Source organism: Trachemys scripta, chromosome 6 (genome assembly GCF_013100865.1).
Source record: "Trachemys scripta elegans isolate TJP31775 chromosome 6, CAS_Tse_1.0, whole genome shotgun sequence".
NCBI classification, from domain to species: Eukaryota; Metazoa; Chordata; order Testudines; family Emydidae; genus Trachemys; species Trachemys scripta.
In genome coordinates this window covers 38,287,731-38,536,000 of record NC_048303.1, presented here as the reverse complement: position 1 = coordinate 38,536,000, position 248,270 = coordinate 38,287,731, and the positions used below count along the sequence as shown (strand labels likewise).

General features: G+C 40.3%; 7 protein-coding genes across 18 annotated transcripts in view; 3 read left to right on the top strand and 4 right to left on the bottom strand.

The window, feature by feature from the left end:
* Window positions 1-37,441, bottom strand: part of NLN (neurolysin) — a 51,067-nt gene extending 13,626 nt beyond the window's left edge. For 2 of the 3 annotated variants that reach the window (XM_034773475.1, XM_034773476.1), the window contains exons 1-9: window positions 37,265-37,439; window positions 25,218-25,474; window positions 22,253-22,401; window positions 19,505-19,612; window positions 17,916-18,018; window positions 13,416-13,576; window positions 10,520-10,655; window positions 6,379-6,745; window positions 1,968-2,169 (exon numbers count right to left, since the gene is read on the bottom strand). In XM_034773475.1, the coding sequence (XP_034629366.1) occupies window positions 1,968-2,169; window positions 6,379-6,745; window positions 10,520-10,655; window positions 13,416-13,576; window positions 17,916-18,018; window positions 19,505-19,612; window positions 22,253-22,401; window positions 25,218-25,474; window positions 37,265-37,305 (1,524 nt within the window). In that variant the 5' untranslated portion in view covers window positions 37,306-37,439. Of the gene's footprint in view, window positions 1-1,967; window positions 2,170-6,378; window positions 6,746-10,519; window positions 10,656-13,415; window positions 13,577-17,915; window positions 18,019-19,504; window positions 19,613-22,252; window positions 22,402-25,217; window positions 25,475-37,179 lie in introns of all 3 variants that reach the window. The other variant, XM_034773477.1, reaches the window with a different exon arrangement.
* SGTB (small glutamine rich tetratricopeptide repeat containing beta) lies at window positions 37,419-75,323 on the top strand. 4 transcript variants are annotated; one of them, XM_034773486.1, is made up of 12 exons: window positions 37,419-37,547; window positions 39,034-39,155; window positions 45,469-45,572; window positions 46,413-46,482; window positions 50,739-50,838; window positions 53,034-53,138; window positions 56,720-56,858; window positions 56,960-57,022; window positions 69,048-69,092; window positions 69,886-69,923; window positions 70,430-70,513; window positions 71,945-75,323. In XM_034773486.1, the coding sequence occupies exons 2-12, from the start codon at window positions 39,056-39,058 to the stop codon at window positions 72,054-72,056; spliced, it is 960 nt and encodes a 319-aa protein (XP_034629377.1). In that variant the 5' UTR covers window positions 37,419-37,547; window positions 39,034-39,055; the 3' UTR covers window positions 72,057-75,323. The 4 variants fall into 4 exon arrangements, with proteins under 4 accessions (XP_034629377.1, XP_034629379.1, XP_034629381.1 ...); XM_034773487.1 differs by lacking the exon at window positions 37,419-37,547 and adding an exon at window positions 37,723-37,802; XM_034773488.1 differs by lacking the exon at window positions 69,048-69,092.
* A 1,642-nt stretch (window positions 75,324-76,965) lies between these two features.
* On the bottom strand, window positions 76,966-120,234 carry TRAPPC13 (trafficking protein particle complex 13). 5 transcript variants are annotated; one of them, XM_034773485.1, is made up of 14 exons: window positions 120,032-120,234; window positions 119,907-119,985; window positions 106,327-106,395; window positions 104,390-104,489; window positions 102,592-102,676; window positions 100,435-100,562; window positions 100,123-100,195; window positions 94,635-94,679; window positions 90,205-90,222; window positions 87,679-87,812; window positions 84,686-84,884; window positions 80,615-80,715; window positions 77,410-77,560; window positions 76,966-77,298 (listed from the first exon to the last, which is right to left on the bottom strand). In XM_034773485.1, the coding sequence occupies exons 1-14, from the start codon at window positions 120,215-120,217 to the stop codon at window positions 77,191-77,193; spliced, it is 1,476 nt and encodes a 491-aa protein (XP_034629376.1). In that variant the 5' UTR covers window positions 120,218-120,234; the 3' UTR covers window positions 76,966-77,190. The 5 variants fall into 5 exon arrangements, with proteins under 5 accessions (XP_034629376.1, XP_034629372.1, XP_034629373.1 ...); XM_034773481.1 differs by having other exon boundaries at window positions 119,907-120,047; XM_034773482.1 differs by having other exon boundaries at window positions 77,410-77,557; window positions 119,907-120,047.
* On the bottom strand, window positions 114,181-120,035 carry SHLD3 (shieldin complex subunit 3). The gene is made up of 2 exons (XM_034773491.1): window positions 119,907-120,035; window positions 114,181-115,155 (listed from the first exon to the last, which is right to left on the bottom strand). Exon 2 carries the CDS (start codon window positions 115,015-115,017, stop codon window positions 114,271-114,273), a length of 747 nt encoding a protein of 248 aa, XP_034629382.1. The 5' UTR covers window positions 115,018-115,155; window positions 119,907-120,035; the 3' UTR covers window positions 114,181-114,270.
* Window positions 120,235-120,587: 353 nt separating the features above from the next.
* TRIM23 (tripartite motif containing 23) lies at window positions 120,588-151,639 on the top strand. Of its 2 annotated transcripts, XM_034773478.1 has the most exons (11): window positions 120,588-120,716; window positions 122,040-122,202; window positions 137,769-137,890; window positions 138,872-139,150; window positions 139,804-139,986; window positions 140,804-141,019; window positions 142,083-142,217; window positions 146,167-146,296; window positions 146,378-146,488; window positions 148,040-148,164; window positions 148,538-151,639. In XM_034773478.1, exons 1-11 carry the CDS (start codon window positions 120,618-120,620, stop codon window positions 148,715-148,717), a joined length of 1,743 nt encoding a protein of 580 aa, XP_034629369.1. In that variant the 5' UTR covers window positions 120,588-120,617; the 3' UTR covers window positions 148,718-151,639. The 2 variants fall into 2 exon arrangements, with proteins under 2 accessions (XP_034629369.1, XP_034629371.1); XM_034773480.1 differs by lacking the exon at window positions 142,083-142,217.
* A 3,111-nt stretch (window positions 151,640-154,750) lies between these two features.
* On the bottom strand, window positions 154,751-171,750 carry PPWD1 (peptidylprolyl isomerase domain and WD repeat containing 1). 2 transcript variants are annotated; one of them, XM_034773660.1, is made up of 11 exons: window positions 171,581-171,750; window positions 168,726-168,828; window positions 167,822-167,922; window positions 166,848-166,968; window positions 164,445-164,892; window positions 163,607-163,797; window positions 163,015-163,204; window positions 160,913-161,094; window positions 158,627-158,708; window positions 156,343-156,525; window positions 154,751-155,112 (listed from the first exon to the last, which is right to left on the bottom strand). In XM_034773660.1, exons 1-11 carry the CDS (start codon window positions 171,729-171,731, stop codon window positions 154,969-154,971), a joined length of 1,896 nt encoding a protein of 631 aa, XP_034629551.1. In that variant the 5' UTR covers window positions 171,732-171,750; the 3' UTR covers window positions 154,751-154,968. The 2 variants fall into 2 exon arrangements, with proteins under 2 accessions (XP_034629551.1, XP_034629552.1); XM_034773661.1 differs by lacking the exon at window positions 168,726-168,828 and having other exon boundaries at window positions 171,581-171,709.
* A 13-nt stretch (window positions 171,751-171,763) lies between these two features.
* On the top strand, window positions 171,764-216,257 carry CENPK (centromere protein K). The gene is made up of 11 exons (XM_034773663.1): window positions 171,764-171,907; window positions 174,408-174,434; window positions 180,598-180,735; window positions 188,292-188,348; window positions 195,681-195,753; window positions 200,531-200,577; window positions 202,324-202,406; window positions 202,548-202,646; window positions 202,929-203,064; window positions 207,991-208,044; window positions 216,035-216,257. Exons 1-11 carry the CDS (start codon window positions 171,905-171,907, stop codon window positions 216,191-216,193), a joined length of 876 nt encoding a protein of 291 aa, XP_034629554.1. The 5' UTR covers window positions 171,764-171,904; the 3' UTR covers window positions 216,194-216,257.
* Window positions 216,258-248,270: the final 32,013 nt, after the last annotated feature.

The window sequence follows — 248,270 nt, the reverse complement described above, 5'->3', positions numbered from 1 at the left end:
AAAGCAACAGAGGGTCCTGTGGCACCTTTGAGACTAACAGAAGTACTGGGAGCATAAGCTTTCGTGGGTCAGAACCTCACTTCTTCCCTTGCATCTGAAGAAGTGAGGTTCTGACCCACGAAAGCTTATGCTCCCAGTACTTCTGTTAGTCTCAAAGGTGCCACAGGACCCTCTGAAGCTTTTTATATTCTGTGTTGTAATTATAAGCAATATATTTGAAAATGTCGTAAAACATCCGAAAATAGTTATAATAAATTTAAATTGGTATTTTATTAACAAGTGTGATTAAAACTGCGATTAATTGCGACTATTTTTAATCTAATTTGTTTTGTGTTAATTGCATGCATTAACTGCAATTAATTGACAACCCTAAAAATAACTCTAATTTACTCAATATAATTACTTTGTAACATGATACTAAATTTTGTTCTATCACAAAAGTAACTCAGGGACTAACTTGTATAATTGCTGCATAATGCCGTAGTTCTAATGCATTTAAACCTGTTTCAGGGATTTCATTTGACTCACTTATTCTGTTAAGCACTATCCCTCCAATTTTGTAGGAGTATGCTGGCGCCTGAAATACTGCACAATATTTTTCAACTAAGGGGTGCCACTGGGCTTGAAAGAAGGGAAATCCATTAGCAACATAAATGAAATGTTCTTGAGTCTTCTAAATCACTCTGTGCCATGGAGGCACATCCGTATTTGGGTCCCTCAAATCCTGCTCCCATTTCTGTAGCAGATCCACATGTGTTCCAGTCACCAGAAATCCCTCCGTAGCTGTGAAGGAAGGGGCAGGGTTTGCTCCTTAATTTTTGCACTCTGAAACTGTGTTTCCTAGATATCTTGGGGCAAGAACGAATAGCTGGATTCTTCCCATTTTTCACAGACAAGCCAGGAGAGAAAAGCTATGTACAAAATTTAGATGTTAGCTCTGAATTCCGAATCCAACTTGTTTAACTCCAAATTTAACCAGTAGATTTATAAGTTCCTTGTTCTGTGAAAGTTCTACCTGTGACTGGAAGCCAGGAAATGAAGTCCCAAGTATGCTGCATACCTCTGACATTTTATTTGTGCTGCTACCTATTGGTTAAAGAGGCCACAGTGCAATCACATGAGTTCTGGACTGGTGGGCTGATGGTGCAGAATTTACAGTTTTTAAGAAGAAACACTGAAGGCTATACCTTTCAAACAAAGGGAAACAAATTAATTGGACTAATAATAAATCTATCATCATCATGGCAGAATCCATCTTAAATATGGTTCAACTAAAGATGAAACTAAGTAGCTTATTTATGTCTTTATGACAAGTCTCCAGGCCAATTCCAGCCTTTCTGCTGATGTGGAGGCTCCTGACTGCTGCAGGACTGGTGTGATTCTGCTACATGGTTGAGGGAGGAATAAAGGTAGCATTCTGAAAGCTCAAGTAGGTGATGTATGCACCCTCTGTACCAAGAAGCGCAGCTTTGTGAGGGTACCCTATGTGCATGCCACCATGCAGAATATGACTGGGATCGGAGGCATGTGAGGACAGTGGATTCATCGGCCATTTTCACTATTTGGGACAAGGACTCTGCTTTCTTTTGTGTCTGTACAGTTCCTAACACATTGCAGGTACTATCAAAAGCAAAAATTGCAGCATCAGCCCCAAAGCAGCTCTGTTGCCTATGGGAGGGTTCCTTCCTCATGGAGCTGCTCATTGCTCAGCCCCAGTTGCTCAGGCTGTGCAGAGGGGAAAGGATATGCTGTAACATGAACATTTTCCAGAAGCTGTATTCACTGCGGGGCTTATACACAAAAACTCAAAACAAGTATCAACTGTGAAAAGTTACCATGAAGCTCTCAAATACTTACCTTAAGGAAACCATACACCCATCAAACAGGCTTACCCTCTCCCCCACCACCACTTTGAGAGACTATGAAGGAAGAATTAAATATTTTAATGAAATAGAAACATTACTTACCTGTGCACATATCTGGTGCATTACGTGTCCAAACTCATGGAAGTAAGTCTTCACCTCATCGTGTCGCAGCAATGATGGGCGATCTGATATTGGTTTTGTGAAGTTGGTCACCAGAGCAGCTACAGACATAATTCTGCTGCCATCAGAGCGTAGGCAGCCAGGCTGGAGACCAAAGCATGCTGCATGCCCATACTTCCCTTCTCTGAGCAAGAAAATATACCAAAAGTCATCCTTACGCAATAGGCCTATCTTCCACAAGTAACATGGTAAAGAGGGCTGTTTCCCTCTATGATTTTATATGAGGAAGAGACCCTCTTTCTTTTATTAGAAAAACCACAATGAGATAGTGTCCTATGACCTTTATAAAGGTCACTGTGCTTAGGATTCTACTGAGAGCACAAAGAAAAAGAACTTCTAAATCCCCTCACTTTAATATTTAGAGCAGCATCTGCAAGCCTCTTTTTTATTTATATAATATATTATTGAAATCAAAAGTGATAACTCTGCTCCTTCTAAAAGTTAATTTTACTTAATCTGAGACAGGACAATTATAGTAGTATGAAAGACAAATCCCATTCTGTGAAGCATTAGCTTTTGTTACCAACATTTGAGCAGATTTAAAGAATAAAGAACCAGGTTTGCTGTTTTAGCAATTTGATTTTAAAACAAAATGAGTCTCTTAATTAAACTGTTAGTTAATACAGTTAGAAAAATTGTCATAATTAAAAAGTGAGTCACGAAACATGAAGTCCAAAATATTAATGTGCCCCCTTCCTTATTGCAGTTTTATGATGCAAAAAGTTAGTGTCATTTCCCCCTTGCTTTTTACATTAATAATACCAGGCCCTCACTTCCCTTTCTTTACTGAAGGACATTGATTAGAGGACCTGCATAATGATGTCATATGAGGTTGTAGCCTGAACTGTAGAATTTCCTGCCCAGCAAAAAGTCAATTTCCAGCACATAGAGAGGGAGAGACCTCAGAGGTTTAAAAGGATCTAAAAATAAGAAAGTCTCCACAGAGGCACTGGAGACTTAATTGGAGGCCTACGCTAAGAGACCACTTTCAGCAAATTGGAGATTAGTTGGTCTGTGCTACTGGAAAGCCATCTATCTGACCAAAGTGCATTAAGTGCACAGGCCTGCACTCTAGGGTACCTAGCTGACATGTTCTTGTCAAACCCTGCCTAGAGGAAGTCCAGAATGACAGGAAGAAAGATTTTTAGGCTGAAAGACTATAGGATTTGCACCACTGAGAGTGAAGTCCAAGCCCCACATTATGTGAAGGATGCATGAATTCAAGAAAATGATCAAAAACTTGCCTGAGATGCTCAGACACGTTAGAAGGCTCTGCTCAAGGACCAAGCCCGAAGGAACATGAGCCATTTAGGCAAGATGGGGCCTAGATGGGGAATCACCTTCAGTGTGAGACTGACACATCCACTAAAGAAAAGACTATTGGATGAGCATCTCCAACATGGAAGACTCAACAGAAACTGCCAAAAGGTTCTGGAATGAAACTGTGGCAATGGAACCAGGTCCTGGCACAAGACCAATGTTATCAGCAAGACTGGACTGGACAGATGTGGCTATCAGGAAGAGTTGAGTTTTGAGATTCTTTCCAAAGAGGGTAAGACTTTTCCCCTGCATCGTGTTGATGGCTGCCCCAAGGATGGGAGAGTCTTGGTGAAGGAGTCAGGGAATTTTTGCCTGCTCAGTCTAAAGCACTTGCAGACTTCTCCTCAAGGAGATATTGGAGCGAGACACAGAGCAACTTCCTACCACCTAGAGCGGAGAAGAGGTCTCTAGACAATATGTTGGGAACGGGCACAGGGATAAAGAAATAGAAGCAAGGTTCCTCTTAGGAGGCAAAGAGAAGACACATACAGATCATTGATAGGGGATAGAAGGAATTTGACCTTGCTCCCATCAGTAGCTACTAGGGCTGTCAATTAATCGCAGTTAACTCATGTGATTAACTCAAACAAATTAATCACAGTTTTAATCGCACTGTTAAACAATAGACTACCAACAGAAATTTATTAAATATTTTTGGATGTTTTTCTACATTTTCAAATATATCGATTTCAATTACAACACAGAATACAAAGTGTACACTGCTCACTTTATATTATTTTTTATTACAAATATCTGCACTGTAAAAAACAAAAGAAATAGTATTTTTCAATTCACCTCATACAAGTACTGTAGTGCAATCTCTTTATCATGAAAGTGCAACTTACAACTGCAGATTTTTTTGTTACATAACTGCACACAAAAACAAAACAATGCAAAACTTTAGAGACCACAAGTCCACTCAGTCCTATTACTCATTCAGCCAATCACTAAGACAAACAAAAAGAAGAACAGGAGTACTTGTGGCACCTTAGAGACTAACAAATTTATTAGAGCATAAGCTTTCGTGCCACAAGTACTCCTGTTCTTCTTTTTGCGGATACAGACTAACACGGCTGTTACTCTGAAATAAGACAAACAAGTTTGTTTACATTTAGGGGAGATATGCTGCCCACTTGAGAACACTTTCGCTGCAGATTTGACAAAATGCAAAGAAGGTACCAATGTAAGATTTCTAAAGATAGCTACAGCACTTGACCCACGGTTTAAGAATCTTAAGTGTCTTCCAAAATCTGAGAGGGACGAGGTGTGAAGCATGCTTTCAGAAGTCTTAAAAGAGCAACACTCCGATGCAGAAACTACAGAACCCAAACCATCAAAAAAGAACCTTCTGCTGGTGGCATCTGACTCAGATGATGAAAATGAACATGCGTCGGTCTGCACTGCTTTGGATCATTATTGAACAGAATTCGTCATCAGCATGGATGCATGCTCAAGGGTGCTTGAAGCATGAAGGGACATATGAATCTTCAGTGCATCTGGCACATAAATATCTTGCGATGCCAGCTATAACAGTGCCATGTGAAAACCTGTTCCCACTTTCAGGTGACATTGTGAACAAGAAGTGGGCATTATTTTCTGCAAACAGGGCCATCCCTGGGTGGGTGCAGGGACCAGGACCACCCCCCCACTCCCCAAAAAATGCCGGGAACCGGCGGGGAGGAGCGGGGCGGGCTGGGGTTGCTGCTGCCACTTCCTGCCAGTGAGTGCGGGCCTGACCCCCGCTGCCGACACCAGGCCCTATAGCCCCCGGGCCAACCTGCCTCCCCACCCTAACCCCACCTTCCCTGGGCCAGCCTAGCAGGCCCTGCACAACATGCACACAGAGCCGTCCCTAGGCTGCAGCGTTTTGGGGTGGCCACCACGGGGCTCCCTGAAGCGCAGGACTCCCCGAAGCACGGGGCCCAAGACGGCTGCCCCAATTCGCCATATCCTAGGAATGGCTCTGCCTGGAAACGTAAACAAACTGAACAAGAAGTAGGACTGAATGGACTTGTAGGCTCTAAAATTTTACATTGTTTCAATTTTGAATGCAGTTATTTTATGTACATACTTTTACATTTGTAAGTCCAACTTTCATGATAAAGAGATTGGACTATAGTACTTATATTAGGTGAATTGAAAAATACCATTTCTTTTGTTTTTTACAGTGAAAATATTTGTAATAAAAAATAAATATAAAGTGAGCACAGTACACTTTGTATTCTGTTATAATTGAAATCAATATATTTGAACATGTGGAAAACATCCAAAAATATTAAAATAAATGGTATTCTATTATTGTTTAACAGTGCAATGAATCGCGATTAATTTTTTTAATCGCTTGACAGCCCTACTAGCTACCTGTGGAGAGATGGTGCACCCAGGTCCCACAAAAGGGGACTAAAGTTCCACATTGTGGTCAGAGTAAAGTTTTAATTTCCTGAGTAATTCTCTGCTCTTTCCTCTACCCAGAAGACTGAGGCTGAATGAGCTCCAGGAGGGTGTTTCAGCCAAAGGCACCAGCTGTTCTGCTCAGTTCCTTCAACATGAACCAGAAAGCAAGTGGAAGATTACCTGCAGGGAGTTAAAAAGAGGTGGAGCAGGATACAAAAATTCCTTCATCCTGATTAGCATCTCCTGCCTGATGGACAGAAGACAGGACCACATCCATCTCTACCAGTGTTGACATGCCATGTGAAAGGCACATTACAAACAAAAGAGAAAAATAAATATCACCTATAGTATTAGCCAGCAATCTCACTTATGTTTGGGTCAGGGATTCTGACCTGAACATAAGTATACCCAACAAAGACAGATGTTAAAAGGAATGGTGTCTGATATTGAAGATATATGCAGATAGAATACAAGTAGCCACATAAATGCTTCCCTCCCAGAAACACCCTGGAATTTAGGCAAGAAAAAAGTTTACTTCCAGATTCATATAACTCCACCCCCAGCTAAGATTAACTCCAGTTTAACACTTTTAAAATAAAGCAATACACTATAGAATTACCTGGGATAGAGGTCTAAGTAGAACTGACCTAAAACTTCTCTTGTTGAATCGTCTTTTACTGTATAAAGAGTAACACTCTCATGCCAAACATGAGCATTTTCTACCTGCTCAAATACAAGTCCAAGCAGCTTCTGGTAAATGTTCAATAAGCCTTGTGTAACAGCTTCAACTGGAAAGTATTCCTTCAGCTTCTCTTGATCTATGGAATATTTAAGCTCTTCTGTCTTGTTCATATAATAATGTAAATCCCATGCATTGATTCTTCCATCATAGTCAAAGCCTCTTTCTTCACACTCCTTTTTCTTCAAATCCAGAATAAACTCTCTCTCCTCGTCACCCAGTGGTTTTAGCTTCTTACTTAAATCATCTAAAAATGCAACCAGAGATTTACCTTTGTATCAGCTTGTCTGTTCCATGTTGTACTATGTTACTACTACTAGTACTGGAGAACTAATTTATTTATTTAGATTTATACAAATATTAAAAAAGAGTATTTATCCAATACCAGTCACCACAATTTTCCCTTTCTCAATTAATGACTACTTTAATGCTTGCCTTTCTGTTTTGGTTACAGGAATGTCTGAGATATGAGCATGTGCACTCTTGCACTATCACCACTGGCAAGGGTTAAGTGTCATAGCGTCTTTCATTCTTTTCTAAGGACATCCAAAAGAGAAACAGACTCATAGACTTTAAGGTCAGAAGGGACCATCATAATCATAGGCACCAACTTTCTGCTCCCGCCAGTGGGTGCTCAAACCCGCTCTGTCCCTGGCCCCGACTCCACCCCTTCCATGAGGCCCCGCCACCATTCCAACCCCTTTCCCAAAGTCCCCACCCCAACTCCGCCCCCTCCCTGCCCCTATTCTGACTCCTTCCCCAAATCCCTACCCCGGCCCCGCATCTTCCCAGCCTTCTCCACTGAGCGCACCACGTTCCCGCTCCCCCCCCGCACTTGGAGCGGCCAAACAGCTGTTTGGCGGTGGCTGGGCGGGAAGCGCTGGGAGGTAGGCAGAGGAGCGGGGACGCAGTGCGCTCAGGGGAGGAGGCAGGGTGGGGGGGGAAGGGAGCTTGGCTGCCGGTAGGTGCAGAGCACCCACTAATTTTTCCCCGTGGGTACTTGAGCCCCAGAGCACCCACGGAGTCGGCGCCTATGATCATAATAATCTCTAGTCTGACCCCCTGCACACCGCAGGCCACAGAACCTCACCCACCCACTCCTGTAATAGATCCCTAACCTTTGGCTGAGTTATTGAGTTCCAGCTAGTTACCTGGAAAATAATTCCCTGTAGTAACTAGCTAACACTGTACTCATCTATCTTAAATCTCTGATACCACCTCATGTAATTCTGATTTTTCTTCATTATGGTTAGTAGTAGCTACAGTTACAGCACCTATCCTTCAACTGTTTTTTTATCAGCCATTGCAGGTGTGACATTATGATTCACATTGTACTTTTCCCCGAGATCCTTAGAGGGTAACCTCTGTTCTACTCCCAGCTCAAGCCAATTAGCTGAAGTTAGGAGAGTTCCACTTTTTTTGCCTACACTGGATCTTCTCAATAGCAGCCCATATTTGCTAGGCCATTAGACATTATGCCCTGTAATTCCACTGATTTTTACATTATTTTTCTATGGAGATAAAGGATCAAAAAGAGTAAAACATTTTATATCAGTGAAACTCCCAGAAAACACAATCTATACTTACTCTGACATTTATACTTGAGTCCTTTTAGAATGTCAAAGTTCTGCAATCAGATTATTTTTAAAATTCTAATATTTCAATACAATAGTGAATGCAAATGTAAATTGTAAGCTTTGGGGGCAAGGACCTCTGTTTCTAATTGTACTTTGAAGTACTGTGTACGTTTATATTGCTAATAAATAGTAACAACATACTACTCTCAACAAGATAGATTAAAAGCGTGTCAAAGGAGTGCACACTTTTTCATGAAACTGTAGGACTTATTGATGATCAACTTCAAATATGAACATTGTTAAAAAAAACACAGCAGATCAGATCCATATACTTATATGTCTTATAATAATATCAAAAGAAATAGAGCAAATATGATTATTAACTGATGAAATTCTTCTCTTCACAGTAAATAATTACAAAACTTTAGATTTAAAGGACACAATCTTAGAAAATTAATATATGGGCTTGTATTGTAAGTCCCAATGACATACAAGGACTAATTTTCAAGTGTCTCACGCAATCTTAAAACAAATAATACAAAAACAAACAAGTAAACAGAAACCAAACAGCATTTGCCGCTGACATGCAGTTATAGAAGCCTATTTAACTTGGAATAAACATATTTTTTCTGTATTATTCTATAGTAGATACTTTGATATTTTAAATGCACTAAAAAAATAATAATCAAGCAGTTCCCAAAATGTATGTTCCTATCAAAACCACAGCTAGGTCCACTGTTAAATATGTATATTTTTGTATTACCAAACATGCTGCTAAATTCATGTCATACTATAAGAATTACAGTTGCAAGTCTGAATTTCCTGACTTTTGTACATCAAAATCTCAATGTTACTGTTGCACTAATTTATCTGTAGTTTTTTAAAATATAATCTTCTTGGTTAAAATACATGTGCATAGAAAACCGCCCGAATATTGATTAAACCCATTTATACATGCAGTATATCTTGAGCTGCACGCACGACTATCTTAGACCTTGATTCTGCAACCAGTTACACACATACTTAAGTGTACGCACATGAGTTGCCCCATTAAAGTCAATAGGACGACTTGTGTGCATAAGACACATGCGTAACTGTTTGCAGGATGTAGAAAATCATGTATTGTGCAGTTCACAGTTTTCAAACATAATTACTTCAAGAACAAATTTCTTCATGTGTGAAAAGGCCCTTGTCCTCATTGAAGAGTCAAGCCATGACAAATTTCAATTGGCGGAGTTAATAATTTAAAATAAAAATTCTGAACAGATGTGTTTTTAAAATACTTGGATACTAACAAAAGGTTGAAAAGATTTTAAATTAGTAAAATGTAAAAAAAAAGATTAGATGCATAGATAAAGGGCTGTTTTGACAAGGTGGTTTTAGGGATGGTCATGGCATGGTTATAGTGAAAAAAGCAGACAAATTAAAGATACAGTTTTAAAATGTCATACAACTGGCATTGTTTTGTATACCGTAAGAGCCTTTATTTTCTGCATACTACTCCAAATAACTGCAATTCTGCCTGTACTGTGATAACACAAAAAATATTTAAAACACAGTAGTTGCCAGATTAATTCCAAGGTATTTTGTTTTAGAAGTCTTTATTGCCTTGAGTGAAGGGAGAAAACTCAATCTCTGGAGAAACTGAGTTCAGCATTTTGTATTACTACGATGTTAATGCTGAGCTCCTGCTCTATATTAACTTCCAATGTAGCCCAGGGTTTCAGTTGGCAGACTTCAAGTTGCTCAGTGAAATCAGTTCAGCTGTTACCATCACATCCACGCTCCCACATAGAAAAATCTCAAAATGGCTAAAAGTTATGAATATTTTTGAATTATAATGAAATCCATGACTACTGTGATAGCCATGACAAGCCTTGCTTGTACGAATAAACACACCACTGTCAGTTATCTTAGCCAAGATAAATATTACTAGGACCATGTCAAATGCTAAATAATGGAAGCAAGTACAGCGTGAGAGCTTTTTTTCCTCTCTCTAAAGCACCGATTAAAAGCAATTGCTGTGGACAGGACAGTCAGCTAGATGGATCAGTTGCTTGTTTCAGGACAGCAATTCCTACACAGCTGTTTAATAGAAGTTTTTCACTGCAGTTATTGAAGCAAGAATACACTGACATGGGAAATGAGATCACAAAACAGATTACTAGAAAGGAAAACCCCTTGATGCATTAAGTAATTTTAAATTGTTCCTCTGGAAACTCTTATGGCCTAAGAACTCTCTTATCCTCTCTATTCATACCAGAACTCCCATTACATTTAACATACTTGGAGAACAGACTCTTAAAAATATTAAAAGGGGTGGGGCAGAGAGCTCCTGTTCCAAATGAACTGTCTGTGCTCCAGTTTCATATTTAAGTTTCCCTGGGGTACAGAGACATGTTGCAGATCTAAATATAAAGTATAACACACAAATAAAAACAAACCTAAAAAGGTTGTTACATTATCCATGCTCTTTGCAGTGTTCACCTCCAGTACAAAGTTGGCATGTGTATTGTACCCAAGAAGTTCTGCTACTTTTGCCCTTAAGGGAAGCAACTGCCGAAGAATATTAGTATTTTCCTAGGAAAAAGAAGGCAAGGTTATGATGAATTAAAGACAACTAAATTCATATGATCAAAACAATAATTTGAATAAAATTTGAACTAAAATCATAAGGAATAGCAGACATTTTAAATGAAACATATTGAGATTATTACTCAAAAATGTTATAAATAAAAATGTATTTTTGGTAGGATTCCTGAAATTTTTGATGGCACAGTATCTACAATTTGATGGAAAGTGGTCAGAGTCCTGATTTTTCTAAGCAGTCAGGATAATTATCATTCCTACACTATCATTCATTTCATTTCACTGAAACCAAATAGCAACAGTTTCTTTTTAAGGTTACAAATCTGAGCGCTAGGAAGAGTATTATTGGGGGTTTTTGGTCAATTAGAAGTTGAGTAAAATTTATAAAAATATAGTTGTGGTGTGCATTCCAAATGCAAACAAAGCCATGCCCAGCATTTGTTAAAAATGGTGAAATCAAGAATGTCTCTACATTGTAGCTCCCAATTTGGATAAGTGAGATGTCTTAGGATCAGAAGGAAATACCCTAAAAATAGCTTTTTAGAAGTAAGTTCAACTATGGGCCCCATCAGCCTTGAATGTGTATCCCTTTAAATATGCTAGATATGTAGTGTTCAATTCTTAGTGCTGTTTTATCTTATCTTGTACTTTTCACATTTGCCAGTGTACCAAGTACAAAAGCTCAGTTAGGCAATTGTTCTCTAATTAAATGCCTGAATGACAATTAAGGACACATAGGCAAACCCCTACTTCTATTAATATCACCATCAAGACTTCAATGTCCTCACAGAGAGAACATGGGGTGTTAAAGTCCCATCTGAAAGAATCAAAAGAATAAACTATGTGTAACCTGGAAGTATGAAAGGCAAAATCAATGCCATACAAATCTAATGTTTTGACCACTAAACTATCTCCTGCAGCTCAGTCAACAGGAGAATCCCTGTTTTTCATTTTTTCCCCCACCTATTCACATTGCCCATGCTACACCCATCTTCTCAGCCACAGCGTATTTAGCTGGACTCAGTCTGGAGCTCACTACTTCTGTCCTTTAATTGGCAAGAGAGGTCACTGTAGAGCAGTATAAAGTGCCTCCTAGCATTCCCACTCACTACTTGTCTGTGGAATGAGAAACTGAGGTCTAGATCCAGGTTCAATGCCAAGTCTTAGAGCCTGATTCCTATTTACATGAAGGGCTTTTTACACTGTTCTACTAGGGTAAAGGGACCATAAAGTGAGCATGAATTCATTGTCCACTTTACTGCCCATTTACACTGCCAGAGCAATATAACGAGTCTTAGTGAGAGACTTGACTTTGAACCTGGATCTTTAGGACTCCCAGTAGGAACCCACTTAAGGATCCTCATTCCACAGACCAGTAGTGAGTGAGTGCTAGCGTCAAGCCTCTATCTCTAGCAGGACAGTGCCTAACACTAAAATTATGTCGATGGGCTGGACCTCAACTGCGAATATATGACAATTTGTTCTAGAAAATAAGATCTTCTCTACCACAATTTTTTCCTGTAAATATAATGTTGTGTCAAGGTTTGAGTACTGATGAATATTGGCAGCAACACAGTCTGATTCTTTCCTTAAAACATCTACAATAGCTCATATTTGTGTTAATAAAAGATATATTCAAGTACACAGAGTAGATACACTATGCTACTATACTATGTACTGCCACATAACACTCCTTTTTTAAGTGTGGTTCCTTTTACAAGATCAGGAATACTGAAAGGACTGAAGCACAATCTTCTATGGTTTCATGTTTATCATGAGAGCAAAGTGGAAAACAATTACAAGCCTGCTGGCTTCAAAAAGGAGAGATTTGCATGAAAGCAAACCGAGATATTTTAATCAAAATCAAATCATAATAGAGAGAAATAAATCTAATCAGGTACTAAATCATGACTGTATGGAAAAGATGAATTAGCTTACTGGAACAGAGAAAGAAAAAGCAGTTTATTTGTGAGGTGGTTTATTAATATTGCATGTTATGCTAATATTTCTAGCTACCAAACAGCACTTTAAAGAAGTAATTTGATCCTATTGGTAAACAAATCTCCTAGCCATGTTTTCCAGAACACTAGGTAAGAATTTATTATGGAAGTATAAAATAAAAATGGGATGATTTGTCATACATTTTCTGCACTTTTACCTCAATAATTTGTCATTAACCGATTAAAACTAACATTTAGAAAGATTAGTTACAGAAATATCTTTTTGTTGGAGATCCTGGCATATTTATAAAAAACAAAAATCTCTATGGATCACTAAGATTAGCATGACTTTATTAGGGTATATTTTGTGGGCAAGTACTTGGATAAACTAAGTAGCCGGGAGATCAGTTCATTTAGATATGTACACTATTTATTTTAAAACCTTGTGACAGGTTTTACAGACTTTGCAATGTGCACAGTAATTGTGTATGTTTACTTAAATGTACAGTTGTTTGGAAAGGGGAAAAGGTAGTAAAATCTAACTAGGTAGAATTTACTGCTTAAAATAAATTCTTAACAATGCTGTCCAAGAAGATTCTTCAGACAGTGAGTGAATGGAAGAAGCAGACAGACCTGGACTGATTTTTGTATAAAAATGATCTACAGTCAAATAGGCAGTTATGGCCTTCTTTTATTAATTGTATTGAATTTCATTATTAGAAATTCTAAAGTACCAGCTGATTAATACATTTTTTATCTACTACCATTACTAGCCATACTTAGAATTTCATAAATTAAATATCTGATGTACCTCCTTGCATCTTGTGTTAAAGGCAGTTTCCATTTTTCTTCTTGTTTCTGGAACGCAGCACTTTTTCATGACAGAAAAATAGTGGGGATACTTTAAGGTAACTTTATACTTGTTCTTTTCAGTCTTCTCTAAACTATTAATAAAGTCATCAGGAAGGGCTTCTGTGGAATATAAATTAACAACATTCAAAAAAGGATTTTTCAAGTATAAATTCTTTTTTAAAAATATCAGAACAATGTTTAGTGCATAAAACAGTAATTCATTTGTTTTACTGCAGACCAGTTTAATATAAGAAACATAAGAACAACGGTCCATATAGTGCAGACCCCTGTCTTCTGAAAATGGCCAGTGCCATATGCTTAGAGGGAATGAACAGAACAGGGCAATTTATCAAGTGATCCATTCCCTGTCATCCAGTCCCAGCTTCTGGAAGTCAGAGGTTTACAGACACCCCAAGCATCTGGTTGCATCCCTGACCATCTTGGTTAATAGCCATTGATGGACTTATCCTCCATTAACTTATCTAATTTTTTTTTTTTGAACAGTTATACTTTTGGCCTTCACAACATCCCCAGGCAACAAGTTCCACAGGTTGACTGTGCATTGTGTAAAGACGCATTCCTTACGTTTGTTTTAAACTTGCTGTCTATTAATTTCATTGACAGGTTTCAGAGTGGTAGCCATGTTAGTCTGTATCAGCAAAAACAACGAGGAGCCCTTGTGGCACCTTAGAGACTAACAAATTTATTTGAGCATAAGCTTTCCTGGGCTAAAACCCATTTCATCAGATGCATGGAGTGGAAAATACAGTAGCGACATATAAATACACAGCATATGAAAAGATGGGAGTTGCCGTACCAAGTGGGGGGAGGGGCAGTCAGTGCTAACGAGCCAATTCAATTAAAGTGGAAGTGGGCTATTCTCAACAGTTGACAAGAAGGGAGGAAAAATCACTTTTGTAGTGCTAATGAGTTCAATGTAATCAAGGTGGCCCATTTCAAACTGTTGACAAGAAGGTGCAAGTATCAGCAGGGGGAAAATTAGTTTTTGTAGTAACCTATCCACTCCCAGTCTTTATTCAGGCCTCATTTGATGGTGTCCAGTTTGCAAATTAATTCCAGTTCTGCAGTTTCTTGTTGGAGTCTGTTTTTGAAGTTTTTGTTGTTGAAGAATTTCCACTTTTAAGTCTGTTATTGAGTGTCTAGGGAGATTGAAGTGTTCTCCTATTGGTTTTTGAATGTTCTAATTCTTGATGCTTTATTCTTTCTTTTGCGTAGAGACTGTCTGATTTGGCCAATGTACATGGCAGAGGGAAACTGCTGGCACATGATGGCATATATCACATTGGTAGATGTGCAGGTGAACGGGACCCTGATGGTGTGGCTGATATGGTTAGGTCCTATGATGGTGTCCTTTGAACAGATATGTGGACAGAGTTGGCACCGGGGTGTGTTGCAGGGTTTAGTTCCTGGGTTAGTGTTTTTGTTGTGTGGGGTGTAGTTGCTGGTGAGTATTTACCTGAAGCAAATATCCCCTGCTTAGTCGTCTCTTTAATACGTTCAGCAGTCCCAGTCTTTTTAATCTCTACTCATCTGGAAGCTGTTCCAGACCCCTAATCATTTTTGTTGTGTTTCTCTGTACCTTTTCCAAATTTTGATACATCTTTTTTGAGATGGGGTGACCAGAACTGCATACAGTAATCAAGGTGTGTGCACACCATGGATTTATATAGTGGCATTATGGTATTTCTGTTTTATTATCTATTCTTTTCCTAATGGTTCCTAACATGGTTAGCTTTTTGGACTGCCGCTGCACATTGAGCAGATGAACTATCCACAATGATTCCAAGATCTCTTTCTTGAGTGGTAACAACTAATTTAGATCCCATCATTTTGTATAAATAGTTGGGATTATGTTTTCCAATGTGTATTACTTTGTACTTATCGACAGTGAATTTAATCTGCCATTTTGTTGCCCAGTTTTGTGATTTGTAATTCTTCACAGTCAGCTTTGGACTATCTTGCTTAATTTTGTGTTGTCTGTAAACGCTGCCACCTTACTGTTCACCTGTTTTTGCAGATCATTTATGAACAGCACTGGAGCCAATATATATCCTTGGGGGACCCCACTGTTTACCACTTTCCATTGTGAAAACTGACCACTTATTCCTACCCTTTGTTTCCTAACTTTTAACCAGTTACCAATCCATGAGAGGACCCTCCTTATCCCCTGGCTTCTTACTTTGCTTAAGAGCCTTTGGTGTGGGACCTTGTCAAAGGCTTTCTGAAAGTCCAAGCGCACTGTAACAACTAGACTACCCTTGTCCTCATGCTGGTTGACACCCTCAGAAAATGTTAAGAGATTGGTGAGGCATGATTTCCCTTTACAAAAGCCATGCTGACTCTTCTACAACATAACATGTTTGTCTGTGTGTCTGATAATTCTGTCATGACTATAGTTTCAATCAGTTTGCTTGGTATTGAAGTTAGGGTTACCGGCCTGTAATTGCCAGGATTGCCTCTGGAGCCTTCTTAAAAAAGAAAAAAAAATCCATGTTTTACATTAACTATCCTCCAGTCATCTGGTACAGAGACTGATTTAAGTGATAGGCTACATACCATAATTAGTTGATCTGCAATTTCATATTTAAGTTCCTTCAGAACTCTTAGGTGAATACCATCTTGTCCTGGTGACTTATTACTGTTTAAATTATCAATTTATTCCAAAACCTCCTCTACTGACACCTCAATCTGGAATAGGTCCTCAGATTTGTCACCTAAAAAGAATGGCTCATATGTGGGAATCTTCCTCACATTCTCTATAGTGAAGACAAATAAAAAGAATTCATTTAGCTTCTCTGAAATTGCCCTGTCTTCTTGAGTGCCCTGTTAGCACCTTGATTGTTCAGTGGCCCCAGTCACTGTCAGGCTTCTTGCTTCCGATGTACTTAAAAAGAAGTTTTGCTGTTAATTTTTGTGTCTTTTGCAAGTTGTTCTTCAAATTCTTTTTTGGCCTGCCTAATTATACTTTTACACTTCACTTGAAAGAGTTTATACTCCTTTCAATTTTCCTCAGTACAGTTTGACTTTCAATTTTTAAAGTATGCTTTTAACATCCATTTACATTCTGCTGTTTAGAAACAGTGGCATTTTTCTGGTCCTCCTACTGTTTTTTTTTTTTTTTTTTTAATTTGGGATATACATTTAGTTTGACCCCCATTATGCTGTTTTTAACTAGTTTCCATGCAGCTTGTCTGTATTCCACTCTTATTTGTGTTCCTTTCAATTTCGATTTAAGCAGCTTCTTCGTTTTTGTGTGGTTCACCTTTTTGAAAGGAAATACTACTGTGGGGAGCTTCTTTGGTATTTTTACCCCCCCATATAAGGGTGTTAAATTTAATTATAGTTTATTACTGAGTGGTTCAGCAGTATTCACATCTTGGACCAGATTCTGTGCCCCACTTTGGACTATATCAAAAATTGCCTCTCCCCTTGTGGGTTCCAGGACTAGCTGCTTCAAGAAGCAGCCATTAATGGTGCCTAGAAATTTTATCTCTGCATCCCATCCTGAGGTGACATGTATCCAATAAATATGGTGATGGTTGAAATCCTCCTTCATTATTCGTTTTTTGTTTTTGTAGCCCCTCTAATCTCCTAGGCCATTTCACAATCACCTTCACCATCCTGGCCAGGTGGTCGGTAGTATATTCCTACTGCTATCGTCTTGTTATTCAAGCATGGAATTTTTATCCAGAGAGATTTTATATTACTATTTAATTCATTATGATTTTTACTTTATGCACCTCTCGGCTTTCCTCCAGATTGTAGTTTAAAAACTCCTCTACGAAATACAACCCTACATGTTACGGTTAATTGTTAGTGACTTTTTTAAATCAAATCAAACAATATTAAAATTATGAACACCTCACTTATAAGAAGCAGAAATATATTTAACAAGATAATCCCATTTAAAAACAGATTATAGTTTTAAAAATCTCTAATTTTATTTAACTCATAAAATACATTTGACAGAGTGACCTCCAGACCCGGGATCACCAAATCCTTTAGCGAGACAGTGAATGATACAATAAACCGAAAATGAAGGCTTTAAAGTAATATTTAAGTAGTTTAACTTCCTGAACAGCAGAAAAGTGTTTTAGATAGATGGAACACTACAAATGGAGTGTGAAGCCCAATGGTGGAGATGTGAGGGGAGAGGACAGAGAAAAGCAAAGATGGGAAGAGTAGAGTGGGCTGGCAGGGTAATAAGTAACACAAGACCTGAGAGATTAGGTGGAGCAAGTCCATTAAGAATTTTTAATTACACAAAGGCAATCCTGAGTTGGATCTGGAGAAGGATAGGAAGCCAGTACAGGCTGTACCAGTGTTACAATTTCATTTCCTAGATACTGTATGACAATTGAACCTTACCTAAGAACTGCACAGAAAGGATTCCTGAAATTTAACTGCAGTTCTAAAGAAAGAGAAATACAATACTCACGAAGTTCATCCTTAGAAAACATGAGAAATGTGTTTTCCTCATTGAGGTTTTTGTTGAAGTCTATACACAGCTCACTCAATTTTTTCTTCATGGTCTTTATTTCCTAAATAGAATATAAATTGAACTGACCATCACAAACCAAAATTGTAACTACCTATTGCTGCCCTACATGTACAAAGAATTTAACTTTCTCTAAGATTTTCTTTTACCCCAAACTTACATGTTAGAAGTATATCTTCTTAACTCACAAGGGATTGGTCATGTAAATCAGTGGTTCTCAACCTTTTTTTCATTTGTGGACTCCTAAAAAGTTTTGAATGGAGGTGCGGCCCCTTTTGGAAATTTCTAATGGAGGTGTGGACCCCTTTGGAAATCTATTGTCTGTATATATATAGCTGAATTCTGTTCAGTCAGTTTTCAGTCAAAGTCTTTTGTGGGTTCCTTAGACATAGTCTGTGGACTTCCAGTGGTTCCAGGACCACAGGCTGAGAACCACTGATGTCAATAATGCTCTAAAGTAGTTTTATGTATTAACGTTTAGTTCCTCTCTCTCTCTCATTTGAAAAGTCTAACTTTAATTTTAAATAAAATTTGCTGTTGTATTTCAATGGGAATTGCTGTCCTAAAGATAATCAGTAGATGGCTCCAAAAGGAGCAGAGAGACAACAAAGGTGTGTCAACAAGCTGATGAAAAATTAAATCGCTCCTAGACTAGTTTGGGACCTTTAAATATATGGCATAAAGAAAATAACATCTATGAAAGAGAACAGCATTCCAAAATCTTTTCTTAAACACAAGAAATTGGATGAGCAAAATATTTTTGACATATCAGGCTGACTTCTGAGGTGTTCTGGCTCCTTACTACCAAATTTACATACATATAGTTTGTATACATTGTGATTCATTTGTTTCTGCTGCTGGTGAGATTTTAATAATAGTCAAGATTTTACTTCACTCTGAGCCACCAACAGTCTTCTTACATATAGTTTCTAATGATCTTCTAGAGGCATCAGGAACCTTAACATAATATAAATATGCATAACCGAGATTTCAGCTCCTGTCAATTGAAGGGTTTGCACTGGGAACAATTACCAGGGAAAGACAGAGGGTCACTTCAGGTTCACAAGTCTGTGCTGTTTAATAGCGTGACAAGATGGGTGAGGTAATATCTTTGATTGGGCCAACTTCTGTTGGTAAAAGAGACAAGCTTTCAAGCTTACACAGAGCTTTTCAATTTTTGGGTGCTCAATTTTGGATGTCCTAAAGAGGCCTGATTTTTAGGGAGTGCTGCCTTCCACTTTCTGATAATCAGGCTCCTTTTAAGTTGTCTCAAGTTAGTTACTCAAAAAATCAGGAATTTAAAATCATTACCTGCTCTCAAAAATCTTGAGCTTATTTTAAAATCTTTTATTTTTATTTCTTTGTCTTGTACAAATTATCATCATTACAGTCTCTAAGAGTAAGGATGGCCTCAAAGCAGCACTTAACTGAGACCTGAGCACATAAGCAAAAATATACACTTAGGAAATTCTTCATAGCAGTGAAACCATACTTTCTTCATATTATAAATATAGGAAACCCATACTCACATTCTGGACTTCTTTGGGAAGATGGAGTCCATTCCTTTTTCCCATTTGAATTGACTTTTCTAAGTATCGCTTAGCTTCAGGCTTTAGATGTCCAAGATCACATATTTGCTGAAATTATATTAAATGGAAGATGACGAGTAGAAAAAACAGGAGTATTCCAATGTGTAAAGTTCTATTACTACAATTAAAATTAAGGACAAAAGTTACAGAATTCCAAATTGAATTTGTTTGGCCCCATGTGGGATTTTTTTCTTAACTCACTTTCACTCTAACAACCACCTCTTAAAACACACTTTTAAACCGAAATATCACTATAGCTGCCTTGAAGCTGTCTAATGCTCCATCCTGCAAACATTTGTGCACAGGCTTAATTTCATGAACATAAATAGTCCCTTTCACTTTAAGTAGGCTAGTCATGTGTTTAAAGATAAGCAATGGTGTAAGATTTTACAGCAATCATGGACTTAATGTGTTATGGTGTGAATTTTAAACTTCTAATTATTAATGATATTTCACCTCACCCAATGTTTCTCTGAGGTACAAGATTTGTGACAGAGGTTCTAAATTTGAGTACTTTACCTTACATGATTATTCTGAGTTCTTCAGAATTAAGGATAATTGCTTTCTGAATGTCACTTTGCTGATATTTACATAATATAATTTTTAATTTCAGTTTTGAACAACAATAATATTCCATGTATTGCGTGAACAAGTCTTTAAGGAGAACTAAAAAAAGGAGACTATGTGGAATATTGGAAACTAGGGTAGTAGCAACTGTTTAAACAGGCTGTGTTTTCTAAGGATGTGTGGGTGGGGAGGTTTGATAACATTCTTAAGCATGCCCCTGCTAGCCAGTATGTGCAGTTGGTAGGAATGAGTAGGCTTAATATTATCGCTTCATCATACACATTACAATTAAGAAACTATTATAAACACCTATATTCAAGGGTTTAAATCACTGGAGTAAAAATTTCCTATAGAAGGAAATCTGGAATATACATCTACCACATAAACTTAGGATAGAATTCTTTCCTTAATATTTGGGAAAAGCTTTTTTATTTGATTAGACATAAAAAAAAACCATTTTCAAAAAATATTGGTGGAAAAGGATGTATAAGAGTGATTTAGGAAGTAACATAAGCACGATAAATAACTTTAGCAGACTCAGGCCTGCATTAAGGGAGTAAAAATGGGCCTGGGGTCAGAGAGAGATCTAGGAGATCCTAGATTGGGGTAGGCAACCTATGGCAGGCGGGCCGAAGGCGGCACGTGAGCGGATTTTCAGTGGCACTCACACTGCCCAGGTCCTGGCCACCGGTCTGGGAGCTCTGCATTTTAATTTAATTTTAAGTGAAGCTTCTTGAACATTTTAAAAACCTTATTTACTTTACAGACAACAATAGTTTAGTTATATATTATAGAGTTATAGAAAGAGACCTTTTAAAAATGTTAAAATGTATTACTGGCACGCAAAACCTTAAATTAGCGTGAATAAATGAAGACTCAGCACACCACTTCTGAAAGGTTGCCAACCCCTGTCCTAGATGTTAAATTATAACATCCAACTTTTCGTGGGATACTATGAAAATAAATAATATGAGATTCTCAGGGGCCCTGTTTCCACTGTACTGTTAACCTGGCCCTAAGCAGGCTCATGATGTTTAAATTAAGAATCCATGCTTTAGCCCTGAAAATTCCATGGAAATCCTAATTTGATAGAAATACTACATTGAAATAAACTAGGCTGGATTATTAAGATGGCTTCAATGTTTTCAATGGTTTTAATTCAGTCTCTCCTCTTCCTTTAGAAACTCACTTGGAAAAGTCATTCTCCAGGTGCAGTTGAGGCAACAACCTGCAAGAGCAGAGGAGTCGTGCATCATAACCTGGAAGTGGCAAGATTCAGCCTGGTCTTAGTGGAAGCGAATTACACAGCCTCATGTCCTCCACCAAAAATGTTCTTCTCCCAGACATTGTGAATTTTAGGAGTATTCAGATCTGAGATCTTAGCCCAGGTCACATATCAGTATTAAATAGATGATTAATAAATATCTGCATATTCTTGTACTGTTTAACTGAAGGGGGAAAACCCTCAAACTAATTTAAAGGATTAACAAAAAGAAATTAGAAACACTATAGTATTCTGAAATAGATGTAAATGCCAAATATCGTCACAAAGGGAAAATAAATAGAAAGAATACCAAGGTGAATATGAAATAATTCTGTTGACCGACAGTAATTATTGTAGATATTTATATTTGGTTTTCACACGTGACTGCTACAAATGCCCATAAATATGAACATAAGAATGGCCGTACCGGGTCAGACCAAAGGTCCATCTAGACAAGCATTACTGACTTCTAGAATAATTTAAACAATAAAAAAAAAGTAGTCATTCCTAACTCCAATGAAGTAAGAAACAGTGAACGAGTGTGCACACAAGCGTATCTGGCAGCCAAATATCAATGTGAGAGAATGCTCCTTTTCCCCCAGGTATCTGGTAAAGGTTTTCTTTAAGCAAAATCCTTAGCTTTTTGAAGCAAGAGAATTTAAATGAGGCCCCTCATGTAATACATACACTACAGCTCTATTGAGTTGATAGTGGATTTAACAGTGATTGAGATTAACGAAGTGATGGGGATATTGAAAAGCACAGCATGTACTAATTTATTGGAAAAAAAAGTTTCACTCCTGGCACCTTACATATTCCTCTACAGGTTATTTTTAGTTATCTTCATTGTCATTTACCTGCAAATAAACAATCCTCTGAAACACATCTTCTCTCATGCTCATCTCCACATCAAAATAAGAAAGTCTTTTGTCAGCTTCTGTGCTTGCTGAGCGCACATCTTTGTTGGACGAGACATGCTGCGGGAAATCCAGCATGCTTCTTTCCACTGTTAAAATAAAAATACATTTTAAAAAATGCACCGAGCACTTACAATGCAGTCAGTCCATGTTAATTTTTTTCAAGATGAGGAACTTTCTAGGAATAGACAAGTTATTTTAATAAATCATTCTATTTAGTTTTTACACAAGCTTTCAGAAATAAACTTATATAAACAGATACCTGAAGCAACCACTGATTAGGATTTACAGATAATGAATGGATTACAGATTATGTAAAAAATGAACCAATACAATTATATACACAGTAGCAATTACAATTAGAACAAATGCATATTTCACTGATGGTGTATATTATCAAAGCCTAACTGCCCTGGCAAATGTCCCCACTTTAATCGTTCCACAAGGTCAATTTTGAGTTAGTAAAAGTTTAATACAGATATATTTAAAGCATTGAAGTAATTTTATCTTTTGAAATTAGATTAATCTTTTAAAAGTACAGAAAGTAGATATTTTTAAATACATTATTTTTAATGGATGTCACAGATTCTCTCTCTAGAATATTGGAAGTAGCAAGTTTTGAATCTTTACAATTCTCCCTCAAATTATTCAAAAATTGGCAGGAGAAAATACAGATATGACCAAGTCTGTTTGTTACTAATAAAAGCAAGCAATAAGAAAACTGAGGGAGATGATGTGTGATTATTTTGGACTATGAGAGATCACAAGCTAACATAATTTTGAACGGAAATGAAAAATAAACTAAATTCTCAGCAATGCTGTCATGCCCCTGTACTAATAACAAACATGAACATAGGTCCTCTAATTAAAAAAGTATTTGAAATGACTAGCTATATTAATTAATTAGGACTTGATTAAATCTAATTATAGTTTTGCCTTTTAAAAAAGTGCTAATATCCTGCATGTTATGCTTTGTTCAAACATTTTACACAAAAGTGTAACAAATGCTTTTTGTCATACTAGCAGATGAAGGTTCTAAAGATTAGTTGGTTACAGATTTTAAGATGAACCAAAAAAGCTTTGTGAAAAACTAAGACACTATACACAACCAAACACTGTGGCATCTTGTTTCTCTCTCTCTCTCTCAAAATCATGGGATGAACATACAAATGTGGTTTACCCTCCCCGCCAATCTGTAGGGCCTGAATTTTATTTGTTTTGCGGGTGTTATAGTAAGATGGTTCAAATGAAGTAGTGAGTTTTACATTTTGCTCTGAAGCTCCTGAGGTTTGTGGTCATCTGGGTCTTTTCTGTGAATGAGTTCCAGGTACATGGGCCAGTTCCTGGGAAAGCTCTCTCCCCTGCTCATGTGAGTGTAATGTTCAAGGCTGACAGTTCCAAGGTTAATAGGCAGCAGAATTAAAACAAAAAGGATGTATTTTTTCCCACACAACGCACAGTCAACCTGTGGAACTCCTTGCCAGAGGATGTTGTGAAGGCCAAGACTATAACAGGGTTCAAAAAAGAACAAGATAAGTTCATGGAGGATAGGTCCACCAATGGCTATTAGCCAGTATGGACAGGGATGGTGTCCCTAGCCTCTGGTTGCCAGAAGCTGGGAATGGGCGACAGGGGATGGATCACTTGATGATTACCTGTTCTGTTCATTCCCTCTGGGGCACCTGGCATTGGCTACTTTCAGAAGACAGGATACTGGGCTACATGGACCTTTAGTCTGACCCAGTACGGCCGCTCTTATGTATTTACAGTTCTAATGGAATGCTGCTGTTGTGGGAGGTCATCATCACATATCATAAGTGATCCCTAAGGAAAGTGAGACCAGTCCCATGTAGAGCTTTGAAGACTGGGACCCAAAGCTTAAATCTGAACTAGTATTCTGATAAGACCCAGGGAAGAGAGAAGAGCACTGGAGTGATATGTACTCTTCACAGCCTCTGCAGCTGGGCAGATTGCTTCTGCGTTCTGAACCAACAGTAGCTTTTTATTTATTTATTTACGTTTATTTTTAATTTAAGCCTGGTAGTTTTATTCCTACACACAGAGAGCTACAATAATTCAGGCTGGAGGTCATGAATGCATGGATCACTGATCATTACTGTGACTAATTCTGAATCTGACAGGAGGCTGTTTGGATCAAGATTGTTCACGACAGTCTTCTTGCCGGCGGTAACGGGAAAGGGGTATAATAACCATAGTCATGGTTACTTGGTGCACAGAAGCTGTGAAGAGTCTAAGAGAAGGGTAAGGCTACAGACTTAATACAGAGCAGATGCCCTCACTGGAGGAGGATGTTAGAACATGAGTTCTCTGAAATGCTTCCCTCCCCCGACTAGCATCACATCAGTCACCTGATCTAACTTCAGATACTGGTCTCAGACAGGTCCTCAAATGGCTGAAGGAAAGTGCTTTTTATGTATGATGTGAAAGTAATTGTAAAGCTGGACGTCATATGTGTACTCTAGACATTTTAGTCCATGCTGTTGCACAGTGCCCCCAAGTGGCTCCATGCAGTCACTGACAAGAACAGGATGGGTCACTGAGATTTCACAGGTGAGGACTTCGAAAGTGGAGGAGCATATGCCCATCATGCTCTCTCGATGTAGTCTGAGAGAAATGAGCGAAGCAATATCAGCATAGTCTTGCTAACCCTTGCCATGTCTCTAAGGCTGGGCCGCAGAATTTCATGGCTAATCATAACAAATACTGTGGCGAGGTCAAAATGAATATGAATGGATATCACTTCTGAGATCTCCACTTTCTCTAGCCGTGAAGGGCACAGATCAGACTCACGGGTGGTAACTGCTTTTGCTGCATTGCTTCCAGAACTCTGTTTTGTGGATAGGATGAATTCAGAGAAGGAAGGTATTAGACTCCACATACTCACCTGTATACTCCACTTCTATGTCGGCCAGAGCCTGCATAGTGTTCTCATATGTTACTTTTTCAAAATCAAGCATTCCAACATTGTCATACACTTGCTTTGTTTTCATGATCAGATCTTCTGTCCTTGTTCTGATTTGCTCTGGTGACAGGTCCCATTTCAAAAAGTTTCGGTCTGATGCTGCATATGAAGAGGCCTGGAGATGGGTAGTAATTTCTGTTCCTAATGTCATTCTCAGTAAAAGCCTTGGACCACCAGCTCTGAAATTTTAAAAATGAATTTAGGAGATTAAGAATCTAATTGAAGCAAAAAGTCTATTGTGAATTATTTTTTTAAAAGAACATTACTTTTTTTTATTAAACAGTATTTTTAGAAACAAGAACATATTCCTTTTTAGGTCTATCCTTTCCTCTTCAGGACCCTAAATAGTTGTACTTTTATTTAAATAAATCTGTATTTTAAAATAATTCAGATGTCTGCCCTTTTTTCCCCCCTTTACTAGATTGAGGGAGTGCTATCTAATATGTATGCAAAAACAGAGATGAAACCTTTTGGTTCAGCAAAAATAGACAAAACAGTTTTTCTTAGACGACTGAGTTGTTATTCAAAACACCAGTTACTGAAACTCCATGGAAACAGACAATAGTGTTTTGTATTTTGAGACAAGGAAAAGAGAATAGGCAGTGAAATCTAGGTTATGAAGGCTAGTAGTTACATGAAACATAAACAAAATGGTAAAAACATTTAATATGGAAGTGTAAATTAAAATGGATAATTTTATACTTGCATTGAATGTCTACTGTGTTCCAGGCCATGAGAGCAAAATATCTCATAGTCTCTTACTTCAAAATGTACTCTTTTAACTGTTGCAGATCTCATATGAGTACTTCATACCGTTTTGCTCTGTAGCTGGAAAAGGCATGAAGGTTTCTCATATCTATAAACAACCTTTGTGTTCAGTTAATAACTCTGATTAATTTAGTCAACTGTATTACAAACTTGGTTAGGCAGAAAAGTTTACAATCCCCTACAGTGCTGGGATTGACAGCTGCCTTTTCACTAACCAATACGACAATGCACACACAAAGCTATGTGATTCAGCCATTTTTCAGGAGTTTAATGGCAGAGGGGGCAATTTCAAAATTTCAGGGTGTATGTGTTTTTTCTGAGTTTCTTTTGAGTCACCAAAATATAGGAAGAAATAAAATATCATCCCTAAAATTCAGTTATTGACCATCATCTGCTCCCAATCACCCCCAGGAATCTGTGTCTTTTTCTCCTTTCATTGCATTTCACACATTTATGACCTGCTGGATAGCCCACCGAATTGGGACTCAGGAGACCTGGGTTCCATTCCCAGCTCTGCAACTGGTCAGTTGAGTGACCTTGGGACAATCACTTTACCTCTCTCTGTCTCCGTTTCCATATCTATAAAATGGGGATAATGACACTGACCTCCTTTGTTAAGCACTTTGAGATCAACCAATGATAAGTGCTATATAAGAGCAAATGATTGTCATTATTGCCATACTCCACAATTTCTTCCATGCTCTTCCTTTCCTTTTGTTTTCTGTGCATCTCTTTGCTTTTCTATGCTTTGTTTTGGTCCATGCCCCAATTCTACAATCTATTCACTTATCAGTATTTTTCAGCACTCATCCCATTCTCCCTGTACCACTGCACCCACACACATCAAAGCCCCATACCACAGCAACCCTCCTTCTAGTTCAGCGGTCCTCTAACTGTGGCTTGCAACGGCAATCCCTACTGTGTGGAGGACACCACTTTACTCTGTACAGTGTGATCTTGCATGCACAATATTTTGCTCTTCAAAATGGCATCCTCCATACTGTCTGGGATCCTGGGAGGAAATAATTCATTAAATTGGGGTCAAGCCAGCAAAAAGTCTGGGAACCCCCTGCTCTAGTTGATCAAGGTACTCTTCTAGTTGAAGAGTAAGATACTGATGGGTCTGCAGATGTAGTGCTACCCCATTTGGCTGGGAAAGGTGAGAAATCTCTCCCTCAAAGGACGGTGTTAGTAGAGCAGTCATCACAGGCATTTTTTTTTTTTTGGCCCTGTTGGCTGGTGGTGGGGGTTTGGGGTTTTTTTTTTGGGGGGGGGGGGGGAAGAGTTGTCTCCTCCTTCTTTTCCCCCCTGTTTTTCTGTTATTTTCAAGACAGGCTCTCTCTCCTTTTGTTCATTTCTCTTGCTTTCCTTTAACTGCTCTATCAATTCTTTCCCCCACATCTCTTCCCCTTCTTTGACCCTACTGTTTATGTCTCATCTCTCTCCTTCCATGTTAATCTTTTCTTTACCCAGAGCACCTCCAGGACAGTGGGGAATCACACCTACATACATCCTAGCTGCATCAGAAGTAGATGAGTGAAACTAACTAGGAGCTGAGTGAGTCTCATCAGTTTAATTATGCAGCTGCTTCCAGCTCCATGGGAGAGGTGCTGTTTTGTGAACACAGATTTGATCATACTCTGTAGGATTCTTTACAGGGGTAATCTGAAAATTCACAGCAGTGTATTAATAGGAAAACTCAGAATCCTCATGTCCAACTTAAACCCAGAGTTAATATCTATCTATAAATACATAAATATGGACATATATTTTGCACAAACCTAACATTAGATACTAATAGATAGTGAGAATGAAGTATGCATAGTAAACCAAGCACTAAGCCATAAGTATGGAAGAATCAGAGACAAGGATTTGCTAGAGACCATATTTTGGAGCAAAGAACCAGAGCCAAAGTTTGAGGGGGAACTGACCTTGGGAGTGAAAAAATTTAGCTGGACCAGACAAATTGTAGAGACAAGGTGGGTGAGATAATATATTTTATTGGACCAACTTCTGTGTGTGAGAGAGGCAAGTTATTGAGCTTAATAGAGCTCTTCTGAAAAAGAGCTGACCTGAAGAAGAGTTCTGTGTAAGCTCAAAAGCTTTCCTCCCTCAACCACAGAAGTTGGTCCAATAAAAGATACTATCTCACCCACCTTGTTTCTATAATATCCTGGGAAACACAGCTAGAACACTGCATACAGACAAACTGTGACCAAGTCAAACAATGAGATGAAGATTTACTGGAAACAAAAGGGCCAAAAGAGAAACCCATTCTGTTCTACCACAATGTTGACCCTGTGCACACAATCACGAGTTGAGCAGTAGTAGCAGAGATAACTGAGAGCAACTCAAAGCCAGTTTGCCTTTGAGAAGCAAGATTTGCCTGACACAGAAGACTAGCTTGGTAGGACTAACCCACATCTTCAGGCAAATGTGATTACAAAGCAACTAGGAGATTTAAAACCTTTGCATTTACTAAGCTGATTGTTCTATGGCACGGCTTTGTAATTAAAATATTTTTAACTCCTGCTAATGAAGTAAAATAACTTATGGTACAAATGAAGACAGTATGTGTTGATATGTTAATTGCACAAACTAATACCCAGATATAATTAAAGTTTTTTAAAAATGTGCAAGTGTAAAGTGGTCACTATTACAAGGTGACATTTACTAACAGATACCAATTCATGGTAAATGTTGATTATTTAATAGCAATCACTGTAACTGTGTTAATAGTTATTTGGGGAGTATCAAAACCAGTTTGGTACATATATAAATGCTCATAAAATTTGGCATAATAATGTAGTGTGTATGTGGCCCGGATGAAAAATGGTGACTATACAAGCAGTTTGAAAAGGGCATGGGTGCAGGGCTCCCATTTTAAGGTTACACCTTTATAGTTGAAAGGTTCTACAATTAGACTGTCAATTATTTTGTACAGATATAAATAAGGACATCATTCTTACACACATGTATTAATGGAAGACTATTTTTTCCTAGTGAACATGGTTTATTCAAGTCCTTCATCACAGCTCAGACAAGAGGTTTATTTTTCCTCTACCAGCACATAGAGGTGGACAATGTTGTGAGTTGTGACAATGCCCATATGTTAGAGACTTGCTGACTCTGACACATGGATAAAGAAGAGCTGGCTCAAGCTGAATGTAGGAAAGACCAAAATGATGAGAATCGGAAGAAGAAAACATTTCTACGGGCAGCTTATCATCACCAACTTTCCCTCAGATGAAGGCATTTGTCCACTTATAGTCATGAGAGTGGATCAGCCTTAGGTCCTACTGTAGTCATTACTGACCCTGAACACTCAAATAGCAACAATCCTTCTTCCATCTATGGCTAGCAAGATAATTTTGTTTATTCCTCTCTGACGATAACTCAGATCAAAGGTTGGGGCATTAGTAACTTCTGTGCTGGACTACTGAAACTCATTCTATCTGAGTCTAGATAAGAATGTAGCAGCCCACCCTGAAAATGACAAGCAAAAGAGTACAGTACTGTACACTGGTGCTCTGCCATCTACATTGGCTCCTCATTCCAACACTAGTGGGTCCATTTCAAGATTGAAAATTAATCATCAAATCCCTTAAAGGATAAAATGCTGTAATCTCTAGGACCACCTCTCTTTCTGGGCCCCGCTATGACAACTAGAATCACCTGCACACTGACTAAAAGAGTCCTGATATAGAGTAGAAAGAGCTGAAGGTGCATCTTCTTAACTGCAGGCTCAAGGCTCTGGAAAACCCATGCAGATGGAACTCACTCAGATGGAGCGTTCTGTAGTCTACATACAATGCTGATACAGTATATTATGGAGTTAAACACTTTAGAAATTCACACAAATAAAATACGCATCAGCTATGTCACTGAGCAAATATATTTGTCAAGAATAACCACTGACATAGTAACTAAAACAGCAATCAGTGATACATTCTCAATTAACCACTGGGCAAAATGTTTAAATGGGTATAGAATTACTTGGATCTCCCCCCGAGGGCTTGAATGCTGGATCCAGAACACTGATAAGCACTACTTTTAATTTACAGGGTGGATAGGGTGACCAGATGTCCTGATTTTATAGGGACAGTCCCAATTTTGGGGTCTTTTTTTTATATAAGCGCCTATTACCCTCCACTCCCACACTTGCTGTCTGGTCACCCTAAGGGTGGAACTGGTGACCTAACTCCAGGGCTGGCTTCAGCTTTTCTGCTGCCCCAAGCAGCCAAAAAAAAAAAAAAAAAAAAAGAGCAGCAGCACTTCGGCGGCAGCTCAATCACGCTGCTTCTTCTGCGGCGGTTCAGCAGCGGGTCCTCCCTCTCTTCCTCTTCGGCAGCAGCTCAAAGAGGAAGAGAGGGAATGAGGGACCTGCCGCCGAATTCCCACCAAAGACCCAGACGTGTCGCCCCGATACCAGACGGAGTGCAACCCCTTTGAATTGGCTGCCCCAAGCACCTGCTTCCTACACTAGTGCCTGGAGCCGGCCCTGCCTAACTCTCTCATTACATTAGACAGCAGCTTTGAGTAACAAAAAAATAAAATCTGTAGCCTAGCACTAATTATTATAACTGCCAGCAAGTGGATGTTTACATCTGTTGGAGACAGAAAACAAATGAGAAATGCTAAGTAGCAACTATCTAGTATTGGAGTAGTAACAACTCTGATTTCTCCAGTCTCCAGCTGATGGTATAGAAAGTAACCATTTGTATGGGCAAGTATAGAGTACAATGCTCCAGAAAAGCTTGAACTGATCACTGTATCTTGCTAACAACAACATGGGACACTGATATCTTTAACTTTCTTGACAAAGAAGTGTAATATAACTTATAGTGACAAAGTCACTAAAGGTTGCACCTCTATGAACTATTTAAACACATTTTGTAACTCCCCATCCTGATATCTCTCTCAGTAAACCAGAGAGTATGTTATGTCTACTTAGATAACAGTGAGAATATGTAAAATAAAATGTAAATAAAAAATGCACTATAGGTGAAATCCTGGCCACACTGAAGTTAATGGGGGCTTTTCCAAAGGCCCAGGATTTCGTCTCAGATGTCTACATAAAATTGTAAATAAACACGAATTCTCAAAAACTCCAGTGCCCTAATTATAAAATAAAGCCATATGGCATAAAGAATCAATGGACGGACACACACACCTCGAACTAAAACCCTGGTCCCTCAGCTCCAAAAATGAATGTTTTTGCCACCTGAGATAAAGGAGATAATCTTTAGCTGTTAGCAGTGATAGTTCCCTGATGCTCTTTGTGGGCCCTTTAACATACATATAAAGCCAATTAATTAGAGTTGTTAAAATGACCAGGTAAAAAGTAAATAAAATAATTTAAACTAGATTTTTATGTATTTAGAGTTAAGGATGACAGAATTGTACAAATAATATATAAATTACAGAGGTGACACAGAGGTGATCTTCTAAATATGTATATTTTCTTTCTAGAAAGTTAACAGTTTATGAAAGAGAGACAAAACAACACAAGAATGAATGTAAAACTATTGTGGAACCAAATATAGATCATATGTTGACATCAGAATTTTATAAAATCTTTACCCTCTTGGAGGCCTAAAACTCTTGGGAAATTACAGTTTTATTTCCAATCACAAAGGCTTGCCTGACAAGCCATTTTAAAAGCTTTAAGGAAAAAGAAAACATAAAATTTGGCCAGAGGTGAAGTGAAGATATAAAAGACTTATCAACTATCTGAATCATATATTCCAGAATAACTATTCAGTAACTGCAGACTGATTCTGAATGAGCAACATATGTGAATGAACCTCGGACATAAATCCTAAGATTTAACCCAGTGATGTCACCACGAAACAACCAGACAAAATTAAATATAAAATAGTGTCAAAAAAGAAATCTGTGGATACTCTTGAACAATTAGACAGTACATTTCCTCATAGGGAAAAGACAAGAAGAAATGAAATACTGGTCTTCATCACACCTTCCCATAAAGGAACCAAAGCTTGCAAGATGCTGAGCACCCCTTCATCTCCCAATGACTTCACGGTTCCTTGTTTTGTTAACAGAATTAAAATAATTTTTGACTAATTTGGCCTTTTTCATTATAGAACATTCTCAGAGGACAGACTTCCTGGATAAAATACCTTTGCTAGCTTTATTATTTTCAATAAGGCCTTCTTCCATCTGCAGCCAAATAAAAGGAATTGTATTTTCCTCTTGTCATAGTTCCAGGGTAAGCTGGCCCTTTGATCCTTCACTCAGTGTCTTGGTGGGCTCCCCTTTCAATTGATAGGCCCAGCCCCTTCATTTCTCTCAATGGAATCCTATGATTCACCCCACTTTTATACTGGCTCTCTGGGTGACAGCACCCCTTTTTACCATTCTTGTTTTCCCAACAGGTTTGGTCCCTACTAGAATCTTTCCTTCAGGAGCAGTGATCAGTATGAAAATTAAGGTGACTCCAAACAGTTTCTTCAAAACAAAATATTATTTATCCATTCATTGGAACACAGTTGTCAGAGAGAAAAGGGCTTAAAGAAAGAAAGGCCTATAGGCATATTATCTTACCTACAGCCACTTGCCCATACCCAGCTGACCCCTTTTGCCTCCCCTGTCGGGGGCCCTGCCGGTAAGATCTGTACTGGCAGGGCCGCCGACAGGGGAAGCAAAAGGGGCAGAGACATTAAAGCGCTGCCACGGCAGCGCTTTAAGGATGGTCCTTTGCTGCAGCAGCACTTTAATGTTGCTGTGCCCCACCATTGGCAGGGCCACCGGGGGGAGGGGAGGGAGAGAGGGAAATGAAAGAGATAAAGTGAGTTTTTACGGAAAAATCACAGTGAAGCATTAGAGATAAAAACTTCTAAATTTAAAACTCTTAAAAAGGAAGAGCATCCACCTGCAGTTTCAGGTACCACGCCCGCCCCTTCCTGTCCCTCTGCCAGTTAATTTTTTTAAGTGTTTTTTAAAAAGTTTGAAAAATCCAAACAACAGGGGAAACTAAGTGGCTTATACATAGTAAAAAACAGTGAAAATGACTGTACACAAAGGGCTGTAAATACACACAAACCGAGAAAACATTTTTACCTTTTTTTCCCCCAGTTACAGTGACCTTTGGAGCTACTTACAATAGCAGGTAAATACTTTTAGGACAGAAACTTGATTTCTAAATTGATAGTGTCCCTTTAACCATAAGTGGACATAGCCAAGAGCTCTGGGACGGGATAGCAATGACAATGTGCAAGGAATATACGTATTATTTGTATTACACTAAAAAATTAATGGCGATATCCTATCTCCTAGAACTGGAAAGGACATTGAAAGGTCATCAAATCCAGCTCCCTGCCTTCACTAGCAGGACCAAGTACTGATTTTGCCCCAGATCCCTAAGTGGCCCCCCCAATGCTCAAACCACTGAGCTATCCCTCCCCCCAGTCTACAATTTTTGAGAAGTCGTCTGCTTCAGAGATAAAATGTGCTCTTTATTATGTATTTTGATGTGCTGAATTCAAATATGACAATTAAAACAACTGATTGGCTACTGTTTCTAAGATATTTAAGTTTTTACATTTGATGTCTATGTACATTGTGTAGATAGCAGAGTTTTAATCATAAATTGTAAACCTAGGTCTTTTCATGGGTTTATGGTTCCTTTACATGATAATATTTCACCTGTCCTGTTTATGTAACACTTTAAAAATCAGCAAAAGGGTTATAAATAAAATTTATTATGAAACAAAAGGCAAAAAACTATTATGTACATAGTCTAGTCCTATTCAGTGTCTACTCGGCGCTTCTTGGCTTGTCTCTTGTATTCATTAAATGGAGCATCTCTTGTCACTGTCCAGCAATAGTCTGCAAACATTGATGGGCTCCATTTGCCCTGATAGCATTTCTCCATTGTTGCAACGTCCTGGTGAAATCGCTCGCCGCTCACTGCTCCGCAGTTCGGTGGAAAAAAATCTAGATGAGAGTGCAAAAAATGTATCTTTAGTGACATGTTGCAACCAAGGCTTTTGTATGCCTGGAGGAGGTTTTCCACCAACAACCTGTAGTTGTCTGCCTTGTTGTTTCCGAGAAAATTTATTGCCACTAACTGGAAGGCTTTCCATGCCGTCTTTTCCTTGCTACGCAGTGCATGGTCAAATTTATCATCTCGAAAAAGTTCACGAATCTGAGGACCAACAAAGACACCTTCCTTTATCTTAGCTTCACTTAACCTTGGAAATTTTCCATGGAGATACTTGAAAGCTGCTTGTGTTTTGTCAATGGCCTTGACAAAGTTCTTCATCAGACCCAGCTTGATGTGTAAGGGTAGTAACAAAATCTTCCTTGATTCTACAAGTGGTGAATTCTGAACACTTTTCCTCCCAGGCTCCAATGACTGTCGGAGTGGCCAATCTTTCTTGATGTAGTGGGAATCTCTTGCACGACTATACCATTTGCAGAGAAAACAGCAGTACTTTGTGTATCCAGTCTGCAGACCAAGCAAGAGAACTACAACCTTCAAATCGCCACAAAGCTGCCACTGATGTTGGTCATAATTTATGCACCTCAAAAGTTGTTTCATGTTGTCATAGGTTTCCCTCATATGGACTGCATGACCAACTGGAATTGATGGCAAAACATTGCCATTATGCAGTAAAACAGCTTTAAGACTCGTCTTCGACGAATCAATGAACAGTCGCCACTCATCTGGATCGTGAACGATGTTGAGGGCTGCTATCACACTATCGATGTTGTTGCAGGCTACAAGATCACCTTCCATGAAGAAGAATGGGACAAGATCCTTTTGACGGTCACGGAACATGGAAACCCTAACATCACCTGCCAGGAGATTCCACTGCTGTAGTCTGGAGCCCAACAGCTCTGCCTTACTCTTGGGTAGTTCCAAATCCTTGACAAGGTCATTCAGTTCACCTTTTGTTATGAGGTGTGGTTCAGAGGAGGAGGATGGGAGAAAATGTGGGTCCTGTGACATTGATGGTTCAGGACCAGAAGTTTCATTCTCTTCCTCGTCTGACTCAAGTGAGAATGATTCTGGTGCATCAGGAACCGGCAGTCCTTCTCCATGGGTACCGGGAGTATAGCTGATGGAATGTTTGGATAATGCACAGTCCACTTTTTCTTCTTTGACACACCTTTCCCAACTGGAGGCACCATGCAGAAGTAACAATTGCTGGTATGATCTGTTGGCTCTCTCCAAATCATTGGCACTGCAAAAGGCATAGATTTCCTTGTCCTGTTCAACCACTGGCGAAGATTTGTTGCACAAGTGTTGCAGCATATGTGTGGGGCCCACCTCTTTCCTGATCTCCAATTTTGAAGCCAAAATAAAGGTGATAGGCTTTCTTAACCATAGTGGTTATACTGCGCTTTTGTGATGCAAAAGTCACTTCACTACGAACATAGCAAAAGTTATCTGCACTGTTCACACAAGTACAAGGCATCTCTGCTCACTTTGGCTAAACAGAAATGTGTCCCTTTGCAAAATCAAACATTGATAAATAAGAGAGCATGACACTGTATGATTTCTAGAGCTAATACAGGGCAATTTGTTCAGCAGAGTGATGTAAGCTTCGTTATGATTGCATCATCCATGACTTCTAGGAATAACATGATGCAATTCATATCATGTATGATGCCATACCAGCTTCAGATTGCATCATTCATTGTTTTGCCTAAAAAGCAAGTACTGTCCAAACCCAGTCATAGATTTATTCATAGATCCAGTCAAAGATGTATTTTAGTCATTTCTGGTTTAAATTGAGATCCCTTCCCTTTATAACTCACTTATCCTCCGCCATTCCCAAGTCAAGGGTCGTATATACTGACCCAATAGCATATCTTGAAAACTAGAGCCAATCAACAATTTTAAGCATCATTTTCGTTCTCAGTGACCCAGAATTAGTAAAGTTTGACTACATTTATTTCAGAAGCATTTTGGCTGTAGAGCAGTATTATGTACACAGTATTTGCATTACTTCTTAAATACCCATTACTGCAAAGGTCACCTCTCATCTTCACTCAAATTTAGTTCCATTCAACACAAATATCTTGTTTTCTCATTGCTGCAAAGTATTTACATTGTGAACCCTTCCATTGGCTTTTCTTTCTCCATTACACAAGCTTCTTGACCGCACCTTGAAGATCTCTTGTTCCCACCTTCAAGGCCCTACATGGATCTGCCCATCCTTCCCCTTCATTCAACTCCTAAATAATGCCTCATTTGTCTACTTCTTCCACAACAGTCTACATGCCTTTTTTCACACTGCCCCCACAGCACTGAACATCTATCCTCAGCTGGCCCACAAAGACACAACCCTTCTCTCATTTAAAACCCTCTTGAAGACCCATTTCTGCTATAACTAGCTGCAGTGAGTTAATGACATTTATTTTAATATATAAAATTACAAATTGCTCCATCTGGCTGTACTCATGCCTTTGCTGAAAATATCTTACTGCTCCTACCCCATCCTTCCTCCGTATCTCCACTCCATTGTTTCCTTGCCCACTTCTGTTGCTACAGGTCTGGAACTAACTAGACTGCAAGAATTTCAAGGCAGAGACCTGGTCTGATCGATACTGCACGTGAGGGTGCTGTAAATAGCAAGGGTTTTATCAGGCTGTAGAAAGTCTGACATGTTGAAGGAAGCAATCCCACGTGGTTTAACGTTTCCTGCACTATTATTTTCCTGGTATTTCTCATCTGGGGCCTCTGAACATGCCCTGGGAAAACTATCACACGCAAATCTAACCGCTTTAGAGGGAACCAGATTTTTTCTCTCCTGAGCTGACTGGAAGCCAGCTCGCAGCCTACCTCACAGGGGACAAGCAGAGACTCCCCCCGCGTTGGGGAGCGGCTTGGGGCCAGGGTCGCCGCTGGGGGGAGGTGTGCAGGAAAGGGATGACCCGCCCGCATAAAGGGACGGAGGGCAGGACACGCCCTCCTCAGTGAGAAAGGGGTTTAGGGCAGGGGGGTTCGGCGGGCAGGGGGCGCCCTTTTCCAGCTCGACATCCTCATCCCCACCGACCCCTCAACTACCCCCCCACACCGTAGTCACCCTTGTCCAGCCCGACACCCCCATCCCCACCGGCCCCTCAGACATTCCCCACCCACCGTAGCGTAGCCACTGCGGGCCCCGCAGCAGCCCGAGACTCTCCCCCCGCCGCAGTCACAGCGGCTGTCGGGCCCCCGACACTACCTGCTGACCGCTCGGCCCGCAGCGCTGCACAGGGAGAACATGGGGGCGGCGGGGCTGCAGCTGCTAGGGGCGCCCGAGCCCAGGCGCACGCTCCGCTACCATGTGCCCGCGGACAAGTGGCGGCTCCGCTGAGCTGCGCATCCACTTCCGCCAGCCGCGCCTCCCCCCGCCCTGCGCGGCAACCACGGAGCTCCTCTGCCAGCGCCGTGGGGAGAGAGCATCCGGACAGGGGAACCCTGCAGTAGCCAGCCCTGCTCCGGCCGGGCTTCTCGCCCCTTGCACGGTAAGGGTTCCGCCGCCACCCTCCATCCTCAGTGCGGTGGCTCTGGGCGCTCCCGTGTCGCAGCGGGGATAATGCCGCCGCCTGGGGGAATCGGGCTCTTCCCGGTGTCTCTGTGAGAGGGGAGGGTGCAGCAGGGCATCTCTTGTGCCTCCTTCCCCGTTCGAGGCAGTGCCAGGGGAGGGTCTCCCGGGGGGCAGCCGCCACCACCCGCTCCGGACCCGGGCACCACACCCTGAGCTGGGGCAGAGCAGATGGGTGAGAAAAGCCATTTCGGCCAGATTGACTAGTTTCGCGATTGAGTGGGTTGCCAAGGAGCTCCTGGGGCTGAACATGGGCAGGCTTGGCTGGTGCCTGACACCGCTGAGCTTGTTGCGATGCCTTGGACTGGGGGAGCCTGTCAAATCTAGTATACAGCATGTCAGTGCACGTAGTGAACCATAGAAAAAGGCAAAAGCTAACGGACAATGAATTTTAGAATGCGTGTATTATATATGTCTTCAATTATTTAGATACCTATGAGTGTATATTATTGTGATCTTTGCTGTACCTTATACAGTGAAACCTGCTCTACTGCATACCTCTTCTTTCAAAGGATCACTTGAAAGTAGGGTCAAAATGTCCGGTATATTTTGTAAGATTATTACTTACACATCACCTCTAATAGGCAACCCACTTCTCCTAGCCTCCTGAATGGCTGCTTAAGATGGTTGAACCACATCTATAGTATAACCAGTATTCTATAAACAAAGATGCTTTTTACAGGTGTAGTAGCCTTTCGACTATATGTTAAATCTAAGATCTTTTTCTAGAGCATAGTTAAACACGGCTCTTTTTCAAAAATAAATTTTGTTTACTAGTTTAGGAAAAAAACTCAGAAAAAGTTGGAACTAATTTTCCTCCCAAAGAGAAGTTATGTAACTCCTAATAGATGCTGAATGCAAATCAGGCTGAGTCAGCAGCATGTCACTAATCACAAGTTTGCACTGAGGTCACAGTGTTTTAGTTTTCAGTCTAAAGAGAAAATGGAAGTGTTTAATTATGCCAGTGGTGAGACATCTATCCATGTACTTTTAAATTGCTTTTGATTTGAGTGAGTATTCCTGCTTCCAGTTGTATGTGCTTTAGAAATTAAATCAAAACTATATCTTTGAGCAAAATTAATTTACTAAATTATCCATAACGAACTTTTATGAACTCCTTCAGGAATTAATTCAAGGAAGTCCTATGTTTTATGCAGGTGGTCCTACTGGATGACCACAATGGTCCTTTCTGGTCTTATGATTTATGAATCTTATTGAAATAAATAAATGTCCAGTGATACTCTTCTTGAGATGCTTTTTGATGAAGATCTATTGCTGCATATCTTATACATCCAGAATTCCTAGTGAAGTTAATGGGACTTTGGGGTGGGCAGAGTATTCAGGGATTGGCCCTAAAGTACCATTCTTATGGTCTTGATATTTCTCTGAATATTTTTATAATTTAGGTGAAGTTCATAAGCTTCTAAAATGTCATCAGTCAAACACCTAGTATATGCCGTCATCCATTTCTTGAGAGAACAGAGTCAGCTGGATACTTTCACTTCAGATGAACAAGAAAGCTTAGAAGGTAAATACTGAAGGCCACATATCTGTATGCTAGGTTGGTTGACATATACATCATGACAAAAAAGCAATGTGAATGAACTATATTAATTATTTATGTTGTCTTATTGTATTTTGTTTCTTGTATGTCAGGAAGATATTATTATTATTTGAACAATTTATATCCTTATATCCTTATCCTTTAGATTCCAATAGTCTCTCTGTCAGTTTATCTATTACCAAAGAAAGTTGCCAATTTTGGACTAGGAATGGGAGAAGTTTGGAGTTTCACAAAACCTGAAGAACTTTGTGAAATGTTTTAGAATTTTTGTTATTAAAGGAAAAACAACTTCATTCCTGAAATAGATTGAAATTTTACATGTCTGCAAGATTCTTATTTCTAAAATCTGTAAATTTGAAGAGGTCCTAAAGTTATTGGCCCTGCATTGTCTTATATCTGAGCAAATGGCACTTTCTATTATGCTAAGGATTTAAATTAGATAATGCCATAGTCACAACTACTGGCGGGATGATGTGGACTGGCTCTTGTCTCACTCAATTTTCATGCCTAGTTTCCCTCGACTTTTCATATGTGCTATAATCTATGGATAACACAATGAAGAACAACACTTCTGTCAACAGCATCTGTATTGGCAAGCGGGGGTTGGGGGGGGCGCAGCGGCTAAATCATGAACAGCCATATTCTACCTTGATGCATATGAAAAGCTCTTGTTAATATTGATAGGAGCTCCACGTACTATTTGAGGGCAGGCTAGTGCCTCTCAGAGTGAATGCTCAGAGAATGCACCATTTATATGTCTTGACAAATATATTTTATTGTAAGAGCAGTAATGCTGAAGAGGGCTGTTATTAGTGATTCCAAGTATCACATAGTGGTAAGGATTCTTGATAGGTATATTTTTGTCTTGGCAAAGGAAGATTAAGTTACAGCAAACTGAGACCACTTTACTCCTGAGCAAGAACATCCAAATGGGGGTTTAACATGCTTTAATTTATAGGCATTAACTTCACACTTTTAGTTGATTCACCTTAATTTTCCTGAGTGCCCCCATGCAGACATGCCTTTACCAAAGTTTTTAATATGGTTAACTCCTTCCCTGCTGACTCTTTACATTTTTTTAGAACCTGGTGTAGTGTGCACTCTTCTTGTGCCATGTTTAAACATATCATTCAATCACAGATTCCCTGTTTGTGTAAATGTGGTTTGAAGTATGGTTTCTACTGAACTGGATGTGTGTAACACAGTTGTTCACTAATGTGGACAGGAAAGAGAGATTGTGTTGTCTAGACTGTTTTTAAAAAATTTTAAAGATGCAGTTTAACAACAAAAGCTGAAATAGTCAGTGTATTTGATATGTGATGAACAACTATATTAATTTAAAATATCCCAATATCTGTTGAGAAACTTATTTCCAATTGATAAAAAGGCCACACTTTTAGAAATAAAATTATGAAGTAGGATTTTTGTATTCATAGTGTTTTTAAATAAAATACTGATAAATGTTGATGGTTTATAACTAAGAAGGGTTAATTGATCACTTATTTGACACAGATGTTGGCTAGAGTCGCCCTGTGACAAACGAACTACAATTTTCATAGAGATTTATTTTCTAAACAAAAGTGGATTATAATACTTTTAATGGTATGTAAACGCACAAAGATAAAATTGAACACTCCCACAATTGAGCATATTTTAACAGAGAAGTGAAGTCCTAATTTTAGAGTTTTATGTTGCCAAAAATATGGTACCATATGTTGCATTATACAATATACAGCATCTTTGCCAACCAATTTGCATAGCTGATCCTTTTTTAGCTATAGAAGTTAACTTTATTTTATGTGAAATAAATGTCAAGCCAAATCTTGCCCGTGAATGTGTGAACATAGCTCCCAACAAGACTGTGAGGGAAGAATTTGGTCCATGAAGTACATGGGTACTCTATGTACCTTACAATGTGCTGTGGGATTGTAAAGCATTGTATAATTGTTAACTATCAAATACCAAACAAACTATACAAAAAAACAACAACCAACCAGTTGAAGACTTTATCAAAATAAAAGTACAGCATGCTTTTCAAAGCCACCTTCTGTTGATAAAATGTACTCTGATTGGCTGAAGCATACAAGTATATCAGACTATAGGTGAAGTTCACCGCAGTGTAGAAGGACTGCTCATTTGCATGTTTCATTTGTGGAATTCACTCAGCTGCATAAACAGAAATCAGAGGGTGAACTGGGGCGGTGACACACACCCTGCCATTTGCAGGGTCTGGATCTGCTGTGCAGCCAGGACAAAGTCTGTGGTTGACAACTCCTCTGGTACAATGGAACTCTCAACAGCAAGAGTAAAGCTAATCTGTGTGTGAGACAGAACTTTCATGTGTGGGTGAGGAATGGCCTGAGACTGGAATGAACTCTCCCAAAAACTAACAACAACACAAACCTCAATACTTTCTGCTCTGAGTGCAAGGTGCATTTCTTTGATCTTACTTCCTCTAATGCAAACACATAGCAACAGATATATGTATTTAAAACAAATAAAACCTTACCAAAAACAAGACTCTCCATTACACATGCTTCTCCTTCTGGGGAGAGAATGAGAGAAAAACAGCCACATAATGCATGACTGGAAGGTGCTCAGAAACTATGGTGATGAGCACAGTACAAAAGCCCGAATAGAATAGATAGTTCTCTTGCACCTGATTCTCCAGCGTATGCATTAGTAGCTTCAGTCCTTCCACCTCATTTATGCAGTTTGTTTAAATGGCTGCTTTTGCTCTTCTGTTGGCCATTCCAGCATCTACACTTCATTGCTGTCTTCAGCACCAACCTATGTGGGATCAGTGTGTAGTTCAAACTGGAATTATTTTAGGGAAGTTTTATTACCAATTATTACATGAGGTCAGACTAGATTATGACAGTGGTCCCTTCTGTCCTTGGAATCTGTGACCCCTTGCACACTGCACCAACAGGTAGTGTAAGAAGGGATTGATTCTAGTAAGTGCCACCACCGCAAAGCCTGTGGTTTAGGTAAAGCAGAGGTCCTTGCACTGGTCCTGTGAATCAAGGTGAATTTCACTGAGGGCTTAATTGGTGTGGAGGACCTTGCCTAGCCCTCTGCTCTGGGGTGAATTAATTTGCCAGTGACAGTCAGATAGCAGGAGTGTGATAGTGGGATAGAGAGCAAGTGGCGTTTATTCCATACAGATATCCTTCAGACAAATTATTGCAACTACTGTATATAATTGGAGTGAAATCCTGGCTCCATTTTGATGTCAGTGGGGTTAAGGTTTCACCTCAGTTGCCTAGTATATTAAAAAATTATACATTGTCAAAGGATCACTCTCTCCCATTTTAAAAATAAATATTTGTGCTTTGGCTCCACATTTATTTTTAATAAAGTCTTTTGTTTTGGCTTGCCATTTACATAATAGCAGGAGACTATCATCCTGTGGGAAGAAAAAGTCTATTTAATTGATTTATCCCATAAGGGTACTAACATTTGTTAAAATCGTGGCAGAGGAATTATAAAGACCCAGATTGTGTTAATTTTCCAGTTAAATGGGAATTGTGTGAGCTCACTGTAATATATGAGCCAGTTATTTCTACCATGGAAATTTATTCTAATATTAATAGTAGTAATACATCCAGAATATTTTATATAAGCATAATTTGATCTGTTAGAGTTGAGAGTTCTCTTCCCCACTTCCCCGAACAGAAACAAACAAGATGAGGGGCTAGGAGTCATCACATAGACTTAATGCATTTTCCCCCCAAAAGTGAGAAGAGTGAAAATTAAAATATTTAAGTGTTTTAAACTATAGTTTCTGTTCTTAGGCTGAGTTAAAAATGAGGTGAGGCATTTAGAACAGGGGTTGCCTGAGGGTAAAAATAAGTGTGATGGAATGTGTGTCATTTCCCCGCATCCGTGGCCACCCCAGGAACTGCTCAGACTCTCATACTGAGTGGACACTAAAGGAAAACTTAGTCAAGCCCCCTCCACCGACATCTGTACAATGCAAAACAAGAGTCCTAATTCCTATGACCATCAGTCCCTATTCATCAGGGCTCTGAGAGGCAGAGAGGTCTTGCTTCCTTGGGATCACCTTCAATCTGGGTATAGCTACTCCTGTCCTCCCCACAACACTTCCTAGCTTTTATCACGCTAGTCAGCTGATGCACTAGTTAATTCCTTAACTCACCCAGCCTCCCCCTCTGATTCCTCCCAATTTCCTCAATCAGCCATTTCTGGGGAAACTAATTGAGGCTACAGTGATCAGAGTGCTGATTTGTCTGTCATGACTCAGCACTGTCACAGATAGGTTGCTGAGATACTCTCCAAGGGAAAGCCTAAATTTAGCATTTATATATGACAGTATATAGCATTTATATATGACAGTATATATACTTCATAGTAAATTGTCAAGAGAAACTGGATACCCTATTCCATTGATTCTCTGACAGGCATTGTAAAAGTACTATTAATATCATTCACTTATTGTTAATGGAATTGTGCATGTAGTTTTCCACAGAATATGTACACCATGGAAATGCAGTGGGATATTTTACTTGTCTTTCACCTCAGAAGATAAGATTTGAATTTAGGTCACAAATAAAATGGTTTGAAAGTCACCAACTCACCCCTAGATCTTCATTAAGAGGCTAAAATCAATATTCAGTTTACCACAATTAAGTTTCTTGTCATGGAGGTCTAGTGCAAGGAAGAGAGGGAATTTAACTCAGACCCTGAATTGTTTTTTACTGAATGGCACAGAACCTGGTTAACATTACATAACACAGAAGCAAACTTTCTGTGCAGTGTTAATAATTAGCCATGTACCCAATCAATATTAAAGAGTCATTGTCAGCATAAAATATGTAAGAATTTTACTTACTTTTGTTACTTATAACTTACTGTATGTTATCAAGACTGAAATAATTAAATAAATCTATTTTACATTTTACCATTTATGCTGGGTATTTACTTTTTGCATTTATCTCAGTTGGGACAATAAAAAATAGACTCCTTAACATCCGTTATTGTTAATTTTTAGTAGATTTTACTTTCAGATTCCCCTGCACTAGCTCATTATCATCATTGTTCAGATTCACAATGCCACATCTGAATGTTAAAATTAGAATGGACCCTCAACACCCATGATCCTGATGCACCCTGAACTTTTGGGAAGTTCAGACCCTGATTTGAATTTAGTTTCTTGAGGTTATCTCTGGTTTACATTTAAAAAAAAAAAAAAAACAACCACCCTGTTTTTATTAAATTAAAAAGAAAATGTAGGAATAAGTTTCTATTCACATCGGGTTTTTTTAAAAACATTTCATACCATTTTTCAGTTTTGAGTCTAAAACTAGCAGCACCTTAATGGGAGTCATGCTGCTGGATTCCCACAAAATGTGTTGAATACTTGCCCCATAACCTTAAGATACATGAATTAGACACCCTCTCTAAGCTATATATAAAGATTACAATCTATGACTGTGTCTACAAACACTTAAGCGTGTCACTCATGTGCAGTCCTATATACATCATTGGAACTGCTTACATGAGTAAAGTTATGAATTTGCTTAAATGTTTGGAGGATTGGGGCCCTCTGATCCTGGGAAGGGATCTGCTCATGTGGATCCTTAGGCTTGGGCATCAGTGGACTTTGTGTGAGTGCAAGGGATTTCACAGGTGGATTCCTTTGCAGGATGAGAGCCTATGATTAATAAAGCAGCTATTAGAAAAAATCTTTTGTTTGCAAAGTAAATTGTACACATTTGAAAACAGTAATTATTACTTAGATATTTCAGTTTAGAATTGGCCCATCTTTTGTGTTACACATAATGTCATAAATGTGTTGCTTTCAGGCTTTATATGTAGTAGACAATTATAAAAATAGCAGTTTTTTATGTGTAGCTAGCATATATATCTACATTACATAATATGTGCTGTTTTATCTTTTGTTTTTAAATTTAGTCACTGTAGGTCAAAAATGAAATGAAAAAAAAAAGTGAGTATTAAAAAAAGTGTGTCTGGATCAGGAATTAAGTTTGGTGGCTAAGTTCTCAATATATAAACACTAAAGAGCTTGTGCCTCTATTGCTGTGCAAAGTTGACTAGTAGAGACTAAATAGGTTATTTTTTCTTTCCATTAGGGGAACTTCTCCAAAGAACTGCCTTTTGTTTTTAGGCTTAATTAGCCAATAAATATGTCAGGAAGTGTACTTTTGCCTTATTTATTTTTAGTTTTATTTACACATTTCTATTGAGAAAATAGTGATTTTTTTTTTTTAATCTTGCTTTCTTTTCTTTGAAGTTGCAATTCAGTGTTTGGAGACTGTTTTTAAGATTAGCCTAGAAGATACGCATCTTGCAGTGCCACAACAGTTGACAGAAATGTTCTCAAATTCTTTTCACAAGGTAAGAATTGATTTTAGTCTTTTAGACTTAAAATTGATAATTAGACTAATGATAAAGTAAGATTGTGACTATGGTGTGGAATCTTAAAATGTTATATACGTCAAAACAATGTGGAAACTTGATAAAAATTATATTCAAGTGAAATTCCTGTAATAGATAGGAGAACAGGATAGTTTTTGGACTCTGACAGGACATAAATTCAGTCAAGGCAAAGATAACCCATGTAAAATATGTTACTAAAAACAATGGGCTCCTTTCTATCATGAAGGATACTTGCCCTCAGTGACACTTAAGCATTTTGCAATTCCAAAGACAGTTGACGAGAAACTGATTGAGGTCATCCACAGCTTCCTGGTCCCTCTGCCCCCAGCTCCAGTGCATATCCCCTCCCATGCAGAAAATGTAGTCTCTTAAAGCATGCCACACCACCAGTTTAGGTAAAACTAAAAGCTATACTTTTAAAATTCAAAGGTGTCCAACATAGGAAGAATACTGTTGGCGCCAGGAAAGCAGAGAGAAAACTTGGGAGGAAGAAAATGGGGATATCAGAAGTCATACTAAATCCCCCCTTCTTCCCCCTTTACTGGGGCAGGGGGATATTGCTGTAAGATTTTAAGTGGGAACAGACAACTATCTTGGTCTAGTGTGTATTACAGAAATGGTATGATCCCTTGCTGACTTAAGGCCTAATGGTGCAATCACTAAAAGGTATCTGTGTTTACACAACCCCTTTCAGGATGAAGGTTGAGGAAGAAGCCATTAATGTAGCCAGGGCCTACACCTGAATCAGAATATACTTCTAGTTATTTGTTTTTGATTTTTTTTTTTTTTTAAATGTAGAATGACATGTTGCCTCTCTCCGATTCATTGCCAGAAGATATTGAAAAGGCTGACCAGCTGAAGGATGAAGGTGTGTAATTGATAAGGATGTGTCACACTGAATGGAGTCTGGAGCGCCGCCAGCTCTTTAGCCATCCTAGGCGGCGGAAGGTCCCACCCCCGAAATGCCGCCCCCAACAGAGGCGGTGGAAGGTCCCACCCCCGAAATACTGCTGACGACCGGGGCGGCCGAAGATCCGGCCGCCGCGCCCCAAATGTTAGCATCCTAGGTGACCGCCTAGGTCGCCTAATGGTTGCGCCGGTCCTGTCTGGAGTAGCTCATGACCGTGAGTGCCAACCTCAGGGGAGACTGTCAAAAAGCAGGGCAGAAACCCCAAACTGGTTGAGGAAACTCCTTTTATTGCTCCAGTACTTTGAGCTGTAATGTGTGAGTTCTATATTGAGCTTCTAGTTGTTCCATGCATCTGTGGTGGGCTGTCTCCTCAGCCTCTTCGGTTTCTTTGATCTCCTTGATCTGGGGGTCCACCATCCGTCTCTGGGGCTTACGTTCTCCCTGGGCTGCCCACTACAAGCAGTAGAGCCAGTTCCACTGCAGCAATCTCCATGGCATCTGGGGCAGGCGGGTGCTTAGCTCCTGATCTGGGGTTTTCTGTTTATTGGATATTCCCCTCTCCTTACATAACGTTTCAAGGTCTTTTGTCTCAAGACCATAATATGACTGTGGTCTACTCATTGTGTCTATTCTTTAACCTTTAAACACTCTCAATATCAAGTTTTAACTTTTAATAGCTCTGGATTATGATCTATAAATCCAATTGATCTGTAACATATGAATCCTGCCACCTATACCAAAAGTTATACTGTCTGGAGTGGCTCCCGACCATGAGTGCCAGCCTCAGGACAGACTGTCAAAAGCCAGGGCAGAAGCCCCAAACTCGTTGTGTGGTGTATAATTAGATTTCACCAACCCAGTAACAAGTTTGAACTCCTAAAGCACTATAACAGTTTTACCATGGAATCACAGACTGTCCCGTGGGGCATTTCAGTCTATTTTGCCACCCAGGCAAGCTGACTATGTGATAGATGGTAACTTTACACCAAAAAGCACAACAATATTCAGGTTACTCTCAATCCTAAAGGACCAGTCACTTATCCCAGGTAATTTGTACTCAAATCTCAACCAAAGACAACTCCTGTAGTCAATCCTGTAATAAATTAACTAAAGATGTATTAACTAAGAAATAAGAGCATTATTTAGAAGGCTAAAACAGGAAACATACACTCACAAATGAGTTACTGTCTTAGATTTTAAAAAGGTAGTATAAGTTTCTGTAATAAGCAACTTTACATGACCTTTAGGGCCTACCCATGCCAAGCAGCATGGGGATCTCTTGCTTATGCTTAGAAATCTTTGCCCCTCAGAGACCAAACAGCATAAAGAGACAAGTTTCTCCTTGTCAGGGATTTTTTCTCCCCTTCTCCCCAGATTCCAAGCTGATGGAGTGAGTTAATGTATAGGTTTCCCCTTCCTGGAGGGAATTAGAAATGCAGTCAACAAGGTATCTCTCCCTTGGTCCTACACAATGCCTCATTTGTCTACAGTGGGCCATCTTATGTGAAGAACGAGCACTTTACCTTAATTAATGCTTCTTTTCCTCTTTGGTAGGTTACACAATTAGAGGTTTACGATGCTAACACTCAATATAACTTTATACTATGGGATACAGATATTATAATTAGGATTAATACATTCAGTATTCCATTAAGTCTAAACACTAAGCACATTCTTATAACACTAATACCTATTTTAACTATACTAATCCAGAGGTAAGACAGACTGCTTTCCAGTTATGCATTTGTCAGTGTTCAGTGAGGCTCTGGGATGCAGTGCCTCTGAAAAAGATTTGGGGGTTGTGGTGGATAATCAGCTGAACGTGAGTGCCCAGTGAGAGACTGTGGCCAAAAGAGCGAATGAGATCCTGGGATGCATAAATGGGAATCTCAGGAGTAGAGAGGTTATTTTACCTCTGTATTTGGCACTGGTGTGACTGTTGCTGGAATACTGTGCCCAATTCTGATGCCTACAATTCAAGAAGAATGTTGTTAAATTGGAGAAGGTTCAGAGAAGCGCCACGAGAATGATTCAAGGATTAGAAAGCATGCCTTACAACGATTGAGCCTTTTGAGTCTATCTAGTTAGCTTACAGAAGGTTAAGGGGTGATTTGGTTACAGTTTATAAGTATTAGGGATGTAAATATCATTTAAAAAGTTAACCATTTAAATGATTAAAATATTTCATTTAAACGGTTAATCGATTAAAGGGAGGGGGGCTGGGGTCGGGTTCGGCTGGCCAGCACAGCTGGGGCTGCTCTGGCCAGCCGACGTGGCTGGGGTTGGGTTTGGCTGGCTGGGGCTGATCCGGCCGGCCAGCGCGGGGCTGCTGGGGTTGGCAGGTGGGCCGGCCCGGGGGTTAATGGTTAAGGTGGGTTAACCACTAAGACTAATGCTTACTGGTTAACATTTTACATTCCTAATAAGTATCTACATGGGGAACAAATATTTAATAATGGGCTCTTCAATCTAGCAGAGAAGGTTTAACATGATCCAGTAGCTGTAAGTTGAAGCTTGACAAATTCATACTGGAAACAAGGTGTGAATTTAACAGTGAGTAATTAACCACTGGAATAATTTACCAACAGTCATGGTAGATTCTCTCTCACAGACAATTTGTAAATCAATATTGGATGTTTTGCTAAAAACTGTGCTCTAGGGATTATTTTGGGGAAGTGCCATGATCTGTGTTATGTAGGAGGGCAGATAAGATCATCACAATGTTCCCTTCTGTTTTGTAATCTATGAAACACAGAAACATACTTAGCTGTTTTCACTAATTGTCTGAGATGAGAACTGCCCCTCTGCAGGGTCTATCTCGGTCACAGCTGCAGCCACACTGGATGGACCTGCCCAGTCTATGCATCCATAGCAACCTGTTGACTCACCTCCAATACTAAAGAGAGAATTTACCAACTAGCTGAAAAGTTAGTGAAATGTCACCTAGGCTTGTCATTTATTTCAAACTACACTATTGTTGAAATTAATTTGTGATCCATTAGCTACGTTACTAGACTCTACTCTCTGTTACACTTACACCTGGTTCTGTGAAGATTATGCATTCCTTCCAAATGGAAGTGACTTTGCTAATATGTGAAATATTTAGGATTCAACCTTTCATACTATATTGCCACGAGTAACCTCATTGTGTATCAGTTATAACAGAGTTGAAAAATCTGTATGGTTCTGTTAATTTGGAATGTTGGTTCCTTCACTGCCAATGGCGGAGACCGAAGGATCTTCCTCATTCAGCCATGTGTCCTGCATGGAGAGGACTCAGCGCCTTCTGGAGCATGTCAGCTCCCTGTACTCTCTCTACACTTTGTAGGATACTCTTCTTCCTTCATACTTTCTTTGCTGTGTTCCTTCTCTTACCTTGGCCCATTTGCCAGGACTTAAAGTTTTGTTAGTCTCTTCCTGTTAAATCTGAGCTTTTTCCCTGCCTGAGTGGGATTATGTACTGCTGCTAGACATGGTACAAGGGATGGGGAGAAAAGTAAGGCAGGGTCCTTTTTCCTTTTACTGTGCTAGTGCTGCTTGGTGGTTTTCCTTTCCTGGCTGCATAACATTTTTAGTCTCCTCAGTGTTGACTAGTGATGCATCTGCTGAGGTGTTGGTGAATACTTCTGCATCTGAGTCATCTTATGGCACTTGTGGTATATATGTCCTCAGTGTCTTCATGAAAGAGCTACTTGTAGCTGCATGGGACTGTTCATTTACCTGCCCATCGTTGTTGTCCTTGTTTTTAGAGTCCTCATGTTATGGTTGTAGTTACAGGCAAGTTTTGGGTGAATTAAATCAAAAAGGGTCTCCACATCTAGTTCATTAAGTTGTGAGACCTGCTAGGATATCCATCCTGACCAATCCAAACTGCAGCTAAGCTATTGTGGTTGATCAGCCCATTGAGCCAGTTCCCAACAAACTGGTTCCCTGCTCAACAGCAGGGAACTACCTGCTAAGTATGTAGAGTGTTGAGAGGGCTGTAAACATTAAGTGTTGTGCTGCTTTGTAGATAACAAGTCTGCATGAAAAAAAGCATACTGTATATTCAGCAGACTAATACGAAATCTTTTTTCTGAAAAGTAAATCACAAAAGGCAACACAGTCCCAACTGCTTTGTGAGGTACTGTAGTGATTCTGCTCTGTGTTTATCTTTCAGATCTAGAATTACACCTTTAATTATCTTAAAACATCATTTTTACAATTTATTTCAGGTAATAATCACATGAAAGAAGAAAATTATGTTGCTGCAGTGGATTGTTATACTCATGCTATAGAGCTGGATCCAAATAATGCAGTATATTATTGTAACAGGTAAAAAAAACCAACAAAATATCCCATAAACTTCATAGAGATAATTTTAAAAAGAAAAACCGAACTAGATCAAAACAAGGTAAAGTGAAAAGCCCTCCTTTTCAGTGAGTAACAACATTTCATTTATACCAGTTTGGTTATGCACATTTTAAAATGTATCATTTTAACTATACTCAAATGTTTGTCTTCATTATATTTGTCGTGTAGATTTTAACTTTTTTTCAAGACTTTATTTGGTGACTGATGTTGGCAACTTGAAGCAACTTCTATACAAGAAATTAGTAAAGGCCTGTGTCAAAGCTCATTTGAGCTAGGGGGATCCACTCTATGGAATTCTAATGGATCAGGCCTAATACGCATTAATTTTCCAGAGCAAAAATATTTGTAAAGTGCTTTGAAGGTGTAAAACATTATATAGGAGCTAAATATCTTTATGCCAGGATTATTGCAAAAGTAACAGTTCTAATACAGATTTTACTTTTAGTTACTAAACAAGTGAATTATATAGTAGATAGAGACAAGCACAAGGATACAGAGGAACTACAAACATTTACTAAGATGGCATTCCATATTTAAGGCAGTAGTTCAGAGTTTGAACCGTATCTTTTCTCTGATAAGACAGCAGTGCCATAAATTCTCTCTAGATGTAAACTGGTCATGTAGGACCTGATCCAAAGCTCCCTGAAGCCAATTGAAAGACTCCCATTAACTCCAGTAGGTTTTGAATTATCCCAAAATGTGTGTAATTAGCAATACAAAGTAACTACTACTACTTTGATATTCAGTAAGTATGGAAAATATGTGCAATGAGTTAGTACTGTAAGGCATAAGTGGGTACACTGCCAGTGGAAGTCATTTAAAACTAGGATTGAATTTTGCTCCAGGAGTTTTGAGGATGGTACAGACATAAGTTGAAGCAGAGGAGGGAGGGGTTGCTTTATCTTAAGAAAAAGGGAGAGCCTAATCAGGCTGATTCCTTATTTGGTCCCTTGATTCAGTCTCTAAACATTAAAAAAAAAAAAACTGAAGTGCATGCAGGGCTAAATACTGCCTTTGATTACACTCATGCAACTGTATTGACCTCAGTGGGGTTGAACAGTTGTAAAGCGGTTCATATAATTAAAGACAATGAACACAACCCAGTAGGGAGGGAAGTAATTTGTTCCATCAAACCTAGACAGATTTAGAGGGCATAGTAGGAAAAAGGTTTAAATAAAAACAAAAAAATCATTTTACACAGAATTTTTCATGGAAAACTAGCACAAAATGCTTTGCAGAATTAAATATTCCTCCTTCTGTAAACTAGCATTTTAACTATGGAAAGACAAGCTGGAATGTTTTTTCTGAATACTCTTAAACCATCGGAAAGATTGAATTTGAATACTGATCTGAACTCTTTCGCTTGGCCACTCTATTGTCTTAACTCATAAATCATATGTAAAAATAATTAGCATTTCCCTGGTAAAGGTGCAGTAATAATTCAGTGATTCAGAAATTATTAGGCCTCTTTATCCACACTTACCTACTAGCATGAGTGGCATTACACACACAATTGTATTTCTGCAGAGACTTTGAAAAAAAAAATCAGTATAGATCAAATACATGGTCAGTCAGTGTAGAGCTTCTAGCTCCTCTAGCAATTCTCCTGGAGCCAGGCACCTGAGGGATAATTGACCTCAACATAAGGATTGTCATTGTGATATGAGACTGATAGGTAGAGGGGTAAAGAGGGAGAGAGAGAGAGAGAGAGATCAATGAGATCCTTTGAACAGTGAGGAGTGAAAACAAAGTATTATTGCTGCAAAAGGATGACTGTACATAATACTTGTTTTCCTAGACAGTCATCATATATCACCAAATCTACCATTTGACAGTTTGTCTTGTTATAATTGATTTAATGATGTATTTTGTGTGTATCCGTATTCTGGTTCTCATACGCTTTTCCACACTGTTATGTTTTTTTGTAAGATATGACTCTATATAATTGAAGGCTCTAAGTCAGTAAGGCACTTACACATGTTTAACTTTAAGCACTTGAACAGTCCTGCTGAAGTCAAGCTAGGTGAGCAAATTTTCTATAATGTAACTGAGTAGTCAGTAGGATTAAACATGTTCTTAATGTTAAGTGTGGTCTTTGGGGCTTAAATCTGGATGCTCAGATTTTTCTTAAATAAGTTCTTTTCCCCCTACTTTAGGGCTGCTGCTCACAGCAAGCTCAGCAACTACAATGAAGCAATAAAAGACTGTGAGAGCGCGATAGAAATAGATCCAAAATACAGCAAAGCATATGGGAGAATGGGGTAAGATAATCCAGATTTATATAAGCATTAAGGGCCAGATCTTTCGAAGGTGTAAATCAGTGTAGCTCTATTTAAATCAATGGCATAATTCCAGTTTGTGTTGACTGAAGATCTGGTGCTAAAAGTGCAGTTGTTTTCTATGACTAAAGCTGGCATGAGGTTCCATGTACATGTTCTCTCCTACTGACTTCCTGTCAGATTTGCTCTGTTTACACTACAGATTTTTTTCTCCAGTTTATCAGCACTGCAAACTCAATCGAGGGAGTCAAACTGTGTTCTTTCTCGCTCCTACATAATCACCAGTAATTATTCTGTAACTGGAACAACAACTGTTCTGTTAATGATAATGAATAGAGAATAGAATCCAGGTCCCACTCTCAAAAGTGTTGGGTTTGCAGAGCTAACAGGAGTACGAACTTATTTTTCTCACTTAAATACACCTAGGAAGCGGATCTGTTGAGGTGGAAAGTGCTGTTTATTTAGTAATTCTTCTGACCCTACCATCACACTCTTAAGTACATACTGTTACGAATTCACATCTGCACACTTAGGGAAATTCATCCTTATGACTTTTTTTTCAATAGTCCCTGTGCAGAGGCGCTTTTGTGATGGGGATATTTCCCAGAGTGCCCATACAGTTGCTTTGTGTCTTCTTTGTCCTGTCATAACTGGGCCGGGCAATTAATCATTGCATGCTTAGAGTGTGGGAATTAGAAACTAGGACCCTTGACACCAGAAATACAGGCCTTTACCACTTGAGTTACAAGCCTCTCTGGCTGATGTTGTAATAACAACTTGTAGGCAAGACTGTGATTACATTGACCCATAAATGCCAAAGCAGGTCAGACATTCCATGCATCTATATGTATATAAAGAATCAGACCCCCTAACCAATAAGAGTGAAGTTCATCTGGTAAACCTCTTTAAAGAAATTTTAATAATAAAACAAATATCTAGTGCCAAATTCTTCCCTCAGAGGCACATACATGGCTCTCATTGAAGTCAGTGAGCTCTGTATATGTACATGTAAGGTCTGACTTTGGTCCTTAGCTTTTTAAATTTCAGAACATGAATTTTAATTCTGAATATTGAATGAAAATATGAATGCTGCTTCTGTGAATACTAATGGTTGAATCTAGTAAAAAAATGTGAATATAGCACAGCGAGAGCTGTCTGGAAGGATCAAATGGGATTATGCATCTTTACTACCTGAAGTTTTATGAATGTCTCCATGTTTGAAAGGGCTCTTGGCCCTAATGTGAAGGGAGAACTATGGCCAGCATAGTACTAGCTTCTGTAAATGTGTCTGTGCCAAAGTCTGTGGTCTGAAGTGCAGTGGACAATTACTTGTTCAACTTTGGTGATAACGAGGATCCCCTATAATTTAAATTAACATAATTTAACAGTTTGGCATAGCTAGCATGATATTTAGGGAATCTAAAAATAATATGATCAATAAATTACTTAAGAGATTCCTTTTGGCACTCCGGAGAATGGTCTCTTTAATGACCCTCAGATGTAGCCTACTGGGGTTTTCCATCATCATGACTAAGCAGGTAGAAAAATTAGATGACTTCAGTTTCTTATACTGCTAAGATTATAATATTAACAGAACACGGAGAAAAATATTAAGATATCAGAATAATCACTGAACTTTTTTCACCTATTCAGATGTAGGTCTGATTGAGTATTCAATATCTTAGATACAATGGAGCCGCCATAAGTAGCAGCTATGAACAAAGTGGAAAACCCTTATATATTAGAAGTGTCATAGTACATAACCATGAAACCCAACTAGAAGAGGGACAAATTGTATTAAACCCAGGGTAGGCAAACTGCCTGGCCTCTGAGGAGGCTTGCCCCCGGCCCCTCCCCTGCTGTCCCCCTTCTCCCGCAGCCTCAGCTGGCCCTGCTGCTGGCGCAATGCTCTGGGTGGCAGGGCTGTGAGCTCCTGGGGCAGCGCAGCTGCAGAGCCCGGCCTGACCTGGTGCTCTGAGCTGCGTGGTGGTGGCGGCGGCGCCGGCGTAGCCTGGCTTCAGCCAGGCGGCACGGCTGTAGCGCTACCAGCCACCGGTGCTCCAGGCAGCGCGGTAAGGGGGCACGGAGTGGGGAGGAGGGTTGGGTAGAGGGCAGGGGAGTGGATATGGGGTGGGGTGATCGGGGCGGAATAGGGGGATGAATAGGGGCAGTCAGGAAAGAGTTGGATGGGGTGGCCGGGGGTAATCAGGGGACAGGGAGAAGGGGTGGTTGGATGGGGCAGGGGTCCCCCAGGGGCCATCAAGAAAGAGAGGAGGGGTTGGATGGGGTGGCAGAGGTCCAGGGGCGGTCAGGGGACAGGGAGTGGGGGAGCATGGATGGAGCAGGGGTCCTGGGGAAGGGGGGGAGGAGGGCTGTCAGGGAATAGGATGGGTCCAGAGTCCCGGGGGGGGGGGGGGGGGGCAAGATAGGAGGCGGGGGCCCCTCCCCTAAGCGGCTCCCCATACAAGTTCCGAAACTTCATCTGGCTCTCAGGCCAAAAAGTTTGCCCACCCCTGTATTAAACCATATAGGTGACCATATAGGACAACAAATATAAAACAGTTACTTGTAGTAATTGTGCTTTGTCAAGATGATTGTCTATGTGGATAATGCTGTAGCATGCCACTAGTGCATGAGCTTAGAAGACTTTGGCTTACTAAACTCAGGGTTTAGCAGGCCAAATCCTTGAGGGGGCCCCTTAGGGCTCTGGGGCAAAAATCTGTCTCGGGACTGGTCCTGCTTTGAGGAGGGGATTGGACTAGATGACCTCCTGAGGTCCCTTCCAATCTTGATATTCTATGAATTTGCCTAAGAAGTGTATATTGGGGCAGCTTGCTGCTCCTCTCCTTCCCATTCTGGGTTCCAAAGAGATTGCGTTGCCCCAAACGTCTTTTAGTTCATATCACTAATTTAGGAATCCCTCTACAAGAGACTGCAAAGAAGTGGAGAAAATGAGCAGGGAGCATAGATCCATATGGGTAGTCATCAACTCAGGGAGCTGTAATTACTATGGTAAGTAAATGGGTTTTTTTTCTTGGAGAATTTCCCATGTGAGTTCCAACTTCCCACTCTTGGAAGATTAACAGGTGGGCCTGGGGACTGTTCATTTAAAAATGATTGCAGGACTGTTATCCTGAATTGGGTATCAGATTAGAGCCCTACTTGAGAGGGCAACTCTGTGTAGAGGTGGTTACAGAGCTCTAAGAAGCACCCTTGTGTATTTCACTAATTGATAACTTGTGAAGGCATGGCCTAGAATAGAGCCAGAAGCATTTATCATTTCTGTTGGTGGCAAAAAGTTTTCATAAGGCTTGCCTGTATGTGGAACATATGCGGGCGATCATCTGTGCTGCAGAAAGTGGTATGACAAAAATAAATGCCAGCACCAGTCAATATGCATCAATACTTACATTCTGGTAGTAAACTTACATGTATTTCGGAATGATCAGGATCTAAGTTAGTTGTGAGATTCTCTCACTTACTCCTGTGCTAATTAGATCCAAAACTGTTAGTATCATTACTACTTTGATGCGCTCATACTGGCTTTCTTTATTTCACTCTAGGTTGGCCCTGACCTCTATGAACAAATACCAAGAAGCAATTACCAGTTACCAAAAAGCACTGGTTCTTGATCCAGAAAATGACTCTTACAAGTCAAATATGAAAATAGCTGAACAGAAGCTAAGAGACCTCTCCAGTCCTGTAAGTTACCTTAATTAGTTTTTCTTTTCAGTGAGGTTTTTTTTAATAACTCAAATGGCATTTCCTAGACATAGTACTCTTCAGATATTATTTGTTTACAGACTGGAACAGGACTGAGTTTTGACATGGCAAGCTTGATAAACAACCCAGCATTCATTAGTATGGTGAGTATATTAAGTATATCTTGTTGCTTTTAATTAAGAAACAGAATGTAAAATGTTTTAAACATTACTCCTGCTTCAACAAGAGAAGATGGTTTTAATGCTTATCATAACTAGTGTATACATCCGAAGCACAGGACTTGGTGGTGATGGGGGACTTCAACTACCCAGACATCTTTTGCGAAAGTAACACAGCAGTGCACAGATTATTCAACAAGTTCTTGGAATGTATTTGAGACAATTTTTCATTTCAGAAGGTGAAGAAAGCCACTGGGGAGAGGCTGTTCTAGGTTTGATTTTGACAAATAGGGAGGAACTGAGGGAGAATTTTAAAGTGGAAGGCAGCTTGGGTGAAAGCGATCATGAAATGCGAGAGTTCATGAGTCTAAGGACTGGTAGGAGGGAAAACAGTACAAAAAGATAATAGATTTCAAGAGGGCAGACTTTAGCAAACTCAGGGATTTGGTAGGTAAGATCCCATGGGAAACAAGTCGAAAGGAAAAAACAGTTCAAGAGAGTTGGCAGTTTTTCAAAGAGACACTATTAAGGACATAAGAGCAAACTATCCCACAGCATAAGAAAGATAGGAAGTATAGCAAGAGACCACCTTGGCCCAACCAGGAGACTTTCAATAACCTGAAATTCAAAAGAGTTCTACAAAAAGTGGAACCTAGGTCCTCAAGAAGTGGGGAAAAAAGGATGAATATAAACAAATACAAGTATGTAGGGAAAACATTGGAAAGGCCAAGGCATAGAACAAGATTAAACTAGCTAGAGAAATAAAGGGTAACAAGAAAACAGTCTACAAATACATTCGAAGTAAGAGGAAGACCTAGGACAGGGTAGGCCCATTACTCAATAGGGTAGGGGGAAACAATAACAGAAAATGTGGAAATGGGATAAGTGCCAAATAACTTTTGTTTCAGTTTTCACTAAGAAGTTGAGTAGCAATTGGACAACTAACTGAATGAATGCCAGTGAAAATGAGGTAGGATCAGAGGCTAAAATAGGGAAAGAACAAGTTAAAAATTACTTAAGTTAGATGTCTTCAAGTCACCAGGGCCTGATGAAATACACCCTAGAATACTCAAGGAGCTGACTGAGGGGATATCTGAGCCATTAGTAATTATCTTTCAAAAGTCATGGAAGACAGGTGAGATTCCAGAGGACTGGAAAAGGGCAGATATAGTGCCAGTCTATAAAAAGGGGAATAAGGACAACCTGTGGAATTATTCCAATCAGGTTAACTTCAGTCAATTTGCAAACACCTAGAAGATAATAAGGTGAAAAGTAACAGTCAGCAGGGATTTGTCAAGAACAATTGTGTCAAACTAACCTAATAGCTTTCTTTGACAGGGTAGCAAGCCTTGCGGATAGGGGGGAAGTGGTAGAGGTGATATATCTTGACTTTAGTAAGGCTTTTGATACTGTCCTAGATGGAACTACTATAAGGTGGGTGCATAACTGGTTGGAAAACCATTCCCAGAGAATAGTTACAGTGGTTCACAGTCAAGCTGGAAGGGCATATCAAGTGGGGTCCCGCAGGGATCAGTTCTGGGTCCGGTTCTGTTCAGTATCCTCATCAATGATTTAGATAATGGCATAGAGAGTAAACATATAAAGTTTGTAGATGAGACCAAGCTGGGAGGAGTTGCAAGTGCTTTGGAGGATAGGATTAAAATTCAAAATGATCTGGAGAAATGGTCTGAAGTAAATAGGATGAAATTCAATAAGGACAAATACAAAGTAGTCCACTGAGGAAGGAACAATCAGTTGCACAAAATAGGAAATGCCTATTTAGGAAGTAGTACTGCAGAAAGATCTGGAGGTCATAGTGGATCACAAGCTAATTATGAGTCAACAGTTTAACACTTGTAAAAAATAAAAAAAGCAAACATCATGCTGGGATGTATTAGCAGGAGTGTTGTAAGCAAGACATGAGAAGTAATTCTTTCGCTCTACTCTGCAGTGATTAGGCCTCAACTGGAGTATTATGTCCCATTCCGGGCGCCAGATTTCAGGAAAGATATGGACAAATTGGAGACAGTCCAGAGAAGAGCAACAAAAATGATTAAAGGTCTAGAAAACATTCCCTTGAGGGAAGATTGAAAAAATTGGGTTTGTTTAGTCTGGAGAAGAGAGGACTGAGGGGGAACATAACAGTTTTCAAGTACATAAAAAGTTGTTACAAGGAGGAGGGAGACAAATTGTTCTTTAACCTCTGAGGATAGGACAAGAAGCAATTGGCTTAAATTGCAGCAAGGGCGATTTAAGTTAGACATTAGGAAAAACCTCCTGTCAGGGTGGTTAAGCACTGGAACAAATTGCCCAGGGAGGTTGTGGAATCTCCATCATTGGAGATTCTTAAGAGCAGGTTAGACAAATACCTTTCAGGGATGGTCTAGATCAGTGTTTCTCAAATGCGGCCACCTTGGCAGATTGTGGCCACCAGGGGGCTTTTCTTGTGTCCGCAGCCTCCTGCATGGTGATTGGGGGGAGGGTAGGGGGGGGGCGAAGCAAAGCAGCGACCCTACCCCCGAGGGACACCAGCTAGGGTTGGGCCCTGCGCCCCTCTGGAGCCACAAACTGCAGAGGGGCAGGCAGCTGGTGTGAGTTCGCCACTTTCCCAGAGGCAGTGGGGCCCAGGCTTCTGGCTTCAGCCCTGGGGTGGCAAATGGTAGGCTCTGGCTGTGGAGCTTCAGCCCTGGGCTTACCACCCCCTCCCCCCATCATCCTTGGTCCCCACCACCTCCTCTGGCTGCAGAGCTTCAGGCTCTGACCGCAGGGCTTCCATCCCAGCCCCCAGTTGTGCAGTGGAGGGCACTGGCCTTGGGCTCACTATTCGCCTCCCCCCTCGCCCCATCATCCCTGGCCCCCACTGCCTCCTCCAGCCCCAGGCTTTGACTGCATGGTGGCAGGCTCCAGCCTGTGGGGCCCCAGGATCTGGACGGGGGGGGGGGCGGGTCGGACACAGGCTTAATATCACCCGCCACCAATCGCTCCTGGCCCCTGCGGTGTCCTGTGAGCCTGATTCAGCTGACCGAGGCCAGCTGCAGCTATGCCCTGGGTCTTTTAATGTAGTTTAGATGTACCTTGACAGACTCCATTGCCTTTATTCTAGGGGAAGACCTGGCCACTGTGTTCAGGTTCAAAAATTCCCTAAGGGATAAAGTGGCCTTATGTATTAAATTGATCAAAAGGTACGTTTAAAGTGTGTGTGTTTTCTGAACATTTGCCTAAACCTATACTTACAACATACAGGGTTTGCCACTCTGGTATGTTTGGTCTTTCCATACTTATGGATGTGCCTACCAGCATTTGTATGTTAAGTATAACACAGGCACCACTATAGTTAAGTGGAGGTTGACTAAAATGGACTAGTCAAGCAAAGTACTTCAGGTTCACTTTAGGCAACGTCCATTTTAATTAGGCCTCCTTATAACTCTGTGCTGCAGTGCTCCCTCCCCAAATCTTTACAGGCCATCTTTTCCCTTCAGAACCATAGAGCTATGGAAAGAGATCTATTAGGTCATTTAGTTCATCAGCTTGTGTCACAGACCTGCTCAGGTTCCAGTTGCCCACTAGATTAAGGACCCAGCCTCTGGGTCCCCAGGTCTTTTAAGCCTCTCAGAGCTTGACCAGCTACTGCCCTGATCTTGGGGGCCCTAGGTACACACTCAGGGTGCTGACATGCTATCTAGTAGGAATGTAAATACCATTTTAAACGTCAACCGTTTAAATGATTTAAAATTTTTGTTTAAATGGTTAATTGGTTGGGGCCATTCCCGCCGGGCGGTGCGGCTAGGGCTACTCTAGAGTTAGATCGATGCAAGGCAGCTTACCCCTGTGTAACTGCCCAGCTATGCTGACTTTACTCTACCTCCACAAGTGGTTAAGAGTCAAGGTTGATGTAGTTGGGTTGATGCAGTGTCAGTGTAGATACTGCGTTGCTTATGTTGACTGTTACTGGCTTTCAGGAACCATCTCAAACTGACAGAATAATAAGTACAAGAGCAGCTGGTGAGGATGCACACCACTGACACAAGTAGCAAAGTGTAGACACCCACAAGCAATGTAATTAGTGCAGAGGCTGTATGGCTTTATAAATTAGGATGACTTAATTTTGTAGTGTAGACCTGGCCTTAAACATCTTTTCAGGCTAGTAGAGTATTGTGAATACACATTCATGACAGTAGATTTTCCAGTCATACTCATATCAAGAGGAACTTTCAGACAGATCCCCAACTTGTCACACCCTATTGTCACACCCCGTCAAAACACTAGCATCTGGAACCACATGTGGTCGAACCAGAGAGAATTGAGCCGCTGTGTCCCTACACCCCAAACACTCCATGCCATCAATCTTGACAACCTTGATGTGTTCTCTATCCACTTCACTAGGCCCCATGTCCACCAAGCTGGTGTGATAAAAGGTAGGAGTGCCCTCTGGGGCCTCAGGGCTGAGGGCAACTGAGCTAACATGGGACAAGGGAGGTTTACTCTCCTTTAATTTGGGACAGCTGTTTCTCAGGTGCTCTGGGGAATTGCAGTGAAAGCACCTTCTGGGATCCCCTGCTTGTGCAGGAAATTTGGGACGAGTAACAGGGGAATGGGGAGGTGAACACCCAGCCTTTTTCCCCGGGGTAAAATGGTGATTCTGATTCCCACCAACCCTGTACCCCTCTGCCAGTGGTTTATGTTATGTGCAAGCACAGACTGCAATTAAAGAGTCTGCATACCCAGCTAATTCACCAACTGCATTTACCTTTTTGTCCCACAAATACTGTTTTACATCACTGCACCTATCCAGGAATTGTTCCTGAGTAACCAGATCACACATCCCTTCAAAGCTTGTAATGCCTTTCCCCCTCACCCACTTATCTACCAAATCTTTCATTTAATTTGCATAAGCCACATTACTCAATCCAGATCCCCTCTTAAGACTCCTGAATTTAACCCTGTAGGTTTCAGGTGTAACCTGAAACTTTCAAAACCAGTTCCTTAAATTTACCATAGCTTGAAGCATCATCAATAGGCATCTTATTGAATATGTCCAGAGCTCTGGCAGTCAATTTTGCTATCAGTGTGGTCATCTTTTGGTCTTTAGGGATTGCATGGAGGGTGCGCAGTCTCTCAAAGATGATGAAATATTCAGCAATATTGCTGGATTCATCATACTGTGGATATAGTCGCTCCCATTTGTGGATTTTTGGGGAAGTGGAGCCAGCACGTGAAGGGTTTTGTCTCTTCAACTCCATAACAGCCGGTTCATGCTTCTGGGCCTCCATAGCTCTCTCATGGGCAGCCTCTTCCCTGGCTTTTTCTGCCTCTATAGCCCACTTGTGGCAGCCTCCTCTCTCTCCCCATCAGACTTTTATATTCATTTTCTTTCTTGTTTATTCTAGCCAGATCTAGTTTGCTAGCTGTTTCACTGGTAGTCATTTTCCTGCTTTCTTGTGCTGGGCCACACCCCCTCTGCAGTTCACTGAAACTGGGATGCACTCAGCTCAGGGGATTCATAATTAAGAGACTTTCCCACTGCCCAGTGTTCAGACTTTATTTTGCTTCCTTTTCTGTCCCTACTTCCCTTGCCCAAAATAAGCAAACAGAAAATAACAAACCAGTAACCACTTTGTTCTCCAGCCACCACACTTAAAATCACTACAAGTATCTCAAAGCAATCAGCTATGCACAGGATCCTGCTTGACTACGCCACTGTGATGGGTTAGATCACAGAACCCCCCTTGGGAGCTGCCAACTGATGTGCCAAGACTATTTCTGCCCCTGCTTTCCTGCCCCATCAGCTTATGACTTCAGTGCCCTTCCTGGTTTGAGTAAGACTTGCTAGCCTGTTGCAAACCCAGACCCAGGTCTGAACCACGTCCCCTAACAGACGTGTTCTTGTCTTTAACACTCAGATGCCCAACTCCCAATGGGGTCTAAACCCAAATAAATCCATTTTACCCTGTGTAAAGCTTATGCAGGGTAAACTTATTTTTTTGCCCTCTACAACAGAGAGATATGCATAGCTGTTTGCCCACCCAGGTATTAACACATACTCTGAGTTAATAAATAAAAAGTGATTTTATTAAATACAGAAAGTAGGATTTAAGTGGTTCCAAGTAGTGACAGAACAAAATTAAATTTACCAAGTAAAATAAAACAAAACATGCCAGTCTATGTCTAATACAGTAAGAAACTGAATACAGATAAGATCCTCACCTGTTCCAGAATGTTTCCTTTTACAGACTAATCTCCTTTTAGTCTGGGCCCAGCAATTACTCACATCCCTTGCAGCCACTGTCCTTTGTTCCAGTTTCTTTCAGGTATCTTTGGGGGTGGAGAGGCTCTCTCTTTAGCCAGCTGAAGACAAAATGGAGGGGTCTCCCCCGGGCTTAAATATACTTTCTCTTGTGGGTGGAGAACCCCTCTTCTCTCCTATGCAAAGTCCAGCTACAAAATGTAGTTTGGGAGTCACCTGGGCAAGTCTCATGTCTATGCATGACCAAGTTCCTTACCAGCCAAGCCACATTCCTGGGGAAGTCCAGATGTGGATTGGTGTCTCCAAGTTCATAGTTGGCTTAAGTGTTTCTTGATAGGCACTTACTGAGACTAGTCTTTTCTCAGGAAGCTGACCAACTGCTTCACTACAGCCTACTTAGAATCAAACAAGTATGTAGCCAATATTCATAACTTCGAATACAAAAATGATACATGCATACAGATAGGATTAATAGATTCAGTAGATCATGACCTTTACAGAGAGAGGTTACCTGGTATATGTAGCATAAATCACATTCTAGTTATGTTAAATACACATTCATAAGCATATTTCCATAAAGCCTTATGGGTGGCACCGTCACACATACCATTACGAGATTGCTCCCTACATTACATTTTAAATGCTTTGTCCAGTCTTATGTCAAGCAATGGGGTTTTCATAGTTTCCAGGGTGAGACTATTCCAAAGCATAACAGATTTTGCCATCAGCAGTGGCGGATTAGCCACTGGGCCAACGGGGCCTGTGCCCACGGGCCCCGGCCAATCGGAGCCCCAGAAAAATAGGCACGCTGACCCGCTCTGCCCCCCTACCCAGCACTCTTGCTGAGGAGCGGAGCAAGCCCCTGCTCCCCGATAGGAGCACTGAGTGGAGTGGGGCAAGCCCCCGCACTCCGACCCCGCTCCCTAGCAGGTTTGGTGGGAGAGTATATTTTTATGTAGTAAATATTTTTAATCTCTGTTTTTTAATCACTACTTATGAGCCTTCACCATAATATCTAATACAGTAGTATCCAATATCCAGTAGTAAATACTGTAGTCAGCTAAACAAGTTATATAAATTATATTCCATTATATTTATTTATTAACTAAACACTGGAGTTTTCCAGAAAGATAAATCCCAAAACTGCAGGATATTCCGCATTCCCCATGCAACTTAAGAGAAACTATGTGAGTCTATTCACTCATGAGAGGTGAAGGAAAAACCTCATCTTCAGTCACTCTTAGCATGGAAAGAGAATTTTAACATTCACCCAGGCACTGAAGCCGGTTGCTGAGCCTAGTTTACTGCAGAGGTGCAAGAACAAAAAGCAAAGCCAATCACCCATTAATGCCATTTTAGGGCTTGCTTGTATGGGGATGCACCAGAAGCAGAGAATTATATCAGAATGGAGTGCGCACACAGGAAGTTATACAGGCTTAGCTATAGTTCTACCTGTCAGTTTCCCTGCAGAGACAAGCACTGAGTCAACCTCAATCCAAGGAAATTCATGACAGAGTGCATGATACGCTGAGGGATAAACTGCTGAGCTTTAATTGCCTCAGGAGTGCTCTTCACACTGGAAGTTTTCCAAAATACCGTGGTGAAAGTTTGCTCTGTTTTGACCAGTGATAAAGTGAGATGAGTTGGGTTCCCAGAAGCTTCTTGGATTTGTTTGAAAATAAAGTGCAAGTCAGCTGTAATGAAACAACTACATGAGTGCAAAAAGCTGCTTGTGTGGAACTAGAGACTGGTGAATCCCTGTGGACGTCTCCAAGACCTTGCAATGTGCAAATTCCAGTCCTGGTGGGAGTGCGCCTCTGATGATTGGGAGTTTTCCTTCACAGTGGGCCTTAAAGTCATCTTTGGAGAAAACAACTCTTCTCCTAGAAGAGATGCCTGAGGTGTTTCACCAGCTGCTGACTGCCACACACCCTCATATCTGCCCCCGGTGAATGGAAGGATTGTGCGCCTGTGCACATGCACGCACGTATCCCTGCGCCCTGACCTGCTCCCCGGCAGGGGCACCGGAGGGAGAGGGAGGGGGCCACCCAAAACCATAATCTGCCTCTGGCTGTCAGGAAGTTTTCCTGTTATTTGGTCTAAATTTTCTCTTTCATTCCATTAGTACTATTTATACTCCCTTTTAGTAAACAAATCTTTTCCCTCATTGGTGCTTACATTTGCATGCTTGTGGTTTAGTCATTGCTCAGCTATACCAGTCACATTTAGAACTTTTTTTAACCTTTCCCTTCAGATTAATAATTTTTGTTGCTTTTCTCCAAACTGTCCAGTTTCTTTTTTTCTACTCATGTCCAGAATTGAATGTAGTATTCCAGATGCAGTTACAGAGCACTAGAGAGAGACTGTTACTCTCTCTCATGACATACTTGTGGGTGGGTGGGGCAGGGCAGTGCTCAAAATTACATTTGTTCTATTTTGCTGCCATATCACATTACTAACTTGCATCTAATATCTCTTTATTACTGCTTTTCAGGTTCCTTATTTGTTTTGAGTATCTGTGTTTCCAATTAGTACTGTCTATCAGGCAAAAAAGAGTTTGCATCCCCCCCCCCCCCAAATCCTCATTTGGTTATTTCCTACCCATACTTATAAACACTAGGGCCCAGATCCACAAAGGGATTTAGGCATTACAATCCCTAACTCTTAGGTGCCTAGAAAAAAAAAAAAAATCAGTGGAACAGTAATAGGATCCATAAAGCCCTATACAAAGAAAGGGGAGAGACTGCCTTAAAATGCCACCCACAAAAGCCAGCAAGCTAGGTGGAGAGCCACCTAAGCTAGCTAATAACAGATGCTGATGAGAGGGGTATGTTCTAAGCCCATCCCATAGAGAGAGGCGCATAAATCCAGATTGCAAGGAGGTGCCTAACTTCACTTGCCATTAACAGCAGAGAACCCCCCTCTCCTGGAATCAGAGGACTTAGGGATCTCATGGGGAGGGGCCCTCACCATGGCACACTCCCAGGCAGCCTAGCACAACAGTGCAATTACATCTGTCTGAATTTCTCCCATTGGGGTCTCCATAAGTCCAACAAATCTTATGTATATTGAACAGTGCCCCCTCAAGGCTGTAGTTTATTTAACCCAAAGGCAGAATGATATGCAGGCCTCTACCCCAAAGTCTGCAGCTAGAGGGGGAGGGGGCTGAATTAACCTTAGTCCATCAATCCCATTTATGTTCATGTCCCTTATCAGTGAGACCTCTTGACCCAGAAACCTCTTCTTGAACCAGGGACTCTTATCTTCAGAGGAAGGATCTCTTCTCTTGGGTCAAGATCCCCAGATGTTCTGAGAAAGGGTCTCCCAACATACAATTCTTCTAATCTGGGGCTTTTGCTACTTGATTAAATCCTTCCATGAGAACCAGGTTCTGCTGAGACTTGGCACGCCTTCCTTTCAGAGCATCTCCCACCTAAGAGCATTCTTACAGGTACTTAGTTTCCTTTCCTAGTAAGCTCCCTTAATGGCTACCCCATGAAAAAACATCTCACATTGGAAGCTTCCTTGTTCTGCTTTTCTCCCTAAGAGCCTCTGTTCCTTAGTAGTGTCTATTGGGAGTAGCTTCCTTTTATCATGCCTGGTGCTTCCTTTCCTAATTAACTGCCTACCAATTACTCAGTGAGTTAATTAGCCCCAGGTTCACCTGAGTTACCTCATTTCCCCTGGTGGAGCTTGTCAGAGATAGGCTCAGCTCCTGAATCCTATTCAGGGCCAGCTACCCTCTGACAGTGCCTGAGCCATTTCTTGTGAGAATGAATTAGGTGTATGCCTCTTTCCACACAAAATGGGGATAGTCATAGTATCCAACTTATAACTTTTAGCTCAGTGGTTAAAGCACTCATGGGGGATGTTGGAGATCTAGGTTAAATTCCTCCTTCTGCCTGATGGGGAGAGAGGATTTGAATAGTGGTCCTCCACCTCTCAGGAAAGTGCTTTAACCACTGGGTTATGGGATATTTTGATGTGGGTTGTTCTCAATCTGGATAAATAGTCAGAGGGCCACAGAGAGACCTAGGTGCTGGAACTAGGGGTGCTGTGGGTGTGGCAGCACCCACTGGTTTAAAGTGATTTCCATCATATACAGGGTTTACAGTTTTGTTTAATGGCTTTCAGCACCCCTATTATAAAAATTGTTCCAGCATCTATGCAGAGAAACTGTGAGAATGACTCTATAGCTTGGTGGCAAGGATACCTGTCCACAAGATGGGAGACCTAGGAGCCAGTCCCCCTGCTCCAGTGACTCTAGTTATTTATCCAAAGTTGGAAAACTTCAACAAGAGAGACTGAGAGAGATCCACACCAGAATATCCCATAGCCCGCTGTTTAAGGCACCACCTCTTCCTCCTCCATTTTGAATGAGGCCTGTTCCAGTGGGCATGCTTTAAGGACACTTACCAGATTGGGCCCGGCAGGGAAGATTGGTGAGCAAACACCCCTGGTTTGTAGATCCTGCTGAGGTTTAGGCGTGGGACAGGCCTGCACATGCCCAAACATAGAAATTTAGGTGCCTAGGGAACTTTCACAGTGGAAACATAGGCACCTAGTGACTGTAACTACCTATAGCATTAGGCAACAACAAAGTGGAGGTTGTGTGAACTGCAGTGTTGCCTAAAACTGGGACTTATGCACTTAAGTCCATTTGTGGATCTGGACCTAGATCCTTTCATATTTTTTCTGTATATTCACTTTTGTTCAAGACCCTCTCAACATATTATCAATTGGTAAGTTAATTAATCTGCTGTTACGTCCTTCTTTCATTGAGGACCAGAACAGACAGAACACTGAAAAGTGACATCTTGACACAGTGCTGTAGTTTGTTGTTTTTCATTACCTTTTGTTTATGTTCCTTCAATAAACCTTCACTCCACACAGTGCTGTTATCCAAACTGATTTTAATTAATTTGGGAGCATAGTTCAGGAGACTAAATTTCATATATTCATCTCTGAGTCGTGCAAGAATCCTGTTGTATTCTTCCGAGTTCTTAAAGAATTTCACTGGTGGATCGCAGCATTACTGGGAGCCTTTCTTGTCCAAAGCAGACCACAACACATCAAACTTAACATCTGTGTGCTAAAGGGTACACAGTAAACTTTGGAGTACGTAGCCCCACAGCATGCAATAGCTCCTAACCTAAAAGAGAGGCCAATAGGTCTGGTCACCTATTGAAATTGTAGGGTAGAAATGGTCTGTGAGGAAGGAGTAGAGTGAATTTTCTACACAGCTTAGTTTATTAAGTTGCACAGGAACTCCATCTGTTTTGAGTAGAAAATCTTCTCTTCTGTCTGTAGCTAACTACATTAAATGGATTTTTTGTATTGTTTCCAGAGGTTGCCTGATCAGTCAAGTAACTTGAACCCAGAGCTGAGAGCCAAGAACTCCTGAGTTCTCTTTCTGATTTTTACCACTGTCTAGCCTTAAACAAGTTACTTGTGGCTCAAGTTTCAGGCCTTTAATCTCCTGGACCAAATTCACTGCTGATATAAGCGAATGTGACTTCATTGACATCAAGGATTTGCAACAAATTTGGTTTTCTGTCATTTCCCAACTGTAAAATGGAGACGATATGACTAATTTACCTTGGAGAAGTGTTGTGAGGATAAATTAGTTAATAAACCTGTTTTAAGAAGAAAAGTGTCAAGTATTTTTATTTAGTTGAATAGATAAGATCAATGAGTAAGTGAATGTGCTGAGCATTTTATATACAGCAAATGTGCTTATTGGGTCTTTTTATGTATTTATTTCAGATTTCAGTTGCTTTGGGAACTTCTACAGAAATACAATACAAACATGTAAACAATTCCATACACAGAAGACTATCCCTGCGACTGCTTAGATATTTTTACCCAATATAATAACCACCACCCCCAGCGGCCCCAAGACTAACTGTTCCCTCCTCACAGCCTAGAATCCATAAGCCTTCTCAGAACCTTGCATCTGAAGAAGTGAGGTTCTGACCCACGAAAGCTTATGCTCCCAGTACTTCTGTTAGTCTCAAAGGTGCCACAGGACCCTCTGTTGCTTTTTACAGATTCAGACTAACACGGCTACCCCTCTGATACTTGAAGCCTTCTCAGATTCCCAAGGGTAGGCTTTATCACGTAGAAAGCTTTTAATTTGTTATCCTTGCATATATCATTATCTAGAGGAAAACATTAGATAAGACTCCAGTTGGAATGATGGAAGCTTAATATTAAGCAATATATAATTCAAAGCTGTTTTTTTAAACCATTAAGATGATTGCCCAAATATCTGACACATTTTAATGTCTAATTCCCAGGGCATTGGGTCAGAGTAGCTCTAGAGATTCACAGACTTCCTCCTTTTTATGGTTGATTACCCTGAACAGCAATAGTACATTGTAACTAATATTCATGGTGTAGAGTATAATGATTTATATTATCTTCATGTCCTTGAAATACATTACTTTAATGAGTGAGTTTGTTGAGGATCATATGTCTCTAGAGTCATTAACTTAGCTTGTGTATTGTAATACAAGATATATATTGTGCTTCTCATGTCTCCCACAATGATAACTAAATATATGACTGCATTCTGACTTGCAATACATCTTACCTATTGTAGGCAGCAAGTTTAATGCAGAATCCTCAAGTTCAACAACTGTAAGTATTAACATGGAGTATCAGTGAAAAAAGATGCCAGTGGTGTCTGAGTGGGCTAGCAAATCAAAAGCAAATGGCAATAGATTACTAAAATTTGTATTGTGTTCTTATTATTATTGCCTTTACAGCTGTACTCTTTTTGTAACTAGATCTACCACAGTTTAGTTTCCCCTACCGCTCACTTAATAACTAGTACTCTTCCTAGTAACCCAGCAAAGAATTGCAGTTTGTCACTTAAGATGGGGTTCTCAAACTGGGAGTCGGGACCCCTCAGGGGGACATGAGGTTATTATATGAGGGTCGCGAGCTCTCAACCTCCACCCCAAACCCCGCTTTGCCTCCAGCATTTATAATGGTGTTAAATATATAAAAAAGTGTTCTTAATTTATAAGGGGGGGTTGCACTCTGAAGTTTGCTATGTGAAAGGAGTCACCAGTATAAACATTTCAAACCCACTGACTTAAGATAATACCACCACAATACCAATGCTGTGTTAACTGTTCTAGAATGTCGGGGATGATGTCCAATGCCATTGGTGGCCCTGCTGCAGGTGTTGGTGGCCTAACTGATCTGTCAAGCCTCATACATGCGTAAGTGTTGTGAAGATTTACATACTATTTTAACTACCTAACATTTGTAGAAGCAGCACTAAGCTGCCGTTTAAAAGAGACAGTGCCAAGCTGATTTTTAGCCTTTGTATTTCTGATAACCTTAGATGATTAAACTTTACATCTTACTCTTCATTATTCTGTTTACTTACTTTGTACACTTCATTCATTCAGTTTGAACAAGCAAACTGACAGCTCACTTTCACTTTCTGGTGCTCATGTATTATTTGCTTTTTAGACTCGGCTCATTAAAAGTGCCTGTTTAAATTTTTAGGTGCTTGTACATTTTTCTTCCAAATTGCATTGGACCAGCCTCCTCCAAAAACTTCTCAGTTCCCTGCAGCTAAAGTCCTGTTCCCTCAAGCCATATTCAGCTTACCCACTTGAGGAAAGGCTGTGAGAATAAATAGGTCTTGTGGAGTGATCTGAAATTCAGCAAACTCAATCTCTGTCAGACCTAGGGCTGCAGTGAGGATGCAAGGCTGAAAATATCCTGCCACACCAGCTTCCTCCCATTTAAACTGGGAGGGGCTGCTGCTTCAAGCAACACCACATGAGGAGAGAGGTGGTTTCTACAGTAGCCAGGACCATTTTAATAGTTCACATTATTGGCAACAAAAGTGCGGATCACTTTGGCAAGGACCCATTCCCTCCCCACCCCCAAAATGGCAGCCTTCCTGCCCAGTGCACATCAAATTAAAGCAGTATTGATAGCTACTGCTACTTGGACAAAATTCTCTCAAGAGCTTATTCCTGGAGTAACAGAGTTCTTCCAGTTGTTTTTCCTAGTGATCAAGTATTTCAGTTGTCTCATCTGAGGTTAATTTCAGCCAGTTAGCTCAATACAAGCCACAATCCTGGCTAGTCACCACATAAATGCAGATCAGAGACTCTTTGGGTGAAGTGAAGTCCACTTGTGGAGCTGGTTATTATCAGCATAATGGAGCCTATGTTACCTCACATTCTCCCAATCACCTCACCTACACATGCACAAAATGGGTAGCAGAATACATCTCTAAAACTCCACATCAGATTGTCTTTAGGCTAGAAGAGCAATTGACCCAAATTGCCTACTGGCATCTTTTGGAAGGAAAGGAGCAGAGTCATGCAAGAGCAGCTTTATTTACTAATGTTAGTGTCTGCAGGTGAGTCAACAATAGTTCTCATCAAAGGCAGCTGATGGATCTAAAGACTCAACATGGACACATCTCCATCTATCATCAGAACAGAATTCAAATAGGAAAAGCTATAACACCATGATTATCATGTTAATACAGATCATCCTAGTCATGCTTGCTTTTGCCTTTATTTACATAACATAGCTTCAGCTATCATAAAACTTGATGTTTTCTGATGAGTGCTGCATGCCAGTTATTTTTCACTTGTTGATTTACAAAAAACTGTTTAACACAGGGGACAGCAATTTGCACAACAGATACAACAGCAGAATCCAGAGCTCATAGAACAACTGAGAAATCATGTCCGGAGCAGATCTTTCAGTGGCAGCACTGAAGAGCATTCCTGATTTAAAGGAGGCATGTGGTTGTAGAACTAGAAATGTGAATGGTATATAATCCCAAAATGCACACAGTAGCTAGTAGCAAATGCATCATTGTAACTATTCTGCTTGGACATGAAACAGAAAGTCCTTTGTGTCTGTTTGTTAAACAAGAATAAATCTGTTAAGCAGATCTGTTGCACACACGTTTGAACATATGTATATATAGTGAATCCTTTATAAATTAATATATATATATTAAATACATTGACTTATTAAATTCCCGTATATAAAAATGATCATGTTTAGGCTTTTCAAATTAATGAACACTATCTATTAATGGATGTTAAAACTTGCCATCTCTTTTAAAGAGAGACTACTTACTATGCACCAAGGCTGTGCATTGGAGCGATCTACAGGGCTGCTGCGGGGGGAAGTGAGTCTAATGCTTTAATGGGTGCTGGTATGCCTGCATAGAAATTTAGTTTTAAAAATTACATTGTAAAAGGCCTATTGTTCAGTAGCGAAGGTTTGCATGGCTCTGCTTCTTACCAGATCTGCTATGAATCAATAGATCTGACCAGCACTCTGCTTCTTGTGATGAGCCTATGGGGGTGATGGAGTGCAATGTGAATTTAAAACATGTGCTGGAGGGTCAGTCCTGTGACTTTGTAGCACAGAGTCCCTGGCCTAGGGTTGGTTGAGAGGCTTTTGCTATCAGCATCACATGCCTTTCAACTTTACCTGGTGGGAAGAAGGTGGGTAGTAGAGCCTAGGGATGATTAAGAGTTGCACGTACAGAGAGGATGATAAAACTGTGCTAGGAGGAAGATGTGCAGCAATCAGAGGAAGAGATCAGGCCAAGGGAGAAGGAAAGAGGAATTTCTACTGCTATATATGTCCCTAATCATCTTAGTAGCCCTGGAGGTCTCCATTATGGCACTAATAGCATAGGCATGGAAGGTTGTGCTTCATTCTTGTGTGTATACAGTATACAACATGAGTTTAAGAATTCTTAACTGTGATTAGTTAAACTGGTCACATACCTGCACAAGTCATTAGCACTGAAAACTTAGGTAATTCGAACAAATAAATCAATATGTACCACAGTGTGGTAAATCACTGGCTTAGGGGAAAAAAACACAGTTAAGGATTTTTGAAGTTTAATTATGTAACTTGTATATTTTAAATAAGTGATAATGGTGAAAGGGCCATGAAATAGTTCTTCCAGTTTGTGTTCCTCTTCCCAGCTCTCCTGACACTTTCAGACCTCCTTGCTTTTCCGTATTTTTTCTTTTTTAATATTTTTGTAACCTGTTTCCCTTGTTTGCTGTTCATGCCATCTACTGCTGCTGGATACACTTAGGCTTGGTCTATTCCAGTGTTTCTCAACAACTGGTCCAGGAACCTGCGCCAGTCCCGGAGATCTCCCTGCCACAGTTTAGGAAGGCAGCAAGCTGGTCCCTGGTATCAAAGAGGTTGTGAAACACTGGTCTATACTAACTTTTGTCAGTATAACTACATCACTCAGGGCTGTGAAAATCCATACTCCTGAGCAATGCACTTATACCGACCTAACCTCTGGGGTAGACAGCACTAGATTTACATAGCTACCGCTTCTCAGGAAGGTGGAATGCCTGTGCTGACAGGGGAAGCTCTCTCGCACATGTAGTGTCTTCGCTAAGTGCTAGAGAGAAGACATTGTGCAGAATGTAAGCGAGAGCAGAATTTGGAACTAAGGCAGAAGCACCTTTCTGAATTTGGTAATGGGAGGGTAAAAATTCCCAATTTTGTCAGGCTGTATATATTGCACGGGGGGAAATTTACAGACATGAAAATCAGACTAACATCCATTGCATAAGACACTTTATATTTTATTCATTAATAACTCTTACATGGCATTAGATTATTAGCTTGATTTTTTCTAAAAAGACTGCTATTTATAATTGCACTGCATGCTCATTAATGTACTCTGGGGTGCATTGGAGACATTAGGCAAACACCCCTAAGCTCTAAATTGAATCAGTGCTATTCTGTTTTATTGGCTGACCACATGGAAAGAAGTGTTTACACTGGCTGTGTCTGCCTTGGGGGGGAGGCGGGGGGGGACTAACTTATGTATGTACTTTTTTCAGTTGTAGTTCAGGTAACTAATATTTGCCTTCAGGCAGATTATTGTTTTTACAAAAAAAAGAAAGATTATTGCTTTTTATAAAAAAAACTGATAAATGATTAAGCCCCAAACAATATAGTTACATTAGGAATCTACATATGCAGAAATCATTTGGCAGATTTTTTCCATAATGCACTCTTTAAACAGACCATTTACACAGTGTATTCTCCGCTATACTTTACCCTTCCACATTTTCAGCAACTCCAAGGTCAATTCCAGATTTTTTGCACTAAATTTAATAAAGGAAACAAAACAAACATAAAACAACAGTGGGGCTTTACAGAAGCTAAGGATGTGTGACCCAGTATATTTACCCTTGTGTTGTGACAATCTTCACTTAATATTTTAGTTTTCTCTTACCCTCTCCTACTAAAATGTCTTTTGTAGCTGAGTGTCTTTAATGATTAAGTATAATAATCCTAAACTATACTCTTCTGTATAACAATTATATAAACAAAGGTTGGCTGTAGGGGTTCAAAACAGCCACTCTTTCTGCTTGTAAGTTATATGTACATGCAGCTACTGAGTATTCTGCAGATGTCTGTGTTCTGGTAGAGCCAGCCCTGTCATAAAGTGCTCTGGAGTAGTTATCACTAATGCTATGAACTGTACTCTTGGAACCATGCTTATTAGAAGTCGTAACTTCCATTTCACATACCACACTGTTAAGAATGTGAGTCTTATTCCAGTATCTGTAACAAGAATGCTTGTTTTTAGATTTTTGATGGCATTACCTAATGCAGGAACATGCCACAATTGACACAATAGAAAACTTGTAACTGCCTATTATATTTTGCATCTGAGCAGATGGGACTTTATAGCTTAATAAAAAAATAGAAATTCCCTAATGGACAGTAGCTGTCATTAATTACTCTTTCTATTTAAGTCCAGGGAGAGTTTTCATTTACGCTAAAATGTATTTTGCCACTCTACAGGCTACATTGTTCACAATGTCATGACTTGTTTTAATCAGTGGTTGAAGAGAGAGCTTGGGTACTTTGAACTTTGAAAAAAATTCAGACTGATAAGACTGATAAACCCATGATCTAAACAAATATTGCTTTCATTTTAGACTAACTGCAGTTTATCAGTGAACTAAATAAATAATTATGCATTTAAAATTTGTTTGGTTTTCTATCATTACTGGTGCAGCAGCAAATTCATGTGGTAAGCAGTGGAAAAGGGGGAAATATCTTGTAAAATGAAGAGTTTACTTTATTCACACACTTAAAAGATATGAATTTCAAAAAAACAGGTTTGTGTGGAAATGTTTTATTTTCATCTGTTTGATGTCCCTCTTGAAAAATACAACTAAAGTTGTACTTCAGCACACAGCACCAAACTTAAGCATTTTCTGTTGCTAAAATGCAATTTTGGGTTTTTCTTGAAGGGAGAGGGTAGCCATATAGTTACATCTCCTTAAACTTGTGACAGATCAATTTGAAGGTACTTAGGTTCTATTTTTTTGGGGAGGTGGGGGCAGTAGTTTTTGTTTCTCTTATTACTCCATTGAACTCTGTGGATTATGTGAGGCCACGTTGCCCTCTAACTAGCTGAAGTTTAGAAGGAACATAAGGTTATTTCTGTAGCTGCTATTCTTTAGCTTTTGCTCAACTGATAGATGCATGTTGATTATTTATTGGGGGGAATTTTAAAATATTGTGCGCGGAATTCTTAATTTTTTTTGGTGCAGAATTCCCCCAGGAGTACAACATGCAGAGTGAAGATAGGCTGTGCTGTTCATGCATACATGGCAATTTAGCTACTTTAGGAGTAAGCTATCAATCAAGCATATATTGATTAAAACAGCTCTGAAAGAAAAAGTTTAGCTTGGCCAGTACCACTCGCTCTCAATTTAGTAATCTGGTCATGATCCATCCAATATATTTAAAAAAACCCTCTACACTAAAGGGAAAAAAAAAAAAAGATGATAATATTGGAAAGTCTAAAATAAACATTTCAAACTAGGCAAGATTGCTGTGTGATAACCCTGAGGGAAAGTGTGAAAAGCCAGAGAGAAGGACTTTTCTTTATTTAGTAATAGTCTTGAAAATAACTTGGAAGTAGGAACCGGCCACTTTGGGTAAGCGTGAAATTATCAACCTACATAAGGCCATGGGGAAAAATACGTTTACTGTGTGAATACAAAAAATGTTTTCACAAATCTATTACAAAAAATACGGACCCCCCCCACCCAACAATTCATTCTAATTGTGTATCAGGTAATTGCCAAGAGTATTCAGTGACAGGGGCCGGAGGATGTTGCAGGGAGCTCTCTAAGGATTCAGGTTGGTGTGTGTCTATCACTATCCTGCACAGAGAGGGGAGGTGTGCAGAGTGCTTGTGTGTGACAGGAGGTGTTGGTTTCAAGGAGCTGAGTTACGGCAGGCAGTAGACAAAACTGCTACTTGCTAAGGGCAGGTAGTGAAGAGGTGCCTCACAATCCTGGGTACCCAGGGGGAGCATCACAGTAGTGAGCAGGGAATCTGGGAAAGAGATTGGAGCCGTGGGATGCTTGCATGGTGGAGTTCAAGTCCAAATCCTCAAGTCCCTGACAGAAGGGTGAAAATGAGAACTGAATTCTAATAAAAAAAAAACAAACCAAACCTTGCCATTAGAGGTTAGTCCCTCCACGTTAACGCAGCTCTGCAATCAGTGCCACAATGGGCACCCCTTTAAAGCCAATGGTGAAGTGGATAATAACTTCCTTCTTATGATGGCTGCATATTCAATACAATAGTGCAAGAAATCCTGACAGCTGCATTTTCAGACTTTAAAGATTTTACTTTCAAATAATAGATAAAATATGTGTAGTTATCTCTTTAAAACATTTTTAAAACATTCCAAAAATACTCACAGAAGACACAAATAAATAAACATATTTATATTGTTTGCAGATGTTTTAAACATGATTTTGCCATCAGTCAGATGTAAAATTTAGGAAGTTGGTCCAAAAAACCCCAGGGGAAATGTTAAAAGGATTTTTCTTCAATGTTCTTCTTTTACTTTTGAAGAAATTACACAGACTTGTGCAATATCATCATATTCGTATGTTCTCTTCAAAAACGTGTCCATTAGTCTTAAGCCAGACACACTCTAATGGGAAAAAGATGTGTACAAATTTTAGTAAGTAGATGAGAATAAGTTTTGCACTACTGTGACCATAAAATAGCCCATATATCATAGTTATGTTATGTTGTCTCTTACTTGTAGTCCCTGTACTGAAGACAATAGTGTAAGTGCAAGATGGAGGGATGAACTGGGGTGTAGCTTTCCAAGCTGTCTTGCTGAAACTCCACACCAGTGGATGGAATTAGTATTGCACATTTCCAAAACCAGATCCATAGTTCTTTCACTGCTAGATGAAAGCAAACAATAAGGAAAAAAACTAGTTCTTTACCATTCAAGAAAGACTGCAGAAGTACAATAGCTTGATGATTCTGAGAGCACTCATTAGAAACTCCTGATATGAATGGTTTATTACTGAAGTTAGGATGATCTATTACAAGCCACTAAGTCTCAAAAGTTACTCAGTTACATATTAATTTGTTTTCATAGAATCATAGATTTTAAGGTCAGAAGGGACCATTATGATCATCTAGTCTGACCTCCTGCACAACGCAGGCCACAGAATCTCACCCATCCACTCCTGTATCAAACCGGTGTCTGAGCCATTGAAGTCCTCAAATCATGGTTTAAAGACTTCAAGATGCAGAGAATCTTCCAGCAAATGACCCATGCCCCACGCTGCAGAAGGCGGCAAAAAACCTCCAGGGCCTCTGCCAATCTGCCCTGGAGGAAAATTCCTTCCCGACCCAAATATGGCAATCAGCTAAACCCTGAGAATGTGGGTAAGACTCACCAGCCAGACACCCAGGAAAGAATTCTCTGTAGTAACTCAGATCCCACCCCATCTAACATCCCATCACAAGCCATTGGGCATATTTACCGCTAATAGTCAAAGACCAATTAATTGCCAAAATTAGGCTATCCCATTATACCATCCCCTCCATAAACTTATCAAGCTTAGTCTTGAAGCCAGATATGTCTTTTGCCCCCACTACTACCCTTGGAAGGCTGTTCCAGAACTTCACTCCTCTGATGGTTAGAAACCTTCATCTAATTTCAAGTCTAAACTTCCTGATGGTCAGTTTATAACCATTTGTTCTTGTATCCACATTGGTACTGAGCTTAAAGAATTCCTCTCCCTTCCTGGTATTTATTCCTCTGATATATTTATAGAGAGCAATCATATCTCCCCTCAGCCTTCTTTTGGTTAGGCTAAACAAGCCAAGCTCTTTGAGTCTCCTTTCATAAGACAGGTTTTCCATTCCTCGGATCATCCTAGTAGCCCTTCTCTGTGCCTGTTCCAGTTTGAATTCATCCTTCTTAAACATGGGAGACCAGAACTGCACACAGTATTCCAGATAAGGTCTCACCAGTGCCTTCTATAACGGTACTAACACCTCCTTATCTCTACTGGAAATACCTCCTCTGATGCATCCCAAGACCGCATTCGCTTTTTTCACAGCAATATCACATTGGCTGCTCATAGTCATTCTGTGATCAACCAATATTCTGAGGTCCTCCTCCTCCATTACTTCCAACTGATGCATTCCCAGCTTATAACAATAATTCTTGTTATTAATCCCTAAATGCATGATCTTGCACTTTTCACTATTAAATTTCATCCTATTACTATTACTCCAGTTTACAAGGTCATCCAGATCTTCCTGTATGACATCCCGGTCCTTCTCTGTATTGGCAATACCTCTCAGCTTCGTGTCATCCACAAATTTTATTAGTACACTCCCACTTTTTGTGCCAAGGTCAGTAATAAAAAGATTAAATAAGATTGGTCCCAAAACCGATCCCCGAGGAACTCCACTAGTAACCTCCCTCCAGCCTGACAGTTCACCTTTCAGTACAACCCGTTGTTGTCTCCCCCTTTAACCAGTTCCTTATCCACCTTTCCATTTTCATATTGATCCCCATCTTTTCCAATTTAGCTAATAATTCCCCATGTGGAATCGTATCAAATGCCTTAATGAAATCGAGGTAGACTAGATCCAGAACGTTTCCTTTGTCTAAAAAATCTGGTACCTTCTCAAAGAAGGAGATCAGGTTGTTTTGGCACGATCTACCTTTTGTAAAACCATGTTGCATTTTGTCCCAATTACCACTGACCTCAATGTTCTTAACTACTTTCTCTTTCAAAAATTTTTCCAAGACCTTGCATACTACAGATGTCAAACTAACAAGCCTGGAGTTGCCTGGATCACTTTTTTTCCGTTTCTTAAAGATAGGAACTACGTTAGTAATTCTCCAGTCATACGGTACAACCCTTGAGTTTACAGATTCATTAAAAATTCTTGCTAATGGGCTTGCAATTTCATGTGCCAGTTCCTTTAATATTCTTGGATGAAGATTATCTGGGCCCCCGATTTAGTCCCATTAAGCTGTTTGAGTTTGGCTTCTACCTCAGATGTGGTAATATCTACCTCCATATCCTCATTCCCATTTGTCATCCTACCATTATCCCTAAACTCCTCATTAGCCTCATTAAAGACTGAGGCAAAATATTTGTTTAGCTATTGGGCCATGCCTAGATTATCCTTAACCTCCACTCCATCCTCCGTGTTTAGCGGTCCCACTTCTTCTTTCTTGGTTTTAAACATGTAAGAATTGTACAGTGAGATGGTAGTCATGCTGGGATACCATATCACTTACACGTGGGACAAGAACAAGAAGACTACCAAAAGAGGCAAATGCAGAATAATTGCTTTCCTTTACTTCCTGGCCTCATCTACAGCTGAGAATTAAATTATTTTAGGTACTTTTACAATCCTACTGTAGCATGACTATTACAAGTCATGTCAAGTGCCAACTTGATATTCAAGACTTGGATAGATTTAATTTTTTAAAAAACATCTAGACAATGCTTCTGGGGGGTTGCAGGGTAAGTGACAGTTAAAGTTGACACTGAAGGTATCCTTTATTCTTATGGAAATTAGTTGAAGTAGTTTAACTTAGTGCTTATATTTATGCTAATAGCGCAAGATGTTTTGTAACTTAACACTTGTATCCACATTAATATACAAGATTGCAGTTACACAGACTTCAATCACAGAATTTTGGCAACATCCAAAGCCATTCCAGCAGTATCACCATCACCTTTGGTGGAATTATAGCTTTATGATCACTTTAATTTACTCTAATATAAATATATTTCAAACAACAAAGGGTAACAATATGAGGTATTTCACTTGCACCACACTCATAGAGCCGAGAAGCGATATATCTATATAGATCTATATCTACAAAGATGCATGTTTAAAATTTACTTTAGCAGCAAGCACTAAAGAAACCAAACTTCCCGGATCAAAAAAGCTCAAAAACCAATTGATATTACCTGCAATTTGTTATTTTACACGTAATGTCAAAAGGCTCTTCCAGATTTACAGTATCTGGTATTGTCTCCAAAGAAAGTCTTACATCACCATAGCCTGGGGCCTGCAGAGGTACAAGAATAGTTAGCTTTTCAAGTTGTTGGTAACAAAGCTCAAGTACTGTATTGAACCTTCTTTTAGTCTAGTCTAACAAATTTAAACTAAGGCCATGTCTACACTTACAAGCTTACAACAGCACAACTGTATCAATACAGCTGTGCCGCTCTAAAAGGGCTTGTGTAGCCACGTTATACTAATGGGAGACAGGTCTCCTGTCAACATAATAAAACCAGCTCAACTAGTGGCAGTAGCTATGTCAGCGGAAGAACGTCTCCTGCGGATATAGTACTGTACACATGAGCACTTACGCTGGCAATAAACTTATGTCGTTCTGGGGCTGTTTTTTTCATACCCCTGAGCGACAAAGGTTTTGCTGGCATAAGTGATAGTGTAGACACGGCCTAAGAAATAGAAAGAAAAACAAATAAATTTATCACAAGTTAAGATGGGGGAAAGACTCATAGGAAAAATAACAAGATCTGAATTTTGTGTTTTCCAATTTCTTAATTAAAGTTTCGAATGTGAGCCACATTTCACTCTCAGAGGGTGATAAAAATCTTACTTGTGCTCAAAAGCAAGCGACAGTGTGGATAATGGAAATATACGTTTCCCCCGCACTATCCCACTAATACATCTCATCCTTGACAGTTATCAATTCTATGGGTGAAACGATAATTCAATCTCTATATCCTTTGTCTGTAGAACCTCTACTAGGACTGCCAAAAATATTGCTAGTAACTGCCAGCTAGGGTGGCATTTGATGTCAACACATGTCCACTATAATTTGAATTGAGACTCAAGTCATTTTACATAGCTCACTGATTAGCCATCTTATGGCAAAGGCTTTGGTTACTACCAGCTTGAATTCAAGCCAGCAAACGAGATAAAAAGCTCTATGTTCTATTTCCAAAAGCCTTAACTGTCCATTCCCACCTGCCTTTTTTCTTTCTTCCCTCTTTTGAGTCTCATTGAGATGAAGCACTTAAATACTAGGATAGTGCTGGTATGTTTATTATAAGTTTTCCTGTATGAAATGTAACTTTTCATATGGCATCCTTCAGCAATTATCACAGAACACTTTACAAAGAAGTGATGCAAAAAGATAATGATTGACAGAGTGGGGAATACATACTTGCTGGCAGGCTATAATGGAGAGAAATATGATTCATTTTTAAAAGCGTAGATGTGCAAGAAAAGCCTGTCTTGAACACACTAAAGTGAGTAGAGAAGTACTAAACTCATTTGAAGAGCTGAAACAGTTGCTTAAGAGAGAATTCAAGATCAATAGAGCAGCTATAAAAAATGGCAATCTCTAACTTATGGGATTTGAGGGGAAGAGACATAAGAGGCAAACACAGGAGACACAGGTTAAAATGGGCCAAATAGGCCATATTTTCAGTTGGATTGGGAGATAGGAATCCAGTGAAGGTGAGGAAGAATGGAAAGGATCTGATCCCATTTCATAATGGAGAGGGTAGTTTGGCCATAGTATTTGTCACAAACCAAGGAGTAGTTAGTGCTACCTAGTGGCCACAGCAGAATCAGAAGGCAGGAGGTATGGTCAGGAGGCAAGCCAATGATCGGAGTCAGGAGTCAGAACAGAACCGAAGGGTAGAGTGAGTTGTGGTCAAGAGGCAAGCCAGTGGTCAGAGCCAGGAATTAGGAATGAAGAGTTCACAGGTAGGCAGAGTCTAGGGCTGGAGTGGAGCAGGCAAGGGGTAGAGAAAGGGTTAGGTAGGAAGCAGGTCTGGAACACATTGAAAAGCCATTGTACTGCTGTTGCTAAGGGCTTTAATGATCATCTGTTGGTTCTTCTGACCAATCAGGTAGCATAGTCACTTAGTGAGGGCTTATTGGGTCCACTCCAGTTCATCCAGTTGCTAGCCCCAAATCAGTTGAGTTCCTGACAGTATTCTAGACTCTCTCAAGACTAGGGATTAAGAAAAACAGCAGTGCCATTCAGCAGTAGAATGTTAAGGTCTAGCAGCACCTTACAGAATTAAGACTGTAGGACAGATAGAGCTAATGAGTCAGAGGAGAGATGGAGATCACATGCACAAAGCAATATCTAACGTTGAAGCTAACAATTAGACATTCCAGAATGAGAAGCGGCCAAAAGTGAATCCCTGAGATACCATGTCATATCCGAATTTGTGTTATACCGGGTTGCGTTATATCGGGGTAGAGGTATATCTTTGAAATAGCTAAGTGTAGAAAACTCCTCCTAGCTCTCATTAGAAAGAGGGCTACTGTGAACCACTGTTTTACAACAATGACAAACTAGAAATGAACCCATTTCTGAAATTTAGAGATTCATTATATAGTCAGCTTCGGTTTCCATATGCCCAATGAAGAGGAAACTGAGGAGTACCATTGGCTTTTCAAGCATCAGCAGCTGGAGTTAAGCTACTGGAGATAATCAAATTACCAAAGTAAGCGTCCAATGAGGAAGGGGACAGAATGAAAGAACTCTGATTGTAGATAGGAAAAGTCTGTTTTAAAGGGGAAAGAGGAATTAGTGATAAGGTAGGCTGAAGATGGGAGAGTTGGTTGACAAAAAGGACAGGAAGTTATAAGCAAGCAGGCTAGAGGTTCATCAGTATACCTATGAAGTCCTAGTGATGAAAATAATGATGACATCGACAAAATCCAGGCATACTAGATGAAAGGTGCTTACAGAGGGAACCATTTCCAGTTGGATTGGGGGGAGGTGGGAAGGTGGAAGGAAGAGATGCTTGATGTAAGCATACATACAAGTAAAAAGGAAAAGAACTGTCAGTAATTCAATATGAATTTCCAAGTGATTCTCAGCGTGGCAATTCTGCATTTCATTGATTCCATATCAGACGTACTGTTTACATCGAGACAAGATAGGTGAGGTAATATCTTCTATTGGACCACCTTCTGGTGGTGGAAGGTAAAGCTTTCAAGTACCTTAAGAGCTCCGTGAACCTCAAAAGCTTACACCTGCCAGTAACAGAAGATATTACCTCATCTACCTTGTCTCTCTCAGATCTTGGGGCCAAGACAGCTACACCACCACTGCAATAAAACTGGTTACAAAGAGACTTTTTTCCTGACTGCTAGTTCTGGAAGTGCAGCCTGGGATGCAATTGTCAAGTTGGTATGTGGGAAAGGAAGAACCCATCACCATCAATAAAGGTGCTGCTACAAGCCAAATGTAACTCTTTGTGATGCCTAGTAAAGACAGTGGGGTTACACAGTTGACCGATTGGCCCTGTAATAAGAACTTGTAAGCAACTGTTGATGAGCCACAAGAAGGAAGAATAGATTTCATTCATTTTTGCAGTGTTGGCTCTGCAAGGCTAAGAAGAGTAAAATATAAAAACTATTTTCTTTAGAATAGTTCATTATGTTCTGCTTAAGAAAGCAGATGAGTCCAAATGCACAAAAGGAGCAGATCAGTCCAAATGCACAAAAGGAGCAGATCTGTGGGATAAAAGAGGAGCCATATTTAAAGACACTCCTTTTGAGACAAGAACTGCACTTCAATATGTTGGCAAACTCCAATCAAGGAACTAATTTTTCTTCATTCTCTGGTACTTGGGTAAGTTAAATGCTTTACTCTTGTAATTCTAAATTTATGATCCATTAAGTTATGTGGTTCAATGTCTCAAAAATGGACATGTTGCTATGCAAAGTAAAACATCAAGCAAGCTGAAAGGAATTTTGCCTCTCATACACCAACAAAAGTCAGGAAAACCAGCATTTTTGTTCAGCTACGCTACCTTCGGAAACATGGTTTTTCACACTCCACAGAGCAAGTCTTTGCTGAAAATTTACACTACATAGTTTTCCAAAATGTGTGTGAAGTATAAAGACACTTGTTGAATTCAGAATAAGTTCAGCTAGCAGGCAGGCACTGTGAACTACTTTTTTCCTGTCACAGTTTAAGTATTCAATTTAGCATTCAGTTATCTTGAAAATGCATTTTCTGATTGTAAAAGACGTACCATTCTTTGGAGCTGGCTGGTCTGCAACCTTCCCCGTTCACCTAAATTTGTTTTCCATACGATGTCTAGTTTTCCAATTACTGTTACACCTTTAATCACTCCAGCTTTCTCTGCAAATTCCTGCTTGGGTTTTAGGCAGTATAAATACTGACGAGTATCCATAGGTTGTAAATACGTCCTTGAACCAAATGTAGAGACACTAGAAGAAATAACATTGTTTCTCAGTTTAAACTGTTACTTTCAACAGGATTCTTGATCTTAGCCTTAGCAATAATCCAATAAAATCCTATTTACTTTGTGTGTGGTTTCTTATTCAAAGATGAAAGATGCCTACAGAAAGCCGTTCTTACAGAAACATGGAAAATAAGCTAAGCAGAGACAGTGACCATGCCAAACAAGGAAACACAAAGCATACAGAGCAGAATTCAGGATCAAGGAACTAATTTAAAATATTTGAAGTATAATAACCATGAGAAGGGTATTTCCATGTGGGGAAAAAGCTGTCCTGGGAAAGTCAGTTTTGCTAAATTATAGCTTGGATTGTCCATTAGTTTCTAGCCTAAATCATAGTCTTCTGGTGACACTGGTTTTTTTTTTTTTAACAGGGTTATCTAATTTAGACAAGGTTTGTACACAACTTTGAAAAAGTAAAGCACTATGAAAGTTTTAAGTATCATTTTAGACCAGTGTATTAGAACATCAGCTTCATTTTAAGTTCAAACAAATAGCTGTAACACTGCCTCATTTATCACAGATATCAAGTAAGAGAGATGATTTGCACTATATTCAGCCTGGGTTCGAGGTGGGTGGGAGAGGGAGAGAGGTAAATAAGAGCGTGGCAACATAATGTGCAAAAATATAACTTCTATATTTCATCTAATAATATTTGTCCTAATAATTTGAGAAAGGCGTTCTATGTACAGGAATGGAGCAGATCTCAAAACCTTAAATAAGTATATGATCATGGGAAATGGTGATATTTGTACAAAGAGCAACAGGGAAGCCTGCTTTGTCTTTAAATCTGTTTAAAATCAATATAAACAGACAAAAGCGGAATGTGAATAAATATTCTAAATATCAGTAGTATTTCTAGCCAAAACATTTATGTTAAAAAAATAAAGTTTAATGAGGCTTCCTCTACTCCCTTGTGGAAAAAAACACTTCAGTGTGTGAATAAGCAAGGAACTCTACAGATGACATGTCAGCCAAACTGACTCTCTTCCAACAATACTAAGGTCTGTTGAAAGGTTTTATAGTGAAAGGGAAAAGGATAATAATCTATTTTAGGAAACTGGATTCACTCACTGCTTACACAGTACTGATAGTGTTCGAAGTTGCATTAAAAATAATCCACATACCTGGTCACTTTAATAACCTAGCAGTTCAATTCTATAGCCTAGAGCAACATGCTGTAATATTAATAAATTCAAGAGCAAATTAGGCTAAACACCATCCAGTAGCACCAAAGAATTGAATTGGTAATAGCATAATGGCACTCCCTTTCTCAAAAACTTCCTGCAATGTTACTGGAACTGGTTGCTCTACCAGAGGCTGAGCTATCTTCCAACCAGAAGGAACAGGTATTTTAGCCGAGGAAGACCTATTCAAGTTGGTGAAAGCTGATGGCTTTCATCAATAGTCCAAGGACAGCTAGGTTTAAGAACTGTATACTAAAAACCTAGCACTGGCAATTCTTCCTATCTTTTAGTATCACCACTTCATGCTGCTAGTGAAGAAACACATCAACACTGTCCCCACTCTCCTCCACCTGCAAAATCTCAGATGACTGTCTTTCTTTGCATTGATCTTTAGTCCCCTCCTCTCTGCCATTGCCACTAGCCTTGATACCCCATTATTCTGCTCTTCCATGCTGTATCTACACACTAATGCCCTTCCTGAGCTGGTCTGCTATACCATTTAGATGCCATACTATAGCACTGCTCAACTGGAGGAGCCTGATCCAGAAGTGGAGAACAAGAGTGCACCTGGTGGGTTACATCATACTGTTTGAGAACTATTTAAAATCCAACAGCAGCTCAATCCCTACTCTTCTCTCTACTTCTGCTATCCTCTGTCCCCTCCCACCCAATCCCAGAGCATCTCTTCCACCCTCCCTGCCCTGCATGTAATTCTGCTCTAGGACAAGGGAAACAGTGCTGCATGGAGGGCTGGAGCAGGCTTTACAGTCCATAGGAACAATGCTTCCTCTGCCCTGGAGCTGAGCCCTGTACAGGCAAGGAGAAGTCCCACTTTACCCCACAGCAGCACCACAATCCCTACCTTACTTACATTTTTAGATCTGACACACAAAGTGACCAAAACGTCATCCATTATTCAAATCCCACAATCTTTTGCACCAGTAGGATTTTGGGATATGGTGAGTCACAGGATGATTTTTCAGTCATTTTGTGGTTCATGGACCAGAAAAGATTGAGAACTCCTGCTATCAGGTATATTAAAATAAATACTACATTTTTCTAGGGTCTTGCAGGGCCATTCTGCTGATCTACCTTGGCAGCTGGCTCTAGTGAGTCTTATTAGTTATAACTGAGACCTATAAAAGGGTTAAAGCGCTCTCAAAAGCAGAAAGCAGTAGGGGCAAGGTCAAAGGTGTCCTGCAGGGAGAAATCCTAGGAAAAGGCAAGGTTAGAAAGAGCTCAGGCTAACGTTTGTGTTTAAGTAAACAATAAAGGAAACTCCAAGAAGGGAAGGGAGTAAACTTTCAACGCATCTAGTTTGTATTTATCATGTAAGGAGTAGTCAGGAAATCATTAAAAATAGCATCTATACAAAGAAAACTGTTGTACCCTTTCCCACTCCTAGCTCTACATGTCAGAGTAGGGGCTCAATTCTTTAGTTCCCCAAAGGAGAGTTGAGTACTGCCAACTGAGCTATAGACTACTAACATTAGGCTAATTTTATACTTTTATCTTAAGAAAATTTAATATAGTAGTTTGAGTCAAACAGGAGCTTTTCTCTGAATTTTTCCTTACCTTTCCCCAGCTTTGTTGACAGTATTTAGTTCTGCTACGTTGTACATAATAGATGGCTCTAATGAAACCTTCTCCATAAACATCGGAGAGGTTGTAATATTCTGAATCTGAGCTTCCAGAAATACTTCATCTGTCTGAAAAAGCAGAGGACCAAGTTTATAAAAATGTTACTAGGATTGTAAATAAAGTGCAGTGTCTTATTGTTTGAAAAATATTAAATCACAAATGTGATTAGTTCATGCCTGCAAATCAAAGCTACAGTAATTAAATGCAAGAAAAAAATCTCCATCCCAATACAATTAATGGGAGCAAAAGCGTTAGTTAATTTATCTTGCCAAACAATGGATGTGGGATACTGTACTACATTCTATCACCTATTCTTTTAAAAGGTTTTGAATTATAACTTCTCAAGGCCTTCTTCAAGTCAGCAACAACTTTAGGTTTTATCTAAGATAATTTTTGAAGTTTTTGAAGTTAGGGAATTGCAATGCACATAAAAGACATGCCATGCCAAATTACTGGTGCCTCAAGCTAAGTACAAGAAAAATAAATATTACAAGAATATTTAATACAGGTAGTTTATTTATTGAACTGAAATACAAGAGATTAGATATATGCTCTAAGCTTCTAGTATTACTTTAAAAGGACATTGAAATGTACTAGCTACAAAGCAATCCAATCTCCTCCCTTGTTCAGCAACATCATACAACAGTTATTAACATTATGTAAATCCATCATATCATTGGCACTCTATCTCCAAAAATTCTATGAGAAACATCAGGTCTCCTTTAGTGTTCATGTCCAAGAATGGTACATGTAAGGTGTTCTAGAATGGAAATCAGCCTCCACACAGTTTCAACTGTGCGAGTTCAGATGGAGGTTTTCTGTCACCAAGGAAGGTTGGGTTTACCCTTCAGCATAGAAAACAAGGAACTGGGAGTGTGTGTATATTTATGGCTCCTCTAGAGTCCCACATAGGTGACAACACCTTGGAGTTCTAAAGTCTTAAGACTAAAATAATTGCTGGAAAGTCCAGTTTATCAGAGGCAGAAAGCATTGGGAGAACTGAAAAGAAATTCCTTTTGTAATTAGTTAAGGACCAATCCTGCACCAACTAAAGTCAACGGGACTTGCCGTTGATTTCAGCAGGAAATAATCTGGACCCCTTGTTAGGATTAGGGAAAGGGTACATATTTTCTCTCTTATGTTTACAGGGTTTTTTGTTTGTTTACTTTTCTGATTGTCTGCAAATAAGTTTCATTTTATGTTATGCAAATAGGTTCTTGCATGTAAATTAAAGCAGACAAAATGGGATAAACATTCTCCTATGATTTACCCTCAAAAGATGCTATATTAAAAGCAGAAGCATGGAAGGGCATTGGAGACCTCCATTATGTCCTAAAAATTTTAAAAATGCAAACTGAGGAATGGTAACAATATATGTACAATAATGAAAGCTCACCAAATCCACATGTTATGGACAGGTTCTACACTTGTGGGAGAAGGTGGAGAGGGATTCAAGTAAAATGCTGTCCTCTTAACTAACATTTCTCAATTAATATAGTGTGTGTGTCAATTTAAACTATCATCCAAGTATCTCTATGGACAAACTGTTACTGTTTGTTTGTTTCAAACAAATCCCATAAATCCATTGCTTAAAATCTCCATTTACCCAAATATCACATCAGTTATTTTTAATGCAGCAACCATCAGCAAAAATTTAGAAAGAGCTATGTTGAAGGGGAAAAGAAAAAAAGCAGCATAATGAAAAAGCAAGTTAGTTTAATAAGGCCAAGGCGGATTAGTTTAATAATATGGTTAAATTCAAGTGCTTATAAAGGAATTCAATTCATTTTAACACAATGCATACCTTAACCCTTGAAGTAAAATAATACTGCAGAAATACCATACTAAATCATCACTGCATGCAATCAAAAGTTTGAAAGCATAGTTCTAACTAGCATGAAGGAGGATAGAAGACATTTGGTGCTCTCTCCTGAAACCCACTGTCTCCACCTGCTGCAAATAGGGAAGGATCTATTACATCTTAAACAAGAAGGTAATCTTGTAGCTGAATTTAGATATTGGAAACAGTTGATTACTACTGTTCTACATTCTCCCGAAAGTGAAAATGTAAAAAGGGATTAAATTCAGTTTCCCCAAACATGAAAGAAACCATTACAAATCTCTTTGTCTAGTTAAAAAATAAAATTTAAAAAAAAAAGGAAGAGATAAATACATATGCCTGCTAAAATTATGGTAAAATAATTTGTAGAATGACCATTCCAAAAAAAGTCTCAACTTTTGGCTTAAACAATGGGTATTAAAGAAAGAGCGAACATTTTTAAAGGATTATATATAGCTGCATATATTAAAAAAGAATGGATGTGAAAATATCAGTTAATTTTATGCAGAACATTGCTTTTCCATTATGTTTTTAAAATAAATAATCTTAACAGGAACAGAGACAAATAGAAGACACTTTAAAAAAGCATACATATTTATAAAAAAATAAATAAAAATTACCACAGAACTGAGGTCACTCTAATGGGAAAATAAAAAAAAAAAGACAGCATTAGAGAAATTAGGGTTAAATGTTAAAGAAAAAGGAGGATAACTAACTTTCAAACAAAATGCATTTCTGCATTTTTTGTTCCTTCTAAACAAGACAGCATTAGTGAGAGGAATGTAAATAAAAACAGATACAAACATATGACAACTATATCTCTAACAAGGTACAAGTAGTATTGTTAAATAGTTAACTAGCATTGCTTATGATTATGCCTCTAATTTTTCTGAATGCTGAAGAACAAATCCAATATGGGATAGGTTCTGAGTATAAGGTGAGTGAGCTACAGATAAAGGTATGGTGGGATAAGCTAATGAAATCAAAGGTGGTTAGTCCTTTGGCAAGACTGAACTGGCCAAGTTTATCCCTAGTGTAAATCCATATTATGATTTTTTTCTGAGATAGATGATGATCCTTGTCATCTTTCCAGAAGAATGGAACTGTTCATATATAAAGGCCAGGAAAAATGTGATATATGCTAGCAAAATACTCATTACCTACAGTTAGCAATGGCAAAACTCAGAATAGCAAGTTCCCAGGAAAAGCCTATTACTGCAGACAGGTTCCTCAACAAGGCTAATTGCAACTGTAAGCTTTTTTTTTTTTTTTTTTTTTTTAAAGGCCCAGTGCAGCAAATACTTAGGCAAGAGAGTACTTGTACTCAAATGACTGCAGGACCAGGATCCTTCAGGCCTGATCCAAAGCCCATGAGAACCTTTCCACTCACTTCACTGGGTGCTGGTTCAGGCCCTAAAATTCCAAGGGATAATGTCTTCCTATTCATTTATATAAGAAGTAACAAATCCTGGTTCTGATCCTGATTTGGGACTGTTGGTGCTACTGCAATACAAACAAAGACTTTACATATTACCTTTTCTCTTGTCTCAACAGGAAACATGTTGTTATAACTGTTATAACTTTTTATTGGAGAGTGGTAATCCAGTCTCTTTAGCGGGAGACCTTATGAATAGGTAATATTCCATTCGCAGTAGTCCTTGCAGTAATTTAGCAGGTTAGTCACCCTTTAAAACTTTTAATTACTAGACCTTATATACATATAAAATAACTTATTTGTAGCTCCCTCTTATACCCAAGGATCATTTTGCTTTCTTCACAATGAGAAGGCTTCAGATTTCATCCTTCCAACAACAATGTTGCTATTAATGTAATACTACATGGAACTTCCAACCAAAGAATTGCTTTTGATAGCTCTTCATTTTGATTTGGCTTTCCAATTATCACAAACAGCAGTGCTAATTATACTTTAATAAATGAAATTACAAACCAGACAAATCCATTAATTGTATTTGCTATGCAAACAAAATTCTTAATAAATTTGTACTTTTTATTCAAAGTTTTCTTATTGAAATTATTCCATTTATTCAAATAGATACAGCGTGGTGACATACTATGATAATAAAGCTGTCTGAATTCCTGGACAGATAGAACAGAATGTATTATAACAGCATTGCAACACTCTTTAAAAATTTACCAGCTCAAGCACCAAATCTACTTGGCCACCTTTTACCGTGATTATGATGGATGGATGGATGGATGGATAGATAATAGTGGAATGAGGGGGGAAAGGAAGATATTTCACTCACCTGTTAACATTTTCCCCCTTCCCCTAGACAAGTGGGCAAACAGAATTTTGGAAGGCTGTAATAGTTATACCATCATATGGTAATTCAGTATTTTTATTGCAGACCCATATTTTCAGCGATTTGTTAGTGGGCCTTAAAAATAACTGGTCCTAGCTAACACTTAATATAAGGGTTCAGATTTATGAAGTTTTTTATAGTCTCGTGTAATTCAGAAAAAAATACCTGCTCTTTAAAAATTTACTGTAAAGATTCGGTTTCCATTCTTCACGAGGGTATTTCAGGACAATAGGACATTCCACTTATGGAGTTAGATGACACTTTTGTTCACAGATATCCATGGCTTACCCCTGTGCTCTTTCCAACTGGAATACTGCTACTGAAGCAATAGTAAATCCACGATACAAAGTAGAAGCATTTATTTTGCCCCCTGGAGAACTTTACTTTACTTTACTAATGGCACAAATATTTGCCTTGCAAGAGTATACTGTAAATACTCCTGTCACTGGAAATTAAAAGAAGATAATCCCAGTTCTCTGAAATAATCCATTTTACCCACTCAGCTTCTGATACTGTTTAAATACCTCACTCCTAGAGAGTTTAGTCAAAGTAGAAGGACTCAGCCTTGCAAGATTAGATTAAATTTAATCATATACTTTAAGAAGACTTAAAACTTTAATTCAGTTTCAACTTTTTATACATCTTTTCTGAATTTTAATCTGAGTAAAAACCTAGTAATTAGTGTGCTATTCATTGGCAGCTCAGGGGAAACAGCCACAGACTTCCTGTGAGACCTTGGCAAGAAGACAATCTTTGTGCCTCAGGTGCCCATCTGTAAAACAGGAAGAATAATCCTTCCCTTCCCCTGCCATTTACCTGTCTTGTTTATTTAGACGGACAGCTCTTTGGGACAAGGACTGTCTCTTAGTACGTGTATGTACAGTGCCTGGCACAATGTAGCCCTGATCTTGTTTGCAGCTTTTAGGTATCAGTGTGCATGATTACACCTCTAGAAAGTCTACAGTTTTCTTTAATCAAATCCACTCACAGTACATATGAATAAATACATTTAAGGACTTTATATGTTAGCAAAATAGTTTAAATAAGTTTCATGCAGAGAGGTTTTTTTTTTTTTATGTGTGCGCGTGTGTGTGGGTGGGGGGAAGGAATCTTCTCCAGCTCTGTGTATTTCAGTTCCTCCCACCCCCTTCCTTCATCCTATGCTTAGGTCCTAAAATGAATGAAGTAAGTATCTTCAACTTTATTCTTGTGGAATTTCCTTTCCATTGACTCCCCTCAGATTAGACCAGTGGTTCTCAACCAGGCGTACGTATTTCTGGTAGTACGCAAAGGTCTTCCGGGGGGGGGGTACATCAACTCATCTAGATATTTGCCTAGTTTTACAACAGGCTACATAAAAAGCACTAGTGAAGTCAGTACAAACTAAAATTTCATACTGACAATGACTTGTTTATACTGCTCCATTTACTATACACCAAAATGTACGTATAATATTTATATTCTGATTGATTTATAATTATATGGTAAAAATGAGAAAGTAAGCAATTTTTTCCAGTAATAGTAGGTAGTGACACTTTTGTATTTTTATGCCTGATTTTGTAAACAAGTAGTTTTTAAGTGAAGTGTAACTTGGGGGTACGCAAGATAATTCAGACCCCTGAAAGGGGTACAGTAGTCTGGAAAGGTTGAGAGCCAATGGATGAGACAAGCACATTAGGTGGATGTTTCTGATGAAATGATCAGCAAAGAAATAGTTACTTTATTTAGTAACTCAAACATAATTTAACACCCACTTTGCAACAGAAGATCTTGAAACACTTTACAAGCATTAATTATCTGTACAACATTGCTTTGAGGATAGTACTAAATTCATGTCAGAGGTAGGGAATATTAAGAAGAAATTAAGTGACTTGCCCAACACCATACAGCAAATAAAGGGTAAAGCTGGGAACAGAAGCCAGATTTCCTGACTACATGTCTTGTATTCTATTCCTAAAGGTTACCACAGAAGATTAAATTCTGCAGAAAATGTAGAAAATACAAAAATCCACAGGGAAATCCCTAGATGTACAGAATACACTGAAATTCCATTTGCAAAAAAGTTTCCAATGCCCATAAAGTCATAAATAAAAAAAGTAAGATCTTCTATAAGTCTCTAATTAAAAGCATAAAAATCTAAAAGTACATACAAATATGTAGCACTTATATAAGGTCTTATATCTTTGAAGTACTTTGTGCATGTACTTATTATATATTTGTGTCATTTATAAGACATTTACTTTCAGAAAAACCACGTTCACATTAGAGCTAAACAAAATTTTCCTGAAGCCAGCCAAATTAGTACTTTGATACTGAGCACAATTAATCCTCTTTATGGCAGTTTAAACAGTACTCTCCCAGTCAGCCTTAAAATATTTATTACAAAACAGAAATACGGACAATTGTGATTGCAGTTATTAAACTTCGTAAGGAGAAAGCAGTATATGCGCATATTATTACTGGATCAAAAACAAACATATTCCTTAAATCTGAACTTATTTCTCCCCTTCTCACTCCAACATTGAAAATGGATGATGAAATGGACGTTCCATGTCTAGCTTGTTGTAACAAAAGGGTGAAATCAAAGTAAATTAGTCTTTTTTCATAGACGATATAAACAAGGCTGGAACAACTAGCACCTCTCAAGCTACTACATTTATTTAAAAGAAACTTTTCATATTTAACCTTAACACTATTTGCTATGCAGTAAGTAAAATTACACTTACCTCAGCATTATAGAACTTTGTTTTCACATCTAGTGGTTTGAGAACCTGATTGAAAAAAGAATACAGATTAAAGAGGGCTTTTTCAGATTTCTCTGCCATTATTAAAAAAAAGATACTGATTTAAACTGTTATTTCTTAGGTTCTTAAATATTGAGATATCTACTCAAATCATAAAAATGTTTTTGTTTCTGATCTGGCAGAAAAACAACATATGTTAATGTAATGCATAAGAGCTAGCTCCTAGGATTCTTCCAGTTAAGAGATGCAGCACTACTCTTGTGCACAATCGCTGTTTAGCTACATACTTCACTGCTTTGCTAAATGCATGAATAATTTGACAAGATGTTGGAAAATGCTTTCATATAAGAAAATGTCCTCTTACACTGGGAGAAAAAAATCTAGTTTATGCAGTTGATCAGTCTCTTTAAAATAATGATACATTCTTCTCCCCTATTTAAAAAATGTTTTTTTTTGTTTTGAAGAAACAAAAATGTGTAAGATTTGCATAAAATTTCCCCCAGAGTTTTACAGGAAATGCAGCTTGCCTAGGAACTTAAATACTAAGTACAAACAAAGCAATGAAATATCAGCTGTATGCGATTAACTAATCAATTTCTGGCTCAGCCTTCTAATTTAAAAAACAACTGTTACATCTGCAGTGAAGATTATTAGAAACAAGCTAACGAGCATTTTAACCACATAAGATGAGCCATTATATACACAATCAGAAGAGACACTCCTCAATAAAGATACAAATTACTAGTGCCAAAAGCCACAAATGTTATGTAAATTTCATATCAAACCATACACAGTTTGCTTGTGAAGTTATATTTCATCCTAGTTCACATCAGTTGATGAATTCAAGCACAGAATTTATATCTGCTCTCCAATTGAGGCCAAAGAGAGCAAGAAAAAGATTTACTTCTTTTACGCAGAGTTTTGAGAATTTTGTATTACATAAAATTATTAAAAAAAACAACCAAAACTTTCAATTGATATAGTTGTAAAATTTTGTGATATTATAAAATCAGCTAGAAATCCCAGAATTTATTCAGAAAATGGTCACAATCTAATTCTTTGCCAACACCATTACGTATAAGCTGCTTTGAAATTATTCTTGTTTTCAAAGATTTCACCCAATTACCTCAGGGCTATCATCTTTCTCAGTACCCATAAATCTTAAACTATGTGGGTTGCTTGCAAATTTCTCTACATAATATCTTACTATTAGATCATTTATATCACATTTTTTATTGTTTGCATGTGTTCAGATACTATCTCCCTGAATTCCCTTATAATTCTCTCCACATACTGTTGCTTATAAGGACTCCGTATTACATAAATATATGTTCTACCATTAGTGCCATGTTTACACAAGAAAGCCTAGAGCCAACCCAGCTCAAACTCTTTATAGCAGAGTTATAAAACATAAAAGTATCACATCTGAAATTCCCAGGTATTTTGTAGGCATAGCCAATTAGTTAAAAAAAAAAAAAAAAAAAAAAAGGTCTTTCTATAAGCCAGATACCAACATAGCTCACAGATTATACCCATATATTTATGACCATTAAAATATCCTAGGATCATGTCAGGGCATTCCAATACGTATTAAAAATGTCACATATCACACTTTGATTATTAAGTTATTTTTAAACAGTAAAGTCAACATGCTACCTTCTGTTTTAGAGTGCTCTTTGATAGCTCATGCTTTGGATACTGAGAAATGTGCCTGTTTCTTGAGCCTTATATACACTGTTGGAACACAGATACAAACCTTTAACTATAGAACTATCACTGCTTCTCATAATATGTCCTGGGAGCAATTAATTCCTCAAATTATTCCACATGTTCCTAATGAAGCCCTGAAGATGCCCGTCAACAGCAGAAGTTAGGTGAAGTTGGTGTTTCTGCAACATTACAAGTTTCTACCATCTTTTCACAATCATAAAATAGTCTCTCTATATATCCTGTGTCCTACAAGGCCTGAGGAGCATATTTAAATTCCAAGGTGGATGTTCATTTTGATGGGTATATCATATGTAAAGCAAATAGTGTGTGTTTTTTTAATGTTTGTGTTTTTGGTATGTGATCTCTGATTGCTGTGTATAAAATAGCTGTGATTATTAAAACTTAAGAATGTATTTTAATCATCAATAGATTTGTAACAGTTGTGTGTATTTAAATGAGGAAAAACTAAGACAGCAACTAATTACATACAGCTGATGTGTCACTACCTTGTTTGCAGATCCCCCTTTCTCTGCTATAAAATGTGTTTTCTTTTATGCAAATGTTGGCAATTTCCCCTTTCTCCCCCATCTAAAAATCCCAAAATGTAGGACAATAGAGGAATGTTTTATTATTTACAGTAGCTGACTACCTATGTGCATTTTCTTTTTCTTCTATCCTGGATGGCTGGTTTTGGTGTCAAGACCTCTTCCTATTCTACTTTATTTAACAATCAATAAACACCTCTCAAAGTTTTTCTGATCAAATTTTACTTACCTTAAAAATACAGTAACTATCAACAGAACCAGAAAATCAAAGACAGAAAAGACCTATGAGGTAATTACTACATTTCCAGCAACTAGTCAGTTTTATTTCTTTCAATATATTCACCAGTCCTATTTTAAATGACTGAGGTGAATGAGCTCACACCAGTTTCTTCAGACTACACCTCTACCTCGATATAACGCAACCCGATACAACACACATTCGGATATAACGCGGTAAAGCAGTGCTCCGGGGGGGTGGGGCTGCGCACTCCGGTGGATCAAAGCAAGTTCAATATAATGGAGTTTCACCTATAATGCGGTAAGATTTTTTGGCTCCCAAGGACTTCTAAATTTTGTAACTTCTTTCTGGTGGTCTAATACCAAGAGTCCTTCATTTTCCATGTAACATTTCAAACAAACAAAAAGTGACTGAATGCGCGCACACACACACACACACACACACACCAAAAACAGCACCTCCCCCCTGCAAAAAAAAAAAAAAAAAAACCCACAACACACCAATGTGTTCCAATGCTCCCTCTCTTTGTTGCAATTAACAGACAGACATTGATAATTTGGGTTGGGGTTCGAAATGTGGTTGTTTTCAACCAATCATGGTAACAACAGGTCCATGAAAAACAAAACAAACAAAAATAAGGGAAAGAGTTCACTATTTGTCAATGGAAAGAGTACACATTTAATATATTATAGGCTGGGCAGCACACTATTAAAGTTGCCCAATATTTCCCATTTTAACACATTCTTTTCAGTTAGTTATAACTTTTACAAACTTTAACCATTCAAGGTGAAATATTAGATGGTGGTTTTCTTCTTCAGGCAGAATTTTTTCTGGAAAATTTTACCAAAAATGTTTCAGCCATTTCCAAGACCAAGTTAGAGAAAAATATGTTATTTTTCCCCATGTTCAAAAATAACAACGTTTGGAGCAGGGGACTTGAAATCCAAATTTAGTCAAGTTATCTTTGGAAAAAAAATTGCAGTTTGCACATGATCAATAGAGACTTAGTAGCTAAGATCTCAAAAGATTCTGTCAACAGTGGACATGTTCCTGCCTGGGGTGGAGCAGGATGTTCGCTGCAATTGCAGCTCTGGGCTGTTCAAGGCCATGCCATGCCATGCCATGCTGTGCCAGGCCCAGGCCCCTATGCTAAATGCAGACAGCCTCTCACGCCTGTGCTCTCAACGACACCCCTACTGGCACTCAGCCAATGATGAAGAGAAAGCTGCCCAATTTGAATCCAAAAGGGTCCAGAGCCTTGTGGGAGGTGAGCCGGAGTAAACTTAGACAAGGAGCTGGAGAGACTGGGACTGGGGGAAGGCAAGGGAAGGAAGCACTGAGATTGGGAATTGGGACTGGGGGAAGACAGGGACTGGCTGGGCAAGGAGATTAGGAATAGGAGCCAGGGAGGGAAACAGTGGGGGATTGAGATTGGACAAAGAACCAGAGAGAGACTGGGACTAGTAATCAGTGGGGTAAGTGGGGAGAGAGAGAGAGATCTAATGAGGAATCAGCATGGAGGGCGAGGAGGAATGGGACTGGTTGGACAAGGAGACAGACAAAGCTGGGATGGCGGGAATTGCTGAAGTTGAATTAAGGATAGAGAAATGAAGCCAGGAGAGATGAAGAACATGGGTGTGGGTTAGAGAAGGGCTGGGAGGAGGGGAGACTGGCTGGGCAAGGAGTCTCAGGACAACAAGTGGGGTGGATGTAGGGGTGGGACTGGGAATGGTTGGGCAAAAAGACCAGGACTGGAATGAGAAGCCAGAGGATTGGAAACTGGGCTGGGCAGACAAGGAAAATGGGACTGGGGAAAAGAGGACTGGGACATGTTGGAGGGGATGCAACAGAAGGGGTCAAAAAACTTAGGGGAAATAAGCAGAAGAGTCTGTGCTCAATACAGTCCTCCAGAGCGTGTAATGGAACCCAAGATTCCTGAATCTTACCATTCCTCTCCTCTCAGCAAACATCTGTGAAACACACTGGCAAAGTGTCTCATCTTCCTCTAGTGCTAGCCCCCTGCAGCTCCCACTGGCCGGGAACTGCGGCTAATGGGAGCTGCAGGGGCGGTGCCTGAGTATGGGGCAGCGCACAGAACCGCCTGGCTGCACATCCACCTAGGAGCTGGAGGGAGGACATGCCGCTGCTTCCAGGAGCTGCTTGAGGTAAGCGCTGCCTGGAGCCTGCACCTCTGACCCCCCTCCTGTACCCCAACCCCCTGCCTGAGCCCAGAGGGCCCGGGCCCCTGAACTCCTTATTTCTGGCCCCACCCCAGAGCCCACACCCCCAGCCAGAGGCCTCACCCCCTCCTGCACCCCAGCCCCAATTTCATGAGCATTCATGGCCCACCATACAATTTCCATACCCAGATGTGGACCTTGGGCCAAAAAGTTTGCCCACCCCGATCTAGACTATTCCTGACAGGTGTTTGTCTAACCTGCTCTTAAAAATCTCCAATGATGGAGATTCCACAACCTCCCTAGGCAATTTATTTCAGTGCTTAACCACCCTGACAGTTAGGAAGTTTTTCCTGATGTCCAACCTAAACCTCCCTTGCTGCAATTTAAGCCCATTACTTCTTGTCCTATCCTCAGAGGTTAAGAAGAACAATATTTCTCCTTCCTTCTTGTAACAATCTTTTACATACTTGAAAACATAGGAAATTACATTGTAAAAAAAACCAACACTGAAAAAATTCTAAAAGGTGGGACAATACTGAACTCCATCACCCATAAAAAACAAAAAAAACAAAACTGTATCTCATAGCACTGAATATTTTTCTGCATTTGTTAAATGTCTTATAAAAGCAAGTTCTACAACACTATATACCAGCCCTAAAGACATACTGTGTTAAACAGACTATTCTAAATGTCTATTTTCAATAAAAAAAATGAATATATTTTTTAGATTTCCAGTCCTGAAAGTAAACAAACAGTACCTGTTAGCTACAGACACTGCATATTCTTATGCACAGTACCTGGAATTTGAAGAACTTCCTGAAGTACATCTTCTCTCCTGTCTGTGTAGTATAACTTACTGCACATACTAAGCTGAAAAAGACAGGCATTTTAATAGTTTTGAACAAATTTCAATCTTTTGTTTGTACTTAAGAAGAACCAGAACAATGCATGTGTGCAATGCTTCCATGTAAGCTTTATCATACTTGCTATGGTTAAAAATAAAGGCAATTTAGATTTCCGTCAGTGTCACGCTAGTCTTTTGCTATGTAAATAATTTCAGGGATATGTGTAAGAAAATGCCTAAGTCAGGAGGAGATATAAAATCTTACATGTGTGTTCCTATTTCCTTTACTTCATGGTGAATAACATCATCAATGCAACAGTCAGATTTAAGTTCTGCCACTGCAGCACTGGAAGCTGAAAGATTTAATCGCTGAGAACTTGTCTGAAGATCAGCCTTGGAAATGAAAAACAACACAGGTTACAATGCTGTCAAGTCATCAGTGTGTCTAAAGAGCAAAGCATTACAAAAACAACCAAAACATACCTTGTGAGGCACTACATTTAATTCAAATAATCTACAGGATACTATGAAAGCCGGATGGCCAGAAATGAATCTACTTTTTAAAGTCTTTTTAAAAAAATCCTGTCTTCAGACACAGGCACATACATTACATGTTTTTTTAATTAATTGGAATGTAAAAGACAACTCATGCAATATTTGCAGCAACATTAATGCATGAGAATGACCTGTGGAGCCTGCAAGCAATGACAATTTTGCCTGAATTAGGACAGCAAGCTCATATTGTTTTAAGAGGAACTGTGTTCTATTGTTGTCTAATAAGTGCAGTATTGAAAAGGGACCCAAAAAAAAAAGGGTGGGGAGGGGAGAAGAGAAGCACTACATACTAGATCTTAGTTACCATTTCTATTTATGGCCCAACAGTTTTTTTCTGCAGCATAATTAGATCCATGGCATGAGTAGTGTTATAGTACAGAAGGTTTTTTTCCCCTTAAATGCTGATAAATGAAAAGGCTGGGAATGTGTGAATACCAGAAAATATATTTTATTTGGTTATAGATTGACTAAATGCATTTGTACCTGCAATAGAACTAATATATATAATATGTAGCTTTTCAAAGCCAAGGATAATATTCAGTACACATACAGAAGGTCTGCTTCTGTATGGCCTTGGCTCACAGCACTGCCACTGACTTCAAAAATAATTCCAAATGTAGAGGGCTTCCATGATTCAGATTTTAGCCCATGTTTGTTCAATATGAGAGCAGTTATTACTTGCTGAGATTATTCTCATTTGAAGTGGACTTTCCATTTGATACACACACACACACACACACACACACACACACATATATATATATTTTCATAGATTCTAAGGCCAGAAGGGTCCTCTGTGATCATGTACTCAGGCCACAGAACTTCCCCAAAATAATTCCCAGAGCATGTCTTTTAGAGAAACATCCAATTTTGATTTAAAAATTGCTAGTAATGGAGAATCACCACTAACCTTGCTAAGTGTGTTAAGTATATATTGTTGCCCCTTTTGACCAGAGAAGCTGGCCAAATATTTAGGGCAGGAGCGGGCAAACTTTTTGGCCCGAGGGCCACATCGGGGTTGCGCAACTGTATGGAGGGCCGGGTAGAGAAGGCTGTGCCTCCCCAAACAGCCTGGCCCCCGACCCCATCTGCCCCCTCCCACTTCCCGACCCCTGACTGCCCCCCTCAGAACCCCCAACCCATCCACCTCACATCCAACCCAACAATACTCAGCAAAAGCTCCTTGGTGGAAACACATACTCCTCTTGTCTTTGGTGGGGGCTTATGTTTACAGATATGTTAACTGAAGGGTGAGTTCGTATCTATCAATCTCAATGGAGCTTTTAACTCAACCCACAACAAGATTTCATCCTGCTAATTATTGCGCACACTAAGATGAACGACACAGGCATTTTAATAATTTTGAACCATTTTCAATCTTTCATCTGTATTTAAGAAACAGAATACTGCATGTTTGCAATGCTTCTATGTAAGCTTTTCCATACTTGCAATGGTTAAAAATAAAGACAATTTAGATTTCAGTCAGTGGCATAGTAGTCTTTGGCTATGTAAATAATTTCAGAGATATGTATGCTTTAACTGGGACAGTCTTTGAGGACCATTTGGGAAGCTAGAGCTAGTGCAGAATACAGTTCCTGCTCGTCTTAGCTGTGAAAATCATGCCACACTAATACTACAAAGACTTTCTTACCATTTGCTTCTGGATGCAATCCTAACTTTAATTTTGTCCTCTAAAGCTCTTTACGATTTCATTCCAGACTACCTGAGATTTTTTTTCCCCCTGAGCTAGGAAACCTTTTAATGGTTATTTCTTAATACATGCTGTGTATTATGTTAAAAATGCACCAGATACTATGGATTTGACACATTTTATAAATCCAAAAAATAGATATATCTTTTCACATACCTTTACCAATATATCCTTGACAACTTGGTTACTGTCATTATGTACGCTAATGTAACTGGAAAAGGTCTCTCCCAGAAATATATTTCTGTTCAAAGAAAATAGTACTTTTTAACAATGTGATTCTCAACAAGTCAACCCACTGAAATCCTTTAGAGTCCATCTTTAATTACTGTAAATGTTTTATTTTAAAATTCTAGAATGATCTTGTCTATGCTATGACCAGTTCAGTTCCATCAGTGCTAGCAATATTAAAAATCTGATCACAGATGGGCCACTGGCATTTTAAAAACTGTCTCATCTAACCCTGCTCAGAACATGTCTAATTGACACTGTGCTCTAATTCCTTGAAGCAACCCCTCTCTACTCTAGGAATCCCAACGTTGTTACCACTAGTGGAGCTGAACCAGGCGTAGTAATAGTGGGAAATTTTGCTGTGCCTGTTGTAATCAAGGCCAATGGAACTGCATGTATGAATAAAGTTACTCACATACGTAAATGTCTGGAAAACCTGGCCCTAAAAATACCCTAGCAATTTCCTATTATACACAAATTTTTTAATTTTAACTATCCAAAATAAATAAGTAGATAAATAAATCACGTCAGATTCCTACTTGAAAATGACAATCTCAGTGATAGCTGTTAAACTAAAGTTCCAATCCTGCAACAAGATATACAGAGGTGGTCCCTTAAAACCTTAAATGTATGTGCACTGTACTAGTTTAAAGTGAGGCTTACACCTGTGCAACTTAATAAAGTAAATCACTGGAGTAAACTGTTGGTATTGTTAGGCCCAAAAATATGGAGTATAGAACATTGTTTGGCCAGCTTAGCCAAAGTTAGGCTAACAGTAGTTGCTGGGCCATTCCTGTCTCTCTGTGAAACCTGAGGGCATGCTTGCTTGAGCTGCAGAGAACGAAATAAGAGGGGGTCCACATTCTTGTACCAGAAGTGCTAGGAACAGTTTGTTTGGACATATGGAAACTTGCAGTCTCCACTCCCTGTTTCTGTTCTTAACTCCCTCCTTTCTCCTAGTTTCTGGTGCATGACAACATAGCTGATAAGAAGTTGCTGAGGCATCACGAATTGTTTGTAGTGTCAAAGAAGATAGATATGCATGAATATTAGAAGCTTTCTAACTAATAAAGGGGGGTTGGGTTGTTTTAACTATGACGCGATGGAACTGTCTATATAACCCTACTAGTTGTTAAAACCGTGGCTGATTCTCTTTGGAGACTGGCCGTTCTCTATTGTTGTGTGCACTCTTCAATAAAGAGCTTGTGTTTGGACCTTGCTGGTGTTGCCTGTCTCTCTGCGGTCAGACAACGAACCGTGCCGTCTGGGTTCGAGTCCCCGACAGTATAAATCCTGCTTTTCGTTGGTACAGCATATCTTAGGGGTGTGTACATGAATGTAAATTTCTCTAATGCAGGCACATTACTAAGGGACTGTCTGCTATAAAGGGTTATATTTCACCTGGAAATGAAAAATTGCTGCACCTACTGCAGGGCACTACACAGTGCCATGCTGTCTACTGTCTCCCCTAGACCCTACTACACAGAGAGGCAGGTACGTATCGCAGAATACATTCAGGCTATATTACACCAGTACTGTGTGTTTATACTTCATAAATAATTTCCTGTTATTAATGAAATAAACAAGTTATACTCAGTCATCACCGAAATACTGCAATGTATATTTGTAAAGAAAGGAAAGGGAGCTAATAAGCACAAATAATCCAAGTTCCAGGATTCGTGTAGCAATAATCTTCATACCTTACAGTTGCTTATTTGATTCTTACCCAAAGTTCTGAGGCAAAGTCAACATTTCTCCTAGCATTAAAGTTTCTGCTCCTTTTACAGTGGAAGGGTCATCTTTCATGAGTTGATTCAACAGATCTCCTGTAATAATATATAATGGCATAGGTCAAAAACATTTGCATAAACTAGATCCTTGCCTACATATAAATGACATGTTTACTCCCTATGTATTTGGAAATTGATAATACAGTGCTGCTTTTGAAAGTTATTGATATTATGACTGCTTAATTTAAATTATTTTCCTCTAGTGACCCCAGAATAAAGGACAGATTGAATAGTTGCATGTTAAACTCTTTATTGCTTCTTGAATTACACTCATGCTAAATTCTAAGCATTAGCAGAGTTTTGTTTAGTTCTTGAACAGGGTATGCAGATTAGGAACTTTGTGATTTTGTAAAATTAAGTTATAAATAAAAGGGCACCTGCATACACCTGCAACAGCAAAGCTATCATAATCATTATACACTGATCTTAGTACTGCTCAGTCTTTCATATTAGATGTAGCACCAGTTTATCTCGTATATTAATTCAGCAAAAATATAATCTTTAAATCTTACATAAAATGTCATGCTTCCTTAGAGAATGAAAAGCAAGCAAAACTGGATTTTGCCTGGATAGCTATAGATACATTTAAAAAAAAAAAAAAAAAATCTGGGTGACCAAGGCTTTGAGGACTGACTTTTCTAGGTCATATTTTCCTTACTGAGGTAATACAAGTTAGGTGGAATTTTCAAAAGCATTCAATGTTGGTCTAACTCTACTCCCCTTAACACAGTGAGAATTTCTGAAAACTCCACCTGTTGTGTTTAATAATTCAGTCAACAGATACACAGAAGGGCTCAATCACAAAAACATATCTCAGGTTAAACATTAATCTCAATGGGAATTCTGTCTGCATAAGACCTACTGCACATCATATCAGAAATAGCTGACCCATTTATTCTTCTTTATTTTACTCTATTTACATTCCTATACAACTTTCTTTATTTTGTCTTTTTATCCTGATACGTGGTTTTGAAGGTACATTGCCATTGCACTGGAAGGAGATGGGGGAAGGAGAATGACAGTTGCTGGGATGGGGAGGAGGAAAAAATCTTTAGGCTGCACGGCACCTCTCTCTCCACCTTGGCTGGCCTCTAGAATATAGTCAATATCTGGGGAGAACCCAGCCATTTCAAGGGGAGAACTTTGAAGGCTGTGCTAACACCAAAAGACAAGGGAATCTATCAGGCAACAAGTCCTGAAAAATCATTCTCGATTGCCCATTGAAATAGGGTGCTGGGTAAACTAATGGCTGTAATGAGGGAGTAATACAGAATGCCTTGTCTCCAGATATGGACGGTGATTCCATGCTTCTATTTTCTCCCCAGTGTGCATTTGGTTCTCTGAAACCTTCCCTCCATATACAATCATCTCAAAACACCAAAAACAGTTTCCACTGGGTGTTATGATTTTCCTAATTCCTCAGATTTTTAGGGCACATGTTTATAGGTTATCCATCAAGCTTCCAAAGCCTTGGAGTGAGAACTGTGGTGGTGAACTTTGCTATTTTTTTTATGGGCATTACAAGGGGAATATTTACTTCAGATAATACATTGTAACCTCTCTGACTGCAGATGTGTGGTGTAGAAGTCTCAGATGCTCATTCTGGGCTGCTTTAATCCTTTTTGCTTTTGTGTGCCAGGATGGAACTCCAGTTTATGTTGCTTACTAAATTAGTCTAAATGTTCTCAGATGTCCTTGCCTTTCTAGTACCATCCACCCTTTTCATCCTTTTTTGTGTTCTGTATTCATTAGATTGTAACTCCTCAGGGGATGAACCTGCTTTTCTTTTAAAAAATATGTTAAGTAGAGCAACTGAACACCTCTGATGATATATAAACAATAATTAATTAATTATCAGGAGATCATCATATACCTGGCAAGTCTCTCTCTTCACAAGTCACTGGAATATTGGTGAATAACGTAGGTTTGGTTAACCTCATCACTGTGAATTCAGAAAGGAAAGGAAAAGTTAATGCAAACATTAAAAGATCCAAAAATATTTAGTAGTTTTAGTAAGAAACAAAAACCACCACCACATTTTTCATTTTCTTGTTTTGAAGTCTGCTTTTATCACCCTCTTTCAAACTATCACATTACCAGCACTTCCTGGTGAATATTTTTGGTCAGTATGGAGTTAAAGTTTAATAGGGATCTAGGTCATTGCATACAATTGATTTCTTGTACACCTCTACCCCGATATAACTCGACCCAATATAACACGAATTCTGATATAATGCGGTAAAGCAGTGCTCCGGGAGGGGCGGGGCTGTGCACTCCGGTGGATCAAAGCAAGTTCGATATAACGCGGTTTCACCTATAATGCGGTAAGATTTTTTGGCTCCCAAGGACAGCATATATCGAGGTAGAGTTGTAATCACAAACTTTAAATCAGCCTTGCAAAATGATCAAAACTAAATGAATGAGATTTTACTTACCTGTCAAACAAACCAAATAATCTTGCCCCAGGAAAGGGGACAAATAGAATTTTGCAAGGCTGCTGTAAACCATCTTACTCAAATTATGTAACCTCATCTATATCATGGTGCCTGCGATTTATCCTCAAGAGAGATTATTTTCCAGATGGAGAATAGGGAAAAAAAAAAAAAAACAAAAAAAACACCCAACCCTCCCCCCCCAATACAACACTGATCCTGATTCTGCAAATATTTACACATGACAGTAATCCCATTGAGTTCTATTGCATACATGTTTGCAAGATCAGGACCATTGTCTGAAAACTGCTTTGAAGATGTAAAATTCTAGACAAAGGCTCAGTATTTTTTTTAAATGCAAATGCATAAAATTATTTGCTAGGACCAACATCTGCAGTTCCGCTCTGCAAACCAGTGTTCCCCTCAATTACAATATATTTTTGGTTAAGCTTTACCTCTAAACTTGATCTTAGCTCATAAGTGTAATAAGACTCACAAGACTAAACAAATACTGATAATTGTGCTATTGAATATTACATTGTAAGTCATTACTTCTCAGGCAAAGTAATTTGAGAATGCGGAAGTTCCAAAATACAAATAATATTCCTTCATTTTTTCATATAGAATGTATTATTTACCATTTAAAAATAGGAAATACATTTTATGTAGCAGATCAAGGCAACCTTCAGCTCAGGATCTCTTCAGGCTATAGAAAAATAAACTGGACAAGCTTGCATTGAAAGTTGCTATTTGAAAGACTGATGAATTTTCATTTCATATTCATTAGTCTACTCAGCATTCATTGATGCCAGCTTGGTAAACTCACTGATTGTTTTGGGTATGCATTTGGGCATGATGCAATGGTTCATGTGGTAGTTTATGCTACAATACAAGATACCTACATGGGATGGTTAGTGGAGACACACTCTGTTGCTTTAGGGAATGTATAGATTACAAAAGTGAACCATGCATAAAGCTTTTTTTAATAGGACGGTGTAAATTGGAGATTTTAGCTGAAGAAGGCATAATGTACTCCTGGGGGGATTCTGTGCCAAAATTTTTTTACAATTCTGCAAAATTCTGCATATTTTATTTATTTGTCAAAATAAGGCAATATAATCACAGTAGTTTCAATTGTTTTGGTAATTTATTTAAACTGCAATACAGAAAAAAGTCACAATAACTATTCAGCATTTCCTAAACACATGGAAGTCAAGTTACAAACACTTGGTAACTAATACCCTGCATTTCAGTTATAATCCTGGATTTTCATTTAAATTACATTACAGAACAGAAAAAAAAATAAAATTAAATTGTTCAAAAAACTTTCATACAGTTTTTGCTAATTACATTACAGAACACCAAACAGTGCACACACAAAAGTAGAATATCATTTTAAATTGCGCAGACTTTCACACATAAGTCATGCAGTTTTGCTAATCATTGTCCTGGACCTGGCTGGGTACTTTGGAAAGTGCATGGTTCTGATTGTCCTGACATTTTATTGACTGCTTGGTAAATGTTGCCCTTAAAGTTTTTTTTTTTTTTTAAATGGGTAAGTAAAATAAATCCTAAACTGTAATCTAACCCCATTGTGCCACTTTGGCACAGGAAAAAGGCGAGAAAGACACCCAGATCTTCCTAGCTGAGGATTACCTTACTTGTTATTTATAATAAGGCTCCTTTACATCGTTCTGGCAATGTAGGGGCCTTAAAACTTTTACAGGTTTTATGCTCCTGGGGGAATTGACTGAGAATGGGAACAGTTAACTAACAATAGGAACATTAACAACCTTACTATACAGGCAGGCTGCTACATTTCGGCCTCAGAGAATGAGCCTTCCTCCTGAAAAGAACTATCCCTCCATGCCCCTGGCGAGTCGCAGTAGCAAGGGACAGAGTCTCTCTCACTTATTGGCAGGCACCCATGACCAGCCCCATCCCCTGACCGTGATCAAAGTCTCCCCCACAGGGATTTGCCTCTCTGAGGCTGCTCCAGGCACACTGGAACAGACGCACTGTCTGGGTTGCCAGGGGAAAGCGCGTGCCCCCCCGGAGATTTCTTTTGCATTTTTCTGTGTGTGGGGGGCACATAAATATGCAGGCCATATGAATTCTGCACCCCTGTCAGGAATAATAATGGCATAAAATGAAGAAGTGTGAAAACATCTTACTTCATTCAGCCTGATTTGTTGTCTTGAGTAAGCATCAGCGATAAATGAGAATTTAAGGTATATTCCATAAGATCTGCATCAAGAGGGACTGGATGCCTCCTTACGCAAGTGCAGAAACAACAACAAATATTACACCCTTCATTTTCCTTATTGCTCTGCTGACAACTATCAACATTCCACTGAAATTAGCACAATATTAGGCAAACAGCAAATACAGCAGCATAGTAAGTGTTACAGGTGGAACATTTAGTAGCTGGCGAACAGTTACTGTAACCTATGTAAAAAAGTTGATGAGACACTGGAGCACTGCACTGAATAACATGCCTTTTCACACCTTAAGACAAATACAGGATCCAAATGAAGGTAAGTCCATCTGGGAAGAGGAGCAGCTGGATTAGTAATTGCTACTTCCACAACCACTGCAGCAGTTACATTAGCATTACTTTTGTTTAGAAAACTGTTAAACCTCCTATAGAAATGCAATGCCACTATAGTGATGCCCATATTTTTTAATTGCGCTCAGCTGAGTAATTTGTTCATGCCATAAAGTTACAAAGAGTATCAATAGTGAAATCCCAGACACTTTTCCTGCAATTTTCATTGAAAGTATTATGATTAACCACCCCACCAAACTTAACTTTTCCATCAAGCTTCTAAAAACTTTCAGCACTTAGGGCTTGTCTACACTACCAAGTTTTGTTGACAAAACTTATGTCAACACCCAAAAGTCGAAAAAACAAAAATCGCCAAAGAGTGTTCACACTTGCTCCCTCTGTCAACAGATCATGTCCACATTGGGGACACCATCATCAACAGGGTGAGCAATGCACCATGGGTATGTATTCCACAGTGCAGTGTTGTGGGAAGGAAGAGCTGATCACTGCGCATCTTTGGATTCTCTCGGATTTCTCCCGCAGCCCCCTCAGCTGCTGAGAGCAGCATCATGAGCAGCTCTGTGAGCTCTCCCTGCTGAAGAATGGCAAAGCAGCACAGCAGTCTGTTCCCCTCCTCCTGCAGCAGCAGTCTGCCTGCCGCTGTGTTCCTAGTGCAGGGCAGAACAGGAGCATTCCCATGATTTGTTCTTTGTTTGTTCCCCAAACAGAGCAGCACACAGATACTTCCTGCAGCTTTGAAAGGGGAGGGGTGCATGCCTGGGGGGCAGCAGAGATCAAAACACTGAGCAGAACAATCAGGGCAGGCATTGTGGGATACTGGCGGAAGCCAGTTCTGTCAGCAAAACAATCAGCAATGTCTACACTGGCTCTTTGTCGACAATAAAGGGAGGGGAAAAGACAAGTCTCTCTTACAGTTGGAAGTTTTTTGTTGCCAAAACTGGGCGTTTTTCGCGACAAAAGTCCCACTGTAGCGTGTATCCTCTTGCTGTTTTGTCGCCAAAAGGCAATTTTTGGCGACAAAACTTGCGAGTGTAGACAAACCCTTAGAAGTCTAAATATAGTCCTGTTCAAACATCACGAGTGTGATTTTGAAAAAGTAGCATTGGGCATCATGTCATTCTTGATGCACAGGCTATGTGTGGATTGCTTTAAGGTTTCTTCCAAATATTATATGGGGACTTTTACTACACCCATTGGAGATAAGGTATTGTTGTCATTGAAGTCAATGGGACAGTATCCCTCCATTGTAAACACTGGTAAGATTTTTTTTTTTTTTTTTTTTTTTTGGGCCTCCTTGCCTCTTTACACAACTCTAGCATAAAGGGGTGATAAATTTTCCCTGGAAAATAGCCTGAGAGCAGCCTCTAATACAGAACTACTGCAACAGCTCTACGCCTGTCCCCCACCACTAGGGTGAACAGACAGCAAATGTGAAAAATCGGGACTGGGGGGCGGGGGGGCGGGTTATAGGAGCCTATATAAGAAAGACCCAAAAATCAGGACTGTCCCTATAAAATTGGGACATCTGGTCATACTATCCACCACATACCCAGAACATATCATGGGAAAGATGGATGAATCTGGATTGCTGGTGAACTCTGGCTATTCTCTGCTTCCCATGGACAATTGAGGGCCACAGGAGTCAAGTAAAATTAATTCCAAGTCGTAGGACTACTCTAATTTCACCGTTGCCTCCAACTCTTGTGATTTTATCACAAGTCTCACAATATATGGCATTTTCCTTAAAACTACAGCTCCTGAGTCATGCAACTATATGAAAATCCCAGCTTTCATTTAAAAAAAAAGTTTGCCACAATGATGAGACATAGAAAGAACTAAAAAACATGAATTCTAAAAGCTCAAAAACAAGAAGGCAAATAAAAAGACCCAAAATGTATTATTTAAAAAAACGACATGAATTTTAATATAATCTAATGACTTTTGGGGGGCCTGACTTATGATCCCTGAATGCTTGAGGGTGGGAATACAGTAATTCACACTAACGGCCAGGCCCACAGTGTAGGAAAACACGCAAGTAGCTTAAAGTCATCTTCCCACACTCCCAATCCCATTTCCTGTAAAGAGTGCACGTAACACAGTAATGGAGAAATGGGCCAGAATGAAGGCAAGCAAAATACTAAGGAGATTTAAATACATATGCATTTCAGCTAAGCATTTCTAAAACAAATTAAAATAAAGTTCCGGGTTTAAGACTGTAAATCAGTACTAACTGAAATAATCCTCTTAATAGACAGTATTGGGTGTTCACAACCCATTTGATGGCAGTTATCCAGAAAACTATAAGCACTGAAGAAAGTGGACATATAATAAAAGTCCTAACATTATTTGATTCTCACAGTAAGTTCTTACCAAGAATTTTAAGTCAGAAAACGGATACCAAACAAGTTTAGCTAGAGAAAATTAGTCCAATTTTAATTACATGTATAAAACAGACACAGATTACAATGATATAACCTGTCACACTGGGAAGTCATAAGCCAAACATAAATTAAAGGTCCTGATCCTAAAAAGATTTATGCATGTGTGTAACTTTACTCAGTGGGGACTCCTCATGTGAGTGAAGTTACATGCATAAATCTTTGCAGGGTCAGGTCCTGACTTCAATGGGACTACTGACTTAAATAAAGCTACTGCCTATGTAAATCTTTGAAGGATCTGGGCCCAAAATTGGATTTTCTTGTTATAGCCCAAGATCAAAGAAGTGTGATAGTCTGAGGTACTTAAGCTTATTCTATACTGCACTCTACCACAACGTTTCTTTTCTATACAGTATATTAAAAGGAAGAAAATTCTGACTAGACAAGGGCTATTTGTATCTCTATTACTAATTTTGTTGTTATAAAGAACAGTAAATTAAACTATGCAATTTAGCTATGCAAGCTTTTAAATTAATACAGACCCTGGGTTATCCTATGAAACTCTCAATGCAGTTGTACTAAACAGAAATATTAAAAGATTTAAAAAAAACAACTCATACCTCAAGAGAAAACACTGACCATTCAGGCAAGAGCAAGAAGTACTTATAGAGAATCAGAAGGAAGAAATTATACTGCTGGGTCGGACATCTGTCCTGTCAGTGTGATGGCAAATGGTTAGGCTAGTGATTAACTGATTTGTTTACAGAGGTAAGAGATGCCAAAAGAACTGCAATCAGATTAAATCAGTAGTATTCACAATGAAACTTACCATTAAAATGGAGGAGGCAGGATGGAAGCATTAGGCAAAATATAGACACTTCCCATCTAAACTGTTAATTTACCAATTAAATCAAAATCACATTAATTTTCAGATTTTTGCTTTAGATAGCAACTTGTGTGTGTTTATTGAAAATAAATAAGGTTAGAAATGGAGTTGTGGAACTATGTTTCCCAATGGGTTTTGCAATGTAAAATTACTACTCAGACCTCTAAAGTGGGAAACAACATTTGCCAATAGTTACAAATGATTAACTTTTAGAATAGTTGGGTCTTCTGAGAAATAAACAGGGACTTTCTTTCTCTGTACTCTAATCCAACACAATGGCCTTCAGGACACTGTCCAACATCCTGGGATCCTCATTCACTAACTATTTTCCCTTCTTCCCTCATAGCTAAAGCCTACTGTAACAATTTACATCTAGCTAGGCTATAGATTCTTCCAAGACAGCTAGCATAACTGTAAACTTCCTAGCAGAGGTCCCCAAGAGAAATACATGCCCATACACTCCTACAGGGTCCCAAGGTACCTGCTCTAGTTTATCACAAACCCTCTGAAGAGAACAAGCGCATACTCAACATTCATACTGAAGATGGGTCTCTTCTCTCATGTCACTGCAAGCCATGCTGCATTCAAACATCTTAACATACCAATGCATCCAGTGGGACCATTATATTATCAATATGTACAATTTCACAAGCTAGTCAGACTAATTTCCAAGATGCTGATGGTTTAATAACCATTAACCTAGCACTTTGTTTTTGTTCACCACTATAATTATAAGCTACTGAGGCTGTAGGAATGAAATCAAAAAGCAGGGACACCAGAAAAATATCAGTGCAAAAGGCATAAAATAATGGAGGTGAAAGAATTTACAATGTTTTCACCCCTCAGCTACAATATAAACTTTTCTCTAATCTTTATTATTTGGTATTTCAGAGCAAATAAGCACGAGATGACAAGATTTGTGTGGAATGGAAGTCAGTTTACATTTTAAATGTAAACTATTCATCCTAATGAGAATTTTTCCTAGAGATAATCAGCATCTTGGAACTCTAGGACAAAATCAAAATCCATCATGGTGACAATGATGACTCACTTAAAAAAATATATTGTGCTTTTTCTCTCCTCCTAATTTTAACTCAATCAGTACAGGAAGGAAATCCTCTGACAGAAGTACAGATTTCATTTTCCTAACACAGCTCATCTGCAAGAGTCACTGGACAATGGACTCTGACTCTATGCATGGGGGGAGGGGAAAAGTTACACAAATGCTATTCTAATGTTCTTAACTACAAAATACAGTGATATAATTCATGGTCAAACAAAATTATATGTAAACAAACAATTCTAATCAAACTAATAAAAACAACGAGGAGTCCGGTAGCACCTTAAAGACTAAGTTTTATTTGGACATAAGCTTTCATGGGTAAAAAACCCACTTCTCCATGCATCTGAAGAGCGGGTTTTTACACCCACGAAAGCTTATGCCCGAATAAATCTGTTAGCCTTTAAGGTGCCACTGGACTCCTCATTGTTTTTGTGGATACAAACCCTAATATTCCAGACAGTAATATTACTATTTCCTTTGGTTTTAAAGTTACAAACTAAATATAATTCCATATTTATGTACAAGCAAGTTCATTCTCCCAGTAAGATTTAATCTTTCTTTAAGAAGATTGCCAACATATTCACTGTATAATAGGTCACAGAAAACCCATATCTGGTCCACACATCTCTGGATTGTAGCATTGCAAGACGGCAATTCATTGTGTTTGATCATTGTGTTCAATTTTATCCAAATGTCCTCTAGAGTTTGATTATTACAAATAGATTGCTCAATTGTCCACTTTGCTCTATAAAATGCATGTAGCTTCATTCTTTCTAAATTACTCTGCAGTTCTCTAGATAAAGGAAGAATTTTTTCTTTAAGTTTAGAACTAGGGACAGAGATACTCCAAGACCTTCTCAATTTTGGTTTTTCATTTGCTGACTGTACTTCCAAATTGCTTGAATTAATTTGTGCATGCACGGTTTGTGCCTGAATTAAACTTTGACCAGTTTTCAAATTAGACTGAAACTCCAGAAGGTCCACTGTGCAGTCATAATATCGCCCAATAAGAGGTTCTGAAGCTGCAACAAGTTGTTTCACTTCTTCTGCTTTCTCACCAGAAATAATAGGTGGTTGTCTTTTAGGCTTGAGTGGAAGTTTGTGTGAAACATTTGGAAACCAGGGAACAAATCTCGGTAGTTGCCGAATAGGAAACTCCTTCAGTGTTTCTTCTGCAAGTTTCTGTAATTTTGTGAGGTCATTCTGAAATGGTCGATAGTGCAAAACTACTTCCATGCTGGTACTGTAGGAATCCAGTTATTCTTAATAAAAGCAACAGTCTCTTGATTAGGATCCTCGACTCTAAAGCGTAATACATCTTATTTACAAGAATCTCTTCTTGCATGTGATGCACAGATCAGAAGAAAACAGGACCTAAAGCAGAAGTATTGTAAAGAATAAGATACCACCATATTAAGCCATATATTGCTAGAATATTTTACAGTAAAACAAAATGCTGTAAAGATAAACTAGCAATATTTATATTTATGTAACAGAATGCTTCATACTTTACCACAAGTGATTACTTACTGGTATTTAATCATTGCTAGTGTTTTAAAACACCAGGTAAGTACATTTTAAACTTTAACAAAACAAAACATACATAAATTTAGATGATCTGCTCTTCATGGAAAAACCTATGCTGTTCCCCCCCAAAACAATATTCTCCTCCCTGTTATCCACCCATTTCTGTGGTCATATGAAATTGATGTGAGGAAGTTTTGCCCAGTTAATCATGCCTCAATAGAACCCTCAGATTGTATGCCACTGTATTTACCCACAAATTACTATGCATCTATGGCACTATGTTCTTAACACACATATCTAATGCTATCCACTAAAAGTACCAGGATTTCATTTAAAACATTAACAGTCATACGATAAAATTACCACCAGCTTGAAGTTAAAACCTATTATATTGTCTTAAATTATCAAGCCAAAAAGAAAAAGAGGACGGGGGGAGAAGAGAAGAAAATATTAATTTTAAATACAAATCCAAAACAATATCTTTCTTCTACTCCCATGAAGGAAACTGAATAATATACTGCAGATTATAGTTACTGATGATGAAAAAAATACTCTCTGAAATAGGACTAACAGAAATACACAATTTAAAGTAGACGATTAGCCAAGAAGCTGTTCTGGACTCCAAGTATGCCAAACAATATATAATAAAGATTTTCTTATTTCCATTCCAAAGCATAACTATATATCAACCAGTCTTAGCTCCAAACTTCAGAGCTACACATCGCAGTCATGCTATTATATGAAATCTTTAAATATGATACTCCTTAATTTCCAAATTTCAACATTTCTCTCGCTCAGATGAAGGTTAAATTGCATGTTAGGTAATGGATACAAACAGGATTACCAATTATGGAATGAATTCATAGCATCCTTTACTCTCTGAGTTCTAACAGACACCAACAATAAACAGACACTAGACTCTGATCATTTAACTATTGCTTTGCAACGACTGAATTCTAAAAGTTGAAAGGGACACATGCTACACTCACTTCTCTGCAGGCCCAGGGATCTACTTACACCTCTTATCAGTCCTCTATGTCCCAAACAAGGGTGTATTAAGAAAAGATTTTGCTTTGAATGAGCTGTTACAACAGTAGAACTGTTGATTTTTTTTTTTATTATGGAAAAGTAGAAAAGCAGCTTGATGATGTCATTTGAAATCTCTAACTGCTTTAGACAGCAATAAGGTAACACCATTAAAACCAATATACTGTCTTCTGGAGTGTTTTAAAAGTGAGCATATTAACATGAAGTGGATTCAACTAAGGCCATGTCTTCACTACCACTTATGTCGGCAAAACTTATGTCAGCGGTGTGAAAAAAACACCCCCGAGTGACATAAGTTTTGCCAGCATAAGTGGTAACACACACAATGCTACGTCGGCAGAAGAGCTTCTCCCACTGACATAGCTACTGCCACCTGTTGAGGTGGTTTTATTATGTCAACAGGAGAGCTTTCTCCCATCAGCATAGAGCGGCTACACAAGTGATTTTATAGCAGTGCGGTTTAATCGGTATAGCTGTGCCGCTATAAGCTCGCTAATGTAGACATGGCCTAAAACCCCAATTCTGCAATCACTTATGCAGATGTATAACTTATGTACCCCATTGAGTTCAACTTATTACAGGATTATGGACTTCATCTTGCTCATTATTGCTACTTAATAGGAACACAAAAGCACAATGGTAGACAAACAATGCCAGAAGCAATATAATGTTTATTGACTCAGAAAAGGGAAAAGCAGATAAAGATTATTTAGTGCTCTGTTCTCTCATTGTTACAGGTCCCAATTCACTACTGGCAAAAATGGTCAGCACTCCATTGTGGAGTTGTGCTCTCATGCAAATTAGACTCAAAGAATGTAGAAAACATGAATTTATCAGTTCTGGACTATGGAGGCAAGGAATCAATTAAGTCTGCAGTTATCTGTTGAGCAAAGAGTTAGAAGACAAAAATATTGTATTCTATATACTATAAGCCCAATGGATAGCAAATGTAAGCACTCTGCTGAACATGCTAAAACTCATCTGCTAACTGCAGGTATTGCAGAACACAGGATTTTCACCCCCCATAAGTCAGTGGTGTTTATATGCTCTGTGACTTCCAGAAGCTTTCTAGCCCTTCCCTCTCCAATCCATGCAGAACACTACCACCAAGATTGTCTTCCTTTTCCAGACAAGATCTTCTCTCACCCTCTTTTTTCCTAACAAAGTTCAAGTTTCTCCTCTTCACCTTCAAAGCATTGCACAGCTTTTCCACCACCTATATCTTTGTTTCTCTTCCAATCTGTTTGGTCAAGACTGTAAACACATCAGTCTCCAATTAATACAACATTCTGTACTTGCATATTTTTTCATTCAAAGAGCTCACAGTACTTACTCCTGAGAGAATCCTTAACCAGAAAATTAAAAATTGTGTGTGCACACACACACAAAAAAAGCTCTGGATGCATAGGGGATCATAGGGAGGTTCTGGGTGCTGGGGAAGTGGGGCTTGTTGGAGTGAGGGTGCAGGTGGCTGGGGCTCAGAGGAGTGGGGGGCTTGTTGGGGTGGTCCAGGTGCAGTGGGATGGGGCTCACTGGAGTGGGGGCTAAGGGGGCTTTGTGAGAGGTCTGAGTATGGTGTGGGGGGAAGGGGGCTGGATTACACAGGGGCTGGGTGGACAGAGGAACAGCTCCCCATACAGTGACCCCTCCCTCCGCACCTGAGGAGCAATGGGGTTAGGGGGCGTGGAACTTCCTGTAGCTGGGGGAGGTTTCTGGGGGTGGGTCTGACCCAGCGCCGGTCGCTCCTTGAGGGAGAAGGGGAAGTCCTGTCCTCGCTCAACCCCAGCCCCGCCGGAACTACCAGCTGAGCCTGGCGCAGGGTAGGAGCCACCAGACAGGGCATCCTCAGCCCCCGCACCCGGTGATTTTCCTCTCCGACGGATGGTCTAGGCACCCAAAATGACGTGCCCAGTGGTGCTAGAACAATTTTTATAGTGGGGGTGCTGAAGGCAGAAACCATGTATTTGGGTTGTTATTACTACTTCAAGCCACAGGGGGCACTAGCACCCTCCTCACGGCTAGTTCCAGCATCTGTGGACATGTCCATGCTGCTGGTGAGGGACATGTGACCATTCTTGTAGCTTCCCAATCAGAAAGTCATTTTAAAGGGAAGCAAAGAAATCTGCAAGGGACATGAATTCTGCACCCATGCAGTGGTACAGAATTCCCCCAAGAGTATACAGTACTATATAAAGATAGCTGGTTATTCCTATTTTACAGCTGGAGGAAGTGAAGCTAAGAAGGATAAGGGAGGTTTCAGAGTAGCAGCCGTGTTAGTCTGTATCCACAAAAAGAACAGGAGTACTTGTGGCACCTTAGAGACTAACAAATTTATTAGAGCATAAGTTTCGTGGACTACAGCCCACTTCTTCGGATGCATATAGAGTGGAATAAATATTGAGGAGATATATATACACACACAGAGAGCATAAACAGGTGGGAGTTGTCTTACCAACTCTGAGAGGCCAATTAAGTAAGAGAAGAAAAAAAACTTTTGAAGTGATAATCAAGATAGCCCAGTACAGACAGTTTGATAAGAAGTGTGAGAATACTTACAAGGGGAGATAGATTCAATGTTTGTAATGGCTCAGCCATTCCCAGTCCTTATTCAATCCTGAGTTGATTTTGTCTAGTTTGCATACCAATTCCAGCTCAGCAGTCTCTCGCTGGAGTCTGTTTTTGAAGTTTTTCTATTGTAATATATGTTTATGCTCTCTATGTGTGTGTATATATATATATATATATATATATCCTCAATATTTATTTCACTCTATATGCATCCGAAGAAGTGGGCTGTAGTCCACGAAAGCTTATGCTCTAATAAATTTGTTAGTCTCTAAGGTGCCACAAGTACTCCTGTTCTTTTTAAGGATAAGGGACTTACCTAAGGCTACAGATTCTTTGACAATGCCAAAAGCAGAACCCACGTCCCCCGATTACATAGCTAACGTCTAGCACAAGCGTTGCCCACGTCTCATTGAGAAAGTGACCAGTGAACCACTTCCTCCCCCATTTGCTACCACACGATGATATTTCTGTGACTACAGCAAGTGCTTCTGTAGACGGGCAGCAGCAGGACAATATTTATGTAGAGTATTTTCTCATTAATACACTAAGTGTTTCATTCTTCCTCGAAAGGCGCTAATCTCACCGGCCCGCTCTTCATCTCACTCGGTGCACGGAACCGCAGCTCAACCTGAGCAGTGCCGCCACTGCCAGGGCTAGCGGGCTGGTGTGGGGGGAGGCAGGGGCCTGTCTTCTGGGCTCGTCATACCCACCTCCCGGAACCTAACAGGACACCCTCCTGACCGTCACCGGCCCACCCCGCACTGGGCACGGCCTGCTTCCGCGCGCTACCCACTAGCCCACACTCCCTCCCGTACAGACACACCGGGGCCTGCGCCTTGGATTCGCCCCCTCCCCCGGCGGAGAGACCCGGCCTGAGGCTACCCAGGGCAACGAGGGCAGGGGCCTCCCCGCGCCCCAGGCTGGCGCGAAAGGTTGGGGCCCAGGCGGGGGGAGGGAGGGGCAGTAAGCTCCCGTCTCGGTACCTTTCAGGGCTAGCAGATGCTCTTGCTTCGGCTGATTCACATCCATTGCCTCGGCCTCCCCTCTCTGGGCCTTCGCCGCCTACAGGATTCACCTAGGCCAAGATTCTACTAATGGCGAAAGGAACCACGATAAAGGTCCACAAGCAGCCCGAGCCAAGCTGCCGGGTCCCAGAAAACCCGGAGGTGCGTTTCCCGGCATGCAACGCGCCATCTGGGACTATGCAGGACCGTGAAGAAACTACAGGCCCCAGCATGCACTGCTCCCCTTGATCCCAGCTGCTCACGGACGATCTGGACGAAGAGGGACCCATGGTGTAGTCTTCTAGGGATCTGGACTAATCGCGTTGCATGCTGGGATTTGAAGTCTTCGCTGAGGTGACTGAGATGAAGTTGGAGCATTACACGCTGGAACCTGTAGTTTTCGCGAGCCGCTGAGCGTCAATGTGACCCGTTGAATGATGGGAACTGTAGTCTTCATGCGTCCCTTGGGTGTCACTGTGGGCTTTGCGAGGAGACGCATGCGCAGTGGTGATCACGGCGGCCGCTGGGGAATAACTGCTTTAATATTATTTTTCATTCCTGCGCGGACGCTTCGTGTGGTGACATCACAGCGCAAGGCCTGTAGCGTCAGCGCGTGGCCCGCTCCCCTTTCTCTGCTGGCTCATTGGCTTATCGGTGCGTAGGTAGCTCGTTCCTCCTCCCTTTTCCAAGATGGCGGCCATGGGTGTAAACAAGGCCGGCCTCGGAGCGGGGCTCGATGCCGGCCCCCGGCACAGCGGCAGTCGGGGGCCGGCCGGGGCTGCTGTGAAGGTGAGAGGAACTGCACCCGTCCGCCCGGTTCACATAACAGATCCTGCCAAAGGGTGGCGATGCTGTGTCGGCTAATGGGCTTCTCCCAGCGGCTGAAACAGCCTGTGCAGCAGCAGCCTCCCCTGGCTTCGGGGGGCGACACCGGAGGGGACATGGAGAATCCTGCACGAGTGCGGAGGGATGATTTGCTGTGTTGGGCGGCCCTGGGTCCTGTGAGCCCGTGCGAGCGTAGGGGACAGCCTGTCGAGAGGCGGGTGGGGTGTCAGGCCAATGGCTTGCCCTCTGAGTAGGGCCCTATCAAATTCACGGTCCATTTAAAAGAAATTGAATTTCATAGTTTCAGATATTTAAATTTTAAATTTCATGGTGTTGTAACTAGGGGGGTCCTGACCCAAAAAGAGGGCGCTGGGGCAAGGCTATTGTAGGAGGTTTTTGCCACCCTTATTTCTGCACTACGTTCAGAGTTGGGTGGCCAAAGAGTGGCAGCTGCTGGCCAAGAACCCATCTCTGAAGGCTGTGTTGATGCCAGCAGGAGTGGAAAAGTAATACCATACTATGCCACCCCCCCACAAGAGCCAGATTTAATGTGGAAGACCAGATTTCACAGTCCATGATGTGTTTTTCATAGCTCTGAATTTGGTAGGGCACTACCTATGAGATGGGGAAGTCCTGGGGTTCGCTGAATCAGGTGGGCCATGGAGTGGCTCCCCATCAAGAGCCTTAGATCAGACAGGCAGTTGGGCAGGGCTGGCCCATGGTTCCTTTTACCCGGGGCTCGCTGTAAGTGGGTCCAGTTTCAGTTCATTTGCAGAAAGAAAGTGCTGTACAAAAGCAAATTGTGACTAGAATCCATGAAGGAAGAACTGTCTAATGCAGGGGCCGGCAATCTTTCAGAATTGGTGTGCCGAGGCTTCATTTATTTACTCTAATTTAAGGTTTTGCGTGCCAGTAATACATTTTAATGTTTTTAGAAGGTCTCTTTCTATAAGTCTATAATATATAACTAAAGTATTGTTGTATGTAAAGTAAATAAAGTTTTTTTAAATGTTTAAGAGGCTTCATTTAAAATTAAATTAAAATGTAGAGCCCCCCCGGACGGATGGCTAGGACTCGGGCAGTGTGATTGCCACTGAAAATCAGCTCGCACGCCAAAGCCCTACGTTGCCTACCCCTGGTCTAATGAGACGATTGCTGGGGTTAATTGGTTTGAGTGTAGCTGCATGGTAGATTTCTTTATACAAGAGCTACCAGTATAAGATGGGCCACTTACCTCTTGATGTGTGACTGCTTCTGATCTGTTCAAAATGCTTTCTTGATTTATAGGTTCTTGAGTGTGGAGTCTGTGAAGATGTATTTTCTTTGCAAGGTGATAAAGTTCCCAGACTGCTTTTGTGTGGTCATACCGTCTGCCATGACTGTCTTACTCGGCTTCCTCTCCATGGCAGAGCAGTTCGCTGTCCTTTTGATCGACAAGTTACTGAACTAGGTAAGGATGAAAACTATATGTAGAGATAAGGAGGTGTTAGTACCATTATAGAAGGCACTGGTGAGACCTCATCTGGAATACTGTGTGCAGTTCTGGTCTCCCATGTTTAAGAAGGATGAATTCAAACTGGAACAGATACAGAGAAGGGCTACTAGGATGATCCGAGGAATGGAAAACCTGTCTTATGAAAGGAGACTCAAAGAGCTTGGCTTGTTTAGCCTAACCAAAAGAAGGCTGAGGGGAGATATGATTGCTCTCTATAAATATATCAGAGGAATAAATACCAGGGAGGGAGAGGAATTATTTAAGCTCAGTACCAATGTGGACACAAGAACAAATGGATATAAACAGGCCATCAGGAAGTTTATACTTGAAATTAGATGAAGGTTTCTAACCATCAGAGGAGTGAAGTTCTGGAACAGCATTCCAAGGGGATCAGTGGAGGCAAAAGACATATCTGGCTTCAAGACTAAGCTTGATAAGTTTATGGAGCTATTATTGGGCCAGCGTTGCTATGTAGACATCATGTCAGACGTGTGTCTCAAGAAGGATAAGGTAGTGCTTTTACAAATTTGGGGTGGAGGGAGTTTATACATAAGGAATGGTAGGAGAGGTAGACTAATGGGTGGCAAAACTTGTGAACATTGATAGAGCAAAGGGAGTGGAAAATGATACAATAAGGTAATAATTCTGAGACCTTCTCTTTACTAAGAAAAGTGTTTCTACCCTATGTTAGGTTGGCTCCCACCCCCACCTCCCCTTTAACTTGACCTGTTAACATGAAAACTATAAACTGCTTTGTCTTCACTAGGATTTTACCTCACATTACTTACCATGTGTTAGCTAACATGGTAACATACTTTTTCCTTGAGAATATGCACCCTGAGATGTGTTGTGTTGTTAAATTAAATGGACTAAGATGAATAGTTCCAGTCTTTTTAGTCTCTCATTATATAAAAGCTTTCCATACCCATTATCTTTTTTGTTGTTGTTGCCTTTCGCTTTACTTTTTCCAGTTCTAGTACAGTAACTCCTCACTTAACGTTGTAGTTATGTTCCTGAAAAATGTAACATTAAGTAAAACGATGTTAAGCGAATCTAATTTCCCCATAAGAACCAATGTAAATGAGGGGATTAGGTTGCAGGGAAATTTGTGTCACCAGACAATAGACTATAGTTTTTTTTATATATATATATATTTATATATACACACGCACACACACACTATAAGTTTTAAACAAACAATTTAATACTGGTACACAGTGATGATGATTTTGAAGCTTGGTAGAGGTGGAGGAGTCAGAGGGTGGGATATTTCCCAGGGAATGCCTTACTGCTAAATGATGAACTAGCAATTGGCTGAGCCCTCAAGGGTTAACTCTCACACTCAACAAGGCAGCAGGAATGGAGGGAGGGGAGACAGCATCGCAGACAGAGACACACACCATGTGAGAGAGAGAGAGATGCGCATTTCCCCTTTAAGTACGCTGATCCTACTCTTAAGTACACTGCCTTGTTAATTAGATCAGCTTGCTGAGACTGCAGCTGCTGCCAGCAAGCTCCCGCCGTCCTGAGCCCTGTTGTGTGTCCCCCCTGCTCTATGGAAGATGGGGTAGGCAGGGGGGAGGGGGATGCTCTGACTGCCCCCCTTTTCCTCTCCCCTCCCCCCCCAGCACAGCAAGCAGGAGTCTCGGGGAGCAGCTCCAAGGCAGAGGGCAGGAGCAGCACATGGCAGTGGTGGGAGGGACAGCTGAACTGCCGGCAATTCATAGCCTGCTGGGCAGCTGCTGCACAGGGAACTTAGGGGTGGGGGGGGAGCTGATAGAGGGGCTCCCGGTCCACCCTGGTTCCAAGCCCCCACCAGCTAGCTGCAACAGGCTGCTCTTCCTGTATATCTTTTTTGAGATGGGGCAACCAGAACTGAGGGAATAGCTCAGTGGTTTGAGCATTGGCCTGCTAAACCCAGGGTTGTGAGTTCAATCCTTGAGGGGGCCACTTAGGGATCTGGGGCAAAATCAGTACTTGGTCCTGCTAGTGAAGGCAGGGGCTGGACTCAATAACCTTTCAGGGTCCCTTCCAGTTCAATGAGATAGGTATATCTCCGTATAAAAAAAAATATGCAGTATTCAAGGTGTGGACATACCATGAATTTATATAGCGGCATGATTTTTCTGTCTTATCTATCCATCCCTTCCCTAATGGTTCCTAACATTGTTAAGTTATTGCTGCTTCCACACTGATCTGATGTTTTCCGAGAACTACCCAGGATCTCATGCCTGAGTGTTAACAGCTAATTTAGACACCATCATTTTGTATGTATAGTTGGGATTATATTTTCCAAAATGCAGTACTTTGCACTTATCAACATTGAATTTCATCTGCCATTTTGTTGCCCAATCACCCAGTTTTGTGAGATCCCTTTGTAACTCTTTACCGTCTGCTTTGAATTTATCTAGAATAATTTTGTATTATCTGCAAATTTTGCCACCTCAGTGTTTGCCTTTTTTTGCAGATCATTTATGAATATGCTGATCAGCACTGGTTCCAATATATATTCTTGGTGGATCCTGTTATTTATCTCTTGTCATTATGAAAATTGACCATTTATTCCTACCCTCTGTTTACATCTTTTAATCAGTTACAGATCTAGGACAGGACCTTACTTCTTATCCCATGACTTCCTACTTTACTTAAGAGCCTTTGGTGAGGGACCTTATCAAAGGCTTTCTGAAAGTCCAGGTACACTATATCCACTGGGTCACCCTTGTCCACATGTTTAACCCCCTCAAAGAATTCTAATAAATGATTGAGGCATGATTTTTCTTTACAAAAGCCACGTTGACTCTTCCCCAACATATTGTGTTTGTCTGTCTGATAATTCTGTTCCTTACTATAGTTTCAACCAATTTGCCTGGTGCTGAAGTTGGGATTACTGGCCTGTACTTACCAGGATCATGTCTGTTTTAAAAATCGGCATTACATTATCTATCTGCCAGTCATCTGCTATAGCAGCTGATTTAGAGCCTCATTAGGAAGAGTTTTCAGCCTTGCCTAATGGAGCTAGGTTCAGCATATAAGCCCCCAAACACTATGAACTTCAATCGAGCAGTCACAGGACAACAAACAAACCTATCCCAAGGGTCACATAGTCACTTCTGCTTTACCTAGAAAACTCCCTGGCAAAACTCCTATATGCTGCCCTTGTTCACTGAAACTTAGAATTTTTCTAAAATGTGGAAGAACTTCTAATAGTTTTAAAATATTCTTGCATTGTTAAAATCATATAGGTTAAACTTAGTTCCTTAATACAATTAAACCCCCATTTTTTCTACAATAGTCTACATGTTTAGTGAAAGTTTCTCTTTTGTACTTTCAAATCATTGTATGAAGAAATATTTCATTATCTTGTTTCTGAGATCCATGTTGTCCTATTGGGCATAAGACTGTTCGTGACCTCTTAACTACACATACAATTGAACACTCACTGGCCATGATCCAGAAAGAAGAGAAAACAAAGCCCGCTGTGTTCTTCTTCAGCTTGTACGCCCCAGATGCTAGCTGAACAGAAGGCTTGCTCAGTTTAGAGAGAGGTTGTTCTGTCGGTGAGGGCTCCTCACAGGCAAGCCAATCAGAGGAAAGAGACTTTTGTGTAGCAAAGGAACTCAGAGGTAAGGAAGCTTATGCAAATAAAAATCTCATGCTTAGCAACTAGCTATTTTGGGGCAGAAGGAGGGGCAGGTACATTATAAAGCCTAGAGTTTCTGTGGTCAGAGGAAGAAGCTTATCTATTGTCCCATGTGAGAAGGGGGAGTTAGCCAGCCTATGGGCCAGGTAAAACTTGAGTTCTGTGGGGTACTTCTCTTACTGTTTCCCCTCCTTGATTACTAGAAGAGGTCCACCACATCTATTACATTTCCTCTATCCACCTTATTTTTGCTGCTTTTGGAGGGGGCTTGCCTACTGAGATGCTTAAGATTTCCTCTCCCGTTTCCTTGACTGAACTTAAGAGTAGAACTTGTCTGCCAGTGAGATTTCTCTGGGATCTGTGGCCCATTCTAAAGTTTTGTGCTATCTGAATGTCAGTCAGCCAGTGAGGAACCCAACTTAGCCTTGGTCTACCATAGGGGCGGGGATTGATCTAAATTATGCAACTTCAGCTCGTGAATAACGTAGCTGAAGTCGACGTACTTAGACCTACTCACCGTGGTGTCTTCACTGCGATGAGTCGACTGCTGCCGCTCTCCCGTTGACTCTGCCTGTGCCTCTTGCGGCGTCGGAGTACAGGAATCGACGGAAGAGCGCTCCGGGGTAAATTTATCACGTCTAGACTAGACATGATAAATCGACCCCCTCTGGATCGATCGCTGCCTGCCGATCCGTCGGGTAGTATAGACTCAATGAGCCCCCCATTTCCAGGACCGTGATTGCTATATATGGTAATTGGGCTTTCTGCCCTTATAATGATGTAGTTTGAGCCAGCTGCTTAATGACTAAATGTACATCACAGGTTCACTATTAGGGAGAAGTATTTTCATAAAGGAAGTTTTGTAGCCAGTGAGGCTGTGTGGAGCTGCTTTCTACTTCATAAAGGCCCTTTATTAGTAACAGTGAGTTTTATGCAGATTTTCTTTTCAGTTGGTTGTTGAAACAATGTGGTGCCTTGGTGTATAAAAGAACCAAAGAAGAGAAGCTAAGCTACTACAGGATACCTCAAATATTTATCCAGCTTCTATGGGGAAGTCTCAGGTAGATTCCCAAAGTACACATCCATAGCTCTGCATGCAAGTTAGACTTCCTTTATTTTAAAGAATCAGATTTTTTTTTCTTGTATTGTACTCCTGCTGAAGTTACCCACAATGGAGCCTATGCATTTACTGTTCCTGCTAAAAGAAAGCAAATTGGGAAGGCATGTTTAGAAATTCCTGACTACTGCTGAAGTAGCAGATGAAATAATGTGGGATTTGAAAGTATTTATTGATAATGCTATGCGAAAAGTATTTTACTAAATGTATATGTTAGCTGTTCATAGAATCTCATTACCTGCTCCTGGGGAGATTCTATGTCAAAAAATTCATAATTCTGCACCAAAAAATTCACAGTTATGCAAAATTCTGCATATTTTATTTGTCAAAATAATACAATATAATCACACCAGTTTCAATTGTTTTGGTAATTTATTTAAACTACAATACAGAAAAAAGTTACAATAACTACTCAGCATTTCCTAAACACATGGAAGTGAAGTTACAAACACTTGGTAACTAATACCCTGCATACCAGTTATAATCCTGGATTTTCATTTAAATTACATTACAGAACACCAAACAGTGCACACACAAAAAGTAGAATGTTATTTTAAATTGCGCAGACTTTCACACATAAGTCATGCAGTTTTGCTAATCATTGTCCTGGACCTGGCTGGGTACTTTGGAAAGTGCATGGTTTTGATTGTCCTGACATTTTATTGACTGCTTGGTAAATGTTGCCCTCAAAGTCTTTTTTTGTTTGTTTGTTTGTTTGTTTGTTTGTTTTAAATGGGTAAGTAAAATAAATCCTGAGCTGTAATCTAACCCCATAGTGCCACTTTGGCACAGGAAAAAAGCGAGAAAGGCACACACATCTTGCTAGCTGAGGATTACCTTACTGTTATTTATAATAAGGCTCCCTTACATCGTTCTGGCAATGTAGGGGCCTTAAAACTTTTACAGGTTTTATGCTCTGGGGGAATTGACTGAGAATGGGAACAGTTAACACAGCGAGCTGCAGTAGCTAGTGAGAGGGACAGAGTCTCTCTCTCCCCCTCTCGCTTGTTGGCATGCACATACGCCCAGCCTCTTCCCCTCACCCCTTTCCCCCCCCCAATGGTGATTAACCACACAGGCATGCATGCCCAGCCTCCCACCCCCATCTCCGAGGCTGCTCCAGACACGCTGGAACAGACGCGCTGCCGGGGAAGAGACGTGTGTCCCCTGGCAGAATTTTTTTTTTTTTTTTTTTTTGCAATTTTCTGCGTGGGGGGTGGCCACAGAGATATGCAGGCCATATGAATTATGGGGTGCAGAATTCTGTCAGGAGTACATTACAAGACAAAAGCAGTTTACAGAAATGGACAGATAAAACCAAAGTCTTTTAAAAACAATTGTGCAAACTATTACTTTACATTGGAAATTACTCTGTCTTCTATATTTTTATAGCACCCCAATGAAATTGGCTTCGACCAACCTTGCTGAGGAAAATTAAAATTGGAAATGTATGTGTTATAGGTCTCTTAAGTTCCTATATGGAACATGTCTTAGCAGGTGTCTGCAAATTCTTACACACAGTTTTGTTAAATGAGATATTGGGTGAAGGAGTCACTGTAAAGCTTGTTACATTTGGAAGTTCCTGATTAAATATTGGTGCAGGTGATTTTACCCTCATCCCTTACCATTGGAAAAAATCTGCAAAATGGCCCCTTGGAAGGAAAACTCTTAGAGTTCCACAACAGCATTCTTGCCCTCCAAAATGTTGTGGGTAAAGGATGGTTATTTTCTCCCCTTCATGTAATTAACATGAGTTCCACCTCTCTGAAGGGATTGCTCCCAAGGGATTTGTTGGAAGTCTTTGTACCAGTTCTGGCGTCCTTGTCTTTTCACCTGCCCTCACCTGCTTCCATAAAGTAGTGCTTCAGCTGAGCCTTACTGCTAAGGCAGCTTCTACCAGTGGCTACCGCTGGGTGCGCCCTCACCACCAAAAGTCCTGGTGTTCCAGATCATGGAGGTGGTAACAGGCAAAAATCTAGCTACTGTTGCCAGGACTTGACCCATCTCCACATGCAGATCCCTGGACCTTGCAGAAGGCCTTCCATGGACTGTATCTCCTTCCCAAAGTTTCCACTTCATCTCCGATACTATTTGAGCACTCTGGTTCAGTTTTAGTTTTAGAATTTTGTGTGTAATGGAAGTATTAAGTTATATCCTAAGTTTTCTGTACCATATTGTCAGTTGCTTTAAGGCAGTTTGTGTCTAAAGATATATAAGCTTTGGAATTTTTAAAATTTTGAGGCTCTTGAAAGTGACAGATTGATGTCACTGGATTAGAATCAGTCCAGATTTCCTTACACTGCTCTGTTACTATGTCTCATTCCTGATCTGCATACTCTCTGGTATTTGTCTTATGCCTCTTCTGAGGGGAGACTGCCAGATCATGTAGTCGTTTTGTAATGTACAAACATCCCCACTAGGCACAAGAATGAGATTATTAAATTTTTACCTTGTGCCCCAAGCAGGATTTGAACTGAGGTGTTAGAGAAATTAAAGTAGAATCTATTTATACACCACATGACTTAATCCCTGCAACATTTTTTTATTTATAAAACAAACACTTGATCAAGTGTTCTTGAAGGTCTATATTTTAATACAGAATAATTTTGTAATTAAGTTACGGTGTGAAAGTAATGCTGTCTGACTTCAGACATCTTGATTACTTGGCAAATTATACTGAAATCACGAAACTGATCTCTTGTCTGAAGACGTACGCTTCCAACCACCTACTTAAACTTTAGCAGATTAAAAATTAAATGTTTACTTCCTGTCCGTTCTACTTTGTGGTTTTTAGATGTGTGGCACAAGATGTTTGGGGGATTGTGTGCTGAGCCTAGTGACCTGCTAGCAAGGCTGAGAGCTTCTTAATGAGGCTTTGATCCCTAAGTCGTTTAGCACCCATCAGCCCTTACCTGGGGGCAGGGTTACTTAGGAAGACCAGGGCTTTAAAAAGCCCGCTCCTAAGCGACCAGAGGAGCTAGTGAATGGGACCGACTAATGGGAGTTTTGCGAGGGAGTTCTCCAGGTAAAGGAGGACACCATCCCTGCCCATCCTGGCTAATAGCCATTGATGGACCTATCCTCCATGTTTATCTAGTTCTTTTTTGAACCCTGTTATAGTCTTCGCCTTCACAACATCCTCTGGCAAAGAGTTCCACAGGTTGACTGTGCGTTGTGTGAAAAAATACTTCCTTTCGTTTGTTTTAAACCTGTACCTTGTGTACATAATAAATATGTGAAGCATGAAAGCAGGATACATATTCTGACAGTGACTCTGCTTACTGCACTGCGTATCAACAAGTAGCTGTGCCTCTCTAGATACTCATCTTACCTCTATGGGGTTGTGACAGAAAAGTGCAGTAGTAAAGATATCACTGCAGTAAGTAAATTTTTCCAGTAGAATAAATTCTGCTAAAATGTAGTAAGATATTACTGTGTCCCCTTCTCTAAGTATGTGCACAGAGCATTATCTCTATTGGCCACATTGCCAACAGTAGGTCTTCTATTAGGCTGTTCAGAGCTGGTGGTGAACCTCTGCTTAAATGTCCTCAAACACTTCCCACTTGCTTCCACAAATACGCAAAATACAACAAACAGAAATAATGGGTGGAAGAGGAGATGTTTCTCTTGCCCGTCAGCATATTAAATGTGCATTTCACTGACATTGTGCAGCTACTCAGAGTGCAGTTAAATTCTTGAGCCTTCTAAAATTCCCACTATATGGCTGTGTAAGCCAGGGCAGTAGTATGTAAGCTTTGTTACCCAGGATAACTGTTGGTACAGTCTGTGCTGTTTGAGGGGGAAGTAGTGGCTGTCTGAAAATTGTGGCTGTGTGGATTAGGTCCTGTTTTCCTGACCTGCAAAGATTGATGGTGAAATGGTCACACTGACACACCAAGGCCTGAACAGCAATAGAGAAGTATCTCTTTTGGCTGATACACTGAGGTTTGGTGGGATGGGAGTCATAGAATGGACACACAGGTCTTATTAGTTGCCTCTGAAAAACTGGGGATCCCTAACAATTCGTAACCAGTAATGATGTCCTGCCACTCCCTCATACGCAGCATTAGTATAGGGTGAATAGCCTTATATACCTCCAGTACAACAGCATCAACTGCATTTATCAACCCTGAACTTGTTCCCAACTGACTGGTGGCAGTTGGGGAGTGACCAGCTTCCAAAGGGTGAAACCCACTCTCTCCTTCATGCTGGGGTGAACTCTCCACTGGGAATTCTGGTGCTGTAGTGCTGGGTTGAGCTCATCACAGAGCTCCAGGAAATTGCCTTCTATGTTCTGAAGTTGTGTGGCTACTGGTGGTTGTCCTAGGTCCCCAGCCCTGTCTTGTCCTAACAGTCTGCCTGTTGGCCTGGCCCAAGAGTGGCACTTAGCCTAACGCAGTTGATCAAGGAATAGTTCATAGAAACCTTTGGAAACTCAAGATAGCATCAGACCAGGCAGATTGGATCTCTGACAGTTGCAAGTCTCTCTCTTGCTCTCTGTATTTCTGCCCAAATGATTGCAAAAATTCCAATTGCTTTCTGGCTAGTGCCATGCTCATAGGTTCTCAGTATTGTAGGATCTGCATTTGTCTTAGCAATGGTCAGGAGATCACAGTATTCTGGGCTGCCTCCAGGCTGGGAAATAAATTTAGAAATGACATGATGTGAGTTCTGGGATACAGTCAGGGGAATTATAGGCATTTGACTGCTTCCTACAGGTCCTCTGGCCCTCTAGAAATATCCCACAGTGTGATGTGAAAATTGCCCAGAGTGTAGCAGGCCTGGGTTACCTACCCATATGGCTGTGCATAACACTTCATAGGATCACAGAAATGTAGGACTGGAAGCGACCTCAGTAGGTCATCTAGTTCAGTCCCCTCCACTGAGGCAGTTCTAAGTATTATAATAGAACCTCAGAGTTACAAACACCAGAGTTACAAACTGACAGGTCATCCACATTCATTTGGAACAAGAAGTATACAATCAGGGAGCAATAGAGACCAACCCCTCCACCCAAACAAATACAGTACAGTACTGTAAAACATAAAGGGAAAGTTTAAAAAAAAATTTTTTTTTGACAAGGTAAGGAAACTGTTTCTGCGCTTGTTTCATTTAAATTCAGATGGTTAAAAGCAGCATTTTTCATATGCATAGTAAAGTTTCAAAACTGTATTAAGTCAATGTTCAGCTGTAAACTTTTGAAAGAACAACCATAATGTTTTGTTCAGAGTTACAAACATTTCAGAGTTACAAACAACTTCCATTCCCGAGGTGTTTGAAACGCTAAGGTTCTGCTATATCTAGACCATCCAAGCAGGGACTTTCTTTCCAGACCACAAGATTAGAGTGGGGAATGTGGAAATGCCCACAGTGATCTTGGGACACCCAATTTACCCCTTACAGCCCTGGCTCATGAAACCTTACACGGGACATCTGGACAGCAGTAAGGAGTATTTCAACAACAGGCTGAGTAGATGCCGCATGACAGTTGAATGTGCCTTTGGCAGATTAAAGATGCGCTGGCATTGCCTTTATGACTGGTTAGACCTTAATGAGGAGAATATTGCCATAGTCATAGCCTCATACTGCACTTTGCATAATCTCTGTGAATCTAAGGGTAAAATGTTTGCTCAGGGGTGGAGCGCTGAGGCAGAGTGCTTGGCTGCTGAGTTTGAGCAGCCAGATACCAGGGCTGTCAGAGGAGCCCAGAGGGCAGCAATTGAAATCAGGGAGACTTTGAGGAAGCACTTTGACAATAAGCAGCAGCAACATATTTCTATAGAGTAGCTTCCATGATGCATTCCATGTTTTTTATCCCCTAGGAGACTATGTTGACATTTGGGGCCTCATATCCCAGTAAGAAAATTATTAAAATGCCTGTACATGTACATGTACTTGTAATGTGAATTTGTAGAAAACAAAATAAAGATGATTTACCATTATAAAACTTTTTGCCTTTATTCACCAAGAAAAAGCACAGTGACACTCAGCAAAACACATGCTTGCTGGGAAAGGAGGGACTGGGAAAGGGCAGACCGTCACAACTGTGTGTAGAGCTAGCTGTCATTGTGAAAGTTGTGTGAAGGGGTGGAGTGATGGGGAAACTGAGGAGTCGCAGACAGGGGAAAGGAATGTGCGGGCGGAGTGTGTGTGTGTGTGGAGGGGGGGGGGCGAGGGAAGGCTGGTAAAGAACTGTGCATGTGCTGCTGTGGAGGTCGAGCCCGGATCTGCTCACTCTTCAGCATTATTAAAGACTTGAGCATTTCTGTTTGCTTCTCCATTACTTTTATCATCCGCTCAGTTGCATCCCTGGCAAATGCTTGATTCTCTTTTCTGTCCTGCCTTTTGGTTTCCCAGCATTCCTTTCGTTCCCTTTTCTCTGTACTGGAGCACTGCAGTACCTCCCAGAACATGTCTTCTTTGCTGTATCTTGGCCTCTTTCTTATCTGGCAGAGATGGTCGGCAGGGGTGCATGGGGTGTCCCTGAAGGCCACATCTGGTGAAGCCCGGGACAATGCACAGAAGCGGGATTGTTAAATTCAAGCACAACATTGAAACATTTCACTTATATGCACCTTTTTCAACGTACCAATCACTTTCTCACTGACCCTCGCCAGACACACATCTCTGCAAGCACCCAAAACATGGTGAGTTTTGGGTGGGGGTAGGGGAGGGTGCTGCACCTGGACAGAAGAACATGCAGTCTTTGCAGGGGTTGTGGTGCAGCTTTACAGGGAAATAACTCTAAAATTATCCCACACTTTTCCACAGGCAGGGATCATTCTAGCAGACATCTTACTGCTGAGGGTAAGCAGGGAAACCAGGGTACATCTGCTGCATGCTTGTGGCTTCTGCCCTGCTCTATATGGAGCTCACCTATATGCCACTTTGGTCTCTGCACAAGTGATTGCCGAATGGCGCGGGACAGTGTCCTACAATGGGGGAAGGAACAAAGCTGCACTGCCATGCAAGCTGCACCAGAGAATTATCAAGTACCTCCAGGAAACTTTCCTGGAGATCTCTCTGGAGGATTCCCATGAGATCTCAGCGTGCATTAACACCCTGTTCCATCGTACTGATTAGCTACACGGGGAAATGTCCAGCTCACAGAAACACGGCCAGCCTCTCACATTTCAATGCCCTGAACCCACCTCCGCACTACACAAGCCACAGCCACTTGCCAGGCGTCTCATCTGTTTCTTGCTCACCGGAGAGCAACTGCTGAAACTGGTTAGGCACCTCAGCAGTGGAGAAAAGTTCCTGGCTGCTTGCCCCACTGGTTGACCTGCTGGGAGCTCCACATCCAAGTCTAGCTCCACCTCTTCATCAATAACTTCATCCTCCTGGTTAGGTACTCTTTCCGCTTCCTCCGTTCTCTCCGAAGTATCCACGAGGCTCTTGGAAGTGGGGTCACCATTGAGGATACCATCCAGCTCCTTATAGAAACAGCAGGTCTTAGGTGCAGCACCGGAGCGACGGTTTGCCTCCCTTGCCTTATGGTATGCCTGCCTCAGCTCCTTTATCTTCAGTCTGCACTGCAGCATGGCCCGATCATAGCCCTTTTCACACAAGCTTCAAGAAATGTGCCAATAGGTATCCCATGCCTACGGGTCAAGCGCAGCTGGGACTGCACAGACTCCTTTCCCCATATACTGATCATATCCAACAGCTCTGCTGTGGTCCAGGCAGGAGAGCGTTTGATGCGATAGCCAGCCATGGTCATCTGGGAAGATGCGATGAGACTTCCCTATGCCAAGCCAGCAAGCAGGAAATGGAATTTAAAATTCCCGGGGCTTGCAAAGGGGAGGGGCAGATTGTTGTTTACCTGGCTGCCTGGCAGCAGAGTTCAAACTGCTGACCGGAGCGGTCAGGATGGTGGTTGTGGGACACTTCCTGGAGGCCAAATAAAGCGATTAAAGCATGCGTGGTGTCTACACTGGCTCTTTGTCGATAATAAAGAGAAGGGAAAAGAAAAAAGTCTCTGGTAGGGGTGGAAGTATTTTGTCACTGAAATTGGGCATTTTTTCTGACAAAAGTCGCATTGCAGTGTGTACACATTCACTATTTTGTCACCAAAAGGCAGTTTTTGGCAACAAAACTTGGTACTGTAAACAGAGCCTTACTGTACTGCCTGTCTTTCCTGCACATTGGTATAGTTTGCTCTTATGCCATTTAATGATGTCTCTTTGAAAAACTGCCAATTCTCCTGAACTCTTGTTTTTCCTCTTAGATTTGCTTCTCATGGGATCTTACCTACCAGTTCTCTGAGTTTGCTGATGTCTCCCTTCTGCTGTTTTCCCTCCTACCATTCCTTAGAATCATGAACCCTCCATTTCATGATCACTTTCACCCAAGCTGCTTTCCACCTTCAGATTTTCAACCAGTTCCTCCTTAACCAAATCCTAGAAACAGTATGCTGGCTTAAAAGAGGTGCTCACCCATTGATGTCTGTCAAAATCAGATGCAGAATAGCCTCTCCTCTAGACACTTTCTCCACCTTCTGTAATAAAAAGTTGTTTTTAATGCATTCCAAGAATTTGTTGGATAATCTGTGCCCTGCTATATTATTTTCCCAGCAGATGTCTGCGTAGTTGAAGTGCCCCATCACCAAGAAGTCCTGTGTTTTGGATGATTTTGTTTGTTGTTTAACATGGTGCAGAACAGACACATGGTGTCTCAAAATTGCTGCAACTGTACCAGTGTGAACAGACCTGATTGGAATGAGAAACGTTGGTTTAATGACATCAACACATTATACCTTTATGGAGTTTTACAGTCTAGACCGAGATGGGCAACTTTTTGGCCTGAGGGCCACATCGGGTTTCGGAAATTATATGGAGGACCAGTTAGGGGAGGCTGTGCCTCCCCAAACAGCCAGGCGTGGCCCGGCCCTGACCCCCCACACACTTCTTGCCCCCTGATGGCCCCCCGGGACTCCTGACCCATCCAACCCCCCCCATTCCCTGTTCCCTGACTGACCCTGGAACCCCTACCCCTGACTGCCCCCCGCCACCCCCTTCAACCGCCCCTCCTTCCTGACTGCCCCCTTGGGACCCCGTCCCATCCAACCACCCCTTCTCCCTGTCCCCAGAACCCCTGCCCCTGACTGCCCCCTGCCACCCCCTCCAACCTCCCTCCTTCCTGGCTGCCCCCCAGGGACCTCTGCCCCCATTCAACCCCCCTGTTCCCTGCCCTCTGACTGCCCTGACCCCTATCCACACCCATGCCCCCTGACCACCACCCCGAACTCCTCTGCCCTCTATCCAAACCCCCTTACCGCGTTGCGTGGAGCACCGGTGGCTGGCGGCACTACAGCCACGCCGCCCAGAGCACCAGGACAGGCAGCTGTGCCACCTGACTGGAGCCAGCCACGCCACTGTGCAGCACAGAGCACCAGGTCAGGCTGCAGCTCTGCAGCCCCGCTGCCCAGAGGATTGCGCCAGTGGTGCATTGAGCTGAGGCTGTGGGGGAGGGGGAACAGCAGGTGAGGGGTCAGGGGCTAGCCTCCTGGGCCAGGAGCTCAGGGGCTGGTCAGGAGGGTCCTGCAGGCTGGATGTGGCCTACGGGCCGTAGTTTGTCCACCTCTGGTCTAGACAAATCTTGAGTCAGCTCAGATATCCATTTTTCCCCCTTTGCTGATCATATGTAACTTTTATTGTTATTCTGAGAAACAGTTTCCAGAATGTCTTTCTCCCTTCCCCAGTAATGAATACAAGTTAAATTGACAGATGATTACGTTTGTTTGCCTACCTCTTTTTTCAGAAGATCAATCGGTATAATGATATATTAGGTTTTATTTAGATATGGTCTGCTGAGTGAAAAGTACCTGAGGGTCTTGGCAGGGAGAGCGTTGTAGGGGGCACCTCTGTGAAAGTCTCATCACATCCATGGTATTGGATGCAGAGGGGAACCACGGACAGTGGCTTCCTTCCTGGGATTTTAGGAGCAAATACTCAGTTCCTGTCCACATTTTGGATAATCCTTGAGGGGTGGCCCCAGGGGCAAGGAATTGTAGGGGATTCCCTGTCTTTGCTCTGCATCACTGTGTGCTTCCAGGTGGCCAGCCACAGGCTGACTTCTGCAAAACGGTGATGATGTAGGAGAAGTGGACGTGGCCTGCCGCTTTCCTTCAGTGTTTTTGGCCATGTGGATCAATGCTCTATGTGGTCCCTTGTTTTTGGATGACACATCTACTTCTCCTATTGCATAACACAGATGTGAAATCTGCAGCAGATCTCAAACATTTTCCCAGTTTGAGATCTGCTGCTGATTTCACGTCTGTGTTATGCAATAAAGCATGAAGTTGTTCTTCGTGGGTTTTCCATTACGGGACCTGCTAGGGCAGCAGAAATATATATTTTCTGCTGCCTTTGGATCTTTTGTGGTCATGCAGGGATCTTAAGGATGGGTGCAAATCGTATTTTACTGTTCAGTGTTTGGTAATAGTATATTTATAATGGGTGATCAAGGAAAAAGCTTTGTATTGTACAGATTTTTGGCAGTCATAAATATAGGCTATTTTTTTTTACCTTTTTGCTTAAAATATTGCAGATCCTTACCACTGGTTTTGCTAAAATACTGTAAATTCTTACAGTAATCTTGCCAGCTTCCGTGCTGTGGAAACTACCCAGAATTGTTTTTATAACTGACACTGGTTCTAGTAGTTTAGTGGGAATATTTATTTCTTTTAATCTCTAACTGGCAGAAACGCAAATGCAGTTTGTGGTGGTTGTTTTTAAATCAAATTTTCTATTTCAAAAATAGGAGATTCAGGTGTGTGGGGCTTGAAAAAAAACTTTGCTTTGCTGGAGCTTTTGGAACGACTGCAGAATGGCCCTGCTGGCCAATGTGGAACAACAGAAGAAGTAATTGGCCAGTCTGGAGAGGTATTGATTCAAGAATGCTTATCTTTGTTTAAAACTGAAGAGAGAGTTTGTTTTTAGCTTAACAAAAATTAAAACCAAACACTTACCAAATTAAAAGTTCCTATGGTTGCAGAATGTATGTATTGTATCTATACAAATCCTAGATCTCACCCAGCTAATAAACGAATTGCTGTTTAATTGTTTGCATTTTTTCAGAATAAAGAAGTACTAAAAACTTGAATAATTAATTTGTGCAGTGAATATGGTCCAATACATATAGACTCAAGTAGAGGAAAAACCAAAATTACCACTTATCTTGCACACTTACGTTCACTGAAAAAGGTCATAAAACTCTTTTGGAGACTGCCACTCTTTATAAGTGTCTTTTAGCTGCAGTATTACAAAAAAAGAAAAGCTGCAGCACCTCCTAAAAATCTGAAATTAATTTTTTTTCTTTCCCAAATTTCATCCTTTTACATTAATTTGGTAAATGCATTAATTAGCTGTTTTGAGCATTTCCTGATGGCTGCTTATACACCAGTGTTATTGCAGTGAGATTGTGATTGAGCCAGTACCATATAATCAGTCCTAGAAGCAATGTATTGTCTAAAAGAGGTGCTCACCCGTTGATACCCTGTTTTTGTTTTTTAAAAGAGACATTGGAGAAAGGTCTCGGATCTGACTTTCATTGTTTTTGAGCATCTTCAGTACCTATTGAATTCAGTTTGAGTTGTGGATACTCAGTACCTCTGAAAATCAGTCTCCTGTGGTTCACTCAAATGCTGAATTTTTTTAATGTATTTATTTATTTCTAAAGAAGGGCTTGGTGAAAGAGTGCAGAATTTAAAATCACTCGTTTGGAGTAAGGTGAACATTCCTCAGCAATTAATGATTTTAAGGGGAGTGAAATTTTTAGGCTTGAACAAGTTGAAAGTATCTAATCTAATTTATTTTCAATTATTGGAATAAAATGTTAACGCAATAAGGTTTTTTTTGTTAAAGAGCATCATTCGTTGTGATGAAGATGAAGCTCATGTTGCATCTGTATACTGCACTGTTTGTGCCACTCACTTGTGTGCAGAGTGTTCCCAGCTTACCCATTCTACGAAGACATTAGCAAAACATAGGCGTGTACCTCTTGCTGAAAAACCTCATGAGAAGACCATGTGTTGCCAGCACCAGGTGCATGCCATTGAATTTGTTTGTTTAGAAGAAGATTGTCAGACCAGTCCCCTTATGTGTTGTGTCTGCAAAGAATATGGAAAGCATCAGGGTCATAAGGTACTGTTATTTTTCTATTACACTCATGCTGTTGGGTGATTTAAGAAAATAATACTTTTTTCCATTATTAATCACACAAAGAGAGGGAGGGAGTTTATGCCTGATCTTTGAGCCTTTTATCAAGAATGTCACTGCCTTTTTGTTCCTTTCCTTCACTGCATGCAACTGCTGTGGTAACAGTGCAATAACAAACAAACAAAAATCATTGTGATCTGTAAAACCACAGTGCTGTTCTTCATCTATTTATTAAGGCAGAAAGGCTCATCATCTATGCGAGCCACCAGTTTTGATAGTTGTTAGCTGTTCATGATGTAGAGGTTGCAACATCACCCAGACAATTTAAGCTCGTCTAAATAGTTTTTTTTCCTTTTTCACTTTACATTTTATTAAAGATAGGGGGAAAAGACAAATGTGCACACATAGTTATTTGTGTGATTGCTAGATCCCTGTTTCAGTCGCATAACAAAATGAATAATACCTGATTTATTTATTTTTAATTTATCAAAGATTACGTTTAGTCTACATTTTTCCTCTCTTTTTCCTTCCCTAATTCTTTTGCACAGTATGGGGGAAAACCTTATTTTAGCTGGGCTGATGGTGACTGGAAGGGAAACTTAGAACTGACATTTGGTATGTGTTACTTTTGATTGTAGCATTCTGTTTTGGAACCAGAAGCAAACCAGATCCGTGCATCCATTTTAGACATGGCACACTGTATAAGAACCTTCACAGAAGAAATCTCAGACTATTCCAGAAAACTAGTTGGAATTGTTCAACAAATTGAAGGAGGAGAACAAATAGTGGAAGATGGAGTTGGAATGGCCCATACAGAACATGTAAGAGATTGTTTTTCTCAAACACAACATAATTTTTTCTGTAGTAATCAAAATCTTTTAGGAGTGTTGTATAAGAATTATACATAAGAGTTCACTCAGAGTCCAGTCCTGCAAGTTACTGAGTACCCTCAGTTCTGCAAAGTCAGTGGAAATTGAATGTGCTCACACTAGGGTGACCAGACAAGAGGAAGAAAATATTGGGACACATGGGGGAGGGAAGGTTGCCGGCGGAGGAAAAAAAAAAAAATTGGAGTGCTGGGAGCAAAAAAACCCCAAAAATGGAGTGCCGCGAAATATCAGGATGCGGGACAAACACCTAAATATCGGGACAGTCCCAATTTTATTGGGACGTCTGGTCACCCTAGCTCACACCTGGAAAGACTGAGTCCCAAGAGAGATTCCAGGAGAACTTCTATCACATTGATTGTCTCCTTGATTTTCCTGAAATTAGAGCGGCTGTGGGGAGAACTATATACTTATACAGCATTGAGGTACTATGGCAAGTAGTTTTTCCATGTGTCCTCGTATGCTGTTGTATTTTTTTCACGTTATTTCTCCCTGATAGTATTTATTTTCATACACTGTATACGTGTAATAAGTAATTGTTTATTGGAATAACCTATGCAAGGGCCTTAGTGCTGGGAGCAGATATACAACCCTCACCAAAACTCTGCCTGTTGAGATCTGAATCTGCTGGTCAAAATAATTTAGAAGTTAGGAGTTGGAATGTAACACAGCACTAAGTATTATACTGTTTGGATAAAATGATTTTTGATTGTTAATTTTCTCTCTTTGATTTTATGACTTTACACTGTAGGTCCCAGGTACTGCAGAAAATGCCCGTTCATGCATCCGAGCCTATTTTTCTGATCTTCATGAAACCCTTTGTCGCCAGGAAGAAATGGCACTTAGTGTAGTTGATGCACATGTGCGGGAGAAATTGATTTGGCTCAGACAACAGCAAGAAGACATGACTATCCTGTTGTCACAGGTTTCAACTGCTTGTCTTCACTGTGAAAAGACTTTACAGCAGGTAGGTGATTAAGTGAGGTGTAACATGCAGCAAGTGCATAGTTGGGTCCATAAATGAAGCTTAGGTTATAAACTGCTAAATTGGACAATGCTGTGCTTTTAAATTTTCTTTATCGTGTTAGAAACACACTACTATAAAGTGAGATTGAAAACATTATAGTAATTATTCGTGATGTGAATATGGAGACACAGATGTGTAGCTCAGGCTAAAAATATAGGTTTTATTGGGGAAAGGTTTTACAAATTGCTGTTACTAAAATGAATAATTTATTGGAAATAAAGTCAGGGTGGAAAAATGTTTGCTTGGAATTAAGTGGTTCTCTGGAAGGTTTGCAACCCAAACATCGCAGCATTGTGCTAAGTATGAGAAGGAAGTTACCATTCTAAAGATAAAACTGACCAGTCTGTTTTCATTGTCCAAGATGAGTAAAGAGCAAAAAGTAAATAAACATATTTAGTAAAAAGGAAACTTTATTTTTAATTTTTTTTCAGTTTTGTCTATTTAATATGCTATTATTGTAAGACAGCTTTTTATTTTTTAAACATGATTTTAAATTGCTTTTATCTCTTTTAAGCCATTGGGAACTAACTCTGGTCAGATTTCATCTTAAATACTGACATTCTACTTAACTAAATTTCCCCGTTTTAACACCTGGGTACAGTTTTTCACCGTGTTATAGTGTTGCTGTATGCTATTAACCAATTGCCATATTCCAAGTCTGAGTAAGCTACATTTCTGTGAATGGTATTAGATATTGTTCTTTCACATCACTGGGGGGATTAGGGGAAAGAAAGATAGATATGTGTGTTCTCTTTGTTTTTTTTGTTTTTGTTTTGTTTTGCAAAGCTCTTTGAGCTCTATTAGGATTATATTTGCAGTATAAAAGTGGAAAATGTGTCATTATAATTTCTTAAATGCATTTTTTGTAAATATAAATTTTGTTCTATTAGATTATTCGAAATAAAAAAGAACATAGTTTTATTGCCATACATAATTATCTGCCCCTTTTTTTCCATTAAATGATTTACTAGTAGAAAGAGTGCTTCTGCTTTGTCTGTTTTAGGATGACTGCAGAGTAGTGTTGGCTAAACAGGAGATTACAAGGCTACTAGAAACATTACAAAAACAGCAGCAGCAATTTACAGAACTTGCAGATCATATACAGCTTGATGCTAGCATTCCTGTCACTTTTACAAAGGTATAGTCTTCAAAACCCTTTTCATATGTCTTCTATTTTCAACAGAATCTTGAACTGTCGTCTTTCTGAAATTCAAAATGTGTACAAATACACCTTTTAACCATTTTTTCTAGCTGAGACTGACTCTGATTTCGGAATACGGAAGCTGCCATCTTGCACTATGACACAAGATACTTACTCTCTGTTGAAATAGATGGGGAAAAAACAGTCACTATGAGTGGTGTTTCTATGTCCATTTGAATGTATAATATATTTGCTACATAGCTGTTTTTTACTTCAACTGCTATATTTTTCATTATTTTTAAATTTTATTTTAATCAAGATAGTGGTCAGGAGTTCTGAAAAAACAAGAGATGCTCTCCAGAAAGCAGCCCTCCCCCCTATATCCGTTCCCCCCCCTCCCCCCGAAATGGGGAGTGGTTTTGTACAAACGCCAAGCCTGATGGATGCTGGTTATTTAATTTCTTATCTGCCTATTAAAAATACAAAATAATAATTCCATTACATATTTCCATTTACAGCATTCAAACTGATGTATTTCTTCCATGATTCTAATGGTGAATTTGTTCCTCTCATAGCTTAGCATTTGGTACCAACTTGGCAGCCTTCAGATTCTGAGTAGGTTTTATTGCTTAGTTTCAATGTGCATCTCAAAATAATATGAAGTTGTTTTTGAAAGAAGGTTGAGATGATTGTGAAATTTTGGTAATACACTAGAGTTTCCGTTAAGTGATTTATTTCCTAATTCTATAATTAAAGAATTTTTAAATGGGCTTTGGATCACAGTTGAACAAAAAGACAAGAAGTTTGAGAATATTGAAGGATGATGTTTGTTTGTCTTGTATATTTGGCTGTATCTTCATCTCTTCATTGTTAATGAGGGAAAGGAAACACTGTTGTTTTGAGTGACTTGCTGCTGTTTTCATTATGAAGTAGCAATAACAATGCCAATTAAGTGCTTTCCTTCAGGGAAACAGGGGTTTCAGTCTGGAGACTGTCTCAGTTGTACTGTGTTATTACTAGGGTTACTATCAAAATCTGTATGGTAGAACCTGAGAGTTACACCTCGGGAATGGAGGTTGTTTGTAACTCTGAACAAATCGTTACGGTTGTTCTTTCAAAAGTTTACAACTGAACATTGACAATATAGCTTTGAAACTTTACTATGCGGAAGAAAAATGCTGCTTTTAATCACTTTAATTTAAATGAAACAAGCACAGAAAGTTTCCTTAACTTGTCTAATCTTAAACTTTCCCTTTATTTTTAGTAGTTTACATTTAACACAGTACTGTACTGTATTTGCTTTTTTTTTCTTTCCCTTTGGGGGAGGGGGGAGGGAGAAGGGGGTCTTTGCTGCTGCCTGATTCCATACTTCTGGTTACAAATGGGGGGTGTGGATGACTAGTCAGTTAATAACTCTGGTGTTCAGCACTGAGGTTCTACTGTACTTCAGTACTGCTTTTAATTTACTATTAGTAGATACTTCATGACTTGGAATCTTTACTACTTTGTGCAAGATATTCATGTGAACTTGCATGAAAGAGTCAAGAAGACAGTAGTATGTATTTTCAGATGTATTCCTAGTATTTCTGCAGCAAGGTCAGTGATTCAGAAGTGGAACATATAATTTCTATTGCACAGCTTTTCTCATTGATTATTGATGGGTAAGGTTAAGATTTTTGTCACGGTTATTTTTAGTAAAAGTCATGGACAGGTCGTGAGCAATAAACAAAAATTCATGGGGGCCCTGACCTGTCCGTGACTTTACTAAAAATAACGGAGGAGAGGGGGGGGAGGGGCAGAGGAGGAGGGAGAGAGAATTTGGAAGCTGTCTAGTGTAGTTGTTGGAAGCTCCAGGACGGAATCTTGTCCCTCAGCTCAGGCCACCAGGTTTTTCTGCCTCTGGTGGTGGAACAAATTGGCAGTTCAGTTTCTCCTGACCATTTTGTTATATAATTTTCAATTTTTCACGTGGCAGTGAGTTAAAATATATCTTCCTCCCCCCTAGATCAGGTATTTGGCAGCATGGTGGTTTCAACCACCCAGATCTGCTGCTGCAGTACCTCCTCTCTGAGACTCCTCTGTCCCCATTCAGGTATGGAAGAGCTGTCTCACAAATACCAGGTACATTAAAGTGGTGTTCCCAATGTGAGGCAGCATTTACATACTTTAGAGGGTGAATTATGCTCTGTCTGTCCCCAGCCAGCCAACCCTCTTGCTGCCATGGCATGGTGCTCAGAGTAAGACCAGCATTTGGGTCCATCCCTGCCCTGAGGAACCATAATTCCAACACAGAGTAGTCTGATCAGGAGCTTCTGAGCATTTGGGGAGACACCACCATGAGGACACCAGACAGTCAGCTCAGGGGGTATGTCCCTCAACAGACCTGGGCTGGAGGCGGGAAACCACAGAAAGAATCCAAACTCTTTGAGGTCATGGAATGGTATACTTGATACAGCACAGAATACAGTGTCATTCTCCAATCATATCTGAGTGTCCCTCAGATATGATTGGAGAATGACACTGTATTCTGTAGATTGTTGCTGAAAACCAACCCAGTTTTTTTTTAAGTGGCAACCCAGTTTTTACTCAAGACCTTGCATACTCACTATGGAAGCAATCTCTGCAGGATGGGGAAGCATATTTGGAGGACAACATTTCAGAGTATACGTCCTTTTAGTTCACTTCGACACCCCTGTCAGTGGTGTATCTAAAGTTAAACAAAACAAACAAAAAGCACCCCAAGGACCAGAGGCCCATCTATTCCAATACGCTGTCTGTGACAGCAACCAATACCATCTGCTTCAGAAGAGGGTACAAGTAAGTACATAGGAAGCAATTAGCTGCTCAAAAGGGAAGTCTCCTGCTACCTTCTGTTAGAGGTTGGTCTGTGACTAAGACAAGAGTGTTTTTATCCCTTCCAAAAGTGAGAGCAACCAGATGTCACAGCTTCCCCATGGCAATGAAAATAATGTTCTGGCAGAGAAGAATCTGCTACCTTTCAAGACAGTAAAGGTAAAGGGTACAGGAAAGAGGGAAAGGGAAAGTTGAAGTCCTCCTAGTTTTCCACTGACCTAGAAGCCATAATGGACTTACTAGATAGCCAAGGAACTCACACTGCACCTGCAGAAAAGCCCAGATATATTTGAAGCAAGGACTTTTTAATCCAGACCAGTTATATTTTGGTATACAGACAGAACTCAACCAGGAAATTTCATTCCTTGATATCAAATTTATGTTTGTGGTGTCAGTGGAAACAGAAACTTTAGGGAAGGAACTGCCTCTTTGTACAGAGCTCAGCACAGGGGAGCCCTGGCATCTAGATGCTACCATAATACAAATGTAACAATAGTTATGAAGTACTGATGGATATCTGCTACATTAGCATTTCTACAATGGATTCCTGTACAACCAAGCACCATAGAAATGAGAGCTCAGGGACTCGTGGTGTTCTGCAGATAGCTACATCAGACTTTTCATCTTGGTATCATCAGATGCCAACATTAATCAGAATGACAGATTACATAAGTCTGTGGCTGGCCTTCCGAGTCACCATTAGCTCCAAAAGGCAGGTTTTGGAATTAGTTCCCCTATCTGTACAAGAACCACATTGGTGGCGTTGTGAGGGTTTCTTATAGCTCCAGAAACTTTCTGTTTAAGGCACGTTCCTCTTTCCACAATTCCTGGCAAATGGTTCCCCCATCATTTACTGAGTGGGGTTCTGTAGCGTAGGGAGTAGGTCAGACTAAATGAGCATTATGGTTCATTCTGGATTTAAAATCTATTAATCTATAAATTGGTCTCTAAGGTGCCACAAGTACTCCTCGTTCTTTTAACTTTACAAATAGTGAGACATGTTGCATGCCACAGAGATCCTGGAGTTTCCTATAAAGACAGTGAAGATGTATCTTTTAGCTTGTTTTCAGTGTTTATATATTTTTTTCACCAGGACAACAGGGTACATATTGGACCAAAAATGGAGATTCGAGTTGTGACCCTAGGATTAGACGGAGCTGGCAAAACAACTATTTTGTTTAAGTTAAAACAGGATGAGTTCATGCAACCTATTCCAACAATAGGTATGTAACTGAGTGATTTAAAAGTTTGACTGATTCATTGTTAGGAATAAGAGTATAAAAAGTGAACTTTTCTCTTTTTAGGTTTTAATGTTGAAACTGTAGAATATAAAAATCTGAAGTTTACTATTTGGGATGTAGGAGGGAAGCACAAGTTGAGGCCTTTGTGGAAGCATTATTACCTCAATACACAAGGTAGGATTGCTAAAACATTTAGACTGTTTGTTTGGTTTTGTAGTTTGTGCATTCATTAGTGCCAAACGAATATGACTAGAAATCATTTAATCATAGAAAATTGACATAAAATAAGTAGTTATGTGTAAGGTGAAGTATGGGTGCTAGATTCATGGCCTAAGAAAATATTTTGGACCAGTAGATCTTGACGTCTGCTGGAAAAAGTTGCATTCTTTGTAAATTCATCAGCTCCATAATTCATGGAGCCATAACAAAAATTAGAACCTCTGTTAAATTAGTTTTAGCTGACAGTGGACAAAGATGTAGCATTCCAGAAGTTCACATGGTGATAAGTAGCACTTTACATGTGTAAATATTTGATAACATTTGAAATTAAAATACTCAGCTTTACAAAGTAACGTAACTTCTGACCCAGTACTGCAACACAATATCCAATCATAGTTACATTAATACAGATAAAAACAAGTCTATCAGAACAGGTTTGCTGTCCACATGGTAAAACGTTCTTCTGAATGTTACTGGCATGAAAGTGCTTACTATACTTTTGGGCACTGAATTATGGCGATGTTCTAAGTGGTCTATAGTTAAGTTTGTTTTCTATTTAAAGTGGGGTTCAGATTCCTGAATTAAATATTTCATGAAATCATTCCTAAACACACAGACTCTTTCAAGGACAACAAACTTCAGTTTTCTAGGTGCATTCTTCAGAGCCGCCTTTGCAGAATTCTGTGACATTTTAAATCACTCTTCTTTTAAAAAAATCATTTTCAGACTGTAGAGATCACCAACATAGGTCTTTTCTCCTATGAGAAAAGAAGAGGGGCAGGGCTAGGGTGAGAATTGAAAATACCAACAGTTAATTTGCTTCTTTGCTATAACTGTTTTATTTTTCCACTGTAAAAGCTGAGAAGCTCTGAAATTTATACGGAGAATTACTGTTCTCCAGTTCTGCCTCCTTAATTTTCCATGGTCTACAACCCCCATGAGTTCCTAATAGTAAATGACTCTATGCCACCCCTTCATTCATGCCATCTTACAGCCTCTTTGGCATGTAAAATCCTCCTACAAGTATACATAACCTTAATTTAAGGCTTGTCTAGATGAGAAAATTGCACTGGTTTAGATAAAGATGTGATTTTAAACTGATTTAGTTATACTGGTGCAAAGCCGTGTGGACACTCTTATTTTGATTTAGTGTAAATTGATTAGGAATTGCTTTAAGCTAAACTGAAACAAGTGTCCACACAGGGCTTTGAGTTAGTTTAACTAAATGGGTTTAAAAACAGATTTAAGTTAAACCATTGCAACTTCCTTCTGTAGACAGGGTCTAAGATGCTGGCTTTTGGGGAGACTTTTTTTTCAAATAAGTATGTCTATCTGTACAATATCTTAATGCTGAGGTTTGAGTTAATGTGCAATTCTGAGACACGCAATCTGTGCATTGTAGGTGATTCTTTGTTGGAAATAAATGAGATTTTATGGAGTTGAGTCAGTGCATTTGGGTATTATGTCTGAGTGTGTGTGTAACATGTTTCGCTATTTTTTTCATAGCGGTGGTATTTGTTGTCGATAGCAGTCACAGAGACAGGGTTAGTGAAGCACACAGTGAACTTGCAAAGTTATTAACAGAGAAAGAATTGCGGGATGCCCTGCTGCTGATCTTTGCCAATAAGCAGGTATTGGTGAATTTTTTTCTATCTCTTGTTTCTTTTTAAAACTGTAATTAACACAAATTTTGTAAACTGTCTGCCATAATTAAAAAGTGGGGATGGGGAAGGAATAAAATTTAGAAGTTTTTCCTTAATGTTTAGTGACAATATTATAAGAACAGACTAGTCACTGATTTAATGAATTCAACAGTTATTTCTGCGTGGGTGACAAGGTCAGTAAAACCGTCTGTCCAGCCTTAAGATTATTCATTTGGTTTACAGTTTTTAAGATGAGAGAGATTTTCTAGCAGTTCTAAATAATCTATATTCTTATCAGTGAAAGTGAAATCTCTAGAAAATTTACCATGTGCATTTAAAGTAATGCCTGGCTCTCTTGCAGGATGTAGCGGGGGCTCTTTCAGTAGAAGAAATCACAGAAATGCTGAGTCTCCATAAACTCTGCTGTGGCCGTAGCTGGTATATTCAGGGCTGTGATGTTCAAAGTGGCATGGGACTATATGAAGGATTGGACTGGCTTTCAAGGCAACTGGTGGCTGCAGGTGTACTGGATGTGGCTTAATTTCACGACAGTTGCAAATTAAATTTGTAATTCACTTATTTGCACGGGTTAGGATGTTGTAACAAGGTCTGCATTGTGAAGATGGAGATTTATCTAGAGCTCTGGTTATAGAAGAAAATGTACGTGGCATCTGCTTATCAAAGATTGTGGAATTGATACAGTAAACGTGCAATTGCTACAGTTTTTTAAATTTGGTAATGCAACAGATTAATAGGGTGGTCTGGCTGCTAAGGTGCCTAGATTTTTTGTGTGTGAAACTAGGTTGTTACTTCCAATTTAAGCGAGCTTTTCTGCTAAAACATTGTGTATCTAAATTGGTCCAATATTCAGCATAAGGTCACAGAAGTTACTTATTATTAGAATAAAATTCTTAGCGACTTAAATACTTATCGAAAAAGCAACTTCAAAAAAATAAAAACAAAAAAACCTTGAGCTATTTAGAAAGCAACCAAAACTCTAGCTGCTCTTTGGTAATACATTATGCCACTTGTAGTACATTTAAAAAAGCACTAGCTTAAACTTTGCTTTGAAAACTCCATATAGACACTACAAGAAGGAAAGTTATGCCCCAGTCATTTATTTATTAGCCTTATTGCATGCCATGGGATGTGTATAGGGCTAGAAAGTGGTAAGAACATAGCAGTCTTTCTAGGACCTTGCAGATTTAATGGGTGTAGGCATTAACTACCATTAGTAATAAAAGATGCAGTTAAATGAAAGCAAAGCAAAATTAGACACATTGAAATGTCTTCTTTCCATGAATAATACAAAATGTATTGATTATAGATGGGAGTTGCCTGTGCCTGCCCAAGGACATAATGTGTCTTTAGAGATTAAACTTCATCCTTAAGAAATCAAGTGAACCTAAGAACTTCCTAAAGAAAGCAATTGAAATATCAGCCCACCTATGTATTTTTATGAGAGTTATGCTTCCAGAAAAAGGTAGCAGCCTTAAAATATTGAGTAACCTGCTGTAAAAGCATCGCACGCTTAATAACTCTTACTTAGAACAGCAGATGGTAAAATCTGATCTAAACTTTTAGTGTCTGATTCAGATTCTTTATATACTTGGAACTATCACCAGTGCCTGTATTCAAAGACTATTCATTCACAAACTCTCAGAATCTTGGGGCTGTGTCTCTGTTTAAATTTAGGGAAGATTGGAATAATTTATTGATGTCTCCTCTTTTGCTGTGCACACAGTTCTGATCACCATAAATCTGTGTGGAGAGCACACCTGGTATGACTCCTCTGTTCCCTTCTGTAACTGTAACCCCTGGAAAGTGACAAGACCATGCAGAAGGAATACTATGGTATTAGTACGTATTTTGTAGCAGTTTTCCCACTTCGTACAGTAGTTAAAGCAAAGAATATATAAACAAATTATTTTAATACATTTGCACTTCAGAAGGAAGCAGTTGTGGTAACTGCTCCCTCCTGATACACTGGTTTATAATCACCTCCATTCTTTACATTTCATACTAATGGTGTTATGTACATTTAAGCTTGCTGAAACTGAATGGTTTGAATTGTAGCTCAAGTGACAAGTGTCACTATTTTCAAAGGTGTAGATACAAATTAAGCTTGTCTTCACATTTAGAAGTGATCTTAAAAATTCTTGCACCCATACTGGAATGCTAAGAGAAGGATTTTACAGACACTAAGTTCAGACTGTATTTGAAAGCTATATTCTCATTCAGAATACACCTGATAATATTGTATATAATTTACATGGACTGAAGAGTTTTTGCTGCCCAAATTGTTCACCTTTCAGCCTGCAACCTCTTGCACCATACACATTTTCTGCCCCTTTGACTACCTGCTCAGCCTATATTGCAAACCCAGCATAGACCTTCGTAATTCTTTGACTGTCCTTTTCATAGTTTTATTTTCAAATATTAACAAGTTCTAAGTAACAGACACTTTAGCTGGAAGATTTTTAATGAAAAAAACATGCATTGGTTGGAAGATATAATATGAAATTTGTCATTTTAGTTGGCACGTTCTACATCTTCAGTGGGTTCAATTGTACATGCTCTCCCACTAGGCTATTACTACTTTTGTTTTCTCTCGTTATTTTAAAACACTCGTCAGAACCAGTCAATACTTTGAAGGGCTTGTAGAGAAGAGTATGTTTGGGGAAAAAATTCACTTACTCATCTTTTACTTTCAGAACAAAAAGTTCTGCTGCCAATGTAGTATACTTGCATAAAAGTATTATTTTTTAAATGGAAACTAATGTGACTGATTCAAGTAACTGTGAAAATAGGTCTTGCATTTGTCTGTGAACTCTTCAGGTGTTATCAGGTAAACTTAGATTTATTTGTGATATAAGTTAATACTATATATAAACTGCTTCAATTGTAAATTTTAAATGTCTTGAACTTTAATTCAGTTTTTAGTGTACTAACTTATGCAAGTTATGATTGGGATGTGTTTCTCGCATTCTGTTAGAATTTAAAAAAATTACAAGTATTGGAGAGAATTTTCTGGGTAAAACTAAAACCTTGTTTAAAAAGTTAACTATAGCATTTAGCTATCAGGTCTAGATTTTGGCTTAATTGTGAAACTGAGTATACATAACCTGTGCAGTGACTGAAGAAAAGTGTTTTTAAATTCATCTTGTTTCAAAATAGTAAACAATAGCTAAGCTATTTGAGCAGTAATGCCTGACTTCTTGGTAACTTTCATTGTATGTAATTGAACTTTTTCTAATTCTGCTTGTGGACTGAATGATGACTGAGGTTCTGTCTGCAGGAAGATATTCACCAACAGTTCTTGTTCTAGGCTACTAGAGCAGGGTTGGGTATGGTAATACTTCACAAAGGAACAGCTCTGATCTAATGGAAGAGTGATTTAGCTGATGGAGTTTCTGAACTGCCTTGAATTTTTTTTTCCAATAAAGAGAATACTTTAACCCTCTGGTTTAGGGTTATCCTTCTTTTGAGCACTTTCATTTAAACCACTCTTGTTGCAGGTTAATCTAAGAATAGGAGTGTGAGTATTTTGATAGTCAGTCTAATGCTAGAATTTGGAAGTTCACAATGAAAAGGTTATGACCATTTCATGATGCTGAAAATGTTGGTACTGGTATCCAAAATTCAAGGATTGGATTGGATTAGATTAGAACCAACCTACAAAAAAAAAAAAAGTAACAATATTTAGAAAGTAGGCCTCAGGGACTTCACTTTTAATACTAGCAGAAAAAATATCTCTCTCTATATACGTTTCAGCTAAGGTTATTGTGACTATCAGGCACAAATCTCAACACTTAAAAGACCTTGACTGAGGTAAATGCATTTTGCAAGTTTGAAGTGCAGCTCTACTCAGAAGTGGTATTTTATCTAAATGTGTGTTTACACATTTGTGTCATCGACTTCAGTCACAAATGATATCACTGCTTTAATACAACTGCCATACTGGATTTGTATTCCTACCTGTGTGCCGGGAATTTCTATTTCTCATTATTAATACTATTGTAACTCCCTGAGTGAGAGAAGAGCATGTTGTGAGATGGGCAGTGCTTTAGCATACTGCTGCTGTGCCTGTTCTGTAATCTGAGGTTGAATCCAGGTGGGTGATTCTCAGGAAAAAAAACTTCTTGGTTCCTCTGACAACATCAAGACTGCAGTTATATTAATACAGAGAAAAAAAAAAAAAAGACAATGAAAATAGATTGTATACCGTGTTGTATCCACATCAGTTCTAGGATATTAGAGAGACAAAGTGGGTGAGGTAATAACTTTCACTTGACCAACTTCTGTTCAAAAGCATGTCTCTCACCAACAGAAGTTGGTCGGATTAAAAAAAAAAAAAAAAAAAAAAACCAACCTCACTCACCTTGTCTCATTGAAAAGGGCTGAGTTAAAAAAACAAAACACCCTCTAAGTATAAATATGTAGCATTGATTATTCTAATATAATTAAACCTATTTTTGAATTAATGCAGGACTATTGAAGTGACAGTTTACATTCAGTGTGCTGTTACCTATCTGCTACACTAGTCCTGTTGCATTGAATTTAGTCTAAGCTAGGGCCTTCCCAGGGGAGGCAAAAATGTGTTGGTTGTCAGCATGACATTAAGGGAAAATTGTAAGCCAAAATGGGGGCTTAGATTAATCTAACTCTGGGAATACTAATGTCACTATAAGCCTTGTATTCCTATAGAAGTTGAAAGAAATAAGACCTACACCTCTACCCTGCTAGAACGCTGTCCTCGGGAGCCAAAAAAATCTTACCGTGTTATAGGTGAAACAGTGTTATATCAAACTTGCTTTGATACACCGGAGTGCTGCTTTACTGCGTTATATCCAAATTCGCGTTATATTGGAGTAGAGGTGTATTTAGTGTTGTAGAGAATAGAGGGAAGATACTGTGGTATGACTACTGTACACCATGCTGGCAGATCCCAAGGAGGATGAAACTATATGTATAGAGCATCATTTGACTCTTACTCAATGTATCCACCTGCTGGCAGCACAGCAAGGAAAAGTGTGTGGGATGACCTTACACCATGGAAGTCCTCAGCTTCTTGGGGTTAGTTGCTGCTGGCAGAAGTTGGAGGTGTGTTCAGGCTGCTCTAACCCAAGAAATGAGGCTGATGCCCAAGGATTGTGGAACTATAAAAGGTGATTTTTAAACTTTGTCCACACCCCCAACACTCTTTACCTGTAATCCATGTAGATTAGCCCCAGCCCTCTATCCTTTTGTACAGAAATGTGTCTTAATTAGGCTTCAGGCTACTGAAACTCCTAGAACCTTTCTATTAATCTCTACATATCAAAATTAACTGTTCAAACTATTGAATGCACCTGCTTTGCCTGATATTACCCTAATTCAATATGCTACCTACAGCTATAATCTCTTGTACCCTGAATTTATAGAAATGAGATCTTTGAAAAAGCATATCTATGGTGTTTTTTTTTTAAAGGCTAACTCTAATAACCAGTAATTCCATATTCTGCCTGACTCTCCCCAAAAGTCATTATGTGTAACCTCTTAGCAACCTGTATTGCATTATTCCGAAGTCCTGTAATGACAGAAACAACCTAATACAAGTGCTGAGTTCAGCTACCCAAAATAAATGGGGAAAGTACAAACCTTCATAAGGAGTGGAAGTTCAAATTACATGCAGCACTCACTTATAAAGATCCCCTGGGTGAAGAGAGATTTCAATTGAACAGGGGGAAAAAAGATTTGGCATACTGCAATAGGTTTTGTGAATGGGCTACCCTAAATGTTAACCCAATTAAATCTTGTGCTATGGCCTAGGATTAGATGAACCCAGCAAATCGTTTTTGACAGAGTTAAAATTACTTTGTAAGGAGAGCATTTAGTGATATGATCACGTTTGACACAAGTTCATTAGAAGTCTGTAAAGGTGATATTTAAATGAAGAGCAGATAACTGATAAGAGACATTACGAGAACACCTGAAATGGTGAAGAGATCTCAATCAACCAGATATTTTAGTGGAAAGAAATACTTGTGTAGAATTTTAGGCGGAACTATAAATTTATTAGTCCATTAAGTCTAATGCTAGCAATTAGTGCTCTACTACAGCCTAAAATCAAGCAGCTCATGTCAACCTAAACTGGATCTTATGCATTAGTATTTCAGTACCTGACTCTTAGTTTGCCACCCTAAGGATACTTAGCCGGATACACATATGCAGTCTCTAAAAGACAGAGGCAAATCCCATGTACTGTCATAACTTTTTTTTTTTACTAATTTTGGGATGGATGTGCATGAAAGACTGTATTAATTAGCAGACTAGAAACTGCTCTGCAGACTACATGAAATGCTCACATTTGCTCTTCCAAAAATATCAATTTTGATGGGGAAAGAACCTATTTTTGGCATGAAATATAAACTCAATAAGGAAAATGCAAACAGAGAAATTCAGTAAAGAAGACATTAGCAAGAGTAATAGGAAGTTAGATTAACATGCTCATGATTATGCAAAATCAGTATCCTTCAGACATTTTGAATGTACAAATACACCTAATTTAACATAGAAAAGATGCAAGAGACAAAAAAAAGTAAACATTGTCACCTTTTATTTTAAAATATAAAAGTTATTAAAAATACAGTTTGGGGCATTTCAGCTACGCGATTGGTGGAGGGGTTGGTGTATGTTCAGTCCTGGGGGCTTCCAGAGCAGAGAACTATTAAAAAATGAAGTCCACTGCTCAGTTTGTTTGCTTCTGGGTCCCACAACATTATTTTTAAGGTAGGTTTTTCAAATTCTATTTTACTTCACAGTGATATTAATGATGCTGACATCTTCATATGGTTTGTCAGTTTTGGGATTTACTTTCACATTTGAGATTCTCTGAACAACTTCCATTCCTTTAGTTACTCGTCCAAATACACTGTGCTTGTTATCTAGCCAAGGCTGTTTAGGTGGTTGGAACGAAAAGAGGAAGCAGAATTTTTGTTAAAATATAAAGCATTCTGTAGGTTAAATAGTAGGACAGAAAGATTTAGTACTAGAATGAACGCAAATGCAATTGTAGATTAAGGTTATTAAATTTTAAGCTTTACACTTTAAAGTGTATTCACTGTTAATTACTCTAACAAGTATACAGTGAAAGCATATAAAAGTGTCTGTTACTGTTCAACAACTCTGAATCTAGTTCTCAATTTGTTTATACCCAAGTATTAATACAATATCTTGCAAGGCAAAAATGCTACCTATGCAGTCATTTTAATTCATAGACCTTCAATGATGAAAAAATAACTTTTTTAAATGGAATGTTTTTGCATAAATTCCATTCCAACCTATTTATATATGAAAACTAATGCCTTCACATGCTTGAACTCAGTTGTGACAATTATAATCTTCTACTTTTACCACCACTAGAAAATGGGTAAAGTTCATATTTGTGAGCAATTAAGAATTAGGTCTTATGTTAATAACATTTCCCTGCATACCACTACAGCTATCTTAACATCAGCTATTAAATTGTTTATAAATGCCCCTAAAACAGTTCTAAAATGGCAAGTCTCTAAAATAGTAAAATGATGATGCATATGCAGATTGCTTCTAAGGACATCCAAAGGCTAACCTTTGAAGGTTTTTGTTTTGTTAAAGATTCACATACCAAAGTTTCCTACTTCTAGTGTATAGTGTACTAAGTCACACAAAAATGAAAGTATTAATGGAGATATTTTGGGGCCAAATCTTGACCCTCTGTGCAAAGCCAGAATACAACAGGCCATAGGAGTAGTAGAGTCTATACCTGCTAAATCTTCACAACCCATGCAAAAGTTTTGCCAGACTTAGTGAGAGGGATATTTTTTAATAAACGAAAATTAAATTTAGATGTTAACAGCAGAAGATGTAACTCCGGTTAATATAAAATTTCATAGTCTACAATAAAATTTAACATGTGCCTTTTACTGTGTCTAAAGCCTTTCATAATCAAAGGCTAATCACTCCTTCTAAAGGACATTTTTCAGTTAAACTTAAGCGATGTGCTTTTGTCACATAATTAACTACATAAAATTAGCTGGACAACGGCATCCTCCTTTTTCACTACAGAACTGGCATAACTGCTTCTTTACATAGTACCATCATGGTTGATCAAATCACACCTTAAACTGGGTTTTAAAGATTACTTACAGTTGGTACCACTGTTATGAAGAACTGGGAACCATTGGTGTTTGATCCTGCATTAGCCATACTAAGTGTGTAGGGTCTGTCATGTCGTAAAGTTGAATGAAACTCATCTTCAAATTCTCCTCCCCAGATGCTTTCACCTCCCATTCCTGTACCAGTTGGATCACCAGTTTGAATCATAAAACCCTGCATAGGAATTAAACACACCATCACGTTTCGCTATAGAACATACAAATCTGCAAGGCTGTGTAATTCAAGACAAGATTTGTTTTTAAAAACTGACAGACTTTTATATAAGATATGCAAGTGTTAGAATAAAATCCAGAGTGCCCCAAATAGGGTTTTTTTGTTGTTGTTTTTTTAAATGATGGCCAGCTCATCATCAGAATAAGATCCTCTAACATATCCTGTGGGTGAGATAACATGAGCCTGTAGGGGTTATGTACCTGTCATGCTGTACCTTCCGCAAAAGTGTTCAGTTTTATCAGCTTGTTTTTCTATCCCATACATCAGAAGTTTAAAGCTTTACAAGATGCCCATTCCTGCAGAAAGCACAGACCTACCTAACCCCTACATGCCTGCTTTGAGTTCTAAGTCATGTCATATCAGCCTGTTGCACTCCAGAGCTAGTGGAAAGGGATGAGCATTTGGCATGCCTCTTGGATTTTCACTTGTGCAGTCTGGCTCCTTTGTATTTTTTTTCTTTGCTTTTCTTTTATCCTTTGGAAGGAGGGTTTTTGTTTTTATCTGTTTGTTTGTTCCCAACTAGAGATCGATCCCTCTCCCTAGCTCGTGTTGTCTTCTTGCACTTTTTCTGCAGGGAGGAATCTAGCACCTGTTTCTCATTGTCGAATTCAGCTGGAAAGTAAACACAAGGGAACATCCCAGAGGAAGCGTCAGCAAGAATGCCAGACTCCTTGCTAAGGGACTATTACTTGATAGCTTTTCTCCAGAGGACAAGGGCTGGGGAAGTTTAGAATGTTCCCTCAAAAAACTCCCAATGGTTGAAGACAGATTTTGCTGCTATATTTCAAATGGCAAAGAGCTATAACCTGCCCTTGCAAAGGGTCTCAAGCTGGTGGGGGGATGACACAGAGATGTCCAGACTTTCAGCTTGTACGAACAAGCTGTCCAGACTCCGAAACTAATCTCCAGGTAGAGCAAGGATTCGAGTGCGGGGAGCAACTGTGGCAGAGCTTCCGTTTTGTGTCTCCCGAGAATGCTTCCTCATAGGTCAAAGCTCCTCTTAGCCTTCAGTTTGCTCTTTAGGGCCAACTCCACCATGCCAGAAATGAAGGGGAGAAGGTCTGGGGTGGTCACATTCAGGGAATAATCCCTAAAAATATTTCATCCTTTACAAGAAAAATGGATGAGCAACCTTGGAGTCTTCATGGACAAGTCAGAGCTTCTGTATTTGCAGGAAAAGTGATTCAACTCAAGTGATTTCAACTAGGTAAAGGATCAGGATAAAAAAAAAATTCTCTTGCAAAATCTTCTTGATACATCCTAGTTCACAGAAGATCTCAGAATGTGTTATCACAAATATCAATAGTCCCATTGCAACTTACTTCTACTGATGTTGCATAGTAATGCACTCTGCAATATCTTCAGTGAACTAAGCACAACCAAGACTTTGCAGAGAGTTTGTTTGCTTGTTCGTTTTGGTTTTGTCCTGGGTAGCAAGGGCATTCAGAATAGTAAGGTAAAACCCTCAGAGTTACGAACACCTTGAAAATGGAGGTTGTTTATAACTCTAAACAAAACGCTATGGTTGTTTCAAAAGTTTATAACTGAACATTGACTTAATACAGGTTTGAAACTTTACTATGCAGAAGAAAAATGCTGCTTTCCCTTTACTTTTTTAGCATTTTTTTTTTGGTCTGCTGCTGCCGGATTGTGTGCTTCCGATTCCAAATGAGGTGTGTGGTTAACTGGTCAGTTCGTAACTCAGGTTCTACTGTAATCTGTGCTTAACTCAAAATTTCAGTTTTCAGGTTTGCTCTGCAGTTTACCAGCAAGACAACTACTTTTAAACTGAACTATAACCTTCCTAAATCATAACATTCTTCAAAATCTAACAGTTCCCTGTAAAGGCTGAAGGTCTCTATGAAATAATTAAAAAAAAAAAAACAATTTAACTGATTTAAATATAATAATTCACCATGCTTAAATATAACAAAAAAGCAATATAAATGACGAATTCAGACAGAACTGGCACAAATGTCTTATGCTCTGTATTTTGTGTCATACAAACCAACAGGAAAAGCATTAGTCTTTTGTAAATTACCTTGATAATACGGTGAAATGTGTGCCCATTGTAGTAACCATTCCTGCTGTGTACACAGAAATTCTCCACTGTTTTGGGGCACCTGCAATTGCATAACAAATTTAAGGCACGACTAAATAATACTTATTTTTACTGCAGTAGTGCCGTAGGGGCTCCGCCTGAGATCGGGGACCCATTGTACTGGACACTACACAAAAAACACATAATAAGACAGACCCTACCCCCAAAGAATGCATAAGCTTAACAGGTAACCGACAAAAAGCAGGAGGCATAGATGGGTGCAATGACTTGCCCGGGGTCACACAGCTGGTCAACAGCAGGGCCATAAAAAAAGCCAGTTCTCCCAAGTCTAGTGCCCTAACCACTAGACAGTATATCCTCCCCATAGTTCCACTTACATACTGTAGATAAAATTACAAAGTATTAACAAGTATAAAGTGGAACCAATGTTCACAACAGCAGTAGTATGCAACTCACAAGCAGAAAAATAAATTAACATCCCTTTACCAAGGTAATTCTATCAAACAATGGCCTGCAACATGAATGGGTATACCAAGTGATGTGTTCAATACCATCTAATAGAAGTAAGGAATTTGAGGATTAAATGCTTTAGTGCTAAAGGAAACTTCTAGATCAGCACAGAGCCACACAGTTCTTTACCCCTTCTTTAAAACTGAAACTGCTGATTGTCAACATACAAATACTGTTTGGATCACAGAGGGACTAGATTATACATTACTGCTAACAGAATAAAGAACCTTTCACCATCATGGCTTGAATTTGACACAGACAAAATTGTTACCAGAGTTACAGAACAATGTAACAACATTACACTTAATCTACACAAAAACTGTTGTAAAGCAGTTAGGGTTGCTTTACACATACAAACATACCTGACTCAGATCCACAAAAACATGAAAATGAAAAGTTATGCCACTTAGCCATACATACCTGGCTTATCCACCCAGAGGCACACAAAATACCATTTATCACAAATGCTGTATATGACAAACCATGCATTCCAAACCTTAACTCTGTCCTCTTCAACAAACCTACATACTCTTAAGTACTATTAGTTGTGGACATTTATTGTTGTAGGGTGTTGTATAGGGACAGTGTGGGTTGGTAAAGGAAGTGATAGAAGGCTAGCATTATTGGGGGCAGAGTGACGGTTGTGTTGCACAGTGCTGTATGGCAGTTGTGATAATGGTAAGGCACGTATGTGTCTGTGGGTGGAGGAGCATAGAGTATGTACTGTTGAGTGGTTTTACTTTTCACGTCCATGCGTTTGTGAAACTGTCAGGGCTGCTACACATACAACAAACCTTAAGTGCTTCACAACAAAAAGTTTTTGTATATTAAGTTCCTAGGGATTTTTAATGCTTAAGTGGGCTTGGAAAGTTGAGAAGGAGCAGACGCTGGGGTACAGAAGTACAGATGTGAACAGAAGATTTTATTCATCAACAGTTGTACACAGAACCTTTCTCAGTTGTGTGCCAGCAGTTGAACATAAATGGCATAAATTCATGCATAGTTGCACGTAAAACTTTCTCCATTGTAGGATACAATTTTGACGGAGAAGGTAGCTCTCATGAGTGGTTTCAGGTTTGCAATGGCACAAAATTTATGCCTAAAGCAATTTCTTTTGGAGTTGCAGGATGCATCATCCCTCTGGTTTAGATAGCTGTTGGCAGATCTGCTGCTGCCACCCACATGTTCTATTCTCCTTTCCCCTAGACTGCGTGAAATAGCACAGCTCTGCTATCTCTGCAGTAACACATAACTTGCACAAAACAGTGCTGTATCACACCAGCATCTGGGGGAGAATCAGAAAAAGAACAAAACAAGGTAAAAAGAGCAAATCCATAAATCAGAAAATGAAAAATAAAACAAGAACACAGAAGAAAGGAAAAGAAGATAAGGAAAAATAGGTGAGATTTGACAACTTAGTCAGACATGATACAAGCAGACTGGAGGATTTACAGTTTCTAAGGAATACTCCAACAACAAAAAATGTTGAGAACCACTGCCCTTGCTACTGCTTTAAGCTATTTTTTGCCCTAGTGTGCTTGCCAACATCCCAGCAGCTTAATTTATATAATTAATTAAGCAAATATGCAAGCAATAATATTATGTAATAAGATGGGGAGCAATTATGTAATTGGGTGGGGAGCAGGGGAAATCAAATTTTAAACAGTCCTTCTGCCCTGGTAATCGACAACAAACAGCCTCAAAGAAAGGAATAATAAAAGCAAAACTCTTTTTAAAAAGGTACCAAATACATACTCAACAGGGAAAAGCTTGACATGAATATCTCCCATACTTGTGTGGATAATGGCACTATCAGAAACCCTTTTGGGGCCTTCGGCTTGAGTGGCTGCCATGACCTCTTCCTTAGATGGTTTCTCATTAAATACATCTCTGTCAGAATCTGCACTCTTTGTATCTTCTGGTTCACGTTTAGTAAACTGAAGAACAAAAGACAAAGGTTGCTACCTTTATTTTTTCTTATTTAGATACCATACAAAGCTAAAAATCAGTGAGAAAGATCATATTATAAAAGTCTATCTTCCTGCATTTCAGTATGTGTGAAATAAAGACTAACAGTCCTTCCACCTGCAGATTAAAGGTCACAATTTCCAGTCCAGATATAAGCTGGTTAGTTTATAAACTGACCCCCCCCAAGATGGATAAGTAAAAATGGAAAATTTTTATGACCCCTTCATAAGCCGACCCTATAATTCAGGGGTTGGCAAACTTTGGCTCCCGGGCCATCAGGATAAGCTGCTGGCGGGCCAAGACAGTTTGTTTACCTCGAGCGTCCGCAGGCAGGGAGGTAAACCCTAAGTAAACAAAGTGTCCCCGCCCGCCAGCTGCTTACCCTGACAGGCCGGGACAGCAACTGATGGGGAAATTTGGGGGGGGAGGGGGTCAGGGGAGTAACCCATGACCACTCCCCACATGACCCCACCCCAGTCCAGGACCTCCACATTCTCCCCATTCCATCCCTTCCCATCTTAGCTGGGGCGGGCCAGGGGAGGATGTCTCTGGCCTGGCTGGAGCTGCTCCAGCAGGCTGGGTGGCGCGGCCGCAGAGTGCTCCGGCATAGCGGGCAGCGTGGCCACAGCATGCCAGTCCCGGAGCTGCAGCTGCTTTGGAGGCTGGGAGGAGAACAGCATACCCAGAAGTGGAGAGACTCTGGCCCCGCCTCTTCCTTGCTGGCTCTGCTGCCTCTCCTTGACCCCTCTGTAGGGGGGGGAAGTTGTCTCACCTCTCCCCCTCTCTATACCCGTTCATAAGCCGACCCCCTTCTCTGATGCTTCCCTTTTTTACTCAAAAAATTTGGCTTATGAACGAGTATATACAGTACTCTTTTGTGATCTCTCTCCCCTAGACCTCTCGCCTGCCTTTAACATTGTTTTATTTAAAAGGGAAGAATGTAAAATTTGTACAGGTAACGTACACTAATTCTCAGGCAATGCTCCTTGTGCTAGGATCAGACAGAGTTGGAAGTCTCTCTTGATTTCATTACACGGGTATAGTAAGTACTCTTATTCTGTCTTTATACTAATATAATACTATCGAAAGACATTGATTAATTCAAAGAGCCGTTCCCATCCACAGCAATATGATCCCTAGACTAGTCCTCAAAAGGCAGAAGACAAAACTAGTTAGTGAAAACCCACAATAAAGGTCAAACAGTAGAGGAGTGTCAGCATACAGCACCAAGAGTGTATATTATAAAGTTTCAGATGGCAATTACAGTCACTGAAATACAGTATATTTTCTGTATGTTTGATAAATACAAATGTCCCATATCCTGTCAAACTTTTCTTCCTGGTCTGTACTTTTGCAAGTTGTGTGTTCAGTTCTATAATTGCCTTCTGATAGTTTAGAGTACGCACACTTGGTGCTGTATGGTAACAATCAAGGTTAAGCACAAATACTAGTTAAGCAAATGACAGTCAGGCTTCTGCAACTAATGTCTGTTACTTGTCTATACAGTGCTTAGCACAAATGAGCCCTGATCCTTCATTGGGGTTCCCAGGCACTGTAGAGTAATTACATATATATATAGCTTCAAAAGAAATCCTAACTACCAAACACAGGAACTAAAACTTTACGAAGATATAAAGGAGTCTAAGATTCACAATTTCTTGACCAACTCAGTAAAAACTGAAGGATCATGAAGCTACTCTCAGATAAATCCAAGCTAAAAATTCTGAAATATTGTTGTAATTTAAGAAGTCTTGTCTGGGAAAGTTGTCACTACCAAAATTCTTCAAGTCCAAAAGCACTAAAAAGTCTGTGAAAAGAAGTTTAAAAAACAAAACACACAAAATAGACTAATCCAAGATAGAAATTATTCAAACAGAAACCATACATACCATGTAAAACCTGTTCTTTTTGAAAGATGTGCAGACTATTGTTGGATCTGCCTGGATATTCTGGAGAACAGGGTTTTCAGATGCTTTCATCTCTATAGTGGTTGCAGCACGATGTTTCTTTGCCACGCCTTGGAACAAAGCCAGTTGCATCACCCTGATATTTTCCTGTTTCCCTAAGATACGAACACACCTATAGTACATGGTGTTTAAAAACAAAAATGAAAAAAGAAAAAAGGCTGACTACTGTTAAACTTTCATATTATACAGTCTCTCCCCTTCAGCCATAACTAGGCTCTGATTGTATTTACTATTAGCCAGAAATGGACTGCCTGGGCAAAATACTTATTCCAAGGATTTTTATGCATATCTTCTCTCATTTTACCAAGTTTTAAGCCATAAAATTCAATATTTGGCATACAAACAGTTCATTTTCAACCTAATTTAACAACCGCCCCCTCCTGAAGAAATAGAAAGATCTATTAACATGCAAAATTTTAAATGGAACAAGAATATTAAAAAATTGGCTGAAATGAGACTTTTTGAGACTAATTATTATATGTAGGTGCATAAACACAGTTGGAATAAGACTTACCGGTTAGTTTCTACATTTATGACCTTAACACCCAGCATTGTTCCATAGAGCACGAAGTGTCCAGTTTCATCAAAAATTATGTTAATTAACCTGACTGCATCCACCTTCTCCAACTCACGCTCAACAGCCATACGTCGGCCAAACTCCATGTCTGGCAGCTGTTGTCTCATCTGTTGCAGCTCAGTAAACATCTACAGAAACAAGACAATCAATCACCAATGGTATGAACGTACAATAATGCTGTGATCTAGCAAAGCATTGAAACACACACTTAACTTTCGCTTCAGTAGGGTTACTCAACTACTCACAAAATTAAATAAATGTTTGAATGAATCATTCAAGTATTTCCTTTAACTAAAGCAGGAACTGAAATATACACAATTAGAATTATTTTTCTTTTGACTATCAAAACACGAGCTGTAGTTAGCATCCAAGACTCTGGGCAAATTTAAAAAAAGTATGTTTGCTCTAGCAAAGCTATCTTTAAAAAGGATTTTTTCCCTTACATTTTTCTCCTGATTTTGATTAAAGCAGACATTTTTTCCAAATGCTTTCTAGCAAATGGGCAGTCTAGCTGCACAAAAATTACAAAATTTCCTAAATGAAAAACAGCAATTAAATTTCAAAGTATATTCAGCACAGATTAATATGTAGAAGTTAGATACCATAGAAATATAAGATTAAAAGATGCTAATATAGAAAAAAACTCCTTTGTAAGATAAAGTAATAAAACCCATCTTTATAGAAACTGGTGATAAAGTAGATAAAGGTACTGGTGAGTAAATTAATATGCAAAAAAAGAATAGAAGTCAGAATATAGAAGCAAAATTGAACTCACACTCAGGGATTCATCAAAGACTCTCATAAGCTTCCCAGTCAAGAACCTGAAAATTCTAACTTTTCTATCGGAACCAATAGTGGCCATTTTCTTGCCATCAGGTGAGAAACATATACTGGATGGGTAAGCTTTACATTTAGCAAATTCATATAAATCAGTGTCTGTTTTATACTCCCAGTTCACATTTTTGGGGAATTTATATTCATGAGGAGGCCCAGTCCAGTATTCAATCATTCCAGACTTGTCAGAAGACACTACTACTTTGTAGGTGGGGTTCAGCCGTATCTGAGTAAGAGGGGATGTATGGAGTTTATCAAAAACATGAAGTGGCTGGTTATTTCCTCGACCATCGTATATGAATATCTTTCCTGTGCTCTTCTCAGAAGATGCAACAGAAGATATGGCATCTCCAGGGCAGTATATCCATTCACACTGGCCAGGGTAGTAGCTGGAACAGAAAGTAGAGGAAAAAAACAAAAACAAAATAAGCAGGCCTTGATTTACCTAGATAGATCTGCATAACAATTTGCTAAACAGACAAGGTGCGTGTTGTAATATTTTTTATAGGACTAAAAAGATATTACCTCACCCAACTTGTGTGTCTAATACTCTAGGATCAAAATGGCTATAACAATACTGCAAATAACACTTGGCTACACATTCGTCTAAGGGCTAGATTTCTGTTCAGTATTATTTTCGATATTACAGATAAAGAGAGATCAATAATTTGATAGTCCAGGACATATGTAGCAAGTTACCTCCTCAATTTTTTGAAGTCAACTGAACTATCAATTTGAAATCAAATGGCAGAGGCAATTTTGGTGTAGAATTATTATTTACTGCTTTGATAATATGTGATCTATGAAAATTCAGTGGTGTATTACCAAAGGAATGTGCCAGTTACCTAATCTCTGCTTTTCCACAATGCTTCACAAAGTAATTGTGACAGGAAGTTAGGGTACAGAAGGTAGGTGGGGAAAATAAGGATGTGATCCACTACAATATCTGGTGTGGAAATCTATTACTACTAAACTTTCATGACAATAGCATTTCTTCTCTGTCCTGAAATTGATCATTTAAAGTCAGATTTTGGTGCAAATGAAAACAAAGGCACTTTTGCCATCAAATTCAACAGGAGCAGGATCGGGTCCTGCAATAAATCACCAGGACTTAATTACAAAGTGATTAATAAAAAGTTCAATAGATTATAAATTGCAATAAACCACCAGGACCAAATTATATTAATGAAGAATTCTGAAGGAATTTAAAATGAAATGGTTTAGCTGCTAGCAAAGATATGTACTCTAATTAAAATGAACCAGAGGACTGAAGAATAGCCAACGTTATGCTTATCTTTTAAAAGGATGCTAACAGAGACCCTGGGAATCATAGACCAATGAGCCTTATTTCAGTATCAGATAAGCTAGTTGAAACAATACTAAACCTAGAATTATGAAAAACAAAAACTAACATCATGTAATACAAAGAACCAGTACAGCCTCCGGGGGAAAACTATGCTATCCAGAATTCTTCGACAACTCAACTATCAAATCTCTAAGAATTGATAGATAAAATTATTTTGGACTTGCAAAATACTTTTGGTAAAGATCTTCAAAAAAGACGCTATTAAGGAAATTAAGTAGTTGTGGCATGAAAGGCAAAGTTCTGTCATGGATTAAAAACTGGTTAAGAGGCAGAAAACAAGAGAATAGCTGTCACAATGGCAGTACGGATACCAGACTGTGATTGGCTCTCCAGTTAAAAACAGTATCTCCTACCCTAACTGGGTTGATTTAAAAACTGGTTGCAAGTGCACTGTTAAATATTAAAGTAAGTAGAAACGGTAAGGTAAACTGAGAATAGGATTAAAACAAAACAAAAAAACCAATCAGCCCTAATAGAAACACTATGTTAATTTCACTATGTTAATATCGCAGTAATAGGTGTGGTACAAAATGCCTATGTTGCTATGATACTTTCAGAATGAGAAATACTAAAGACTTGACAAGAATTTTCTGTGGGCTACAGAACTCTTGTTTTTTCATTGTTTTTGCTCTCTTATGAGATATGACTAACATCATGTACCTTGTCAGATGCTACATGACAAATATCCTTGAATGTCAGGTGCATGTCATACTGAAAAATATGAAAACTTTGTTGCACACTTTTTACACCAGGAGATTAAAGCCACATATTAGTACAATTCTACATATATCAGGAAATCTCTAAACTGCTGGGCACATTTCTAATAGCACACACTCCCTTAACTTAGTTAAATGAAGGCTGATTGAAGAAGAGTGAATTAAACTAAATTCTGTTTGATCATTTTAAGTTAAAAAAATGTCAAAGTACTCAAAACACTTACGATCACCAAAAATGTTTTTACAGAATGACATGACTTACCCAAGTTTCAGCATGTTGATCATATCAAAGTTCACTACATCAAACACCTTCATTGCTTTGTCATCCCCAACAGAACAGAATAATGCCCCTTCTGAACTAACTGCAATACTCTCAATGACCCCTGTTACAATAAACCCAATATAATATTAAAACATGGAAAAGACAGATACGCTTCATGCTTTGTTCTGAAAGTTATATTTACCACTTTGAAGGATTATTCAATTATCATTCTGTACTACAGCTTTAAAATACAGATACTATATACAACAATTGCAGGCTCTAAAATGTTGTTCTCAGATCTGAACAACATTTTAGAGACTGCAATTGTTGTATATACTATCTGTACTTTAAAGCCGTAGTACAGAATAATAATAATAATAATAATAATAAAAAAAGAGTTCTACATTGCACTGTTCATGTCTGCATTGTCTTGGAGTAGTTAGCCACTGTACAGAGAATTAGTGACCCAACATAAAATTGCTTATTTTTTTAATTGGTCCACTAATTCCACTTAAGAAAATAATGTGCTTTTTTTGGCTCAGAAAGGATCAAATTTTGAACGTGTAAACATACTTGTTGAGTCAATGGTAGCAATTAAACTTTTGGAAGGACTCTAAAGGATAAGTTGATTGGTACATCTAATTAAAAATAGCAATTTACAAGTTTTACTGTTACCATGAACAATCAGTATCATCAAGTTCTAAAAATGAAGCATAGAAAATTATAAAATAAATTGTTAAGAATCCTGTAAACAATACACCTAACAAACATTAAAGTTTATTTCCACAGTAACTCCTAATCCCTCAGAATCCTACTACATAATGGAGTAGGACCAGATTCTCCAGCTTTGGAGAACACCTGATGAAACAAATATTTAACTACTACTAGATATTGCAAATATAGAACATAGATAGTAGAGTTGAAGAAAAATTGTGTTCTAATAAAAACAGATCAAATACAATATGATTTCTTACCTAAATGGCTACGAAAATGTTTAACAAATTCAATCCCTTCTTCTACTTTCTTCCAGAATTTGACATGTCCATCATGGCTGGCAGTTATGATAAAATCTGTCCTGCAATGATAAGTGTATCAATTGAAACATAACATTAAGAACTAGAGAGTGGAAGGGAAGAATCAATAATGGTGTACAAGACCAGTTTACTAGTACAGCATAGCTATTGAGATGGATATGCATTTTTTTCCTTTTTCCTCACTCAGAAAAGTACAACATGAATATATAATGTATTTGCAACTAGTGGGTAACAGCTAGTATCAAGACCTTACATATTAGTACAATATTCTTTATATCTTACTGTAAACAATCTTGAGTCTGTCAGTGTGCAGTAGCAGTTCGATCTCAGTATTAATCATTAAAAAGCAAGATATTACCTTCCCACACTCTGTGACTTGATTTGTAAAGAGACTACACCAACTTAAACAACACACTTCAGTCATTTTTTTCATGCTAATATTGTTAGAAGTAACATGCAATTATAATAGGTTAGAGATTTTTTTCTGTCTCTGCAGTTGTTTACACAAGCAGGAGAAGCTATCCATCAAATGCATCAAAAAGTAGTTATTTCACATAGCAATAGGGATGAAAAAAAGTAATTTAAGAGTAGGAAAATGGGGTTTTAAATCCACAAAACTAAGCAAGGGATTACACGGTACTACTTTTAAATTGACGAGATTTCAAATGTCTCTCTCTTTAACCAAATCAAATCTATTTGAAGTAGCTCTGAAGAATTTAAAATCCCACCTCCAAAATCCTCAAGTTCCATTAGGAAAGTTTCTATTAAAAAAAAAAAAAACTTCCTATCATATACACATAAAAGTTTTGGGACTGCAAGACATTGTGAAAAACAAAAGACTCACTTAGTACACACTACATGTGTAATGACATCTCTGTGCATGTAACTGCGTTCATACATTGAAGCACTCGGAAGATTTTCAAGGTAGACATGTTCAAATTCAAGGACTGAACAAAATAAGAGAAAAGCATAAATTATTTCCTTTTAATAAATATTATATCCCATCTTCTGCTCTCTATTATTATTTACACTTGGATTAGTTTACCTGCATTAGTTTTAGTCAAAAAGGTAAGATACCAGGGCATCATGCTAACATTATGAATGAGATTTCTACCACTATTTTTTGAACCTGAATCTCCCAACTGCTGGCATGCTAGAAATAGCTAATCTCTCATTTCATCAATATTTAAATAAGCACACCGCTTTAAATAATTACATCTGTTTTCTGAAATGATAAAACAATATTAATGTCAAAGGTCCAAAGTCTGTCCCTACATGCATTTTCTTCCTCCCTCTGCCCCACCGCTAATTAAGTTAACTTGAGCATCGAAGGTCAGAATTTGGCTTTATGCAAATACTTCTTTAAAGTTTATTATTTCTCATATAAAGGAAAACTTTCACGAAGAAGCCTATAGAAAAACCCTTTTGTTAGAGAATATCTATAATTTTCAGAATTTTGGGGACGTGTTTAGAATCAATACATCTCAGGTCGAGGTGTCATAATTTATTCCAAGAAGAGAGATAATTAGTCATGACCCAAGGCTCATGGATTTATGCCCCTTCTAAACATTGTTTTTCTTTTAATCCTTACCAGTATTGTGTTATTCTCTGGAACACACACAACTTTGCAAGATTCAAAATAGATTGGACATTATATGGATAATGAGAACATTCAGTCACATACTGGTAAGGATTAAAAGAAAAACAATGTTTAGAAGGGGCATAAATCCTTAAGCCTTGGGTCGTTCCATTTGCTACAGTCATGGACATCATTATCCTCTGTTTGATATGTTAGTTGAAAACAAAGTCCACTTATATAGGTATCTGAAGTTACTGCTTCTTATTTTAATTGAACATATTCTTGTTTTTTTCCTCTCAAGAAGGTATCATCTAGGGACAGTACAGCAAAAATATCTAATATTAGAAAAGGTGGTCTATAACTACAGTCATGAAAGAACTCATAAAACAAATGACAGGTTTCAGAGTAACAGCCGTGTTAGTCTGTATCCGCAAAAAGAAGAACAGGAGTACTTGTGGCACCTTAGAGACTAACAAATTTATTAGAGCATAAGCTTTCGTGGACTACAGCCCACTTCTTCGGATGTAGTCCACGAAAGCTTATGCTCTAATAAATTTGTTAGTCTCTAAGGTGCCACAAGTACTCCTGTTCTTCTTTTTTCATAAAACAAAAAAATCTTCAATCTTTGTTACAAGATGACAATATCTGAACAATAAGAAATGTGTTTACTGACAGGACAGATGTAATCACTGCTACTTTTGAGCACTCAAAAACATGTCAGGTACCTCACAAAAGTTTTAACAACATTGTACCTGTCCTGAAGAGTTTGTAGTGTAAGTTTGACATGACAAAAATGTGTGATTCATAAACAGACTAAAGGGAAAGGAGAGAAAAATGTGACAATGATATCACACAATTATTGAATAGGACAAATATATTTCTTGAAAGTTCCTTTGTTTTTTTTTTTATCATCTTTCTCCTTCCATTTTTGGTGGTTTTCATTAAGCAACTAAATCAGCATCATCATTTGTGTGTCACTATTTAAGATCTAACAATTGCATCTCTACCCATTTCATTAACAGACTGCAAAATGAATCTGATTCTTTATGGTCCAACTCCTTAAATGACAACCATGACTATTTGTCTAGCTGGAGGCTACTGCACTCATTGCTATTTAATTTAGTAGGCCTGTGTGCGGATGAAGAGTCAATCCCGTGTTTGTATTATGGCAGAATCCATGATGGAGATGTCAATCAGGCAACTCTGTTAAAACGGTGGCAACAAAATAACAAGCAGCTGATTGCCAGTAGTTGTCTATTTTTGAGATTTTAAGCTTTGTAAAGAATCTGTTCATGCAGGTGTTCTCAAAGAAGTATGTCTGTTGCTTTACCCTAGCCTTACAAATAAAATGTGATCTTCCTTGTAGTGAAGTTAAGCTTTTCCTTTTGGGTGGAATAGTAATTAATCTTCATAAGTGAAAGCATTTCAAACTGTAGGCCTCAGTTGTGTATGCTTAACTTCCATACTGTGAATAGCAGGGTTACTCGTAGTAGTAAAGTTAAGATTGTGCCTGTTTGCACAATCAAAGCCATAGTGAGTGACATCTTGAAGCATCTGTTCCTATAACCCTCTTTCTTAAGGCCCAGAGAAGCATGTGAGATTTAGAACAAGGACAAGTTTCAAGTTCTTGTGCTGTTCAACCTTCAAAACAAGTCAGAGAATGCAGCATCTTAAATATTTGCCTTTGTTGCATTAATGAGAGAGGAACCACTCTTTGACAAAACGGATATTCACGTACTGCTCTTAGCCAATTCTACACCAAGACAACAGACTTTACAGCACTGGCATGAAAATCCACCAGCTGGGGCACAGCGTTTTCCCGATCACCTTTTATAACAACAAAACAAAGGTATTTTTATTCATGAGGAGAAGGAGGAGCTACTTATTATGGGCACATGGGATCGCGCACGAGGCTGGATCACAGCCACTTTGGGGGCAGTTTTGATTCTGTTCCCTCAAAAATGCCAACGGAGTAAGTGTTTACCATCGCTCCGGCACCGCACTCCAGCACCCTTCCCGACCGGAGCCCGTGTCCCAGCGCCCGCCGCCCAGACTCCCAGCCCGGACCGCCCCGCCCCGCTCCCCCGTGTCCCAGACCAGGGCGCGGCTCCCCACGTTACCTCTCCTCTTTTTGGCCTGCGCAGCCTCCCCCGGGAGGGGCCCGACCCAGCGCTCCTCTTCCTCCGGTTCCTCGTCTCCATCCCCAGCTACGGCGCCCGCCGCTGCCTCCTCGAGCTTCCGCCTCTTGCGCTCCGAGTCGGCGGAGGCCATGTTAATGTGCGTCACACGCCTGCGACACGCCCCGCTCGGGCGCCCGACAGTGAGGGCGGCCGCGCTTCTCGGCGTCAGCCGGACAAAACCAGTGAGAGCGCAGCGCGCGCAGATTGAGGCGCGTCGGAACCCGCTCAGGTCGCCGTGAGGACTGGAGGGCGCTGGAGCTCGCCATGGTAACGGGCTGTTTCCCCCCATCCTTAGGGCCCCGTCCTGAGTGTCTGCGCCTCAGTTGCCCCGGGCCGCGCAGGCTGCGTGGAGTCCCCGTTAACTCCCCCAAAGGCCGTAGGCGGGGGCTCTCTGGGAAACCCGGTAACCACCCACCAGCCCTGCTGTGGGGGTGGGACCTGCTGCTCCCAGGCTGTCTGTTTCCGTCGCCATGGGTGTCCCCTCCCCACCGTCCTGCGTCGCCTGGGCTAATGCCCTGCTGGGGCTGCCGCCCGGGTGCCGCTCTCTGTCTCCCCTTTCGTCACCCCTCACTCCAGCACCTCAGGCGGTGTGTAAACGCACCACTGAAGTGCAGCAGTACGGGGGAAGGGGCAAAGGACTCGGGCTTGGTCTTACGTCCATGCAAAGCAGGCCTTGGTTTTTACAGGTTCAGTCCAGTCTCCCCACAGTAAGTTGCATAAGCATTAAGGTTTTCTATCTTGGACGGACAAAGGGTTTTTTTTTTTTTCATTTTCTTTTCATATGAGAGTTTTTTCCAGTCCTTTAATCATTCCCCATGCTCTTCCCAGACCTTCCTCTAGTTACACAATGGTGTTTTTGAGATGGGGTGATCAGTACCGCGTGCAGTATTCCATGGCAGTCACAGCATTGATTTATCTATTATAAAATTTTAGGTAGTCTTCTTATGCATTATAACATTTTGGTCTCTTTTTTTTTTTTTTTTTTTGGACTGAACTGAGCAGAGATTTTCATTGAACTTTCTCTAGTAACCCCCTAGTTAGATTAGTATCGTTTTTGATGTACCCGTAAGGTGAAAGAGTAGTTAAATTTTTCCATCCAATGTGCATAACTTTTGATTGTTACCGAACTATCTCTCTGACTCTGCCTCCCCCTGCCCTTCAGTGACAGCCCACCCTGGGGAACGGGGTTGGGAACTCACTGGCCACCAGTTTCCCTGTTCCCCAGCTAGGCGGGAGCAGGGGAACTGTCCAGTGGAGCATCCTGGCAACCAAATGCTGCAGCCACCTCCACTGACGAGAGCCACCTCCGGTGCCGTGCACATGGTGGGCTGTCCAGGGGTGCAGGGTGCCGATCCCAGCTGCCTGCGCAAACACCAAGGCGGCAGATCTCACTGGCATTGATAACAGCTATTCAGGAGCAACAACTGGGCGCTGCAGGGAGGGGCTGATGTTTTGCCACTCCCCCCCCCCCCCCAATCTCTGCCCATGCTTTGGAGGCTGTCATGGCAGCAAAAAAATCCACTGGTGGCTCCATTTGAGAAATGCTGCTTTAGTTTATTGGCTTCACTAGAGGCAGATTTCTAAATTTTGCAGGATTTCTGTTTGGCTCAAGTAGTCTCTTGAACATTTCCGTTTAACCTTGCCTTCCTGGTTTCCTTTTTGTTTAACGGTAATAACTTCCGAGATACTATCCTAGCCACTTCTAGGGATTTTACTTGCTTTACTTTTAGCTTTAGAGCCATTTTGACTATCATTTTACTGAAATCTCCTTTTCCAGAGTTTAGTGTAAGTGGTTTTTTTTTGTTACTTTACTGAGTTTTTGATGTTGAAGAATGTAGGGTTGTTGGATTTTTTGCCAAATTTCCATACTGCCAAATGTATTTAGAGAAGAAGACTGAGAATTCCCTATTGCTCTGTAAGATTAGAGCAGATCTTAACCAAGGCAAACTATTTGCATTTCTCATTTAGTCTGTCTTAAGGTTGGTGTGGGTTTTTTTTGTTTAATTATCATCATCATCATCATCTGTTGTTTTGGTCACAAGCTTTTCTGTGTTCAAACCTGCTACTTAAAAACCATATTAATACACAGGAGATTTGCATATATGCATGCTAATAATTCTGAAGCTGTTTCCTTTACAGCACTGTAATAATCTGTATCTGGAATTTAACAAGACTATTAGGAGGTAATACCGGTTATCTTCTGTTTTTAGGAGAGGGTAGAAGCAGCTCCATGTCTCGATTTTTAATTGTTTGAAATCTGCAGTGTTCTACAACTAGTTTGGGAACGGTCTTGTATATTTAAAAAAAAATGTTCCTGGTATTTCCTTTTAATTATTGTCACTGCTTTCTGCCTGACATACTTCTCATACGTAGTCTTCTCTTATGTTGGCATTCAGAGTAAGAATACAGAATTCTGAATCTGATTCAGGATATATGCTTGTATGAAGACAGTGAAACCCACCCCCTCAGTCCTGCAAGTTATTCAGTGTAGGTGGCCCCTATGTCCCTAAGGAGACTAGCTGAAACTAATGTGGTTCTCCAAAGATGTAGGGGTCTACCTGCATGGAATACACAGAGGATCTAGGCCTAAATAATTATTAAAGTAGTGTGGATATAGACTTGAACTGAATTAGCTGAGCCAAAAGGATGTCATATGAAGCAGCACAGAAAGATTGTTAGCTTTGTCACAAGCCATATATTGTAAAAGAAATAGATATTACAAAACTTTAGTAGTTAATATCACTTATTTTTTGTGCTTTTGTTATAGGATAAACAAGATGAACTTTTAAAGGAGGTATGTACACTTTTGGTTCATTTATTAGGTTATTTGTTAAATTTAAGTAAATTGTTTGTGGCTGTTCTACATAAAGCTAAGTTTAAAGAAAATGTTCCTTGAAGATATTAGAGGCAATTTCTGTCAGGTAGTTCCGGTTAAAAACTTGAGATAGATTTATTATAGGAAATAATAATAATAATAGTAATGTTCTTATAAATCACAAGTTTAAAATTTATTACTTTAAACTCGTGTATATTTTTATGTTGTCATTGAATTTGTTTGCTGTTCCAAGGGGACTATAAATCTCACTATCTATGTTCACTAGTTTTTACTTTACAAATTCCCTTTGTAGGGAAAACTAAATCCATTTTTTTTTTTTTTAAACCTGGTGTCCATTGAAGTATTTTAAAAAAGAACAGCATTTGTTTCTTACTGAGTAATCTCACTCCTGGATTTTAGACAGTTTATAGCAGCATAATTATTTTGGTTTACCTACCTTTTTTATAAAGGGCAAAGTACATGTTTTCATTCATTAAAAAATGTAATGATTAGTCATATTTTCTGTCCTCAGCTTTCTTGTGAAGAAAGGAAGTATTAGTAATGCTTCCCATTTTACAAATGGGAAATTGAAGCACAGAGATTAAGGCCTTGATCCTTCAAACACTTACATAGATGAGTAACTTTATCTTTGTGTGTAGACCTGCGCTCATTGAGAATTTCCATGTGCACAAAGTTAGTTATGCATAGGAGTTAACAGGACTAGGCGTATGTGAAGTGCCCAAGGTCACACAGGATGTCAAACCAAGATCCGAGACTCAGGATATATCTGCACTACAAAATTAGGTTGATTTTATTTAAGTCGACATTGCGCCTCCAATTTAAGCAAGTCGATTTTGCATGTCCTCACTATGCTCTTTGTGTCAGCAGAGCACATTCTCACTAGCAGGGCTTGCATTGACTCATGGAGTGCTGCACTTTGGGTAGCTATCCCACAGTACCTGGAGCCAAGTGGAATGTTCGGTTGGGCTTGCAATGCCTCATGGGACCAAAACATTTGTGTGGGTGGCTATGGAAACATGGCATTAGCCTCCCATGTTGCACTTACCTAACTCTCTCCCTCCCTCCCTGAAATCAATGGCAAACAAACCAAGCCTTTTTTCCTAAGTCTGGGTTACCTGCGCAGATGCCATAGCACAGCAAGCATGGACCCTGGTCAACTGTACACTGTTGTGAGCATTACAAACACCTCACGCCTTATCCTGCAGTATTTGCTCAGCTGAGGCAGGAGCCACCAATGGAACAATGTGATGCCACCCAAGCTCTGCTGGAAGCCATGGAGCGGAGCAATTCGCAAATGCTGGTGACAGTCACTCATCACCTTGACACGGTAGAGCCCTGCTTCTGGGCTCGGTAAAGAAGCACTGACTGGTGGGACTGCATCGTTATGAATGTGTAAGGCCACTTTCGTGGAACTGTGCGAAGAGTTTTCCCCAGTCTTCAAGCGCAGCAATACTAAAATGAGAGCTGCTCTGACAGTTGAGAAGCAAGTGGCGATAACTGTGGACGCTTCCAACGCCAGACTGCTACCGGTCAGTGGGGAATCAATTTGGAGTGAATAAATCTACTGTGGGGTCTGTTGTGATCCAAGTTTCCAGGGCAATCAATGCACTTCTAAGAAAGGTAGTGACTCTGGGCAACATGCAGGACATAGCGGATGGTTTTGCCGCGATGGGATTCCCTAACTGTGTTGGAGTGATAGACGGAACACATATCCCTATCTTGGCACCAGACCATCTTGCCAAAGAGGTACTTCTCAATGGTGTTGAAAGCGCTGGTGGATCACAGGGGTCGTTTCACCAACATCAATGTGGGATGGTCGGGAAAGGTGTATGATGCATGCATCTTTAGAAACTCTGGTGTGTTCAGAAAGCTGCAAGCAGGAACTTTCTTTCCAGACTGCAAAATAACAATTGGTGATGTTGAAATGTCAGTTGTGATCCTGGGAGACCCAGCCTACTCCTTGCTCCCATGACTTATTAAGCCGTACACAAGCAGCCTGGACAGCAGTAAGGAGCGGTTCAACCATAGGCTGAGAAAGTGCAGAATGGTGGTGGAATGTGCCTTTGGATGTTTAAAAGCCCGGTGGTGTAATTTGCTTACTAGGTTAGACCTCAGTGAAAGCAACATCCCATTGTTGTTGCTGTGTGCTCCGTAATATCTGTGAAACAAAGGGAGAAAAGTTTCCGGTGGGGTAGAGAATTGAGGCAGATCGCCTGGCAGCCAATTTCAAGCAGCCAGACACCAGGGCAATAAGAAGAGCACAGTGAGGGACACTACGTCTCTGTGAGGCTTTGAAAACTAGTTTCATTTAATCAAAGACACACAGTAATGTGACACTCGTGTGTTGTTCCTTACCAAGATGTCCCCTTCATTGCATGTACTCCCCGGTAAACTACACCCCCGCTAACCACAGTGTGCTGAATAAATAAAGAGCCTTTTCTCCTCAATCCATTAATTTTTATTATGCTCACAAACACTGAGAGACAGCAAAGAAAAGTAAGATAACCTGGGGCAAAAGGGCTGATAACACGTGGATGGGGAAGGAGGGAGACAATGACAGCTTGCTTACAATTGCATTGCAATAACAATCAAAGGTGTAGGAATGGGCGCCTTCTGGTCCTTGTATCCTCCCCTGGTGCAAGGGATACCGGACTCTCCCCCCACCCTTCATCCTAGGACGCCTGGGAGAGGAAGATATGGAAGTTGGCGACGATGGCTGCAGGTTCAGCATAGGCTGCGGTGGTTCTCTAGTGTACAGCTGCCTTGAACCTCAACCAGATGCCTCAACATGGCTGTCTGCTCCCTCATAAGCCGCACCATTTTGTCCTGCATGTCACGCTCGTGTTCCCTTCATGCTCTCTTGTCCTCGCAGTTGTTGTGCAGGCTGTCAGACAGGGCAATCCTTCATGCGCTGAGCTCCGTCTTGTCACTCTCAGAGGCATGCATTAACTCATTGAATATGTCCTCCAGAGTCTTCTTTTTCCACCTGCTAATCTGGGAAAGTCTCTATTCCGGTTTGGAAGACGCGTCTATGGACAAGGTTTCATCTGCAAAGAATACAAAGTACAAGGGTAGCATTGACAGCGCATACATTGTTTCTGGTGCAAGGTTAAATGTTTTTATAAAAGAAACACCCCTCAATGCACATCCCTGCAAGCCACAACGTAATCAGAACCGCTGGCTACTGCAAGAGTCGGTTTGCTGCTACAGCCATGGTGAGTGATGCCATGAGGCATGGGCAAGAGGTCTTGTACTGAAGTTTTTTTAAGACATCCTTGGGATCAATGGTTCCAACCTCAACACAGCCCCCTTTCCCATAGCAACCTGGATGTGCTTGAGGACAGGCACCAGTGTAAAGCCCCACAGATTTGATTGTTACAAAATCGGCATCGGGTTGGGGTGGAAGGGAGACAAACAGGAAGCGTCGTGATCCCTCCCCCCGCTTCTTAAAATGCTGGCTGCAATACACGGTGATACCTTCCAGCCACAACCAGGGCTCGGGAAAGCGTGGTTGTATGACACAGAATTCACCAAACGGGTGGATTACTTATTGAATCGCTTGCAGTTTAAGGGCTAGCATTTAAAACTTCCCCCCCGTTTCCCCTAGGTGATCACATGCGATATCACTCTCCTGAGGGAAACAGAGGCAGAAAGGGAGCAGATGCTGCAAGCATCTGAGTACAGACCTGGTCCTTATGCTGCACTTCTGTGTGCTGCAATGATGCCAGAAGAGTTAAATACTGGAGTGGCATGGGAAAGCGTCCTACCATGGTGAATGAAATAAGGCAGCCCTTCCCAGAGTAATCCCAAAGGATTGCAGAGTAATTCCATGAAAGCTTCCTAGAGATCTCTGTGGAGGATTCCAGGGCCATCCCCATGCACATAAACAGTCTTTTTTGGAGAGCACCCTCTGCATAGTTGGAGTGGCCACCGATAACCACTATCCCAATTTTTTTATTCAGATTCAGCATTAAAAATAATATCATGTAACCCCCAAAGTTTGATTGAAAATGTGTACTCACCAGAGGTGCATTCCACAGCATCATGCTCCACTGACAATTGGTCCTGTGAGGGGATGGGTTCCAGAGTTTAGAAAAAGTTCTTGGCTGTCAGGGAGAATGGATCCTCCGCTTGCCTGCCATGCATTCTCCCCTTTCCTCTTCAACAATGTCCTCCTCGTTGTCGCCCAGGGCTCCTGGGAGGTATCCACAGAGCATTTTGGAGTAGTGATGGAGTCACTGCCAAGAATCGCATGCAGCTCCTCATAGAAGCAGCATGTCTGAGGCTCAGAACCAGAGCGACTGTTTGCCTCCCTTGTCTTCTGGTACGCTTGCCGAAGCTCCTTTATTTTCACGCGGCACTGCTGTGTGTTCCTGGTGTAGCCATTCTTTCCCATGCCCCGCACAATTTTGGCATAGATGTTAGCATTTCTTCTGCTGGATCGGAGCTCTGCCTGCACACTCTTCTCCCCACACAGCAATAATATCCACCACCTCCTGTGTGCTCCACACTGAACATCCATGATCAGCTGTGCTGACGAGCTCTCTACGCCGATTAAACAGGAAATGAAAATTCAAAAGTTGCTGGGGCTTTAACAGGGGGATGGCTGTTTCCTGTGTACCTGGCAGAAGTGCAGTGGAGTTGAAAGTATTCTCCAGAGCGGTCACAGTGGAGCACCTCCTGGAGGCCAGTTCATTCGAATTACATGGCACAGTGTCTACGCTATCCCCATGTCGACATGTGGATGTCGACTTAAGCACTACGCCTCTCACAGAGGTGGAGTACAGAAGTTGACTTTAGAAGCGCTTTAAGTTGGTGGAAGGAACTCGGTAGTGTAGACACATACATTATTAACTCGACCTAATGTGGCATATGTCAATTGAACTTTGTAGTGTAGACTAGGCCTCAGTCTAGTTCCATCCTTCCCCTCAACTCTGTTAGGCTGAAACAGTTCTGGTTTCATGTATTGTTGAACCAGACTAGCATAGTTCTCATCATCTTGATTATTAGGGCATACGTAACTATTACTTTCTAGTATGGTGATTGTGTACTTTTGTAGTAATTATTGGCCCTGAAGATTATGTGGTGGCTATACTAAATGTTAACAAATGGTGAAATATGTAGATTTTATGGGAATCCAGAGTTCAAGTCACCCTGTGTTCTGTAATACTATGGCACTTGAAGGTAACTTGTGGTTATTTCAGTTCTGAGGAAGAAAAAAATACCTTTTTGTAGGTGTTCACCTGTTGTTACTATCTCATTGTTTCATTAATAAAGTCTCCCAACAGAGGACAAAGGAAAACATGAGGACAGATGACATCAAGCACTTTGAAAAATGGGAATTTTGTGTTAGAATACAATATATAGCTATATTATGTAGCTGAGGCCTGGCCTGACATGAGTGAGTAACACATGGAGGGAGGCCTTATTTCTTGGAGGATAGAATTAGGGAGATAAGCAGATCATTAAACTGAAAACAGAATGTTTGTGCTAAATAAGATACGTTAAAAGGTCATGCTAAAAACAGAATATCTGAGCCAGCTAAGAGGGAGAACACACATTGTTAGGAAATGGTTCCCTGGACAAGGTAAGTTTGGAATGTAGAGATGAGGTCGAGTGTGGACAATGCATGGTTAAAGCATACTTCACACGTGATGCAGTGTATAGTAAATGCAATGTAATGTCTAAATGGGTATAAAAGAAGAGATTTTCTACGTAACTTGGGAAGTGTGGTATGCTCTTGAGTCTAATCAGCTCAGTGTAGCTTTGCAATATGCCAGATAAAGATACCTGTAGTTGAACTGAGTTTTTTGGGTCCCAGAGAACTAGATGAAGTCTTCTTCCAGAACTGACAAAGTGTCCTGAATAAGCCAAGTGGAAAAGGTCTCTGAGGGAACCTCAACATATTGGTGCTTTGTTTGTTTTAAAATTTTACTTCACTAATAGAGCTAATTGCTGTTAATTAATGTTTGTACGCTACTAGGATTTCTATTAAGTGTTAATAACTGAAGGGTTAAGAAAAATCATACTTCTTTCCCTGTTTTGCTGTGGATATGATTCTCTATCCTTTCCTAATTATTTCAGTTCCATACAGTGACAATTATTTTCTGCTTGTTCATAGTCTGAGAAATTGGCAAAACATATGTCATCATACCAACATGATCTGGCTCCAACAATCACCAGTAATACAGTGTATTCTATAGATGCCAAAGAAGAACTCTTGGATGAATGTGAGGAGATATGGAGGCAGATGGAAGAGGTATGTATATCATTAGTAATAGACTAAGTTTATTGTATATCATCTTCAAAACAATGTATTCTCTCAGAGAAGACTGGGAGAAAATAATACAGAATACAGGCCAAAAGTGAAAGTGTAAATGGCACTGAGGGATCCATTATAATGTGACTTTTTGTTTGCAGTATTGATATTATGTCTATTTTAGATTAACAGAATCTAATGTAGTGTAAGTTTAAAAACAAATAAAAATATTAACTATTATTATTTGTTTTGAATTAGTGCTTAGTGGGCACAGCTGAGATTGGGACTCCATTGTGCTAGACCAGTGGTCCCCAACCTTTTTTGTCTGGCGGGTGCCAGACAACGAACCACGGAGGATCGTAGCGGCGGACGAGCATCCACTGAAATGCCGCCGAGAAGCGGCAACGTCAATAGGCGTCATCGCCGAGAAGCAGCATCATCCAGAAGTGTCGCCGCCGAAATGCCGCCAGCAGCGACACCTATTGACGTTGCCGCTTCTCGGCGGCATTTCGGCGGATGCTCGTCCACTGGCCAGTACGCGGGTGCACTTAGATGCCCCGGTGGGCGCCATGGTGCCCGCAGGCACCATGTTGGGGACCTCTGTGCTAGACGTACAAATACTGAATAGATGAGAGATAGACAGAGGGAGGCAGAGGTTTACAGAGCAGTGATGTTAATTGCCAAAGGTCAATGGTCAGTGGCAACACTAGGAATAGAATTCAGGTTTTCTGACTTCCAAGCCAATGCCTTAACCATTAAACTGTGCTGCCTATCCACATTTTTATTGTTACTTAAAAAAAAAAAAAAAAGCAGAATCCTTTGTCTGATTTTTTTTTTAAATGGTTTTGAGGAATCACTATACATTCTGAAAGATGATAATACACCCATTCTAATTCAATTGGATGTGAAAGGAACAGTTATGTTCTAAATTATGGTACTTTGATTCTGAATGGTTTAACAGATTTTATGTAGTATTCATATATGATAGTATATTATTTTGAGTACTGTTTATTGGTAATAAGATAAATAAAACGATAACCCAACTAATGCACATGAATAATCTGTGCTGTCAATTTTACTTCAAGAACTACTTGCAATATTTTCTTCAGTGATTTTCGCTCCGTTATTGACATTTTTGAAATAGGAAGCACCTCTTTAAAAAGTCAAAATAAAAAATGGTTTAAATACTTGTGACCTACAATAAAATATGTTAAATGTATGTAAATATTGGGGGCTGTACATAAAGAAATAATGTCTAATCATAAGTACTGTATTTTCTGGCGTATAAGACTACTTTTTAACCCAGGAAAATCTTCTCAAAAGTCGGGGGTCGTCTTATACGCCGGGTGTCGTCTTATAGGGCGGGTGCTGAAACTTCCGAGCCGGACTGGAGAATCTGCGGTCGCCGCATATGGTGGGGGGAGCTCAAAAACGGCCGCGGCCGCATCCCCGCCCGATGACGAGGTGAGGGGGCGCCTCACCGGGAAGGTGTAAGTGAAGGGCAGAGCAAGCTGCAGGCGTCCGGGACGCCCGGGGTATGGAAAAAAGAGAGAGAGCGGCGCTGTGCCCAGAAAAACACGCCTCTTTCACCCGTCTGGCCCGCCCTTGTATCCTATTACCATACCTCCTTCTCTGCCTCTCAGATCTCGCTCCTGAGGACTGCAGTGAAGCGGCGCAGGCGCGCAGGTGCGAGATCTGAGAGGCAGAGAAGGAGGTAATAGGATACAAGGGCGGGCCAGACGGGTGAAAGAGGCGTGTTTGCGCTACCGCTCTGATAGTCTTGGAGACAGGAAGGGCTGGGCAGGCAGGGAGAGCTGACCAATCCAAGCAGGCTTTGTATACAACAACCAGCCAATCGCCGGTAAGGTACATCGCTTGCCGTGATTGGCTGGTTGTTGTATACTGGGTACCGCATACAGTACAGCACCAGTATCTGTACCTGTTCATACAGTATAGCACCAGTACATACAGTACAGTATACAAATGTCCAACAGTCAAAACCCCATCATGGCTCCACCAGCAAGAAGAAAGAAATATGAAGCCAGTTTCAAACTTAAAGTTGTAAACTTTGCCATGGAACATAATAACTGCGCTGCTGAAAGACAATATGGAGTAACAGAAAAGATGGTTCGGGACTGGAAAACAAATGAAAAAGCATTAAAGAGTATGCCAAGGGGTAAGTGTACATTAAGAAGAGGCACTCCACATTGGCCAGAACTCGAAAAACATGTAGCAGACATGGTGAATGAGCATCGCCAAAACGGTTATGTAGTGACACGAAATAAAATACATTTGTTTGCACTTCAGTGGGCCAAATCTAACCCAGATCACAGCAACAGATTTAAGGCCACTGTATCCTGGTGTACTAGATTCATGGGAAGGCATAATATGGTACTGAGGCAAAAGATGAAAATTGCCCCAAAATTACCTGCAGATCTTGATAGCAAAGTAAATAGTTTCCATCGATACGTAATACAACAGCGCACTAAACATGGCTATGCGTTAAGTAGTATTGGAAATATGGATGAAACTCCAATGAATTTTGATATGGTTGGAAATAAAACTGTCCATCAAAAAGGTGAAAAAACAATTTTAATTAAAACAACAGGACATAAGAAGTCCAGTTTTACGGTGGTACTAGGATGCACAGCTGATGGCGCCAAACTGAGACCAATGATTATTTTTAAAAGAAAAACAATGCCGAAATTCAAGTTCCCTGTTGGTTGTTTTGTACATGTGAATGAAAAAGGCTGGATGGATGAAGAAGGGGTAAAGCTATGGCTTGATAATGTATGGAGCAGGCGACCAGCTGGACTTATTCAAAAATGTAGTCTACTGGTGTGGGATATGTTCAGGGCTCATTTAACTCCCAACACCAAGCAAATGCTTGCAAGACTAAACACAGATGCGGCAGTTATTCCTGCAGGATTGACATCGTTGGTACAGCCACTGGATGTGTGCCTAAACAAGCCATTTAAAGATCACATTCAAGAACAGTGGAATGAATGGATGGTTAGCGGCGAAAAGTCATTCACAAAAGGAGGAAACATGCGTGCTCCACAGTTGGATGTTTTGTGCAAGTTTGTCATAAAAGCCTGGAATGATATTGATGCAGAAACAGTAATCAAGTCTTTCAAGAAGTGTGGCATATCAAATTCATTAGATGGTATGGAGGACGACTACTTGTGGCAAGATGAAGAGGAAGCCGAAGCTGAGACCACACCATCTGATACGGAATTCGATCCATACGATGACTGCCTTACAAATGTATCACAAGATGTCATTGATGTACTTATGATATCAGATGACGAACAGGAGGATTTTGAAGGCTTTTAAAGGGAAACTGTCACGCCAGCAAAACCTGTAAAAATACCGTAGCTTGCAGTTATGATGGGCGTTGCTAACTCGCCAGGGACTTGCCCGGCACTTGCTCTCTCTCTCTTGTTTGTTATCTTCCTCCTATCTTCATCAGTTCCAGTTTGGTTGACAGCTTAGAAAACAAACAGCATGGCAGCTCCCATGTGTTTATTGTCTTATCCTTCCTTTCAGCTTTAGAGTGAATTAGGAAAAGTTTAATCCACTTGCACTGTTTTATGTTTACATGTTTGATGACAAACAGCCTTATGTTTATAAGTGACAGTTTTCCTGCTAAGTACCTGCATGTCATAAGCATTTGAATTAAAATTACCATATTGAAATCAAATCTGATGTTTTTTAAATTTTTTTTTGATGTGCGTTGGAAGAGGGGTAGTCTTATACGGCGAGTATATCCCAAACTCTATATTTTAACTGGAAAAGTTGGGGGTCGTCTTATACGCCCAGTCGTCTTATACGCCGGAAAATACGGGTATATTCTAGGACTTCCTTTTTTCTGTAGGATTCTTTACTATATGTACATAATTTGGCATAGTGCATCACTTGGGATTAAACAAGCTGCAGGGAATAATGTCTGTTGCTTTATCAAGTACTCTTCCTAACTATCAACAGAAATATCATTCCAATTTTTTATCTAGGATGATGTGATCTCTCTTGCCACCAATTTTTCAGAAACTGAGGAGAATCCAAAAATTTTATCAGTTTAGATTACACCTCACCAAAGATGTTCAGTGTAATGATTTCCCAACCTCTTTAGAACAATAAAGGAAATGCTTGCACACAGTTTTTGATGGCAGTTGATAGCTGCAGCTACCACTTTCTTTCTCCTTTTTGTCAACATAACATCACCAATGCATGTTGTATGCTGTATCAGATAATTCTAGAGAGCTAATGATTAGCATATTACCTGCTCAGATTGTGTGGTTTATCATCTAACATTCCATTTATTTTATAATCATTTTCACCCTTTATTGCATAGCAAAATATAATATGTTTTATTATTTATTTCCAAAACATTAAGGATGAAGTTTTGAAACCACTGCTTGAGTCATGTAGTGTTTGGGAGAAAATATGCAGTTTTCAGGGGAAACTGACATACAACTTAATAGTGAAGATGCTGTAGGCCCATTACTAACTTCTTGGAATATTATGCACCTGTTTATCCCATAGTGGGGTCCACCTAAGAAGACAATAGGAAAATGTTCACATAATGTGATAAACTTTTTCTAAGGGCCCATGCATGAGCCAAGGTCGGTCATTCCCCCTCAACTATAGAAACCAAAATGACTAAATGAGAGTATGAGACCTGAAAAAGAGCTCTGCCTGGCTTGAAAGCTTGTCTCTTTCACCAATAAAAGTTGGTCCAATAAAAGATATTATCTCACCCACCTTGTCTCTCTAAATGAGGGTATTGTCAATCACCAAGGCAAAAATCTCTCATAATTTGCAGGTGTATAAACCTCTTTCTCCCTCCCAACCTACCTTAAAAAAATCTTCAAGTTACCAGACAAGAGTCATATGCTGCTTGCCTATGCAGTATTTCAATCCCAAACTAACGTAAACATTGTGTTTCTTGTAAATCAGATATACCATGAACAGCTTTTTCACCCCAGATTAGAATCTGCACATTTGTTTGCATTGTGAGTTACATCTGTGTCCTCCAAATTTAGGAGATAAGAATTTTGTTCGTTTTCATTGTAAATAATTGTTGAATTCTAACAGTAATAGAAATTGTGTGTCACAAATAAGAAGAAATATTAAAAAATATAAACCAGGGTATAACTGTGGTATATTAAAAGAAAATGCTTAGAAGGGGGATCCCAATTGATAATAGGGGCAAATAGTGCAATACAACCCGTGAAATGAATCTAATTTTCAAAGCCTCTCATAAGAAAGGGATTAAAGAAATGTGTTTGTACACCATCACCATCTACTGGATACCAAGGGAAGCAGCAGAGAAACTAAGTTGAAATCTGAGCGCTCATTTGGCACATGTCCAATAGGAATCAGAAGATGGGCCTCCGACCAGCCCTGAAATTATGATCTATAAAACTGAAGTTACCATGTGCTCAAGAGAGTTGACTGAACCCAACACAAGCAGCTGCAGAATCCTAAATGCATCTGACACCTGAACCAGCTAGGTGGAAAGGACTCTTCCTGCATCACAGGGTTAAGAGGATAAAAAGAAGTGCTGAGATTTAATTTCAAAGATTGTATTTACCCTTATGGTCTTTAATATAAATGCCTGTAGGTTATCTTGCTGAGCCTTCACTCTCTAGCGAGAGCTCAAGTAACCATATTTTAGATTTTAATTCCTTTATAAGTCCATGCAAATTGATCTAAAACGGGTTCTCAAACTGGGGGTTGTGATCTACATGGGGGGGGTTGTGAGCTGTCGGCCTCCATCCCAAACCCCGCCTCACCTCCAGCATTTATAATAGTGTTAAATATTTAAAAAGTATTTTTAATTTATAAGGGGGGGTTTCACTCAGAAGCTTGTTGCGTGAAAGGGGGTCACCAATACAAAAGTTTGAGAACCACTGGCCTAAAAGATATTGAAAAGAATTTTTAAGCAATTGCTTTTAATATTCAAAATTTATCCCATGTGGACCAATCCTGTCAAAATGTAGTAACCATATTCTTAAAAGAGGTCTTAAAGATAAGTGCATTCTTGGAAGTATGATAAATGTGTGAGGAACTGAGAATTTGACTGTAAGTAAATGGAATAAGAATCTTGGTAATTTGCATTGCCTACATTTTACTGTTGATTGTATGTTAGTGTGGTACAGGGTCAATTAATAAATGGTTGGTTGGTTAAAAATAAGTAAGTGCGCTGATTTGAGAAATACTGTTCAAGTTAAAAGTTGACCTGAAAAAATCCAGTGTTAAAACTAGTAAGCTAGCTCTCTCTGTACTCAATAAAAGGAGTTATCCTACTGGATTATCTTGTATATTGGCAAACTGAGTTTGTTAGATTTCAGCTTTAAAGTCAAGTATCAGAGGGGTAGCTGTGTTAGTCTGGATCTGTAAAAAGCAACAGAGTCCTGTGGTACCTTTAAGCCTAACAGATGTATTGGAGCATAAGCTTTCGTGGGTGAATGCCCACGAAAGCTTATGCTCCAATACATCTGTTAGTCTTAAAGGTGCCACAGGACTCTGTTGCTTTTTACACTTTAAAGCTGTAACTGGCACCCTGGCAAATTAATAAATTAACCCCCTTCTGTGTTTGTCTGCACCTTGGAAAATTGGGCCATTTGTGTTCAAATCAGTTTTTCCCAATTTATGAGGCATGCTGCCCTGGTGGGGGTGCAGAAGACTACAGGGGATGTGGACAGAAGTTTTCAGTTGCTTTCCAGTCTTAGCTTTCATGAAAAATAAAGTCTTTAGCTGTTATGCTAGTCAATAAAACTTTGAAATGTGACTCCAGTGTAATTGAGGCAGCAATGTCTGTCCAAGTTTCCAAAGAACCAGAAACAATAGCTCTACAAGAATTGTCTCATTCATTTCAGTGGGTGCTAACTCAGATGCCAGTGATGATATTTTGTATGCCAACATCATTAACAATTTCATGACTTATCAAAGCAAGTGAGAAAGGATAGGATGTATCATAGCATAAAGATTTAAGATATGGATAGAGCTTGAACAACCCACAGTGTGATTGAAGCAGGACATGATTTGAATGCTGAACTCCTTCAGGAAAACAAAGTCTGGGAAGTGCTAGTTTAAAGTGTGAGCCATCGCTGATTCACTAACTTCCCTCTCAATTCCTTTCCCAATCAGTCTTGTCCCCACCTTTCTTTCTTAGTTTTCCCTTCAGTCCTGTCTCTGAGCCTCCCTTTCCCACCTGATCCCCATATATTCAGAACTCTGTCTTCCTCCTGCTCTCAGACATTTCCCAGCTATTGTCTCTCTTTCCAGGTGGCCAACCGTCTTTTTCCAGTGCCTCCACTTCCACTTCTTCAGTTAGTGAAGGCCCAGCCCTATCCCTTTTGTTGTGATCTGCTGTTGAAACATTCTGTCATTGTCCTCTCAGGCATGGCCTCCAGCAATGTGATGGGAGCCACGTTAATACTGCTAACTATAAAACAACAACATTATTTTGGAGGAATTTTAAATCATTATTTGGCTGGCCTAAGAAGGGAAGGAATGATAAGTAATCACTGTTTTTTCTTTCTACTAAGTGTCAGAGCAAGCTAACACTGCTAGGAATAGAAACACTTCCAGAATCAGATGCTCAGGTAAGTCCATCTTTTCTGTACTCAGTGCATAGTCGCCGACTCCATGGGTGCTCCGGGGCTGGAACACCCACAGGGAAAAATTGGTGGGTGCTCTGCTCCCACCGGCAGCTCCCCGCCCCAGCTCACCTCTGCCTCCTCCCCTGAGCGTGCCACTTCTCCCCCTAGCTCAAGTGCTTGCCGCCGCGAAACAGCTGTTTCACAGCGGCAGCGCTGGGGGGGGAAGGGGGAACGTGGCGCGCTCAGGGAAGAGGCGGGGCCGGGGCGGGGATTTGGAAAAGGAGTCCAATAGGGGCAGGGAGGGGGCAGAGTCGGGGCAGAGATGTTGGGGAAGGGGTTGAAATGGGGGCAGGGCCGGGGCGAGGCCAGGGGTGGGAGGGCGCAAGCTCCCACCAGCGCCGGGAAAAGTTGGCACCTATGACTCTGAACAATTTTTAGTTTTCTATCAGACAAATACCAATTATCTTGCTTTTTTAGGAAATAGGCTAACATTCTTCACTTACCCTATACAAAGTTGTCGACTTTATCCTTATTGACTCTGTTAATAATGTGTGAACATTTTACTCTCCGAGTATGCTCCTATCCAGCAATTGCAGGAAAGTTGCATTTAAATTTACCAAATTGATTATGGGCAAAGCTAGCCAACCAAATTGACTATTTAATGTTGTCCCTAGCGAAATATGGGGATAGGCAGGTCTTTCTAACAGCCATTTGGGCGTGTTGGTTGCTAGGGAATGGGAGAAGACTTTAATGGATCTGTTTATTGGGGAAGGTGTGTCTTGTGCTGAGTTTTTTGTGTGTGTGGGATCTGAGAGATTATGTATAGAAGTATTTTACTGTCTGCTCTGTTTACTTGAGAAGTACTGTTTACTTGGGAACTCCGCTGCTCTCTGTTCATGACTGTTTTAAGGAAGCAGAAATAGTTGAGTAATGCTGCCACAAACTAGGAAACTGGATATCAAAGGAGCAAGTTTGAGCATGTGGGAATGGACTTCTTGGTCCTTGTAGTGTTTGGGAGGGTAGGATAAGCAGCGAGTGGACCATTCATAAGGCGGATGTTGAGTCCTAATCTGTTGTGTGTTTTTATAAACTTTATATATGCACCCAGAGCTCTGGAAGGGAGTAGTTTTATAAATGTAAAATGCCAGGGGAGCTAATCCTGGGCCAAGTGGAGAACAAGTATTTGACAAAATAACACTTCTATTTAACCATTCTCCATGTGTAAGTTACTTAAGGATGCAATAACATAAAGTGGATGTATAAAATACAGTCAGACTGTTCAATTTGTTAATCAAAATTGAATATGCTACAAAAATTATTTTTGAACAAATAGAATCGGTATCTCTTGAATAAAGCCCATATTGTTAATTAAAATCTGTTTTTACCTTCTTATATCAATCTCTTAATAAAAATAAAATAGTTTAACACACAGTTCATATATTTATATAAAATAGAGTCAGGAAATGTAACTGATGAGACAAATGAGTAAAATATGTTTGTCCCACCGTAGAACTCTGGGGGAAAAAATCTCTCCAGTACAAATAAAAATTAATTATGGGGATAAAAACAAAATTGTGGTCTTGAGTTTCAGTCCCTGGAAAAATCATGGAGCTGGTCCTCAAGGAATCAATTCTGAAGCATTTAGAGGAGAGGAAAGTGATCAGGAACAGTCAGCATTGATTCACCAAGGGCACCTGACTAACCTAATTGCCTTCTATGAGGAGATAACTGGCTCTGTGGACGAGGGGAAAGCAGTGGACGTGTTATTCCTTGACTTTAGCAAAGCTTTTGATATGGTCTCCCACAGTATTCTTGCCAGCAAGTTAAAGAAGTATGGGCTGGATGAATGGACTATAAGGTGGATAGAAAGCTGGCTAGATCGTTGGGCTCAACGGGTAGTGATCAACGGCTCCATGTCTAGTTGGCAGCCGGTTTCAAGCGGAGTGCCCCTAGGATCGGTCCTGGGGCCGATTTTGTTCAATATCTTCATTAATGAACTGGAGGATGGCGTGGACTGCATTCTCAGCAAGTTTGCAGATGACACTAAACTGGGAGGAGTGGTAGATACGCTGGAGGGTAGGGATAGGATACAGAGGGACCTAGACAAATTAGAGGATTGGCCCAAAAGAAACCTGATGAGGTTCAACAAGGACAAGTGCAGAGTCCTGCACTTAGGACGGAAGAATCCCATGCACTGCTGCAGACTAGGGACAGTTCTGCAGAAAAGGACCTAGAGGTTACAGTGGATGAGAAGCTGGATATGAGTCAACAGAGTGCCCTTGTTGCCAAGAAGGCTAACAACATTTTGGGCTGTATAAGTAGGGACATTGCCAACAGATCGAGAGATGTGATCATTCCCCTCTATTCGACATTGGTGAGGCCTCATCTGGAGTACTGTGTTCAGTTTTGGGCCCCACACTACAAGAAGGATGTGGAAAAATTGGAAAGAGTCCAGCGGAGGGCAACAAAAATGATTAGGTGGCTGGAGCATATGACTTACGAGGAGAGGCTGAGGGAACTGGATTGTTTAGTCTGCAGAAGAGAAGAATGAGGTGGGATTTGATAGCTGCTTTCAACTACCTGAAAGGGGGTTCCAAAGAGGATGGATCAGATTCTAGACTGTTCTCTGTACCTTCTCTGTGTGTAAATCTGGCTTTGGCATAGAGAATGCATTGACTGGATTGGTTGATGGATGGAAATCAGGTATCCAGGCTGGTATTTTTAGATCTGTCATTTGATGCCATTGATCATGAATTGATGTTGATGGGGTACCTTCCAGCGGCCTTATTCTTTTCTCTAAGAGAAATCACAGTGGGTAGTTGTGGATGATTGCTACTCTTCCTAAAGGGCTCTTGTGTGATGGATGCCTCAGTATGTTATCCTGGCACCCTTCCTGTTTCAACGTGTATATAGAATTTAAGAGGATTAGTACGCAAGCTCAGGGTATTATTTTCTCAGTACAGTAATGACACCCAACAGTATGTGTCTATCTCATCCAACTTGGCGATGATGTGGTTTAGTATCTCAGCCAACAAGCAGTTGAGATTGGAGCATAGATCAGAGTGAGCTGATTGAAACTCTACCCATATAAGACTGATGTGATGATGGTGGAGGTAATGGAACTAGAGTGTGCTTCCATCATTGGCCATCAGAGTTTGCAACTTTGTGGGGTGATGTTAGCCTCTCAGCTGCTTTAGATGATCATATTAGAGCAGTAACCTGTCTACTTTTTATTATCTACAGCTGGCAAAATGGTTGTGACCTTTTCTTTCAGATGCTGACCTTGCCACTGTTGTCAATGCCTTTGTCACTTCAAGATTAGATTACTGTAATGTGCTCTATTTGGGACTTCACTTTATTAAGCAGGGCACATAACAGTGCTCTGGGATCTACCTGGCTTCCTTTTGCTCATGATCTGTAAAGACTTCAGTGGCCTGGAACCTGCCTGCCTGAGAGATTGCCTCTTCCCCTACAACGTACTGCCCCAACTGCAGTCACTGGAGCCACTCAAATTATAACCCTCTACTTATAAAAGAAAGGGTGTTGCCAGCAGGGCATTCTCTATGTATGAAGGCCCTGGGACTTTGGAACATGCTCCCCATCCAAAATAGATTTGATGACCACAAGGGCACTCTGAAAAAGCCAATTGCCTGATAGGGCTAGAGGGGAAGAATAAGGGTGGGTGTTCCTTAGTATGATTTGGGTAAGGGGCTTTTCTGGAATTTTTCTTTTTTAGTGTCTGTTGCTGAAGTAAATTATCTCTATGATTATTTTAAGGCTACTGGCTGGCAGAATTTATTTGTATACTAGTATTGTAAGTACTCAGATTTTTGTATGTGCATTCTTCATGTCAAATATAAATAAAGACCTGATAAGGGAATTGTCTGTTTTTGTGACCCGAGACAGTGCTACAGTATTGCAGAAGAATGGGCATTGTCTATCCTATAAAAGTAACTTTCTAGGCAGGATATTTGTATGGTGGCTATATTTTCTATGTTTTTTTTCCTTTGGTTAAAATTACTATAATGGGTTCTCTCAAGCAGTGAAAAGCTGACATTAATTTTTCAATTCCTGATATTTTTATTATGTGAACTTGGCTGATGATTCATGGTGCATATTAATCTTGAATTTTTTAGCTGAGTGAAAGCCAAATTTGAGTCTGCCCTACCTTTTATGGAATGCATGATCATTACAGTAGCTTTTGTACTTAAATGTACACTTCATTTCTTACTAAATTACTTTTTTTTTTTTTTTTATTCAAAAGCCTGTACCTATTTTAGTGTATTTAAATGCTCTGGAAATAGAGGAAAGTATTACTGTTCCATCTCTCCTACAACTGGGAACGGCAAACATTTTGATAAATGGAAGCGAAGATTGTTTAGCTTCATTTTTCATATTATCTCCTGAAATGGTATTTTGTGTTTTCCAGCTGCAGTTTCTCAGTGTATCTCAACAGCAGCAGTACACTGGGGGCTGATTGCCCTTTCTTCAGCAGCTGAACACTACTATAATAAACCTCTGTTAAATCAGAGGAGTAGTCCTTTTTTACACAGATACAAATACACCTCTACCCCAATATAACACTGTCCTTGGGAGCCAAAAAAAATCTTACTGCGTTATAGGTGAAACCCGCGTTATATCGAACTTGCTTTGATCTGCTGGAGTGCACAGCCTTGCCCCCCCATCCCCCCTGAGCGCTGCTTTACCGCGTTATATCTGAATTCATGTTATATCGGGTCGCGTTATATCGTTGTAGAGGTGTATGTAGGCCCTTACACATAAAGTGAAGACTTAAAAGTTTGGATTTTGAATTGCTATAGATAAGAGGTAGTATACTTAAATGTTATAAAAGTTGTCATGGATGCTACTAATCTGTGTTCTGTGACCTGCACTGGCTGCCTGTTAGTTTCCGGATTGATTTTTAAGTTGTTGGTTTTGATTTAGAAAAGACTGGGACTTACCTGTCAAAGAATCCACCTCTCTCTCTCCATGACATTACTGCCATAGTTGTGATCAGCAGAGGCATGTTAGCTGAAGACTTTTCATCAGTGATCTGGAAGTAAATCTGAAATCACCGCTGATAAAATTTGCAGATGACATGATTGTTGGTAAATAATAATGATGAGGACAAGGGAGTCATACAGAACAATCTGGATCCCTTGGTAAGCTAAGCCCATTCAGACAAAATGCATTTTAATACAGCCAAATGCAAAGCTCGACAGCTAGGAACAAAGCCATACCTATAGAATGGGGTAGGAGACTGTATCCTGCAAAACAGTGACACTGAACAGGATTTAGGGGTCAGAATGGACAAGCAGTTCAACATGAGCTCCTAGTGTGGTGGTGATGCAAAAAGAGCTAATCCAAGCCTTGGATGTATAAGCAGTGTTGTAGAAGTGGGGAGGTGATTTTACCTCTGTATATGGCCTTGGTGAAACTGGTATACGGTTCTGTTATCCAGATTTTAAAAGAAATGTTGACAAATTGGACAGGGTGCAGAGAATAGCCACAAAAATTATTCAAGAGCTATGGAAGGTGCTTTACAGTGAGAGGTTTAAAGAGCTCAATCTGTTTAGTTTATCAAACAGAAGATCGAGAGGTGACTTAATTATAGTGTACAAGTACCATCACAGATAGAAAAATCAGGTGCTAGAACTACTTTAATCTAGTGGAGAATGGCTGGAAGCTGAAGCCAGACAAATTCAAATTTTAACAGTGAGAATGACAAACCATAGGAACCAACTACCAGGAAGTGGTGGATTCTCCATCTTCTGTTGTAATCAAATCAAGAGAGGATGTCTTTCTGGAAGATGTGCTTTAGCCAGCTACAAGTTATGCTTTAGTCAAACACAAGTTATTAGATTCCATACAGGGGTAACTGGGTAAAATCAATAGTCTGTGATACACAGGTCAGATTAGATCAGCGTTTCTCAAATGCAGCCACCAGGGGCTTTTCTTGTGGCCACAGCATACTGGGCTGTGATTTGGGGGTGGGGGGGAGGAGGAGAAGGAGAGGCAAAGCACCAGCTCTTCCTCTGGGGCTGCCCAGGGGTTGGTCCCTACCCCCTTCTGGAGCAACAAACACGGTAGGAGCAAGCAACCAGTGTGAGTTCCCCACCTTCCCAGGGACAGTATGTCTCGGGCTTCAGGCTTCTGCCCTGGGGTGGTGGGCGGCAGGCTCTGTCCCCCAGCCACAGGGCTTTGGGCTCCATCCCTGGACTCACCCCCCCACCATCACCTTGACCCCTGGTGCTTCCTCCAGACCCCCATTGCCACTGGCCCCCCTGCCTCCTTATTCACCTCCTCATCCAGGGCTTAATTTGTCCTCCAGTATACCAGGGCTCAGTAAGTCTGCTGTTAAAAGTGATATTAACAAATATACAAATATCACTTTTCACAATAGCAGACTTACTAACTAGCAATCTATATCTATATCTATATATATAAAAATATGCAAAGCACCTTATTTTTGTTTCTATTCTGTTTAGGTCCAGTAAAGAATAGAAATAACTGTACATTATTTTTGTTATTGAGTCTGCAAAAAAAAAAAAAACCTTCCATAAATAAATTACAATGATCTGGACGTGTATATGTGCATAGTTAATTTTAATTTTCCTAAAGTTCCTTAAGTATTTTAGGAAAAATTCTCAGAGCTACAACCAGCAAGAGTTGGTGGCCGCACTCTAAGGCCATCAAAAAATATGTTGAGAACCCCTGGATTAGATGATCTAATGGTCCCTTCTGACCTTAAACTCTATCAGTCATATTAGGCAGTTGGCAGAGTGTTCTCCATTAGGATACTGGACTTTACCTGTCCAGGTCGTAACAGCCCAAATTTGTCACTTTTCAGGCCATGCTGGAAGGTCTGCCTTTTCTTCCCAGTTCATGAGGAAATGGAAGATAGCTACAGCTGGGTGTGGGACTCTGGGGATTGTGTGTGGGGTTGATTGATTTCAGTTATACTTATGTTGTCAATCTTATTTGAGTTGATCTGGTGGAATTGACAGGTCTCTTTTTTTTTTTTTTTTTAGTGTATTTTTTAAATATTGTCCAGGGCACTCAGAGCACTGGATTGGGTGATCTTTTATTTTATTCTGTATAAATCTAAATAATTAACTTCTAAATAGCTGTACATTATCAAAAGAAATAGACTGTAAGCAATAGTGATTCTAAAAACTAGTAAAATGTGCTCCATTGTATCTTCCAGATTCTTCCTCATGGAATACTAAATAATTTTTTACCATGTTCTGTCTCATCTTACTCAAATACTATTCAGCACATTTCAAGAATTAGTTTTTAAATACTCTTTTTTTTTTTTCCTTTCTTGTTTTACAGCTTTCATTGTTAATGGTGCGAGTGAAGGCTTTAACAGCAGAGTATAATCAATGGCAGAAACGAAGTCCTGAGAGTAAGGATTTTTATTAGTATTTTTATAGACTTCGTTTAAACTAAAGTTTATATGATTATCTTGGCTTTACAACACATCGTTCATCCAAGTATTTGAGTGTGCATATGTAGAATATTTATATTGCATGCATCATCACACCTAGGTACCTTGCAGAAATCAAAATGAACTACAGTACTGCCTACAATAGTGTCCTTCCACTTTTGTCTCTGTGCTTTCTTCCTTGTAGCACCAACATCTGAGTTAGCACCTGTTGAAATGACTGAGGCAGTTCACAACTTAGAACTACTGCTTCTCTCTCTTAAGGCTACGTCTACACTATCGCTTATGTCAGCAAAATTTGTCTCTCTCATGGGGTGTGAAAAAACACACCTCCTGAGCGACATAATTTTCACTGGAATAAGTGGCCGTTGCACAGCACAATGTCAGTGGGAGAGCTTTCTCCCGTCAGCATAAAGCAGCTACATGAGAAATCTTACAGTGGTGCAGCTGCATCAGTACAGCTCTGTCGTTGTAAGCTCTCTAGTGTAAACATAGCCTAACACTCCCTTTCATTAGAATGGGATTTGTCGGTGTTCAGCACTCCTAAAAATCAGGCCACCAAAGAGATTAATAATATTCCAGGAGGTTAACAAGAAGCCTCTATAGCAATTTCTGAAGGGCCTCCATCAAGAATTCTGGCCCTTAGTTATAGAAATTACAGGAGCATTCTGGCAGAAAACTCCTGTTCTGTTGAGGGTTTTATAGGTAGCCAATACCTTGAAATGCATCCAGTGTTGGATTCAGAAGCAGTGCAAAACATTTATTATATGTATGGTGTGTTCATGTTGGCCTGCTCCAGTCAAGAGGTGGACTGTCATAGTGTCTACTAGCTGAAATTTTCAAGGTATCTTTGAGGGTAATTCAATTACAGTGCATTACAATATCCTTTTTGGATTTAGAGTTCACAGACACCAGGTCAAACAAAGATAAGAAACAGTTTGGGCCATTACAGCATTCTGGGAATCCAAGAGCAGTTACCGATCCAGTAATTCCGTAACATTTGCAGATCCCCTGAGATAAAGGGTATGCATCCTTCCTGTGTTCTTAGCAGTCATTATCAGACAAAATATCCGTAGCCCTATCAATTCTTCAAGATTTCCTCTTCTACCCACCAGCTTCAGCACCATTTGGTCTGAATTGAATTGTAGTTAACTTGAATTTACCCATGACCCTAATTTGGCCAGGCATTGGAAAAGCAAGATCCAACAGAATCTATTTGACAAGAAGACACAAAACTGAATATCCTCTGATAGTACTATAGCCCAAAATGTTGTCTTATTCTCCACAATGGAAGATTGGCTCTAGGTAGAACAGATGAATTCTTAATCAGCAAAGATCCTTTTTCCATACAAACTTATTTTAGAACTTGTCTACAGGAAGAAATTTAGCGGCATGATTATACTGGTATAGCTCTCCTCGTGCATGCTCCATGTGCACACGCGGAATAAGAGTGCTTTTTCTATCATAGAATATCAGGGTTGGAAGGGACCTCAGGAGGTCATCTAGTCCAACCCCCTGCTCAAAGCAGGACTAATCCCCAGCCAGATTTTTGCCCCAGATCCCTAAATGGCCCTCTCAAGGATTAAACTCACAACCCTAGGTTTAGTAGGCCAATGCTCAAACCACTGAGCTATTCTAGTTTAGCTAATGTTGCTTCCAAAGTGATTGGATCACAATGCAAACTGTGTATCGTGGCTTTCAACAGTTTATAACTCGGCAATATCTGAACAGATTGTAATAGCACCTCTCCTCCTCTGCTAAATTTCAGGTATGTATGGTGTACCTTGGAAATGTTAGTTCTTCAAAGGAAGAAGGAAAAAAAATTATAATGGGAAGTACTAGGCAACCTTAATTTAGGTGTTGTTACTGCTCCTTATGTAATATCAACTGAATAAATATTAAATAGAATGTTTTTTTTTAAACTTTCCACAAGATACCATAGCTTTGATTTTGTATTATTGTGCTGGGTATGAGTCCTAGTCATGGACCAAGACCTCATTGTGCTAGGTACTGTACGAACACAGGACAAAAGTACAGTCTCTACCCCGAAGAGCTTACAGCTAAATAAATATAAGACAAAGCAACAGATGGATACAGACAGATGAAGGAGTACAAGAAATCAATGAGACTACATTGGTGGTAGGCAGTGGTCACAGTATACCAGCAACCTAACCATCTCTTCCTAAACATATAAGGAGAAAAAAAGTAGTATATAGGGTGATAAAAATTTCCATAATGGGAAAGCATCAGTAGTTTGTGTGGTCTGAGAACCTGTCTCTAGCAGTGGTCAGTTCCAAATTCTTCAGACAAAGGATAGACCAAAATTAGACTAATTGTACCAAATTGTGCAATGCTATCCTATGCAATGCTATTCCCTATGGGGGAATATTTCTTCTTGGCCACTGCTGATGATCATCCTTGTAACATAAGGATTGCAAGCACTTTTAATTTTTATTCTAGCTAAGATAACTGCTGATGTTTTTGTTACTATAAATATTTAATCATTTTTAAAACCTTAAGCTATTTGTGTTACAAAAATAGATTCTTGTGGCATTAAATATTTTTAGCGTTATATTTGAGTATTAGTTGGCCCATAATGTTCTAATTTATTTGCACCTGGTTAGATTTCTTATTACATATGTTAATTTTATAGTACAGAAATGTTGTGTATATAATGTATCAATAACCTCAAAAGACAAGGTGGGTGAAGTAATATTATTTCACCCACCTTGTCTCTTTAGTATCCTGGGAACAACACAGCTACAGCTATATTCCATACAACATATAAATAACTTATCTTTTTGCAGTCTAGGCTTTCCCTTGTTACTTATAATTCTCTCTTTTGAGCCACTTCGTTGGAGAATGGGAGGTGGGGGTTAACTTTAAGAGATGTCATAAGATTATGTCCATTATATGAAAATAAAGAACTGCCATGCTTTCATTGTTCTGTGTCCATCTGGAATTTTCTCGGTGTACCTATTCCTCACTATGAGAGAGAGAAGATGCTTCGTTAATAGAAAATGCTGTCTGAATGATGCTAAATATGGGATAGGAATATTAGTCAAGTTGCCACAACTCAATATTAGAGCCTGAATGTCAGGCTGTCTTGTACCCTGCTGTATATTTTTAGCAATAACCAGTACAATTACTATAATTGAGAGTCTGTCAGCATTTCCATTATAAACCTTGCTTTTGGGGGTTATAACTTGGCAGTTACAAATTTCATTGGGCAAAATCTTGGCACACAGGCTTGAATCCACAATGCAAATTTTTATTTTTCCAAGACTCTTTAGTCTCTTGTTCTTTCTGGGTTTCTGATACTCTATATATAGCTCTAGAGATGCTTAATCAGCTGAATTATAACTTTTTAACAAGCAGTTGGAACTTAAAATAGATTTGAATTTTTCTCTTTTCAAAATAAGAATTAACCACATTTTAAAGTTTATAAAACATATGTGGTCTATGTATAGTACCTTTTTTGTGTGCATAGTATCAGTATTGTGCCAGACTCCTATCACTTGAATTGGAGTTTCCATACAAAGGCTTGCATAGTAATGATTCCTTGCATTGCTAACATCTGGTAGTATTTTGCATTGCAATCATGCTACACATTGGCATGCTATTCCATTTGTGACCTCCAGGCTTGATTTTTTTGTATATTTTGTATGTAGGAATAAAACCACACACCAGGAAAAGGCTCCAACTGGTAGAAGATGCATCAGCATATATGCCTAGTGACTAAAATTGCCTTTAGCACATCACCCCAGTGCTCCATGCTATGCACTGGCTCACCATTGAATACAGAACAATTCAAAGTCTCTATCCTGATATTCAGAGTCCTTCATGGGATTGACCCTAGCTACTAAAGAGATTCCCTCTCCTTCTATAACCACGACCTCCACAAGTCATAGTGCAGGAGACAGAATTTACTGCATGTGGACTATTGAATTCTCTTCTGCAGGAGATTGTTACTTCTATTTTTAAATACTTGATGGGTACTCAGATATTACAATTAAAGGAGGCATATAAGTACTTGTGTAGAAATGCTTAAAGTTGAAGGAAGCGGTAGGAAACAAGTGATTTTGAATGGACTGAAGTGGATAATTCGAGATAGAAAGGATTTTTGATCATCACAACGTATAGAAAATTGGTTTCTTTGGATTCTTCATATCAAATGTCATTGACTGGAACTTGGCCTTTTGAAAGGAAAGAGCAGAACTCTAACTAAATTAATTCTGCATTTAAGACATTTTCAAGTCATTGTCATCACGAAATATAGCCATGATGATGATTAAGTTCACTGTACAGGGCCTCCAGTAGCTCTTTAACATCAGCTTAGTTCAGGGGTGCTCTACTCAACTTGTGTGTGTGTGTGTGTGTGTATATATATATATATATAATATATATGATTTTACTTCGGTCTCACATGCTCGTAATTCTTTATCTGACACCTTTTTAAATCACACTTTAATTGAACACACTTTGGGTGCAGAAATCTTCCTTGTTTCAGTATCAGCTCATACTCTGATCACTGCTGAAATCACTACTTCACAGTTTGTTCAATAATCATAGAGGTTTAACCAAACTTTTATTTAAAAATCTTTTCAAATAGATTTATTTTTGCAAATGTATCAAGCGCACTATGTATTTTGGAAGACATCTAATGCTTCTATATGAGGAGCTATAATTTCTTTATATTAAAAAAAAATCAGGGAAAACAATCTGTTTTATTTTTCAGTAATTTCCACCAATCCAGATGTTCTGGTAGCATTAGGAAAGGAAGAGGTAAGTGTCTTAGTTCATTACTTGTAAAAAACCTACTTGTAAGACGTTACTTCCTAGTTTCTTTTCATATGATTGGCTAGCCATAAGAAATTGTGTGTCTATTTGAGCACTATTAATTTTTTAACTTGCTTTTTCCTGAACCTTGTTGTTAGTACTGAATATTTTTAGATGTAGTGAAAATGATCTTTTTACCAGAACTTATTATATGGTGTCTTTTATGTTTAAGATATGATTTAAAAAAATGTGCTGTGCAGAAGAGGCAGTACTCTGAGTTCTGTAGGAATAATATATGCAAATATCTATTTGAGTTCTTCCAGACTGGGGGAGAAAGGACAAATAAAGAATGTGTTAGTGGTAGCATTTTAATATATTGGTTGGACATTGGTATGTAACATTAGCTGGGAATATTCTTGTGGCTATAACATTGAAATGAATAGTTATACTTTGGCTAACACATAAAGACACGTTTAGATTATATGGGTTTTGTTTAAAAATAACTTTTGCTTCACCTACCTTTTTGGTTTGGCTACCTCCCAGCAACTTTCCTCTGCCTTGTATCAGTCAGGCCAGGGAACCAAACTGCCAATACAAGTGCTCTTTTAACGAAAAGATTGGCTATGTATTTTCCTTTGAGTGAATATCCTCTCCAATACATGTTTGGTTTGACATTCCATTTTGTGGTTAGTTTAGCTGAGGGATACTGCATTTCTCATAAATCCTGGGTATATAAAACCCTTCTGCTCCTGGGGAATATTTTCTATATTTCATTTGTATTTGTTGTGAGCTAAATTTAAATTTTATTTTATTTTATAATTACATAATAAAGGGACTGTGATGGGGTGTATAGACCCCACACTGATGAGGAAGGTGCTAGACAGGGTACGGGGGCAGGGCTAGATGGGAGGCCTTTAAAAGGAAGGCAGCTGCAGTCAGCTGAGGTGAAGGAGCAGGATTGCTGAAAAGGAGACTGCTGGGATTACTCCTGGAGCCACAGGAGGAACTCCCATCTAGGAGCTCTTCACCCTGTCCCTACGGGGAGTGAAGTCCCGCAAAGGGTAAGGGCCTAGCTAAGAAGTAAGGAACTAGGGCCTTGCCAGAACCTCCCAGTGCAAGTAACTGGGCGCGATCAGGTTCTCCACCATCTGAGAGACAAACCTCAGGGAACTCCAATACAGGGACACACAATCATCTAAAGATAGTGTGTAGTGGACAGCCCCAAACTTATTAAGGGAGCCACATCAATCTCAAAAGGACAGAGAGCATCTCAGTGTTCGTCTTCAGTAAGCCATGCATCAACTAAGGACCCAGTCCAATAAGGTGTTGGATACTGCCCACTCCTATGTGGAGTGGATGGCCCGGAGCCTCTGACAGAGTCAAGCTCTAAATTTCTTTACTGAGAAATAGTCTGAAGTGAACCAGAATGCAGTGTCTTATTACTTGTACCATTTCCCTATCCAAGATACGAATACCTCATTCATCGTCCGTTTGATTAGTAAGAGTAATCACCCTTTCTTTGAGATGTTCTCACTTTGGAGTGCCGTAATTGTTGTTCTGCCAACTATTAGTTTTTTCAGTATACTATTATGTGAGATGTGGGTTGTTACTGATTTGTCTGTCAAGATAATTTTGGTTCCCGTCACTGTGGTATCTGAGTGATACCACAACAGCACTATCAGGTTTTGTTTTACATAGCACTAATAGAGTTGCATTTCTCCATAATATACACTTCAATATCCAATTTTGTAGTTGCAGAAAGTAGACCATGATCTTGAAATGGTGCTGTCTACAGTTCAGTCAAAGAATAAAAAGCTGAAGGAAGACATGAAAAGGTATAAAGTGAATTGAGCTTATGAATGCCATACAATTTTGTTAGAAAATCAAGTAAGAATCATTGTTTTGGTAGGTCTGAAAACTTCTAATTATCCATTGTTCCCCCTCTTATTTTTTTTCTCACTTTTTTATGTTTAAAGAGAACAGCAGTGGCTGGATGAGCAGCAGCAATTGGTAGATGCTCTTGATGTAACACATGAAGAAATGAAAAATCAAGTGGTACAATTTTCTGAAAAAAGGTATTTGTAGTGCTTTTTTCCAGCAAAAAGAGTGAAAGGATTGAATATTAGGATGACAATTAAAACAGATTTTAAAAATCTAGTATTAATGTTTGATATCTTTGGTAAAGATCAAATAATCAAGTAATAAAATACATTTGAAAACTAGGTTGCAAATATGCTACAGGCTGCACTTGCACTTTGTGATATTTGGGTTATTAATGCCATTCTTGTAGGAACAGTACCTTTTTATTGAATTACATGTCACATCAGTTAAACTTTATTTTTACATTGGGTTTTTAGAACGTTACAAGAACTGAAAAGTAAAATGCTGAAAATAAGGGCATATAAGGAAGAGCTCTTGAGTGCTCTGGGGGAGTTCCTAGAAGAACATTTTCCTCTCCCGGAAGAAGATGAAAGTGCTAAAAAGAAGAAAAAAGTATGATTTCTTTAAAATTATCAAATTTGAAAAGGTTTTATTAATTTTTCTTTAACTTGGTTTTATATAATTTTAAAGTCACAATGCTGGAATCCGTATTTAAGTCATACATGTAGTTTTGGTACCATTATACGAGGCACTGGTGAGACCTCATCTGGAATACTGTGTGCAATTCTGGTCTCCCACATTTAAGAAAGATAAATTCAAACTGGAGCATGTGCAGAGAAGGGCTACTAGGATGATCAGAGGAATGGAAAATCTACCTTATGAGAAGAGACTCAAAGAGCTTGGCTTGTTTAGCCTAACCAAACGAAGGCTGAAGGGGAGATATGATTGCTCTCTATAAATACATCAGAGTGATAAATACCAGAGAGGGAGAGGAGGTATTTAAGTTAAGTGCCAATGTTGACACGAGAGCAGATGGCTATAAACTGATCATCAACAAATTTAGGCTTGAAATTAGATGAAGATTTCTAACTATCAGAGGAGTGAAGTTCTGGAACAACCTTTCAAGGGGAGCAATGGGGGCAAAAAAACTAAGTGGCTTCAAGAATGAGCTTGATAAGTTCATGGAGTGGATGGTATGATGAGACTGCCTGCAGTAGTATATAGCTGATCTGTGACTACTAGTAGCAAATATCCTCAATGGCTGTTGATGGGATACTGGATGAGGAGAGCTCTGAGTTACTATAGAGAATTCTTTCCCAGTTACTTAGCTGTTGGGTCATGCTGAAATGCTCAGAGTCCAACTGACTGCCATATTTGTGGTCGTGAAGGAATTTTCTCCTAGGTCAGATTGGCAGAGACCCTGGGGGATTTTTGCCTTCCTCTGCAGCACGGGTCGCTGGTCACTTGCAGGTTTAAACTAGTGTAAATGGTGGATTCTCTGTAACTTGAAGTCTTTAAATCATGATTTGAGGACTTCAGTAACTTAGCCAGAGGTTATGGGTCTATTACAGGAGTGGGTGGGTGAGGTTCTGTGGCCTATAATGTGCAGGAGGTCAGACTAGATGATCATGATGGTCCCTTCTGACCTTAATGTCCAAGTCACTTCCTACAACTGTTCTTGTTGTCTAAGTGATACCTTTCAAAGTTTGATTATATCATAGAGGGCTGGTATGGGGGCTTAGTGAAACAAGTTCTGAATTAGTCTACCCTGCTCCCGTCTGGATAGTTTCATATTTTTCTTCAAAGACAAATTTTAATTCTTCAGCAATATTGTTGGCACAAAAGTGTTACAGAGAATAGTTTAGAATATTAACCTCAACTTCCTACTCAGGGAAACTGAGCTAAAAGTCATCTTTAAACTTTAGGGAAAATAGGCAGTCAGGGAGCATTTTAAATAATAAAATCAAAGTCCATAGTAAAATCAAATACTTTATCATTAATGTTTAAAAGAATAGCTACAAAAACTAAAAAACTAGTAAGGTTCTCAGTTGGGCTCTTGAGGACACTTGGGCCTTGTCTGTTCAGCATCAGGTTCCCAGAACCAGTATAGGGAATGGTTGAACTGCCCCTGAACTGAAAAAGAGAGACAGCTGCTTTCAGCCATGTTATAGCTGAAACCTTAATTTAATGTAATTTACATACTTTGTCCTTGTCTGAATTAGTAGTTAAACCATTTTCCACACTGCTTCAGAGGGACCCATTATTGACAACCATTGTCAGCAGCTGGTTCGTTTCATAGGCCACAATCTGGCAAACTCTTAAGCATATGCTTAACTTTAAGCATGAGTAATCCCATTGATCTTAGAGGCCTCTTGCATGCCTAATGCAGAGCTGCCAACTCTCCCTAACTTTTAATAATTCTCCCGATTTTTAAATGTGATTACAAAATTATCAAATCAGATATAAATCTATGAATTTTGCAAATATATCGAAAAATTAGGAAGATTATGTATGTGTTGCGTGTCATTCACCACTTGGGTCTGATGAACACAGTGCTGCATCTGCAGGGGTGGTGTTCTCCATTGCCAGCACCCCTGTGCAAGGGTGCCTGCAGCCTAGCCGTACACATGTCAAGTGCCACCATTGTGTCAGTCGGGCTGGGAGAGGCTTGCAGGGTAGCTCCTCAGTTGCATGGGTGAGCTCTCCTGGCAGGAGCCCAAAAAGTGGCTGCTGCATAACCAACCACCACAGGGAGCACGGAGCTCAGCTGAGAGCACAAGCAGCATGTGGCAGGGATGACATGCTGGCATCCCTGCAACTTCTCCCTCAGCATGACTACCAGTACCTGGGGCTGGATGGGCACCTCTGGGTATGTGACATTGCAAGCAGTTGCCTGCAGCACCAGTAAGTAACCACCACCCATCAAGCACATCTGGTATTGGTGCCTCGTCTCCATGAGCCAGCTGACACTGGGCAGCTACTCCTCTTTTACCCCCCAACCCCACCAAACAGCCCTCTTCATCCCTATCTCTTATCCCCCAACTCCACCCTAACAAGTCCCTTTCCCAGCTTTCTGAAACCCACCTAATCCTTCTTTCAACCCAGCCAGCAACTCCACTTCAGCATCCGGTGTCCCTCCGTCCCCTGAGGGCAGGATGACTCCCTCACAGCATACCATGAGAGAAATTTCTGAGGGCATTCCTGTCCCTGTGGCACATGCAAAGACTGCAGAGTGAGGATCATTCTGATAGGAGGCAAGCTGTGGCCATTTTGAATGGGTTGGCACACTGCAACCAAGCAAGCCACAGGCTGCGTGTTGCATTCTAACTGCTCTATGTGCCCCTGCTGGCACACTCCAGGTATCTAGAGCACAGTAATATAGTCCAGCAGAGTCTATGGGGGCTGTTGGAGTGCAACACACAACCTGTGGCTTGAGCGGTGAATCCACACTCCAAACCCCACTGACAAAATGAGCCAAATATGGCAAAATAAAAATGGAATGGTTTTAGAAATGCTTGCAAAGGACCGAGGATATAGCCAATATCATGGTCAGACCTCATCATGGCTGTTGATGTTACTAAATGTTACTTCAGTTTGTACGGCTGTTATTACTCTAACATTCACAGAAATGGACCTAAAATGCACTACAAGCTTTCATGGTTCTACCTGAGACACCCTATCTGTATTTGGCTTTGCAAATTTGGCACTTGAGACCACTTCAAGCAACCTCCTTAATTTTTTTCATAAACATCCATAAAAGTCTAAGTGCAAGGTTAGCATCTCTGCTAATGTTGAAGCATGTGATTCAAGATTGGGGTCTTAATATGGGCAGGCATGAGAATGAAATTGAAAATGCAGGATAACTCTCCAGTCTCAAAAGAAAGATGCACCCTTTTTGTCACACACAGCAGTCTGAAAGTTCACGTTACAAGAAATATTTTATATGTCAATTGTACTTGTGGGAAGGAAAAAGTATACTTTTTCCCATGTGGTGATGGCTATCTTGCTTTAAAGTGATGTAATTTATGATACTGGTTAAATTTGTCACACTACAGAATCTGAACTTAATTTAAGAAACTGTAAATATTTAACACCATTGGTCTACCAAAAATAAAGTCAAATCTCTCCTTTTTTTTTTTTTTTTTAATTTTGCAAGTATAAAAACGTCTTTAATGTTTGCGCTAACATCCTTAGGACTTAAAAGTAGCAAACCAATAATTTCTCTTTGTACAATTGTTTAAAATGTCTCCCATGCTGATACTCCATATGCCAATTCTAGCCTTAAGGCAAATCTTGAATCCAGTGCCCAGCCCAAGAAGTGAGATGCTGGGCAGGGGAGCAGGAAGAAAAACATCACCCAAGGCTGCAGAGTGTCTTTAGAACCACTCCATGGAGGCTGCTACAGCCAATAGGCTAATATAATCTCCACATCCCCTTCTCCCATTGTGCTACAGAGCCCTCCTCCTTGCACTATGGGATGTGTGTGCACCCCTTTGTGGCCCTTACCAAATATGGTCTCTGGTGCAGCTGAGTCTCAGAAGTGATGCTGTCAGGGGACCCTCCACAGTCGTGGAGGAAGGAGATAGGATTTGGCCTTATGTCAATTTTTATAAGTTCTTCCTCCACTCCAAAGTTGGGGTTTATCATAAATCCTGACCATCTTTTAACTTGTAAGACTCGTGAACTGGCTCTGTTACAAATGAAGACAACAGAGAGTCTTGTGGCACCTTTAAGACTAACAGATGTATTGGAGCATAAGCTTTCGTGAGTGAATGCCCACTTCGTCAGACGCACGTATTCACCCACAAAAGCTTATGCTCCAAAACATCTGTTAGTCTTAAAGGTGCCACAAGACTCTCTGTTGCTTTTTACAGACTAACATGGCTACCCCTCTGATAAATGAAGACAATTTCAAATAACATTAAACATTAAAAAAGGAAAACATTTAAAGAAAATCCTATGACAAAACTGAATTTTGTTTCTTGAACATAGTAAATGTATTTGGATAACCTCTAGAGGCTTAATCCAAAAAATATTAAATTGCAATATAAATTAAGAGTAAACATTAAGGCACTATGGACTGAACTCTTAAAACAAGATTACATCATTTTTGCAGTAATCACATGTTTACATCTCTTTGCCCAGAACTTTAGAAAATGTACTTAAAGGCATTGATCTTGTGACTTTTCTTACCAATCTTAGACACAGAATGAGTACTTTATACTCGCAGTCATGTTTAATAATAAGATGTTTGAATTAATAAAATGTGAATCCCATTCTTGACAGATGTAACATTTAATATCATCTTTTCAACTTAGTTTAAGAGAAACATTCATTTATGTTTAGAGTTTACATTGAATTTGTTGCTGAATATAGGATTAAAATATGTAACTTTAATATGATGACTCAATATTTTTAAATTTTAAAAAATCAGTTTATTCATTACTCTGAATTATTTGCATTGAAATTTTTCTTTGTCAATTAAGATTCTTTTCTGACTGTGTTAGAATTTGAACATCTTTTGTGTTGCTTTTGTAGAGTCTAGCTGAAGAACCAACTGTACAACTGGTAACGTTACATGAAATTTTAGAGGTAAAATGGTTGTGTGTGTGATGTCATTTTTTGTTTGTTTGTTACAATGCTCAAAATCGGAAATGGTATATAAGCAAAATGAATGATGGTGTGTGATAATATAATTAAAATAACTAAGATAATAGAAACAGTGTTCAAAAAAATCTTACTGGGTTCCTCTTTTAATCCCCAGGACATCCAAAGTAACTTTCTGGTACTAAACTCTTTAAAAATGTAAGCATAATTTAGCAAACTGATCCTACAATTTGAATTGGAAAATTATAGGCTTTTAAACTTCTAATTTTAAGATACAAAGTCAAACTTAAGTCATTTTTATATTCACTACTTTTTAAGTCAGGTTTTATAACTCTTAACTTAATGGTTCACATTAGAAAATAATATTAAAATGGTTTGGTTAAAAAAAAACCTGAACTAAAATGTTTAACTTTTTTATATTTTGTACTATTTGCATGTACATGGTTCTGAAATATAATGCAGCAACAAGTCAATTAATTTCTAATATATTCATATTGTTGGGTTATTTGATTTGATCTATAGGAATTGATACTTCTGTTTTTAGTGTGTGTATATGTATATAACAATAGGAGCCTGCTTGGCAATTAAAAAAAAATATATATATATATTTTTAATTGCCAAGCAGGCTCTTATTGTTGAATGGACACTCCTATTATAATTTGTAAAAACCCAAATAAATTATGAATTTGCAAGGCATAAATCTGATAGAGCTAATGGATGACAGCACCTTCTCTATCCTAAACTTAGTATTTGGGAATACAGGTTTTTTTAATAGGGATCTGTCTGAGCGAGACCTCCATGAAGAACAGCAGTTGTTCTGAGGGAAGGCCTGCGGAATTATAACATTCTGGTGTTTAGATGCTAAAATCCGGTCACTATGACATTGTTATGCTTAACTTGAAAGTGCAGACTGTGAGGTTTTTGTACTTATGTCATTAACTTCAACTTCATGTTACATGCCTCAAGTATTTCAGCATGCCTTTTAGTGCCAAATTAGGTAGAGCTTGAAAGCAAATCAGAAATTAAAGTAGCCAAATGAGTTAAGTCCTGTGGAAATATAATTTCAAAAAACTTATATCTTAAAATTACTCTTCATATTCCCTTAACTAATTTTAAACACCTGCAAAGTACTAAAAGACCCAGATGTCTGATTTCTGTTTGAAAGAATAAACTAGTCCCAGAAATTCAGACTTGTTTTTAATTTTAATTATCATAGCCTAAACTTTGAGTGTCACTGATCTTTGTTTTATGTTTTTGTTGAGCCATTTAGTGCTAGGTTCAGTGCCTGTTAAATTTCAAAACTGTTGTCTTAGAGAATAGTTTCTTAGGTCTGGTCTATACTACCCGCCTGAATCGGCGGGTAGAAATCGACCTCTCGGGGATCGATTTATCGCGTCCCGTCCCAGTGCACCAGAGAGGGAGAAACTTGCCTACCAGTACCCATAGAGAGGTGCGCTCACACCTTGTGACCATAGCACCTCCCTGGCTTCACAAGGCGGCGCCGCCCCAATCCTCCCTTAGTCCCTTCTTATCCTCCATGGCTGGAGTCAGAGCTCTGTGTGGTCTTAACCTCACGACCTCTCAATTAGTTTAGTTTTTCCCTTGTAGTATATAATTAGTAGTACCATAGTGTTAGTTATGTTAGTGTTAGAAATGGACTCAAGTGATTCAGGACTTTCTCCTGAAACTGCAACTGCTGGAGCAGGCTATGCGGCCTGCTTCGGTACTGAAGCCCTCGTCAAGTCGGAGATTGCCCTTGGGTTCCAAGAGTGCTGCGGTTTTATGTTCCGGAGCAGGTGCCTCTGCAAAGAAACAGAGGAGAGCTGTTCCCTGTCTACTCTGCCAAGGAGAAGGTTGCATAAGACCAATCAAAACCACTCCAGGTCTCAGGTAATTCTTCCACTTCCCAGGAAAAGCAGGAACTAGCACAAAGTTGGTGCCAGTGTATAGGATGGCACAAATACCTCTAACCCTTCCCCGGTATCGAGTAGGGAGGTTAGAAACACTGTACTGTTGACTCTTGTTCTGGCCACCAAGCATCTGTTGAGTCCAGTACCGATGAGGGAGATACTGGCATTGACTGTTTCCACATCAGCAGTGTACCAGGCAGCAACAGATCTCCTCTGCCTTTTGGTCCCAACCTCTCCTTTGGCCCAGGAGTTTGTCATGTCTGCGTCATCTATAGCCCCATCGATTGAACAAGCTGTTGAACCCTTGGGTCTGTCAGCACTACACCCCAGTGTTCCCTTTCCACAGGTTATGGAAGCAGGTCCAATGCCAGGATTGGTACAGGGGACCTTGGTACCAGGAATCTCCTCAGCACCACTGCAGTTGGCACCATGGTGGCTTTCACCGCTCAATGTTGGTATTGTCAGACACTCAGGTATCACTGCTGATCAGGATTGACACCACTTCTGGGACCAGCATGCTCGGTACCAATGGTACTGCTTCCATTGGCAGCACTGCTTCCTGCCTCGTTCTGGGGATGGACAAGTCCGATCAGTTACTCGCTCCCTCTAGTTTTTCTCTGTCCTCATCGCTGGGATCCTGAGGCTCCTCAGCATCTGAGTCAGGGTTGTCATCCTCTCACTCGCCATCACCTCACCAGCCTCAGGGGGAATTGATGGATTGGTACACGTCTCGTGGTCAGGACAGAGGCTGACTACCAATGCCTTATCCATGCTAGTGGCCTCCATGGAATCTGTGGGATACTCCTTTATTGGTGAGGTCCTACACTTTGTCTTGATTGAAGGCAAGATCTCCAGCCAGGGCTTTGGCAGTGACTATTGATCTGCCACAGGCCCAGGTATCTGTTATCCTCCCTGTGGAGCCTCCGGAGTCATCCTGCCACGGTCTATCAGCCCTGGAACAGAATCTGGTTTTGGATCAGTTAAGGACCTCCTCTTCATCTTTGGATGATTCTGTGCGGCCTGTCTCATTCTCCTCTTCCATACCAGAGAATTTTAAGGCATAGCAAGACCTTTTGTGGTTTGTAGTTGCTTCCGTCGGTTTTCAAGTGGAGTTCTTGCAAGAGAACACGCACAAATAGTGGATATCCTGTTGCCATCTGCCCCTGGGAGAGTCGCCATACTTATCAATTATGGGCTTCTTGAATTGGCTAAGGCACTCTGGAGCATGCCAGCTTTGGTATTGCCTGCGGCTAAGTACATAGCAAAGCTCCATTTCATTCCCGTATGGGAATTTGAGGTGTTTTATTCTCATTTGGTCCCAAATTCCCCTAGTTGCAACTGTGGTGAACCATAGCGCCTGACAGGGCAGGTTTATGTCCATCCCTAATGATAGTGACTCTAAATTATTGGCCCTCATAGACAGGAAGATTTACACCTTCTCTTCTTTAGAGATGCAAATTGCTAACCAGCAAGCCTTGTTGTCCAAGTACGATTTTGTTCACTGGACAGCTATGTCAAAGTGACGCAGACTCCAACGACATCTTAACTAGACCTCGCAGACACCTCGGCTAGGGTGATGGTCTCTGCGGTCACCAAGAGGAGGGCAAAACTGACAAGATACTGCAGTCCTTCAGTCCTTGGGGATGTACATGCCGGCAGTGTAAAGGCACCAATACGGCATTCAACAGCAGCGTTGTCTACAGCATACATTTGTCCAGCCTGTTCCTCCTCCTTGGCAATGAGACTACCCCAGAAAGAGGGATAGATCCCACAGCAGAAAGCAGTTAGGCTCTGAGTTCATCCAGTCCACACGCCACACATCCCAGTACCCATTTTGAGTCCTTGTTCCAGAGCACTGTTTCAGCCATTGCTTTCCCTCTCCTCATCCTCCCCAGTTTGGGGACAGGCTGGCTTGCTTTCCTAAGCACCATCAGATCAGGTTATGCCATCCAGTTCCTCTCCACACCTTCACTTCAGGGACCCCTCTCATGAGATACTGCTCCTCAAACAGGTCTGCTCTCTGCTGGTTTTGGGAGCAGTGGAGGAGGTTCTGCAGGAACATCACGTCATGACTTCTACTCCCAGTACTTCCTGATACCCAAAACCAAGGGAGGTGTAAGACCCACCCTTGACCTTCACAACCTCAACAAATATATCAGGTACATGAGTTCCTAATGGCCACTCTATTGACCATTTTCCCTACATTGTCTCAGAATGACTGGTTTGCTTCTTTGGACCTTCAGGATGCCTACTTTCATGTGCGGATTTTGCCAAGCCACAGAAAGATCTTTCTATTTGTCATGATGGAACGCCATTTTCAGTATGCAATACTTCCATTTGGCCTCTCTTCTCCTTCCCCCTCGGGACTTTACCAAATGCTGGCCGTTGTTATGGTGTATCTCAAGAGGAAGGGATGACTGGTTATGAGGGATGGATCCAGAGAGGAAGTTCGTGCTCATGTCAGCACCACACGGCGCTTGCTCGACCATCTGGTCATTAGCTTGTGGAATCCAGCCAATGCTGGCCTCTATCCAGGACATTTTGGAGTATCTGCTGCATCTTTTAGTCATTGGGGCTTGCATTTAGTTATTGAAAGTGCATCTGGCATTTCATCATATTGGTATTTCATCCCCCCCCGCCCCTTCAGTTTTCTCCAATAGCCAGATTCTTAAAAGGGCTTCTTTTTTTACATCCCCCCAGACCAAGAGCTGGTTCCTCTACAGGATCTTAACATGGTCCTAGCGGCCTTAATTGAACCACTGTTCAAGCCCTTGACATATTGTCCCTTCCCGCTTTTGTGTCAGAAAACTGCATTCCTGGTAGCAATAACATCTTCAAGGAGTGTGAGAAAGTTGCAGGCTCTGAGGAAAGAATCTCCTTATATATACAATTCTCCAAAGACAAAGTGGCTTTACGACTGCGTCCAAATTTTTTGTCTGAAGTGGTTTTTCAGTGTCATTTGAACCAGGTGGTATATTTACCTGCATTCTTTCCTAAGCAGCATTCATCTCTGGAGGAGCAGTGTCTCCCTACATTAGATGTCAGGCGATGTCTAACCTTTTATCTGTACAGGCCTAAACCGGTTTGTGCTTAACCTCCTTCGTTTGCGTAATGTGCAGAATGCATGAAGGGTCAAGCAGTCTCTTCACAGATGATCTCCAAATAGATAACATCATGCATCAAGACTGCATATGAAACAGCTTCAACTAATCCCCATCAGTGGGTGTGAGCTCATTCTTCAAGAGTCAAGCAATGTTCATAGCATTCCTGAGTGACGTTTCCATATTGGACATTTGCATGGCTGCTACATGGTCCTCGATGCATACATTTGCGAACCATTACACCATAACTGCATCTTCCAAGGTTGAGGCAAGCTTTGGTAGAATGGTCCTGCAGTCCTTGTTTAGGTAGACTTTGAGCACTGCCTCCTGCGGAGGACTGTTTGAGAGTCACCTAAGTGGAATACACAGCTGCATTTACTCAAAGAAATGGTTACTGGCTGTAAATGTGGTTCTTCTAGATGTGATGCAAATGTGTATTCCACAAACCACCCTCTGTCCCCTTTTGCATCGGAGTCTTGATTCTGGGCATTCAGTGTGAAGGAACTGAGGGAGGGTTGGGGTGGTGCCCCCTAATGTAGCCAGGGGAGGAGTTACAGCCACGAGGCATAAGTGCCACCTATCTATAGGTACTGCTTTGCAAGTTTCTGCAGTTCTGGTGTGCTGGGCGTGCAAACGGCTGAGTGGAATACAGTCTGCATCCATGTCTGCATCACATCTTGAAGCACCACACTTACAGCAAGTAACTGTTTCTTACTGTATATATTTTTTGCTATAGAGCAATACCAATAGTGACAACTATTTAATTGGAATCACATACATTACCAAGGCAAAGAATAGGTATACATACAAAAAATAAAAATTAGTTAAACCCCCAGTCCACTGTGGCAGCCATTCTTAGACACTCCTATAAGTGTTACATTATATTTTATCTTTGGATTTAACTTCATTTTGTATAGCAACTTTGCATAGACTCCTGCTTACGTGTTCCATTACTCCCCCTGTAGGAACATGTAATCCGCCAATACTGTTCCCTTAAATTCCCTTTGTAAATTTTTATCAGAAGTGCCTCAGGCCTTGGCTACACTAGCGCTGTACAACGCTGCAACTTGCTGCGCTCAGGGTGTGAAAATGCCCCCTCCCCCCGAGCGCAGCGAGTACAGCGCTGTAGGCGAGTGTAATCAGAGCCTGCTGTGCTGTACGCTCGCTCGCAGCGCTGCAAGCTATTCCCCTCGGAGAGGTGGAGTACATACAGCACTGCGAGACAGCTCTCGCAGCGCTGGCGGCGCAACTACACTTGCGCTTCACAGCATTTACTGTAGCCTGAGCTGTAGCCACAGCATTCCTGAGTGTAGCCAAGGCCTCAGTAAGTTTTCTTGTGCTGCTTCATACTCTAGAGATGTTGCATGTTTCTATGCACAGTGTAACATTCCTCCTTCAAATCTCTTCAGTGATGATTCCCATTCATGTTAAACTAAGAATTATTTTGAAAAAGAATTAACATGATGCTTATGGTACAAAAACAAGTATAAATAATTTAAATAAAATCAGGAGAGAGAGAGAGAGTGAATGATGGTAAAGGTTATTTCAGAATATGGGTGTTGCTGAGAAGTCTCACCAGCAACAGTTTATGAAAGATCATGAATTAATATTGTGAGAGATGAATAGAAGATATGGGGCAGGGAAGTACAGAGCAAACATTTTGGTAGATAGGCTGGAGCAAATCAGTGGAGTGTTTTGAAAGAAGGAAGGCAATTTTGATCTGAATATAAAATGAATGAGTCACCAATGAGGGTATTTGGAGATGAAGATTATGATGTATCTTTGTACTGGGAACAAGGCAGGCAGAAACATTCTGTATATGCTAAAGTCTGGAGAGCTAGAACTTGTAGAAGCCATAAAGAAGGGAGTTGCAGTAGCTAAGGTGAGTAGAGATGAAAGCATGAGAGGATTTAGGCTAACATGGCTGTCAAGGCAGTGGTGTTCACAAACAATATTGTGAAGATGGCAGTACGCAGATTTACAAATATATGGGTTCTAAGATCAGGAACAGAGACACCAGGCTGATGTTCAGATTGCATTTGACTCCACTGTCTGTAAAGTCTAGGTCAAGGAGAAAAAAAAAGACGGAATTGTTTGTGGGAACTTATCTTGGCTTGGGAGGGACGGAGGGATTTGTTTGAGATACATAACTGAAGGAAGTTGATTAATACATTGATTCACTTGCTCAAGACAAGCAAGTGCAGTAGATAGCGAGGAGATGACAAAGCATTAAAGATGTGAAAAGATATGCATCTTTGAGTATCATAACTGTAAAATTAGTAGTTAAGGTTAAAAGTAAATAGAAGATGACTGGAAAAGGGGAGCCGAAAGCCAAAAATAGAACCTTTTGGGACTCAGAAAGCAGTTTCTTGGCTCATGGTCAGATAATGGAAATTCCATTGTTTTAAGTCTGAAGAAAGGCGAGGGAGAAGGAGCCTTTGTTGGCAGAAGAGATCACTTGGGGAATTATATTGCAGTGAAATGAGAGAGGGGTGGTATCTGTTGGTGGGTATGAAAAAGAGAAAATATCTAAAATGAAGGTTTGCCTAACTTTCTCTCTAGCCTGTTAAACAAATACTAAATCTTAAATTGCTACATTGTCTTTGTGGGCTTTTATTTTAAAAACCAAATAAATTGCAGTTACATTCCATTATCTTTTGACTGAGCGGCTTGCATAACTAGATACATACCTAAAATCCAATATATGCTTTTGTTTTATTGGGGGGAAATTAGAATATTGTTGAATAAGGGAAGATAATCAACTTTAATTTTATATTCAACAGTTTCATACTTTAAAAGATCAATTAAACATTCTTTAATGAATAATTTCTATTTGGAACGGGCTTTGTATCTTTTAGGTAAGCAATTCTTATGACATCAATGTGTTCAGCTTTCCTTGATTAAAATTGATTAAAATCAACCTATTTTATGCATATTTTGAATCTCATTCTCTTGATCTTCCAGCGTCTTATAAACAAATTAATGAGTACACCACATGAACCATATTTGACAATCAGTGATTCGTTCTGGCCACCTTATGTTGAACTGCTGCTGCGGTATGGAATTGCACTGAGACATCCAGAGGATCCAAACAGAATACGCTTAGAAGCCTATCATCAGTAAAGACACCTTTGTGACTATTTAAAAAACAGAAATGTGTTGAATCAATAATCATACTTTAAAAATATATTTGTGTGTGTGTGTATATATATTCTTTGTGATATTTTATCGTAAGTCTTTGGGTGTTAATCTTTTCTGCTTGGACAATATTTTTTGACAAACCATACCTGTTTTAAGTGCAGTTACTTACAAAGCTTGTGGAATGACACAACTTTCTTTTAACTTCAAATTGTGATGGCCATTCATCCCATTAGTTGTTGTTTTTATGATAGGTGTTACAGTACTGTGAAATTAGATAGTGCTTGTATTCTGGAAAATTTTCAGACTGCTTAGATAAGACTCAAATTCAATTGCAGACAAAATTATTAAAGTTGCTTGGTTTTTGTTGATTAATTAAAAAAATAATGCTTTGCATATGGCATATTTGTTTTCTTATGTAACACTCCCTCAGGATTTGTCTACACTATCACTTTTGTTGGTAAAACTTTTGTTGGTTGGGTGTGTGGGAAAAAAAATACCCCAGACTGACAAAAGTGCCGGAGTGAACTACTCTCACTTGTTTGCTGTGGTTTAATTATGGGAGAGCTCTGTTCTGTTAGCATAGAGCAGCTACATGGGAGACCTTACAGCAGTGCAGCGGCACAGCTGTGCCACTGTAAGGTCTGTAGTGTAGACAAAAGCTGCTGTGTGGCTCCAATCCCCTTACTTCCTTTTAACATTTATGCTACACTTCTGTGCTAGGCTTGAACAATCCCAGTTCAGTTTGTAGGTTTGAAAATTAGCAGTGTGAATTTTAAAAAATGAAGAAATAACTTCTTCTCATTTGTTGCATTCAGGATGCCTTGTGACCAATGGCAGAAATTAGTGTTGGGTTTGAGATAAACATTCAAGAGAATCCATAGGTCTTTTTGTGCTGAAAGAGTTGGAAATTGCTCATCATGCAACTGTGGGTGGGTGGGTTGTGTGTGCGGGTGCTGGGTGGTGTTGGTGGGCTGAGATATACAGGAGGTCAAATTTAATCAGAGGTCCCCAAATTGTGGAGCGTGAAGAAATGTTCATGGGTGTGTGGTGGGCCTGGGCCAGCCCACATGGGGGGGAGGGGCAGGGAGGGAGCCAAGCTCTGCTCTGGCCCTGGCCCCAGCTCCTGGCCCCATATCTGACCCAGTCCCCAGCCTTGGCCCCAGGCTGGGAATGGAGCCCCAGCAAGGGCTGGCAGCTGGGTCCGCGGCTGCATGCAGAGCCACTGTTACCGTAAATTTTAGATGCCAGTTAAGTTAGCCTACAATTGCACTTTTAATTTAACAAGAGGGTAACAAGGTTGTGGCCCGCCTTAAAGGAATTGCCAGAGTGTTATCAGGGAACTTATCTCTGATCTGCAGAGGGCTCCCCAGAGCAAGCTAGGCTTGCTAACCCATGAAAGGACACGGATACAGCCTTCCGCTCAAGGATTCACACACACACAAGCAAGCAGAAATTCTTTGAAAACAAGGATTATTTATATAAAAGAAATTTAAAAAATTAGTGATTTGAATAAAGGAAGAAAAGATACATAGGATTTACTAAAACACAATAGAATTACATTTAAGAATTGTACAATAAAGCAACGCAGCAAAATAAGACTGCATAAAATATCTAACAGACTGAGAATACAGTAGTTCCAATGTAATAATCATATAAAGATCCTGCATACAGAAAGGCTTTAGTCTTAATGTTACAATCTAATACCATACTTAATACAATGCAGTATACGCAGCCTCTATATGCACATATAAGAAACCATTGTCACAGATTGAAAAACAATTTACTTAACACAAACCTTAACATTTAACACTAAACATTTAGCATTTAATATTTATTTAACATCCTGTGAGCACTGGCCAAGTGGTCGCAGGATGGGTATGGGAGATCTCATTCAGGAGCAGGCATTCAACTTTATTAACAGACACACCCAGGCACTCTTTTAACAAAAAACCATAAAATTAGTCTTACACTCTCACACCAAAATCCCTCTGACTCATCTTCGGTCCTTCTGCTCTGTCTCAATGGTACCAGTGCCAGAGATGGTGGTTGCTGTTATTTCTGAAAGTCACCGTGGCTGTGTGTCTTGAACACTGCTGGTGGTTGCCTTTACAGGTAGCTGTCTTCGGGTGGCATAGCAGCCTTAAAGCTGCTGCCTTCTAGAAGGTTCAGTTGCTGCTGCTGCTCCTCCAGGTAGCTGCTTGATTGAGCTACTATGAAAGCCATTGCCGTGGTAACCTTTAGAGTTCTGTTGCTTTTTCCGGAACTATTTGTTCTTCTCTTCAGGCAGCTTTTGTTCTTCCACAAAGCTTCAAACCCACTACACTCACTCTGCTAGCTGTCGGCCTTATATAGTGGTTGCTCTTTAAAGGTCAGCTCATCTCAGCTAATCAGTTTCTAGTTCCACCTCTGACGTCATCCTATTTTTAGATACAGAGCTCTTCCCCTATGATGCCATCTTTGGAAAGCTAAGCTCCTTCCTATGATGCCATCTTGGATGGAGCTCCTCCCTCTGACCATCTTCAGCAAAGCTCCTCCCTTTGAAGATGGAATTTTCCACTCTAAATGTAAACTGCGTTATCCCCATCTCCACCATTTTGGTCTGCCATGTTGGATTTTTCTAATTTTAAACTATCATTAATTTCTACTTATTTAAAGCCTTAATCTTAGAACATTTTATGCAAATAATGTGTCCTGATACTATCACCATCTTAATTATGTTAATTAAGAGAAGTAAGTTTTATGGTGTTTTTAAGCCACCTCTGCGGTTTTTCTGCAAGCCTCTGTAAAAGTGCTGCAAGGTATCTCAGAACATTCAAAGCAAAATCTTTACACCACTGCTGGTCCTCACCATGGCCCAGTTGCAGCTCCATTCCTGCCCCAGCTTCAGCCCCCTCACCTCTGTCTTCAGTCCCCCCCACCCTTGGAGACGCAGCCCCACTCCTGGCTAGCGCAGTGGGGGGGGGGGCGGTGTGGATAGGGGCAAGGAGGGAAGTGACCCTGAAAAGTTTAGGGACCATTGGACTAGATGATCTAAGGGCCCTTTTGGCCTTAAACTCTGACTGACTTTTCTCCTAAAATGATCCCCTTAATGTAGTGTACCACTTCTGTTAATAACACTGTACTTTACATTGTCTACACTCTTCAGAATTAATTTAGCAAGGCTTGTAATACTTAATATCTGTGTTTGTCAACAGTTTATAATTTATATCTGGCACAGGGAATCCATTAATCCAGCGAGAAGTCTTCTGGATAACCATGCGTGTCTGATCATAATTTTCTTAAGTGTACCCATGATCACAGTAGTGCCCGAATAGATATTAAATGACTTGCACAAGGTGACACAGGAAGCCTGTGACTGATCCTGGAATTGAAGCCTGAAGTTCCATGCCTGTAGGCCTGCAACATGTGTAACATTGGGAGATATAACCTGCCTTTTGGTTAACCAGATTTCAGTTTATTAGTGTTTAGCACTATATGATACAACCCCCATGCTTTTTAAGTAATACAAAAAGTATTGTGCTGGCTTAGAGAAACAAACCACATTTTACAATAATTATGAGAGGAAGCTAGAGAGGCTATTTTGCATGGTTTGCTCCTGTAGCATCTTAAAATTACTATGGAATGTAAGAGAATTGTATATGAAAATACCTGCAATCTATCTCCCTTGAATTTACAGCTTTTTTTTTTAATGACTTGAACAGAACTGAATATAGTATTTCACATGTATTGCCATCAATTTATACAATGGCATTAAAGAGTCAGTATAATTTTCTGTCCCATCTTTTATACATCCTAACAAACTATGGGAGAGGGGACTTGGTTAGCACTACTGTGTATTGAGCCAAGGGTTTTGTTGAGTTATTCTCAGGACTTTTTGTGAGTGATTGCAGTTAATTTAGAATCCACAAGGATCAATTCTCTCTCTGGTCCTTTTCAGCATATAGATGCAAGTAGTAGGTGAACTGTTCAGTTCACATGGAGTCAAGTGCCACCAATATGCAGTTACACACAGCTCTACCTATCCTTCAAAATATACAGCCACACCACTACCACCAAGATGGCCCAATGGGTGGATGAGATGAGCTGGATGAACAACAGCTGGCTGAAGCTGAACCCAAGCAAGACAGAAGGTGATGCTGATGGGCAGAGAAGAGCATTTTGAATAGTCCTCAGCCATGGTTAGTCTGCTTTGGTTGAAGGTACACATCCACAGCTGATCAATTCAGTCAGTAGTTCAAGAGTACTTTGGATTTCTCACTGATGCTAAGCTCTCATATAGCAGCATCAGTGAGTAATGCTTTTTACCATCTCCAGTTGGTAGGAGACTGTGTCCCATCCTGACAGATATGACATGGCCTTACTTATTCATACCATCATCACTACTCACATGGATTTCAGCAATGCAATATATCTGAGCATGAAGCCTTCAGCACTTAGGAAACGACAATTAATATAGAATGTTGCAGTGCATATTCTCAGCAACACTGGCTACTACAAACATATCAAAACTGTCCTCCATTCTTCACATAGGCTTCTCATAGAACTGACAATCAAGTTCAAGGTCTCAATACTTCAAGGTGCTTCATGGCCTGGGTCCAGGATATTGCGAAGACCTCTAAAACTCTAGAATAAAAACTGATTAACAGAGATGTTCCTCTGGCATAATGGAACTCTCTACAATAAGGGTAAAAGCGTGTCTGAATGGGAGACAGAATTTTCCCAGGGGGTGGTTTAAAACTAGGATGAACTCTGTAGAAACTAAGGACCACCACAAAGCTCCCCACCTTCCGATTCAAGTGCAAGGTGCCTTTTTTTTGACCTTGCCTTCTCCACCGTATCTACAAGATAGAAAACCTAAAACCCTGCCAAAACAAGACACTACTTTTCTGGGAAGAAAATGAGAAACAAATAATACATGAAACATGTTTAGTCACGTTGCTTAATACACTACTAGAAGGTTCTCAGATACTATGTTGACGAGCACAGTATAAGAACCTACTGTGACAAAGTTCCTCCTCTATCTTGGTGGGTCCTGCGCTTATTGGCGGATTTTCTTGCCTCAGAGATTCACCATGTGGGTTGGGGAACAGCCCAGAGACCTTCCCCTCTGGAAGAACCCACGGTCCAGGTCAATTGGGAGGTTTGGGGGGAACCCGGGCCCACCCTCTTCTCCGGGTTCCAGCCCAGGGCCCTGTGGACTGCAGCTGTCTATAGTGCTTCCTATAACAGCTGCATGACAGCTACAACTCCCTGGGCTACTTCCCCATGGCCTCCTCCAAACACCTTCCTTATTCTCACCACAGGACCTTCCTCCTGGTGTTTGACAACGCTTGTGCTCCTCAGTCCTCCAGCAGCACACCCTCTCACTCTCAGCTCCTTGCACCTAGCTCCTCACACTCGCACCACAAACTGAAGTGAGCTCCTTTGTAAAACCCAGGTGCCCTGATTAGCCTGCCTTAATTGATTCTAGCAGCTGCTTCTTAATTGGCTCCAGGTGTCCTAATTAGCCTGCCTGCCTTAACTGGTTCTAGCAGGTTCCTGATTACTCTAGTGCAGCCCCTGCTCTGGTCACTCAGGGAACAGAAAACTACTCACCCAGTGACCAGTATATTTGCCCTGTACCAGATTCCTGTACCCCACTGGTCTGGGTCTGTCACACTACATAGAATAGAACAGAATGTGTTATCCTCATAATGTGTTACCTTGTATAGATATTTTTTGTCTGAATTTTGACTGATATCGTACTGTCCTTTCAGCAGTGCTCCTCTGAAGTTCCTCAAAGTCTAGCTCAAGTCTTAACTAACCTAAATAAATTTATCACCTTCAAATTTTGCTACTTCACTGTTCACCCCCCTTTTTCAAGGATGCTTAGCTGTTTCCCAGTTCAGCCTTTGGCTCTTTATTTTCCAAAATTTGCTTTTTAATATCCTGGTAATGTTGTATTCCTTTGCTAACTATTCTTCTCTTTATTCTCCAACACCCTCAGGCGCATAGGCCGTCCATCAGTTTCCAACCTTCATTTTAGTCTTGTGGTGCTCTATTCAGGCTTCTGAGTGTCATGTTGATAGATTTAGCTTCTTTCTCTGTTGTTCTGCATAATGTTTCTCTAGGTCACCCTCTTTTTCTCTACCCCAGTGCTGTTCATGTTATCACTTGACATGAAAATCAGGCTCGTGGCATCCTTAAAGCATATCTTAAATATGTCCATCGTGTCTTCTTACTATGTTTGATGCTTTAGGTTGGTTTGGTCCTATAACTTCTGATGTTGCAGAAATTCTTTCCAATTAACTCTGAAGATCTTTCGCGTTCATTTACTTTGGAATGAGTTGATCTTACAAATTCTGTTGTAGAATTTGTATTTTTGTATCTGTGCCAATCCGTGCTACTTTTCCAAATCTTTTCAAGTTTACAGAAGTTGTTTGCTGCTTTTGGTATTTGTTGCTTGACATCTAGTATGGTGTCACCATCATTGTACATCTGACTCCATAGACAGGTAGAATGGCTTGCTTACTTCTAATATTTCTCCTCTGCTCTGATGGTTGCTTTTGGGACATTGATAACCATATATTTTGTCTTCCCCTTGTTGAACAAACCAACTTGTTTTGCTGTGCCTGACAAAAGTTGGGTCTCGTCTTCCATCAAACAATGTGTTGGACTAAGCCGGGTGATGTCATCAGCACAAAAACGGTAATCTAATTGTGCTTTATCATTTTTCCATAAAATTCGTTGGTTACCTTCTACAATTATTTTCTTCATGACATAATCAATGACCAGTGCAAACAACAGTGAAGACATAATAAACTTTTGCTTTACTCCAGTTGTCACTAATGGTATTAATACTTCTCTCTCTCTCTCTCTCTCCCCCCTGGAAATGCCTCACTGGAAACATCCTAGGCACAAGATAATTACTGACTACTCCTAGGATTGTATTTGCCTTTTTCACAGTCGTATCACATTGGAGGCTCATAGTCATTTGTGATTGACCCACGCACGCACGCACGCAGGTCTCTCTCCTCTTCTGTCTGTTGCAACTTGAGGCCCACCTTGTAGAAGAAATTCTTATAATTAGACCTTTAGTACATGACCTTTCACTTTGTACTATTGAATTTCATCCCATTCACTCCAGCCTTCAGGTCATCTAGATCTTCCTATATGATATTCTGATCCTTGCCTTCCCGGCTTTTGTATCGTCAGCAAATCTCATTCTCTGACTTCTTTTTGTGCCAACCTCATTAATAAAAATATTGAATAAGATTGATCCCAAAACCAATCCTTGAGGAACTCCACTAGTAGCCTCCCTCTAGTCTGGTAGTTCACCCCTCAGCACAACCCATTGCCCTCTCCACTTTAGCCAGTTCCTTATGCATCTCACAGTACTTGTATTAATCCCTGTCTTCCCTAATTTACCTAATAATTTCCTGTGTGGTATCTTGTCAAATGCTTTATTAAAGTCCAAGCATATTAGATCTACTTTGCTTCCCTTATCTAAAAAAAATTATTTTTCTCAAAGAAGGAAATCAGATTAGTCTGGCATGATCTACCCTTTAGTAAATCCATGTTGTATTATCATATTTACCATTTTCCTCCCTGAATTAATTATTTTTTCTTTCACAATTTATTCTAAAGCCCATGTACTACTGAGATCAGACTAACAGGACTGTAATTGCCTGGAACATTTTTGTCCCCTTTCTTTAATGTAGGTACCACATTAGCTATTCTTTTACTCATGTAGTGCCACCACTTAATCAATTGATTTATTAAAAATCCTTTCTATCAGACTAGCAATCTTATGTGCCAGTTCTTTCAATATATTGGGAGGGAAATTATCTGATCCCCCTGATTTGTGCACATTACACTCTTTGTTTTTCTTCTACTTTATATGTGCTAATTTTCATTTCTAAACAGTCATTTCCATCAGCTGGACTGCCTTCATGCCTATATTCCCTATTATCATTCTTACTGAAAACTGAGGCGAAGTATTAATTTAGTTTTTGGACCATACATAGATTATCTACACTGCATAGCGGCTCCAACCTCATCCTTCCTTATTCTCTTTTTATTTATATAAATACAAAACCTATTCTTATTTTAATTTCCTTAGCAAGAGCTAATTCAGCAATTCTCACTTTATTTCCTACATTTTCTAACCTCCATGATGTAGGTTTCTTTGCTGATCCAACACCCTTTACCATTCCCTATAGGTTCTCTGCTTACTCCTCATAACATGTTTGAGTTAGTTATTCATCCAGCTGGGTCTGGAGTATTTCCCTGTCAGTTTTTTCCCCTTGCTTGGGATGCACATTTCAGATAGGGTTTTTCTTATAGTTGATTTGAAGGTTGTAATAGCTCCTAAATCGATATCCAGGTATGATGGTAGATCTTCATCACATATTTCTAGTAGTTCACCTGGGCTTGGTCTGTTTTAAAACAGACTGAAAATGTTCTGCCCATCTTTTCCTTTGTTCTTCTGTACCAAGTGTCTTTCAATTTGAATCTTTAATAGGACCTCCAGTACTGCTAAAAGTTTTCCTATTAGCTGGCTGATTGTCTGATACAAAGTTGTAAGGTCACCTCTTTTGCTAGCATCTTTAGGCTTGTGACATTCTATCAACATATAGATAGACATAGCATTTTTATCTCACTTACTTATCTCTTTGCATGTCTTAGCATTCATGAGTTTTTGCTTTACACTTCCCTTTTCCCTTGGTCTAGAATCTAGATAATATAATCCTGCCATGAGTGCAGGGGACTGGACTAGACGACCTCTTGAGGTCCCTTCCAGTCCTATGATTCTATTATTGCTGCCCAATAACATTGCTAATCCATTCTTCCCATTTTTAGATTTTGATTGCTAACTATGTTGAATTCAAATAGTTGATGGAAACCTGGAACCAATGACTCTCTTATGCATACATTTTCATTTGGCTCCTTGAGATCCCAGGTAGGTGCTCTTCTAATTAGGAGGAAAAGTTGGAGATCCTCACTGCAGTATAATGGAGGCTTTATTATGAGTTTTCAAGTTGATTGATTTCCAGTTACTACTTTTTACTACTTACTTTGTGCAGTTGAAGGCCTGGATGAACAACAAAATTTTGTGTCCCAGAACACTTGGAGATTAGCATTTACAAAAGTGTTATCTGACAGTCAGTTAACTGGAGTTACAACATAAGCAAAAACTGTAGATAAACATTTACAGTGTTGTGCTGGTCCATGTCCTTCACTCGCATTACACCTCTCCCTGTGGTCCTTCTACATCCTGCCTTTAGATCTTTTCTTGGGTCTTTCCCAGCTTTATTGATGAGACAGCCCTATTCCAGATCTGATCTCTACTTTATGAGTAAGGCTGCAGCTTTTTTGTGGTATCTTTATCAAAAATCACATAAAGTCATGTACGTTCAGTAAAAGTCATTGGTTTAGTGACAACCCTTGTGACATTTTTTATTAAAAAATGTCCTGACAAATGAGGCAGCACCAACCACCTGTAGCAGCACCATCTGCCCTGCACTGCAACCCTAATCCCAACCTGGTGTAGAGGGAAGGCCTGGTGGTGGGATTGGGCTGGAGCATGAGCCCACCCTCCTTGTACTCACCCCAGGCACCAGTGGCTACTGGACTGTGTCCCAGGGTTGAGAGGGAGCTTGCTGTGCACTCACTTCAGGCCTGAGCAGTGGCATCTCCTGTGTATTGTGGGGCTGTGCCTGGCTCCACACTTTGAGTGGTGACTTGGGGTGCCAGGTCTCGGCACCACTCAGGTTTGGTCTGCCTCCTTGTCCCCTATCATGATGGAGGGTCAGCTGAATGAGGAACTGGGCCTAGCCCTGCAGAATACAGGAGCTGCTGCTGTGGGGTGAGTCACACAGACACAAAAAACAGTCACGGACAAACGTGAAACTCATGCTAGCTGTGACTTTTTTTCCTCCACTGTGACAAACTTGCAGCTCAAATCATGATGGAATGCTGCTACTTATTATTGCCAGGCCCATCTTCCCAGTATACCTTGCAGCAACCTGCAGTTCCCAGGATTTTTCTGGGAACTACATCTCTCAGAATTAACTTGTTCAGCCCCAAGTCAGCATGCCCTGTTACAGAGAAATTGTTGATCAGGAGTTGTCCATGTAAGCAATCATCATGACTTAATCTAGACCCTTCTGAGGAAGCAGCTCTTCAAGGGAAAAGGGGCTACAGAACTTCTTCCTTCAATGGCAAATAACCAGAAAGATAGGTGTGGAAAATAATTCAGAGGCGTCATGCTACAGAGTTTAAGAAAATGCTTAGGTCTTTCAAGCCTTCAGAGACCCCAGAGAAGCAGGCTATATTCCAAGAAGCAATCTCACATCTTTTCCACACATCCTCCAATTTCCCATATATCCGAAGTAATAAAATTTAAACTGAAAAAGCCTCTGCTGTTCTGGTAGTCTCTATTGGTAAAGGGAAGCTTTAATTTTTGGGATTCATTCAAATGGCAGAAAGAAAACCAGTGTAGCTACCGAACCACAGATTTGCCAATTCAAGGCCAACTCAACTAGCTAACTGTAGAACAACTAAAATTGAGAGTTTGGAAATTGAAAGGAAGAAGTTAAAATCAAATGGCTATTGCAAAAATTTAACTGTCTATTGGCATCCAGTAGAAAATGAACAATGAATAGTATATAATGGGATCTGGAACAAGTTCAGTAAGGTTCAAAGAGATGTGGTCTCCTCATCTCAAAAAAGATATACTGACACTAGAAAAGGTTCAGAGAAGAGCAACTAAAATGATTAGGGGTTTGAAACGGGTCCCATATGAGGAGAGATTAAAGAGGCTAGGACTTTTCAGCTTGGAAAAGAGGAAAATAAGGGGGGATATGATAGAGGTATATAAAATCATGAGATATGTGAAGAAAGTAGATAAGGAAAAGTTATTTACTTATTCCCATAATACAAGAACTAGGGGCCACCAAATGAAATTAATAGTCAGCAGGTTTAAAACAAAAAAAGGAAGAAGTTCTTCACACAGCGCACAGTCAACTTGTGGAACTCTTTGCCTGAGGCGATTGTGAAGGCTAGGACTATAACAGCCTTTAAAAGAGAACTGGATAAATTCATGGAGGTTAAGTCCATTAATGGCTATTAGCCAGGATGGGTAAGAAATGGTGTCCCTAGCCTCTGTTTGTCAGAGGGTGGAGATGGATGGCAGGAGAGAGATCACTTGATCATTGCCTGTTAGGTTCACTCCTTCTGGGGCACCTGGCATTGGCCACTGTCGTTGGACAGGATACTGGGCTAGATGGACCTTTGGTCTGACCCAGTAGGGCCGTTCTTATGCTCGTATGTTCTAAAAGAACATCCATACTTCAACAGATCAGTTCAAAACCATTCTGGAGATCTTACAGAGTGGCCTCTGTAAGACTGGGGTAAAAGTGAGTAGTGACCTAAGAAAGCATGTCAGCAATAGCCAACATAAATGCTGGGCTAGACTTCGCTACTATCTTCTTGCATTCCAGTGTAACCAGGTTCCTCATCTGTCATCCAAGTTCTCTGATTCTATTCATGTAATCTGTTGAGTACTCCAAACACTGAGCCATCTTATACTTGAGCTCTTGAATACACTCTCCATGGTACTTCCTCTTCCTCAAAGTTTCAGCTGTCACATCATCCAGAAAAATTCCTGAGTTTGGAAACCTTCCAATCAAACCATATTATACCTTTCACAAGGACAAAACTTGGTCTTTAGAACAGACTCAGAATTTATCCTGAAGGTTAGTTCCTTTTTTCACAGATCTCAAAATATTTCTCTACCCTTCTTTTGTCTAATCCCCAGGTACCCTTAATATGCCAATGGCAGTGAATATTTGTTAGGGAACTCCATGTGATAATATAATCCAACACCACCTTCATTTTCTACCACCATGATCAACTAGCTTTCTCTGTGTTCACTGCTGACAATAGCCATTAGCAGGGCAGCACTTTTAGGATATATCTACACTGCAAAAAGACACCTGCTGCTGGCCCGTGCCAGCTGACTTGGGCTCATGAGGTTCAGGCTCACGGGGCTGTTCAATTGTGGTGTAGATGTTCAGGCTCAGGCTGCAGCCCGGGTTCTGGGATCCTCCCACCCTGCAGGGTCCTAGAGCTCTAGCTCCAGCCCAAGTTGATATGTCTACACACCACAATTAAACCACCCTGTGAGCCCAAATCAGCTGGCATGGGCCAGCTGTAGGTTTTTAATGGCAGTGTAGATATAACCTTAAAGGCCAAAATAGGTACCATTTTTCTCTTGGATTGCCTCTCTCAAAAGGTCAGAAGGTTGTCTTCTTCAAGAATGTACCACAGTGACTTTACCTGAAGTCAATCAAATGTTCAAATGATCTAACTAAAAATCAGACATATTAGGAATAGAGAGAAAATCATATTAATGGAAACTGTCAGAACATATGGGTACCACGTGGCTGCTTTTTTTGGTAGTGGCTCCTTCAGTCTCCAAATAATAGCCTTATATTCTGGTCTGCTAGATATAAATAATTGATCTGAATTCCCCATTTCTCATATACAAACATTGTATCTATGGCCCACAAAGTTGTGGGACCTTCTCAACCTTCTCCTGGTGCTGGCCAAGATGATCATCCTCCAATCCAGGAGAAGGAAACTCAATAAAGAAGTTCTCTGAAACTGCGGAGCCTACTTCCATTCCCTTATCGTGTCTCATCACCAGGTAGAGTTCCTCTGGGTGGTGTCCACTGATTCGACTCCTTTGCAGAACAGGGGGCACTATCTGGGATTCTCTTCTCAGTGTTCCACTCCGAGTCCCTTGTTCTAAATCTATGACCCTCACCCCTGTTCCTGTTTTCTCATTTTTGTACCCCTGGTTGTCTTCTGGACTCTGTCTCCTCTCCCCCTCCCCCCCCCAAAAAATATGAGAGGGCAGGCCTTCATTCTGGGTGGCTTTACGTCCACCATCCCAGGATTCAACTATGCTGCCCCACCCTAGTTAAATATAGTTCTCTATATTAAAATAAACTTAGTTAAAATACAAAATTCTGTTCAAAATGAGGTTAAAAGATTCTTCTATTTACTAATAGTATTGGTCTTAGACTTCTACTTACGAGTTTATATAATGCACAGTTGAGATAAAGCTGCTGTTATTGCTGCTTTTGGTAACTCGCAATGTATTGACTTTAGCAAGATATATCTTGTTTACAGATTATCTCACACACTCTTATAATGCTACCTATATTCCTCAGGCCATCCCTTCAGTTGTATTATTTCCATGTCTTCTGCATAGCACCAAGTTTTCTCTTAAATTGTTATGAAATCATACCAGTAAATGGTTTTGGCTAATTGTTTGACATTTGTTGAATTTTTAGCAAGTTGCTACAGTTTTCATTTTGACTGCAAATCAGGGAAGTGTGTGCCTCTGATTGTCATCATTTGTGTCTGTAAAGTTTATAGCAGATACCTGAATGAGCTATTTGCTTGCTTTCTTGAGAGAGGACAAGTGGTGGTAATGAAGCAGTATGATGGCTGTTGAGCCTCGGTATTGTGAGGCAGTCGTAAGCCTAAAAAAAGTCAATTTGCCTTATGTTCCAGTACACATTGCAGCAGTTCAAAAGGGTAGCAGTAACTTCTTCAAAAATTTGTTTACCTTACCTTTAAAAACATGTTCTCTAGAGTCCATGAAATCATAGATAAAATACAGTATTGAAGGCATGCACTAAATTTTCACCTGTTCATATTGAGTCTCTACTGCACGCCCTACTGGCCCTCTTTAGACTGAAGACACCCAATTAATGTGCTTTTGAAAGAGAGCCGTGATTACTGAATTCTTTTTTGCCTTTTTGCAATCTAACCATACATTTTTTTTTAAATTGATCAGATCATCTTTTTCTGGTTCCCAAAGGTGAAATTCCAGTGATTAAGCCACCAAGCCTCTTTTTTCCTCGAGTATTCTTGGGCAACACTATGTCTTAGTTCAAATTGTTTCCAGGTTAAACAATGAACATTCCAAGGCACCTCGGCAGTGCCGAACTACCCATAATTATAATCAGCCATAGTTACAAAAACTTCTTTGTTCTGCAGAAGTTTAAAATTCTGTACTTTACAAAGTTTATTATGTCAAATGAAACTTAATCTTGCCTTCCCTTTTTGGCAAAAAAATCTGTTTGCAGGTGCTTCCAAATGAGCTTTTGGGTTATAGTGAGCAGAGAGCCAAGACAAATGTAATTTTGATGGTATTTCTATTGTAACTGTAATTTAGGACTCATTTACATGAGTAGCTGGAGGCTGTTTCAGGCAGACATACTTAAAATATATATTACCCTCAATTAATGTTGTATACTTGATAAATATACGTGGTAATTGCAGTCCTTTACTATTTATAATAAATCATTTCCTCATCAATCAGTTGCTCAAGTTTCCCCAATGTTATGAAGTGCTTTTGTTTGCTAAAGGAAACACTGGAGATTTCTGATTGGCAAAGAGTTAAGTTGTTATTCTTGGTGAAATGATCTTCCAGAGATGTCTTTTCCAGAATTCTAAATTAGCTGCAAAAAATCCAAACTCAGAAAAATAATCCCATTATTCAAAATACATTGGTACATATCAGCGTACATCTTTCCTATATCTTTTTTCTTTAATAGGAGTAGAACTGCTCAGTTTTCCTCTGTGGATTTTGTACCTCATGCAAAGCTCCTAAGAGTAAATTGTTAGACCACTGAATGTGGCCAAATAGCAGGTATTATCGTACAAAGTGTGTGTGTGTGTGTGTGTGTGCGCGCGCACTGATGTCCGGCTTCAGTGACCCAACTCTAATTTAAAAGTGGAACATCATTTTCTTTTAGTATTTTCCCTTAATGTTAATGGAGCTGTTGTCTCTTTTATTAATATGGAGAGTTTTGTTTTGTGGCAAGCCTTCACAGTTTCTTAAAATTATATACTTGATTAGGTCCCGAAACATGTTGGCTATAGTTCTACAACACTGAAATGAGCCTTAAGAATAATGACTTTGCTGTAGTTAAGAGAAGAACCCAAAGGCTAAAGTAACCATTAATAAAGTTGCTTAATAAAAAGGGAGCAGAACTGTGTTTCCTCATAAAAATGTGAAGCTGCTCAAGTGAGCTGAATTTAGAGTTAAATAACGTTTCGAATAGTCCTCCCACCTCTATGTATAGTATTTTTAATGTACACGTATTCTGAATAAATATACAGCAAAACTTTTTTTTTTCAAATGCAATGTTTAGTTCTGTTTCTTTATCATATCTAAAAGCTTTTCAGGGCAGGGAATTTGTTTTACTGGATGTTTATCTCACACATTTATAGTGTTAAGTGCTTTTTAACAATAATGCCATTCATTTTATTACCCACATTTTTTATCGTTTGGAACTTTTAAAAAGAAAACCATATTCTGCTGTCAGTCATACCAGGTATACAGGAAGTAACTCAGTTGAAATCAATGGCACTATGTCATATTTACACTGCTGTCATATTTACACTGAGAGCAGAATTAGACCTGCTATCTCTTAAAATGCACTTACTGTAGGTATATTCATGTATTAGAAATACTCAGATTTGGAATGTAATTACAGTTGCTGTAAAAGTCATGAAACAGGTAGACAATGTGTCCTGCAATTAAAGCTTATGAGAAGTTAAACCAGTAAGTAGTTTCCCAGACACCTCCAACCCCGCAGAGTAATTCCTGATTGTGAGCAGGAGCTTGGTTTTGATGTTCTTTGCATATAAAGGCTGAGGCTGCACAGTCAATACATGCTTTGACAGAGTGCAAGCTTGACAAAAATAGTGTAACCTGATCAAAGTCCCTTATATATGACAGGAATCTGGCAGCATTGCAAATAGCCTGTTATTTGTGAAGATATAATACTGAAAAGCTGGCAAAAGTATAAAAAATAATAATGTAACTGCATGTGTCAGGGTCTCAGCAGAATTCTGTTAAGAAGAACATGAGTTCTTATGTAACTTTTCTTCTACAAATAGGGCTGCTGTGAGCAGTAACAACAGCTGAATTTTAAAAAAATGCTTGAGAGTCTCTTGACTGCTAACTTTGAGATGATTAACTCAGAAAGAAAGCTCTCACATATGGGTTACAGTTCAATAACACTGAAACTAACCTTGAGAATAACAACTCTGTCTTGACTGAATTAGTCAAACAGTGACTGTTCTACATCAAGGAAAGTATAGTTGCTGCAGTGTTCAAATTTTATAATGGAACACAGATACTTTATGGAATATTATTACATTTGTATATTGACTATGAATTAATCACAAGGAAAACAAGTTTTTAAGGATGCCAACTGTCATTTAAGTCAAATTAGACTGGGGAGGGTGGGCAGAATCACTATATGAACTATAATAGAATTTGAAATGGGAAGTCTCATACAATGCCAAATATATTAAGAGATCATCTAACTCTAGCTAGATCTTGATTATACAGAAACTTCTATCTTAAATCTATAGGGAACTAATTAGTGGACCAAATTTATTTCTGGTATTCTTCCATTACACCAGGGACATGCACATCGATGGACTTACACCAGATATGAAATTGGCTCATTGTACCAAATGCAGTAGGAATGTCTACAAGTAATAGTACAAAAGAAGCATTGTCGTTAGTTTAACAAAATTATCTTTGCAATGGTTTATCAAAGCTGTTTTCAGGCTACTATTGGTCATGAATCCAAATCTGCAAGGTGGTCAGAGTGTAGTTAGTTCTGTGAGTGAAAACAGACACACACTGCCAACTTAAAAAAAGTTCCAAACAAGAAGAGAAATTTAGAGAGATAGTTGGACAAACCCAAGAAGTCCATGTGTTTATGGTTTTTAAACATTTAAATTGTAGCAGCAGTTCTAACACACTTAATTTAAGAGGCCAAATGATTAACATGATATTAATATGTAGTTTAAAAATAAATATGCGAGTTTATAACTCAGTGTCTTGTGTCAGCAAGGATTTTTGTATTTGTGAAACAACCTTATCAGACATGGTAGTGTGCAGTTTATCAAATTAGCACATGATACACTGTGCACCAAAGCTATACACTATATACACTATTTAATATAAATATCTGTATTTCACTGCCTAGTTGCTTGTTAACTACAAACAAATCTCACAAGCAGAATGTATGGAATATTTTGATATCCTAATTAGGATGTTACTCTCAGTTATGGCAATGCTTATTTCAGAGAATTTCACCTCTGGTTTTTGATAGGTAGAAAAATCCTTTGTGTAAATCCACAGTGTTTAAAATGTCATGCTTCATTAGCATAGTTTAATTAAAACTTAAGCAGTTTAGTAATCATCTGAAGGCCTTACTAATACTTTGCAATACTGCCAGATATTAAAACTGAGTACTTTTGTTTGCACTAATTTTTTCTGACCAAAATATATTATAATGAAAGAGTAACAGGCATGCTCCGTTTTACAAAGAAAATCTGTTTCCCCACTCATAGCATGGTAATTTATTGCTGATAGGTAATCAGGTTATACCATAGAAAGTGACATGCTCCTCTTATTATATTTCACCCAGGGTTTGAAATATTTACCCATTCTCTACTAGACTGAGTGAAAAATAATTGCCTCACCATAGACCGTGCTATTAAAGTCAGACCCCTGATAATTTTAAATAGTGTATTTTTTGTGTACTATCTTTAGTTGCAAGAATCTTTTTTTTTAATTTATCCCCTTTCTGAAACTTACCATGTCTCTTGATTTTATTATGCCTTCTTCCCTTGTATATTTAGCTTTTTTCCCCTTGATTCTTATATATTTTATTGCAAAGTATCCAGAGCCTATTTCCTCGTTCTTTCTCCATTTCCCTACCCATCTTGTTATAGAGTTCTTTCCCTATCTTGTTTTCCACTGTCTTCCTTATATTTTGTGTCTGTCTTCTATTTCTCCTTCCAAAATCTCTCAATACTGTGCTACTCTTTTTTCATTCCCCACTATGTCAAACAGTATTCGCAGTGGGGTGTTCCTTATCTCCATAGTAACTACAGGCAGACCAGATCTTTGGCTCTGAGCCAGGTTTTAGGATGGTCCCTCAGGAAGGACTCTACACAATCTCCATTTTTGGCAGAGTAGGCTTTGAAGATTTTTCTCCTCAAAACTACTACATTGAAAGAAATATTTTTGTTTGGTTTCTGAGGCAAGTTTGAAGCACAACACCCTTCCCTTCTCCTCTCAGAAATGCTAGACAGAGACAGTCAGGGAAGAAAAAGGGCAAGAAATGTTTCCTTTTGCTCACTTTTTCCCATCAAGTAGGCTGCCAGGGGCAAAGGTTAAAGCTCCCAGCCACTCTGTGGACATGGTCCAGCCTCAGACAATTGAGCAGGCTACAGGGAAGATTCCTTTACTGAGAACAGGACAGGAACTAATGGCATGGAACAAGGGATACTTTCCTGCTCCCCCCCAAGATTTTGAAAGCACATTTCCTGCCACCCCCCCCACCCCCCAAGGCATGGGACCTTTATTCCCACAACTTGCAAAGTAGGCACAAAGGATTCAGATGAGCCAGGAAGAAGAAATTCCCTCTCCCAGCCAGCGCTCAGGCTGTGGAGATGGTTGAGAAGGCTGCAAAGGATCCTCTCCTGGGAGATCTCACCCATTAGCAAGGTGCCAGGTTCTCTGGCAGCCTATCAGATACTGTTGAGTCATCCTGTCTTATGTGGCTTCAGCTCTATTCTCTTTTTGTTCTTACAGCCCCCATTTGACCAGGACCCAGCAGCAGGGATCAGTGGGGTAGAGTGATTCAGATCCCTTGCTCAGAGGTATGATCCTACCCCCTTTCCTTTTCTAGCCTCCAGAGGTCCCGTAGGAGGTGGTAAAGTGGCTATTCTTTTCCTTAGGAGACATGCACAGTACATGCCATTGGATTCTGTCCTTTTGGTTCCCCTGATAGCCCTCCCAGGGCACAACATTCCCCCCTACTCCTTTCTTAAGGTTTTGACCCAAATTGTCCTGCTGACCTGCCTCTAAGAGAAAGGAATTGATGCCTACTCTTTTTCTGTCTGATCATCTCATCAGGTACTCATGCAGGTCAAAGCTTTGAAGGAACTAGCAGTTGCAGTTAGATGCTTTCAAGAACATGACTTTTAAGTAAACGAGTAGAATGGACAATTACAGCCTTCATGGAACAAGCACCCACAGGTTTTTCTGGTCACCAACACACAGTTTCTTTCTCTGAAGAAAGACAGAACAAGAGTGTATCTGATTTGTCAAACATTGACATATCCCTCCTACACTAAATTCACCGACTCAACCTTGGGGCTTGCAGGTCTCATGCATAATAACTTCTAATAGACCTGCTTTCACATGAGGACCCTGCACGTTTACCGTTTCTCTTCCAGCCTGTAAATGCAGAAAATCACTCTATAAAGCTGTTGGTCCAGATACAGTATCAACATTTCTTGAGGAGTTCATCTTAAAGACTTTTCATGCTATCTGATGTTGAGGCCAGAGAGGCAGGTTCTCAATACTGCTAGACTCCATGTAAGTGGGGCAGAATTAGACTTTTATGTAATTTAGGAGTGGTGACATGCAGCTATAAACCATTAGGCTGGCCCACCACATCCAGCAGATGATTCTTCAGAAGTATGGCATATTGAAACTGATAAGACAGATGATTTCAGTGTTACAAAGGCAGTCAGCCTTGATCATGTCGTAAGCACAAACTCATTTCATCTCTACTTATTGAAGTAGAAGAAAAGACAGGATGAGCTGATGCTTTAGCCCACAAATGAGCTCGTGCATGTTTGGAGCTCCATTAACAGTTCTGCTTGCAGGATCAGAACCTAAATTATATTCCCTCTCCCATGTTGCAAATTTCAGGACACACTTTTGAAAGGTTAGAGGGTGGGAGAAAATAGAAGTAACTTTGCAATGGATTGAATTGGGAAAAGTCTCCATGATGATAGCAGTAGAATTGTTAGAAACTCAAGTAACACAAAAGGTGCCTTATTTCACTGATTTTTGTCCCTAAACAGTTTAGTAATAGTACCTTTAGGATTGCAGGATAAAAACTCAGCCTGTAGACAAAAGATGGTTGGGAATTTTTCAATCAAACAGTTCTGTTGGAAAATGTTGATTCATCAAAATTGAAACTTTCTGCAGGAACATATTAGTTTTGACGAAACTTTCATTGGAAAGGCTTCTCAGGGTGAAACTTCTGGTCAAAATGAAAGCAAGAACTAACCCAGAAAAGCCAGTTGGTTAGGACTGTGACAGAATGTACCACCCCCAGACTGGACCAATGGGGACAGACCAATCACTGTGGACCCAGGAGGCCACACCTCCTCACCCCGCTGCACATGCTGCAGGTGGAAGGGCAGATAAAAGGAAGCAGCCCAGCTCAGTCTGGGCTGGCTGAGGAGGAGGAGGAAGGACGCGTGTTGCAAGCTCCTGCAGAGACACCAGAGTCTCCCCAGGCAGTGGAAACCATAGACCATGCCTCACTATGCTGTGAGCGACCAGAGATTGATGGGGACGCCAACTGCAGAGATTGATGGGGACGCCAAGCTGCTGCCAGCCAGGGAGATGCATGAGAAGCACCTTGTGGTGGGACGTGACCCAGGGAAGGTAGTAGAAGTCAACACTTAATCTCTTAACGGGGAATCTCCCAGCTTCGTGGGGCCCTGGGTCAGAGCCCAGTGAAGCAGGGTGGGCCTGGGTTCCCCTCTCCACATGCCACTAGGTGTGGCAATTGCTTGTTTGCTCTGCTCCACCTGGAGGCTAGAAACTGACTGTTCTTTCCTGTCCAGAGGGTCAGAACCCTAGTTGTTGTTTGCTTGCTCCAGCCAGGAAGGTCAGGGGCCCTAGACAGCTTGTTTATCAGCCCTGTCTACGGGCTATAGACTGACTGTTCTGCCCCACCCAGAAGGCCAGGAACCATAATTGTTACTGTTGACCCCAGCCAGGAGGCTCGGAGGCTACAGACTGTTTGTTCTACCCCGCCTGAGGTACGCAGGTAGATATTTGTTTGTCTCCCACCAGGGATCCTGAGACCACATTGTTACAATTATTTGATCCCACAAGGAGTACAGATGACTGGGCCAATAGGGAAAGCCCCACTTGACAAACAGGGCCCCCATCACAAGGACACTCATTTGGGATATGATAGACCCAGATGCAATTCCCTGCTCTGCCTGAGTTAGAGCATGGCCTTGAATCTGGCTCTCATCCTAGGTGAGTATCCTAACCACTGGGTAATTGGCTATGGAGTGGGTTTTTCCTCAGTCTCTTTTGCTGGAGCTGTTCCATTTTGTATAAATAACTACTAATAGGAGCAGGGACTTGAACCTGGGTCTGCCATAGCCCAGGCAAGTGCCCTAACCACCAGACTACAGCATCTGTCTCAATTTTTGTGAAAATTTTCAAAAGGTCTTGGTTTTTGTCTCAACGTGTAACAGGAAAATACTTGAAATCTGAAAAATTTTTGTGGAATGAAAAAATTGTTACTTGCCCAGCTCTACTGCAGACACTCTCTAAGGCAATGTTTCCCAAATGCTGGAGCCTGACCCACCCCTGGGTCATGGGAAGAGCTTAGGTGCATCAGACATGCCCCAGAGACATACCCCTCACAGTAGACTTATTTCCCCTGGGCAGCAGGCAGTGGGATCCTGACAACAGCAGTGTGGAGGAAGCAGCTGCATCTAGCAAGTGGATAATCATCAGCCTGTCCCCTGTCCGGATCCCATTCTCCACAGTGCTACCCAGGGGAAGTGAGAGCACGGAGGAAGCTCATACAGGGCAGGGACAGGCTGCTGACACTCTCTGTACACTCTCTGGCTCTGCCCACTTCCACTATTCTGCTGCAGCTGCTGCCTCCTGGATCTTGCTCTCACTTGTCCTAGACAGCAGCAGCAGTGTGCAGGAAGTGTCTGGAGCCAGCAAGCAGACGTCAACAGCCTGGTAGCAATTACAGCCCAGCCATGGCGGGAGAGGGGCTGGCTGGGGTGCAGGAGGGTGCAGGACTGGCAGAGCGAGAACAAGGGGCTGAGAGGAGCCAAGCAGGGGGCTTGTGGAGGGGAAGGGGGAAGCAGGGGTAATGGTGAGTCACCTTAGTAAAAAGTTTGGGAACCACTGGGCTAAGGTCTCAAGCTTAGCAGGAGTTGACAGTTGTGGCCTATTAGGTAGTTGGAAGATGGAACTGATGGCTGTTTCTTGTGAAAGGGGGCTTTAGGCCTCCTACAAAGGGAATATTCCTAGAAAGGCATCTACCAAACTGAGAAGAGTAACCTAGGATATGCTCTTCTCTTTATTTTCCTTAATTCTTATCCTTCCCTCCGTCAAATGTGTGACCCTCTGCTAAATGGAAATCAATATTGTTTGAGTGATTATTTTAATTAGGACACCAAAAAAGGGGTGAGGGACAGTAAGACTAATCACAGGAGGAAAGTATCCTGAAGAGATGCTTTGTGTTTTTTTTAAGTTTGCTTTACTACCCAGACTTAAAGGATCAAGTAACCCCAAACCAAATGAGGGAGAAGTGGCTCTTCTAGATATCTGATTTATTAGCAAAATATTGACAAGGGTCGCTTTCTGCTAAATGCTTATGCTATTAACAAATATAATTAATAAGGCCTCCGCTGTATGTAGGCATAGTACATTCATATATTATGTATATCAGTGGTTCTCAATTGGGTACGCATATCCCAGGGGTATGCAGAGGTCTTCCAAGGGGTACTGAACTCCTCTAGATATTTGCCTACTTTTACAACGGGCTACATAAAAAGCACTAGCAAAGTCAGTACAAGCTAAAATTTCATACAGACAATGACTTGTTTATACTGCTCTACATATTATACACTGAAACGTAAGTACAATATTTATATTCCAATTGATTTATTTTATAATTATATGGTAAAAATGACAAAATAAGCAATTTTTCAGTAACAGTGTGCTGTGACACTTTTGTATTTTGATGTCTGATTTTGTAAGCAAATCATTTTAAAGCAGATACACAAGACAAATCATACTCCTGAAAGGGGTACAGAAGTCTGGAAAGGTTGAGAGCCACTGATGTGTATGCATTAGACTGAGAAGGCCAACCCCTGACCACAGAAAGGTCCCAAAGGCTCTGGTGCCATACTCTCAATGGAGAAACTAATTTTTTAATTTGAAGGCCCTCTGTATATCTGAACATCTGGCAACCATGTTTTTTCTTTGCATTCAGTTTAGTACCAATAAACTGAGGAAGCAGATAGGTTGGCTTGGCTGTAATGTTTTTTAACAAGTGGCTTGTAATCTAATTCCATTTTGCCTCCATGTGCAAGGGTTTTAGGGGTAAGGGTCTCTGACAGGAGACAGGTATAAGTTATTAGGCTACGTGAAAAACTTAATTAGTGAAGATAAGAGGACCAATCCTATTCTCCTTGAAGTCAAGGGCAAAACTACTTTTGATTTCACTGATTGCAAAAACAAACCAATGGAGGGGGACAGATATGTATTGTGTCAGAGCTACAGTACCTTAAGGATCACTCCTGTGGCTCTGTTTTTCTTCTTCTTCGAGTAGTGTCCCTGTGGGAGCTCCGTTGTAGGTTGCCGATTAGAGAACTTCAGTAGCAGTGTCTGTTGGGTCCGCACTGGTGCTGTCTCGCCTCTTGCTGTGCCACCTGGGCTTACTGTCCTCAATTCATTCTCAACTGCCCCATGCTAGAGATGGCACTTTTAGCTGTCCATTAGCGGATCATTAACTCTCTCTTTCATTGTTAATTTTAGCTTTTAGAAACCTTTTAGCTTGTCATTCTGACTTCTATTTGGCCATGCCTTTAAAAAAAAAAAAAAAAAGAAAGAAAAAAAAAAAGAGAAGAAAAAAACAAGAAAGAAAATACTTTGTTCTTGTGTCCCCCGGGACAAGGGTATGCCTGGCTCTCTGGGCTTCAGGAAGTGTCGTACTTGCAACAAGGCAATCCCTGTCATGGACAAGCACTCCCAGTGCATTCACTGCCTCGGCAAGGGCCACATCCAACAGCAGAAGTGCTTCCTCTGCCAGCAGCTCTGACCAAGATCCCGCAAGGACAGAGAGCTTTGCCATAAAATCTTTATGGAGGAGGCTTTCTGACCACAGCCCTCCAGCAGGCGAGTCTTCCCCTCAACTTCGACTTCAAAGCATTGTGGGCCAAAGAAATGGTCTGGGGAGTCCTCTCCCAAGTTGAAAAGAGGAGCGGGAAGTCCCCTCAGCGAGCCTAGCGATAGCTGAAAGCGATCACCCTCTCGCTTCTTATCCTCGGCACCGAGACTGTCCGGCACCCAGGTCTCACAGCGACCGTCAGTGTCCAGTACCGTTGATAGGCCCATGGACCCTTTGGACACAGGCACTGAATCTTCAGTACAGACAGATAAGGGAAACGCCCTAAGATGCTCCTGGTACACAAGCTAACCTCAGTACTGACAGCAGCATCAGCCCATCTGTCACCGGAGAGATTGGTGCAGGCAAAGACACCAGGATACACGGTACCAGCAGAATCCCCGCAAGCCAGTGACCTGGCCACATTGGAAGCGCCTGACTCTCCGCCCCTTGTTACCGAGATCCTGCCACCAAGCCATGGCCGACCAAGGGGTATTTCCCCACAATTATGCCATGCCCCTCCAATGTCAAATGAGGGATCAGACAGCAAGCCGGAAAGTGTTTTTCGGTACTCCTTCCAGGCTCCATATGGGACCCAATATCAACAGGGTTTGGGAATGTACCACCAGATGGCACTGCCACTATCTTAGTACAGCCACCTGTGGGCACCTCCCCGAGGCCCTATTCCACCGCAGTGGCCATATTGGGACCCCTAGGCAGCACACCAACAGCCTATCTCAGGGGCACCGAGTATCACTCAAAAGCCTCCCAGCCATGCTCCCTCAGCCACAGCATCGTGGACCTAAGAACCCTAGGAAATGGATGAGCAGGAAGTGGATGCAGAGGAGGAGGTCACTCCCAAGGCAATATCATAGAATCATAGAATAATCAGGGTTGGAAGGGACCTCAGGAGGTCATCTAGTCCAACCCTCTGCTCAAAGCAGGACCAATCCCCAACTAAATCATCCCAGCCAGGGCTTTGTCAAGCCTGACCTTAAAAGCCTCCAAGGAAGGAGATTCCACCACCTCCCTACAAAATTTTTTTCCTAATATCAAACCCACTGCAACTTGAGACCCTTACTCCTCATTCTGTCATCTGGTACCGCTGAGAAAAGTCTAGAGCCATCCTCTTTTGAACCCCCTTTCAGGTAGTTGAAAGCAGCTATCAAATCCCCCCTCATTCTTCTGTTCTGCAGACTAAACAATCCCAGTTCCCTCAGCCTCTCCTATAAGTCATGTGCTCCAGCCCCCTAATCATTTTTGTTGCCCTCCGCTGGACTCTTTCCAATTTTTCCACATCCTTCTTGTAGTGTGGGGCCCAAAACTGGACACAGTACTCCAGATGAGGCCTCACCAATGCGGAATACAGGGGAATGATCACGTCCCTCGATCTGCTGGCAATGCCCGTACTTATACAGCCCAAAATGCCATTAGCCTTCTTGGCAACAAGGGCACACTGTTGTCTCATATTCAGCTTCTCATCCACTGTAACCCCTAGGTCCTTTTCTGCAGAACTGCTGTCTAACCATTCGGTCCCTAGTCTGTAGCGGTGCATGGGATTCTTCCGTCCTAAGTGCAGGACTCTGCACTTGTCCTTGTTGAACCTCATCCGATTTCTTTTGGCCCAATCCTCTAATTTGTCTAGGTTCCTCTGTATCCTATCCCTACCCTCCAGCGTATCCTATCTACCACTCCTCCTAGTTTAGTGTCATCTGCAAACTTACTGAGGGTGCAGTCCATGCCATCCTCTGGATCATTAATGAAGATATTGAACAAAATTGGCCCCAGGACTGACTCTTGGGGCACTCCGCTTGATACCGGCTGTCAACTAGACACGGAGCCATTGATCACTACCCGTTGGGCCCGACAATCTAGCCAGCTTTCTATCCACCTTATAGTCCATTCATCCAGCCCATACTTCTTTAACTTGCCAGCAAGAATAATGTGGGAGACCGTATCAAAAGCTTTGCTAAAGTCAAGGAATAACACATCCACTGCTTTCCCCTCATCCACAGAGCCAGTTATCTCATCATAGAAGGCAATTAGGTTAGTCAGGCATGACTTGCCCTTGGTGAATCCATGCTGACTGTTCCTGATCACTTTCCTCTCCTCTAAGTGCTTCAGAATTGATTCCTTGAGGACCTGCTCCATGATTTTTCCAGGGACTGAGGTGCGGCTGGCTGGCCTGTAGTTCTCTGGATCCTCCTCCTTCCCTTTTTTAAAGATGGGCACTACATTAGCCTTTTTCCAGTCATCCGGGACCTCCCCCAATCGCCCTGAGTTTTCAAAGATGATGGCCAATGGCTCTGCAATCACATCCGCCAATTCCTTTAGCACCCTCGGATGCAGCGCATCCGGCCCCATGGACTTGTGCTCATCCAGCTTTTCTAAATAGCCCAGAACCACTTCTTTCTCCACAGAGGGCTGGTCACCCCCTCCCCATGCTGTGCTGCCCAATGTAGTAGTCTGGGAGATGACCTTGTTTGTGAAGACAGAGCCAAAAAAAGCATTGAGTCCCTTTTCCTCACCAGACAAAGCAGTTATGCCATCACCACCTTCCATGGCAGACTACTTTCGCTTGGTCCAAGAGCTGGCAAAGAGAGTGGCGGACACCTTCCACATACCATTGGAGGAGGTTAAAGATATGCACCACGAGCCCATCGATATCCTCCATGCATCATCTACCTCCAAAATTGCCCAATTAACAAGGCCATCCTAGACCCAGCTAAGAGGATGTGGCAAACTCCGGTTTCAGTGGCCCCAACATGCAAGCGAGTGGACAAAAAATATTATGTCTCCTCAAAGGAATCAGAGTTCCTATTTACCCACCCCACTGCCCAATTTCATCTTGGTGGACACTCTGAACTCTCGTGGCTGACAACACCACTCTAGGACAATGCCCTACGACAGAGATTGGAGGAGTCTTGATCTCTTTCGTATGAAGACGTACTCCTCAGCCACTTGACAGTTTTTTGAATTGCCAATTACTGGGTGCTCACGGCAAAGTGTGACTACACGAATTACAGAAACTACAAGACTTTATTGATAAACTGCCGGAGAGCTCCTGGAATTCCTTCAAGGCCGTCATCCAGGAAGGGTAACTGGTGGCAAAAACAGCTTTGCAGTTGGCCCTCAACACCGCTGACACAGCTGCCAGGACCATCTCCACAGTTGTGGTGATGAAATGGGAGTCATGGCTTCACGTTTTGGGATTCCTGAAGGAGGTGCAAACCATGGTGGAGGACTTCCCCTTTGATGGGGTGAAGCCCTATGCCACCTGTTCGCTAGCATACCTACTGATGAAAACGGTCTTTCTGGTTGCAATCACCTCGGCTAGAAGAATAGGGGAAATAGTAGCTCTGCTGGCGTATCCCCCGTACACAGTATTCTTCCCTGACAAGGTTACACATTGGCCGCATCCCAGGTTCATCCCTAAAGTGACCTCGTTTCCCATGAATCAATCTATTCACCTTCCTGCCTTCTACTCCAAGCCTCACCGAGACAGTAGAGAGGTCATACTGCATACCCTAGATGTTAGAAGAGCCCTTGTCCCACCTTGGTAGGACAAAGGCCTTCCGGAAGTCCTCTAACTATTTCTCTCTAGGGTGGAAAGATTTAAGTGCTCAGGGATATCAGCCCAAAGACTCCCCAAGTAGGTCTCTAATTGCATCAGACACTGCTACCAAATTCATAACATGACCCCTCTGGACTCAATCTGTACACATTCCACGAGATCAATTTCCTCATCTGTCGCCATCCTCAAGGATGCCCGATCTCAGAGATCTGAAGAGCAGCAACTTGGGCATCAGTCCACACCTTTGCAGAACATTATGCAATCACCAGGGACTCTGCCTCTGATTCCATCTTTGGCTCCACAGTACCATCATCTGTGACTAACCCGACTCTGAAGTTCCAGCCCTCCAAAGGGGATACTGCTTGAGAGTCACCTATAGTGGAGCACCCATAGGGACACTACTCGAAGAAATTACTCATCTTGTACAGAAACAATGCTTCTTCAAGATGTGTCCCCCTATGGGTGCTCCACAACCCACCCTCCTCTTCTCTACTTCAGAGTTCTCGCTATGACTTTGCAGTAGAGAAGGAACTGAGGATGATTAGCCCTCGTGTGCTGGCTAGACTCATGGCACAGCACAAGGAGAGAGAGTGCTTGTCCGGGTCCAACGGACACTGCTACTGAAGTTCTCCCATCAGCAGCCTTGGAGGAAGAAGTAGTGATGCTGGAAGGTACAGTTTAAAGATGGCAACAAGCTGGCTGAGTGCTGTGAGCAGCAGACACAGTAGATTACAAGTAACCACTCCACAGCTACCTCCTGCTATCCTTAAATAGTTCCTTCTTTGGAGCAGAGCACAGGAGAGAGGAAGAGAAGAGGAACAAACTGCTGGAGGAGGATAGAGAAATGGCAGAAGCAAAAGGAACTATGTTCTCCCTCTTCATCTCCCTCAGGGAATACAACTTTCTCTCCAACAGATCTAGGTCTAGTCTGTACCCAAAAGTTGATGTAAGTTTTTGTGTGAACACCCTTAAATAAGTTTAAGGATATGTTGATTCAGTAGAAAAGGCCCTCGACAATGGGATTCATTATCAAGAGCAGGGGTTGGCAACCTTTGGCATGCGGCTCTCCAGGGTAAGCACCCTGGCGGGCTGGGCCGGTTTGTTTACCTGCCACGTCCGTAGGTTCGGCCGATCACGGCTCCCACTGGCTGCAGTTCGCCATCCCAGGCCAATGGGGGCAGCAGGAAGCGGTGGCCAGCACATGCCTCGGCCTGCGCTGCTTCCTTCTGCCCACATTGGCCTGGAGCAGTGAACCGTGGCCAGTGGGAGCCGCGATCAGCCGAACCTGCAGACACGGCAGGTAAACAAACCGGCCTGGCTCAACAGGGTGCTTACCCTGGCAAGCCACGTGCCAAAGGTTGCCGACCCCTGATCTAGAAAAGCAGACCCAAAGCTCTAGGAAATTCCATATATGTGGCATGGTTAAGAACTCAGTCAGGGAAGGCCAAAATTAAGGTTCTGTGCACACCATTAACTCTCCCCTTTGAAAGGTCTAATTTGGCTTGCAGAAACTGTTTTTTATTGCTGCGGATATTCAAAATGGGAAGAACACAATTTAAGCCTGTGCGCCAGAATCTCTTCTGTAACCAAGCTCTGCTTGGTGTGAGGAAGAGGTGGGGAGCTCAGGGAGCTGAAACTGGCTCCTTGATTTTGATGAATGGTCTGCACCATCCATGGCTTTGAGGAGGTTTAGTGCAACTGAAGGAATGCTCTAAGTTATATCACTTGTCTGTGAAAAACCTTATGCCTATTCTCCACTGACATAGGGGAGCTCTGCTCCTCTTTACCCCTTCTTTACCCTGACATGCTTCGTAGCTGGTGAGGCAGCTGGAGTCTGCTGTGGCATCTTTATGCCAGTAGGGAGCTCCGCTATGCCATAAGAGACCCCAAACAACAATTCAAAGTTGAATTCTTTAACCAGGTGCTCGATTGTGCAATACAGTCAGTTGAAGAATGTTTCATGCAGCTCAAGGAACACAGCAGTATATTTGGGATGTTGTACGATGTTCCAAAACTCCTCACTATACCTGAAGAAGACCTACACCAGCAATGCAGGGCACTAGAGACAATGTTGACACATGATGACATGCACGATATTGATGCGAGTGATTTAGGGGTGAACTGAAAGCCCTTTCAAGATACATTTCAGCAGGATCAACTCCAAAGGCTGTTCTGGAATATATGTGCACAAATAAGCTGACCACCCTCTTTCCAAATGCTTTTGTTGCTCTGCGCATACTTCTAACACTTCCTGTAACAGTTGCCGGTGGAGAACGCAGCTTCTCCAAGCTGAAGTTAACAAAAACACATCTACACTCCACAATGACACAGGAGAGGCTTGTTGGCCTTGCAACCATCTCAATAGAGCATGAGCTGGCCCAGACTGGGAATCTTCAGCAGGAAACAGTTCAAATCTTTGCAACCAAAAGGCACGGAAAGCACCACTTTGATTATTCAAACAGATAAAAATGCCAGTGTTTACTATGCAGACAAGAAAAGTTACATTTGCTGTTCAGGCGTTTGAAAGTTAAGTGTTACTTAAAAATTTTGAACAATGTATTTTAAGTTGTTAGTTCTCTTTTATTGGGGCAGGTAGCAGAGCAAGTACCATGAGAGGAGTAGAACAGGAAGAAGGCAGAATTGAGACCTTTCAAAGTTTAGGCCCAAGCAAGGGGGCATGGGGACGTCATTTGAGCTCCCCACCTCAGGTGCCAAAATGTTGTGGGCTGGCCCTGGAATTGTCAATCTTGAGTAAGGCTTAAGTGTGTAGGAGCCAGAGTTTTCTTGGCAGCTGGCTAATTATATTTATTTAAAAATGACAAATGGGAACAGTGTAATGGTGCAATTAAAATAACAGAGAAACCTGAAATTTATCTAGGGCATCTGGGAGTTTCTCTTCAAGAAATTGTATTGTTTTAAACTGCAGAAAGGGACAAATTGGATATACTTGACATTTGCTATTAGGGTGTGACTTTTGGACATTTTCAAAACAAGATAGTGCTCAGTCCTGCTAAAGATGGATTTGTTTGGATCTATTCATATACTGGTTGACACTGATAGGAATATCTCTGTTTAAGTATGTTGGTTAATAGCAAGTTGCTAGCATGGTTTTCCTAAGCAGATGGATGATGATCTTTATTTCCCATTTACCACCATTAAAAAACTGCTATGGATGCTACTCAATATGCAGGAAATTTCAGGTTTAGTGAGGTTTCTTGAGCTAAAGTTCATCACATTAAATCCAAATAATTGGCATTGACTATACTCTTAGTCAACCAGAGATGGTAGAAAGTGCAGATGCTGTGTGAGAGCTTAGCATCCATGAGGAATCCAGGAGCACTTCTAATTATGGATCAAATTGATCAGTTGTGGGTGTGTGCCTTCAGCCCAAAGAGACTGCTTTCTTGGCTGCAAACTCTTCAAATTGTTTCCTCTTGACACCAGCATCACCTCTGTCTTGCTCGGATCAGGGCCCGCTCTAGGTTTTTTGCTGCCCCGAGCAAAATTTGCTGCCCCCGGCCCCTAGCCCTGGGCTCTCTCTCTCTCTCTTCCTCCCCTTTCCCCACTTCCCCCCCAACTGCACCCTCCTGCTGCCCCAGCCCTGGGTCACTGGTAATTCGCTCCCAGGGCGGGTCATTTAGCAGGAATTTTGGATGTGCACAGAACACAGACAGGATTGGTTCCCATATGGTTACAGAACTGCAGTAAAGTGGAACAATTTTCAGCTTGTGTGTTTGGAGGATATTGGATGCATATTATAAGACTGTCCTACATAAATGAGGAAAAGTTGAGGTGCCTTTATTATTCTTTTGTTCCATTCTTTGTTTCTATGGGGAATTTGCCAATGCAATATCACTGTCTTCCTTTTCAACAAATAAAACTAAAACTTAAAAAAAAAAAAAAAAAGCAATGGCTGTTGAAAATAGCAATTCTAGTCCTAATAACCACTGGGAAGCATTTCTTGCTCAATTTATTCTACTTTTTCTACAGCAAGTTACAGTGGATCAGTATATTTGATTTGGGAGAAATGAAGTAACAGCTGCCCAAATTGAGCTTGAGCACTCCTGAATTTTGAGGGTGTTCAAATCTGGAAAGCAGGTGCTAGATTCCCTTTCTGAATATTAGCTAAACCTGGAAAAGAAAAGTCAGTTTCTGCTTCCATGGCTCAGAAGTGTAAAGCCTCCGACGTGCCTGGTACTGTATCTAAAGCTGCCCAGGTACTAGTAGAGCCTCCCTTCCCTTACTTTTTATTTTAAATTCTAGTGGGATCTCCCTTGCTAGGCTTCAGAGAGGTGCACTGTCCATTTAGTCCACCCAATTCTTTCTTTGGGGGAAAGCTCAGGGCTGGGGCGGCAGGAGGTGTGGGTGCGGGGGAAGGAGGAGGAAGAGAGTCCAGGGCTGGGGCAGCAGGAGGTGTAGGTGGGGGCCAGAG

Bases quoted from the DNA above. Each gene is read 5' to 3' on its own strand.
- SGTB (XM_034773486.1), top strand. From the start codon at position 39,056: ATGTCATCAGTCAAACACCTAGTATATGCCGTCATCCATTTCTTGAGA. The intron at 39,156-45,468 runs GTAAATACTGAA...TTTTCTTTGAAG, and splicing joins TGAACAAGAAAGCTTAGAAG to TTGCAATTCAGTGTTTGGAG. The intron at 53,139-56,719 runs GTAAGATAATCC...ATTTCACTCTAG, and splicing joins AAAGCATATGGGAGAATGGG to GTTGGCCCTGACCTCTATGA.
- SHLD3 (XM_034773491.1), bottom strand. From the start codon at position 115,017: ATGGAAGTAGTTTTGCACTATCGACCATTTCAGAATGACCTCACAAAA.
- TRAPPC13 (XM_034773485.1), bottom strand. From the start codon at position 120,217: ATGGGTCCCTCTTCGTCCAGATCGTCCGTGAGCAGCTGGGATCAAGGG. The intron at 119,986-120,031 runs GTTCCTTTCGCC...TGAATCCTGTAG, and splicing joins GCTTGTGGACCTTTATCGTG to GCGGCGAAGGCCCAGAGAGG. The intron at 102,677-104,389 runs GTAAGAATCAAA...TTCTTTGAACAG, and splicing joins ACTTTGCCTCAGAACTTTGG to AAATATATTTCTGGGAGAGA.
- TRIM23 (XM_034773478.1), top strand. From the start codon at position 120,618: ATGGCGGCCATGGGTGTAAACAAGGCCGGCCTCGGAGCGGGGCTCGAT. The intron at 120,717-122,039 runs GTGAGAGGAACT...CTTGATTTATAG, and splicing joins CGGCCGGGGCTGCTGTGAAG to GTTCTTGAGTGTGGAGTCTG. The intron at 148,165-148,537 runs GTATTGGTGAAT...GCTCTCTTGCAG, and splicing joins TGATCTTTGCCAATAAGCAG to GATGTAGCGGGGGCTCTTTC.
- PPWD1 (XM_034773660.1), bottom strand. From the start codon at position 171,731: ATGGCCTCCGCCGACTCGGAGCGCAAGAGGCGGAAGCTCGAGGAGGCA. The intron at 167,923-168,725 runs GTGAGTCTTTTG...TTATCATTGCAG, and splicing joins ACACATGTAGTGTGTACTAA to GACAGATTTTATCATAACTG. The intron at 164,893-166,847 runs GTAAGTCATGTC...TTTCTGTTCCAG, and splicing joins ATCAACATGCTGAAACTTGG to CTACTACCCTGGCCAGTGTG.
- CENPK (XM_034773663.1), top strand. The intron at 174,435-180,597 runs GTATGTACACTT...GCTTGTTCATAG, and splicing joins AAGATGAACTTTTAAAGGAG to TCTGAGAAATTGGCAAAACA. The intron at 202,647-202,928 runs GTATTTGTAGTG...TTGGGTTTTTAG, and splicing joins GTACAATTTTCTGAAAAAAG to AACGTTACAAGAACTGAAAA.